Raw genomic sequence first — 288358 nt, forward strand, 5'->3', positions numbered from 1 at the left:
TAAGGGCCCTCTTGGGACTCTTAGCTCCCTGGGCTGGGAGAGGGTGGAACTACTTCCCTCCCTCCCTCCCTGGCTTGTGCTGCCTCCTGCAGCTGGCCCTCTCGTTCAAGTGTTGCTCCAATAAGCAATAATTAGGTCCTAAGCTAATAATGTGTCAGCTGATCTTATGGGAGGGAAGATGGGGAGGGAGGGAGGGCTAGACCAGAACAAGTCTCCATGGAAACGCTCCCCTCACACGCCCCTCCCCCTTCCCCCACCTGGCTGTGTCGGCGAGGATGTGGAGATGCCTCGTCCTCCTCCTCCTCCTCCTCCTTCCTCCCCAGCGCCACCTTGCCGTCCGCAGCTCAGACTAGCCTCGCCTTCGCGGCGCTCTCTAACCTGCAGCCGCCCGCCTGCAGCATGCGCATTGCCCAGCATCCCTAAATGGGACAATTCTGTCCGTCACGTTGCCGCTCAGCCGTCTCCACAGAAACTTTTGTCCGGCTGACCAATCAGAGGAGAGCGGGCGACGAGCTGGGAGGGGGCCAGAGAGCGAGACGGGGGTTTAGCGAGGAGCTTTTTGCTCGCGCTCAGCTTTGCGTTGCCGGCTGTCAGTCCCGGTTCTTGCGCCGCGAGACCTCCCAGTAGAGCCACTGAACGAAGAGAGCGGCTGGCTGGGAGGAAGGCGGGGGAGGAGGCGAGCGGGAGGGAAGAGCGGAGGGGTGGGGGGGGGGAGGAGGAGGCGGCTGGGGAGGCGGGCGGGTACTGACCGTTTTTGCAAGTGCCTTCCTGGGACAAGGCAGAGGCGCGGCGCGCGCAAGGTGCCAGGCCAGCCATTTCTCTCAGGGTGCTGCTGCCTTTCGGATGGAGGAAGAGGCACCGAGGGAGAAGGCGACGGGACAGGAAAAGCCATTATGAGACTTCCTCTTACCCCCACGGGCCTGAGGAGAGTCTGAAAGAGAGAGCTGGGCTGAATAGCGGCCAAAGAGAAGAAGCAGGACTGGACGGGTCCCAAAGCCATGAGAGAGAGAAGGCGCACGGAGCGAGGCAGAGTGGGAGTGTGTCTAGGCTCGCGCGGCGGAGAGGAGGAGGAGGAGGTAGTGGTGGTGGTGGAGGAGGAGGAAGATGGGAACTCCCTTTCCCGGGCCGCGAATAGGTGTTGAATGGAGCAGCTGCCGTCTTCCTTCACCTGCTTGGAGGGTCGTTGTGCGGCACTAGCCATTTGGCTCCAGAGGAGGAGGAGGAAGAGGAGGAGGAGGAGGGAAGTGTCGGTGGCCTGCCCCAAAGACGTCTGGAATCTCAAGCGAGAGCTGAAACGGCGGCAAAGGAAGGGACAATAATAGGGCCGCTTGGCGGAGGGGAGGCAACCGGGATGACGGTTCTGCTTAAGCCTCCGGACGCCAAACTTCCTCGAACGCCCTGAAGCTGAGGGAGATCTCAGGATAGCCTAGACTGGGCGAGTCCTCCATAAGCGAGTGCCGTCGTTACAAACGCAGCCCGACCGCCAGCCACCACTCACTGGCCAATAGCCTCTTCAGATTGAACTCGGCCTCTTTCAGTCTCATACCAAATTTGATGTTTTCAGATTAGGGGCAAAAAAATATATATACTTTGGTGAGATTAAAAACAAACAAACACAACGCGAGCCAGATTTAAAAAGTGGCCTGCGGTGTCGATGTTTCTCTTCCCAACGTGCCCTGTATCTCGCCAGCTGGAAAGAACTTTCTATCCCACCAAGAGCTTCGCACTCAAAATGCGGAGATTTAGGGTAAAATAAAAGGGGGCAGTAAGGCCAGGTTGCCCTTCAGCATTTTCCTCCATCCTGCACAGCCAGCCTGCTTCTGGAGAAACGGAGTCCTCCAGGATAGACGCAGGAAGACAGCCGAGGGTTGGCTGACTGGGGTGGAGGGTGGGCTTTACTCTCTCCCCCCACCCCCAACCTGCACCATCCGGGCTGAAGCTGATGCCCAGGAGAGAAGAATCCGACTCCATGATATTATTATTATTAGTATTTTGGCTTCGAACCTTTTGGCTTCGATCTACTCAGGGGCCATGTCTTCAGTGCCATAGAGGCACAATCCTCTGGGGAAGAGACGCTGCTGGAGACGCTGGGATAGTCCTGCCTGGCACAACATTGAAGGGGCATTCACGTACCGGAGACGGGGAAGAGAAGGCAACCCTGCCAGATTTGCTCGCCTGGATTGTATGAGGAGGGGGACAGCAAGTTGGGGGGATGATCGGGCCCCGGGGCGGGCCACTCTTGAACTGATCGCCAAGCCTACAGAAAGCAACCCCCTCTACGAGGACGGAGCGATTGCCGGGGACCTCCTCCTCTTCTCTCGCTGGATCTTGGCGTTGGCGCTCTCTTTCTCCATGAGCCCGGGGTGAACAGGTGCCCCGGAGGTGTGGGGGATCCGTCCCCGGGTCCGCTTGGGCTGTTCTTGTCTCTCAGGGCGGATTATGGAGAGCTGTGACCGGGACATGTATCGCCAGTTTCAGGACTGGTGCCTCAGGACTTACGGGGACTCGGGCAAAACCAAGACGGTGACCCGTAAAAAATACGAGCGGATTGTCCAGCTCCTGAACGGCTCCGAGTCGAGCTCCACGGATAATGCCAAATTTAAATTCTGGGTCAAATCCAAAGGCTTCCAGCTCGGCAGTCCGGACGAGGTCAGTGGTGGTGGTGGTGCTGCTGGTGGCGGAGGGATGCAAGTGCTGTACGTGCCGGTCAAGACCACGGTTAGTAGAGAAATTGTCTGCCTTGTTATTTAGCCACATCGGGGAGGAAGAGTAGGGAGCCGCCGCCGCCACATAGCTGCCACCTCCACCCCCGAGTTGGCTCAGGCTGCTCTCTCTCCTCCCTCCTCCTTTCTGAAATCTCTTCCTCACCACCCCTCCCGCCCATGTTGCATTTGCCTGGCACCTTCTCCGCTGCTCAGGGCTTTGTGATCCTTCCTTGCTTTTACGTTGCAAGTGCACAAAACACACCCCTCTACGAAGTCCCTCCGGTTCCTTTCTTCCTTTCTTCTTAACCGGGGGTGGGGGGTGGCGGGTGGGGGGGGGAGCGGGAGGAGGAGCGGAACGAGGAAAAGGGAAATCTTATTTAGTCCCCTAAACTAAAACGGACGTGTGTGTGTGTGTTGGCGAGTCCCGTAGCTGCGCACTACCCATAAGACTTATTTCCGATCGACAGAACGCAGTAGATTCTGATTAGCCCCATCCCAAACGGTCGGGTGATTTGGGGCTTCCCTAGAATATCAGCTCTCCCCTTTCATTGTTAGCTCTTATCCCCTGAGCGGTAGGAACGTGCCTGGCTGGTTGCCTGTAGAAGCGGAGGGCAGGCTAATCAACAAAAGAGCCATAGGCTCGCACAGGACCGGATGGGAATTGGTCTCTCGTGCGCTCGCTCTCAGTTGAGCCAGCCCAGAAATGTTGGGAGCCTTGCAGAGGTGGAGGGCGTACTCTAAGAGCACCAGAGCTAAGATGCTGGGCTGTGGCGGTGGCAAAAAGCATAATTTCCTATTTCAGAAGATGGAAATTGTTGGTTACAAGTAGGTTGATATTCTCCTTTCGGTATTTCTTGCTTTCTGAGCCTCTATGCTGGCATTCTTTTACTCCAACATGCACTTCTATACTTTTGATATTAGGATCTGGGTTTTGTTTAGAGCCATTTTAAGTTGGGCAAGAATTTGGGGTTCTTTTTTCCCCGATTGACAGGGAAAAAAGGTTTTTAAATGAGGCATTAAATTGTAGTGGGGGTATGTAAAGGAAAATGCCAGAACCCTATGCCTTTGCAATAGTATATCATGTGTATTTGGATGTATGTATGTAATTTACAAAACAATAGAAGTATATTAAATGATTTAAAATGAATAGACTACAGATTATTTAAAGCACTGTTTATTTTTGGTTTATCTGAGACTTAAAGCTATTTACTGCTACATAATATGAAAGTTTTGTGGATCTGGGGCAATTCACCAAAATTATTTTCTATAAACTTATTAGATTATACCCAGTATTATAATAGTTACGTTCATTATAAACCTTTGAAAAGCTTTTAGTATCATAAGACTGAAGCATGAAACATAGGAAAATACATAGTTTTTTTTCCTATGGTCTTTTTAGATAAAGATGTCATCTTATTTCTCACAATGACTCAAAATGGAGCATAAGATTCATTTTGACAAAAGAAACAACTCAGTGAGAAGAAAGAATCAATTTTTCTTTTTGCAACATAGCAATTTTAACAAAATTGGTAGTATTTTTGGCTTTATGTATATTAACTGTTCTGTTTCAAGTGTGCTGCTTTACAAGTTTGAATAACTTAATTCTTTTGGATTCTGTTTCCAATCAGTTAATTTTTTTTCTTGATATACTGTATTAATCTAAACATTTTACTTATTTGCTTGAATTAACAAAGCAACAACTCTAAGATACATTTTTACATAATCTTTTAAATGTTTGTCTTGTAATTCGTTGCATGTCTATTTAAAGTTCAGTGGAGTTTCCCCCTATGTAAGGGTAAATACAGGATAGTATCCATAGTCTTGGAAAGTGATCAGCACATTAAAAATTCATAATAATTCTCATAATGATTTAGAGTTACTGTACATTCAGTGACCATCATGCAATGAGGAGCTTGCTTGACATGTAGGACAGTTCTCTGAATTATCTTCAGATTGTATTACTTTTCACTATGGTACATCATTCCTGACCAGGTAAAATTTTCAGTTTTGAAAACTGGATCCAGGCTCAAAGCAGAAGCATTTAAATCAAGCTGGAATAGCTTCATTTTACACAGTGTCAATCATGCTTTTTTTAACTAACTCAGGCCAATATTTGTGGCTCTATCTGTAGAGGATGCAGAAGTGGCATCTGAAGTAGACTACTGTAATTAGCTGCAAGTAGGATCTACTTAGACATTGGCCCAGAAATTTCAACATGTGAAAATTGCAGCTAAAATTTTATGCACTAGTCAGAATATGTAACTTCTGTATTGTACCAGACATACTAGCTATTAGAACATTTCTGGGTCCAATTCAAAGTACTTGCTCCCACTTTTGAGCCTTAAGTGGATGGAACTTGGATCCCCCCAAATGTGCTTTTACTAGTGACAACTTGCTTGTATTGTAAAGTCAGGGACAGAAGTCCTTGCTCTGCTCTGAAAGCTGTTGATTAACTTAGGGGAGAAGACCTTTTCTAAATTATTTCCATACTCATCGATCCACCTGCCAGTTTTCAAGAAATCTTATACATTTATTTTTCCAAGCACACTCCAAAATGAGCTTTATTCGTTGACCTGATGTCTAATTGTGTTGCTCTTAATTTGCTTTGTTTCAATGTATTTAGTTTTATTATTTTACTGGAAGGATTTTGACCTGAAAGGGTGACTTACAAGTTAAAAATGAATAAAGTTTAGTAGATTTCAAATAATGTACTTTTAAGTATTGCTAAGACTAAATATATCTTCTAAGACATGGGTCTCCAACCTTGGCAACTTTAAGCCTGGCGAACTTCAACTCCCAGAATTCCCCAGCAAGCTTTGCATGTCTATTTTTTAGCTTTGCTGGCTGGGGAATTCTTTTTTATTTATTTATTTATTTTTGTCACAACATTATATACAAGCACATATAATGAAAGAAAACAATAGGACAGGAACGATAGGCACTTTTGTGCACTTATGCATGCCCCTTATAGTCCTCTTATGCGTCCGCCAGGCTTAAAGTTGCTAAGGTTGGAGACCCGTGCTCTAAGATGTCTTTTACTAAATCAGTTTCTGTAATGTGGATGATTATTTATAGAGATACTACTGCCCCCACCTTTAACCATCTCTCTGAGCTCAAAATGTGATCAAGGACAACTGTTACCCTTTGGTCTACTTCAATCTTTCAGACCAAGATAGAAGAAAAAGAATTAAAATAGTTTCTTTTAGATTTAAATAAAATTCATTAATATCCCATGGAGACATAGGACACATTTTGACCCCATTTGAAGAAAAAGCAGGGTATATGGCTGTTTATTGATGGTTAACAAGAGAGAATTTCAAGTTTTTCTCTCTCTCCTGCTTCTCTTCAACTTTATACACTAGCACCATGGACAGATGTTTTAGTCTGTTTAGCAATTTATCACCTCATTCATTCCAGCAACCTACAGTAGTCATAAGAAGAGTTTAATCATTTATATGTACTTCTTAATTGATTGTTGCATTATTATTATTATTACTGTAATTTCTACTAATATTTATGGTGCAGACAGAGTGTAACTTCAAGCTCAGTTTAATAAAAAAAAACTTTTTTTCACAACTTGAAATGCCATTCATAAAAATTTAATATAAAATTAAACAGCAATGATAATTATTATTTAGGCATTTCCAGTAATTTAAAACTCTAAAACCATTTCAACAAAATTTAAAAAAGTTGAATTTGTCCAGAATTATTTTCTTTTTGAGGCTTTAACATGTGTGACTATGCTTTGCTATCAACCAGAGTCTAAAGGTTCTATAATCCACTACTGCTGGTAATTAGACATCATTACTGCTGCATTAAAGGCAGGGAGAGAAGAGGACAGGCTGGGGCTAATTAACTACTTGATTTTAATGAAAGAAAGACACTGATAGCAGGTGGGAGTTTGCATCAGGATGGACTAGACACATAGCAATGACTTAATTGAAGCAAGAATAAGTTGTTGTTTTACATTAGCAGAATTTTAATCTTCCTATTGATTTCACGGGCAATGAATAAAACTAAGCTTAGTCAAAGTTATCCTCTTATTTGGTTGTTGTATGCCTAGTGAAAATCTGAGGGTCACAAGACCACAGTTTTATTAATATGCACAGGAAGGGAGTATTTAGCATGTTGATGTCAGGAATTCATTTTAGTATCTTAGTCTTCTAAGAGCAATAGGAGTTAATCTGTCTTCAAGTCTTCACATCACTCTGTGGTATAGGAAATGCACTCTTGGTCACCAGGCAACAACATCCTGCAATACAGCCATTTTAGGTCTACAGTGGGCCAACACACAGTGGAGTATTTATATGTACAGCTTAGTGAACAATATGCCTCTGCCACTTCTCCCTCTGTTACTGTTTTTGTTAGCAACTCCCTTTTGTTAAGCTCAAGCTGCACTTTATTGAAAGGATACAGTGAAAGGATACCTAACAAGAGGTTTTACATAAAACTGTTAGGTGAGAAAAAAAATGTCAAATGAAAGACAATATCTACCATGAAGATACTACTTAGTTGAGTCAGTACCTAAAACTGTAGTTTCTTTGAGATTATGAAATATACAATTTTTTGTTTGAAAGTAAAATTACAAAGATTAAATAATAGTATATTAGTTGAAATAATTTCTACCAATTTGAAAACAAATGTTTATTTAAATAATGAGGCTACAATTAGTATTATATTTTACTTCATACACATAGTGATGTCAAGTTTAATACCTGCTGGATAGTAATAATTATGGAGTAGATTTCTATAGTGATTCCTGTATTGAATATGTATATGTGCGTGAATCTATAATGAAGAGAAGTTAAATAAAATCTATTCCTTATTTACATTGATAACCTCACTCAGAAATACATACCATTGACACCTTAAAGATTTAATTTTAAGTTTGAAATAGGATTTGCCCAGTTTTTCCCCAGAGCTTGTATTTGGAATACAAATATTTTAATTGCCGTTTGGTATATGAGTTGTAGCTGGGCTTCTAAATAAAAGATATATCTGAACTGAACACTGATGACATTTGATCTAAAATAAGACCATTCTCTTGTCTCTCAATTGGCGAGAAAGACATGTACACTGCCACCTTTGTGTGATGCATATGGTTGGATTCATACCACTGTATATATAACTGCTACAGATCAATATTTTAGTCCTCAGCATAGAGATTTGGGAATGCTGCTTTGTATTATAAGAAAAAGAAAAAAAGTACATTATCTTTTCATTATATGATAATTGGCATGCTCTTGATTTGTTGCACTATAGTACAAATGCTTAAGGCAGAGTATATATAAAGTTAGGCATGTTTTTATACTGGAGTTTCAATGATACTGTGATGCTACTACAGACACATAGACAAATTATTAAAACTGGATTGAAAGTCATGCTCATTTTTATTTAATAATTTATGATAGTGTGAAAGTATGTATCATTAAACACTTCTCTTTAACTTACACTGATAAATTTAAAGAGCTTAAATGAAATGTATTTTGGAAAAACTGAAGTCTACAAGATAATTAACAAGCCGCTTTGTCATATGATGCATAGTTCATGCTATAAAAAGCAGACCAATATAATTAGGCAAATTTTATTGAAGATTTGTAACTTTGTATCTTAGAGTTCACATGTTTATTCTACAGTAGCTCAAACAGTGAATACAATTATCGTATCCACTAGATTTTTAACCAGTTGTAATTTCAGTTAGGCCATATATATATTTCCTTGAACAGTAATTCAGTAATAAAACTCATGTTTTGCATTTGGAAGTTCCAGTTCCAATGAGTTTGGGTCTTTTTGTCTGACCATTCATTTGTGTTCTTGCAATCTGGTAGTTAGCTTCCTCCCCATCTGTCCTACATAGTCACAGGGGCAATACATGCAGGGAATTTGGTAGATTACATTGGAACTTTCTCCCACCTCCAACCAATTTTTACAATGCATAATTTTGTCCTCGTATGGTAGCCTCCGTATGGTGTGCGATGCCCATTTGCATATCTCAGGAGCTGCAGTGGGCAGCTTCTGAAATGTTTTTGATATATGGCAGGGTGTGCCATGTCTCTGAAGATGGCCTCCACCATGACTTCAAAAGCTCAGAAGACAAAACCTGTGGTCCAGATGATTGATCCAGATTGGATCCTGCAGTATTGTCCCGAGACACCTATATTCACCTTCATTTGTATGTATTCTTCCCTGATTTCAGAGAAAAATAATAATATAGCTATTTGGTTATATTTTGTACCCAGTCTTCCCCTATTTTTTTTTTAAATATTTAGAACTCTCTAGACTCTGATATGGCTATTACATTGATATCTTTAATGTAGCTCAGCTAGATTTCCAGAATGTCCCAGAGGTGCTTTTGCAAAAGGCAACTGGACTTTCTTGGTTTTTTTCTTTGAAAACATTTCACTTCTCATCCAGTAAGCTTCTCTGGTTGCCTTTTGAAAAAAGCACCTTTGGGAAAACCATAACCTGGATGATTGAGAACCCCCACATTTAGAAATCCAGGAATACAAACAAGACATCATTCTTTAATTAAATTAATGTTAAGAAAATTATCCTTGGACATATTTTTAGAAGTTTGAAAGTCTTTCAGGTTTCATATTTCTGAAGAATTCTTGATAAGGATAACATTTCATCTTAAAAATTTCCTTTGCAAAAATTTATTGGAATCAGACATGGAAAAAATGCTATTATACCATTAGGAAGACAAAATAAAGTCCAATAAGATTGTAATGATTATGGAGCCAAACCATACAGCTCAGATTCATAATTGCCCATTAAGAATAACTGTGGTACATTTGGGAATAAAATTATTGGAATAAACAGCTGATATACATAATTTAGTCCATTTATACAAGTGACCATCATAACATCATCTCACTCATTTTCACAAATTCTTTGTTTTCTTAAGAACTTCTGTTTGTCTCAAGAATACTATTTTTAATTAATCTTTCATGGTAATCTCTCAAATTCTACAGTTTTGAAGGGTACTTAATATTCTTATTTCTCTCATCACCATTTATGAAACTTGAATCTTCAAACTCTTAGCTTCTTTTTTTAGAGACATGAAGTCCATTCCTTCTGCAGATAATCTGAGTTGAATTTTCTGTGGCCTCTTCAGCTTTATAAATCCCTTTTGATATTAGATGGCACAGAATAACCAAAATCTGGAAAAAAAAACATAAATAGCATACTTTTATTTTGTTTTCTTAATACTTTCCAAGATACCACAGAGTCTTTTTTGGGCTATTGTGCATATTGAGAGCCTCATCTTCTCATAAAATTATTTGCATGGGAAGGTTGCTCATTTATAAAGATGCACAAACAAAACTTGCTTTGAAGCACACCACGCCTGTAGAATCATTTTGTGTTCTTAATAATTTGCTTGGAATTTTATCATCCTGCATAATTGTTATTTGCAAATATTATATCTCACTATTCATTCTTTAGCCAGGCAGCTGATATAAGTTAAATCACACCAATTTCAGTTTATATTGACTAAATTCACACTTTGCCTTATGCCTTACTGGATTTGCTTAAGTCATAAAGCACAATTTATGGACCACAATGGTTTTCTTAATGCTATATATTATAATTTGGCATGTTGTGTGAAAACCAGGATCCCTGATTGTGCAGTGGGTAGAATGCCGTATTGCAGGGTAACTCTGCCCATAATCTAGAGTTCGATCCTGATGGCTCAAGGTTAACTCAGCCTTCCAAAATATCTCATTCTTTAATCCAATCACCACCTCAGGCCAACTCAGGATCTAGTTATAATTACAGCTGTTTGTCCTTTTTATGTATTTTTTGTTGTGCAATATTTTTATTTCCTTTTGTTTTTAGTGTAGTAAATTATTGTTTTTTTTATTTTGGATTATTGTATGTTTATTTGAAAATGGATTACTAAAAATTATTTGGTATTTTTTTTTAAAAAGGCTTGCTTTTCCAAAGTTGGCCATATTTCAGTTTCTATATCTAACATGGCTTAAAATTTATCTTCCATGTTATTTTCCATATTACAGTATTCCTCAATAATAGAATCCTGGTTCTGATGACATGGGATTGGATAGTTTGCTAAGCCTATATTTCTGGATTTTCTATTCATACTAGTGATTTATAGCACTAGCTACACATCACTATGTCCATGTTAGTGATATATAATGACAACTATTGCTAGATGAGGTTATAAATAGCTAGTCTGGATAGCCTTCTAGGTTATCAGCAGAATGCTTTGTTTTTATTACTGGTATGAAGAAACATGAAGTACTATCATTTATAATTAGCAAGCTCCATAATATTCTAAAACATTCATATAAATTATAAATATATATTATTTTAAATACCAATAATAAACAATATTGAATTAGTAATAACAATTAGAAATGTACCAGTATAATATGAATGATGCAAAGGAAATCTCTAAGGAAGAGATTTTGATTTGATCAGAGTCTGATTTCATAGCAAACTGGAGTAATTTAGGAAAAAACGTTTCCATAGGACAGAATAAATAGGTAACTTGCTTCAACCTGATTCTGGACCTTCATAAAACTCCAGGCCCAATCTATTATTCTGCAACTCTTGCATGCTATAAATGGCACTGTTAAAACTATTCTAATAGGGCAAGAGAAACAAGATTATATTGCTTATAGAAAACATGACAAGAAGGGGAATTTTGACTTCAATGACTGAAAAGTTGATTTTTATGAAAGTTTATAGCAGTCCAGTTTTCCTGTAAATTTACTTATGTTTGGGTGAAAAACAAAAAAGAACCAACATTTGAGTCTTTCTTATGATAAGAAAATATGCAATCTGAACTGATATTTTGTATTGCATTCCAGAAACTAACCCAGACTGAACTTTCCCTGGAAAGACTTAGAGCAGATTTATGTAGTTCTAGAGCTAGCCCTCAAAACTCGTCACATGGTTACAGCACATACTGTAATATAAAACATGTTTTTAATAAAACTGACTTCATTTTATAGCTTGTCAATTACAGTATTTTACTAAGAGGAAATTCCTAGCTTATTAAAAATTACTGGAAAATGATGTATGATCTCATGTCCTCATAATTACATTTTATGAGTAAAACTCTGAGAGGTTAGCTTTTTCTTCCATCCCTACATAGACATGATTGCACTTGAAAACAATAAATCCCTGGAAAATCATCCCATTCATCTGTGCAAAGCCAATATACTTCTCCCCATAATTGCTGCCTACTCAGATAGCTGATTTTACTTCCATATGCAAATTTATGTATTTATCATATTTATGTAGTTACCCATCTCACAAGAGATTTCCTTATAGGACAATTGCAGAAGATATAAACAGACTGACCGCATATATTTTATAATAGAACTACTACCATGGCTGTCTGAATATGCTGTGACCTGAGAAACTGAATTCAGATCCATTTTCTTTCATCTTGTAACTCCATTACATTAGGGTAGTCTCTGTCCCTACACAGCCTTGGCTATCCATTGGGGTTATGTGTCTCCTTGAGCTATAATCTTACACCTTGTGTAAGTTTGAGGGCAATCAGACTTTATGTGGCATAGCACAAAATTCAAAAGTAGGTAAGGACAAGGCAGGCAGATTTTTGTACCCCCTGATCATGATGAACAGGCATGAATTGCTATGTCATGACTAGTCAGGAATGATCATACATTGATGTAAATATCATTCCTGATTGCTCTATTTTTTCTCATTTAGGAATAATTCATTTCCCACATGTGACTTTTCCTCTAGGTTCCTTCAGTTCAGGATATTTATAAAATCATAGTTTTGGAAGGAGCAATTTAGGCAATTGAGTTTTATTCTTCACTCAGTGTAGAAATCCATATTAAAGCATCTTGGGCAGATGGCTACAAGTAGTTCTTTGCTTACAACCATAATAGAGCTGCCCAAGTTGTGATGGTTAAGTGAGGTGACCATGTGATCACCTTAATAATCCCCATCCCTGTTCTCCCCAATGCGATCATTAAGCAACTGCATGCGTATTTAAGCAGAGCATGGGGTGCCTCAGGTGTGGGGAAGGACTCCTCACCCCCGAGATACCTTGTGCTCTGCTTCATGCCACTTGAGTCCCCACTCATCTTTGGCCTACATTCCTTCTCTACCAGGTCCACGCAGGCCTTGGGCTTGCTTTCCACCTTACTGAACCCTATACTCTTTTCCAGTCTGTCACTGATCATTCACTTTTTGTAGAGCTCCAGAGGTCTATAAAATGTAAGAGGCTTAGACCCATACCCTTCCTGATTGCAGAAAATACAACTTCAGCAACAGAGTGGTCAATGCCTGGAATGCTCTACCTGAGTCCGTTGTTACATCCTCTAACCCTTACAGCTACAGTCTTAAACTGTCTACCACGGACCTCACCCCATTCCTAAGAGGTCCATAAAAGGGATGTGCATAAGCGCACCAGTGTGCCTACCGTACATGTCCTAGTGTCCCCATTTATTTGTATTCATTTCTTTCAATCATATCCTATATTCATACCTGCTATCTTGTACATGTGTGACAAACTAATAAATACAAATACAAATGTCTGGTTGCTTACCTATCTTTGGAAGATGTCCAAATGTCCAGCTCACATTAGGGAAGGAAGATAGATCACTCTGCCCCTTTAGCTGTATTTCTCCATCCCGGAAGTGGGTGCCATTTTAGGAGCAGCCACAATTCATTGCAGTCACTCAAAAAATGGTGTCTACTTCCAGGATGGTGCCATGTGGCCTTCAGGAACACCACAAAGGGTAGAAGGAAGGATGGCAGGCCACTCTACCCCTCAGCATTCCCAGGTTGCATCCCTGGAAAGCAGGCACCCCTTTTGGAATGGCCACAGTTCATTGCAACCACTCGCTTCTAGGATGGAGGCACACAGCCTAAGGATGCTGAAGGGTAGAAAGGCCTGCCCTCCTTGAACACGGGCTCTGGAGCTCTTCCAAAGAGAAGTGTGCAACCAGTGATAAGAGCAAGAAGGATGGTGTGAGACCAAGTGGAGTGGGAAGCAGATCCAAGATCTGTGGAGGCCCAGCGGCAAAGGATGGGTAGATATAAGCATGGGGACACTACAGCATCCCTGTGGCCAGTTGTAAGGAAAAATTCACCAAATTTTATGCACATTACCACAGGAGCACTGCAGTGATTATAACTTCAAAACTGGATCATAAGTAGTTTTTGTAGCTTTTGAGGGTGAAATCCAGCAGGTTCTGACAGGTTCTAGAGAACCAGTAGTGGAAATTTTGAGTAGTTCGGAGAACCAGCAGAGTTCTGGTCCCAGAGTGGGGTGGGAATGGAGATTTTGGAGATATCCTTCCCCCAGGAGTGGGGAGGGAATGGGAATTTTGCAGTATCCTTCACCTGCCACGCCCACTAAACCACCAAGCCTCACCAGTCCACCAAGCCACACCCACAGAACCAGTAGTAAAAAAATTTGAATTTCACCACTGGGTCTGTTGTAATTTTGAATGGTGCCTAAGTAATCACTCATAAATTAAGGACTACCTACATTTGTCTGAACACATCCAATGAAGAAATATCCACCACTACAGTTCTCGGAACTATTTTTTTTTTACTACTATTAGGATTTTTTTTAAAAATAAGATTCAATTAGAATTTGCCTTTTCAAAGAGCTCTTAACCTTCCACGATGTCCTTTCAGATATTTGAAGAGTACTACCATATCTCTTTGCCCCATTATCTTTTTCTAAGACTAAACATGCCCGGTTCCTTCAGTCTTTTAATCCTTTGATCATCCTTGTGGCCTTCCTCTGAATCTATTTCAATTTCTTCAAATCCTTTTTAAAGTATGACTAGGACCAAAAGTGAATATACTGAAATGATTACTCCCATGATTTAGAAATTAGATTTCTATTGATGCAGCCTAAAAATAATTTCTGTGAGGTAGTGGGTCTCTGTGTGTTGACAGCTGTATCACAATACTATCATCAGTTGCAATCAAATACTACATGATTCCTTATTGTAAGATATTTTGTTTTGACAAATACTATTACTAAGCCAAATATTCCCCCATCTTACTGTTTTAGTAAAGCCAAGAAACATATACCTACCACATTCCTACAATATATTAAGAAAAATTCTATCAAAAATTGAGATAAATGTACTCTCTAGTAAGATGTGTTGTTGACAAATTTATGCTGACTTCAGGGAATAGATTGTTTTCAAAATGCTTCGGGTTCCACTCACATGCATTGTGGATATATACAGCAGTTCGCTAAGATTCAGGGCATATTGAGTCAGCATGCTGGCCAATACCTTTCATCTAACTGGCTTCAGCACATATATCCTAAGCAGCCATGTTTTTGATACCCTTCTGGATCATCTTCTCAAACACATTTTGGTAGTGTAGATGGTATGAAATGTACATTATACAAACAATGCTGGTCATGATCGCCAAGGCTGAAAAGCACAAAGGAAAATATCTATTAAACCAAAGAGAGATGGCAATGACGTTATATGTGCCATGGGTAGAAGAAAGGTTTTCATGTTGCTGGAGGGTCATTAGATATTTAAAGTATTTTGTAATGTAAATTCTTATCTATGTATGGAAAGGCTTGAGGCTCCAGCCTCTTCAGAGCATGGGTTTGAATCCCGTATCTGCCACTTTCATGTTTCTTAGCCCTCAGTCAGGAGCCAGATAGAGATTGTAGATACAGGCAGTTTTAAAAGGAGGATTTGTTACTACAAATTCCAGGCAACAAGGCAGCAGGAGGTGACAGAAAAAAGCAAAAGCAGGAAAATAGATATGACTTGTAGGTAAGAACTTTGATAAAGGCAAATTCCAAGTCAAGCAGTCCAAGGTCAAGCTGAAGATTTAGGATATCAAGTCAAGGGAAAAATGTAGTCTTAGTTGACAAACTCAAGTCATAAATAACTGGATTCCAGTCAAGAGTCACAGAACAAAAAGTCAGATGCACAGGTTGTTTCTAGAAAGGGAAGACTGTTAGTGTGAGGTTCTCTCCATGGTAAGTGTGCACAGGTGTTACCAATTTTTCCTTAAGCTTTGCTGGTCAGTTCAGTGTTGTGTTGCTTGCTCAGTGGTCACACACTTCCGTGAGATATAGAGATCCAAAAAAGAATAGGGTTGGGGAGAGGCAAGCGAGTGCCTAAAGCAACCTGTTTTGCAGCTGACTCTGACTCCAAGAACATGACAGCCTGTTTGTTGGAGGCTGGGTCAGGATAGAAGCTGATACACACATACACAGTCAGTCCTCCCAGGTAAACCAGACAGGAAACACATTAACAGCAACTTGCACATCTGAAGGTACAAACTTCCTGTTGCTTCTTTTAACCACTTGATCATTAGGGAGGGCTGGTGGGAGGGTCCTTTCTAAGTTTCTTTCTCTGACTGTTAGGCCACTGGGAGCTCCTTTCTCTTTTGTCTGATTGTTTCCTAGGCAGCATCTCTTTCCCCAAGATAATTCCCACATTCCATTACAGGCCGTGATAGCATCTCTTCCCTTCGTTCTTCAAGCTCATCCACACTTTCCATTACCCACACACAAACATAGAGCCAGAACGTAAACAAACAAGGGATTTTATTTTGGACAAGATGATATTTATCCTTAGTTAGTTTATCCTAATAAAGTAGTATGATTTAATATATACAAGTGAAAATATTATTAAAATATGTGTTTGTATGTATTTTCAGAATAGTATAAGTAATATAAGAAATCAAGTCTTAACTTACTTTATTTTTCTCCTTCTCAAATCTTTTCCCTTCGATTTCTACTTGACATTTACTGCATTTTCTGCCTCTTCTTATCTCAATTACTGATACTTGAATATCAGTGAGTTTTCTCCTGGCTGTCTTATTGTCAAAGTCACACATTTCCCATGAAAGCCTTTAATTCACAAAGTTTCACTGTCCAGTTTTGAATTTTGGTACACACGACACAATCTTTGTGGCTGAGTCACCTGCTTTTGCTCACAAAAATCCTCAACTAATACAGACCTAAACATTTACCTCCAGCCAGGCACTTCACTGTACCACAAAGTTTTCGTTGATTTCAAACCAAGGAGCTTGTTACTATAGTTGTCCTTTATTCCATCTATATCAAAATGCCAGCTTCTGTACCAGATCAATATAATGGCATCCAAACAATTATTGTTTTTTTCACTCAGTGTGAACTATATCTCACAGAACTCAGAACATTTCTTTGCCTACTAAAGAATTTTTTATAAGCCTAAATGAAAGGGTTGCAAAGTGGGCCATGCCACATCTGAGCCACACCAGCAATGATCTGGACAATTACCCTGGCTTTTTGGCATCTTGAAAACTAATTTTGAGGATTTTGTGACAGCTAATTGTGAGATCTACTATCTACGATAGGCCAAGATTTCAGTGTGGGCATATGTTCACTCATAATGTAGAGTAAAAGGAGAGAGGCTTAACTGACCAGTTCAAGGACTGATTGATTGATCGATGAAATATGAGATGAGAAGGCACTCCAGACGTAATGACAACATTAACTTAAGTCTGCTTGAGCAATTATTGTGGGTGACTACAGGTTGTAAAAAAAAAAAAAGTGTAAATAAGTAGAAAAAATAGGGACCACCTTTGGTGGGAAGGTAACAGCATTCCGTGTGCCTTTGGCGTTGAGTCATGCCGGCCACATGACCACGGAGACGTCTTCGGACAGCGCTGGCTCTTCGGCTTTGAAACGGAGATGAGCACCGCCCCCTAGAGTTGGCAACGACTAGCACATATGTGCGAGGGGAACCTTTACCTTTACCTTTACAGGTAGTAAAATAAGGTACCACTCTGTTTCATTCCCTTTTCCTTCCTACGTCCCTATATTGAGCAGGCTTTGATTTGAAATTTACCAATTAAATGCATGTATCTGTAAGTCAGTATAGATAATTCTTGACTTACAACCATTCATTTAGTGCCTATTCAAAATAACAGCAGCAGAGAAAAAAGTGACTTACAACTGGGGCCTTGCACTTATACTGTTGCAGCATCCTCACAGTGATGTGATCAAAATTTGGGTGCTTGGCAATCAATATATATTTATGACAGTTGCAGCATCCCAGGGTCATATAAACACCATTTGTGATCTTCGGACAAGCAAAATAAAGCTGGATTCTCTTGACAGTTGCATGAGTCGCTTAACAACTATGATGTTTTGCTTAACAACTGTGGCAAAAAAATTGTCCAGGATTCACATAACAACTGCTAATGGAAATTATTCTAATTGTGGTTATAAGTTGAGAACTACCCATTGAACACTTCTTACTGCTCAAGTAAGCAGTAAGCATATATAAAGCATATGTCAATGGACCATTACATCTAAAACACCATAGTTGTAAGACGTGTGGCATTTTTTTTCAGCAAACGCCTTACTTCCACTCTGGCTTGTCCAAAAACATGTGCCAGTCAAGGGCAATGAGGCTGGATCAACCAGAAATTAAATGACCTCAGTCTTGTGGAGTTACACATTGCCATTTAATCAATCTTTTTATCCTGTAACCCATACTTAGCACAGGAATACAGCTACAACTGGTAACTTTATTAAATAATTCAGTGCATGCAAATATGTTCTCCTACTTATCTTCATGTTGTGACTACTTTTTGATTACTTTAATAGGTCCAATCACATCCCAGTTACCCTTTACAACTCACCACTAGCAACTATCAGAAACCTCCGTGGTTTTATTTGATCTCCTTCTTACATTATTCAGTTGTTGTCAGCCTTATGAAATAGAATAGACAGGAAACACAGCTAGATGAACTAATTCCATTTTGTTATTAAGGTTACATTAACAAAATCTTGCAAGACTGAAAATACGTTTTTCCTTCCATACCCTTTACAGCTCAAGGAAAATAGGGAGAGTCTTTTCTGAACCACTTGCCCTGCCCAGATTCCTGCTGTGGGCTAAGTTGGTTTTTATTTGATGGTTCTCTTGCCTGCATCTCTTTACCTTTTTCTCAAGGTCATTCATACATACCACCATGGCCTTGAGACTGTAAGGGCCACAGACTCAACAATGCACAAGTCCTCAGAGAAATCTGATTTGTATGAAGGAGAAGCATGAATGATAGCTTTTGATTATCATTATGGGATAGTTGAATTTTTAATAATGTCGTACAGACTGGCCATGAGCAAGTCTTTCAGCGATCTATGAAGCATATTTCCATAATCTCTTGAACAAGTAATTTATTGTTGAGATGATACATATATTTATTCTGAGGACAATGCATTCCATGACAACCAAGTGCATACAGTTCTTCAGTGTCTTCATGACAACAGCCTCTGCATTAAACTTGAGAAATGCACCATTGTCAGCCTATACTAGATTATTTGGAGTACTATATTTCTTCTGAAGAACTACAGATGGATTCAACTAAAGTACAATCTGTTATCTTGGTATTCTCACCAAACCCTCCTCCAATATTATTAGTACCACATTTCTTGGGCTTTGCCTATTTTTATCCTAATTTTATTTCTAAATTTACAACAATGGCCACAACATTCATTTAGCTTACCAAGAAGGTAAAAGGTTTCTAAATTGACTTTCTAAAAATGAACAAGCCTTTCTGAAAGTCATTTTTCAGCCCACTTCTATCACCAACATCTTGTCTGCACACTTATTGTACAGGGCTGATGCCTTGTTTTGCCTTGGGATCTGTATGTTTGTAATTTGCTCCTGAGTTCTCAGTAAACTTCCCTCCAGGTTCAGTTTCTTTTCTTTTTTTTACATACCCTTGAATGAAACCAGGGGTGGCATTCATTTACCTTTGTTACTGGTGAGTAGCAAAGGTAAGTGCGCAAGCGCGCAAAGAAATATTTGGAAAAAAGTGAAGAGTAACCACAAGGAAATGCTGGTGAGATGCAGCAATGTACAACTGAGGAGAGACATGTGAGGACAGACTTCTCCATTGCTTGTAAGCAGCACCAGGTTGGAAAAAGCCTCTGCCACTAGAATCAGAGTTTTGAAAGTGTTGATGTTTCATCAGCTGCAGCTTTCAGTTATGAAGAATGAAATGGAGAAAGAAGCACTATCTATTGTGGTGGAAGAGACAAATATAACCATGGAGAGAGTATGGAACACCTTCCCTTTGTTTCATTCTGAGTCAAATACACATAGAGGGAAAAGGAAGTCAGCCCTGTAAAGCAAACCAGATTAAGAAATCAGTGCCATATAAATCAGGACTACTTTTATTGTAAAAGTTATAGTAATAGAATCTTGCAAGTCTGAATGTGTCCTCCCCCTCTCACCTTATCTTCAATTGCAGTAGGGAGGGTTTTTTAAAGAAGTTTTCTAATTAATTTTTTTGGTCTGGGCTCAAGACCCACTTCTCTAACTATTACTTTGGTAATGGCTCTTCCTCCTGTTCTTCAAGGCCATCCCCTATATCTTCTATAGGGAGGTGGTATGGTAGTTACACTAGAAATATACAGAAACAATGGAACACAAGTCTATTTAACATTGATAAAGGGTGCAGTCACTAATTGCTCTAGTTCAAAGAGAATATGAGATTTTCATTTGTTTGCAAACTTTATAGTCAGCCAGTTCATAATTTTTGGTGGTTCATTAAGTTGATGGACAATTCAGCTACTCTTCTGCAGTAATAGGACAGTATTAGTGTCTATTGTATAAACTGGTGCTCATTTGTCTTCTGGCCACTCCCTGAAATAGTCATTGCTTTTCCTCAATTTTGGGGTGGGACTCACTTTTTTCCTTTTGTTTAATTCATGCACATTTCTGACACCTTTCTCTACCCATATCTTTCTTTCCAAGCAACCAAACATGAAAATTTGACTTAAAATACAGAATAAGTAAATGATCATGAGAAAATCGAATTGAAGTAAAACATCACAGCCACACACTGGAATTTTGTACTTCTGGAAATATAATTAGAACAGAAAAAGAAACTATTAATTACCATGCTTAAATTTCTCACTTTCTTATATTCATAAAAGTAAAATTATTGTAAAGATTATGGCTGTATTTCCAATTTAAACTAATCATACAAAAATAGCCCTAGGCTTCCTTTAGTTTAGTTTATAGAAAGTAGATAAGAGTGTCTAAAATGTGTGATTTGGTAACTTGATATGGTTGAAGTAGATGATAGTAGAAGTGGAATAAATTAGGCAGACTAACTTTTCCAAATCCAATGTCTTCCAAATTAGTATCTCAGAAGTGAGATACCAAGAAGCCAAGCAGTCTGCTGCGGATCATTAAGAAAGGCCATTTCTTAAACTAATATAAGCAATAATTCAATATTTCCAGAAAAGGACAGATGCTTAAGCAGTGATTGGTGGATAGGGACAATGGAAGGAAAAATGAACTATGCAAATTTTCTCCATTAAAATATTTTACTTAGTTATTTTCTTTCAATATTTCACATTTTAGTACCGGTACTATTTTTGCTATCTATTTATATAAAACAGGGGTGTCAAACTCAAGGCTGCTTAGATCTGGCCTACAGGACTGCTCTGGAAACAGTGGACTGGCCAGTGGTGCCTCTGCCAGCAAAAATGGACCTCGGTAGAGCCACATGTGGCCCTCCCGAGCTCTGCAGGAGGCAGTTGCAGCTGAAAATGGATGTCGAGCTGGCCAGGCCCACCCTGGCCATGCCCCCATGCACCCCCCAAAGTCAAACACAACCCTGATGTGGCCCTCAAGGAAATCAAGTGTAACACTCCTGATATAAAGGAACTATATTTTTATAATAACTGTTCATATCAAAAAAATATTCCTGATCAGGATAGGAATAGGCTTATGTTATGTTTAAGAAACAAAATTTCAAAATCAGATTTGGTCAGGATCATTCATATTTTATTTTTAATTAAAAGAGCCAGTTTGGTCTAGTGATTAATTCACCAAGCTAGAAAATGGGACACTATGAGTTCAAGTCCCACCTTAGCCATGAAAGTCAGCTGGGTGATTTTAGGTCAGTCAGTCTCTCTCAGCCCAATCTACCTCACATGGTGGTTGTTGTGGGAAAATAGGAGAAGGGAGTATTGTGTGTGTTCACTGCCTTGAGCTATTTATAAAAATAATAAAAGCTAGATATAAGTAAATCAACTGAAATTAGTTTCTTGGAGTAATGATACAATAATACTATTTGGCGCATGCATTATCCTCTGAAAGTTTAGAGATAGGTTAGTGATAGAATATAAACATTGTTGCAAAAGTAGCAGCTTCTAAACAAAACAATTCAAGCTAAATCTGATTGTCACCATTCCAGGATATGAAAATATGTTATCCCATCTTACTTCAACTAATCCACTTAATACGGATTATTTAAATTGATAGAAAATATGTAACTAATAGAATTTCTTTTGGTACTATGATTTTTCTGAATACTTGCTGGAATTACATTATTTGTCTCCAGAACAAACGAGCCTGCTGCTTGTAGTATACTGTACAATGTATATTATATGGGTCATTACAGTGACACTGAAATTAATCAGACAGGAAATGTTGAGCAGTTGCTTTCTTGGAGCAGGTATTTTGTGAGTCCCTGCAGAAAATAATTCATTGAAACTTTTCATTTGCATAGTGATTGCACTGGCACTTAAATTCCAAGAACAAAATAATATTTTAATTTTGCTAAAATTCTTTATATGCTTCCCATTTTTGACATAATGGACATGTCTAGCTAGAAAACTTCTGATTCCTGATTGGCAGCTCAAACCTGAGAGAGCTGTTCATTATATTTGTTAGTGGACAGTATAGTGTATACCACTTTACTATATATCAAGTGAACCGCCTGAGTCAAATCCATCTTCTGCAATGTTTTACCACTATCTTCTCTAATTTGGCATACCCCACATCTCTGGAGGCTATAACTAATTTGACAGAACTCTGACAACTGAAGGCTGTGCTGATGTGAATTCTGGATCACAAGGTGTTGCTCAACTTTTCTAGACAAAGATGGTGAATGTGACATGTAAAATTTTTCATTAATATTTCAAAGATTATTCCAATGCAAATACTTCTTTTTAACAAATGTACATCTATCATGGCTAACTGCATGCTTCTCTATTTAGCAAAGCTAAATCAGTTTTCTTTCATTAGTTGAGCAGTTGTTCATTGCAGTATAAAAGAAGACATTAAAAATGTGGGCAGAATCTAGTCTGTTAAGATCTACTGAGTCATACTAATTTCAGTGGTAAAAAAATAGGGAGATATAGTTCACATATCATTAGAAGTCTTGAAAGATCAGGTTAGAACATGCTATCTTGGAGAAAATCTACTTATGTAGATTTTGCTAAAAGTCAGCCTTGATTTGATAATAATCAAAACTCAAATTCTCCCAGTAAATATCAATAGGATTTCATAATTGCATAAGGAATTTGAAATTTACTCTCACTCCCTCAAAAAAAGATACAAAGGCATGATACTAAGATTTTCTGAATACTTGCTGGAATTACATTATTTGTCTCCAGAACAAACGAGCCTGCTGCTTGTAGTATACTGTACAATGTATATTATATGGGTCATTACAGTGACACTGAAATTAATCAGACAGGAAATGTTGAGCAGTTGCTTTCTTGGAGCAGGTATTTTGTGAGTCCCTGCAGAAAATAATTCATTGAAACTTTTCATTTGCATAGTGATTGCACTGGCACTTAAATTCCAAGAACAAAATAATATTTTAATTTTGCTAAAATTCTTTATATGCTTCCCATTTTTGACATAATGGACATGTCTAGCTAGAAAACTTCTGATTCCTGATTGGCAGCTCAAACCTGAGAGAGCTGTTCATTATATTTGTTAGTGGACAGTATAGTGTATACCACTTTACTATATATCAAGTGAACCGCCTGAGTCAAATCCATCTTCTGCAATGTTTTACCACTATCTTCTCTAATTTGGCATACCCCACATCTCTGGAGGCTATAACTAATTTGACAGAACTCTGACAACTGAAGGCTGTGCTGATGTGAATTCTGGATCACAAGGTGTTGCTCAACTTTTCTAGACAAAGATGGTGAATGTGACATGTAAAATTTTTCATTAATATTTCAAAGATTATTCCAATGCAAATACTTCTTTTTAACAAATGTACATCTATCATGGCTAACTGCATGCTTCTCTATTTAGCAAAGCTAAATCAGTTTTCTTTCATTAGTTGAGCAGTTGTTCATTGCAGTATAAAAGAAGACATTAAAAATGTGGGCAGAATCTAGTCTGTTAAGATCTACTGAGTCATACTAATTTCAGTGGTAAAAAAATAGGGAGATATAGTTCACATATCATTAGAAGTCTTGAAAGATCAGGTTAGAACATGCTATCTTGGAGAAAATCTACTTATGTAGATTTTGCTAAAAGTCAGCCTTGATTTGATAATAATCAAAACTCAAATTCTCCCAGTAAATATCAATAGGATTTCATAATTGCATAAGGAATTTGAAATTTACTCTCCACTCCCCTCCAAAAAAAAAGATACAAAGGCATGATACTAAGATTATGAATGATTAATTTTAGCTCCAGATTTTATGCTACGGTACTATTTAAAAACTGCTTATATTCATGTGCATGCATATGTATGAGATTTAATGTTTTAGACAGTTCTTTTTTTCCCCTTGCAGTTGGATTGAAAAAAAAAGCCAATTATAATCCAATTATGACTATTATTAATGTAGTGAAAAAATGCTGAATGATAGCTAATGATAATCTGTCTAAATTAAAAATATTTACCATTTAAAGAAGTCTCATGTAAGGCATTATTTTTACATATTGTTTTGTGATTTTCATACATTTTATGGCTCCATACAGCTCCCACCACCATTACTGATTCCATTAGTCTATATTTTTTTTAGTCATTGTTATATCCCAGGGGTCTGCAAACTTGGCTCTTTTAAGACTTGTGGACTTCAACTCCCAGAGTTGAAAGCTGGCTGAGGAACTCTGGGAGTTGGTCCACAAGTCTTAAAAGAGCCAAGTTTGCAGACCCCCTGTTATATCCTAATGCAGCCATGATACCAATGGACTATATTGGGAAAATTCTTCCATTCTCTTATACAAAAGTTCAGAGAACTTGTACTTTTGCCATCCCCTCCCAGTTCTTTTGATTCAAGTAATTAACTTTTTAAAAGTAATATGAATTATATTCATATATAATTACAATTATCTCTAGCTGTAATAGTTTATCCTAAGAATAGAATAGAATAGAATAGAATAGAATAGAATTTTATTGGCCAAGTGTGTTAAGCTTATTAATGTCAAATAATTACATGTAGACAATTATTCTTTAATAGAAACCAAGTGCTAGGATACAAACCATATGATCTTTCTTTCACAGTAACAGAAAGACAGAGTTGGCAAGGACCTTGGAGGCCTTCTAGTCCAACCCCTGTACAACCAGATGATCCTATACCATTCTGGACACATGGCTGTCCAATTTCTTCTTAAAAATCTCCAGTGATGATGCACCCACAACTTTTGAAGGCAACCTGTTCTATTGGTTAATTGTTCTAAGTGTCAGGAAATTTCTCCCTAGTTCTAGGTTGCTTCTCTCCTTGATTAGTTTCCATCCATTGTTTCTTGTCTGGTGCTTTGGAAAATATATTGAACCCCTACTTCTTTGTGGCAGCCCCTCAAATATTGGAACACTACTATTGCAGCAGCCTGGTGGTGAACAGGGAACGGAGAAGAATTGAGGAATGAAGAAGGGAAGGGGATATCGGCAAATGTGAGTGGAGTACTCCGGAGTGCGGGGGGGTTTTTTCTCCCCTGCGACTGGAAGGAGTACGAATCACTTTGGAGAGAGGAGAACTTAAAATAACAAGATTACCGGTTTTGTGGAGCTCTGGAGAAAGAGGTGATGGAGAAATTTAGGAGGGAGGGTTTGAGGCCCCCCCTCCCTCTGGGGAACAATGGTGGCGTCCAGCTTCCGCCTTCACTATGAGAATCTTGATGACATCACTTCCCTTCGGCTTCCTGGTTGACTAACTGTACTCTGGACTCGTTGCTCCTGTGAGTGCCCCCTGGTGGATCCGGAGGAAATTATAAGGATACTGTGCTTGCCTGAGGATTTTAAAAATTTTTTTTTTTAAATGGCAAAAGGTCAGAGACCAACTGCTGGAGAAATGGAGAATTCTGGAAAAGTTATCTAATATGGACAAGAAACTGGATGAAATAAGAGCAGAAATTGTGACTATCCAAAAGGATTTTAAAGGATACTCAACAAGTCTCAGCAGAAAATAAGCAGAAAGTGGAAGGTCTGGAGGGTGAGATGCGGGCAGTGCAGAAAAGAGGAGGCGACAAGCAATGCTGTGCTTGGACTACAGATGGATAAAATGTCTTATTTCCTTAGGTTTCAAAATTTGGAAGAAGTGGACCAAGAAGACTTGAGAGATGTTGTGACTAAACTGTTGGGAGAATTTCTTGGGAGAGGTGTTGATTTTATGAATTGGGATGTGGATCGAGTTTATAGAGTTAATTCACAATATGCACGCATGCAGTTCCTAGAGAGGTTCATGTCAAATTTGTGAAAAGAGAGACGAGAGATGAAATTCTTAGAAAACATAGGAGTGGGGCACTGACTTATAGGGGCAGGAGATAGCCATTCTGAGGCAGATTCCCAGACAGGTACGTGAAATGAGAAAGAAATATTATTTTTATCAAGCAAATTGTACCAGAAGGAGTGGGCTTCAGATGGCTGATGCCAGAGGGATTGATGATTTTCCGGGAGGGCATTACGAAAAAAAATTAGTACAATTGCGGAGGCTGCGGCCTACGTGGAGGAACACAAAGCCCTCCTGGATTTAGATGATCCAGGAATTGAAGAAGGGGAGGTTATAGACCATGGGGCGGAGGCGGCTGCCGCTGTTGCGGCCCTGGAGTTGGGTCAGGCTGAACCCAGAGTTCTGAGATCCAAAACTAGGAAGTGACAAAGATATTTGGTATTGTGTTGGTTTTCCTTATTCTCTTTCGTATGATATTCTGATTATTCTTGACCCTTCCTTATTGTGTAAGATTGAAACTTAGCTACTTCGTATCACCTGCTTGCCATATGGCTGTTGTATGTGTTTAAAATTTTGAGTAAAATTCTTATCATGTATAAGAAAAATGAAAATTTACCATACCTGATATGTATTTGCATAAATTTTTTTTGACCAATAAAAACTTTTTATAACAAAAAATATTGGAACACTACTATCATGCCATCCCTAAGCCTTTTTTCCCACTAGATTAGACTAGTGGTGGGTTGCTCCCAGTTCGGTCCAGTTCTATAGAACTGGTAGTAAAACTGGCAGGAGGCTCCACCCACCCACCACAATGTCATCATAGGTGATCTGCGCATGCGCAGAAGCTTCGGTACATGTGCAGAAGTGCGTGCACACACTCCCCTTGTGAACCAGTAGTAAAGGTAAGTAGAATCCATCCCTGGATTAGACATACTCAATTCTTACAACCATTCCTCATATGTTTTAGCCTCCAGCCCCCTAGTCCTCGGTTGCCCTTTTCTTCATTTTTTCCAGTGTCTCCAGTGGTGGGATTCAGCCAGTTCGCACCACTTCGGGAGAACTGGTTGTTAACTTTCTGAGCTGTTTGGTAAACTGGTTGTTGGAAGAAATCATTAGGGCAGAGAACCGGTTGTTAAATGACTTGAATCCCACCACTGTGTGTCTCTATATCTTTTTTATAATATGGTGACCAAAACTGGGTGCGGTATTCTAAGTGTGGTCTTACTAAGGCTTTATAAAGTGATACTAATACTTCACATGATCTTGATTCACATTATCTTGACATTATCCTTCTGTTTATGCAGCCTAGGACTGCATTGGCTTTTTTTGTGCAGCAGCACACTACTGGTTCATATTTAAATGATTGTTTATTTATTTATTCATTCATTTATTTATTTATTTTCTCGAGTACATATTAAATAATATATATAAGCATGAATTGAATACATAAAATAAATACAATTAAAGGGAACATTAGGACAGGGATGGTAGGCACGCTGGTGCTCCATTAGGACTCTGAGATCCTTCTAACAGTTATTACTATTGAGCTACCACCACCTATTCTATATACCTGTGCATTTCGTTTTTCTTACCTATATGTAGAACCTTACTCCTGTCACCATTGAATTTCATTTTGTTAGATAAGGCCCAGTGTTTAAGTCTGTCGAGATCTTGAGCCTAGCTTCTGGGGTGTTACGAGCTTAGTGTTGAGGGCAAATTTGATGAGTTCCACTTTTATTCCTATTTAAATCATTTAGGAATATATTGAAGAGTACTGGGCCTAAGGCAGAACTTTGGGGTACCCCACTGCTTACCTCCCTCATGTAGGTATACAGATAATCCTCAATTTATGACAACTGAGCCCACAATTTCTGTTGCTAAATGAGGCAGTTAATTTTGCCCCGGTTTAAAACTTTTCTTGCCACAGTTGTCAAGTGAATCACTGTAGTTGTTATGTTAGTAACATGGTTGTTAAGTGAATCCGGCTTCCCTATTTACTTTGCTTGTCAGAAGATCACAAAAAGTGATCACATGTCCCCAGGACACTGTCATAAGTGTGAAAAATTGGACTGCTTCTCTGCGCATGTCCAAGATGGCGCCGCCCTGCTGATCGGGGGCGCGGCGACGAGCCTTTCCGGGCTCTTTTTGGGTCTGGGGGGGCCTTAATACCATCATAGGCCCCCCGCCCTGATGGAGGAGGATCCAGCCACCCGAAAACAGGGTGGCTGGGCGCTGTGCGACTCCGGGGGGCGTCGGGAGGAGCCCCGGAGTCACGGTGGAGTCACGGCGCCTTGGAGGTAATCCTGGCGGCCTCGCGGCCTGCCGAGCCACCGCCAGCCTTTTTCGGCGGTCTGGCGGCGGCGGCGGCGACGGCGGCGGGGGGGCGTTGGCAGCGCCCCCTGGACTCCTGCCGGGAAGACTTGGCCAGTTTTGAAGATGGGTTTGGAGCTTGGAGTTTGGGCGTCTCCGGTGGCGATGGGAGGAGCCCCGGAGGGGCTGCGCCCCAACGAAGATCTGGAGGGCCGCCCGGGCTCCATCGGCCTCTTTGAACTTGCGGTGGCGAGGGCGGCGGCCTGGCCCTTCCCTCTCTGTCGGGTGTTGGCGCCGGTGAGCCCTGGGTCTGCTGGCGGGTTGGGCGACTGGTGTCCCCTCTCAACTGGGGGAACTCCAGTGGCCTGCTCGCGATGGCGACGGGGTGTTCCCGGTGGCGATGGCCTGCCGGAGGCGATAGGCGGCCTGCCCCGGTGTTTTGAAGTGGCGGATGGCCCGATAGGCCCTGGGTGGCTGTGACCTTGCCCTAGTGGCGCGGATATTTGGCAGCGCCGGAGGAAGGCCCGCGGGCCCAGCGGACACCCCTCCACTATTTACCATCTTTATAACATCTCTACCATCGTTCCTCTCCCCTTCTTCCTTAGCCCACCCCAGGTCGTTTGTCTGGGGTGGTGAACTGACTGAGTCAGCGGTTTATCATCTACCGCATATGGATTACCTCGAACTGTTTCCCATCAGGACAGACTGGTCATGGTCACTTTACCATCTGTTCTGACCTTTGTTGCCAACTTGACCAGCCCAGGATGGGCCTTGGCGGACCGTCTCAGTGATCACGAACATTTACCGCGGCTGACCTACTTGCCCTGCGAGATGCCCCTCTCCCGCGGGTTTGGCCCTCCAGATTATTGAGGGCCCACCTTGAGGACGGGCTTTGGAGTCCCGAGAGGTGGCATGCGAAAAATAGGAGGCTTAGGGGTTTTTTAATTGGCTGTTTTAATAGACTTTTTAAGGGGAGTTTTAAAGGGATTTTAAGGGGAGGAAACCGACGGGCTTGGGTTGGGGGTGGGAGGAATGGGTGGGTGTTGGGGAAACCCGTCGGGGAGTCAGTTCCTCGCATGCTCGTGGCGGGGTTGGTGGGTCCGAGGTCATGGGGAGTCGGTGTTCCATTGGTTGAGGTGGTGCTATTTCCACGGTAAGGGGAGGGGCAGATATGGCGGAAGTGGGGCTCATATCGTGTTAGGGGTGCGCTCGATGTTTGCAGGCGGTTGCGCGCCCAAGCCCCCAAACTTCTCCCGTTCCCGGATGGTCAGGATCCTCAGGGCCCTGGCCTTGGCTGATGTTATGCAACGCACGGTCCGTGGCCAATAAGGCCCCTAATTCACGATCTTGTTCAGGGGTGCCGCGGACCTTATGGGCGTTACGGAGACCTGGTTGGGCCCAGAAGGCGTGCCCTTGTTCAGATGTGCCCACGGGTTTCCGAGCATTTCATCAGCCGAGGGGCCAGGGTAGGGGTGGTGGGGTGGCGGTTGTGATTAGAGAGTCTAGAGCCGAGGAGACCACTGTACCTCAGATTGCGGGTGCGAATCCCTCTTTGTGAGATGGGGTCATAGATGTCAGATGGGCTTGCTGGTCGCGTACCTGGCTCCTTGCTACGTGACAGCTGCCCTGCCCAAGCTCCTGGAGGTGCTTGCTGGGGTGGCAGTTGAGGCCCCCAGACTTTTAGTCATGGGGGATTTTAACTTGCCATCTTCCGGCTCGTCATCGACAGTTGCTCGGGAGTTCATGGCTTCCATGACGGCCTTGGACCTGACTCAAGTAGTTGATGGCCCTACTCACATTGGGGGTGGCACTCTGGATCTGATTTTATCTCTGGTCAGTGGTTGAGAGATCTGGATTTGAAGGAATTAGCTATTGAACCTTTGTCATGGTCAGATCACTCTCTTCTTCGCCTGGACTTTCTGACCGCCATTCAACAGCGCAGGGAGACGGAGCCATTACGTTGGTTCCGTCCCAGGCGCCTGATGGACCGGAGAGGTTCGGACGGAGCTTGGGCCACTTCCTGAAGGTCTGGCCCACGACACGGCTGAGGAACTGGTTGCGGCCTGGGAGCGGGCGCGGCGGGGCCTTAGATCGTGTCGTGCCTTTGCGGCCTCTGACCCGGCGCAGGTCCCAAACGGCTCCTTGGTTCTCCGAGGAGCTGAGGGGATGAAGCGCCAGAGAAGACGCCTGGAGAGTTCTTGGAGGTCTAGCCGTTCCGAGGCTGATCGGACACTAGTGAAGTCCTATACTAGGACTTACCTAGTGGCATTGAGGATGCGTTGCTCGCCTCCTCCCTCATTGCGTCGACAGATAACCGCCCAGCCGCCCTGTTTGGTGACTCGTTCCCTCCTTCACCAGGGGCGGGATGACCCGTTGCAGGGGCGTGCTGAGAGTTTATGATTATCTATACGATAAAATCGTTCAACCGGGACGGTCTGGACCAAAATTGCAGTGACTCAGGGGAGGCGTCCGAGAGTGGTCTTGGTGATATTTTATGGGATGAGTTTGACCCTGTGGCTCCCGAGGACATGGACAGGTTGTTGGGTAGGTTGAATGCCACCACATGTTTACTGGACCCGTGCCCCTCCTGGTTGGTGCTGGCCACCCAGGAGGTGACACGAGGCTGGCTCCAGGCAATTACGAGTGCTTCCTTGGTGGAGGGAGTCTTCCCGGCCGCCTTGAAAGAGGCGGTGGTGAGACCCCTCCTCAAGAAGCCTGCCTTGGACCCGGCTGTTTTAAGTAACTATCGTCCGGTCTCCAACCTTCGCTTTACGGCGAAGGTTGTAGAGAGTATGGTGGCATATCAGTTTCCCTTGCACCTGGATGAAACTGTCTATCTAGACCCGTTCCAGTCCGGTTTCCGGCCCGGTTACAGCACTGAGACGGCTTTGGTCGCGTTGGTGGATGATCTCTGGAGGGCCAGGGATAGGGGTTGTTCCTCTGCCCTGGTCCTATTAGACCTCTCAGCGGCTTTTGATACCATCGACCATGGTATCCTGCTGCGCCGGTTGGAGGGATTGGGAGTGGGAGGCACCGTTTATCGGTGGTTCTCCTCCTATCTCTCCGATCGGTCGCAGACGGTGTTGACGGGGGGGCAGAGGTCGGCTCCGAGGCACCTCACTTGTGGGGTGCCGCAGGGGTCGATTCTCTCACCCCTCTTGTTCAACATCTATATGAAGCCGCTGGGTGAGATCATCAGTGGCTTCGGTGTGAGGTACCAGCTGTACGCTGATGACACCCAGCTGTACTTTTCCACACCGGCCCACCCCAATGAAGCTATCGAAGTGCTGTCCCGGTGTCTGGAAGCCGTACGGGTCTGGATGGGGAGAAACAGGCTCAGGCTCAATCCCTCCAAGACAGAGTGGCTGTGGATGCCGGCATCCCGGTACAGTCAGCTGCAGCCGCGGCTGACTGTTGGGGGTGAGTCATTGGCCCCAATGGAGAGGGTGCGCAACTTGGGCGTCCTCCTGGATGAACGGCTGTCCTTTGAAGATCATTTGGCGGCCGTCTCCAGGAGAGCTTTTTACCAGGTTCGCCTGGTGCGCCAGTTGCGCCCCTTTCTAGACCGGGATGCCCTATGCACGGTCACTCACGCCCTCGTGACATCTCGCCTAGATTACTGCAATGCTCTCTACATGGGGCTCCCCTTGAAGGGCATCCGGAGACTGCAGTTAGTCCAGAATGCGGCTGCGCGGGTGATAGAAGGAGCCCCTCGTGGCTCCCGGGTGACACCTATCCTGCGCAGACTGCACTGGCTACCTGTGGCCTTCCGGGTGCGCTTCAAGGTGTTGGTGATCACCTTTAAAGCGCTCCATGGCATAGGGCCGGGCTATTCTGGGACCGCCTTCTGCTACGAATACCTCTCACCGACCCGTGCGCTCTCACAGAGAGGGACTCCTCAGGTTGCCGTCAGCTAGGCAGTGTCGTCTGGCGACACCCAGGGGAAGGGCCTTCTCTGCGGGGGCTCCCGCCCTCTGGAACAAGCTCCCCCCAGGACTTCGCCAACTCTCGGACCTTAGAACCTTCCGTCGTGAACTTAAAACACACTTATTCAGGTGCACAGGACTGGATTAGATTTTTTAGCTTTTAAATTTTAAATTTTAAATTTTATACTGATTTTAATTGGTTTTATTATTTTTAGTTCAATTGGCCGGCTAAATATTTCATTTTAAAATTTATTTTAAATTCATTGTCTATCTATGTATTTTAATATGGCTGTACACCGCCCTGAGTCCTTGGAGAAGGCGGTCTAAATGATTAATAAATATTGATATTGTTCGATGTGCTTACATTAATTTCTACTGCCATGGTATAAGCTCAGATAAAAGAGAATAGTTGGCTTCTGGTGTGTTTCATTAATCCTGCAAGTCTGTTTAATAAAGATTGATAGTGAAATTGGCCAGTAAAGGCAAAATAACTTTGTTGTAACACTTTTATATTTATTAAAATTGGAGCCAAATACCTACTTAAATGTGCTAACTTAAGCCACCTCCCCCAACCTGGTGCCCCAAGGTATGTTACCGTAGAATTACAGTATTCCAAATTTCAGGCATACTACTCAGTTATATGTAATATTATTAAACTTGGAAGGCACTAAGTTGGGAAAGGCTGAAATAAATAAGTTATTTTAATGTAATCATTTATGCAGATGCCAAAATTACATCTGAAACGAAGCAAAATTATTTACTCACAGACCAGCTTAGGGATATAACTTTGTTTCAAAACAACTTCATTGAATAGATTTAAAGAATGTTTAAAAAAACTTATATCAGGTTCATGTGTTTCTACATTTGCTCAAGCTGAAATTCATAAAAATAAGGACACATATTTTAACATCCTGGTTGCAACACTAATCTATAGTTTGGCATTACATGACAAGCCTGGCTTTCTGTTTCTTTTACTGAGACAAATGGAACATCCATTTCTATTTTCAACTAATTGTTGTATGTAGTTAGGTTCAAATCTGATTACTTGTAATTAGAGTTTATCAAAAGATGCTAGAAACAGGAATGATTATTTATACATATAGACAAAAGATAGTCCCAGGTTTCTCTTGATGTTATAACAACAACAGCAACAACAACAACAAGAGTTGGAAGGGACCTTGGAGGCCTTTTAGTCCAACCCCCCTGCCCAGGCAGGAAACCTTACACCATCTCAGACAGATGGTTATCCAACGTTTTCTTAAAAATTTCCAGCGTTGGAGCAGTCACAACTTCTGCAGGCAAGTCATTCCACTTATTAATTATTCTAACTGTCAGGAAATTTCTCCTTAGTTCTAAGTTGCTTCTTTCCTTGATCAGTTTCCACCCATTGCTTCTTGTTCATGTTGATGAAATGGCAAATGGTAATTGGTTGAAAACAGTATCTTCTCTTTTTTTTTCCCTTTTAGCCATAAAAAGGGAAAGTGGATTGCATGAACAAGATGCTTGAATCCATCAAATTACATTAAGGTATATTGTTGCTTTTGAGCACGAAACTTAAATCAGTGATAAAGCTCTCCCACTGCATATTCCACATTTGATCAGTGAGCTAACACCAGAAAGATGAATAATCCAGATCATGCTGGCAGAGCTACTAGCAGTTTCTTAAACATGGAAGTACTCACCTAAAGTGAATAGATCTTCTTATCCAGATTAATTTGAAGGCCATCTGCCTGGTTTCAAAATTAATCTAATTTAAAAACTGGCCCTAGTCTAGTCTGCATTTTGGACTGCTGAGTCACAGCAGAGAAACCAGTGCGCTTACTCTCCCCTTTCCATTTTCAGTTTGAGGTCTATATTGGAAGAGTTTCAACAAAGGACTTGCTGATGTGAACGTATGTGGGAAGGGCCCCCTCCTTTTTCACTGTTTCTTGTATGTTTCTTATACTTGGTTCTCTCCCAGGTCTCCTAGGTACACTCTCAAAAAAATTAGAGTGAGACCAAACCAAAGGCAGAGAGGCCAAATTAATAAAAGCTTGGAAAGAGTTGAAACAGGCAGATGGAAACGGGTATGAATAGATTTGATTGTTATAACATGGATTTTACACCTCTGATTTATCTTAGTATGGGTAGCCATTGCGTAATGACTATTGGAAGTTACAGTGGACTCTCCAAAAGCTACTTATGACTCATCCTCAAAAATACCACTGCTGTACCGCCTCCAACAGCCACATGTTCACATATTGGGCGTTTGTCAACCAGTTCAAATTTACAACCGGTTTCAGCATTCTGCAGACATGTGTCCATCATTTGTAACATATTTTACTGGTTTTACTGGTTTCAGGCATTTTTTTCCTAGTTTCTGGCCAAAGAATGGCAATTTGGGTATATGGAGTTGTTTAATGACCATGTAACAACTATGGTAGTGTTCACTTAACAACTGTGATGATTCACTTTACAACTGTCATAAGAATGTAAAATCAAGTCATATGGTGACCCGTTTATTGATGGGGCTCAATTGTGGTAGTTAAGTGAGGACTACCTATTATTAATATTGTATTATGCTCTCTACATGGGGCTCCCTTGAAGGGCATCCAGAGACTGCAGTTAGTCCAGAATGCGGCTGCGCGGGTGATAGAAGGAGCCCCTCGTGGCTCCCGGGTGACACCTATCCTGCGCAGACTGCACTGGCTACCTGTGGCCTTCCGGGTGCGCTTCAAGGTGTTGGTGATCACCTTTAAAGCGCTCCATGGCATAGGGCCGGGCTATTCTGGGACCGCCTTCTGCTACGAATACCTCTCACCGACCGTGCGCTCTCACAGAGGGACTCCTCAGGGTGCCGTCAGCTAGGCAGTGTCGTCTGGCGACACCCAGGAAGGGCCTTCTCTGCGGGGCTCCGCCCTCTGGAACGAGCTCCCCCCAGGACTTCGCCAACTCTCGGACCTTAGAACCTTCCGCCGTGAACTTAAAACACACTTATTCAGGTGCGCAGGACTGGATTAGATTTTTTAGCTTTTAAATTTTAAATTTTAAATTTTATACTGATTTTAATTGGTTTTATTATTTTTAGTTCAATTGGCCGGCTAAATATTTCATTTTAAAATTTATTTTAAATTCATTGTCTATCTATGTATTTTAATATGGCTGTACACCGCCCTGAGTCCTTCGGGAGAAGGGCGGTCTAGAAATTTGATTAATAAATAAATAAATAAAATAAAAAAATGATCATAAGTTTTTTCAGTGTCAGATCATAAGTGCGGTTGTAACTTCAGTCACTAAATGAACTGTTGTAAATCAAAGACTACCCATAGTTCCAGTGGTGGGATTCAAGTAATTTAACAACCGGTTCTCCCGAAGTGGTGCGAACTGGCTGAATCCTACCACTGCATAGTTCCATTAAGGATTAGATATTGAGTGCAGTTGGTCGGCCAGTTACAAATCCATCTGGTGGCGATGCTTGTATATCCCACATTTTTCTAACTGACTAAGAAGTAGATTGTGGTCTACTTTATCAAAGGCCTAAAAGTTTTAAATTTTAAATTTTAAATTTTAAATTTTATACTGATTTTAATTGGTTTTATTATTTTTAGTTCAATTGGCGGCTAAATATTTCATTTTTAAATTTTGGATTGAAAATTAAATTATTTTGCCACTATTTCACACACTAAATTATTTGCTATTTTAAGCTAAACTTTCAATGAGAATTGAAGGATTCAAAATCTAAAGTACCGTATATACTCGAATATAAGCCGATCCGAGTATAAGCCGTATATACTCGAATATAAGCCGATCCGAGTATAAGCCGATCCGAGTATAAGCCGATCCGAGTATAAGCCGATCCGAGTATAAGCCGATCCGAGTATAAGCCGATCCGAGTATAAGCCGATCCGAGTATAAGCCGATCCGAGTATAAGCCGATCCGAGTATAAGCCGATCCGAGTATAAGCCGTATATACTCGAATATAAGCCGATCCGAGTATAAGCCGATCCGAGTATAAGCCGATCCGAGTATAAGCCGATCCGAGTATAAGCCGATCCGAGTATAAGCCGATCCGAGTATAAGCCGATCCGAGTATAAGCCGATCCGAGTATAAGCCGATCCGAGTATAAGCCGATCCGAGTATAAGCCGATCCGAGTATAAGCCGAGGTCTAATTTTACCCCAAAACTGGGGTAAACTGGGGACTCAGTATAAGCCGATCCGAGTATAAGCCGAGGTCTAATTTTACCCCAAAACTGGGGTAAACTGGGGACTCAGTATAAGCCGAGGTCTAATTTTACCCCAAAACTGGGGTAAACTGGGGACTCAGTATAAGCCGATCCGAGTATAAGCCGATCCGAGTATAAGCCGATCCGAGTATAAGCCGTATATACTCGAATATAAGCCGATCCGAGTATAAGCCGAGGTCTAATTTTACCCCAAAACTGGGGTAAACTGGGGACTCAGTATAAGCCGATCCGAGTATAAGCCGATCCGAGTATAAGCCGAGGTCTAATTTTACCCCAAAACTGGGGTAAACTGGGGACTCAGTATAAGCCGATCCGAGTATAAGCCGATCCGAGTATAAGCCGATCCGAGTATAAGCCGAGGTCTAATTTTACCCCAAAACTGGGGTAAACTGGGGACTCAGTATAAGCCGAGGTCTAATTTTACCCCAAAACTGGGGTAAACTGGGATTATCTTGACATTATCCTTCTGTTTATGCAGCCTAGGACTGCATTGGCTTTTTGTGCAGCAGCACACTACTGGTTCATATTTAAATGATTGTTTATTTATTTATTTATTTATTTATTCATTTATTTTTCAGTACATATTAAATAATATATATAAGCATGAATTGAATACATAAAAATAAAAAATGATCATAAGTTTTTCAGTGTCAGATCATAAGTGCGGTTGTAACTTCAGTCACTAAATGAACTGTTGTAAATCAAAGACTACCCATAGTTCAGTGGTGGGATTCAAGTAATTTAACAACGGTTCTCTGCCCTAATGATGTCTTCCAACAATCAGTTCGCCAAACTGCTCAGTAATTTAACAACCGGTTCTCTGCCCTAATGATTTCTTCCAACAACCAGTTCACCAAACTGCTCAGAAAGTTAACAACCGGTTCTCCCAAAGTGGTGCGAACTGGCTGAATCCTACCACTGCATAGTTCCATTAAGGATTAAATATTGAGTGCAGTTGGTCGGCCAGTTACAAATCCATCTGGTGGCGATGCTTGTATATCCCACATTTTTCTAACTGACTAAGAAGTAGATTGTGGTCTACTTTATCAAAGGCCTAAAAAGTTTTAAATTTTGGATTGAAAATTAAATTATTTTGCCACTATTTCACACACTAAATTATTTGCTATTTTAAGCTAAACTTTCAATGAGAATTGAAGGATTCAAAATCTAAAGTACCGTATATACTCGAATATAAGGCGATCCGAGGATAAGCCGAGGGCTTAAAAAAAAAAACTTATATCAGGTTCATGTGTTTCTACATTTGCTCAAGCTGAAATTCATAAAAATAAGGACACATATTTTACTGGTTTTACTGGTTTTACTGGTTTCAGGCATTTTTTCCTAGTTTCTGGCCAAAGAATGGCAATTTGGGTATATGGAGTTGTTTAATGACCATGTAACAACTATGGTAGTGTTCACTTAACAACTGTGATGATTCACTTTACAACTGTCATAAGTGTGAAAAATGGTCATAAGCTTTTTCAGTGTCAGATCATAAGTGCGGTTGTAACTTCAGTCACTAAATGAACTGTTGTAAATCAAAGACTACCCATAGTTCCAGTGGTGGGATTCAAGTAATTTAACAACCGGTTCTCTGCCCTAATGATGTCTTCCAACAATCAGTTCGCCAAACTGCTCAGAAAGTTAACAACCGGTTCTCCCGAAGTGGTGCGAACTGGCTGAATCCTACCACTGCATAGTTCCATTAAGGATTAGATATTGAGTGCAGTTGGTCGGCCAGTTACAAATCCATCTGGTGGCGATGCTTGTATATCCCACATTTTTCTAACTGACTAAGAAGTAGATTGTGGTCTACTTTATCAAAGGCCTAAAAAGTTTTAAATTTTGGATTGAAAATTAAATTATTTTGCCACTATTTCACACACTAAATTATTTGCTATTTTAAGCTAAACTTTCAATGAGAATTGAAGGATTCAAAATCTAAAGTACCGTATATACTCGAATATAAGCCGATCCGAGTATAAGCCGAGGTCCCCAATTTTACCCCAAAAACTGGGGTAAACTGGGGACTCGAGTATAAGCCGAGGGTGGGAAATGAGGCACCTACCGGTTGAAACCCTCCCTCCTCAGCTGAGAAGGCTGGCGGCTCCCCGCCCGCCTCTCACTGCACCGGCAGGGCTTCCCAGCGCGTCCGGTAAAATGTGAAAAAGAAAAAAAAAACTCAGTATAAGCCGTATATACTCGAATATAAGCCGATCCGAGTATAAGCCGAGGGCTTAAAAAAAAAAAACTCAGTATAAGCAGTATAGACCCGGTATAAGCGAGGGGCGTTTTCAGCACAAAAGCGTGCTGAAAAACTCATTATCTCATATATCTGACAATAAAAAGTAAAAACACTATCACAAGATCCCATAAAGTCCAGACCGCCCACAGCCATCTGTGACAATATTTCATTTTTCTGTAACAAATGTTCACATGACTTAAGAAAACTAAAACAAAAGAATCATTGATTTAGTTACATGTTAGTGATTTAGGCTAGAGCCAGAAAAAAGTGAATGTTGAAAGATTAATAAATATTGATATTGTTCGATGTGCTTACATTAATTTCTACTGCCATGGTATAAGCTCAGATAAAAGAGAATAGTTGGCTTCTGGTGTGTTTCATTAATCCTGCAAGTCTGTTTAATAAAGATTGATAGTGAAATTGGCCAGTAAAGGCAAAATAACTTTGTTGTAACACTTTATATTTATTAAAATTGGAGCCAAATACCTACTTAAATGTGCTAACTTAAGCCACCTCCCCCAACCTGGTGCCCCAAGGTATGTTACCGTAGAATTACAGTATTCCAAATTTCAGGCATACTACTCAGTTATATGTAATATTATTAAACTTGGAAGGCACTAAGTTGGGAAAGGCTGAAATAAATAAGTTATTTTAATGTAATCATTTATGCAGATGCCAAAATTACATCTGAAACGAAGCAAAATTATTTACTCACAGACCAGCTTAGGGATATAACTTTGTTTCAAAACAACTTCATTGAATAGATTTAAAGAATGTTTAAAAAAACTTATATCAGGTTCATGTGTTTCTACATTTGCTCAAGCTGAAATTCATAAAAATAAGGACACATATTTTAACATCCTGGTTGCAACACTAATCTATAGTTTGGCATTACATGACAAGCCTGGCTTTCTGTTTCTTTTACTGAGACAAATGGAACATCCATTTCTATTTTCAACTAATTGTTGTATGTAGTTAGGTTCAAATCTGATTACTTATAATTAGAGTTTATCAAAAGATGCTAGAAACAGGAATGATTATTTATACATATAGACAAAAGATAGTCCCAGGTTTCTCTTGATGTTAGAACAACAACAGCAACAACAACAACAAGAGTTGGAAGGGACCTTGGAGGCCTTTTAGTCCAACCCCCCTGCCTAGGCAGGAAACCTTACACCATCTCAGACAGATGGTTATCCAACGTTTTCTTAAAAATTTCCAGCGTTGGAGCAGTCACAACTTCTGCAGGCAAGTCATTCCACTTATTAATTATTCTAACTGTCAGGAAATTTCTCCTTAGTTCTAAGTTGCTTCTTTCCTTGATCAGTTTCCACCCATTGCTTCTTGTTCATGTTGATGAAATGGCAAATGGTAATTGGTTGAAAACAGTATCTTCTCTTTTTTTTTTCCTTTTAGCCATAAAAAGGGAAAGTGGATTGCATGAACAAGATGCTTGAATCCATCAAATTACATTAAGGTATATTGTTGCTTTTGAGCACGAAACTTAAATCAGTGATAAAGCTCTCCCACTGCATATTCCACATTTGATCAGTGAGCTAACACCAGAAAGATGAATAATCCAGATCATGCTGGCAGAGCTACTAGCAGTTTCTTAAACATGGAAGTACTCACCTAAAGTGAATAGATCTTCTTATCCAGATTAATTTGAAGGCCATCTGCCTGGTTTCAAAATTAATCTAATTTAAAAACTGGCCCTAGTCTAGTCTGCATTTTGGACTGCTGAGTCACAGCAGAGAAACCAGTGCGCTTACTCTCCCCTTTCCATTTTCAGTTTGAGGTCTATATTGGAAGAGTTTCAACAAAGGACTTGCTGATGTGAACGTATGTGGGAAAGGCCCCCTCCTTTTTCACTGTTTCTTGTATGTTTCTTACACTTGGTTCTCTCCCAGGTCTCCTAGGTACACTCTCAAAAAAATTAGAGTGAGACCAAACCAAAGGCAGAGAGGCCAAATTAATAAAAGCTTGGAAAGAGTTGAAACAGGCAGATGGAAACGGGTATGAATAGATTTGATTGTTATAACATGGATTTTACACCTCTGATTTATCTTAGTATGGGTAGCCATTGCGTAATGACTATTGGAAGTTACAGTGGACTCTCCAAAAGCTACTTATGACTCATCCTCAAAAATACCACTGCTGTACTGCCTCCAACAGCCACATGTTCACATATTGGGCGTTTGTCAACCAGTTCAAATTTACAACCGGTTTCAGCATTCTGCAGACATGTGTCCATCATTTGTAACATATTTTACTGGTTTTACTGGTTTCAGGCATTTTTTTCCTAGCTTCTGGCCAAAGAATGGCAATTTGGGTATATGGAGTTGTTTAATGACCATGTAACAACTATGGTAGTGTTCACTTAACAACTGTGATGATTCACTTTACAACTGTCATAAGAATGTAAAATCAAGTCATATGGTGACCCGTTTATTGATGGGGCTCAATTGTGGTAGTTAAGTGAGGACTACCTATTATTAATATTGTATTATGCTTCATACAATAAACAATCGTTTTTTTAAAAAATGGAAAAGTTTAAATAAAATTATTAAAAGCCACTCTAAATTCTGTTTGCTTTAATCTAGAGAAATGAACAGAAAAGTATAATTAATATTTGACTTAAGTGGAGCTTTGACAATGATGCTTTCTTGTTTCTCTAAAATGGTTGATGCAATCTTTTTACAACACTGATGATTTTATAGAAAAAAAATATACATGTTTTTCTATACTGGCTAAATTATGCACATAAATAGAACGACGTATATTGCAGATACACACATTTTATCATTAACTTGAGACATAGTCTTACATAAATCTGCCTACACTGATTAAGCAACTGCCCATCATCTCCCAGTCGGGAAGCCATATGGTACAATAAATAACCCATGCGAGGCTTTTCAAGATTGCACTAATTTTTTGTTGGATGTCTAATTTCAAATGATTGCTGCTTTAAAAAAAGCATATTCATCTCCTGTATATTACCTGGTCTGGTTATAACTCCTAGAAAACAACATGAGAATATACTCACACATTCTGAGCTTATGATACATGGAGTGTGTGTGTGTGTGTGGGGGGGAGACACAACAGGATGAATTGAAGAGCTTACTGTTAACAGCTTAGAACAGGGCCATATGCCATGCTTGGCTGCTCCAGTAGTTTGTCCCAGCCAGTCTGACCACTCTAAGCTTCTCTGGAGTTTTGGCAAAAGAAGGAAGAATGGCAGAAAATAGAGTCAAGAATGGATCTGTCTCTAATATATCAAATGTGCACTGCAGTGAATAAAATGGTAACAGCTCTTTCAGAACTGAGGAAACTAGGCCTGGCCTGGCAGAATCACCATGCAAAAATAAATATCCTTAATGTCAGCTGCAATCCTATGCAAATTTGCTTAGCCAGAAGCCCTATTCATTTTGGTATCTTGGGGGGAGGGAATTAATAAAAGCATAACTTTATCGGGGGGAGGGGGGCAGGGGTGGATTGTCCATGTCAGGGGTTCATTTATATATTATAGAAGTACTTCGATCCACACCAAAATCTGGTGAGGCTACCTTTCAGGTACACCCTTTAATACACCCTTGGTGTTTTCTTGCTGCCTATCCACTCATCCTCATACATTTGGCATAAAGATGGAGCTCTCCCCTCCAGAAGCAAAGCCAGGGTAGGTATTAAGGTTCCCCTACTTTTGAACCTGATTCTGTCGACTGTAGCAGTCTCTCTTCTTATTATGAACAGAACAGCCAGGCCGGCTGGTGGAAAGGGAAGAGAGGGAGAAGAGGCGCTCCTAAACCAGTTTACTAGTCCCCACTCCTTCCCTGGACATCTCTCCCTGTGCAACAAGGCAAGCTGGATTGTTGGACTAGGTCAACTCGCCGCCAGTTAGACGAGCGCACGTTCTGTAGCCGTGAGGGGGATGGAGATTGGAGATGGGGTCGGTTTCGGGGAAAGGAGGAGATGCTGCGGCTGGAAAGCAGCTTCTCTTTCGCGCAGTATCCGCGCGCCCTGATTTGTGCAGGGCCACCATTTGACTCGGGACGCGATCGGGAGACTCCCACCTCCACCCCCCCTGCCTCCGCCCCCGGGCAGGGGGAAAACCAGCTCTTTTCCCCTCGTTCTTCCCCTCCCTTCCGCTTTCTGTTCCTATAGAAACCCTGAAATACCTCCAAGAAATCATGGCTGTGCTCCGAAGCTCCTCTCCGGATTGGTAGAAGGTGGGGGCGAGGGGAAAGGAGCGGCGTATCGCGGAGAGCGCACCATGCTGGGGCAGACCCGGTAGCAGCGGCAGCAGGAGGGAAGGCGCTCCCCCTCCCCCTCACGCGAGTTCCCATGGAGACTGGCTCTGCGAGTTGCAGAAGCTAGCTGAGCAGCACCTGTATGGGCCGCTCGCCTCGGGGAAGAGACGCCGCGGCTGACAGGAAGCACACCCACTCAGCCCTGCAGGACCACGCCACGTACCGGCACGCTGCCACCTCCGGCTCAGCTCTGTCCTCTTTCTCCCCCACAGGAGGATAGGTGATGTTGACTCAGAGAGAGGGGATGGTTCTGCAAGTAAGCAAGCTGACAGAACGAGGGAAAATGGACTTGGCAGATTCTCCACGAACATTCACATTTGCTGACTCTGTGAGCTGCATTACGCGTGGAGGGGTGGGGGTGGGGACAGGAACCCCAAATGCCTGCTTTGCTTAGTTCTTCATTTTTCACATATCTCCGTGGCAGATTTTTTAAAAAATATTTTATTAAAAGAAAAAAAATTACATCAAATTTAAAAAAAAAGAAGAATAGGAGAAAGAAAAACAGACATGAATAAAAGAAAAAGAGAAATATTTCAAAAAGAAAGAAAAAAATCTAAAGAAGCAACTTCCCATCTTCTTAATGATGTTTTGATGTTAGCTGTCCATTTGAGATCTTGCGATATGATAGAACCCAGAAATTTGAAGGTTTCTACTGTTGATACTGTGTTGTCAAGTATTGTGAGAGGTGGAAGTATGGAAGGGTTTTCCTAAAATCTACCACCATTTCTACGGTTTTGAGTGTGTTCAGTTCCAGATTGTTTTGGTTGCACCACAAGGCTAGTCGTTCGACCTCTCGTCTATATCGGATTCGTCATTGTCTCGAATGAGACCAATCACTGTTGTGTCATCTGCGAACTTCAGTAGCTTAACAAATGGATCATTGGAGATGCAGTCATTGGTATACAGAGAGAAGAGAAGTGGGAGAGCACACAGCCTTGGGGGCCCCTGTGCTAATTGTACAGGTATTTGATGTGATCTTGCTTAGCTTCACCTGCTGCTTCCTGTTTGTTAGGAAGCTTGTGATCCACTTACAAGTCTGTTCCGGTACCTGTAGCTGGTTTAGCTTAGTTAGAAGAATGTCTGGAATGATGGTATTGAATGCTGAACTAAAGTCTACAAAAGGACCCTTGCATAGGTCTTTGGAGACTCAAGATGTTGTAGGATGTAGTGCAGAGCCATATTAACAGCATCATCTGTTGATCTATTTGCTCGGTATGCAAATTGCAAGGGGTCTAAAGCGGATTCGTGATGGTTTTCAGGTAGGAAAGCACTAGCCTTTCAAAGGTTTTCATGACTACAGATGTTAGAGCAACTGGTCTGTAGTCATTCAGTTCCTTGATGGTGGGCTTCTTGGCACTGGGATGATGGTAGGCGTTTGAAGCAAGAAGGAACATAGCACATCTCTAGTGATTTATTGAAAATATGGGTGAAGATGGGGGCCAATTGGTCAGCACAGACTTTTAAGCAAGAAGGAGTTATCTTGTCTGGGCCTGGAGCTTTTCCTGGCTTTTGTCTGTGAAATAGGTCCTGCACTTCCTTTTCTGTGATCACTAGGGTTGTGAACCCAATGAAATGGGGTCAGTTGTAGGAGGCTTGGCTGTTGTTGGTGTGTCTGAGATGGGGTTGTGGAGATAGGTGGCTGTAGTTTCCTTTCAAACCTGCAGTAAAACTCATTCAGGTCATCTGCCAGTTGTTGATTACCTTCAGCCTGGGAAGGAGGTTTGCCATAGCCGGTGATATTTTAAGAGTTTTCCACATGTTTGCTGGTTCATTTGCTGAAAATTGATTCTTTAGCTTTTCAGAGTAGCATCTTTTGCTGCTCTTATCTCCTTGTTAGTGCATTTCTGGCCTGATTGTACAGCATTTTATCACCTTTTCTGTAGGCTTCCTCTTTGGAATGTCGTAGCTGCTTAAGTTTAGGTGTAAACCAAGGTTTGTTATTACTGTGTATTCGCAAGTTCCTTGTAGGTACACATAGGTCTTCACAGAAGCTGACATATGATGTTACAGTATCTGTGAGTTCATCCAGGTCTGCAGAGGTATCTTTAAAATATTCCAATCAGTGCAGTCAAAACATGCCTGTAGCTTTAATTCTGATTCCTCCGTCCAGGTTTTCACTGATTTAATTATTGGTTTTATGGCTTTAAGTCTTTGCCTGTAAGCAGGTACAAGGTGAATCATGCAATGATCAGAGTGTCCTACAGCTGCACGTGGTAAAGACCGATAGGCATCTTTTAGTGTTGTGTAGCAGTGGTCTAGAGTATTCTTGCCTCTGGTGGGACAATTGACATGCTGAAAGTATTTTGGTAGTTCTTTCCTTAAGTTTGCCTTGTTTAGATCTCCCAAAACAATGGCCAGTGAATCAGGGTGTTTGGCTTCAGCCTCCATGATTTGGTCAGCTAGAGTTCGTAATGCCTCGTTTACACAGGCTTGTGGTGGGACATAAACAGCAATTAGAAGAAATGAGGAAAATTCACGAGGCGAATAGTAAGGTTTGCAATTGATAATTAGAGTCTCTAAATTGTTGTCACAGAATTTGTAAATTATGTTAAAATCTTGACACCAGGTTGAATTAATATATAGGCATAAGCCTCCTCCTTTCTTTTACCAGATGTTTCTGGAATCCTGTCTGATCGTTCAATTTGAAATCCTGGAATGTTCAGGCTGCTATTTTCAATGGATTCATTTAACCAGGTTTCAGAGAAGCATAGGACTGCTGAATTGCGAAAATCAGAATAGTATTTGTTTAAGAGAAGTATTTCATCCATCTTATTTGCAAGTGAGCGTATATTTGTTAGGAAAATTGAAGGCAGAGGAGTTTTAGTGCGAGTTCTTAGCTTGATTAAGATCCCAGATCGTTTACCTCGTTTCCTTCGTTTCCGTCGTTTGGTTTTTTTAGTAATCCATGGCTCCGTGGGAATTGCCTCCTCCTGTGTTAGGATCTCCTCCGTGTTTGTAAAGACAGGCGGGGGTGAGATTAAAGAAAGCTGCTCCTTAAAGAAATGTTCCTTAATTTTTAGCAGATGGTCTCGTGAGTAGGAAATCCGTAGTGAGTCAAATGTGCATTGCAGTGAATAAAATGGTAACAGCTCTTTCAGAACTGAGGAAAGGCCTGGCCTGGCAGAATCACCATGCAAAAATAAATATCCTTAATGTCAGCTGCAATCCTATGCAAATTTGCTTAGCCAGAAGCCCTATTCATTTTGGTATCTTGGGGGGAGGGAATTAATAAAAGCATAACTTTATGGGGGGGCAGGGGTGGATTGTCCATGTCAGGGGTTCATTTATATATTATATAAGTACTTCGATCCACACCAAAATCTGGTGAGGCTACCTTTCAGGTACACCCTTTAATACACCCTTGGTGTTTTCTTGCTGCCTATCCACTCATCCTCATACATTTGGCATAAAGATGGAGCTCTCCCCTCCAGAAGCAAAGCCAGGGTAGGTATTAAGGTTCCCCTACTTTTGAACCTGATTCTGTCGACTGTAGCAGTCTCTCTTCTTATTATGAACAGAACAGCCAGGCCGGCTGGTGGAAAGGGAAGAGAGGGAGAAGAGGCGCTCCTAAACCAGTTTACTAGTCCCCACTCCTTCCCTGGACATCTCTCCCTGTGCAACAAGGCAAGCTGGATTGTTGGACTAGGTCAACTCGCCGCCAGTTAGACGAGCGCACGTTCTGTAGCCGTGAGGGGGATGGAGATTGGAGATGGGGTCGGTTTCGGGGAAAGGAGGAGATGCTGCGGCTGGAAAGCAGCTTCTCTTTCGCGCAGTATCCGCGCGCCCTGATTTGTGCAGGGCCACCATTTGACTCGGGACGCGATCGGGAGACTCCCACCTCCACCCACCCCCCGCCTCCGCCCCCGGGCAGGGGGAAAACCAGCTCTTTTCCCCTCGTTCTTCCCCTCCCTTCCGCTTTCTGTTCCTATAGAAACCCTGAAATACCTCCAAGAAATCATGGCTGTGCTCCGAAGCTCCTCTCCGGATTGGTAGAAGGTGGGGGCGAGGGGAAAGGAGCGGCGTATCGCGGAGAGCGCACCATGCTGGGGCAGACCCGGTAGCAGCGGCAGCAGGAGGGAAGGCGCTCCCCCTCCCCCTCACGCGAGTTCCCATGGAGACTGGCTCTGCGAGTTGCAGAAGCTAGCTGAGCAGCACCTGTATGGGCCGCTCGCCTCGGGGAAGAGACGCCGCGGCTGACAGGAAGCACACCCACTCAGCCCTGCAGGACCACGCCACGTACCGGCACGCTGCCACCTCCGGCTCAGCTCTGTCCTCTTTCTCCCCCACAGGAGGATAGGTGATGTTGACTCAGAGAGAGGGGATGGTTCTGCAAGTAAGCAAGCTGACAGAACGAGGGAAAATGGACTTGGCAGATTCTCCACGAACATTCACATTTGCTGACTCTGTGAGCTGCATTACGCGTGGAGGGGTGGGGGTGCGGACAGGAACCCCAAATGCCTGCTTTGCTTAGTTCTTCATTTTTCACATATCCCCGTGGCAGATTTTTAAAAAAATATTTTATTAAAAGAAAAAAATTACATCAAATTTAAAAAAAAAGAAGAATAGGAGAAAGAAAAACAGACATGAATAAAAGAAAAAGAGAAATATTTCAAAAAGAAAGAAAAAAATCTAAAGAAGCAACTTCCCATCTTCTTTGTGGTATTTACAGACATAGTTCTGTGGACAGAATTAAGTTGTACATGCTGCTGATGCTTTCTCCTCGACAAACATACCTCATGTATAAGGAATATCAAGTGCTGAGGAGAAAGGTCAGGGAGTGCTTGGTCATCTTCATTCTCTCTTGATGAGCAGCTGAAGCATTGGGCCAGTTTCTCTTAACAGCCAAAGTCTTGGACCTGAGTTCCATTCATGTGTGCTTCAGGCAAGATGAGTTCCACACAAAGAATAGGCTTCAAGACTCTTGATACCAGCCCTCTTCCTAATTCCACGTATTAAGCATCAGACCATAAATCTGTATTATGCACAGCTTTTCCTTTTTCTGACATCAGTGTTCATACTTAGAGATTGGAAATTTTCCATGCAATGTTGCGGATTGGGTCTGCAGGGAAGACCTGCCTTTTCTGCATATAGAATTTCAAGTTGGCTATGCATGGAGTCCTCTTTCTATGACTGATGCAGAGAAGCAATAGTTATACTTTGTTTGTGTAATGCATGATCTCATCTCCTGTAAACAGTTTTATGCTATTACAGACAATATGATGGATTATGATTGTACTTTTCACAATTTTTTACTCTAGAATAGTGTAATATTGTATACAGTATATGATCAAAAGAAGCACCCCACGTTTCTGTATTGAATGTATGACCATTGACAATTACACGACAAACTCTTTTAATCTTGCTTTGGTCTCTGTGTGTGTACTCATACAATACCATTTGTGTGTGTTTGTGTGCGCACATATATATATGTGTGTGTGTGTGTGTGTACATGCACGTACACACACACACACATACACAAATGCCTATTCCATAGGTATTGTATGAGTCCTGGGGACTGGACTGAAATTCTGTATAATGTAGCTTGTACAATAAACAGACTCAATACCACTTTAGATGATTTCTCCTTTCTTCTGCACCAAGAGCATTTCCCCCGGAATTCAAGAACTCAGAATTAGGTAATTCTAGGCCTAGGTGTATATGCAGCTTAAGGCGCAAGTTTGACAGATATGTATGATATTTTTAATCCTACCTAGAACCTAATTCTAGAATTAAAGAAAAGATTACGGAGATTGATGGTCATTTTTTCTCTCTCTTAAACTGACAGTTGGCCTGTTTTTAGCTAATAGCCTTTGACTTCTTGTTTTGTTTTGTTTTGTTTTCTTTATTTTATGTCTTTATAGGTGGCATTTCACACCCTTCGTTGCACCCCAAAGTAACAAATTGCAGCTTGTGGAGCATTTTTTTTAATATTTGAATTTATATCCCGCCCTTCTCCGAAGACTCAGGGCGGCTTACACTGTGTTAAGCAATAGTCTTCATCCATTTGTATATTATATACAAAGTCAACTTTATTGCCCCCAACAATCTGGGTCCTCATTTTACCTACCTTATAAAGGATGGAAGGCTGAGTCAACCTTGGGCCTGGTGGGACTTTAACTTGCAGTAATTGCAAGCAGCTGTGTTAATAACAGACAGACTTAGTCTGCTGAGCCACCAGAGGCCGTTATTTATTTATTTATTTATGACACATGGCTTGTAAAGATGCCTTTGGTTACATTTTGGTTTAGCTGTAGCTCCTGGGTGGTCTTCAGGGGCAGCTTCAACATATTACAGTAGTCAAATTGTGAGATGACTAGGATATGGGTAACCACATGAAGAGTTTCCTATTCTAACAATGGGCACAACTGGCACACAATATAAACCCATGCAATGATTCTCCTGGCCACAGTTACCGCTTGTATTTTCAGCGGTAATTGCAAGTGTAGGGGAATTCCCAAGTTGCATACTACTCTTGAATGGGGAAGTGCCATCTCATCCAACAGCAAGATTGCATTATCTTCTAGCACCACATCATGTTTCTGCCATACTTAATTATTGTCTCAAAGTGCTCTCCATCCTCTTCTGGTCTTCATTATACTTTGAACTATTCATAAGTACAAAACTACCAAATCAAACTCATGTTTGATTTGATAAAGATCCATAAATCATCTTCAACAACCATTGCTGTGAGGATCCTGAACAAGTGGTACTTTCAATCAGTCCTCCAAGTTTGGGCCATTACAGCAATTCTGCGGTCACGTGATTATAATTTGGGTGATTGGAAACCAGCTCCCATTTATTATGGTTCATTATCCTGCTGCCAGATGGTAACCATTTGTGACCTCTCCTGCTTGCTTTCTGCAAGCAGAGTCAATGGGAAAGCCAGCAGCACCCCATCCCCTGCCTGCCTGTACCTGTGTGGCACCACAACACCTCTTCCCAATCTGCCTAAGTTTGCATGGCATTGCAGCATTTTCTCCTCTGCCAGCGATACTTCATAGCAAACACCTCCTGCTGGCCTGCTCATGTGTCATCTGGAACTTGTAACTTCTTACTGGATTTGCCATTGGCTTTGCTTTTTGGAAGCAACAGGAAGTTGCAAATCATGTCATGTGAGGTCCTTGCTTAACAACCTATGATCGTTCCTTAATGATGGCAATGGGGACTGCTGTGATTGCCATCACTAAATGATGTGATCATGTGACATCCCTTTTATGGCTGTATCACTTAACCTGCCTGTACCTGTTTAGTAGTACTGTGTACTGTGTAGTAATTGAGAACTACCTGTATAGTTGCCAGGTATTTTGCAAACCTCAATATTCATCCCTAAAGTTCTGTCTGAAGCTCCACCACTAATACCAACATGGCATCTGATAGAACTTCTGAACAAACAAAAATTTTTTTGTACCAAACCATCTGGAACCACTTGTTTCCTATCAGAACTGTTTTCTAAGGAAATGTAAACTAAGATTTACTTCCCTTATCAGCCAAGAAGGTACAAACTCTTTTGTTTGCACATATTCATGGATGTGTGAAGAAGAAACCATAATTGAATGTAAGTTCATCACAGTTTGCATTATTTGGAATTTTTTTTTTAAAAAAGTCAATATATAGCTGATAATACATACACTCATCTTGTTAAGTGAAAGTATTTCTATACATACTCACATACAGAAGTCCTGAGATACAATTAAGCAGAACTTGGTCATTATGATTAATTTGTAACGAAATTTAAAAAAGATGCTCAAGTGTATTATTCTTTATTAGATCACCTGTTGAAGGATAAAGCCAACAGTTGGTGTATCCTATTTCATATTAGTATCTTATTATGAGACCAATTTCAGGAAATATTCATAAAATTGCAAAAATGGCTCTTTTATTTGATGTATCTATAATAATAAAATATTGTCACGGAGACACATTCTAAGTCCTTATCTCCATTGAGAATCCATCATGCCTTCTCTGGGAAACTATTTTAAAAGAGATTACCAGAAAAATTGGTGACCCACAACACAGGCAGGATTGAACTGAGATTCATCATGTGCATATGATGACTAATCCTTTATATTAAAAACTTGTCAGAATAATAATTTTCATATTATTATAGCCATCACTACTCACTGAATAGTTATAATCTAAACTACTATTGACATGGGTCCCCTTTGCTTCCTCCAGGTCTGCACTGCTCAGATTCCTAGCAGCAATTGTTTTGATGTGCATTATTCCTTTCTTTCAGATTTTAGTTTAGGTTTCATAATTGCATCAATTAAATACGGTACTTAATAGCTTCAGGGACAAGAAAAAAAATTGCAGTACCAGTTAGTTTCCAAGAAAATGCACTATAAAATTTGGTAAATATAGAAGTGTATCAAAGAGGTATGTTGCTTCAATAAAGCTTGTAAAAGCTTTGAAGCAGCTTTTATGAAGCAATGCACCCTTTTTCATTTCTAAAAGTAAAGTTATACACAAACTTTTTAAAACAAAAATGAGGCTGCTTTGTTTTTATTTCCCCAATACAACGTCCAGCAGTTCCAATAGCCAAAAAAAGCTTCTTCTGATATTTCTGAATTATACATGTTACATTAAAGTTTTAAGTACAATAGTAAGCACCAATACAAATGAAATTCAGAAAAAGAAAAAGGGATAAGGATAAACACTTAACAGTGCAAAAAAATAAAAAAGGAAAAAGCACAATAAAGAAAAAATAAAGAAGTAAAGAAGTAACTTCCAATCTTCATCATAAGTAATAAAAATTGATTTCATCACCTCCTATAACCGTGATGGTGAACCTATGGCACGCGTGCCACAGATGGCACACGGAGCCATATCTGTGGGCACTTGAGCATTGTCTTAGCTCAGCTCCAGCGTGCATGCACGCACCGGCCAGCTAATTTCTGGGCCTTCCAGACCCAATGGAAGTTGGGAAATGGGCCGTTTCTGGTCTCTGGAGGGCCTCGGGGGGGGCATTTTCGACCTCCCCAGGCTCCAAGAAAGCCTCTGGAGACTGGAGAGGGCGAAAAATGGGCCTACTGAGCCCACCAGTAATCTTTTTGCCATTGTGTGCCAAAAGCGGGGGGCACACGGGGGGGTGTCACACTTGCATGCACAGGGGGGTGGGGCACAGAGGGCATGCATATGGGCACGCTCCCCCTGCTTTTGGCACACGACGGCAAAAAGGTTAGCCATCACTGTCCTATGAAGTTACAAGCAAATATTTCTTCTTCTCATAACTCATCCCTTCTATATGCAAAATCATAAATCTTTAGTTTTTTCAGTCCCAGTGTCAGCAAAAAGTCTATAAAGGGTAAGCAGAGCTGAATAAAAACATGTCTTCCTCAAATTATAGTAACTTTATGTTCCTTTCTTTCTTTACTAACAATCTTGATCTTTAATTCATTCGGATGTTGTCTGTCTCCCTTCCCCACCCCCCCAAAAAAAGCTTTTTTGAGGCTTTAGCAAGCCTCTTTTGTAAATTGGAAAATCGTTATCCAGGTCAATGTCTTGTCTTGTCTTTTGTATTTCTCCTTTGATTTCCAAAGCTTTAACTAGCTTCTTTTGTGTCTCCAGTAAAAAGTCCTTATCAGGGTCATCCTCTTGGCTCTTGTAATCCACACTTTTTCCTGTCATTTGTGTTTCCAGTTTCAATGCGTTGCCTATTTTGTAATTCACACTATTTTTAATCCAATATTTTTTATTCCATTATTGCTGTATCAAACAACATTTGTTTCACATTTGTCATTCCTTCATTAACATCTTTTAGGCATAGTCTAGCCATAGAAGCAGACATCATTACTGATATTTTGATTACTAATTTCTGGTACTATTTGAAGATCTTTAATATTTCAAATGAATATTTCATGTCATTTTGTAAATCCTAATCCTAAAAGTATTTTCCCCCGTCATCTTTGGAATTTAATCCCCTCTAGTGTACAATTTAAATTATAAGATCTGTCATTGCTGTTATGATTTGTGTTAGTCAAAATTCTGGTTCTTACAAAGCTGTTTATTTTAATAGTTATTCAAAATCTTATAGTAAAAGTTTCACTATTCCAAATTTGTCTGGACCTTTAATTCATTTACAACATTTTTGTTCAAAATCTTCTTTATTTTTTTTACTGTTTATTTTAAATTCTTTAAGTTCTTAAATTTATACTTAATTTTTCTTTTGTTCAGGAGTAAGGATAAATTCACTAAGTGACTTTTCACACATGTCATTCCAAAGTCCTCTGATACGCTTAAAATATTTAAATAAGCAATTTACAGAGGTGATTGGAAATGGGGTTAGCAAACTTTAATGGACACTGGCCATAGTTGGAAGCTTGATGATTAGCCCATTGTCTCCCAGACCTGCTGGAAACTGCTATGCTGTGGTCTCCTCATAAGGAGCAGCTGTTTTGAAAGCAGCTGTATGGACCAGGTGTCCAGAGTACTTTCCATAAGGGCTGTGAGGAACCAGTGTGCTGTCCCATGCACACACGCACACGCACGCACGCTCACGCATCACACAGGTGTAAGGATTCTTTATTAAGGCTTCTGAGCCTGAATTGGAATTCCCCAGCAATTCCCTCTGTCGGCACAAGCTCAACTCCAATGAGGTCCACAGGTTACTCAAATGAAGCAATACTAGCCTTCAAGGCAAAGGCGAGCCCAGGCCACTAGGCAAAACAAGCTTCCAAGGCAAAGGCAAATCAACAAGGCAAAGGCAAGGCAAGACAAAGGCAATTCCACAAGGCAAGTTCACAGGCAAAGGCAAACTCTCAGGGCAAAGGCAAGGCCATAAGGCAAGGCAGGGCAAGGCCACAGCTTAAGAGACATGATCCGGAGTTCAAAGGAAGAACACACAGGAAAGAAATAAACATGTTGTTCCCAGCATCATCACCCTCTGTCTGCTGTGCTAAATTGCCAGCTTCTGGTGCAACCTATCAAGAGGAGCAAGGCTGTCTCCTTGCAAATAATAGGGCTGATCTTCGCTGCTCCTGTCTTTTCTCTGCCCTATGTGTTCTTGGATCAGGTGCAAAAGGCAGTTCCTCTTTCTCATTGCTGACTGGCTGCAGTTGTGTGCTTTCCCACCTGAAGCCTCAAGGCTGTCCTGCTGCAGCTGTGCTTCAGCCAAATCAGTCTCAGATGGCTGCTTGGAGCCATTGACCAACTCCCCTTTTCTAACATGCCTGGAGTTGATTCATCTTCCTCTTAACTGACATCTGGAGCAGAGGTGGGTTTCAGCAGGTTCTGACCAGTTCTGGAGAACTGGTAGCGGAAATTTGGAGTAGTTTGGAGAATCAGTAGTAAAAATTCTGGCTGCCCCCCCAAATCTATTCTTTGCCTCCCGAGTCCCAGCTGATGGGGAGGATATGTGGATTTTGCAGTAACCTTCCCCTGGAGTGGGGTGGGAATGGAAATTTTACAGTATCCTTCCCCTGCCACACCCACCAAGCCATGCCACGCCCACCAAGCCACGCCCACAGAACTGGTAGTAAAAAAATTTGAAACCCACCACTGATCTGGAGAGGTATCTGTGGAAGTGTCCAGGGGAGTCATCACAACCAGTCTACCAACTGATTCTTTGGACTTTGCCACAATCATGGTCTCTGCTTCAAGAAGACATTTTTTTCCTCATCATACCTCCACTAGAATTTCCTTCTTATTACATTTCCAGAAAGATACAGGAATTGTCAGAGAAGGAATCTGAGGGGCACAGAATGGATGATGAGGCAAATCTGTCATTTCTGTCATGAAGTGCCTTGCATGGAATAGAATATAGTCTGGTCTCCTTGCTCTTCTTTAATAAATACTGCAGAGACTTAAAATACTCTTGTGATGGCTTACATTATTGTCTTTTATATCATTAAAATAGATAATTAGCTTGTTAATCTACATTCAATGTCCAATTATTATTTCATTTGTAGAAGTACTTGAATTCAGATATGAAGCTTTTAAAAGATCCCGTCCTTTACCTTCAATATTAGGATTCTTTTTTTAAAAAAACTTATTATATGACAGTTACAAAGACAAATGAACAGCAAGTAGGATCTGAAATAGGTCAAATACTTTGACAACTTGTCTAAAAACCATCAGCAAAGGAGGCCAATCTAACATCTCTTGAGAGACTATTCTACAGTTGGGAGTTATAGTATAGAGGCCTCAGGCAAATGTATATCTCTTGATGGTGGATCTCTGAACATTTAAGACTGCAAAAGATAAATACTGTTGACAGGCAGGCTTATATGAGAGAAAGCCAGTTCTTTAATACCTGGGCCCAAATCTTTTAACAGCTTATATTCGTATATTGCGTTTCATAAATTAATATTTTGAACAGTGGCTACAAATAAATTAAAAGGCAATAAACCTGAAATAAAAAATGTGACCCAAAGACAATAAAATAAAAGTTACCTTTGGATGGGGTAATTTGGATACGTTGCTGTTTCTTAGTTGATTTCAACAATAATTCTTACTGTTGAGAAGAAATATACAACTTCAAATGGCAAAAAGCAAAGAAAAACCGAAACAAAAATTATATGATTCTTAAGTTTGGCTGTAATATGGATCCTGCATTTTGCACTAATACTCCGAGACACCAAGACAAATTCCTTGTGTGTCCAATCACACTTGGCCAATAAAGAATTATATTCTATTCTATTAAATTGTTGTGCAGTCTACAGAATTAGGTCCATATACAAAATATTGTGATATTGAATCAGAAAGTAACAGGACATGGATAATCATGTATATATGGAATGAAGTCTAAAAAATTACTGATTAAAGTTTTGATCAGACTTGGAGTTCTGCCAAGCAACAGCTGTCAATAAATGCAAGGAAGGCAAGTACTGATACCTGATGGTTCTATCTGATAGCAGACTAATCATGTCAGTCAATAGAGAGATTACTAATATCATAATCAGCTTGTTCTACAGGAAGACTGATTCCATATGTTGTGGCCTTACTAAAATTTCTAGCGTCAGCAGAATATGGGGGGAGACAAACCTGAGCAGTAACAACAACAATATTAATTTACATGTTTTATACTGTGACATTTTAATATACATTCATTCATTCATTTTTAGTGATTGTCTATTCACTGCAGGATGAAGGCTTCTTCTGCATGTTTCCAACCAATTTAGTCCTGAGCTTTCTTTTGCCAATTGGGCCCACAATACTTGCTGATGTCATAGATCCATTTTGTTTTAGGTCTCTTTTGTGGATGCTTTTTATCAAGTGGGATCCATAGTATGACTGCCTTGGTCCACCTGCCATCAATTCTTGCTATATACATTTAATATACACTGCTCAAAAAAATAAAGGGAACACTTAAACAACACAATGTAACTCCAAGTCAGTCACACTTCTGTGAAATCAAACTGTCCACTTAGGTAGCAACACTGATTGACAATCAATTCCACATGCTGTTGTGCACATGGAATAGACAACAGGTGGAAAGCATAGGCAGTTAAGAAGACATCCCCAATAAAGGAGTGGTTCTGGAGGTGGTGACCACAGACCACTTCTCAGTTCCTATGCTTTCTGGCTGATGGTTTGGTCACTTTTGAATGCTGGCGGTGCTGTCACTCTAGTGGTAGCATGAGACGGAGTCTACAACCCACACAAGTGGCTCAGGTAGTACAGCTCATCCAGGATGGCACATCAATGTGAGCTGTGGCAAGAAGGTTTGCTGTGTTTGTCAGCGTAGTGTCCAGACCATGGAGGCGCTACCAGGAGACAGGCCAGTACATAAGGAGATGTGGAGGAGGCCATAGGAGGGCAACAACCCAGCAGCAGGACCGCTACCTCCGCCTTTGTGCAAGGAGGGACAGGAGGAGCACTACCAGAGCCCTGCAATATGACCTCCAGCGGGCCACAAATGTGCATGTGGCAGCTCAAACAGTGAGAAACAGACTCCATGAGGGTGGTATGAGGGCCTGATGTCCACAGGTGGGGGTTGTGCTTACAGCCCAACACCATGCAGGACGTTTGGCATTTGCCAGAGAACACCAAGATTGGCAACTTCGCCACTGGCACCCTGTGCTCTTCACAGATGAAAGCAGGTTCACACTGAGCACATGTGACAGATGTGACAGGGTCTGGAGACACTGTAGAGAATGTTCTGCTGCCTGCAACATCCTTCAGCATGACCGTTTTGGCAATGGGTCAGTAATGGTGTGGGGTGGCATTTCTTTAGGGGGCTGCACAGCCCTCCATGTGCTCACCAGAGGTAGCCTGACTGCCATTAGGTACTGGGATGAGATCCTCAGACCCCTTGTGAGACCATATGCTGGTACAGTTGGCCCTGGGTTCCTTCTAATGTAAGACAATGCTAGACCTCATGTGGCTGGAGTGTGTCAGCAGTTCCTGCAAGATGAAGGCATTGATGCTATGGACTGGCCCGCCCGTTCCCCAGACCTGAATCCAATTGAGCGCATCTGGGACATCATATCTCGCTCCTTCTATCAATGCCACGTTGGACCACGGACTGTCCAGGAGGTGGGGGATGCTTTAGTCCAGGTGTGGGAGGAGACCATCTGCCACCTCATCAGGAGCATGCCCAGGCGTTGTAGGGAGGTCATACAGGCTCGTGGAGGCCACACACACTACTGAGCCTCATTTTGACTTGTTTTAAAGACATTACATCAAAGCTGGATCAGCCTGTAGTGTTGTTTTCCACTTTAATTTTGAGTGTAACTCCAAATCCAAACCTCCATGGGTTGCTCAATTTGATTTCCATTGATAATTTTTATGTGATTGTGTTGTCCGCACATTCAACTATGTAATGAACAAAGTATTTAATAAGAATATTTCATTCATTCAGATCTAGGATGTCTTATTTTTGTGTTCCCTTTATTTTTTTGAGCAGCTTACATCACTGAAATATTTTCCTTGTTCATTTTTGGATTTTCATCACAATGACAGAAAATAAACACGAACACTTCTTGAAATTCCAGAAGAAATATACAACTCCCTCTACTGGAGATAATTTGTAGGTTAACAAAAGAAAGAAAAACCTCTTATACTATTCAATTAGATCGGCTGAACGTTTCAAAATAAAATTAGAAATGAATTATATTAGCCATACATCATGTAATGCCACGTGACAAAGTTTATTCTTGCATCTTTAGAATTTGATATTTCTTACATTCTATTACTACTGATGGAGTTTGTTTTGTGGATGAATTGATATCCACAAATAATGGATATAAACAGAAATGTATACTGTATTTTCAGTAGCAGTATACCTCACTGCCTCTTTTAAAAAATTGAAGATGCATACTGTCGCTTTTCTCTGAATACTTTTCCTTACTTTGGTTTAAATAAGAAACTGCACAGTTTTAAAAAGAGACTTCTCTGAATATCAGCTAATAAGGTATAATTAAGTGAGTTTTTCAGCATCGTATACTAAAAATACTTCAGTCATTTCCTTATGAATTGAAATTTAAAAGCAGTAGTTTTATTTTGTGATTCTTAATTCCATCTGGTGAATGTTCATGGGAACTAATCAGGAACAATGAATATTTTTTATTTGTACAAATATACTGTATGTATTTATCATGATGCCAATACTTCTATAATGGATTGGCTACAGGAGGGTTAAGACTTCTTCTTTTAACATCATATCTATATTCTGCAATCTTTTGTATATGAATCTAAGATTGTAGAAAGTTCTACTTTGAATGTCCTAGCTATCATAATTTACATACATTTTGGGACGTCTTTCTAAGTCAGGTTCACTTGGTGTACGCTTTTTTTTTCATTTCAGTGCCAAGTTTGTTGTTTATTTATTTATATTCCATATTTATTATTTTTCCATGTAATTCGCATATCCCACAAAGCTTCCTCCTACTACAATAACTGAAGAGTTGGGCTGAGAGAGACTGACTGGCCCAGGGTCACCCAGCTGGCTAAATCAAATCAAGCCCCTTGTAGATGATAGCATAGCCATAGGCTTTTCTCATATCTCTATGAAACACATTTTAAGATGTGGGACATAGAGAAGAGCCTCTCTCAAGCATCTTAATAGATAAATTGCTTTGTATTGGGAAGGTGTTCTATAGATAACCTGAAGCTAAGCTATTTAAGTTTTCTTACATGTTTTTTTCCCCAATAGAAACAAATTTTGATCTTTTGAAGGAAGGCTAGTGGATGTGTTATTCGATCCTGTATCCTGATTTTTTTTCTTTCATGTCAACCAGAAGTATTATATTTGGTTGTACTATAATTTATAAATAATTATTGTTCATTACTTCAATCCTATTCAACTGCTAGTCCATCACAATTGTTTTTGTTACTGGCATAAACAAAGGGGTACAAAATAAACAAAAGGTAATTCAGAATGACAGATCTGCCTGTAGCATTGGTTGTAGGGGATCCAGAAGTGGGGGACCTTGTAAACTGCCCTTTGCTTTCCCCGAGACTGCTAGCCCTGGTGACAATTAATAGTTTGTTATAGCTATGGTTTTAGGAAAGAGGCAGTTGTCCACTGGGAACAGTGTGGAGACAATGAACCTGTTTACAACAAGCTGTTGTACAGCTGCTGCATTGCAAAATCATAGATGGAGATGATTAGATCGTCTAGTTTGACATTATAGGATTAATCCCTCTAGCACAGTCTAAACTGAAACAGAAAGAGAATCAAATAAAATCTGCTACTTAGAAGTATAATAACTAACAAACTATGAATCATATTTGATTTTATCTTTCTATCTATCTATCTATCTATCTATCTATCTATCTATCTATCTATCTATCTATCTATCTATCTATCTATCATCTATCTCTTAGACCTGAGTGAAAAATTTGAGATAGTAACAAGGATTCAAAGCGAGTGCAATAATTTAAATATAATTTATTGCCCAACTAGAGGAGAGAAGCTCTGGATTAGCCTGAGGTCTTCTCTGTGACAACTGTATAAATTGGTGTTTATCTTCTCATAAACTGATTGTTTTAGAACAAATTAAATGATTTGGGAGTGAGAATCAGTGGAGGGTTCCTACCGGTTCTGTCTGGTTCTGTCCAGTTATACCGAATAGGTAGTAACTTTAGGGACTAGTTCTCTGAACTGGTAGTAAGGGCAGCCTGGCCACACCCCCGAACCGGTTCCCCAGTCACTGCTTGCTCACCCACCCAACTGTCTGTCGAACAGTAAGCTGACCAGAGCTGGGAAGCAGCTGGCTGGCAAAGAAGCATCTCAGCTGCCTAGCCATAGAGCACCAAAAAGTCCTTCAGCCAGTGAGAAGAAAGCACTGCGGAAGAGACGGGGTTATTACTTATTGGTTCATCTCCTTAATGAATGCCCCAGATCTGGGAAACTCTAGCCAATAGTGAATTTCCTTTTTCCAGGTCTGAGAGAACAATTGGAATCCAAAAAGGGAGGCCTTTAGGATGAATCTATTAGGCTAGAAGGGAATTTGTATTTGATCTGTGCTTTACTGTCTGACTTAAAAAAATCATAGGGGGATTATGAGCATGACATCCTCTCAGAGGAAATCTTAAAAACAGACATTTGGAGAGAATACTAACATCACTGTCCATTTTTTGAACCTTACAATTTCTTCTGTTTTTAAGCAGAAGATGTCACTTCAGGTCACCCAAAAAAAAAAAAAAAAAAAGCCATCCTTGCCATGTTTGTACAAACTATTGTGACACCAAAATGATGATGGACGAACGGCTGTCTCTAGAAGACCATTTGACGGCCGTCTCCAGGAGAGCGTTCTACCAGGTTCGCCTGGTACGCCAGTTTCTTTCTGGACCGGGATGCCCTATGCACGGTCACCACGCACTCGTGACGTCTCGCCTGGATTACTGCAATGCTCTCTACATGGGGCTCCCCTTGAAGGGCATCCGGAGGCTGCAGTTAGTCCAGAATGCGGCTGCGGGTGATAGATGGAGCCCTCGTGGCTCCGTATAACACCATCCTGCGCAGACTGCACTGGCTACCTGTGGCCTTCGGGTGCGCTTCAAGGTTTTGGTGACCACCTTTAAAGCGCTCCATGGCATTGGGCGGGTTATTTACGGGACCGCCTTCTGCTACGAATACCTCTCACCGACCCGTGCGCTCTCACAGAGAGGGTCTCCTCAGGGTGCCGTCAGCGAGGCAATGTTGCCTGGTTCATCTCCTTAATGAATGCCCCAGATTTGGGAAACTCTAGCCAATAGTGAATTTCCTTTTTCCAGGTCTGAGAGAACAATTGGAATCCAAAAAGGGAGGCCTTTAGGATGAATCTATTAGGCTAGAAGGGAATTTGTATTTGATCTGTGCTTTACTGTCTGACTTAAAAAAATCATAGGGGGATTATGAGCATGACATCCTCTCAGAGGAAATCTTAAAAACAGACATTTGGAGAGAATACTAACATCACTGTCCATTTTTTGAACCTTACAATTTCTTCTGTTTTTAAGCAGAAGATGTCACTTCAGGTCACCCCCCCCCCCCAAAAAAAAGCCATCCTTGCCATGTTTGTACAAACTATTGTGACACCAAAATGATGATGGACGAACGGCTGTCTCTAGAAGACCATTTGACGGCCGTCTCCAGGAGAGCGTTCTACCAGGTTCGCCTGGTACGCCAGTTGCGCCCCTTTCTGGACCGGGATGCCCTATGCACGGTCACTCACGCACTCGTGACGTCTCGCCTGGATTACTGCAATGCTCTCTACATGGGGCTCCCCTTGAAGGGCATCCGGAGGCTGCAGTTAGTCCAGAATGCGGCTGCGGGTGATAGATGGAGCCCTCGTGGCTCCGTATAACACCGCTCCTGCGCAGACTGCACTGGCTACCTGTGGCCTTCCGGGTGCGCTTCAAGGTTTTGGTGACCACCTTTAAAGCGCTCCATGGCATTGGGCCGGGTTATTTACGGGACCGCCTTCTGCTACCGAATACCTCTCACCGACCCGTGCGCTCTCACAGAGAGGGTCTCCTCAGGGTGCCGTCAGCGAGGCAATGTCGTCTGGCGACGCCCAGGGGAAGGGCCTTCTCTGTGGGGGCTCCCACCTAACGAATACCTCTCACCGACCCGTGCGCTCTCACAGAGGGTCTCCTCAGGGTGCCGTCAGCGAGGCAATGTCGTCTGGCGACGCCCAGGGGAAGGGCCTTCTCTGTGGGGGCTCCCACCCTTTGGAACGAACTACCCCCCGGACTCCGTCAGCTTCCGGACCTTCGGACCTTCCGCCGCGGGCTTAAAACATATTTATTTAATTGTGCAGGACTGAGCTAGATTTTAATTTTATGGGTTTTAATTAGGTTTTATCTGTATATTTTAATTAACGGGCTTTAAAATAAGTTTTTTAAATTGTTTTTATTCTGTATTTATATGTTTTAAGCAGAAGATGTCACTTCAGGTCACCCAAAAAAAAAAAAAAAAAAAGCCATCCTTGCCATGTTTGTACAAACTATTGTGACACCAAAATGATGATGTATGAGGAATAACATCATCATACAAATGATGCCATTACAGTCTTGCATTTTGATATCTATTACAAGTACTGTTAAAAACTTCATTTGTCTCATCATCATTACACACGTATTTCAATATTTGTTCTCCACTTCTTCTGTGGATCCCCATTGTCACCTTCTCTAGATACATTAACTCAAAGCTAAAAAAGATTGAGAAGTTATTCTATCCATAATTTTATTTATATAACATCTCTCAAGATAGTTCCTATTGAGGTACATCTGATAAAATCCAATATTTTTTATTAGACAATTTGCTTCTTCTGAATAGGTATTGCTTAGATTTCTTAATTCCTTTACGGGACCGTCTACTGCCGTCTTCTATCTCCCAGCGATCGGTGCGTTCGCACAGAGAGGGACTCCTTAGGGTGCCGTCAGCCAAACAATGTCGACTGGCGGCCCCCAGGGGGAGGGCCTTCTCTGTGGGGGCTCCTACCCTGTGGAACGAACTTCCCCCTGGACTTCGACAACTATCTGACCTTAAGACCTTTCGCCGCGAACTTAAAACCTATTTATTCTGTCTTGCTGGACTGGCTTGATTTTTTTTAAATTTTAATTTGATTTAATGGGTTTTAAATTTTTGTAAATTTTATAGGGTGTTATTGTATTTTAAATTTGGCCAATTGAATAAGTCTTTTAAGGGTTGTTCTTAATATTGTATGTGTTGTTCTTTTTGTATTTTATTTTGGCTGTTCACCGCCCTGAGTCCTTCTGGAGAAGGGCGGTATACAAATTAAAATATTATTATTATTATTATTATTACTTAGCACCATTGGGGAGAATATAATATCTAGTAGATTATGCCTTGCTTTTTATATATTCCCAGAATATAAAAATGAACGGACTCTAATGTAATACTGAAATTGGAGGTAAATGTCATGTCAACCCTGTCAACATTGGTAATTCAGTTTATTGAAGTGCTTATAATTTTATTTGTACTTGTTTGCTTCATTATATTTTGTTATAGTTAAGACTAATGATTTTATAGACTCTACAAAAACAATGTTATGATCATGATTGTAATCAAAGAAGTTTATCCCAAGCCAGTGTGTTTGAGAGGAGACAAAAATTCCTAAATAGATTATTGATGTATTTATAGCATTTATATCATGCTGCAATCAGTATAATCTTTCAGCGGTTTACATAATATAAACACAATTAAATCATTTACTATAAAAAGAAAACCTTAAAAGTTGATCAAATAATAAAGTCTCACTAGAATGCTCTATAAACAGTTTCTCATTCAGCATCTTCCTGACTACAAACAAGAAAAGGGTCTATTGATCTCCACAGGGAGACTGTTCTAAAGTAACATTTTCAGGTGTTAGCTTCCTTTACTTCCTTAAAAGTAGGTAATTAAGAGTAGCTTCTCTTTTGATGACCTAGTACCATGATGGCGAACCTATGGCACGTGTGCCCGAAGTGGCATCTGGAGCCATGTCACCTGGCATGCGCGGCATTGCCCATTCCTCTTCTGGGGTTCTGGCATGCATGTGCATGTGACGATCAGGTGGCCTTTGTGCGTGCAGCAGTGCCGGAAACCAGAAGAGCTGGTCTTCCATTTTCCGGTGTGAGCATGCGCACTGGCCAGCTGATTGGCGGATACATGCCAAAAACTGGAAGACTTGCTGGCCAGTATGCATGCGTGCACTGGAAACTGGCACACGCATGTCCCCTGGGTAGCTTCTCTTCCTGGTCTCAGCCTTGACAAGAACATGTGAAGTGCTCCCTTTTCGGCACTTGGTGCTGAAAAGATTCGCCAATACCCAGATCTAAACTATAAATGGCTTTATACAACATAACCAAAATTTTGAAATAGCAAAAGCAATAGCATATACTGCATACAGCATATTGTCCCCAACAATCCAGGTCCTCATTTTACCAACCTCAGAAAGACGGAAGGCTGAGTCAACCTGAGCTGTTCAGAATTATTCTCCTGGAGCGAGCAGTGAATTAGCCTACAGTACTGCATTCTAAACCACTGTGCCACCATGGCTCTTTAGTGTATCCTGAGTCCAAGTGGAAGCCAGCGCAAGGCCTGTAGCAAGTCCTGAATTAAACATTAAGTAAAATAAGCACATGCATATGGCATCAATGGAAGGAATGGGGAGCTACCATTCCTTTAATTCTTTCATGGTCATATTTGATTTTAGTTTTCGACACACTGGGTGTTAAGATTTTGTCAGTTCAGTAATAGAAGAGCTGGGGACAATATTGTTGGGTTTTACTTATGGTATCAGTTGGCCTTACATGGGTATAATATGAATACTAAATACTGAATGCAGGGCTAACTATCTTACAAGTAGTCCTTAAAGGCTCCCCTGTATACAGATTTCAACCATGTTTGTTGCAGATGCACATATTAACACATTTGTTTATTTAATTTATATAGCCACCTTTCTTACTTACATGTGACTCTAGGTGACATAAAATCAAAACTAAAAATCCGTATTATTCAACCATTAAAACAAATTTAAAACAGTTACAAAATTATAATAACAAAATAATAGAAAGGGTGCAGTCTATGCTTAAAACAACCATTCAATGGCTTCCCCAGATTTAGGCTTTCTGGAAGATTATCAGGATTCTGAAAATACATAATGGCAATGGCTGCAGAGTTTTAAGCAAGTTATTATTTTTTTTTTATTTTATCTGAGAATGGCTTCAAAGCCATCTGTGTGCTGGATAATTATGTGTTTGTAGCATTAATTATGAAAAAAGTAGAAATTACTGATCATTGGTATTTTCACTTTTGTAACAGTCTCTGACTTAATATTTTCCACTACAAAGAAAATATTTGCAATGTGTATGTGCGATGTACTAATTTTCGTGGCTAACTTACTGAAAATAAAAAGGTAAATGTTTCCCCTGCCAGTTGTGTCCAACTCTAAAAGGCAATCCTCATTTCCTATTCACAGTCAAAGTGTTGTTCTGTGGTCATGTGGCCAGTATGACTATATGCCAAAGGTGCACAGAATACTATTACCTTTCCACTGAAGTGGTACCTGTTTATCTTCTTGCATTTACATGCTTTTGAACTGCTAGGTTGGCAGGAGTTGGGCAAGTAATGGAAGCTCACTCCGACATATGGTACTTAGGACTCAAACTGCTGACTTTCCAGTCGATAAGCCTAGTATCTTAACTGCTTGGTCACTATGCTCCTGTAACTTACTGAATATACTGTTGCTCTGATATGACTTTGATAAATGAGTGATTTGTAGTTTGAGGTATATTTGTTTTCCTCCAAGATAGGGTTATGGAAATATATGGAATAATATGGAAAGGCATTAGATAACGAAAAAGAGATCAAGTTTCTATTTCTCTTTGCTGCCATTCAGATTTTTGCTTTGTAAATCTTGTAGACGTATTCATTGGTATTGTTCTGTCTTGCTGACGATGCAATTTTATAATAACATCAAGAAAAGAGGCTTCTTAAAGAAAAATGTATAATTCAGTGTCATGGTTGATAAATTCAATCTCCAAGTAGCGTCAGGGAAGATTCAAGACAGAAATTTTGGAGATGTTTTGCCAGTCAATATAAGCAATATTGATGTAACTGGAGAAATGTATTGACTAAGTGGTCATATTTACTTAACACACATGACATAGAGTTAGGGATTTTGTAAAAGTTTCTATGTTAAATTTTGTAATGATTCTGGCGAGGCATGATGACAGTAAAGGGATGAATTTATTTTTAACAAATTCCCAGCCATTGATGACAGGAAGCATCCCAAGCATTTTTAGGAGAGCACTGTCAACTTTTTATGATTATCACCAGTCCCTGTGATCAGGTAGGAAACATGAAACAAAACACCAGTAAGAAAAGAGGAAAAACTTGCAATACTATATGAAGTACTGATTTACATGTACCTTCCAATCATACTTCCTGTCCAGGAGCGGGTTTCAAAACCCATCGCTACCGGTTCGCTCGTAGGCGTGCGCACGTGATGCTTCTGTGCACAGGCAGGAGCATCCGGGCACGTGGGCACAGCCTCTCACCGCCGCCGCTACCAGTTCACCTGATCCGGGGAGAACTGGTAGCAACCCACTACTGTTCCTGTCCCTTCTAATGAAGATGAAGAGGAGGAAGAAGAGGAGGAGCTGTATGTCACCAATTTCTGCTCAGTTTCCACATAGCCACAGAGAATACTATAGAAAATGAAGTAATAAGAAGCCGCCTAGCCTCCTTTCTGTCATCTAACAAAAAATCCCTAGCAGAAAAAAGCCTTAAATCATGCAAAGAAAAGAATTGTCTTTAATGAGCGAGAAAAATAAGAGCAAATAAGACAATTTCTTCCAACCACAACAAGCTTACAGTAAGAAACATGACAATATTCTAGGCCAATGTTTCTCGACCTTGTCCATTTTCAGATGGGTGGACTTCAACTCCCAGAATTCCCCTGTCAGCAAAGCATCTATAGATTTATAGCAATTGTATGGTGTGCAACATAAATGTGACAGCAAAACAAAACAAAATCATAGTATCACATCAGTATTACACAAGATCAAGACAGAGAACTTATTCAGTATTCTGCAGTAAGGCTGTTCCTCCACCCACTCAGGTGCAGTTTCCAGATTCAGCAGATCAGACTAAGCACAGTATTAGTCCCAGTCCACTGAAGTGAACCATGTGTAAATTCCATTCAAGTGGCAGCATTTAAGTTAACTGAATCTAATTGTATTAATCTGACTGGCTGAATTTCTATAACTATTAACAGAATAATACATCCAACCGAACATAAGTGGATTTATTCCTGAATATTTATATATAAGATTTCACAGATGTCTAACGCTCTTTGAATGTGAGCGAGCATTTTACCTGAAGCCTCACCATTGCTAAATTTGTTATTTGTCAAGTACTGGGTCAAATATTTATGCAGTTGTCCTCACACATTTGCGAGAGGCTTACACAGCTAAATCAACTACAGCTAATGCAGTACCAACACTCCACCACATTTCTCTTTTCTACTACTAACTTTTTTTCAGTGCTGTTTTAACTTAAAATGATCACTAAGCAAATAATTGTAAAACGCAGTAGTCAGCCAATTCAAAGTGATAGTAATGTTCCAATTATGCTTATGGTTCGATATACGTGATTTTGGTGAAACCAGGCCTTGATATGTTTTCAGATTCAGTAAGAATCTTAAATGAACACACACACACACACACACACACGTACGTGTGTGTCTGTACAGTGTGTGTGTGTGTGTGTGTGTGTGTGTGTGTGTGTATATCTATCTATATATATATGCACATAGATTTCTATTGAATCCATTCACAAATTTTGAATCAATTATTGACTGCTTCGTCTATTCCAATTAAATATAAACCATCACTTAGAAACCTATATACACTTATATTTATTGTGTAGTCATAATATTAGTATCACTGATTTGACAGTTAAGTGGTATATGATCAGCAGTGGTGGGATTCAGCCAGTTCGCACCACTTCGGGAGAACCGGTTGTTAACTGTCTGAACAGTTTGGCAAACTGGTTGTTGGAAGAAATCATTAGGGCAGAGAACCAGTTGTTAAATTACTTGAATCCCACCACTGGATATCAGTGACAATATCTTCAATTTACTCTAGCCATAAGATATGTTTTCTAGTAATCTATATTTTCATTTTGTGTTTCCTATCATTTCTTCTTAGGATGGAATTGGGGTAGATGAAAAGCTGTCATTAAGACAGGTAGCTGTTGTTGAAGATTTCTTTGATATAATCTACTCCATGCACGTGGAAACAGGACCAAATGGAGAGCAAATCAGAAAACATGCTGGACAAAAAAGAACCTATAAAGCAGTAAGTAAATAATCTTACACCAAGAGGAACGGTATATTGCTATGTTTTGTCCAAGATAAATAAGGCATTTTTGTCAATTATCTTTCAATCAAACCATTTTATCTCTACATGGATCTATATTGACTTGCATTAATAAGCTGAGATGTGCTTTAATATATTTGGATTCCAAGTGAAAAAAGAATGCAGATATTATATTGTGCCAATAATGTACAAATTATTTGAATTATAATAAAGGAAGCTATAATAGGACCCATGTTGATCAGAACCAATTCACTAGTATATTTAAATAATGTTTCATACTTATTTTCCTCTAACTGCTAGAGAAATCAAGTTGTATATATATTCTGTGTCCTACTTATCAAGCTGATTCTTTTGTTTTTAACATTTTATTTATTAAAATGCTTGATAGGTTATGTTATTCTTAGATAACATAGATGTGAATATTTAGATAATATATACAGTAAATATTACTTATGCATATTAATATATGTATTAATATACTATACCATATATTAATACACTATAGTAATACTACAAGAAAATGTTCCCCAATAATTTTAGTAGGTATACAATCTTCAGAAAACATTATAAATTTATATTTTTTAAAAGTTTGAATCACTTTATTCTTAACAGTATTTTAATTATAATGTGGACTGTCTTTATTACTTTCATAGTGAACCAGCTTTCCAGTTTGAAACCCCAGTTTTATTTCTCCAGTCGCAAACATGCTTTCTTAAGTCTTCCTCTACCTATCTAATTCATCTTTTAATCAAATAATGTACTTTTACATTACAAAGGGGCATTGTTAATAGTGATGTATGAATCAACCAACTTCCAAATTGAAGAAAGCAATATTCAATTTGAGTTTTAGAGATATAAAAGGAACAAAATTCAGTTTCAATGAATTTGAGATTAATTCAATAAAAAGTTGACCACTGAACTAATAAGGAACATTAACATCTCTTTTGATTTTTCATTGAGATAACATAGCAGAGATGATAGATTATTTCCAAAACATTAATGATGAAAGTTTAAAACAAATAACATCAAAACTTCATATAATAAAAATGTGAAACACTTTTAAGGAAAATTATTGAATCGGCCCCAACCTAATTCAACTTCTTTGCAAAAACTATTTTAAAAATAAACTTTACTAAAAATAGAAAAGCCGATCACTTGATTTTTGGGGGGGCTAAAGAGCCAATTGATATATTGTAGTTCTTTGGCAGCGTTAACTTTTTCTGAGAATTATGTGCTGCTTGTTAATTTAAAAAATGGAGGTGTATATATTAACACTTTCATATAATATAATATAATATAATATAATATAATATAATATAATATAATATAATATAATATAATATAATATAATATAATATAATATAATATAATATAATATAATATAATATAATATAATATAATATAATATAATACAATAAGCTTTTATACACAATCATATAACTGAAAACCTCCAAGATCTATCTATGCAATGAAAATTCACTTAGAGTGTGGTCAGGATAGACAAATACCTGAATGAAACAGAACTGGTTGTTTATTTTTTATTTGGGGGAAAATTTGAGAAATAAATTACCATTAGGCAGAATCAAATAAACAAGAGACTGAATGACCCAAACAGTTGCAGACAGATTGTATTATAGAGCCTGCCATGGACTATATTACAGATCAGTTGAATAACTGATTTAGAGTTAAGAAATAATGAAAATAAAACAGTATAGTTTTAGTGAAAAGGAGATAATACAAGAAATAACAAATCAGATTGTAAAATGAACAGGAGAGTATACCATGTTTCTCATCCGTTTTCCTCCAACTCAACTCATCTAAAGAAATTATATCAGATGAGTGTGGCACACATATTCTCACTCTTCTGATAGTGTTCTGACAAGCATGATTTTACAGATGTAATCAAACTCATTGACTGCCTACTCAGAACATAGTCAGAGAAACACTGTACTCAGCTCTCTGTCAGCGTTCCAAAAAAACCCCCTCCTGCAGAAAAGACTCCAAAGCAAACATCTTTCAAAGTTCTTTTACTAGCATAGGTAAACTGGCACAACTGGGGAAACTCCGAATCTGGGGATCTGGGTCTTTCCTCAGTAAAACAAACTCCAAAATCACCCCCCTTGGCCCCTCTGCCGATCACATGCTCCATTCACCAAGTGTCCCATCTCGAGATATCACTCCGACCATTCCTTCTCCAGATGCAGGCTCGGCCTGACCTTGACTGGCAGGAAGAATGTTATTATGTCTAATGGCCCCCTCTATCAAATCCCCACTCCTACTTTCCCACACAGGAGAAAGTGCTGGCGTGGAAGCCTTCGGCCTAGTATGGCTTCCAAAGCTGACACTCTCATTCTCAGCTTTGTTCACATATGGAAGGAAAATTTCAGTGGTGTGCAAGAATTTGCAAAATCAAAAAGTAAATCCATTCTCTGAACAACCCTTAAATTTCTCCAAAGCTATTTGAAAGCACCCAATTTGACCTAGTGCCTTAAGTGATGCAAAAATTCTGTGTGTAAAACTCTTTAAAAAAGACTTTAAAACATCACAGACCCACAAGGCAATGGGCCTTTATATACCTCCTTTTTTTTAACTTTAGCAATTCAGAGAATGGGTGAGCAACTGATTCTTCTAGGAATTTATTGGCGACATTAGACTTGAGCAGTGGAGACTTTAGAATAAAGCAATATTCAATACAATAATTAAAAGCTTGTTGTAAGATTTTTTGAACATAAAATATTTTTTGGGTGTAACCTAGTAGAGCAATCTTGGAACCAAACCAGTATCATTCATTATAAAAAACATAATAAATATTCTTATTAGGTAAAAAATGCATTGAATATATAAAGAAGAAATATCATCATAGGCTTTACAACCTTTCATTTTTTCTATTCCGTCCTTCTGTAGAATCAAATATATCATCAAGTGTTCAGAATGTTTAGGAACTAAGTGGTATATCTCAGGGGTAGGTTCTACTTACCTTTACTACCAGTTCGCAATGGGAGCACGCTCGCATGCTCGTGCAGAAGATTTTGCACATGTGCAGATTGTCAATTATGATGTCTGGGCAGGTGGGCGGAGCCTCCTACCGCTTTTACTAACAGTTCTAAAGAACCGGACAGAACCGGGAGCACTGGTACATCTGGCATTTTGAGAAAATGTTGTGAACAGTTTCATAAAATAATTTTTATAGTTGTGAAACATACATTTTATGCAAGTCTGATTGCTGAAGTAAAAAAAACCTGAACTAATTTGTCATATACAATAATGAACAACAATAGCAATAGCACTTAGATTTTATATACCACTATATACAGTGCTTTACAGCCCTCTCTAAGCAGTTTACAGAATCAGCATATTTGCTCCCAGCAATCTGGGTCCTCATTTTACTGGCCTTGGAAGGATGGAAGGCTGAGTCAACTTTGAGCCTGGTGAGATTCAAACTGCCCAATTGCAGGCAGCCAGCAGTTAGCAGAAGTAGCCTGCAGTACTGCATTCTAACCACTGTGCCATATGTCCATATAGCACAGCCCTCACTTGACTGAATATGAGTTAGCGAGGCTAAAAGCAAGAAACTAATGAAGAAACTAAATGAAAAGCAGAAATAATTTTTGGGTCCCAACAGCAAAAAAGTGGTTATTTATATCTACAGTTTTGTCCTGTGACATAAATTTTCCTTTGTTTCATTCATTTCATAGAAAAGTAATCCAACTAATTTCCCCAAATTATTAAATAATTTCCTTTATAATTAATTTAGTTTCCAAAATGTATAGAGAAGTCTCAATGAAATCATTTCCCCTTATTTAGTCATTATTTCCCCAGATCCTGGCCCCAGTCAAGTCACATTCAAATAATTTTCAATATGTAGTTTTCTATTTTATCTGCTAACTAATCATCTCAGTTTTTTTGTCAGCCAATTTGTCCATTTTTTTTCTCTCTGCCATCAGTTCTCTCAGTCAGCTAATTTACCATTTCCCTAATTTCTTATTTTATGTCGTTCTCTCACAGAGAAATAATATGAATGATTACTTCAATTTTTAATGCAAGACTTAGATCAAGTAACTTTTCTAATGTTGCAATACTACTTACATGTATTTATGAGAAAGCTTCATTAATCTCAGTGTAACTTATTTCTGAGCAAATATTGAGGGTTCACTATTAAATCGCAGGGAGCGATTACCTACACGTTGGTTCCGTCCCAGGTGCCTGATGGACCCTGAGAGGTTCCTGACGGAGCTTGGGCCATTCCCTGAGGATCTGGCCCACGGCACGACTGAGGAACTAGTTGCGGCCTGGGAACAGGCCGCGGCTGGGGCCTTGGACCGTGTCGTGCCTTTGCGGCCTCTGACCCGGCGCAGATCTCGTCCGGCCCCTTGGTTCTCCGAGGGGCTGAGGGAGATGAAACGCCGGAGAAGACGCCTAGAGAGCACCTGGAGGTCCAGTCGTTCCGAAGCTGATCGGACACTAGTTAGGTCCTATTCTAGGACCTACCTAGTGGCAATGAGGGAGGCGAGGCGTTCTTACGCCTCCACCCTCATTGTGTCGGCAGATAACCGCCCGGCCGCCCTGTTTCGGGTGACCCGCTCCTCCATCAGGAGGTGCGGGATGACCCTTTGCAGGGACGTGCCGAGGAGTTTAGTGGTTATCTATACGACAAAATCGCTCAGCTCCGGGATGGTCTGGACCGAAATTGGGATGATCCAAGCGAGGGAGAGGAGGCACGTCTTGTTGAGTCTGTTTGGGATGAATTTGACCCTGTGGCTCCCGAGGACGTGGACAGGTTGTTGGGGAGGCTTCACGCCACTACATGTTTACTGGACCCGTGTCCTTCCTGGCTGGTGCTGGCCACTCAGGAGGTGACACGAGGCTGGCTCCAGAGGATTATAAATGCTTCTTTGTTGGAAGGGGTTTTCCCTGCCGCCTTGAAAGAGGCGGTGGTGAGACCCCTCCTCAAGAAGCCCTCTTTGGACCCGGCTATTTTGGGAAATTATCGTCCAGTCTCCAACCTTTGCTTTGTTGCGAAGGTTGTAGAGAGTGCTGTGGCGCGACAGCTACCCCAATACCTGGATGAATCCGTCTATCTAGACCCGTTCCAGTCCGGCTTCCGACCCGGTTACAGCACGGAGACAGCTTTGGTCGCATTGGTGGATGATCCCTGGAGGGCCAGGGCCAGGGGTTATTCCTCTGCCCTGGTCCTATTAGACCTCTCAGCGGCTTTTGATACCATCAACCATGGTATCTTGCTGCGCCGGCTGGGGGGATTGGGAGTGGGAGGCACCGTTCATCGGTGGTTCTCCTCCTATCTCTCCGACCGGTCGCAGATGGTGTTGACAGGGGGGCAGAGGTCGACCGCGAGGGGCCTCACTTGTGGGGTGCCGCAGGGGTCGATTCTCTCGCCCCTTCTGTTCAACATCTATATGAAGCCGTTGGGTGAGATCATCAGTGGCTTCGGGGTGAGGTACCAACAATACGCTGATGACACTCAGCTGTACTTCTCCACCCCAGGCCACCCCAATGAAGTTGTTGAAGTGCTGTCCCGGTGTTTGGAAGCCGTACGGGTCTGGATGGGGAGAAACAGGCTCAAGCTCAATCCCTCCAAGACGGAGTGGCTGTGGATGCCAGCATCTCGATTCAGTCAGCTGCAGTCCCACACTCTGGAACGAACTTCCCCCGGGTTTACGCCAAATACCTGACCTTCGGACCTTTCGCCGCGAACTGAAGACATATCTTTTCATTCGCGCGGGGCTGGCTTAAATTTTATTGATCTTATAATTTTTATTATTAATTTTAAATGGGGTCTTAGTTTTCTATACATTTTAAATTTTTAGGCTAATTATAATAAGTTTTTTAATCTTGCATTTTATACTGTATATTGTCTCGTCTGTTTTTATTTTGCCTGTACACCGCCCTGAGTCCTTCGGGAGAAGGGCGGTATAAAAATCAAATAAATAAATAAATAAAAATAAATAAATATATTTACAAGATAAATATTTTCAACTTTAATGATGCCATTATATATATATTAGGATAATCTTGCTTGCTAAAATGTTTATTTATCTTGAACTGCACGTGTGAACAAATTGGGTATCATTGGTCTGACTCTGCAACTCTAAAAAATAATAAAGATTTTGTGGCACTCTAAAGCTGGCAAATTTATTTTGGGAAACTGGTAGTTTGTAAACAAGTAGGTACAGGATAAAATTGGAAAAACACTTGGGGAAAAAACCTGGATGTTTACATGAATGACAGTGTCCTGTCATGTCAAAGCTGCTATGCCTGTAGGGCAGTTGGTGGTCAAATTCAGGAGTACTAATGGGTGCTATGTGTGGCAAGTAAATTGTATGACAGCTATCACAACATCAAGCAATGCACAATATCTGTCCCAGCTAACAGACAGTTTTTCTTTCAGCAGCTAAATTGTGAGCAGCTTGCTCCCTTTCATTATATCAGAAAAGTACCTATATCAAAAATTTATTTGACAAGTTCAAAATGATTTCATACTAAATCTAGTTCTTAAAGCAACAAAAAAGAAGTTAGTTATAGAATGGAATAACATTTCCACAATCATGCAAAGATAAACTCAATTTCATTTGAACTTATATGCTCTTTTCCAGGTTACCTGCTCATTCACATTCTGAGATTTTTTTTCTTTGTAATTTCTATCACTATAGCTGCTTTATCCAATGTAGTTCTCTCAAGATATTTATGGCATTGCTGTAAAGAGAAAGTAAATACTGTGGAGAATAAAAGAAGTTTTTGAAAACACACAATTCATTCGGAATTTTCTAAATGTATACAATTTTTGGGATAAAAGTCATCAGTATATTCATTTAAATTGTGCACATTTTAATAGTTAGCACATGGATGCTGTTTCAAATTGCTGTGTCACACAACTGCCATTGTATAGGCTACACGACATGTAGAAGACAAATTATCACAAGTACTATTGTGCCATGAATTGCTTTACATCTCAGGTTATCCATGCTTGCGTATGCATGCGTGTATTATGTTTGTGCATTATTTTAAAGTAATTTCTTTATAGCATAGGCATACATTATATTGGAAGATTTTATTTTATTTATATCATGGGACCTTAGCTGATGACTTTGCCTAAATAAATAATAAAATAAAATAAAGAAATAAACAAATCACAAAACCTTTTCATATATCATATTATCAGTTTTATATACATATGTTTAAAATTAGTTTTATCATAAATGAATCCATTTCAGAAATGTTTTAGCTGCCAAAATTTGACCAATTTTAAGTTGCAAAACTATACCATTAATAAATTAAACTGTACAATGCATCTATACATTTTAAAATCATATATGAAACGTATGTATTACTTATTAGCCTCTATTCTGCCAGTGACAATGAGGACTTCCAGAGAGGCAGATTCTCCTCCTCCTCTTCCCCATTTTTTTTATACCAAATATCTTGAGCAGAGTGAATAGACATGGTGGTGAAGGAGAACAAAGCAAAGTGGTACAGAAATCAAGCAGAACAAGGCTTTAGTGTAACTTATCTAACAGTGACCAATAATTTGCCTAAAATCAAGCCTTTTAAAACAATGCTTTAATGGATGAAATTTCAAATGCAATGAAAATCCTACTTCAAAAGAGTACATGGAATATAGTTTCCAGCCTGATAATTAATTACGTCTACTGTATGCCTACGTTTCATCAAACATATGCTTTGTCATCTTTTTCTAAATCCTCAATTATTTAATAACAATAACACAGTCATATTGCTCTAAATGTTTAGCATTTGTCATGTACTAGAAAGGGCATTGTTTGGAAATATATTAGTGCAGTATATAATACAGTAAATGTACCACTGGTTATGTAAATCTGATGAATGAAGGAAACAGCAGGATGAATATGGAATGGATGATGGATTCAGAAGAGCATCTTTTTTAAAAAGAGTAAATACATATATCTCTATGCTGCTTCATTCATGACGTACTAGAGTTCAGCAAGGAAGTTGCCTAGAAACAGAAAGAAGAAATATGGAGGCATAACCTTGTTTTATCTCTGTTGCATCTGATGAATAACGGTGCTAATAATATTTGCAACACATATCCTGTGCTGCAATTCTATGTGCTATATTGTGGCATGTAGGTGACATGTAGAGGAATGTCACACAAGAATTCTGCATTAGTCTGAAGAAAGAGACAGATTTCTCTTTTCACACACAATCATATTGGAAAATAGAGGCAATTTATTTTTGGCTCTTTGGTATCATTCAAACTGCAGTAAAACTATTATTAAAGCTAGTATTTTCTTTAAAGAAATATAACATTCTACAGCTTCGCAAACTTGTGACCCTTTCTCCACTGGTGGTAATTCTTGCCTCACCTTCATTTCTTGATTTTTAATTTTAGCATTAAAAATTCTTCTCAGGGAAAAGGGGCTTCATATTTTAGCTTTGCAACTGGACCACATTTTATTTTCATAAGACCAGGCAAATGAACCCAACGTGAAGTAAGGGTTTAGAGATTATATATTTTATTTTTATCTTTCATGGAGGAAACTCTATGTTATTGCCGATGGAAACTTGGAGGCAACAATAATTTAACATTATTTGCTCCTTGCAACTTGTGTTTTCAAGTCAGAATGTGTAATGACTTGAAACTGTTTCTGAGAATTTAGGAAGTAATAATGGTGACAGTATAGATAGGACCTCAAATTCATTTTATTCTCAATTTGTAGCTGAGAAGGAATGAAATAATTTTGGGACTAAAGCAGAGTATAAATTCTAATTTTTGTTAATCTATATACTACTAAAACGCTCATGCTTGTTTGATACTTTGTGATTTAAGAGTCTGAAGAAGGGAGGGAAGAAAAGAAGGAAAGAGGAGAAGGGATGGAAGGTAGGTAGGAAAGAATAGGGGGCTCCCACATCCACTGATTTTTTGCCTGCTTGTAGTCATTCTGTTTCTCTGCTTAGGTAAGAAAATATCTCCTAAATGCTGACCCAATGAGTTATGGGTGTTACTTGTAAAAGTACCTAATATGCGAGTATACAGAGAAAATGTATTACTTTCTGCCCAAAGTTCTGGCAGAATATATGTTCTCTCTCCTCTATTTCCCCCACCCCCCCACAAAAATATCCTGTGATGTAAGTTGATAGAAGTTGAAGTAACTGGCCTAAAGTCACTCGGTTTGCCCCAAGGCTGAAGGTGGTCTTGAAACTAAGTCTCCTTTGTACAATCCAATGCTTTCTCCAGGCATTATACTATTAAGTTCCAGTGTATGAAATGTACCGTATATACTCGAGTATAAGCCGAGTTTTCGGCCGCGTTTTTGTGCTAACAACGCCCCTAAACTATACTCGAGTCTACCCTTGCAGAGCCGACCCAGGAGAGGGTTTTGCCCTCGAACAGCTGGGCCGGCAGGACGAGCCCAAATGCTGCCGGCATGCTTTGCCAGCTCGGCCGGCTCGCTGGGCGGCGGCTGGCCTCCGGCGTTTTCCCGCCCGCTGATGGCGGCGGTGGTCGGCGGAGGGGCGGGCGGAGGGGCGTTCGACATTTCGCCCCCTCTCCTCGTCCTCCTCTTGCCAGCGGTGCGGAGGGGGTCCATCTACATGGCAGCACTGAGGAAAGCCGCGAACCATTGTGAGTACCGAGACTTGGAAGGCGCGTTGCTCGACCAACTAATTTGCGGGTCAGGGACATCCGTTTGCGGCGGCTGCTGTCCAGAAGCAACCTAACGCTCGCAATCGCCCTGGACGAGGCAAAGGCTCACGAGATGTCTACCCAAGCGGCAGAAACACTACAAAAGCCGGTCGCGCCAGGGGCGGCAGCGAAAACAACCCCGGTCCACAACGAAGAAGTCCAGGCCGAGTCGGAAGAGGAGGAAGAGGAAGAAGTCTTCCACACCGGGAGGCCGGAGAGGGAAGACCGGGCGAATCGCGAGTTGCGGGGCCAACACCAACGGCAACATTGCAAATTTAAGGATGCGACTTGTCGGTGCGAAAAAAGGGCACATCGCGAAAGCCTGCCGGCGCCCAACCTTCCGCCAAAATTCAAACCGACCAATCAAAGCGCGGGAACGCGGCCGGGATTGGTCAAGGAAAAAAGCGCAGTTGAATCAGACTGCCGTGAGAGTGGGCCAGGCATCAACACGCCTAGAAAAAAAATCTTTATTAAAACACTCATTGAAGGGTGCCGTGCGAATGGAAGTGGACACTGGATCTTCAATTACGATCATGTCCTGGAGCAACTTAGAAAAAACTTGCCGGCTATCGCGAAACGCAAGCTGCAACCACAGAAACTAAGAGTGCAGGACTATCAAGGAACAGGATCCCTGTTCGAGGGGCGTCCGTCCACGTCAAGTATGGACAGTTCGAAAAACTCTGCCCATCACCATCGTCGATGGGACTCTGCCGAGTTTGTTGGGACTGGACTGGTTCCGGGCATTGGGCATGGGAGTGACCGGAGTCTTCCGAAATGAAGTCGACCTCAGGGCGAACTCATGAAGGAGTTCGAGGGCGTCTTCAAAGACTGCCTGGGCAAGTACAAGGGACCCCTATCTCCTTCAACCTAGACCCTCAAGTTGCCCCTATCCGTTTAAAGGCTAGGAGGTTCCCTTCGCCCTGAAGCCCAAGATTGACCGGGAACTGGACAAACTAGTAAGCCAGGGATACTAGTGCCAGTTGACCATGCAGTGGGAGACGCCATAGTCACCCCAGTGAAACCAGACGGGTCAGTCAGGATTTGCGCCGATTACAAGGCAACGCAACAAAGCTTTGCAAAAGCGCTTACCCGTCCCAGTGGTACAACACTTGCTGCACTCGTTAGGGCAGGGGCAGGTTTTGCCAAACTAGATTTGGCCCAAGCCTATCAGCAGTTACCCGTAGATAGCAGCACGGCGAGCTCAAACAATCGTAACGCACAGGGTGCTTTCAAATGCACCAGGTTACAATTTGGGGTCAGTGTGGCACCAGGATTATTTCAAAATTTAATGGGCGGCTTCTGCAGGGCTCCCGGGTGGTACCGTACTTTGATGACGTACTGGTATCCGCCGACAATATGGAAGAACTTGGGGTGCGACTGAGAAAAGTTTTAAGTATTTTCCGGTCCGCCGGTTTAAAAGTCAAATTAAACAAGTGCCAGATCGGGGTAGGATCCGTAGAATTCCTGGGCTACCGGATAGACAGGGAGGGGATCCACCCCACTGAGAGCAAGGTTAGGGCAATCAGGAAGGCCCCCGCACCCCAAAACAAAACAGAGTTGCAGGCGTTTTTGGGTCTGGTAAATTTTTACGCGGTTTTTATTAAAAAACAAGGCTACCATAGCCGAGCCGCTACACAAATTACTAGGAAAAAATGCTGCATGGTCTTGGGGAAAGGCAGAAGCTAGAGCATTCGAAGCAATAAAAAACCTCCTATCTAGCGATAGCCTATTGATACAATACAATAGCACACTACCATTGGTGCTAGTTTGTGATGCATCCCCCTACGGGGTGGGGGCTGTGCTCAGCCACAGGCTGCCAAATGGCACAGAAGCCCCTATAGCATTTTATTCCCGAACAATGTCCTCAGCTGAAAGGAACTATAGTCAGTTGGATAGGGAAGCCTTGGCCATAGTCTCCGGGGTAAAGAAGTTCCATGAATATGTTTTCGGTCGCGACTTCGAAATCGTCACAGACCATAGACCCTTGCTAGGGTTGCTGGCGGGCGACCGCCCAACGCCCGTGGCACTTTCGCCCAGATTGACCCGATGGACTATCTTTCTGGCTGCATATTCGTACAAACTGCTACATCGGCCAGGAAAGGAGTTAGGGCATGCAGACGCCTGAGCAGATGCCCTTTACCAGCGACTATCGAAGACCCCACTCCGGGCACACCGTCTTGTTAATTGACTCTTTGGACTCTGGTCCAGTCACTTCAAGGAGGTGGCTCGGGCTTCTTACAAGGACATTACATTAAGGACTGTAATGGGTTGGGTGCAAGAGGATGGCCCGCTGCGCGGGTGAGCGTTTAGGAATTTGTAAAAAGCGGGGAATTGTCGGCTCAAGGGGTGTCTGCTCTGGGGGATAGGGTGGTAGTCCCAGAGAAATTGAGGAAAAAGTTCTGGAACTTCTGCACGAAGGCCATCCTGGGATCGTGAGAATGAAGGGTTTAGCCAGGAGCTATGTGTGGTGGCCCTTGATGGACATGGAGATTAGCGATAGGGTTGGGAAATGCCAAGCATGCCAGGAATCAGACCACTACCACCAACGGCCCCAATCCGAGGTGGGAGAAACCCCAGGGCCCATGGTCCCGAATCCATATCGACTTTGCCGGCCCTTCCACGGCCAAACATTCTTAGTGGTGGTGACGCATTTTCCAAATGGCTGGAAATCATTCTAATGAAATCCATGACAGAGGCTGTAATTTCAGTCCTGCGGCACCTTTTGTAACACACGGGTTACCAGACACACTCGTTTCAGACAACGGGCCACAGTTCACGGCGACCCTTTTGAGGGTACTTGGCGGAGGGCATCCGACATGTCCTCTCGGCGCCTTTCCACCCTGCGACGAACGGCCTTGCAGAGCGTTTCGTCCGGAGCAAAGAGGCATTGTCCAGAATCAGGCCAGGCGATTGGCAATTAAAATTGACACCTTCTTAGCGGTACAACACAGAACCCCTTGTGTAGCAACTGGCGCAGCCAGCAGAGCTACTGATGGGGAGAAAGCTTAGATGCCCGTTAGACCGGTTAAACCCGAACTACACACCAGACGGGTACAAAACAACACCGGGCAAAACAAGAGAATTGACAGTAGGGAGTTCCGTATGGGCACACAATTATGGTGAAGGCCCAAGCTGGAAAAAGGGAACAATCCTAGAAACAACCGGGCCCAAATCATATCTCGTAGAAATAGAGGATGGCCGGGTTTGGAAACGCCACATAGACCAGTTAAGGAAAAGAATAGCCACAAGTCTAGAAACAGACGAAACAGGCCCTGACTATCCAATAATTGAATCCACAGCTAACTCAAATCCGAGCAAACCGCAGGACTTATCTGAGTTCCAGCGACACCAACCGGTCCCTCCAAAGGAAAGCAGGAACAACTCTGCAAGTAATCCAAGGCCGGATGGCCTGGAGGAGGAGCTGAGAGGAACGAACAGTCCCTCCGGCCAGCTCGACTCACTCCCAGAAAATGAACTGCGCAGGTCCGAAAGAGTTAGGAGACGCCCTGCGTACCTACGTGACTACGTTGAAAAATAATTATTCATTTTATGTAAATAGGGGTAAAAAGTTTTCTGGGAGGGGAGGAGTGTAATGTATCTTTAAGGGTTTTGGAGGGAAAATAGAGCGGGAAATAGCACGTTGCTAATTGGCTGATAGCCTCCAGCTGAACTGTATATAAGGAGGGGTTTTTACCGTTTGCGGTTGCTGGGTTCACCATATAGTAAAGAGCTGTTGTTACTCATCTGGTCTCCTGCCTCGTTATTGCCCGAATCTAACACTTTCTGCCCAAAGTTCTGGCAGAATATATGTTCTCTCTCCTCTATTTCCCCCACCCCCCCACAAAAATATCCTGTGATGTAAGTTGATAGAAGTTGAAGTAACTGGCCTAAAGTCACTCGGTTTGCCCCAAGGCTGAAGGTGGTCTTGAAACTAAGTCTCCTTTGTACAATCCAATGCTTTCTCCAGGCATTATACTATTAAGTTCCAGTGTATGAAATGTATATCAGTTTCACATTTTAACTCTTTTGTTTTCCAAATAAAATTCCATCCTACCTGAATGAATTATGAACCCAGTACTATTTTTGATTAAAATAAATGAAGCATCCCCCAAAATACAGGTTGCTAATAAATCTACAAGAATGCTTCATTAATTTCAATGTACTAAATTTTTGAATATGTTAGTAAAGTTAACTAATGTGTACAAACTATTTTCACTCTTAATGTTACATACTGGTTGAGTCTGTAGGACAGCAACATGGCAGTGTCCAATATAATGGTTTATTGTTGAAAGTAGAACTAAGTAGAACTAAAGGCTATGTTGGATAGGGGCTTCTGTACATAGCAATCCATGGCGTAGGCAAGATGGCGAGTAATCAAGTATATCTTAATATTGTGATACTAGGTCTGCCCCTTATGCACAGTGCACAATGGAACATTATGATCTGTATATAAAATGAAAGTACTTCTCTTGTGATGCTTAGAGGATTTTGATATCATGGTTTGGAATGAATATCTATATTGAAACATGTGTTGAAATAACTAGCAATAGTAATAGCACTTAGATTTATATATGGCTTCACAATGCTTTATAGCACTCTCTAAGTGGTTTACAGAGTCAGAATATTGCCCCCAATAATCTGGGTCCTCATTTTACTGACCTGAGAAGAATGGAAGGCTGAGTCAACTTTGAACCAGTGAGATTCGAACTGTTGAAGTGCTGGCAGTTGTCAGCAGAATTAGCCTGCAATACTCCATTCTAACTACTGCACCACCACAGCTCTGTTGCTAAAAAAGGGAATTTCTTTGCTATATTGGGTTTTAATCATGACAGATTGAGATGCAATTATATTTCCCCCTTTTTAATCCAGAGCATCTTCTGGAAAGATGAAGTCATCTGTATTCTTTATTTAAATGCTAATGCATCTGAATTTATCATGTTATTCTCATAGTAAGACAACTTTGCAAAGGCTTTCATCATTGTGCATTAAAAATAACTTCACTAGGTTACATTTTTTACTTAATTTAAAATCTATTCAGTGGTGTGGATTTACTTCCACAAAGGTGCGATGGAACATCTGACACTGGGGTAACTTTAAAAGTAGCTGCATCTTCTACTGTCTAAAACTGACATGCAATTAACGAAGTATTACCAAAAGGCAAAATTGGGGACAGAATGAAAACAGTGGTAAAATAATAGAACTATAATTGATAAATGCAAATATTTTGGGCATATGAACAAAAGACATTTTGGAAACATCATCTGAGCATTTATTTTCTCAATTTTTTTGTCATAAGCAAAAATGATTTTATTAACATTATTTGGTAGACCAAGTAAACTACTATTGCTTGAAATCCAATTAGTATTCAGGCACACTTTATAGGATTTTCAGGAATTATGATATCATATACTTTATTTAGAAATATGATAGGTTTCATTAAATCATCGCCACTCAGCTTATATCATAATGCTTATATTTCATCATTCATTTCAGATTTCAGAGACCTATGCCTTTCTTCCAAGAGAAGCAGTGACACGATTTCTAATGAGCTGTTCAGAGTGCCAGAAAAGAATGCATTTAAACCCAGATGGAGCAGATCATAAAGGTAGGTTTAGTGTCAAATAATGAGATGTAAAGCAGGGGTCTCCAACCTTGGCAACTTTAAACCTGGTGGACTTCAACTCCCAGAATTCCCCAGCCAGCAAAGCTGGCTGGGGAATTCTGGGAGTTGAAGTCCGCCAGGCTTAAAGTTGCCAAGGTTGGAGACCCCTGATGTAAACCATATTATTCATAGTCCATTTATATTTTACTGATTTAAGTGAAGACTCATAAAAATTGTACACTAGAATGGCTGAAACATTCATATCATCCCATTTCTGCATATACTGTGTTGTATGTCTCCAGAATTCCCTGAAACAGTTATATGTAATACAAACCTTTGCTCTTATATAGTCACAATAAGGGCAAGGTTTCCCCACCCCCCTTCTGTTCAGTCATGCTCAATTCTTGGAGACTGCCTGGACAAGTCCTTGCAGTTTTCTTGATTCTCAAGATTTTCCAGAACTGGTTTGCCATTGCTTCCTTCCTAGGGCTGAGAGAAAATGACTGGCGCAAGGTCACTCATGTACAGGCAGGACTAGAAATCACAGTCTTCTGCTCTCTAGGCTAACCCTTTAACCACTACACCAAGACATGATAGTTTTCATTCATTTTCTTTGTATGTAAAATAATGTTTTTTCTAAAATGATACATAATAACTATCCTCTATCGGTATAATAAGATGATGTATGAAAATTCAATGCATGATTTTTTTTCAGCTAAACCCGCCCTTCAGTGTTGTGATAGTGGGGAAAAGGATCTGGTGAGTGCAAGGTATGCAGTCCTGAGATCCTGGAGGATGGTACAGTCTGAATCTAACAAATGAAATGTCAATGATAATATTTAGGGTGGGTTAAAGCACGGATAAACTCTAGGCTAGATACAAGCCAAACATAAATAACATATTCCAAATGAAAAACTCTGCTTTCTCTCCTCTGACTCCATGCATCTATAGAAATCTTCCATTAAATATGAAATATAATTAAATAAGTACTTTTAAATGACATTTGAATTGTAGAAGAAAGGTTCTTTCTCACAGAGGAAGAAACTCATAGATCTCATAGAAAACACAAGAATTTTGAGGGAAGGCAAAAGTGAGATAATTTTCTCAGATCAGCTAGTTACCCTCATTGTTTGACTGATTTTATGTGATCAAGTTGCTATTGATTCTTAGCAACACAGATGTTCTCCATGATGATTTGTTTCTAACCTGGTCTTCAATTCTTCCAATGTTTCCTACCCCTGAACCATGCCTAAATATTGTTTGCTCCCATTCTGTGTTATTCACTGGCTTATTCTCTAGCATACTTAGTGAAGTTTTGAGATAAAACAACTTAAGGTTAAAATGCAGAAAGAAGATAAGAAATACTAGTCATAAGAAAAATATAGTTAAATCTAGTTTATCCTAATTCATTATACCTTTCCATATCTATCTATCATGTGCAAGAAACCAGGTAGAGTTCAAAAGCACTGCAAGTTTATTCCAAGCAATCTACACGCAAGAATCTGATCTACTAATTGTCAAGGCCCATTGACACCAGATTGCAATCAACAGACTTCCAAGATCTCTTTCAGGGATGTAGGGATTCCAGATTCCAGACCCTACCTTGGGCTTAGCCTGGTCACCTCCTACATTATCTTTGGAAATTATCCTGGCTTTCATTGTGTTCATACCAATTCATTCATTGCATTTTGTTTTCAGATCTTTCATCTTTTATTTTTGAGGAGCTCAACTCCACTGAAGCATAATTCCTGGCCTATCCCTTGCTCGCTATCAATTCACTTTTCTTGATGTCACTCACCTTGGTGCTGAATCACAGCATTCATAAGACATTATTTTTCAACTGCACTGAAATTATTTTATATTTCTCTCGACATAACCAATTCTTATTCCATTTAACAAAATGGTCAGAAGCATGCTGTTATAGTTATAAACTAATAAAATATTGAATTCCCAAAAGAAGCATGCTGCTATAAATATTCATTTTTGCTCATTTTATACAAACACTCATACTTTACATTATTCCACATATTATACATTATTGTTCTATCTGTATTTGCATACCTAAACATTTCTCTATTTATTTCCCCATATTTAATAAATATTCTATTAAAATATAGGAATTAATTCAGTTACTATAATTTGTAATTGTTCGCTTCATCTTCCCTGTCAAAAACAATTGTGTTGGTATTTGATAATTAATTTTCAGATCCGTAGTCACACAATATTATTATTGTGGAAAAGCAGGGGATGAAAACATTTGGTGTTTATCTCAGAAGAGGCAATTCAGTGAAAGACTTTCCCTTAAGTAATATTACAGAGTTTATGAACCTATTCTTACCATTTTCATATCTTAGATTAGCATTAAAAATCTATATTGTTTTTGCTTCCTTATGTTGCCAGCCATGAGGGTCTTGACAACAATCTTGAAAACTTGGTTGCCACTCCCTCCCTCCTTCCCAGTTCCCTTTTGGGGAGAAGATCAAAACAAAGTAAGAGATGAGGAGTTCTCTCCATCATGCTTGCTTCTCTCCATCACCTATTACCATCCTTCCTATCCTATTATTTTCTTGTACTAATGGGCTCAGCCCTTCCTTTTTCTTTCTTCTACTATTTAAAATACCAAAGGAGTCTTTTGCTTTCTTTTAGCTTCCCTATGTGAGTCTAAGTTACTTTTGCACTTTAGCCTTTCAACTTCATTTCAGTAACTATTTGCTACTTACTGATTCAGTTGCTTGGCGAATATATCCACGTTCCATTTCCTCAATATGTCTTTCTAACACTCAGTTCATCTAAAAGCCTGCTGTGCAATTTCTAAAATGTCCATTTTTTTCTCATTGAAAAGGTGTGTAACTATCATTTTAGTAATGTGTTTTTGAGAAATTCCCAACTTTCTTACACAATCTTGGATTTCAGAATTTTTTTCCCATGGGATCCTGCATATTACTTCTCTGGAATTGCCTTTTCTGAAACATATTGTGCACACTATTATGCCCCAATTTCTCTTTCTGCAGTATCTTGAATCTAAAGATGATACGGTCATTTCTCCCCAAAAATCCCATTCCTATCTAGGAGGACTGATCCTCCTGCTCTTGTCTTCAGTGCTCTGAAACATGAAATAGTCAGCAAGACTACTGAGAAATTTTGGAAGCTTGCAGTTTTGGCGAACCTGGTTTTCCAACAAATATCTGGGTTGTTGCAGTTTCCTTTATTATGTCTGTCATCCCTGAAAATTCTTTTAACTAGTCCAGGAGTGCTGTATCTGGAGGTTCTGCCTAGCTTGATGGTGTACAGCAGTCGTCTCCCCACGCCTCAATAATACCATCTTGTTTCCTGCCTTGTGCTTTTATCCAAATCTTCTTGGACTTTGGCACTAAAATTCCTGGATCTCAATATCTGAAATGCACTTCCTTCATGTATAATGCCACTCCTCCACTTTTGTTTGGTCTTTTGAATAAGTTATATCTTTCAAAGTTATATCATCACCAGATGGGCCATAGATATGGACCTTGGGCACTCTCATAGCCTTGATCAATGTACGCCAAGGATGTCTAACTCTATTTAATTGAGGGCCGCATCAGGGTTATGTTTGACCTCAAGGGTCAGGGTGGGCATGGCTGAGTGGGTGTGGCCAGCTTGACATCACTCCTGCCGGAGGCACCTGTGGTGGCCTAAGTGCTCTGCCAGTGAAAACAGGCTCCCTAGCTCTATTTTTGGCTGCTGCAACCTCCTGCAACCCTCTGCCAGTGAAAACAGAGCTCAGGAGGGCCGCGTGCAGCATTCCCGACCTCTGTTTTCACTGGCAGAAGGTTGCAGGAGGTCACAGCAGCCAAAAATGGAGCCCACTTTCACCGGCAGAAGCACCACAGGCTAGTCCTTCACTGTTTCCAGAGTGGTCCCTTGGGCCAGATCTAAGTACCTTGTGGGCTGGATCTGGCCCCCGGGCCTTGAGTTTGATACCCTGAGTGGCCTTTTCATAATATATTTTGGAAGGTGTAGAAAAAAGAAAGATGTAGACTGTAGAATGGTATTTGCCTTCCACATAGCATGGTACATGCTCCTTTCTGTGCTAATCATACAGCCAATATCATTCAATTTGGGCATATTTTGTTAAAATGTGCGGAAGCATAACAAAAGCCCTTTTACAAGACAACAACTAAATACATGCAATGTGCTGCCACACTTTCTGGATGTATTGTCATTTAATTACATATCCTGGATGTAGCTTTCTTGCTGAAATTAAAGTCAGGATTAGTGAGACAGGAGGCTGCCTGAAATCCTATGCAAACTACCTTGAACTCTATTATGAAGTAAAATGATCATACTTAATTATGGGACTTTCATTGCATCTCTTTCAAATCTTTCTATATAAAATATCTCAATATATTTTTATTGTCATGTAAAAGTTTGCAGTTATGAAGAAATTTTTATAATCCCCATGGAGTTTATCAAGTTGCAGTTGCTGATTAATTTTTCCTAAAGTGGAAATATTCTAAAACACTTAGTTTGCAATTAATTTGCTTACAGAACCCTGTAATTATCACATGATATATGATATGTTCTAATTCTTTCAGATAATGGAAAACCTCCAACATTGGTGACAAGCATGATTGATTATAATATGCCAATCACAATGGCCTATATGAAGCATATGAAGCTGCAGCTATTAAATTCCCAACAAGATGAGGTAAATACTTAGTTTGTTCATATTAATAATAATTATATTCAAATTAGATTCATGTATGTAATTTGCTGTGTGAGATTTGGACTTGGGTTAAGAGTTTTTCTTTTTAATGCAATTTGATTTTTCCAGATGGAAAATATGGTAAACATGAGAACTTTAAAAAAAACCATCTATAATATAGAGTCCGTAAATTTATAGATAGGTAATATTTTAGATAATTTTGCTAACTGAACAGCTTGTATCATTAACTACTGTCCAAATAATGGGGAAAATATGGGAAGCAACATGATAAGGCATTTTTTTCATAGTGTTATTGGTTATCTTGAAAGGAATCATGAAAGTTTAAAAACAATAAATTGTCTTTGAACATTTGACTATCTTGACTCTTACCTATAAATTGGGGAGAGAGACATATACATGACAAAGTTGATGAAATGGCACTCACTGAACTGTCTCAGTGTTCCTCAAACTTGGCAGCTTGAAGATGTGTGGATTTCAACCCCCAGAATTCCGAAGCCAGCATTCTTGCTGGGGAATTCTGGGAAATGAAGTTCACACATTTTAAGTTGCTAAGATTGAGAAATGCTGCTGGTAAGTATACATAAAAGAGGAAAATAGACAAAAAAGAAATATACAAATGTCCAAAACAACTTCTAGAAAACCGAGACTAATCATTGCCTCTTTAGGCAGTACAGATTAAGAATAGAGAGATTCATAACAAAGCCTCCTGAACTCAATTTTCAGTTTTACCCAACCTAAGATATTTTACTTAAAAAAAAAAACATTTACCATTTGAAAAGAAAACAATCTGAAGAAGAAATGGGAAAGCTTTCCTTTTGACCTAATTAATAATCAGCTTTTACTCTAAAAGTATAAAATAAAGTGAAAAGAATATGCTAATTGGTTGTCTCTCAACCTAATTCTAACTCATCCACCAGACACAGCCATCAATAAAATGAGGAAGGGGAAAAGAACATCATATTATTTGATCTGTTGATCCTCTACACTCCTCTTAAAAGGTTGCTGCTAATTGTAATAGTAATAGTATATCTCCAAGAAGGTCTAAGAATTTAGATTTATATGAGAAAAAAAAAATTGGGACGAAGGTACCTTTTGCCCAACATAGCCAATATGATCAAATTTGGAATATCTTGTACTCAGTCAAATTCTATATCTATATTCACACTAATCTTCAAAAGTAATGAAATATTTATTTTTACAACAGTTTTCTTATTATGCACATGTGATTCTATAACATATAAATATATCCACATACATTTTTGAATACGTTTTTGTAACATTTGCATGTTTACAATAAGCTTTCCTTAATGTAGACATCAGATGGCAGCACCAAGCCAATTTTGGCTAACCCCTGAAAAAGTTAACAAGGTAACTCCATATTACTATTCAGATGGAACACAAAAGGTTGTATGATCTTTTGTATAAAGTATCAAATCACTTTATACTATGCCATATTTTCTGATCATAGTTAAAATATTTTCATGATGCATCATGAGAAAAGATATCTTGCTGAGTGGCTTAAATTGTTAACCTATTCCCATTTTTTGGGGAGTAAGAACTATTAAATACAGTCAACCCTATTGAGCAGGATCTGTCTGAGTAGACAGAATCAGAAAAGCAAACTACAGCTATAGGTCTGAAAAGTGCTAAAATAAACTGCTCTGCTGTGTCTATTCTGTATATTAATGGGACTATAATTGTGGTGTTTTATTGCTGCCTGCAACTGTCCCCATGAACATCTGACTATTTCCTACAAATTTACAATTCTATAGTAGTTTTTTTTAAAAGAATGATTCTAAATAACAACTGCCTGGCTTACAGCTGGGCATGTGAAAACTGGCAATTTGTGCCAAGATTCCGGGGCCATGACCATTTTCTCAGGGTGTCAGGTTCTGATACTGAATCTAATCCAAGGTTAACACATTATGACCAGTGGTGAAATTCATTTTTTTTTACTCCCTGTTCTGTGAGCATGGCTTAGTGGGCGTGGCTTGGTGGTCAACTCAATGTCATTCCCACCCAGTCACATGACATCCCCCCAGCCACACCTACCCAGGTTTTGTGGCGCCCGGTGTTTTCTGTGGGAAATGGGTCATGTGACTGGGTGGGCGTGGCCAACTTGATTGGTCTTACCCTTAGGAAATTTTTCCTTAGTCCAACTCAAAATAAAATAGCACTGTCAGGAAATTGTTATTTGCCTAACTAGTTGGCCAGGCAATATATAAACTAACTATGTATGTTTGCAGTAAGAAAGGCATGATATTGCTTTAAGGCTGTGCTGCATCATGCAAGCATCCTGATTGTTGAGCTCTGTAGCCAATGTATAAAAGGACTACTAAATTATGGCTTGTGGGGAATCTACAGGGACGCTACAGCATTGTAACCTGATGAAATGCTGCAACTGTATATTTGAGCTTTATGATCGTTGCTTGATCATGGCTAGTTACTGATTCCTCAAGATACTGACTGTTGTGAATTGAACTGTGTTTTGCCGAACTGAAAGAAGACCTTGTTTGTTGTGCAAGTCTACGTTGGTAAGAAGACTTGATATTTGTAATATCCCTGGACTGGCTTTATAAGTGTATGACCTGGATTGATTTTGGACTTTGTCTTTGTCTTTCTCCTAAAAGTAAAGGAATATCAAACCCCAGTTGGTCTGCAAGTGACTATTATTGTATACAACCAGTTTCAGTCATTTTCATGCATAAGGTACTCTGCTCAACAGTCCACAACCTTGGTTGTGAACCCAGATTACCCTTAACAAGCACTGTTCCAATATTTAGACTAGAATAGAATAACAGAGTTGGAAAGGATTTCCGAGATCTTCTAGTCCAACTCCCTGCTTAGGAAGGAAACCCTACAGTACTTCAGACAAATGGTTATCTAATCTCTTCTTAAAAATTTCCAGTGTTGCAGCATTTACAACTTCTGAAGGTAAGTTGTTCCACTGATTAATTGTTCTGTCAGGAAATTTGATGGGCTCCTACAAAAATGAGGGAGTTAATTTATTTTCCAAAGTATCAAAAGTCACAACAAGAAACAACGGATGGAAACTAATCAAAGAGAGAAGCAACCTAGGACTAAGGAGAAATTTCTTTAGGGTGAGACCAATCAACCAATGGAACAGCTTGCCATCGCCAGAGGCTTTCAAAAAGAGTGAGGGAAGTACACCCCAAAAGGACAGTGCCAGGAACCACTAAAACAATGCAGAAAACTTAAAACAGCCATTTACCTTTTTTAAAAAAGTCAACCCCAAAGCAAATGCAGCAGCTGAGAGGGAAACTAAGAGCAGCTGCTCAGGCTAATTGAAACCCTGGGCATGCTGCCAAAAGCCATCAACCCTTCCAACTCTATTATTCTATGTTCTTTATATTCTAAATTAGGTGCTTCACAGCAGAAGCAATACAGCTGGCTGGACCACACATGCATTAAATTCAAGGCCTGTATGATCAAGCTGCATCATTGTTCCCTCCTGTATCTTTTCTCCCAGGAAGAAACAAGAAGTAGCCAACACTGCAGCAGCTATAAAAAGTCTTGGGAACCTCCAAGGAGTATCAGTTGATCACAGAAGTGTTACTTAATACTCTTTATAATGAAAATGTTTGTAATCTTGTCCTTCTTCCTGAAGGGAAGAGGTTAATTCCATCCCTAGATGGGTGATTGATGGGTTTCCCTGCCCTAATCCTGTCAGTTTCTGTAGTTTATTGACTTGATTCAACCTTAGACTGGCTACTGCTGACCTCACCCCATTGCTAAGAGGTCTGTAAGAGGCGTGCATAAGAGCACCAGCGTACCTACCGTCCCTGTCCTAATGTTCCCTTTAATTGTATTCATTTTATGTATTCAATTCATACCGATATTATATATATTTCCTAATACGTACTTTTTTTAAATTTACATTTATATCCCGCCCTTCTCCAAAGACTCAGGGCGGCTTACAGTGTGTAAGGCAATAGTCTCATTCTATTTGTATATTTACAAAGTCAACTTTTTGCCTCCCCAACAATCTGGGTCCTCATTTTACCTACCTTATAAAGGATGGAAGGCTGAGTCAACCTTGGGCCTGGTGGGATTCGAGCCTGCAGTAATTGCAGGCTGCTGTGTTTTAATAACAGGCTATCTTACAGCCTGAGCCACCACGGCCCATACTAAATAAATAAATAAATAAATAAATAAATAAATAAATAAATAAATAAATAAATAAATAAATAAATAAATAAATAAATAAATAAAGTGGAGTTATTAACTGAAGTGAAAGAGAGAGAAAACCTCTCTTGCACTTTATTTTTAACTGGTTCTCTGAACTGCCTCAGCAATTTGCTAACGATTCAGGCGAACTGTTGAGAACCGGCTGGATTTCACCTGTGATTATGATGCGTTGCTTTCCTTACCTATTATGAATGTATATGATCTTGGAAGATAGAATGATCAGAGTGAATCTGTAACATGACAACAATGAGGAACAGGGTTGTAACTAGTGGGTTGTGACCTAGTCTTAGCCATAAAAAATAGTACCATAAACACAGGAGCTACAAAATATTTCCATTATTTTTCATTAGGTTAAATTATTTTTAATTGACTTTTTTTTTTAAAAAAAGAGGATTGCTTCCAATTAGAAGCCTAGTCAATCATCAGTCAAATTAGCCTTGTTAAATATGCATTCTTTCTGGGTTTTTTTTCAATTCATTTTTATTGATTTATTACATCTGCATCCCACCTTTCCCTCAGGAGCTCAAAGCAGCATACAGTGTTCCCTCTTCCTATTTTTTCCCCTTACAACAATAACCCTGTGAGGTAGGTTGAGCTGAAAGGGAGTGCCTACTCCAAAATCATCTAGTTGAGAGTAGACTAGAGTCTCTCCTTGCTTCTAGTCAAGTACTCCTTATTTGGAATTATTTGAACTAATGAAGTGAGCAGGGGGAATCATGACACATTCCTAGCCAATGATTATAAGTTGTAATATGTGGAGTGACCTTGGGTGTTTCAGGAAAGAACCACAGTATTGGAACAAGACTTGTTACTTTCTTAGAAGCAGCATTGTTATAAAAAAATACCAGCTTACCTATTATAATTGTGTTGTGTATCACAACAACCAGAAATGAAAAGAAACCCAAAGCAGTTTACCATGTAGGTTTTATTGATACATTCCAAGTTTGCAGCTTGTAGGGAGTTGCCCCTTTGCATAAATTTTTTTTAAAAAAAATATCTGTTCAACTACTTCACTTGCAATTTCCTTTCAGAAAGTACAACTCATAACAGTATCCACTGTCTAAAGAAGGCATAACGGCAGAGCATTGCTCTGTCCTATTTTTCCCAGTTGTCTGTTATCTTGGGACTATGGTGCAGAAATGAAGCCCGCTCTAGCTTCTGCAATTGTCTTAGAGACAAAGAACTGCTGCACAGTCGGTAGTAGTGATTATATACAGTATTTCAAGAAATAAAACCTAGGTTTGCATGCCTTCCCCATTATCCTCTAAGGGTATACACGTGAAGGATTAGGTTCATTTCAAAAAACCAAGATGGTCTGTGAGACTTTCAAGTTTCACCCTTTTTTACGTGCATTGCATGTTTAAGGGTGGTGGTGGTGGGTTGATTTGCAGTCATGTCCACAATATTGACTTTTTGAACCTCCTGTTAAATAAGTCTAAAAACAATTGGCACCTAGTTCAAACTTTCAGTAGTGGAATCTCTGTATAATACTTAAATAGTTGTGGTTGGTGCTTTGTAAAATATTTTTGTTAAAAGGGCAATTTAGGCCATTTTAGATTTACAGTGAATCTTTTAAATTTACAATGAATCATTTTAGACTTACAATGAATCCATTTACTATAGTTTAAATCAGGAATTCCTTACTTTTTTGGGATTGCTAGCAGATCTAGATTTTTGGGTATATGTGACTGCTCTTGCAAAATAGACTACTTTGTAAAGAAGTCATTATCCATTCATAAAATAACTTATATGGTAGACAATCTTTTTTTATTTATTTATTTTTGTCATAACAGTATATACAAGCATTAACATGAAATAACTATATAATACATAAGCATATATATGAGCATAAGTATGTAATAAGTATGTAATATCCAATATTAATTGGATATAATGAAGAGGAACAATAGGACAGGGAACGGTAAGCACGTTTGTGCTCTTATGCACGCCTCTTATAGTCCTCTTAGGAATGGGGTGAGGTCAATAGTAGATAGTTTTTAGTTAAAGATTTTGGGATCTGTTACAAAGCATTCATTTAAAACAATGCTACCTGACACTTATAGCTGCTTCCTGTGTAATACTTATTACTTTTGGCTACATTTATTCTTTCCATGAAAATAAAAGCTTTGAAAGCTAATTTTTCCTCTGAATTGGGGATCCTAGGAATAAGTAGTCCATTTATTTATTCAGTTTGTTTCATTGATTAATTTTTTTTATTTTAGTTATCTATTTAGGTATATACTATAACCTTGTTATACTTTTATTCAGGTACTGTATAGAGTAGAGGAGGTGGATTATCTCCACATTGTGGGTAGAAGTCTGGATAGGAAAAAATGTACATCCTATGTGAAAGATTTCCCCTTGTTTAGACCTCGATGTGAACATATAGGTGGTGAAGAAATAAGACTAGGGATAGCAGGGTGGTTTCCTTTGCCTCTTGCATGATGTAACTGTGTTGAGAGAAAAAGACTTATTTCAAACTACTTTTATTCTGGAAAACAGTGTTTTTTTTCTGATGAGTACTTTCCCTGGCAGACTAATTTTCACACTAGATTACTGTAAGCATGATAGAAAATGAATCTCTATCCTTTCATCAGGAAAGAGTTCATTTCATGGCTATATTGTATACTGTGAAGAATAGATTGACAAGGAGGCCCTAGAAAATGTAAACAAATTTTATATGTAATATAATGCTTCATAATTTAAAAAATGCATGCTGAATTTATACCAAATGTTTATTTATAAGAATTAATTCATCATGCTTGCATATATGTTGGATGGAAAACAAAACTTGGTTTATACATTAATGCTTTTCAATAACAAGAGTTAGTACTGAAACAACGATAATCTGTTCTGATCCATTACTTATCCATAATTTATTCCTCTGCTTCAATTGCCCCAAAATTAATTTTACCCCATCCTTCATAACTCCAAAGTATTTTGCTATTATTTTACCTGATGTCTTACCATAGCATCTATTATAGTTTGATGGAGTTTATACAAGTCCTTAAGATTTTCTTTTTCTTTGCTAGGATTTGTAGCAAAGATACTGTTATCTTACACCATTTCATTCTGCATTTTTAAGAGACAGAAGTATTATGGTGATCTGTTTGTAGAGCTGTTTTGAGCAACCTTCTATCTCTGTTTCATTTAATCATTAATTATGAATCTATTTATACATAACATATGTGTGTGTGAATATAAGTTTCCAGGGGGAAATCAGCCAGTTAATTATTCTTTACATAAATGTTTACAATCTTAAGTGTTCTGACTCTTTACATTTATTTCTTGCTAGATTTGTTATTATTTGACATAATCCACTTCAGTACAAACACGTTTAAAAATTACCTTGATATTTTAAGTAGGCTGTGACATGGAATGTTATATTTTCAGGATGAAAGTTCCATAGAAAGTGACGAATTTGATTTGAGTGATTCTACCAGAATGTCTGCTGTGAATTCTGACCTCAGTTCAAATCTTGAAGAAAGAATTCAAAGTCCACAAAATCTTCAAAGTCAGCAAGATGGTAAGATATTTTAACGTTTAATAGATAAAGATGAGTTTCATTGCTAAGTTTTTTTCTTTATTGATTTCTGTTTTTGTTTCTATTTTTCTTTTGTTCAATTGTGTCCAGTTCTCGGAGACTGCCTGGACAAGTCCCTGCAGTTTTTTTGGCAGGATTTCTCAGAAGTGATTTGTTAATGCCTCTTTCCTAGAACTGAGAGAAAGAGGCTAGCTCAAGGTCACCCAGCTGGCTTTGTGCCTAAGGCAGGGCTAGAACCAGTGGTGGGATTCAAATAATTTAACAACTGGTTCTCTGCCCTAATGACCAGCTGGGTGGGCGTGGCCAGGGTGGCCGTGGCCAGGGTGTATGACAGACAGCACTCAGCCTTCTGCACCCTCCTGGAAGCAAAAACAGGCCACGAGGGGCGCCCCCCCCGCCCCATTTTGGGCCTAGTAGGCCTTCCTGCAGCCTCCTGGGAGCAAAAATAGGCCACTTACCTGAGAGCCAAAATGGGGTGCATGGGGACTCCTGGAAGAGGTGGGGCAGGAAGGGAGACAGCCAGCAATTTAACTACCAGTTCACCCGAACTGGCCCGAACTGACTGAATCCCACCACTGGCTAGAACTCAGAATCTCCAGTTTCTGAGCTGAAGCCTTAACCATCACATCAAACAGGCTCTTTATTTCTGATTATTCACAGGCAATTGTTGATTCCTGAATGTGATGAACTATTTCATAAGATTGTTCAAACCATTTCAAACAAAAACAATTTTTGTGTGAATATATCATTAAAGTAGCTGTATTCTTTGGAAGATGCTTCCAGGCTATCACCAGCCATCTTTGTGTATTTGCTTTACATATTTGCTTTGCTCCACATCTGACCCTAACAGAAATGTTATCTATGTATGCAGAGACATGTCCTTTAAATTGGATAGACTTTGAAGCCACTGTGAAAGTCTTAAAAAGGACACAATTGCTTTAATGCTTCAAAGATACTAATGTACTTTGTGAAGCACAACCTCTGCATCACTAACACTATGGTCAGATTTGCAAACAAGTATAAACTACCTACATGCATCCTAGATCAAACATTGGGACCTACCTGTCTATGTCATAGTACGTCAGCATGATCTTAAAGACATCGCTATCATTTATACCATGCGAGATGCTGAGTACCAACCTGATCACAGGTTGGTCTGGTCACTTCTCAAACTTCACATAACCCCTTTACTGTACATTATAAGCAACCAAGAACTGTCAGAAAACCAATCCACATCAGCAGTCTACAAGAAACAGATCAAGTCCAACACTTCCAAGATGTACTTACTGAAAACCTCTCCAGCAAGTTATCACTTGTAGGAACCAATTTTGAAAAGTGGATACAGTGTAAAGAAGGTATTACACAGACTGCAAAAAGTGCACTTGGACTGAAAACATGGGCTTATCAAGACTGGTTTGATGAAAACCACAAAATCATTTCAGCAGTCCAACAGGCCAAAAACAAGACCTTGGCAGACTGGCGGAATAATCCATCATCACATCAAAGAAAGAAAAGCTTGAGTATCCGTAGTTTAAAGTATAGATAAAACTGTGAGAAATACAGAACAAATAGTGGCACAAGGAGGCTGAGCAGGTGAAATGCTATGCAGACACATATGCCACCAGAGAGTTCTTCAGTGCCATAAATTTATTTATTTATTTTATTTATTTATTTATTCATATTTATATACCGCCCTATCTCCCTAAGGACTCAGGGCGGTTCACAGGCAAAATAAAAATACATATAGGATACAAAATAAAACATCAGATTAAAAAACTTATTGAACATAGCCCAATAGTTAAAAATAACAATATACACAATAAAACCCAGTTAAAACCCATATAAATTTAAAACCTAGTCCAGTCCTGCGCAGATGAATAAATATGTTTTAAGCTCGCGGCGGAAGGTTTGGAGGTCCGGAAGTTGACGAAGTCCTGGGGGGACTTCGTTCCAGAGGGTGGGTGCCCCCACAGAGAAGGCCCTTCCCCTGGATGTCGCCAGATGGCACTGTCTGGCTGACGGCACCCTGAGGAGTCCCTCTCTGTGAGAGCGCACGGGTCGGTGAGAGGTATTCGGTAGCAGCAGGCGGTCCCGTAGGTAGCCCGGCCCTATGCCATGGAGCGCTTTGAAGATCGTTACCAAAACCTTGAAGCGCACCCGGAAGGCCACAGGCAGCCAGTGCAGTCTGCGCAGGAGAGGTGTTACATGGGCACCCCGAGGGGCTCCCTCTATCACCCGCGCAGCCGCATTCTGGACTAACTGAAGCCTCCGGGTGCCCCTCAAGGGGAGCCCCATGTAGAGAGCATTGCAGTAATCCAGACGAGACGTCACGAGGGCGTGAGTGACCGTGCATAGGGCATCACGGTCTAGAAAGGGGCGCAACTGGCGAACCAGGCGAACCTGGTAAAAAGCTCTCCTGGAGACGGCCGCCAAATGATCTTCGAAAGACAGCCGTTCATCCAGGAGAACGCCCAAGTTGCGCACCCTCTCCACCGGGGCCAGTGACTCGCCTCCAACAGTCAGCCGCGGACTCAGCTGACTGTACCGGGATGCCGGCATCCACAGCCACTCTGTCTTGGAGGGATTGAGCTTGAGCCTGTTTCTCCCCATCCAGACCCGTACGGCTTCCAGACACCGGGACAGCACCTCGATAGCTTCGTTGGGGTGGCCCGGTGTGGAAAAGTACAGCTGAGTATCATCAGCGTACAGCTGGTACCTCACACCGAAGCCACTGATGATCTCACCCAGCGGCTTCATATAGATGTTGAACAGAAGGGGCGAGAGAATCGACCCCTGCGGCACCCCACAAGTGAGGCGCCGCGGGGCCGACCTCTGCCCTCCTGTCAACACCGTCTGCGACCGATCGGAGAGATAGGAGGAGAACCACCGATAAACGGTGCCTCCCACTCCCAATCCCTCCAACCGGTGCAGCAGGATACCATGGTCGATGGTATCGAAAGCCGCTGAGAGGTCTAATAGGACCAAGGCAGAGGAACAACCCCTATCCCTGGCCCTCCAGAGATCATCCACCAACGCGACCAAAGCCGTCTCAGTGCTGTATCCGGGCGGAAACCGGACTGGAACGGGTCCAGATAGACAGTTTCCTCCAGGTGCCGAGGAACTGACATGCCACCATACTCTCTACAACCTTCGCAGCGAAGTTTGGAGACTGGACGATAATTACCTAAAACAGCTGGGTCCAGGGAAGGCTTCTTGAGGAGGGGTCTCACCACCGCCTCTTTCAAGGCGGCCAGAAAGACTCCCTCCAACAAGGAAGCATTTGTAATCTCCTGGAGCCAGCCTCGTGTCACCTCCTGAGTGGCCAGTACCAACCAGGAGGGGCACGGGTCCAGTAAACACGTGGTGGCATTCAGCCTACTCAGCAACCTGTCCATGTCCTCGGGAGCCACAGGGTCAAACTCATCCCACAAAATCTCACCAAGACCGCCCTCGGATGCCCCATCTGGATCCCCGCAATTTTGGTCCAGACCGTCCCGAAGCTGAATGACTTTATAAAGTCTATGGTCCTTCTAAATCAGGATGCACCCTCTTGTTTCACCTGAAGGGATGGGATGAAATGTGCATCTGCAGCAGCAGCAAAGGAATGTTTTTGCAACTCAGAGTCATCTCAGAAAGAGACCCAGATTAAGAGAGTGTTCAGTCCCAAGTTGGATGGGGGAGGAGGGAAGAGGTCCAGGGTTATCACACCTTAAAATATCTCAGGATATATCTAGTAGGTTAGAAAGTTATAGCTTTACTTTGGCAAGATTCTGTCCATTAGGTGCAAGTAAATACAATTTTGAACTCATTTGAGTCTCACTGTATACATATATACAGTGTATATAGGTTGAGACAGATCAAAGACCAAGAAGGACTGAAAAGTCATTGGGCTGAACACTTTTTCAACTTACTCAATAGGTCATCCAGATTTGATCATAGTATCATGCAGCAGATTCCTCAGCTGCCAGTCTTGAATGTCTTAAACCATGGGTGTCAAACTTGCAGCATCACGTTGCCATCATGTGATATTTTTCAATGTTTTTCCAATTTGCGGAGCTGGGATGGGTGTGGCCTGCACGTGATGGATCTGGCCCGTGAGCCACTAGTTTGACATCCCTGTCCTAGGCCTTCCTTCTTCTACTGATGAGATCAAGAAAGTGATCTCATGTAGATGACCTCAAATAAAGCAACAGGCCAGGATAGCTTTCCTGCTGAGATCTGCAAAACACCAAACCCAAACATCTTGCATGCATTCCAAAATGACTTGGAAGACATTTGGTCCACCGAGGATATACTTCTTATTGTGGCTCTCTATAAAAATAAGGGAAGCAATTTAAACTCCAGAAACTGCTGAGATAACTCCTTGTCATCCATCACAGGCAAGATCTTTGCCCACATTCTCCTAAGCAGACTTGTCATTGTCTCAGAAAGAAATCTCCAGAGACACAGTGTGGTTTTCATCCAGAAAGGTGTACAGCAACATGATATCTGCCATGAGGCAAGTCCAGGAGAAGTGCTTCAAGTGGAACAAGCCTCTTTGTCTTCATTAACATGAGAAAGGCATTTGACACAGTAAGCAGAGAGACTCTCTGGATCATCCTGAGATGTTAGGGGTGCCTAAAGAAATTTTTGAAGTTGATTCAACTGCTCCATGATGCAATGACAGGACAGGTTCTTTACAGTGATGATACATTAGCTGCATTTGCCATTTCCAATGGTGTAATACAGAGCTGTGTGCTAGTCCCAGTCCTACTCAATCTGTTCTTTTCTTACATATAGTTACATGCTGCCCAGGGTCTGAAAGAGGGAGTGTACATCAGATCATGATTGAATAACTCTGTCTTTGACCTTTGCCTCTTGAATGCACAAAGTGTCCCCTACAGTCATTCAAGAAATCCTCTTTGCTAATGCCTGAGTGCTCCTGGCACACAAAGACAGTGATCCACAGTTGATGCTAAACAAATTCTCAAAAACTGTTATGCTGTTTGGCCTACCAGCCTGAAAAAAATTGAATTACTTTACCAGCTTATGCCAAACACCCAGCCCTATAAAAGCAAAAATCACTGTTAATGACACTCACCATTTTTTTAAATTTGCATTTATATCCCGCCCTTCTCCGAAGACTCAGGGCGGCTTACATTATGTTAAGCAATAGTCGTCATCCATTTGTATATTATATACAAAGTCAACTTATTGCCCCCAACAATCTGGGTCCTCATTTTACCTACCTTATAAAGGATGGAAGGCTGAGTCAACCTTGGGCCTGGTGGGACTGGAACTTGCAGTAATTGCAAGCAGCTTTGTTAATAACAGACTGTCTTAGCAGTCTGAGCCATCAGAGGATCAATGTTTGCAAATATTTGGTAAGCATCATCTTGAGCAATGGGTCTTTAACAACAACAACAAAATAACTACAGGATCAGCAAGGGCAGCCAGGTATTGGGACAGTTATGCACTAGAGTGCTGTATTAACATCCATATCTCTACAAAGTTAAAAGTCTACAGAAGTTGAGAAACTGCCAGATAGGCTGGAAGGGGAAGGGTCAAGCATAAAGTTGCTTATTTTGGCTATTTAGGAGTTGGTCTGTTGCTTGCTCCTGATGACAGAACTGTGGTTACCACTTTTCCCTATATGGATGTGAGTCCTGGAATCTAAATCAAAGGCATATCTAAAAAATAACTTTTCCCCCCATCCTTAGCATTCATTGGCAAGACCATGACTCCAACCTGCAGGTTCCGGATTGCACAGAGTCCACCAACATCGAGTCTCTTGATTATCAGAGCCCAGATGAGATGAATGCCATCAGTGGCTAATCCTGAGAGTCAAAGATGAAAGTGAAAAATATAGATGCACTTTAACATCAAGAAAACAAAATGTTGACAACTGTAGAGAACAGACATGTCAGAGTGCAGATCAGCAATGAGACAATTGAAATAGTAAAGGAATTCATCTTCCTGGACTCTAAAATCAACCAAAGTGGTGACTACAGAAGGTGTATAGCACTTGGAAAAATTGCAATGTGCCGTAAGATCTGGACTAGTAATGCCATAATTTTACCAATTGCTACTTATGGATGTGAAATTTGGACTCTGAAAAAAGCAGATAAGAGAATGTCTATGGAGATTCTCAATCATTCCGATCATGGTTGTCCCAAAGGAACAAAGGAAGTCAGAACTAAAGAAGTTTCTGGGATCAGAAGTGAAACGTCTTCAATGTTGTGGCTCCAGCCCCCGAACCTGGCCCCATGCCCGAAAGTGACTCCAAGAGTGAAGGGGAAGGGCTGGTAAGGCTTACCTCAGAAGCACCAATTCCTTTGGCCCGGCTCCAGGAGCCAGAACCAGGCCAGTCGGAGGACGTAATGAGGCTGACATCCCCTGATTCTTCCCTTCCTCAGGCTACGCCTTCAGATGCAGCTGATAATCATACTAATCAAGCCTGGATTGACCCGCGCTTCAGAAGATTAGAGAGGCGGCGTCATCAAAGGGAAGGGTGGGGCAGGAGCCCCACTCCACAGGATATATAAGGAGCTTTGGGACTGCTCTCAGTTCCACAGGAAGCAAATTAGCTGAACCGTGTCGAAGTGAGCTGAAGTCTTAATCTGTTTGAACTTTTTGGCAGGCAGCTGCGTTTTCTCGGCCAGGACTGATAGGAGCCGTGAATCCACTGGCTGTAGGCCAGCTCGTTACTCCAAAGTAAGGATGGAGACAGAACACTTCAAGGAAAAACAAAGAAACTCCAGTTTGCCTTTTGAAAAAGCACTCTTGGAGCAGATAGGAGAAGATGGATGCCTTTGAACTGTGGTGTTGGTGGTGACTTGCCCATCCCATGGACTGCAAAAATAACAAAGAAATCCTAGACCAAACCTCACCAAAAATATCACTTGGAGCCAAGTTCACCAAACAGAAGCTGTCATACTTTGGTCATGCCGTGAGAATTGACTCACTCGAAAAGTCAATCATGCTGGAGTAATCAATGGAAAAAGGAGAAGGGACTGCCATAGTAGCCTCTGGCTGGACATTATAAAGGATGACACCAGGATGACCATGGCAGATCTGAAGGAGGTAGTAAGAGATAGAGAGGTATGACATGTGCTGATCTATAGAGTGGCCAACGGTCAGATGCACGTGAATGGTACATGACAATGAGCCTTCTATCCTAGAGACTGGAATTGTTTTCCTGTGCTTATTCCTTATGGAATAGAGTATGGCACATGTGTTTCTTATAAGTATTCCCATTCCTTATTCTCACCCCATTCCTAAGAGGACTATAAGGGGCGTGCATAAGAGCACAAAAGTGCCTACCATTCCTGTCCTATTGTTTCCTTTCATTATATCAAATTAATATAGTTATTGCATACTTTTGCTCATATATATGCTTATATGATATGTAGTTATTTTATGTTGATGCTTGTGCATATTGTTGTAACAAAATAAAAAAAAAGTACAGCTAAGTGCATTGCTTGCAAGTCTCCTACCTGAAAACAAAATTTCTATTATTTTGTTTTTAAATTGAAATTTGCTAGATCTACTCTTTGAAAATTTTGAGCATAGTTCATAACATCTAAAGATAATTAATACTTTCTTGAGGAGGTTGACAACAAAATTTATATACTTGCAATATTTTTTTTAAATTCCCAGTTTTTTCTTGGAATGCAAGAATTCTTGTTGCTTCATGCCTACTTGTTATGGGACATCAGTGACCTTTTAAATACCTTTAGAAGACAGTGGTATGACACTTGAATTTAAAGAATGGAAGGAAGGCAGAAGCAGCTAGATTTCAGAAGAAAATTCATGTAGAAGTTTTTTTTCTTTGAATTCAGATAAAGTGAAAAGGGATATTTTTGGATCCTGCATCTTTAAAAAAAAAAAAAAGAATGCCAATGAAGAAAACTGTTGGATGACTCTTATAACACATTTTATATAATTGTCAGTTTAAACTAAAGGATAATGCTTGTTGCTTATGATAAGGAATTAATCATATCCTAATTAAAAAGTATTACAGTTGTCATAAATGAATAAGTCAGCTTGGTAGTAAATTGCAACATAACTGCTTGGACAAGCACAAAAAACCATTATAGTACAGCTTTTTATTCACTGATTAAGTCTGGCTTTCCTGTTGTAATAGGGAAAAATTCTTGAATTCTGCACAAGAGTTCAATTTAGATTAGGCACATGCCATGTATTACAATATAGTTGGAACAAGTAAATATACATACTTAAACACTGAGTATTTGAAAAGAAATTAGAAAAACAGCATTTCAAGCTTGAGGTTGTTAACAGTTAAAGTAGAAATCTATGCTTTCCGTGTTTCCCAAACTTCATGAATATCTTTAGCCTAGACATAAGCTGGCAGACTAATATGTACAGATGAAACTCAGAAAATTAGAATATCGTGCAAAAGTTCATTTATTTCAGTAATGCAACTTAAAAGGTGAAACTAATATATGAGATAGACTCATTACATGCAAAGCGAGATAGTTCACGCCTTGATTTGTCATAATTTTGATGATTATGGCTTACAGCTCATGAAAACCCCAAATTCACAATCTCAGAAAATTAGAATATTGTGAAAAGGTTCAATATTTTAGGCTCAAAGTGTCCCACTCTAATCAGGTAATTAAGCCATAACACCTGCAAAGGGTTCCTGAGCTTTTAAATGGTCTCCCAGTCTGGTTCAGCAGAGATCACAACCATGGGAAAGACTGCTGACCTGACAGTTGTGCAGAAAACCATCACTGACACCCTCAAAAGGTAATTGCAAAAGAAGTTGGATGCTCCCAAAGTGCTGTATCAAAGCACATTAATAGGAAGTCATGTGTAAAGGAAAAGTGTGGAAGAAAAAGGTGCACAAGCAGCAGGGATGGCAGCAGCCTGGAGAGGATTGTCAGGAAAAGGCCATTCAAAAGTTTTGGGGAGTGTCACAAGGAGTGACAGAGGCTGGAGTCAGTGCATCAAGAGTCACCACACATAGACGGATCCTGGACATGGGCTTCAAATGTCGTATTCCTCTTGCCAAGCCACTCCTGAACAACAAACAACATAAGAAGCATCTTACCTGGGCTAAAGAAAAAAAGAACTGGTCTGTTGCTCAATGGTCCAAAGTCCTCTTTTCTGATGAGAGTAACTTTTGCATCTCATTTGGAAACCAAGGACCCAGAGTCTGGAGGAAGAATGGAGAGGGCCACACTGCAAGATGCTTGAAGTCCAATGTGAACTTTCCACAGTCTGTGTTGATTTGGGGAGCCATGTCATCTGCTGGTGTTGGTCCACTGCCTTCATTAAGTCCAGGGTCAACACAGCTGTCTACTAGAAGATTTTGGAGCACTTCACGCTTCCTTCCACAGACGAGCTTTATGGGGATGCTGACTTCATTTTCTAGCAGGACTTGGCACCTGCCCACATTGCCAAAAGTACCAAAACCTGGCTCAATGCCCATGGGATTACTGTGCTTGATTGACCAGCAAACTCACCTGACCTGAACCCCATAGAGAATCTATGGGGCATTGCCAAGAGAAAGATGAGAGACCGAACAATGCAGAAGAGCTGAAGGCTGCTATTGAAGCATCCTGGTCTTCCATAACACCTCAGCAGTGCCACAGGCTGATAGCATCCATGCCACGCCGCATTGAGGCAGTAATTGATGCAAAAGGGGCCCAGACCAAGTACTGAGTACATATGCATGCTTATATTTTTCAGAGGTCCGATATTGTTCTATGTATAATCCTTATTTTATTGATTTCATGTAATATTCTAATTTTCTGTGATTGTAAATTTGGGGTTTTCATGAGCTGTCAGCCATAATCATCAAAATTATGACAAATCAAGGTGTGAACTATCTCACTTTGCATGTAATGAATCTATCTCATATATTAGTTTCACCTTTTAAGTTGCATTACTGAAATAAATGAACTTTTGCACAATATTCTAATTTTTTGAGTTTCACCTGTAGAATCACCTTACATCTCTTGTATAATTGTGAAAACAAAAAGACATTCTAATTTTTAATACCATACACAAATACCAATACTAACAGAAACTATGTATTAATTTGTCAGTAAATTAAAAACTAAAGCAAAATAATGGAGCTATTTATACTATATCCGCATGTGTGAAAACAGGCTTTGGTGCGGAATTGAAAATTGATTGACCTGTTTTTTTTCCAGATGGCAAGGTAAAAAGGTTTCTTCAAATTGGAGGTGATGCCACTGTATTGAAAATTAATACTTTTGAAACCTATAAAAGATTTAAGCAAAGCTGGCATATAGCATTTTTCATTGATTGACATAACCTTCAGTTGCTTCAAAGAAAGTACTACTCATTGAGTTTTCTCAGATGCAATGTATTTTTCACAAATTAATATCAACTTTAGAAGATGAAACTAAGTTACATTTACTATTACTACAATCATAACAGTAGTGCTGGGCACTTTAGTGAATTCTTTGTGAGGCTCCTGCTGACTACAGAATGATGGCTGAGCTAATCACACATTATTCTGCATAGTGTTTTGAATTATTTGTGTCACAAAAAGTGAAGGATTGCTTGTAAAGATATAATGAATTGCCATTTGAGCTAGGCTCATCAGTTGTCCTATGAATAGATCAAATCGGTGTTGGTTTTACATATACTCATTCATGAATTTGCTCTAATTCCTGCATGATTCTTTATGAATTCTTTATGAACCTCACCATACATTTATTGTCATATTTATTTATTTATTTATTTATTTTATTTGTCGTAACAATATATACAAGCATTGCATAAAGGATTATATAATATATAAACATATATATGAGGAGAAACGAGGTACTATAAACATATATATACATAGGGGAAGAAACAATAGGACAGGAATGGTAGGCACGTTTGTGCTCTTATGCACGCCCCTTAGAGTCCTCTTAGGAAAGTGGTGAGGTCAACCGTGGATAGATTTTGAGTAAAGCTTTTGGGGTTATGAGAAGAAACCACAGAGTCAGGTAATGCATTCCAAGCATCTATAATTCTGTTACAGAAATCGTGTTTTCTGCAATCTAAACTGGAGCGGTTGACATTGAGTTTGAATCTGTTGGTAGCTCTTGTGATATTGTTATTGAAACTAAAGAAGTCATTGACAGGAAGGACATTAACATATAACATATAACACGTAATTTGTTTGCTTTATTCCAAGTTGAATATGCAACTTTCCCTAATATAAAGATTTCTTCACATAGCTTTCCTTAATGTCTTTTATATTCATTCCCCCCCCCCCCCCAGTATTTGAAACAAAAATGCTTATTAGTTTGTGAGCAAAGACCAAAAAGTCAGGATTCCTAATCGGTTGCCATGGTAGGAAAATCCTGTCCCTAGGCTCAGGCAGAGAAATTTTACTTTAATAATAGGAAGGGAACATCAGATAATAGCAATAGCATTTAGAGTTCTATACTGCTTCATGGTCTTCCAGGCTTCTCTAAATGGTTTACAGCAGGGGTCTCCAACCTTGGTCCCTTTAAGACTTGTGGACTTCAACTCCCAGAGTTCCTCAGCCAGCTTTGCTGGCTGAGGGACTCTGGGAGTTGAAGTCCACAAGTCTTAAAGGGACCAAGGTTGGAGACCCCTGGTTTACAGAGTCAGTATATTGCCCCCAACAACCCTCATTTTACTGACCTCAGAAGGATGGAAGGCTGAGTCAACCTTAAACAGTGAGGATCAAACTCCTGGCAGTGTTTACATTCTGCTTATTTCTTACTGAGAACCAATATTCCAATATTGAACCAATATTCTTGTGTGTCAAAAGCAGAATAGTATAACCTGCTAAATTCCTTAGAGGGAAAAATAGGATAAATATACTATGAATAAAATAAACATGGAGCAGTTCTTGTATATCTGCCAATTGTCAGTGCTTTGAATGGCTACTAGTATTTATATCTGTTTAGAAATAAAGTATGCAAGAATAAAGTTTAAAAACAGACTGTTTTTAACTGCACATTCTTTGATTTATTTTCAGATGCGTCTATTTTCCTAAAAAATATTGCACTTGTATATATTTCACTTTATTCTGTAATATGTTTTCAGAAGTTTAAAATATTAATGTGAATGATGTAATTAGAAGGTGCAGGTCTGACTAGTCCACTATGAGCAATTGAATATGACTTCTAATAACAATAGTTGCTTCAAAATTGTCATGTTTGACTTCTTAGCAACAAAATACAGCCAGCTGATTATAATCAAGTTCTTAATTTTATTACATAATTACTTAGGTCTCACAAATGAAACTTTCTTCTTTCTCATTCAGGAAACAGAAATGCTTCATGTTCTTACCACTTTTCTACTTTTTGTAGTAGTCAATACACACTCATACTGGCAAAAGTATAAAAAATCATAAGATAATATTTTATATTTATGTCTCATGAATTTTATTTACTGGAAAAGTGATATTTCACTGGAGAGATGTTTGTGTTTGACTTGATCCTTCAGTTGGGGTCATTTTTGCTGTGTAATAAATAAAGACACATATGAATCTAAGGCCAGCTGAGTCAGAAAAATCAACATTTTCTTCCTTTATGCATCTTGCTTGGTTCTAGCATTCAGATATTCTCTAAATTCCTTGATCTCTTAACACATGGACAAATTTTACTACAATTTGATCTAGAAAACTGTTGTTAGGATTAGACAAGCTACTGTTGAATATTTGGAAATGTAACTCACTTTGGGTGTGCAAGTAAGTCCTTGAATATGGAATCATTCCAAATTCTTTTATTAGATTTCTTACAATTTAATTTTGAAAGAATGGCTTTACATTACTTTGTTTATGTAACTTTTCGTCTGATTCTTTTAAATTTGGTGCATGCAGATTTGAAGGGAAGGGAGGAGAAAAAGAAACAAAGAAAATTAAGAAAATACATTTGTATAACTAAGGGCCAAATAGCTTGTCATTGTCAGTAAATAAAATAGGATAGTAACTCTATTTTGTTTATATCAAATCATAAAAATCCTTTTTCATTTTGTTACAGTTCCCTATCCAAGCGGGAATAGGTGAGCTTTTTCTATTCAAACATTCATATCTCTAGGAAAGGTCTCCGAACAAACATGAGAAATAGTACAAGATTTTTTCCCCTCAACAGCCTTCAGGTTTCTAGGTTCTATAATCTCCCAGGATTTGAAATGGACACTTAACATTAGAACTATCATTAAAAAGGTAAAACTGCATCAACTCAGAAAGTTCAGACTGACCAAGGAACTGCTGATACAGTTCTACAGAGGAATTGTTGAATCTGTCTGTACTTCTATAACTTTCTGGTATGGTACAGCAACTGAACAGAACAGGACAGGTACAGAGTTCAATGAATAAGTAGGACTGCAGAAAAAATCCAATCAGAATAGAGCTGGAAGGGATCTTAGAGGTCTTTTAGGCCAACCCCCTGCTCAAGCAGGAGACCCTATACCAGGGGTGGTATTCACTTACCTTCGCTACTGGTTCACAAATGTGAGCATGTGCGCTCACTCACTCGCTTTGCTCATGTGCACCACCTCTGCGCATGTGCAGAGCCTTCCGCACATGCACAGAGCCTCAAAAATGGGACGTTTCCCAAACCGGATAGAACCGGCTCAATACCATCACTGCCCTATACCATTTCATATAGGTTGCTGTACAATCTTTTCTTAATGTAATTAAGGTCTTCGGATCTTCCGTCGTGAGCTAAAAACATATTTATTTATTCAAGCGGGACTTGCATAAATAGTTTGATTTTAAATTGGGGTTTTATTAATATTTTAAATTTTAAATTTATTTTAATTATCAGCCGTTTAGTAATTGTTATATTTTAATTTCGTTTTAATTGTATATATCCTGTATTTTATTCTGGCTGTACACTGCCCTGAGTCCTTCGGGAGAAGGGCGGTATAAAAATTTAATAAAATAAATAAATAAATAAATAAGAAAATGTAATTTCTTAATGTAATCTGGTTGCAATTTCATTAAGTAATGAAATTGCAACCAGCCTGCCTTCCATTGAGGATGAATACTGCATGAATCAGAAAGAGGGCTGAGAAAATATCTACAGAACCCTCACATCCTGGACATAAACTGTTTCAACTCCTTCCCTCAGGATGCCATTATAAAGCATTGCATGCCAAAACAACTGGACACTGAGACAATTTTTCCCTCATGCCATCATTTTGCTGAACACCTAAATTCCCACAGCATTGTCTTATGTCTAAGGATATTTTTACCCATATAGTAAGGCTGTATTACAATTATCATTCTCATCTTTCCTACTATCTTCTCCTATTGGTATCTTATGATGATATTTTTTGTTTGTATGTACACTGAGAGGTTATGCACTGAAGATAAATTCTCTGTGTGTCCAATCACACTTGGCCAATAAATAAGTATTCTATTCTGTCTTGGTTCTACATTTTTCAACCTAACATTGAAAAATGTAGAACCATGTTGGATATTAAGAGGGAAAATATCAAGCCATTCCATCCACGTTTCTGCCTACCCTTTGTAAAAGATTATTTTTGGGTTGTTTATTTGGTAAAAATACTTGTGTACTGTAGTCTTGATTTACCCATTTGTGAAAAAACAATTAGATAGACAAATAATAACTCATTTGGTGACCTTTGGATATGTCTAGATTACAATTCCTTTTGACATAAGACAGCCTTCATCATAAGCTATGGGTATGATTCAACAATAACATGACACCTTTATAATGAAGCTATTAAATGATTTAGTGCTGTATTGCTGAAGATTAAGAGACTTGATTCCAGACTAGGAATGATAACAAAGCCTAATCTATTTTAGATACAATCCTATAATAACATGATTAAATAAGACAAATTATTTCCTTTTTTATGCTGTTATATCGCATTCATACCACGCAGCCTTGAAAGGTATGACTAGGGCTGACAGATGTGACATGGTTCATTGATCTGTGCAATCCACAATCGTGTTTCTAAGTTATATAAACTAAAAATGATGAAAGAAATTGGAATTATACAGTTCTTGTTTCTGTGGTCATTTTAAATTCAGCAAAAATACTAAAAAAAAAAAATCCACATGCATATTAGGAATAAATTTAATTTATTTACATAGGCTAACATCAGGGGTGAAATGCTCCCGGTTTGGATTGGATCGCCCAAACTGGTAGCAGTGACGATGGGTGGTTCGGAGAACCAGTAGCAAAAATCCCTGCCCCCCCAGCTCATGCCCAGCTGAGCCATGTGATCATCAGAGGTTTTTTTTTACTTCGGCCGAAAAAATGCTTTTAAAAATAAAAATAAAAGCATGTGATGATCGCGCGGCTCAGCTGGGATCGTCAGAACCCTTTAAAAGCATTTTTTCTACAACCTCTTCGGTTTATTTTGATATTGTAAGCTGCCCAGAGTCACCAGAGTGAGATGGGGGGGGGAATAAATTTAATAAATAAATAAATAAAAATAAAGAAAGAACTGTTAACAAAGGTAGGAATATCGTAGTTGCATTTACAAATTATTTAGAAGAATAAAAAGTGATGTCAAAAAAGAAAACGGGATGTTGAGACAAACAAAAACAAAATCTGAAAACTTTATTCCAAAATTTCAATAACTATTGAATATTATCTATTAAAATGTTACTGAAATATGACATGGAATAAATGAAATATTGTATGGTAAAGTGAATGCAAAACTTCAAAGAAATAATCAGAGAACAATAATGAGATGCTATGGGGGGAAATCAAGAAAATCAATAAAAAGTTACAATTTAAGGGAAAAATTTGTACAAAATGTTTTACAGCTGTTATGTAATTTCCCCAATAATTATCAAGATAGACAAATCAATTTATAATAAATGTTGGAAAGCTTATAACATAGAAGAAATATTCTATAAAATGTGAGGATTATATAAAAAAAAACCCTCAGACGTACTGGAAAGAACTATTCAAACTATTCATTAAATCCTAAAAATAAAATTTGATCTGAAACCACTGATATTTTTATTGCATGCAATCCTGGAAAACATAAATAAAAAATATCACAGTTTAGGAAGATATATGTTGAGAGCTATAATACAAGAAAACATTGGCACAACATTGAAAAAAGAGGAATTGTACTGATACTATGAGATTGGAAGACCAACAAGGGATAATATACAGCAATGGCAGAAATGATGGTATATATCCATAACAGAAGTCTAAGCAAATTTAAGAAAAAGTGGTCTTATATATGCACATTGCATAACAGGATGAATTTAGACAATTAGAATATGCTTCCTAGGAAATATAAGTCCAATAAAAATAATAGATGGAAGGATTTAAAACTTTAACATTCAACTGATAGTATAAATATCTTGGTTATGGTCTTGGTTATGGTCAGATCACATGGGATTGAAAAACAGTGTTTTTATTTATGCTTACTAGTTGCTTCTTTATGTTTTAATTCTATTGTCTACTGTCACTATGTAATGGTAGAATTCTTTGTTTTTTGCTACCTTTACAGTAAAAATACCTTTCACACTAACACAAAGCACATATATTTTGGTAATGGTACGATAAAGTGATTTAAATGAAATCAGGCAAACATATTTTAATTTGTTTCATATACTGGTGTTTGTATAAATTAAGAAATGAGATAATCATTCTGAGTATAATTGGAAAAGGCAGATGCTGTTCCAGTGGTGGGCTGCAATCGGTTTAATATTTATTTATTTATTTATTTATTGTTTATATTTATATACCGCCCTATCTCCCAAAGGACTCAGGGCGGTTTACAGGCATTTAAAAGCAAGAAATACAATAAATACAATTCTAAAAACAATTAAAAAACTTATTCAAAAGCCTTAATTAAAAATATAAAAATTAAAACCCAAGATAAAACCCATAAACTAAAATCTAACTCAGTCCTGCGCAATTAAATAGATATGTTTTAAGCTCGCGGAGGGTCCGAAGGTCGGGAGCCTGACGAAGTCCTGGGGGCAGTCCATTCCAGAGGGTGGGAGCCCCCACAGAGAAGGCCCTCCCCCTGGGCGTCGCCAGACGACATTGCCTCGCTGACGGCACCCTGAGGAGTCCCTCTCTGAGAGCGCACGGGTCGGTGAGAGGTATTCGGTAGCAGCAGGCGGTCCCGTAGATAACCCGGCCCTATGCCATGGAGCGCTTTAAAGGTGGTCACCAAAACCTTGAAGCGCACCCGGAAGGCCACAGGCAGCCAGTGCAGTCTGCGCAGGATGGGTGTTATACGGGAGCCACGAGGGGCTCCCTCTATCACCCGCGCAGCCGCATTCTGGACTAACTGCAGCCTCCGGATGCCCTTCAAGGGGAGCCCCATGTAGAGAGCATTGCAGTAATCCAGGCGAGACGTCACGAGTGCGTGGGTGATAACCGGATAACCGGTAATAACCGGTTCTGTGAGTGCGCGCTTCGCTCAAGCACACGCCTAACGTGCTTGCGCACAGCGTTAAAAATACAGCAATTTGAAGCTCAGCTGCTTACCTTCTAAGGCAGCCCCAGTAAGTAGAACAGTGGAGGCATGGAAATCAGCTATGCCGCGCAAATCAGCTGAGCCAGAGAAGGAAATATAGGACAGGATAGGGCAGGTGTGGGTGGGCAGGACCAGCTGATTATCAGAACTACCTGTTTGCCCGAACCAGTCTGAACTGGCAGCAGCCCACCACTGCTCTGATTCATAAGCCAGCCCTAGCCTGCACTGATACTTGATGCATGTATTAACACCAGTGTACCTAACTATCTCAATCAGTGTTTGAAATAGTCAGTTTTTGAGATGTGACTTTCACCATATCCCAAATGGCTTGTAAATACCTAGGTAGTTCAAAATAATGAATAAAAGATATTTCCAATTATACTCTCTCTCTCGGTGGGTGCATGTATTTATTTTAGATTCTAAGATTTTATTATTTGGATCCTCAGATTTATCTATTGCAACTTTCTAGATACACAGGAATGAACTATATTCTAGTGTAAACCATATTCCTCTTTATTTAATCATTTGGTTTAATTTATGTCCATTTCTTAAACTTTGTAATCAAAACAACTACCAGTAGCTATTTTGTAAAAATATTCCTAAAATTGGAATGCACAACCACTAAGGATTTGAAAAAAATGCTTCCTTTTTTACAGCTGTAATTTTTGTGATGATGTAGCATTATAATTTTTAGGAAATTATTCCTTTAATGATGTTGACTTTACTAGCACTATATTAAAAAAAATCTTCTGTGTATTAGTATACTGTATTACCTTTCTCCTCCTCCTGCAGAACTTACATTTCAAATACAAAATTACAGAAGACAGAATCATTTATATTAACAGCCACTAGAGGTCTGCTGGTATTATAGAAAAGTAAAGATTCCTCCGCCAGTCCTATATACTTAGTCAATGTATTGATTTCTGCAACTATTAAGTATCTTCTAATTTATTAAAAAGAAATTCATTCTTTAATGTGAATTTATTGCCTTTTTGTGCCTAATATTTTGTGTACCATGACCCTAACTATTTTTATTCAGGAATCTATGAATTCTAGGAATTTCTGTTTACTTAGACAGAAGTATTTACCCTCATAGCCTTTCACAGCAGCATAGAGCTGAGAGAATTTTTAGGCATACGTAAAGTATCATTAACAAATAATGAATTTGCTCATCTTAAAAACTCACATCATCCAAGTTTAGTTTGTAACCCTTTTGAGGTAAACACAGATATTAGTGAAATTACTTTAAATTGCTATAAATCACTTGATGTATAGATTGAATTATTTCAAAATATCAATGCAACATTATGTTTAGCAGCTTTGAATATAATCACACAAATACAGTATGAGAACATCTGATAAGTAACTAATAAATGCGGCATTTGATTTTTTTGTCAGTGCAAAATCTGTGACATAATCTGAAGTTTTAACTTACTTGTTTTGCCAGCTTTCTATTTTCCCATACAGAATTAGATCAAAATTTACTGATCTCATGGTCCACAAAGTTAACTGATAAAGCCAACATGGACATGTTCAGTGATGTTACACAACAGCTCTTGTTGTCATAGTAATTGCTGTGCTCACAATGTTCATTTTGTATTGTCAGTAAGCCAAAAGCAGGTCTCTACTCTGAGTGCAATAAAGCTTGGAAAACTAATCATCAACATGCATAACTAGCCTTACAGTTGTATTATTAATGGATTATTAGTTACTATCTTCTGTCTTCAGTGCCAATAGTTTTTTCTGCCTCAGAAGCAACTGGTAACGTATAAAATAAGTTTACATATTTTATCCTACAAACAACTATGTAGCACTGTTTTAGGCTTTTACAGTTGTACAATTGAAACATGCAAAATAGAAGACAAGCTTCTTGAGTTAAAATGGCGGCGCCCGTGGATCTTGAGTTGAAAAGGGCATTTTCTGAACTTCAAGCTAAGGTCATTGAAACCCAACAAAAGATGAAATTGGCAGATATACAAATAGATCATCTGAACAGAACAAAAAAGCATGCACATCTTATAGACACAGAGATCATGACTTTGGCTGAAGAAACGAGAATGTATGAAGGTATAGGACGAATATTTATTCTTCATCCCAGAGAAGTAATTCACAATCAACTCTTAGAAAAACAAAAAATAGCAGAAGAAAAAATTAAGGACCTGGAGCAAAGGAAATCGTATTTAGAACTGAGTGTAAAAGAAGCTGAAGATAATATCCAGGAGATGCTCACGGCTAGAAGAACACAATAAGTTCCTTGTGCTGAACTGAATAGTTGAAAGCAGAGATTTTGAACCCCTATTGTTAAACATTCAAAGTTGTGTAAGATATGAAGAATTTGGTTTATGGAACTAGCTGCATCATATCAACCCAACCTTGTAGTTTGATGTACTAATAACTACTTAATTTATATACAAGAAAAGAAAAGAAAAGAAAAGAAAAGAAAAGAAAAGAAAAGAAAAGAACACAAGTTTCTTCTAGTCTATACGCAACCTATGATCTGGAGTTCAAGGAAGTTCATCGTATGCGTAGGTTAAGGAAAAACAAAATAAAACTACAGAAGGTTGTGATATGCCGAAAAGGTCATGTAGAATAATGTATGAAGAGATTTGAGACTGGCTTGAGACCTGGGGGAATAAAGTTCTCTAGCGACTAGTTTGATTTATGTTTGTTTTTTCACACAACTCCTTTTCCAGCTCCTTGACAAAAATTGAAATTAAGTATATTTCTACATTTATGGTTATGATTATGGAGCAACCCAGCTATTGTTCTGTCAAAATAATGGCTCCATGCTTCTGCAAAGTCATTTGCAATAATGAGGCCAGTAAATGCAAACTCATCCACTCACTAAAATAACAACAAAGAGTTAATCAATGTCTAGATAATATTGTGACGGTTATTTAAACCCCTAGTGTAGTAATGATCCTCCATCTCCCTTGGTGTCTATACTCACCATTGATTTTGTCAATTTTACTTTTCCAGACAACAAATCTGCATAATACAGCAAGTTGCTGAAAGCATTGCTCCAAATTACTAATGATGAATCATGCTTTTTTAAATTAGTGATAGTGAATTTATAATTGTTGAATTGTATGAATTGTAGACTTTCACAAACAACTGTTGAAAAAGCTGACTAATCATTTCATAGATTCCTGTTCTGACTTTCATTCCCACCAGAGATGGGATTCAAATCCCGGCGCTACCAGTTTGCTATTGAAGCTTCTGCACATGCGCAAAACATTTTTGATGATGTCTAGGTGGGTGGGCAGAGCCGCCACTGGTTCGAACTGGGGCGAATTGGTAGAAGCCCACCCCTAATTCCCACATTCCCACAGGAGTTTAGAAGTATATCAGTGCTAGTAAGAAGTGCAGTTTGCTGCCAGTTTATATTTTAGTGGCTTGTCTTGTCAGTGTTGGTGGGGGTGGTCTTAGAGATTCTTTGCTTGGGCTGTTTGCTTTTGGCTTTTTTGGCAGTTTCTTGATTGGGATATTGCTTACTTGTTTGTTGGTCTGATATTAACCTTGAAGTTAATCTATGATGATTAAACATAGATTAATTCATCATTTATAAACTCACTATCACTAATGAAAAAAGAGCACCAACAATGACAAGTCAAACCACAACAGGGCGAACCACACTCCTTACAAGCACTGATGATGTTACCTAGTTTGGGTAATGAAACATCTGCAAGAAAACAAGCAAGCTCAGAGAGCACCAAGAGCCCCTCATTTCAACCTAAAGCTACAGATATTCTCTTTTATCGGTATCTTAAAGTGTATCCAATCAGCATGTAATCAATGCATATGATCCCACACTGAAGTTTTGGATACTTTTCAAGGGAGGGCTGCACAAGGAGTGTGCTCAATGGCTAAGATTGAGAGACATCAGTGTAGATAATCTTCTCAAAATCTGGTTGGTTTAGAGAGACCTACAGCTAAGACATCAATTGTGAAGGTGCACAAATACTAATCAATACAGCCATCATTTGCAATGATGTAGGCACATCAAATAATAGTGCAAATGGCCTAGGCCTGTGATAGTGAACCTATGGCACGTGTGTCAAAGGTGGCACACAGCGCCCTCTCTGATGGCACCTGAGCCATCGCCCCAGTTCAGCTCTGCTGCGCATGCGCCTCCCGCCAGCCAGATGGTGTTCGGGTCTCTGCTACTCATGCGGGGGGTGGTGGTGCGTGCAAGGGCGTGTGCTCATGTGCAGGGGGCGGAGTGCACATGTGGGGGGAAAGGGTTGTGCAGAGAGCACACGTGCAGGGACGGGGCACATGCAGGGGGCCACCCATGCATGCGCAGGGGTGGGATGCATGCACGGGGGCCTCACATGCATTGTATTTGGGGGTTCTGCCATGTGCTTTGGGGATTCAGTCCGGAAAAGGTTAGCCATCACTGGCCTAGGCCATCTCTTTTTTAACAGCAAAACTCAGGTAGGACACTGGCAATATTGTCAACAGACAACATGGGGAATTGCATGTTGCACTCAGACAACCATGCAGATCCATCAGATGTAGAATTGTACCATTTTAATTTGTCCTCCACCTCTGCAGAAGTTGTGGTTTGTAGTATACAAGAGTATAACATAACATAACATGGAGGAATGTATAATATTTAAAAAAGGAACTATATTGCACTCAAAATAAAATCCACTCAGAGTGGGGCCAATATCTGTGTAAACAATACTCTAATATATCTGTCAAATGTATTTCCAACTTATTAATCATCCTTAGCAAAATGAATAGATAATCCTAGGCTGCGGTAAATTTAGGATAATTATATTTTAGATGAAGAATCCATAGTCCTGGTTGAAGGTTGATACAGCCTCCCTGTAATCTTTTCAACTAATGTCAGTAGTCCCACTGTTAGAATGTGTTGTCATGGCAACAACATCTCTTACTTCGCACAGGGAAAATTAGCTCTTACTGTGCAGTCGAGAAACATAGAGGGAGTCAAGCTAATCCCAGGGTGAAATGTAAGAAAAAGGTTGGACTTCGCCTAGGGGATGCTGTATCAGCAATGCTAGGATTGACCTGCCACCGATTCTGATATTTAAGTTAAAGAGCAGAATTCACAGTAAGTGACAGCTCCTCCAGAGTGCGTTATTGGCTCAGAGCTTTCTAAGGCTTGTTGAAGAATGTCCCATACCTGCAAATGACATTAGGCAGCTCTGTGTGGTATATCTGTATCTTCACAAGTTTAGATTTCAAGCTTTATTTAATACAGAAACTGTGGGAAAAATTGTCTCAAACTAACCATCAAATACTATGTACCTATAAGATTTATTTATGAGTTTATTAAAAGCCATGACATTGAGGCTGAAAAGGAAGTTAGGAAATCTGGAGAAATGAAAACTCTACTGCAGTTTATAAAAACATTGAGCGATCCATGCAAGTTTAGACATTATTTTATTGTTGATATATGGACTTCATTTAGAACTCTCAAGAAAATAAGGGGACAAGTAAATTGTAAGAAAAAAATAGAATAACAATCTCATGTATGATGTCTTTCTGATGCAGTGCAGTACAGTATGTAAAACATAAACACATCTTTCCATTATGTAAGTAGCTGGAAAGGAATTAAATATTTGCTATAATTTTTCAAACTGTTATGTTTAAGCGGTCTATTTTACAACCTATAGAAAATGATCCATTTCGCATTCAGTCATAAACCATATAGCAAGCTTTAAGAAGAATTGGGGGAAAATGGCAGTATAAAGTACTAAGCTTTATGCAAGCTTTTAGTGCAAGTCTCATTAAAAAGAGATATGCTTGTGGATTATCCTGATGAGGTTTGTATAATGGTGTGTAAATGTGTTTTTGTGGCGACAGAGGTGAAATATGAGATATGAAATAAATATTGTGCTTCTGAGTTCAATGTTGATCTTCCTTGTAACATAAAATAAAATTTATACTTCTTCTTGTAGAATTAAATAAAGACATTGAACTGAAAATGAGGTTAGCTATTTAGCTATCATATATTTACTCCTGTAATCAAATAAATATAGCCCATCACATGCTTTTTAAGTAACTTCTGTGTGATTCTAAAAAACCCATAGGCAGTAGTTATACTGTATTAAAGATTTATACTTTTTAAATTGAACTCTTCTATCTCTTGTACAAGAAGCTGAACTGAAATATTTTTTTAAAAATTAGAGCAGAGCAGAGATCAGAATTTTTAAATGAGAAATTTAATAGTTACAGAGAACAGTAAGAACAGTTATAATAAAACTAGTGAAACATTTCCCACAGTGCAAGGATTTATATTAGCAGTTACTGCTGACAGAAAATACATTAAAAACCTAGAAAGCAGAATCCAGATTCCAGAAAGCTATGAGCATCATAATATCACCAAGGATGATCCAATATCTGCCCTGCCAAGGTGTTAATTTGGCTTGTTTTTCTGGGTCTTGGGTAGTAGTTGTTGAATTGAAATGTAGGTTAGACAATATCACCATCTGGTGAATTTGCAACTGGCTGACTCAATGTATAAACATTAGTGGAGCTACATGGAGGGAAGCCTGCGGTGGGGTCTACCAAGATTCTGTTTTAGGCCCGGTAATCTCACACACACCCCCTCAAGGTTTATTGGGTTTTTATTTTTAAACATACATTAACATCAATATATGAACAGTGTGGCCTCTGGGTATGGTTCATATTAATATAAATAACAAAAATCAATTATTATATTAATCAAATTTATATAATCCTAATATTAATGTACTTGATTATTTTAAAGTAGTTATTCAATATTTCATTGTCCATTCTAATGTCAATGATCTTCTTGAACATACATAGTAATACCATCTTTCAACCTCTCAGCTTTCCATCTAATTATTACTTATTTTTAATTTATATAGAAATTATAACTACTAATATATTCCCTAATTCTTATTTCTACCTCTATTCTGGCTTCTAGTCAGGCCACTCTTACTAATCCTAATGTTAAAACACATATTTATGTTAATACATAGTCCTTCATATAAGGGTGCATATTCTTATTTCCACCTCTATTTCTAGTTTTTAATCAGGCCATCATTATATTAGAAAAAAGAAGAAGAAGAAAAAAGAAAAAAATAGCTCTATTCTATCCATCATCCCTTGACTGTTTTAATTCTTCAATTCTTATTTGTTTTTTGGCTTTCCTCCCATACTCTTCTCTGGAATCTTTGTCTCTGTCAACATCTGTATCTTCATTATTCCATCTAAATATTTCTCCTATTTCTATCCTCCTATGGTGCCATATCTCCAGAGTATCCACCCGTATTCCTATCTCCCTTTCAAAAACATCTTCCAGATTATCCAATTCCAATTCCATTTTTATATCTCTCAAAAAGTTTTTTTCACCCTCTTGTTTTATTTGGTGGTTTGTCTGTTCTATCTTTTCCTCCATTCTTTCCGCCTCTTCCTCTATTTCCTGGACCCTTTGATCTTCATTCATTGCCAGTTGTATCATATTTTCTACTTTGTCATTTATGCCTTGGATTAAGTCTTTCATCTCTCCTTGGTTCTTTATCATGGTATCTCTGATGCTTTGAAACATCCACACCATTTCTCTTGAAATCTCACTCATTTCCCCCTGAAAAGGCATTTGTTTTAGTTTAATAAATCCACTTTTAGTCAGGGCCACAAACAATATATTCAGTTCTAGTTTTGCTCATCAAAGAGTTCAATAATCATAATTCTTTACATCTCAGGGTTATTAATCAATTCCATTTAAATAGTCCAGACAATTTCCAAACTACAAAAGCCACTTTACTTTAATTAAAAGTCTTCCTTATCACAATAGTAAAGTAATTAATTATAGGACAGTTAGTATCATCACAATCCTTCAAAAAGTTGTTTCTTATTTCTTCTGTCAAAATTTTCCTAGATTTGTAGGGGTGTAGTACATTCCATTCACAGTAGATGGTAGCATCAACAGAGGTTTCAGCATTGTTTCCAACATGATAAATTAAAATCCGAATTTAATTCAGTTTATAAAGACAAAATTAGATACTTGAATCAATTCAGGTACATAGTTCCAGCATATTATAATGCCTTTCCATAACAATGCCTACCCAGTTTAAAATCCAATTTTCTTTGATTAAAATATTTTTAGCTTTTCTCCCCTCAGTTTCTTTCATTCAGGTCTAGGATTTTTCTCTCTATGGTTATTCACCACTTTATAAAAGTTAATTCTAAGAATCTCTTTTCTTCTCTGGATTTTCTTCTTTTTTCCTTTAAGTTTAGGGATTAAATTCAGGGGGAAAAAAGGGATTTTCTCATCCAGCTCCAATCACTATTCACTAACTTCGCTCCAGCACCAGTCTTAGGTGTTCCTCGGATGCCCCAGCTTCATGGCAGCCATGTTTAGGCTACCTCTTCTCCTCATCATGGCTGAGAGGGAAAGAAACCCCCCCCCAGGTCAGGCAGGAGAGTTGCGACTTTCCACAACTATGCAGGGCACCCCTCTTTGCTTTGCCTCCCCTACAAGGAGGCTTTGGCTCCTCTCGGAGCCCATTAACAGGGAGGATTTGGCATGGGAGCACAGAGACCCGTTCCTCGTGTCCAATCTCGCTGCAATGTCAACTGGAAGGTCAGGCCCAGTAATCTTCAATATCTTCATAAACAATTTAGATGAGAGAATATAAGGGGAGCTCTTCAAATTTGCTGATGACACCAAGCTGAGAAGAATACCCAACACTTTAGAAGGCAGGCTGAAGCTCCAGAATGATGACAGACTTGAACACTGGGTCCTATCCAACAAAATACAGTTCTGTGGTGAAAAAAATAAAGTTTTACACTTAGACAAGAAAAACCAAACACAGGTATAGAATAGGTGGTACCTTGCTCCATAGCAGTAACTGTGAGGGGGATCTAGGAATCCTAGTGAATAATCACTTAAACATGAGCAGCAGTGTGCTGCAGCTGCCAAAAAGCCAATGCAATTCTGAACAAAGGGATAGTATCAAGATCATGTGAAGTGTTGGTATTGCTTTATGCTTCAGTACCACACTTGACCTAACCGAATCCAGTTTTGGTCACAATGATACAAAAAAGATGTTAAGACTCTAGAAAAAGTGTGGAGAAAAGCAACAAAGATGATTAGGAGACTGGAGGCGAAAAGATATGAAAAATGATTTCAGGAACTGGAGAGGTGTAATCGAATGAACAGAAGGACTAGGAGTGACATGAGAGCAGCCTTCCAATATCAAAGGGGATGTCACAAAGAAGAGGTGCTCAGCCTATTCTCCAAAATATCTTAAAACAGGACAAGAAGTAATGGATGGATATATCAAAGAGAGATCCAACCTAGAACTAAGGAGATATTTCCTGTTAATGAGAACAATTAATCAGTGGAATGATATGCCTTTCGAAGTTGTGATTGCTCCATCACTGGATGGTAGAGAATGGCCCACCCAGAAGATTGGTTCATTACTACAATATTGCAGCCCTCACCCTTCTGTCCCAAACTGACAAAGCTGATAATGAGGTATGCAAAGTACTAGTTAATTTATCTGCGACAAGAAAGGGGTAGTCTCTGAGGCCTGTCTGCACAGTCTGTACCTTAGGTCCTATCTAAAGTGGTAGATCCCTGCTTCTATGGATCCAGTGCTTAGTGCCTGTTCTTGCGCTGCTATGAACAATGCCTCAGTGCTGTCATTTAGTCCTGCCCTTTCCAGCCACTGGTAGGATGAACACACAAATCCACACACCTGTTGTATAGCATACACTACAGCCTTCTTCCATAGATGCTTGGAAATATCAAAGGAAGATAAATAGGCATTTTGGAAATTATCCTAGTATTTTCCAAAAGTACAATGGAACTCCCACTGTAATAAACCTAAAATGAACATGGATCTTTATCAATCCAATCTGAGGTTTAGAAAATGGGTCTTAAGCTCTTTCCGCATGCACCATCCTCTTTTTCTATTTACCTTTCTCAGGGGACCCAAAGTAGTACAAACTACCATATGGAAAGAAAAGAGCAGCTTGACTCTTCCTCTCATCTCTTTGACCAGGGCAGAATATCAGAGAGGAACAAGAAAGGACATGCTTCCCTACTGCCCAGTTCCCTTATGCTTCTATTGCTTGTGTAACCCTTAGTGGCTGGTGAATATAGTGAAGGTGGACAGGCTCTGCTGGAGCAGTTTTCTCTGACTAGTGAAGACATGTGGTAAAGATGGAGTATTTCTGAGGGCAGAGGAAGGGAACTGGGAATTCTGTATCATGAATTTTCAATCTAAGCAGAGAAGTAATTGGCATTTTAAAACCTCACATTTCATTTGGGGCATGGTTCACTAGCTACTACATTCTCCTTCAATGACATTTCTACATAATTTTAGAGGTACTCTTTGACTTACAACCATAATTGGGACCGGAATTTCAATTGGTAAGTGACATAATTGTTAAATGAGTCATCATGTGACCAGATCCAATTTTATTACCATTTTTACCATAGCTGTCAAGCAAATCCCATGATTGTGGAATCCGGCTTCCCAAATTGATTTTGCTTGTTGGAAGACACAAATTGCAATCATGTGACCATAAAATGATTGCCAGGTGATTATGATCACATGTCTGGAGAGATCACGTGATGGTTGTAACTTTGAGGATGAGTCATAAGTCACTTTTTCTGAGCCCGTTGTAATTTCAAACCATTATTAGACAAACAGCCATAAGTCAAGGACTACTTGTACCGGTTATTTCTACAATTGCTGAATCATTTGAGTATCTTCCTTCAAAAAAATAACAGCTTTAATATAATGGCAAGATAAATTGCCATATCTTAAGTTCATATCTTAAAATAATGGCAATTTAAGAAAGGACTCATTTCAATTTCTTCAGATTTAATTTCAGGATAGCCTAATATAGTCCTGTATTAACTTGATGTGTTGCTATAAATTATAATCCTCCCATATCATTTTAGGTTTTGGTGATATTTTTGTCCTTGTGAATAATCATCTATCTATAACTAACTTTTGAAATACGTCCAAATCAGGGATGGGTTCTACTTACCTGTACTACCGGTTCACAGCGGGATCACGCATGCGCAGAAGCTTCCTGATGACCTCGGGGTTGGTGGGTGGAGCCTCTCCCCAGTTTTACTACCGGTTCGCAAGAACTGGTTCAAACCCGGGGCAACCTACCACTGGTCCAAATGCTTGAATATGTGCTGAATAATAATGTCTTGCAAAAACCATTTTTAATTAATTAATTATGCTCCAACACTGGAAATATGCTCCAACACTGGAAATATGCTCCAACACTGGAAATTTTTAAGAAAATGTTGGATAACCATCTGACTGAGATGGTGTAGGGTTTCCTGCCTGGGCAGGGGGTTGGACTAGAAGGCCTCCAAGGTCCCTTCCAACTCTGATGTTATGTTATGTTATGTTAAAATTACTTTGAGGTTCATATACTCTTTATTCACTTTTTGTTTCCAGTGAAATTACAGAATTGCTAAGCCATGCTGCCACTTGATGCCATGCATTATGACTGATTCCAATTACCATAAGAACTTGAACCTTTTCTGTATATATGTGATTCTATATATACATATGTGTATGTATAAAAATGTGTAACCTGCAGAATGTAAATCTATATGGGGACACTGTCTCTGTCAAATAAAAGCATATTTAAAGTATTATAAGCAATATTAATAAACATAATATTGGTCTGCAATTTTATGTCAGTGCACAAAGTAGTAAGATATAAATTTTAAGTTATTTATATTGTTTTAACAGTAAAGGGAAACTAACCTAACTCACTGATATGGGCATTTTGTTTATTTTTTCCTACAATAATAAATTAATTAGGCAATAAAATAAATTATTACTAATATATATGCTATTAATAATGTGACTGCAGTGTGACTCATTGAAGGCAGGTGTTATTATCTCACACACAATAAAATTATTAATTTTAGAAAATCCCTATCAATTATTATTCTGGATTTAGTTTATCAAGTGCCATCACCAAAATCTGTTCATAATGTTGGTTGGTTGAATTTACCACAATATGTCCATTTCATAGATTGTTGTGAGCTATCCTTGATACTCTTGAAAATATTGGAATAATGAAAGATATACCAGTATTATAGGAGGTTACATGATATTATATAACATATTTTCATACTACATGCATAAGATTCTAGCAGGCGAAAAAACAAGCAAAGTAACCCGTGCTAGAAGAAATTGATATATTTATTTGAATACAATGTTCATGGCATGGCACTAAGCACCTGTAATTTCATGTTTTTTGTAGATGATTCAGCTGCAGAGAGTTTTAATGGCAATGAGACCGCAGGACGCAGTTCCAACACTTCAGTTGGAACACACTGCAGGGAAGTTGCAGAAGCCAATAGCAATGGTAAAACAACTTTGGAGTTAGATGAACAGCCTCTGAACCTGAGTGACAGCCCCTTTTCTGCTCAGCTTACTTCAGAATACAGGTTAGATGATCCAAACAGCGACGGAAAGAGCAAGTACAAGAACATCCTAGCATCTGATCTTAAGTTGGAGCAAGAAGCAAAAGAAAATGGAAGCAAGGTAAGGTGCTTCCATGTTCATAAAGTATTTCTAGAGCAGAGCCTCTTGAAATTTGTTTAAAATTTTTAATATACAAGTTTTAATGGTTTACGTTTGGTCATTAACAAGTTGTCTTTGTGAGCTTCATCATCCCTACACATATATTTGCTAATATTCTTAAAGGCTTCAATAGATAAATGCTAATTTTGTAGAAACATAATAAGTCTGAAAATTTTATCTTTAGTAATGCTTTCCACAGTATACAATCTACACAATTTATTGAATTCCTTTTTATGCATTGGCTTTGGCCATTTCCAGAATCTCTGGAAAAATCAGCCAATCTCAGAAACGTATAAAACACTTCTTTTTGAAATTCTCAAGTGGATATCACTGGAATCCAATGATTATTTTTCAATTTGTCAGTAAGTCTTCAGTTCACCTTAATTTGGACTATTTGCATTAGACTCGTTTCCTGATAATCTCAGTTCAGGGATAAATTATCTGCCTTACATTTTATACTGTGGAGATATAAATAATTAATTCAGACTTACCTGCAATCTTCTTATTCTTCTTTAGTACTTCTTTGACTCCTATGTTATACAGCAAAGTAAATATTTCTCTTGTCAGTTTATAATCCCATATAATTCTATGCTTTTTCTTCCCTCCTCCATGCTTTTTGGGGTGTGGATTCTGGCGGGAATATAAACAAGTCACATGCACATAATAATGTCCAATTGTTGGTTCCAGGAACCCTAATGGTGATAAAATTGGGCACTGCTGATAATTCTGCTAACTCCACCATTTGGGGTCATCTAAAATTCACTGTCATATTACTTTTGTATAAGCATAGTAGAGTTGATGTTTCTAGTTCCTGTGATTCAGAGGGTACAATTTCAATTATAGAAGTTATAAGCCAGTATAGTCAAAGATGCCAGGTTAGTGTAGACTGAACTGGTTCTATATGTTTAAGATTTTCCTTTGAGAAATCAGTAAGTATTCTTAGTAGAAAAGATTAAATGTGTAAATATACCAAAAAAAAAATCAGCTTTGACAACTCAGTTATAGTATGTTGTCAGGGGCCTATCATACAAGCTTTTAAGCACTGCATAAGAAAGTTTAGTTCCACAACTTACATTTCCAGATGTTTTAATCCATTTTAGTTTTGAGGCTTTTCCTAGACCTTTATTATTTAATTATTGATATTTAATAGTTCCATTGTGTTAAAATTTTAAATTGTACATTATTCTGAAACCCAACAGTATGAAAGATGGTTTTAATAATAAACAAGTATAAAAGAAAATATGAACTTATTATTAACAATAACGATAACAACTGTGGTGAAAGAAAGCGAAGATAGTACCAATTGCAAAAGGTGCCCTGGGTGCAATCTCAGAACAATTGCAGCACCACTTAAACACCATTGGCATTGACAAAATCACCACCAGATAATTTCAAAAGCCAGCTTTACTTGGAACAGTTTACATCCTACCACAATCCCTTTAATACCATCAAATGACAACATCTGGCCAATCCAGGCCCTTGGGAAGGACACAATAGGTGACTAAAAATGCCAAATCCAGTTTAAATATCTGGCTGATTGTGTGACCAATCATAATAATGCAATTGCAACCAAAAGTCTATCTAAAGAAATAAATGGACAAGAAACTAATATTTTGTGAGTGGGAGGAGTTCCTGCAGATTTTGCAAGTAACAAAACTGCAAAAGTGACAAATTCCTATGAAAGTGCTGTGGGATAGAGTACTTCCAGAACATTAAATCCAATTCTAGAAGAGAGTTGGGTAGTTTTTTTATATCCCCGGTGTTCCTTCCTACTTTATATATGTATATATAACATACTTAATTCTCCTGCCTCCTCTTACCACACAACAACCTGTAAGGTGAGTTGGGCTGAGAGAATGTGATTGACTCAAAATGACCTAACTGGCTTTCATGCTTTAAAGCATGAACTCACAACCTCTTGGTTCCTTGGTCAGTATCTTCACCGCTAAACTGAACTAGCTTATGCAAGAAAGTGGAACATCTTCAGGGATATGTGTATGTTTTCTCTCTAACTTTTAATAGTGAAAGTAGTGAAGATCCAGTAATTATAGAGCAGTCGCAGCTCTTTTTATTTCTTCTCTTAAAATAGCTACTGCCAACATTTCTACATACGAACATATCCCAAGTCTACAAAATCAATCCCTAGTACAGAACCAAAAAAATAATAATCCTAATGTCTCTCAGGACAAACCGGTCATGACCTTGCCAGGGTGCTGCATTTTTATTTCTTGTTTTTTTTAACTGTAGGGACAATTTATTTAGGTCACTTCCATTGCATCCCTAAAGCTCTGATGATCTTTTATGTTTGATCTCTTCACACATAAAAGTTTCTGGCCCAGTCAGTTAGGCCCAGCCATGTCTATTGCAGGGAGGCCAAGTGGAGGCAAATGAGTAAAGAAGTATCATGCTGCTATGATGCAATTTCATTCCTTTCTATGTGAGTTGTAATATCACATACAAGTACAAAATAGGCTGAGCTTATAGCACAATGCTGTTTTTGACTTTTGACCAAAGCATTATATACTGTGGATGCCTTTGCCTATCTCTTTGATCTCATCATCTTCCAAGATGCTATAACTTGGGGGGAGGGGGAGGCTGTTAGCAATCTGCCATCACTCTCAGACATTCAATGTTCTTTTCCCCTTAATTTCCCATAGTTTTGTTTTATGCAAGCAAAGCAGAAATGAAAGGAGTATTTTAAGCCTTAATACTGTTTTGTCTTTAGGAGTATATGAATTTTTTTCAAACCATTTTCTTTCTCTCCATTTCCTTAAGAAAAGAATGTATTTTTTAAATGTAATATGGTAACCACCCAGCTCTATGGTAATCTAGTGAAATTCTATGGATAAGAGAGACAATTTTCATATTATATAGGAAAAAAAGGGGGAAACAAAGGGAAAGCTAACTGAAAATGGAAAGTTGCTTCTTATAAAAAGGTAAAGGTTCCCCTCGCACATATGTGCTAGTCGTTGCCGATTCTAGGGGGCGGTGCTCATCTCCGTTTCAAAGCCGAAGAGCCAGTGCTGTCCGAAGACGTCTCCGTGGTCATGTGGCTGGCATGACTCAACGCCAAAGGCGCACGGAACGCTGTTACCTTCCCACCAAAGGTGGTCCCTATTTTTTTCTACTTGCATTTTTACGTGCTTTCGAAACTGCTAGGTTGGCAGAAGCTGGGACAAGTAACAGGAGCTCACCCCGTTACATGGCAGCACTAAGGATTCGAACCGCTGAGCTGCCGACCTTTCTATCAACAAGCTCAACGTCCTAGCCCCTGAGCCACCGTGTCCCTTATTTGCTTCTTATAATACAGTACAATTCTTAAATGTCTATATCTAAACTGCAACACAGATAAACTGTGTAAGTTATGCAAGGAAGAGTCATATATTATTTGCACAATTATTTGCAAGATTAGTTATATGTAGTAAGAATCTATTATAAGAATAGAAGCTTTTTCAATTATTAAAGGTAGTTGGTAATTTGCCTCAGTTTGGATTTGATTCAGTGGTAGAACAAGAGCGTTCCATTAAGTCTTACATATTCAGATTAGCTTTATGTCCAGTAAAGTCACTTGGCTTGTTCATGTTTTATAAAATTAATGCAATGAGTAATTTATGCATTTATAAATGTGTGTTATGTGCATGTTAAATTGTGTGTGTATTTATTGATGATAAAGAAAAATAATGCACATTCTGGCAGAGAGAAGTTTTCTGAGGATGGGCTCCAGTGTGAGTCCAAAAACTCGGAAGACTAAACCTCTGGTCCTGGTGACCGACCCAGATTGGATCCTGCAGCATTAAGAAAAACATATCTATGATTATATTCCTCTTTCTCCTCCTTCCCTTCCAGAGCAAGGCAGATGCTTTCCTCAAACAGGTTTCTTAAAATGAAATTTCTTTCCTTCTAGTCACCTGCCCATAGTTATTCAAGCTATGATTCTGGCAAAAATGAAAACATGGACAGAGGTGCTGAAGACCTCTCCCTGAACCGGGGAGAAGAAGACGATGATGACCATGATGATCACGAAGATACTGAGAAAGTCAATGAATCTGATGGGGTTGAAGCTGAGCGCCTGAAAGCTTTTAATGTGAGTTATATGATTCTTCTTACGTCCTTTGGAATTTTATTTAGTTATTTACCTATGATTTGGGGCATATGTTTATGGGTTGATGTGAGAATTAAAGAGGTGTATTTTTTAAAAAAAATATATTGAAGGGAATTTCTGCCTTTTTTACTGACAATACATAAAGGCTGCAATCCTATACCCGCTTGCCTGGGAGTAAGCCCCACAGAACTGAATGGAACTTACTTCTGAATACACATGTATAGGATTGTACTTAGACAGGATTTTCAAAGAGATACCAAGTTCATCTAATTTAGCTATTTAATCATCATCTAAAGGAGAAATTTCAGCTGTATATTGTGCATGTGTATGTATGTGTGTGTATGTCTGTCCAGCAAATAAAGGCAGTGGGGAGAGAACTTATAGGTTGTTGATTCCACTGGTCAGCTATTTTCTATTATTTTTCAAATTTTATATAATTTTGCATGACAATACACACACCATAAAATGTTCACAACAGGGGAAGAATAAAATATAAGGGTTCTAAAGATCCAATAAAGCAATCCTAGCACATTGTTAATAAGAAACATGAAATGGTGCTTATTTTTACAAACTATGTTTTATTTTCCTCATGATTTCTATACACTATAATCTAATCTTTTCTTGTCTTTTGTCAGCCCTAAAATAAAATCCTTGGTTGCTTAACATTTCTGGCTTTCCATCATAAAGCTCTTCACTGTGTTTTTTTTAAAAATTAAATAAAAAAAGCAGACTTCCTATCTGTAACTGAGACAGGAAGCTTAGAAACCAAGTACCCCTCCAAATCCTTCTCCTCTGTCTCCCTCTTACCAACAGATGTTTGTCAGGCTGTTTGTAGATGAAAACTTGGACCGAATGGTCCCAATCTCTAAGCAGCCCAAAGAAAAGATCCAGGCTATCATTGACTCATGCAGGCGACAATTCCCTGAATATCAAGAGCGTGCCAGAAAGCGTATACGTACTTACCTCAAGTCCTGCAGGCGGATGAAAAGGAGTGGTTTTGAGATGGTGAGTTTTGATTTAAAACCCAGCCCTAGTTTTCATCAAAACCCCCATATGTAAATCCATGACACTATTTTGTTTCCATCTTAGTGTCTCTTTTTATTTGTATTTTTGGTACTGTCAGGTCAGAGGTTATTCTCCTCCTTTCATCCCCTTTCCTTTGTACAATGCACTTGAAATGCTTTGCCAAATAAAGCACACATTTATGTCTAATATAAATTTATCAAAATGGAGGAGCACCACAAGATATAAAGGAAGAAACACATAGAAACAAGTTTCCTTCATCTTTTTATTATTCTAACATTTATATAACAGAATGCATAGATAATCTGTTTCTTAGATTAATTGCATGTTTGCAATTTAGTATGCATATACATGCCTATGCTTAATTACTGATTGTCCTTTAAGGTTGTCCTGCTTCAAAAATCATTTGGAAGAAGTGTTTGAACCTTGTGTGAGCACAATAATTCTCATTAAGGTGCACAGAATTTTCTCAGGGTTCTGTGTGGCCTGAAAAAAGATGTTGCTGATTTAATAGTGTGATTGAAGTATCTACTGTAATAAGTAGTGCAGAGCTACTGTGCTTGTGCAAGATCTAAATCATGTTGAAGCAAGCACAACCCTTTAAGGTGGTGTGATTTTTAACGTTTAAATAAAACATATTTTAAAGTATACTTACAAATTTATTTATGAGTTTAAATAAAAGAGAGACCCTTCTTTAATCTGTCAGATTTCTTGCAGAAAGAGATATATAAAATATAAATGAATGTTGGATAGTGGCTGTAAATGAACCATGCTTTTATTTAAATGTCTCACTGAAATTAAATGCCAAAACACATCTTATATGACAAAGAAGGAAAAAGAAAAGCCCTGATGCAAATTATTGTTAGCACTTTTATAAAAAGACCAAAAAGTCACACTCCAAATTCTTCCCTTCCCTCCTTTTTTTCAAATACCATTTTTATTTCAAATGCAATTTTAAGAAATGCATGCAAGTTCCTTCCTTCCTTCCTTCCTTCCTTCCTTCCTTCCTTCCTTCCTTCCTTCCTTCCTTCCTTCCTTCCTTCCTTTTCTCTCTGTTTCAGAACTTCAGATGATTATGTTCAAAATGAATCACATCTACTAAAATTACTAGTTTAGGAAAAGAAATAAAAGAAAATTTTACTATAATCAATTGCATTTGTATCATTATACACATTTTATACATTTGTACAGTTTTTCAAAAAAGTAATGGCTAGTTATAAACAAGGGAAACAAGATATTAAAGGTGATGAAAAAGTATATGTTCAGTTCACATGCCAAAATATGAAAAAAATATGTTGATATATATAGTAATTCGAAATAATGGCAAGTGCATTTAGTAAATATAATATCGTACTTTCACACTTACTTTGGCTAAGTTATTTAATAGAATAAAAATATTTGTTCAATTGTCTGATTTTGGTAACTTTCCTGTCTTCCTTGGACAAATTTTATGTAACTTGTTTCATGTTCTACAAATGTGTAGTCTCAAAAGTGTTGCATAGTCATAACTATTGTAAGCCATACTGACTGTTCTACATTCTAAGAAGAGGCAGACATTCTTACATGCAAATAAATAGGTAGATGAAGTTATGCTCCAGCATTACCAAGAGTTAGGTAGCCTGTACAATTAAAGTATCAGCTTTATAGATTAGAAAGTATAGCAAGAAATTCTTCAGGTATATTGTTTACAAGGAAAATGTAAGTTTCCTTCTATTGTCAATGGGGAAAATAATACGCAAATGGCCTTACCACACCTGAGTGAAGGAACCACTGGTTTTTTTCCCCTGTGAATTCTCTACATCCTTTCTTCCATATCAGCATAGCCTGGAACTAGCTATATCTACCTTTCTTTACAGAAGATAATACAGAGAATAAATGATTAAGAGTGACTAAAGGGTCTTAATTACTGTAGATGGATGCTTGTCTTTTAAAAGCTTTGTTTTGAAATCATGACTATGGCAATGTGGATGAAAATTTGTCATCAGCTTAAGTTCTTTCCTATAAATATTTTTATTACACATTTTAAGCATACAATTCCATTGCTAACCATGAATTAAAAAGAAAAAAACCAGCCTGCTGCTACACAAATACAGGATTTGGCAGGGTTCAATGGATGTGGTGATCTAGAAGCAGGAAGACCCTGATTCAAATACACCCTTAGCCACAGAAACTCTCTGGATAACTTTAAGCCTTTCTTTCGCTCTCAGACCTACTTGTCACATGGGGATTATGGAGAAAAAGTGAAGAATTGAGCAGCATGTAAATTGCCTTAGAGCTCCTGGAAGAAAGACAGGATGTAAAGAAATCAATTTTATGTACTCTTCTGTTCCAATTATGGTAAACATACTTGTTAACTTAAATAGTCAACTTCATACAATAAGGAGAATTTGTTTATCTGAACTGGGGGTCGTCATATTTGTAAATTACTGAGAATTTTAATCTCTGAAGCATAGACTAAAGAGAGCCATACTCAATGAGTCATCCTTAATGATACTATATCTACATGGAGGGAAGTTAGCGCAAAGTTCTGCCTTAGGCGTAGTACTCTTCAATATCTTCATAAATAACTTAGATAAGGGAATAGAAGGGGTACTCATCAGGGGTGAAATCTAAAAAATTTCCCTACCGGTTCTGTGGGCATGGCTTAATTGGTGGGTGTGGCTTGGTGGTCACGATGACTGGGTGGGCGTGGCCAATAACAATAAATAATAAAAATAATAAACAAAGTATACAAAACAATAAGTGATACCAAAAACCATCTTTCACACTTTACACACACACACAACATAACACAACTGACACACACACAGTGTAAAAGCAGCTGCACTTCACACAAAATGGCCCTTGCAACAAGCAGGAACCTCACACAGCCACAAAAAGCTCAAAAACCAACTTTCACACTTTACACACACACAACACAACACAACTGACACACACACACAAAATGCCACATACAGCTTTGTGAGATTTTGTGTGTTTGTGTAGTTAGAGTGAAACACTAAAGAAACATACCAAATCTCAAAAAGCTGCACAAATATTTTATTTTATTATTTTATTTTATTTTATTTATATTTTTTAGATCAGATCTCCAACCTTAGTAACTTTAAGGTTTGTGGACTTCAGTTCCCAGAGTTCCTCAGCCAGCAAAGCCAGCCAGCATTAATTGCTCGTTGAGGAAATAGATTAGCTAGCAACTGATTCTGTCTGGTTCTGAAAGTGAAACTGCTCCTTTCGGGCAGGGAAAGCCATGTGTTAGATCAGTAATCAGGTAAGTGCCTTAGAATCTGTTAAAAGGAAGTTTTCTACTTGTAGAAAACATGTTTTTTAAGGTTCTGCTGATGAGGAACTCAGGTGAGATCGCCAGAGGAGCCTTTAAAATTTTTTTAAAAAAAAGTTTAAAGGCTCTGCTGATCTCAGCTGAGGGGTGGGATCCTCAAAGGCTTTTTTTTACTTTTAATGGCATGTTTTCGGCTGAAGAAAAACTGCTTTTAAAAGTAAAAAAAAACCTCTGCTGATGGTGCGGCTCAGCAGAGGCGGGGGGGCGGGGCCAGGGATTTTTGCCACCGATTCTCCGAACCAGCAGCTGCCATGGCTACCGGATCAGGCGAGCCGGTCCAAACCGGGAGCATTTCATCCTTGGAACTCACCAAATTTGCAGAGGGCACTAAGCTAGCAGGAATAGCCAACATCCCAGAAGACAAACTCAGGATGCAAACAGATCTAGACAGACTTGAACAACAGGCCCTATCCAATAAAATGAAATTTAATGTGGAGAAAAGCAAGGTTTTATACTTAGGCATGAAAAACCAAAGGTACAAGTACAGATTAGGCAAAACCTGTCTCAAAAACAGTAACTGTGAGAGGGACCTTGGAGTGCTAGTGGACAGTCACTTAAATATGAGCCAGCAGTACGTGGCAACAGCCAAAAAAGCTAATACAATCCTTGGTTGTATAAACAGAGGCATAGAATCAAAATCACATGAAGTATTATTACCACTTTATAAAACCTTAGTAAGACCATAACTGGAATATTGCATCGAGTTTTGGTTACCAAAAAAGATGTTGAAACTTTGAAAAAAAACGTGCAGAGAAGAGCAAATAAGATGATTAAAGGCCTGGGGACTAAAACATATGAAGAACAGTTGCAGGAACTAGATATGGTTAGTCTAGAGAAAAGAAAGGGTGGGGTGACATGATAGGAGTATTCCAGTATTTTAAGGGCTGCCACAAAGAAGAGGGGGTCAGCTTATTTTCCAAAGGCAAGACAAGAAACAATGGATGGAAATTAATCAAGGAGAAAAGCAAGCTGGAATTAAGGAGAAACTTCCTAACAGTGAGAATAATTAACAGAACAATTTGCCTTCAGAAGTTGTGGGTGCTTCATGATTGGAGATTTTTAAAAAGAGACTTGTCACTTCAGACAAGACAGTCACTTGTCTGAAGTAAAGTCTCCTGCTTGATCACAGGGTTGGACTAGAAGACCTCCAAGATCCCTTCCAGCCTTATTCTGATTTATTTATTTATTTATTGATTGATTGATTGATTAAATGAATGGTACTTCAAAGCATCCCAAATAATACTGTACCACACTTCCAAATGGGATATTTTTACAGGGACCCCTTAGAAAAATGACATATATTGTGAAGTTCCAAGATCATGTGCAGTCTTTAAACTCTTAGGTATGGCTTTTAGAAGCTTTCAAGAGACCTTACCAAATTTTAACTTTCAATGGCAAGTCCTTGAAATGGTTACTGATTGCAAACAAAATGGAAATCAATGCATGGATGACTACCAGAAAATCAAATGCAGTGTAAGACTACCTCAAAAAATAGTTTCAACTTATGAAAAGTAATGATTCTGGTTTGCATTGCATTTATCACAACCTACTTTATTGTTTATAGTACTGGGCAACATTCAGACAAAATGAAACAAGTACAGGAATGACAAAGAGATGATCATAGGGATAGAAATTAAATCCTGTGAAGATTGATAGGCACGTTGAACTGTGGTGAATGTGATTTGAACACACTTGCAGTATATTCTGAGGCATATTTTTTAGGCAAGATAGCATTTTTAATAAACTATTTTTGTCATACATGGAATATATTGGATTACTGCTCCCATCAATTCAATTCACTGAGAGTTGCTGGACTGATATTGATTCTCTTTTTCATTATTATTCTAATAGTTATAGCAATGTAATCTATACTAGTCTCTTCAAACCAAGTCCCATACATAGGCTTTTGTGGGAGGGCACATTTGGAAAAGGTTATGGCAAAATGAGCATTCTGACATTGCAATACAAACTCCACCTTCTGTCATTGTGAGCAGCACTGTAATACAAGTACTGAAGGGCGGATTTTGCATCTTGACTTTATGACACCTATTTTGTTATTATCATGGTTAGAAATGGTTCCATGGAGTTTAATGGATCTTATTCCTAGGAAACTCAATATTGGATTGCAGCCTAAGTAAGCTATTACTCAGTCTTGCCACTTAGAAATGATTAAATTTCACAAAGTTTTAATGATAAATTGTGTTTGGGGACATTGCAGTTTGTAACATACCCTTCTTGGGAGTCCATTTTGAATCTAATTGAATGGTGCATAATTAAACCTTTATAGCAGACAAAACTATAAATTATGAGATGCATCTGGTGGCAAAGTGAGACAGCATCATAATGTCCAACTTTTGGTCATTTAAAATGGTCCTTCCAGTCTTAATAGTTTTCTTTTAATATTTCTATATTTTTAAAAAGCGACATTTTTCCAAATATCTCTAATATAGAATTTTATCATGTTCTGATAATTATTCTGTAACAGAAGTTTTAAGCCTAAACAAATAATATTAAGATTCAAGTCATCTGTACCTACTGCTAACTCTACACAATAACAACAGGTGGGATAAGGTAGATTAGAAGAGAAAAACCACAGAACACACAATTTTGCCAGTTTAAGGAGTTGCCAGGCTATATGGCTTGACTGCACATCAGGAAGTAATTACAAGTGAGCTGTGAGTAACAAGAGGATTTGAAAGCAAACCGCTTCATCTCCCAAAAAAGGTCTTGTGTTCACTTCACCAAGATTTGGAGCGGGCATACCCACCTGCAAGTTAAGGCAGTTATGTGTTAGCCAATAGGTATAACTGGGGCTGGTAGAATCATTTTCTTAAGTGGAATTTTATTGCATGATGAGTGATGCTGGTTTTTTCCAGATCATTATATCAGCGCAGATTACTATTTCTTCAAAAGTACAGTGTTCCTCTATCCTTCTTCATCTCAGGTTGCAGGAATCCATCTACAATGTTAATTTAGGGCTGTGTGAAGAGGGAAGACCTCCAAATCTTATTGTGCATTGAGCTCCACATTCCTTAAATGCCAGATAGAAACCAGGAAAAAAGTTTATTGGATAGAGCTTCACCAAGAACAAGTGTGATATCTTCTTGAGGAAATTTCTTCAGGCAACCAAAATGTGTTTGGAAAAGTTTAAGCTAGTCCATATGCTGGGTCATGCCAAAGGACTGGAACTGTTCGCCACTACCACACATTTATTATGTTCTCAATTTCTCATCAGTCTTCCTTGATGTAATGACAATGTTATTTCAAGTAAACTGGACCATGTTGAGGATCCCAGAGGGAATTATTTTTCACTCCCACTCAAGGGAGTGCCAATGTAATATAGTTATTAAGATCTTAACCTGGGACTGGAGAGACCCAGAGTCATAGAAATTAGAGATTGCCAAGCTATATTCCTTTAAAATCTATTTATTTAAAATGTCCTCTTTTTCCCAGAGAAGATAAGTTACAGAAAAGCTAGACCAATATAAGAAGAATGGCACAGACATGATTTTGATGCTAGGTGTTTTTTTTATAAGTGCCAGATTGTTTTGAGATAGAACGTGTTGAACTTGGCAATAACAAAGAAGACCTCTGTGACAAATTTGATGGAAATAGATTGAAGGCATTTAGGATAGCAGTTGGCAAAGGAATGCCTATCACCTAGGCCAGGGGTATCAAACTCAGTTCGTCACAGCAGCGTCACGTGACATATCGGGACTTTCCCCCCCTTCACTAAACCAGATGTGGGCGTGGTCAGCATGTGACACATCTGGCTCACGAGCTGGGAGTTTGACAGCCCTGACCTCAGCTGATCTCTAAAGCTAAACAGCATCAAACCTGATTAGAATTTGGATGAGAGATATTGTTGCTTTTTGTAAGAAGTGACTGCTTCCTGCTGAACTGGCAGAGTTTGTTGCAGAATCTGGAGGAAAATAACACTGCCATTGTCTAGGGATCAAGCTCAGTGAAGAAGTGAATGCAGAGGATTAATTAAAGTTGGATTAATTAAAGTTTGGAGGGGAAATTTAGGAGCAATATACACAACACATTTTCATTCCTAACTTAAAGGTAAAGGTAAGGTTCCCCTCGCATATACATGCTAGTCATCTCTGTTTCAAAGCCGAAGAGCCAGCGCTGCCTGAAGATGTTTCTGTGGTCATGTGGCTGGCATGACTCAATGCCAAAGGTACACGGAATGCTGTTACCTTCCCACCAAAGGTGGTCCCTATTTTTTCTACTTGCACTTTTTACGTGCTTTTGAACTGCTAGGTTGGCAGAAGCTGGGACAAGTAATGGGAGCTCACCCCGTTGCACAGCAGCACTAGGGATTCGAACTGCTGAACTGCCGACCTTTTGATTGGCAAGCTCAGCATCTTAGCCCCTGAGCCCTTTTCCTACCTTGGTCTTAGGTAATTGGCTAACTTGAGAGACCAAGCAAGGAACAAAAGTAAGTCTTTCTTCTAGTGAAACTTTTCTAAGTCTTTATTTTCAACTAACAAAGTAATATGTATATTACGTATATATAAATATACAAATACGATTAATAAATATATACATAAAATGTATTATATATTTTAAAGTATATATATATATATATAAATGTCATATTTTCTGCAATTAAGTTTGGTGCGGTTTACCTTTGTATCTACAAAGGTTTATTTACAAACTTTGTAAAGTTTGTATCTATTGTGTGCTCGTGTATTGTTATGGTTGAAGCTGAAGTAGTCATTGACAGGTAGGAAATTGTAGCAGATGATTTTATGAGCTATGCTCAGGTCATACCGAAGGCAACATAGTTCTAAATTTTCTAAGCCCAAAGTTTCAAGTCTGGTGGCATAAGGTATTTTGTTGCGAGCGGAGGAGTGGAGGACTCTTCTTGTGAAATATTTCTGGACACGTTCAATTGTATTAATGTCTGATCTTGGGTGCGGGTTCCAGACAGATGAGCTGTATTTGAGAATTGGTCTAGTAAATGTTTTGTATGCTCTGGTTAGTAGTGTAATATTACCGGAGAAGAAGCTATGCAAGATTAGGTTTACAACCCTTAATGCCTTTTTGGCGATGTTGTTACAGTGGGCTTTGGCACTTAGATCATTTGATATGAGTACTCCAAGGTCTTGACAGAGTGAGGGTCATCTACAAGGTCATGTCCACTCAGTTTGTATTTTGTGTTCTGATTCCTTTTGCCAATGTGTAAGAAAGAACATTTGTTGGTTGAGATTTGGAGTTGCCAATTTGTTGACCATTTTGACACAAAGTCAAGGTCTTTTTGAAGCAGCATTGTTGGTGGTGTTAAATAGTTTTACATCATCGGGGAAGAGAATGCAGTTCCTTATAATATGATCACAAAGGTCATTTATGTATAGTATGAAGAGTGTTGGTCCTAGAATGCTGCCTTGGGGGACACCACTATTAACAGGTGCAAGATTTGATAGGGCGCTCCCTAGTTTGACCACTTGTTGTCTTTTTGACAGACAACTTTTGTCTGTTTGACAGACTGTTTGTTTATCCTTGTTTCTATCTTATTCTGAATCAGTCTGTTTCTTCAGATTCATTTATTGTTCACTATTTTCCCAGGAGAAAACTTAGTTGTTCTGCCATACCTATTACCCTTAATAGAAGAGCTCTTTATGAGAGTAAAAATAGAAAGTGAAAAATCTGGGTTAATATTAAATATTAAGAAGACAAAGTTAATGTCAACCAACATACCTAGTGAATTTACAGTTGACAAATTGTAAGTTGACAGGGAAGTAAGAATGGTAGCTGGTTTCATTTTCTTTAGCTAAATTATAACGATTAACAATGTGCTGGAGCAATAAGGAGAAAAGTAATCTGAGGCAGGAAGACAAAGTAACATAAGATCGTAAAGGACAAGGATATTTCTTTGACCACAAAGAACTGAATAGTTAAAGCAATCATCTTATCAAGCGTAATTAGCTATGAAGTATAAGCCTTGAAAAAGAGAGCGAGAAATAAGATAACCACAAATATGGTTGCTATGAATATCACAGAATACAAGGAGAACAAATAAAAACTCCCTTGGGCTGACAATTAGAAATTTTAAAAGCATGTATGTGGACGTTTGGTGTGAGTATAGAAAAATGACAATGCTTCACACAGTTGAGGGAAATAGAAGTGGAAGACTTCTATTCCTTTTAATGCGTTATCTGATTTATGTGGATGTTATCACATAAATCATGGGGAAATCCTTGGAAGAATACAGATGAGGTTGAGGTTGAGATGGTGAACATTTGTTATGAAGTCACAAGGAGTCAAGCCTGACTAGATGTCATCTCACTAATTTAAGAAGCAGAAGGGAAGATTAATCTGACTCAGCAGTCATGCTGAGTAACTTGCTGGCAACATGTCTGTGTTTCCGGCTGAGAATACTCTTGCTTATACAGTATTTGCAGCAGATATAAGTTAAAGGATTGGAATGAGGACTGCTGACAATTTTAACCCACAAGGGCAGAAATGTGGTAATGCTTGTGTTAATATCTTTAAGCTGAATGAAACACACTTACTATTAACAGGTTTAATTTATATTTTAGGACTCCTTTCCTAAATTTTGGTAGAAGTATTCATATGATGAGAATATGAAAAAACATTAACAAAATTTCATAGAAATAGAAATTTATACCCAAAGCTCTAAATAAATCTCATTTTATTTAAAAGGACTACAAGGAATATCAGTTTTGATTAATTGAAAACTGAGTTAAAATAATCATTTCTTTCTTTCACAGTATTCTCCATTAAGTTTTGATAGTGTCTCTTTGCTAAATCTCTCTTCTTAAAACTCTCCCTTTATGAAACATCAGCTTTGTATGAACACCTGTCTCATGAAAAAATAACCTAAATTGATTAGGAATTCCTAAAAATATATCTCAAGAGATACATGTGTTACATTGCTTAGCTTTTGCCCTGTCAAATTGTTTATGCATTTACTTTTGCATGTAGCCTTCCCCATTTCACTGTGACAGGAATAAATTGGGTCACAAGTTTGTATTATGTACATTCATGCAGCTGGAGAGGGGTGTCTTTCCAATTAGCTAGAAAGTATTTGTTGTTTCTTTTCATTCTGTGATTACAATTTTTCTGGAAATTGGAAAATTATTGTTGCTTTATAACCTGTAGAACATAGATAAATGCTCCAAACCTGCTATCTGGGGCTAATTTTGCCCAAATGTTTCTTTTCAAAATATTCAGCTGTGGTTGCCCTCCTTCATTTTACTAATAATTACTTACTGATGTTTTTCTTCTTCTTAATTCATGTGCAACTGCTATCAAATGCAATGTTGCAAGGATCAAATTGATAACATCAATATATGTCAATTTGCTAAGGGTATGAGACAACATTAAAGTAAAACAATATCGGGACATCCAACAGAGTGCAGTGCTGTTCTTAGTTCGTAATGAAAATGCTGTTCAAATATGCACATTATGTTCATTTGAATTGCATGTCTCTTATAATGAATATTTCAAATACATGCCACCACTATTTTCAAGATACACTTTGCAGTCTTAATTCTATAGCAGGATGTTGGTAAGTAGTTTTGATTCTGTTCAGATATTATGATTTAATTATATCTTTTTTAAGACATTTGAAATTTAACTATATATAAATGAACAGCTCTATGTCCCACTATCAGATTTATTGAACACTTTGATACTAAAGAATAAAGTAAGACATATATTTAAAACGCATTTAGAGGATATATGTGTGAGAGAAACATGTTATTTAAAAGGCTGAACTGATAGCATATAAACATATTTGCCCTCTAACCTGAAAATATACTTTAGGTTTTTTTTCTAAATTTACCTATTTTGTGTACATTCAGGTAAAAATATGGCACACATAAGATTTCATTTTTAAACCTGATTTTAGAAATATTGGACATGGAACAATCACTGCCTTAAATGTAATTATTATAATCTAATCTAAGCCTGTGCATTTGCCCTTTCTTTTACTTTTGGAAAAGATACTATAGATATTTATTACATTTGTATATAATATATTTGTATAATGAATAATATTATAATTAATTATAATTATTATAATATTATGTGTTCATAAATCATAATTTGACTACATTTGACTATAAGTAATAGATTTCTCAGTGTAAGATTTTGGATATTATTACTGGTCCAATGATATACATATTACTGTATGAAATTTTTGAAAATTCAAAGGATTTTTGATAGAATATTGTACTTGTGCAGATATATGCAGTGCTAAAAAGTCATCGCACATTTCAATTTGTTTAATCGAACAGAAATGATAGATTTTGAGGTTGAGTAATTTATCAGGACAGGTCATTCAAACTATGAAAGAAAGCTTGCCTACCTAGTATTTTATCGCTTGCACATGGATTTTATTCAAATAAGGTAGTAATAAATGAGATGAACTTATATACTGCTAAATTGTTAATTTATTAATATTTCTACCCTAAACATTCATAAACTTCTAATCATTGATATAAAAAGTAATAACACAAAAGTAAAAATCTTAATGCAAAATCAAATCTTGAATTTTCAAAAAGTTGCAGTTTCTTTGTTAAGGTTATTGTCCCTGACACTGATAGTTCAGCTATCAAGATCAGTACTGATTTATATGGGAAGAAAATGATCCAATAAGAACCTGAATGACCTATAAAGTTCAGTGAAGGCCTACCTGTTTATATGATCATAGCAATTTAGTGAAGTGAATTCTTTTATTTTAGAAAGGTACAAAATGTTGTTGTTGTTATTAGTTGTGAAGTAGTGTTCGACCCATTGTGACCCCATGGACAACGTTCCTCCAGGCCTTCCTGTCCTCTACCATCCTCTGGAGTCCATTTAAGGTCATGCCTACTGCTTCAGTAACTCCATCCAGCCATCTCATTCTCTGTCGTCCCCTTTTTCTTTTGCCCTCAAACTTTCCCAGCATTAGGTTCTTCTCCAGTGAGTCCTTCCTTCTCATTAGGTGGCCAAAGTATTTGAGTTTTATTTGATCTGGGCTTCTAAAGAGCAGTCAGGGTTGATCTCCTCTAGGACTGACCGGTTTGATCGCCTTGCAGTCCAAGGGACTCGCAGGAGTCTTCTCCAGCACCATAGTTCAAAGGCCTCAATTCTTTGGTGGTCAGCCTTTCTTATGGTCCAACCTTCACAGCCATACATTGCAACTGGGAAAACCATAGACTCGACTATACCCACTTTTGTTGGCAAGGAGATGTCTCTGCTTTTTAGTATGCCATCTAGATTTGCCATAGCTTTCCTCCTCAGGAGCAAGCATCTTTTAATTTCTTGGCTGCATTTCCCATCTGCAGTGATCTTGGAGCCCAGGAAAATAAAATCTGTCACTACCTCCATTTCTTCCCCATTTGCCAGGAATTGAGAGGGCTGGATGCCATGATCTTAGTTTTCTTGATATTGAGTTTCAAGCCAAATTTTGCACTCTCCTTCACCAGCATGAAGAGGCACTTTAGTTCCTCTTCGCTTTTTGCCATTAAAGTGGTATCATCTGCATATCTGAGGTTGTTGATATTTCTCCCGGCAATCTTAATTCCAACTTTTGATTCATCTAGCCCCGCCTTTCTCATGATGTGCTCTGCATATAAGTTAAATAGGCAGGGTGATAGTATAAAGCCTTGCCGGACTCCTTTCCCAATTTTGAATCAATCAGTGGTTCCATGTCCAGTTCTCACTGTTGCTTCTTGACCCGCATATAGGTTTCCCAAGAGACAAATAAGATGGTCTGGTACTCCCATCTCTTTAAGAACTTGACACAATTTGTTGTGATCCACACAAGCAAAGGCTTTAGCATAGTCAATGAAGCAGAAGTAGATGTTTTTCTGGAACTCCCTAGCTTTCTCCATGATCCAGTGTATGTTGGCAATTTGATCTCTAGTTCCTCTGCCTCTTCGAAATCCTGCCTGTACTTCTGGTAGTTCTTGATCCACATACTGCTGGAGCCTAGCTTGTAGGATTTTAAGCATAACCTTACTAGCATGTGAAATGAATGCAATGGTGCATTTGCCATTGTCTTTCTTTGGAATTGGAATGTAAACTGACCTTTTACAAACCTGTGACCACTGTTGAGTTTTCCAAATTTTCTGGCAAATTGAGTGTAGCACTTTTCTGCATCGTCTTTTAAGATTTTGAATAGCTCAGTTGAAATACTGTCTCCTCCACTAGCTTTGTTGTTGCTCAAATTTCCTAAGGCCAATTTGACTTCACATTCTAGGATGTCTGGCTTAAGGTCAGTGACCACCCCATCGTGGTTATCAGGGATGTTAAACTCGTTCTTGTATAGTTCTTCTGTGTAATTTTGCCACCACTTCTTAATCTCTTCTGCCTCTGTTCGGTCCCTGCCACTTTGGTCCTTTATCATGCCCATCTTTGCATGAAACGTTCCTTTCATATCTCCAATTTTCTTGAAGAGATCTCTGGTCCTCCCTATTCTATTGTTTTCTTATATTTCTTTGCACTGTTCATTTAAGAAGGTATTCTTATGTCTTTTAGCTATTCTCTGGAACTCTGCATTCAGTTGGGCGTATCTTTCTCTTTTTCCCTTGCCTTTCGTTTCCTTTCTTTCCTCAGCTATTTGTAAAGCTTCCTCAGAGAGCCATTTTGCTTTCTTGCATTTCTTTTTCTTTGGGATGGTTTTAGTTGCTACCTCTTGTACAATGTTGTGAACCTCTGTCCATAGTTCTTCAAGTACCCTGTCTATCAGATCTAATTCCTTAAATTTATTTGTCACCTCTACTGTATATTCATCAGAGATATGATTTAGTTCATACCTGAGTGGCCTAGTGCTTTTCCCTACTTTCTTCAATTTAAGCCTAAATTTTGCAATGAGAAGCTCATGATCTGAGCCACAGTCAGCTCCTGGTCTTGTTTTTACTGACTGTATAGAGCTGTATAGGTAGCCTTACAAAGCATAGCTCATAGCTTCATTGACCTACGCAAGCCCCGTTGCCATGACAAGGCAGTAATCCATGAAGGAGAGGTACAAAATGCAGGATAGTAAAGTTTTATTTTTCTAAATAAATTTTTCTTTTTTTTTGTACTTCCTTATTTCCAGAATAGTATGTTTTCTCCAAGTTTTCCAATACTCTATATTTTGTAAATGTTGAACCTTATGCAAACATCTGTGTCTGAATGTGAGCATGAGCGAGAGAGTGTGCATGTGTTTATATGCAGAATATTTTCAAGTGAAGTAAGAATCATTCAAGAGTCCACTTGAATGACTTTCCCTTGTAGACTAGAGTGGACTTTTCCATTACAAAGCATCTGCCTTTCTCTAGTTTTAAACAACAAACCTTTGAAAATAATAAAATAAATTGAGTGTGTATAGTATATAATAGAAAGTTCTTATGTAAGATTATACAAATTTCTTGGACTGGGGAAGATAAAGTTTCAAATAACTCAAGAGTATTATCCATTCTCCTCTACTTCATACCAAATCTTGTATGTTACTTTCCTCTGAAATAGAAAAAAAGTTCAAGATGCATTCTAATGACAGAAATAGGTAATTTCTGGGATGGTTACTCTAATTGAGAGCATTTATTTCTAGAAACTGCCAAACCATTCCTAGAACAGTATGATCTTGGAGAAGAATGCAACAATTCATTCCTGAATCTGTGAGCATTGCATTTCCATACATTTATGTTATGTTTCAGTTGCTACATTTGCTATGGGTAGGCAAGCCTATAATTTTAAAATTTAAAGTCCAGCCCTGTCAAAGTAAGTATTTCTAAGTCCACTAATTTCAGAGGGAAGACTGGTATCTCTTATGTGGGTGAAACTCATTTCTTATCTTGGAAATATGAAAATATAATAATCTTTAATAAACTCCAGTGCTAGTTACTCTTTCTTTTTAATCTGTTACATTTCAGTCTTCTTTTTTCCTGTTTATCTATTATATTTCAGTACTAAGGTTGATTTATTACTGAATTGCCAATTTCAATATATTCAGTATTCAAATGAATGGAATAGTTCACATCTGCAACAATAAACTACAACCAACAGCGCAGAAACAGAATCTGCATTATTTTCTGAAGCATGTAATCTCTATGAATGAGGAGCTGTAGCCCCTGTGATTCCCTCCAGGAATTTAGGAGCTATTAGGAAAATCTATTATAGAGAAAAAGAAAACTCTTCCAGCATGATGACTTATACTATTTGATTTCCCTTAGTCACATAGATACTAAGAAGTATCTATTCCCACTATTATGATGGGAAATAAATAAATGATAGTATTGGTAGAGAACAGAACAGTGAGAGCAGGTTTTTCCCCTATTCTCATTGACTGCTTAAAATAATTGCTTCCCTGTAGCCACTTGCAATGTGCAAAGGATATCTATGACAGATAACTCTTACTTAATACATACTTACTTAATGCATACTTGAGTGGTATGTTGACTTGTCTGTAGCAAGATTGTTAGAAGGGTGAGAATGAGGTCTGTCACTTAGCAGTACTACCAAACCTCTTGATATATGTGCATGTTTACGTGTCTGACACTCAATATGATTTGGCTCCAAATTAATCCTTGGGAGGAAAAATATTACCTATATTTTGTTTGTATAGGTATTCAATTGGGTGGTCTTTTGGAAAATGAATACATGAGTAAAATAAATTAATGAAAATAAATGAATTTTATTAATGATGAAAATAATATTCCAGTAATATTTGATTTTATAAAAATGTTAGTGACTCTGATCTATGTTGGAACTAGTTGTTTACAGCTTTTGAATACTTAAAGGGTTAAGAAATGTACTATAGTAGGATTACAGTTTGTCATTGTAATAAAAAGTGTTACAAACACCTCTTTATTATTCTTTAAAGAAAGCTTACAACCCATTGCATAAATCTCTATACAGTTTTTATGCATTTCTTCAACAAAATTAAATTGCTTAAAGATTGTGGCTGTCCCATATTTTGTCGGACATATGGACATAGTAATAAAATATATATTATTGTATTATTATTAATTAAACCTTAAGTTGTATTTCAATAATACTTATTGATTACTTAATATTTGTATAATACACTTGTTTTAAGCCCTTTATACTCATTATCTAATCGTAATCCTTACAACAACACTGAGTCAGCATTGTTATCCATGTATTGCACTGAATTAGTGGCATTGGGAGAAAGTGCCATTCCAGGATAAGAAGCTAGGAAGTTTTGAATTCAAAAATCAATATTTTAGCCACTATTTCACTAGTGATGATGAAATGTTGATGTATCACAGATGCCTCTTCAAATGCATTGTCCCTATAGTTATATATGAGAGTCCACATGGAAATATGCAAGGAGAATCTCATATCTGAGGATCTGTGGATGAACTGCAGGTTTAATCTCCAATTTTCACTCTTCCGTTTTGACAGTCCTTATTTCTACTTTTTGTTAAATTAATAAATTAAGTAGTTGCCTATTGACTGCTTGTCCACATTATTATGAATAATCTTTTTATATTCTCTCTCTCTTTCTTTTCCATAGTCAAGACCCATTCCCTCACATCTTACTTCTGCAGTAGCTGAGAGCATCCTAGCTTCTGCCTGTGAAAGTGAAAGCAGGAATGCTGCAAAGCGCATGCGATTAGACCGACCACAGCAGGTACAGTGATGTGCATGAGAAATGGGGAACACGAGATGTATGTTCAGGTGTCAGTTGTCCGAACAAAAAAACAAAATAAACATAGAGAGGTAAAACCTGTAAAGAAATAATAGGTAATTTTTCTTATAATTTTTCTTAACGACTACTGTTGAGGTTTTTTCAGTTGGAAGTGATATTGTATGAGTGATATATTGTAATATGAGAATTCTCAGTCTATTCATACAGTTTTGAGTAACTTTTCTAAAAAAGGGTAGGAAATGTCTTCAGTTTGTATTGGAGAAAACAGGAGAAAAATAGGGATAGGAAGGATACATATGATACATACATACATATATTGATTGCCCATGTGCTGTATTGTCTACAATACAGGCAAATTTGTAACATGACTTGGAAGCATTTTGTGAAAATTTGAAAATTTAAAAAATAGTTTATCATTGCACACTAAAAATCTCATTGTCAATATTGTATTGTAAAATATCAGGAGGTACTGTATAGCATATTAATAAGGACATCTCCATTGCTTCAGTGAGAATCTTTGCAGTGGACAAAGCTGTAAAAAAATTGCATTTTTATTCTATTTAAATACAAAACTATGTCATTATAATTTATTTATTTATTTATTTATTTGATTTCTATACCGCCCTTCTCCCGAAGGACTCAGGGCGGTGTACAGGCAAGAATAAAACAGACGGTACAATATACAAATTTAAAATGCAGTTAAAAAACTTATTTTAAAATTGGCCTGAGAAGTAAAATATATAATAAGCTAAAAAAACCCATTTAAAATTAATTTCTAAGAATTTAAAAATTTGTTAAAATCAATTTAAGCCAGCCCCGCGCGAATAAAAAGATGTGTCTTCAGTTCGCGACGGAATGTCCGAAGGTCAGGTATTTGGCGTAAACCCGGGGGAAGTTCGTTCCAGAGTGTGGGAGCCCCCACAGAGAAGGACCTTCCCCTGGGGGCCGCCAGCCGACATTGCTTGGCGGACGGCACCCTGAGAAGTCCCTCTCTGTGAGAGCGTACGGGTCAGTGGGAGGCATGTGGTAACAGCAGGCGGTCCCATAAGTACCCAGGCCCTAAGCCATGGAGCGCTTTAAAGGTAGTAACCAACACCTTAAAGTGCACTCGAAAGGCCACAGGTAGCCAGTGCAGTCTGCGCAGGAGCGGTGTTATATGGGAGCTGCGCGGAGCTCCTTCTATCACCCGCGCAGCTGCATTCTGGACTAACTGAAGCCTCCGAGTGCACTTCAAGGGGAGCCCCATGTAGAGAGCATTACAATAATCCAAGCGAGAGGTAACGAGCGCATGAGTGACCGTGCACAAGGCATCCCGATCAAGGAAGGGGCGCAACTGCCGAACCAGGCGAACCTGGTGGAAGGCCCCCCTGGAGACGGCCGTCAAATGATCTTCAAACAACAGCCGTTCATCCAGGAGGACACCTAAGTTGCGCACCCTATCCTTTGGGGCCAATAACTCGCCTCCAACAGTCAGCCGCGGCTGCAGCTGACTGAATCGGGGTGCCGGCATCCACAGCCACTCCGTCTTGGAGGGATTAAGCTTGAGCCTGTTTCTCCCCATCCAGACCCGTATGGCTTCCACACACCGGGACAGCACTTCAACAGCTTCATTGGGGTGGCCTGGGGTGGAAAAGTACAGCTGGGTGTCGTCAGCGTACAGCTGGTATCTCACCCCAAAGCCACTGATGATCTCCCCCAACGGCTTCATATAGATGTTGAACAGAAGGGGCGAGAGAATCGACCCCTGCGGCACCCCACAAGTGAGGTCCCTCGCGGTCGACCTCTGCCCCCCTGTCAACACCGTCTGTGACCGGTCAGAGAGATAGGAGGAGAACCACCGATACACGGTGCCTCCCACTCCCAATCCCCCCAACCGGCGCAGCAGGATACCATGGTCGATGGTATCAAAAGCCGCTGAGAGATCTAATAGGACCAGGGCAGAGGAATAACCCCTGTCCCTGGCCCTCCAGAGATCATCCACCAATGCGACCAAAGCTGTCTCCGTGCTGTACCCGGGTCGGAAGCCGGACTGGAACGGGTCTAGATAGACGGCTTCATCCAGGTATTGGGGTAGCTGTTGCGCCACAGCACTCTCTACAACCTTCGCAACAAAGCGAAGGTTGGAGACTGGACGATAATTACCCAAAACAGCTGGGTCCAGGGAGGGCTTCTTGAGGAGGGGTCTCACCACCGCCTCTTTCAAGGCGGCAGGGAAAACCCCTTCCAACAGAGAAGCGTTGATAATCTCCTGGAGCCAGCCTCGTGTCACCTCCTGAGTGGCCAGTACCAACCAGGAAGGACACGGGTCCAGTAAACATGTAGTGGCGTGAAGTCTCCCCAACAACCTGTCCACGTCCTCGGGAGCCACAGGGTCAAACTCATCCCAAATGGACTCAACAAGACGTGTCTCCTCTCCCTCGCTTGGATCATCCCAATTTCGGTCCAGACCGTCCCGGAGCTGAGCGATTTTATCGTATAGATAACCACTAAACTCCTCAGCAAGTCCCTGCAACGGGTCATCCCGCACCTCTTGATGAAGGAGGGAGCGGGTCATCTGAAACAGGGCGGCCGGGCGGTTATCTGCCGACGCAATGAGGGTGGAGGCATATGAGCGCCTCGCCTCCCTCATTGCCACTAGGTAGGCCCTAGAGTAGGACCTAACTAGTGTCCGATCAGCTTCGGAACGGCTGGACCTCCAGGTGCTCTCTAGACGTCTTCTCCGGCGTTTCATCTCCCTCAGCCCCTCGGAGAACCAAGGGGCCAAACGAGATCTGCGCCGGGTCAGAGGTCGCAAAGGCACGACACGGTCCAAGGCCCCAGCCGCGGCCCGCTCCCAGGCCACAACTAGTTCCTCAGTCGTGCCATGGGCCAGATCCTCAGGGAATGGCCCAAGCTCCGTCCGGAACCTCTCAGGGTCCATCAGGCGCCTGGGACGGAACCACCGTATAGGTTCCGTCTCCCTGCGATGGTGGATGGTGGTTCGGAAGTCTAGTCGAAGGAGAAAATGATCGGACCATGACATCGGTTCTGTTACTAAATCATCTAATTCCAGATCATTTAACCACTGACCAGAGATATAATACAAGTGTAAACCCCTCCCCCATGTAAATACCACTCAGATTGGCTAACAGTAAAAGTGTAAAATCAGCTACAAAATTATCTAACTGGTAGTATCTGCAAATAAAATGTTATTGTATGAACATCTTTACAGAGGAAGGCCAGTCTGTTTTTTTTTAATCAGGGACTTTCAGAGTTTGTGTGCAGTCCCTGAGAAAGGTGCCAACTATTTGTTGGCCAACATTACCACTATTGATGCAAACACAAGATAAATCTTATCTCTCTCTTTTTAAACCTATGGAGCTTTTTTCAGAAGTGGATTAGAATACTTTCTATACTGCTTGGACAATTAATGTATTTTTATTTGCTTTGGTTTTTAATTATTATTTTGTTTCTCTTGTCTTTAAAAATTAATAGGGAGGATCACAATACACGATACAGGCATCACTGAATGTTTAGCATCTCAGATACAAAACATTTGGCTATTTCTAAATTTGTAAGGACAAATTTAGACTCTTCAGTGTTGTCAAGTTACTTTAGGTTTTGATACTGTGTTCATGTAAACAGTTAAGCTGTGAATTCTTCAGAAATGATTATACCCAAAGCTTCAGAACTCACATAAACACAGCTTTTCTTTGCTATTCTTTTAGAAAGTACAATTTTTTTCTGTTCTGTGCTGACATTGTTCTTTAAGAAATCTCATTAAGGTTAAGACTTTCTAATCATTTTTAACAAAATGCAAGCTAGTAAAACAATATGTGCTTTATTTTACTCTCTATTTGCTATCTCTGATACAATGAAGAAAAAATGAATGTATTTATATTCATTGTATATAAAGCAGTGCAAATTAATGTCAACCAAAACTTGAAACAAAGCTATACTAATATATAATTGCATGTACATCTTTAGCGTAACCACACCTGACAGCAACCCAAAGCATTTTCCACCTAAGATGGCATAACTAATCACTACTTCACTTCTCTGTAGTCATCTCCATAATGACCAGATTGTCTCTATGGTACAGCAATCTATCCAGACAATGACCAAAGTAACTTGTTCTGACAAAGGAGCCCTCCAAGCAAGGCATTTGTGCCAATTAGCTATTTCTAAGAATCAGGCTGACCATTTTTTTGCCATAGCTCTTCAGATTGGTGGTGGCTGCTATTCCAGAGTAGCTCTGAGAAGTGTTTAAAACAAAAACAATGCTGGTCTGCAACTCTGGAGGAGCAACAGGTAGAGGGCCCTGATATGTTTCCATTCCTAATGTGCTGTTTGAGACAGAATTTATTAGGATTTTGAAAGGAACCGCCCTGCTTGGAAAGCTGTTGGTAGTAAAACTAGCCTACTTTGAAAAGGATACTGTAAAAATGGGAAAAAGCATAAAATGGCAAAGCAAATTATCAACCATCTGGAATAACTTTATCTGAGGAAATCTACTAGCTATGGTCATTGTCAGTGACTTATAAGGTGAGAGGCAGTATGCGTTTAAATAACATTTGTATCACAAACATTCCAAATAACATTTGGCTTCTTGTGGACATCTAGTTGGCTAGTTTGGGAGTAAAATATTGAACTGGAGAGGTTTTTGATTTGACCCAGTAGGATTACTTTCACATTCTTGAAGATACACCTATATTTTTGTGTAAAAAAAGTACTCCATATATTCTTTTAATATAAATATTGGCTGCTATCCCTACTGGAACTTTATTTTATGTACCTTGAAGCATATGTTGAGCTCTTCTATTTAACTAGCACATGATCTTGGAGGGTTAATGCATTTTTATTCAGATAAAGTTCCCCGAACACTTAATGTTAATGGGATTTAATGAACCAAATCAACAGCCAAACAGCATCTAGTCCCTGTTTAGAAATAAAATTTTCCATCTCTACTGTTCGCATCAACTCTGTAACCTTATTGAAATTGAAAGAAATTCTTGGCCACTCTGATATGCCATAACACAGAGCTGTAATTTGAGCTTTTAAGTTTATTGCTCATAAAATTTAAACTGGGTCAAGCCCAGAAGAATTAAACCTAATAGAAAACACAACATTATGTCAAGATGGTTCTTTACTAGATTACATGCAAAAAACAGCATTGTCCAATCAGACCATGGATACTAAAGAAAATGCCATCAATCCCCATTTGCACAGCTGGTCACATTCAGCGACTAATGGACTTGGATAAGGCTATGCATTTCTATTTACATCAAAAGTTGCACCCCCTTAGTTCTTGGATCAAAATGAACATGTTGCAAATTGGTCAAAAGCTTGTTGCTGTTCAATATTTGCATGGACATTTTTGCTGCACGATTCATGACTGCTTGAGTTGCAATTTATATCACACATACAGATACACAGAATACTTGAATATAGGTAATATTTCATAACAAGCTTCATTTGTCTAATAACTGTAGAAAATAGATCTCTGGATTATTCAGTACAGATAGTCCTTGACTTACAATCATAACTGAGTCTAAAACTTCTGTTACTAAGTGACACATTTGTTAAGTGAGTTTTGCCCCATTTTCCAACCTTCCTTGCCAAATTTGTTAAGTGAATCACTACAATTGTTATATTAGTAACATGGTTGTTAAATGAATCTGGCTTCCTCATTGACTTTGCTTTTCAGAAGGTTGCAAGGGTGATCATATGACCCTAGGACACTGCAACTATCATAAATACGAATCAGTTGCCAAGCAGCTGAATTTTGATCACATGACCATGGGAATGCTGCAATGGTCATAAGTATGAAAAACAGTCATAAGTCACTTTTTTCAGTGCCATTGTAATTTTGAATGATCACTAAATGAACTGTTGTAAGTCGAGGACTTCCTGTATAAGTATTCAATGATGGGCAATGATAAAATAATTTTCCAAACAGAAAACTCCTGATATAACAGGGTGTCTTAGATCAGGGGTCTCCAACCTTGGCAACTTGAAGACTTGTGGACTTCAACTCTCAGAATCTTTCATCTAGCAAAGCTGGCTGAGGAATTCTGGGAGTTGAAGTCCACAAGTCTTCAAGTTGCCAAGGTTGGAGACCCCTGTCTTATATTATCCCTCTAAATTTCAGAAATGCACAAAAGATTACAATTTACCTCATACACTACCCATATCTATTGCATTTATGCATCATAATAATTTTCAATCATTAACAACGAATTTATATGCAACTGTGATTGTTGCTATGAAGTTGTTCTCATGGTACTACAATCTTGTCTGTCATTCTATTTTAGAGTGAGTGGACAGTACAGTTCATTCCCAGGCCAGTTCTATTTTTCCTGAGCAGCTAATATCCCACATGAGAAGAACTCATATAATTTATTCCTCATAAAATCTTTTATGGGGGTTATTGCGACAATGGAGGCTACGGTGACATACAAAAAGTTCCCATGCCACTCCAGATTATGAATAATGATTAAAGATTCATCCTAGAATCATTTGCACTACAATTTGAATATTAATTAATTAAACATTGCACCCACTTTTAAGGAAGTTAAGCCTACTTCCTTAATTGTAATTATATAACATAGGAGTTGATTTTTCGCAACAACAGCCAATTATTCTCTATTTTGTCTTTCTTATCAACTGTTGTTAAGTCTAGCGTGCTTTATGGATGGTGTTTGTATTTTTGAATTCTAAAGTCCCAGAGCACTTTAGCTTCTTTATTATTAATATTTTGTGTCCATAATATATGGTTAGATTAACAGACTAAGGCTGGTGGAAATTTTAGAATTCAAGTTCTAACCAAGGACCTAATAATTATTAAGGTAGGGTCTAAGAAAAGAAACAATTCCAAGCAGGGTGAGGTTTTTTTTTTTTAATTTAGGGAATTTTTGTCAGATAAATTGAATACTTTCAGATATCAAAGAAGTCCTTCAGGTGTTGGACTGACACAACTGGTATATCAAACATGTTATGAACAATATGTCTGTCTGTTTGAATCTTAAAGTCCCATAAAATCTTAACCTGTTTAGGTTCCAAAAGCTTCTCACCTTGATAATCCCAGTAGTTTCTATCAACGGTGAAATGCATTTATCTTTGCTACCAGTTTAGGAATGTGAACGCATGTGCCTCTTCTGCGCATGTGCAGAGCATTCTGTGCATGCTCATAGGGTAAAAAATGGGATGTAATGACATCCCAGTGGGTGGCGGAGCCTCCCGCCGCCAGTGCTCCCGATTCGTGCAAGCCAGATAGATCCGGCCAGATTTCACCACTGGTTTCTACTGCATTCAAATCCAGACCTCTGGCAAAGTTTCCAGTGAATAATCCTGACAGCTCAGACATGACCCTGCCTGTAGTCAGTTTGTGAAATTTTGCTGCAGCAAAAAAAATCAATTATTGTTGGTTCATTGCAGTCAGCCAGATATTTTGACTGGATTTAGCATTGTTGCCCACTTATAGAATCCTTTCCAAGGGTATGGGAAAGGCATGTGTTGTTATTGGATGGCATTAAAAGTATTGTTGCAAGATGTAAGCTGTTTCAAGCTTCGTTTTGTTATTGACTGATGGTAATTTTGTCATTTTACTGATAATTTTGTCAAGTATTTATTATCTTCATAGGTGTTGGTTGTATTAATTGAGATAATTTAGATTTAGATAATTGATCTAGCATTAATTTTGAATGGTGTATAGCATGAGTGGCAACCTTTGTCATTTAACATACTGGGTTGCTGGGAGTTCAGCAATCTATGGTATAATAAGTCCCAAATCTGGATTTTTGCATTCCATGCACCAGAAAGCTGAATAACAATCATTTTAATGATACTTTCTGAAATATAAGCAGGGTTATCTATCATATCAGACATGCCTTTTGGTTCAGGTAGAAAATGAGACTGGCAGTGAGTTAAATGCAATGCCTCATGATGCTTCTTTCTTCCATGTTTCTCTTCTATGATTCCATTATACGATTCATCATGGTATCATGATAGCAAGCCAAACAAATACCAATATTAGCATAATAATTGCCTCTTAGTTTTATCTGTAGTTTCACTTTAAACTTCCATGCTCTGAGGCAATGGTGGGTTTCAAATTTTTTTACTACCGGTTCTGTGGGTGTGGCTTGGTGGGCGTGGCAGGGGAAGGATACTGTAAAATCTCTATTCCCTCCCCAATCCAGGGGAAGGATACTGCAAAATCCCCATTTCCTCCCGATCAGCTGGGACTTGGGAGGCAGAGAATAGATGGGGGTGGGGCCAGTCAGAATTTTTACTACCAGTTCTCCGAACTACTCAAAATTTCTACTACCGGTTCTCCAGAACTGGTCAGAATCTGCTGAAACCCACCTCAGCTCTGAGGTATCCTTCATAGAAAGAAGATGGAGACTACAGATTCATAGAATGAGTCATACATTTGACCAATGATAATAATGACAGTTAAAGTTATGCAAAGTTTCCTTTGTTTTATTTCTGGCAAGATTAAAATCTTGCTGTGGTTGTATTACATCTTTGCTTAGTTTTTTTAAAATAAATACTCTATTAAAGAACAGTATAATGTCTTAATCTTTTTACGAAACACATGCCCCTCTAACTTGACACTTCTTCATTGGACATTGTTCCTGCAGGATGAGCCTGCTTCTGCTGACAAACCATTTAAACAAGAACCAACCCAGGTCACACACTCAACATCAGCTGTTTCCAGTACACAGGAGGTGCTGTACATCAATGGAAATGGGACCTACAGTTACCATAGTTACAGAGGGCTAGGTGGAGGTCTGTTAAATCTCAGTGATGCTTCTACTAGTGGTGAGTGTTTTTGCACTTTTGCATATACATTTGCATGCATGCATATCTGTCCTGTTTGGAAAATTGCTTCCTCCTTTATTTCAGAATAAAAATTAGCCAAACCATTCGGTTGTTCTATGGGCTAGCATCCTAATATTATGTTAATAGACACAGATTAATAATATTTAAACCTTAGTTCTTTCTCTAATTAAACCTAGATCTATATAATATAAAATGTAGAGTATTAGATTTGGAAAAAACAAAATGAATCATGGCAAAGCAGGATAATTGGAAAGAATTTTCATTTTCTTTAATAGAATGGAATTGTCTCTGCCTACTTTATCCATTTCTCAACATCCATGACGTTTCATTCCATTCAGTTTTTCTGAATTTCAATTATATTGTTAAGGAATATTCCAGGTACTTAAAAGAGGAAAAATAGTCATTCTGATAAAATTTACAGGGAAATGTGGAAGTAATAGAGCCAATACCGATATATTTAAGTCAGAGTAATACTTCCTTGATCAGATTACTAGTTTCCTCTAATACCTCATTTTCAGGATTAAGAAAGTATTACTATTTACTCCAAATCACTATTGTCCAATTTCTTATTTTGAGGAATTATGTGACTGTGATAAATTTTGTGATCTTGATCTGAACTGGCCATCTTTATATTTTCATGTCAATTTTTATAATTACTATATATAAGGAATATCTTTAGTCCAGTGGTGGGATTCAGCCAGTTCGCACCACTTTGGGAGAACCGGTTGTTAACTTTCTGAGCAGTTTAGTGAACTGGTTGTCAGAAGAAATCATTAGGGCAGAGAACTGGTTGTTAAATTATTTGAATCCCACCACTGCTTTAGTCTTTATGTCTCTCATTTGCACAAAACTCTCTCAATCTATCTATCTGGAAATATGACACAGATGCTCCCCATTGTAGAAATTACTAATGTCATATATTTAATATCATTCTGCCTCAAGAAATGCAGAAAACAAACATTTTTATGAATGTTTTATCATTTACATTTGTAATATAGAGGGCAAATCATAATGAAGAATGAGTATACAGTATATAGCAGAGTTTGTAATCTTCTTTAGGACAGCCACATCTTGGATAGATGCCTGGATAATTCTAAATTCATACCCTGATTCTAACCATGTTAATTTAGAAAAGGGTATCCCATTTAATTTAAAAAAACTTTCTTCTCGGCATTGCAGTGAACTATAATATAGAATTGTTTTTGTTGGCAGAACAAGTGTAAAACCCAGATGCTTAAATTATGCATGTAATTAGTATCACTTCTTTCCTATAAAAACATGCTTAGAGAATGATAATATAATTTAATCTTTCTTTTAAAATACATGAAGGACAAGATACTGTAATGCTATTCTTTAAAACAAGTTATCTACATTCTATTAAAACTCTCATTGCATTTATCTGTACATTCAACTTAGTCCAAAAGATGCATTACACCACAACAATTTTTGAATCAAAGTACCTAAATCTGCACATTAAAGGATTCATCAAAATGAATTCTACTACTATTACTTCTGTGGAATTGAAATTTCCATAATGTTCAAACCAGTTTTATTTGCAAACTTGTGGCCATTTTAGCATCCCTGGGGTTATATGATCATGATTTCTGATGCTCCCTGCCAGTTTCTCATAAGCAGTAACAATGGGGATGCAAGCAGAAAGGAAGGAGTCACTCCTCCTTCCACTGCTTTTTTGCCTGCCTGATTCACTTTATCTGTTTAAGTATATACTGACTTATTATTGAAGTGTATTTGTCACTACAATTATTTTTCTATTTATGATATATACTCAAAATTAGGTGAGTAAACAAATAATAATCAAGATGCTTCCCCAATGGATACAATAAAAGGCTTTCGGTAGCTTGTTGGAATTTTGGAAAGGAAGGAATTGAGGTGTTTTCCCTACATACTCTTTCTAGAAGAGATTGGATAGTCATTTGTCTGAAATAACAAATAGGGTTTCCTGCTTGAGCAGGACTAGAAGACCTTCAATGTACCTTCCAGTTCTTGCTTCAAACAGTTCTACAAAGAGGTAGGAAGAGGGTTCTCAAGAATGAGAAAGTGGAACTCTCTTTCCTTCATCCATCCACTCAGCCAGTGCCCTGAGATTATATTTATGCTGATGACAGTGGTTCTCCAATGCAGTTCTCAAGTAATCAATGTCTTCTAACAAATCATCAATGAATATTCTGAATCTGGGCAGTTGCTAGAGAGTTACTAACTTCTTTTATTACTCCATAGCATTATAAATATTTATTAAAATGATTGAAAGCAAAATGCTGTCCAAAACTTAACCCCTTGAAACTATTAATAGTTCCTTTTACACACCTTTTGTAATTCTATTAGATGATTGGGGGCTTAACAACACAATCTGCTTGGCATTTGAAAGAGGATAATTCCTCCTCTGATTTGAAAGCTGAATGTATCCTTGCTTGTGAACTGCTCAGAGTTTTCCCTGTAATGTGTGAGAGATGATTTTTAAGAAAAGTGAGAGAACATTTTCCTCACTTAATGATGTAGTTTCCATTTCTTTAGAACTGGCCAATGTTAATTGCAGTATCTCCCCCTCCCATTCATATCTCGAAATAGTGTTCTATTTTTAAAAATATAATTATTAACTGTACTAATATATGGTAAAAAGTACTACTTTTTAACCACTTAGAAATAATGATTAAATTAGCTAGGACTTAATGTCTTGGATAGGCTATTGAATTTCAAACTGGTCGTCTAATAATAGTTGCTGGATTGCCAGAGTAACTCAGACATGGCTTTGCTGCTCCTAAGCAGTCTGTGCTTTTTCAGTGAAATAAGCATATATCTTATTCTGACTTGCATTTTAGAATTCTAAGTAATTGATGATGCCAACAAGTAATTTATGTAGCAATAACTACCTCCTGTTAAATCTTGCAAATCATTTGTCCAGCAGTGTGTTTAATGTCAGATTTACTCAGCAGCTAATATGATAAATGAATGTCTAGTTCTTGGAGAGGATTCACAGTGCTTGTAGCATTTTGAATGATTTAGTTAAAACAAGAACTGTTTCGCTTCCAAACATATGTGATGTCTCTGTAACTGCAATGAATCCATAAAACATAGGCGGTAACTACTTGCAATATAAATTACTAAGTTACCTCAATGATGGCAAGCAAAATAAAATTCCTTCAGCACTGAAAAGAATGTGACAGAGAAGATTTCTTACTTAAACTTCAGGTATAATTTGCTATTCTAGATGAAGTTGGACTTCTGCACCCAGAGGAGAAAGAGAACATAGAATGATGGCTCTTTAATCTTAACGCAATGAGAGTCAGCCTGTGAATGTTTGGTATTTGTTCCCAATAGTAACATGTGAATCTGTCTGCATAATATCCTCTCCAAATAGGATAATCAAGCATTAAGTATAAATCCAAATATAAGGGAAATTATGCCTATGGATCTTCACCCATTGTGCTAAGTGGTGCTTATTTATATTTGGTTTGAATATGGAGTTACACAACATACTACTTGGCCTCTCAATGGCTTTTCAAACTATTGAACAGAGGTGTCAAACTCAAGGCCCGGGGCCAGATTCAGCCTGCAGGGTGCTTAGATTTGGCCTATGGGGTCACCCTGGAAAACAGTGAAGGGATGGCCTGTGGTGCCTTTGCCAGCGAAAACGGAGCTTTCCACATTTTTGCTGGCAGAAGGTTGCAGGAGGCCGTTGCAGCCGAAAACAGAGCTTGGGAGCCCACTTTCTCTGGGAGAGCATTTGGGCCACCACAGGCACCCCGACACAAGTGATGGTAAACTGGCCATGCCCACCCTGGCCACACCTACTCCAGCCACCGGAGGTCAAACATAACCCTCATGCGACTCTCAATGAAATTGAGTTTGACACCCCTGTTCTAGAATCACTCTGGGATTGGGGGCATTGTGTTGTCTGGTTCACTTTCCTCCTCCAAGATCACTTTCAGTTGATGCTGATTGGGGCAAGAAGTCACACAGCTAGCCCCTGCTTTGCGGTTTCCCTCAAGGACAATGCTTTCTACACTCCTATTTAACATCTACATGAACCTGTTGTGGGAGATTATCCATCATCATGGGATGAGATATCATCAATATGCTGATGATAATTAGCTATATATCTCTGCCCATGGCCATCTTATCTTGGTGCATGGAGGCTGTTAAGGTTTGGATGTGGCGCAGCAGGCTAAAACAGAACTCTAGCAAGACAGAGTACATCTAGATTAGGTGCTCTTTGGCTCATGGGAAAATACTATCTTTGGTCATAGATTGGCGTGCCTTGCCTCAGACTGACCCAATGCATAATCTGAGGGTTGCAGACTCACATTTCTTGCTCCTGGAAATTGTGTTCAGGACACTTTGCATAACTACAAGTTGTGTGCCATTTATGCCCATTCCTGGACTATCATACCATTCTCACAGATGGAAAGTGTGAGACCATGCTTTGGTCAATTGCATCTGGACTATTGTAACGCCCTCTACATGGGGCTGCCGTTGAAGAGTATCTGGAAGCTTCAGTTGGTTAAGAATGCAGCAGCCCAAACAGTTTTGCACAAGTTTAGACGTGTCAGCTCTGATGGATTCTTGTCTATGGAACATCATTCCCCTCCCCCCATGAGGTATGATTGGCCCCCACCTTGTTGCTTTTCTGAAAGACCTTGAAGATATATATACATATACATATATATATATATATTCCTTCTTTGTGACACCACTCAGACCCATAGTCAGCTCCATAGCTCCATATGATCCATAGCTCACTTCTACAAAATCTCGCCAAATTCCTTGCCAAACAACTTCAGCCCTACGCAGAATCCATCACCTCACACATACAAAACTCATTCCACTTCATAGAAACAATAAAGAAACAAAACCTACAACCCAGCGATCTACTTGTGAGTTTCAATGTCATATCCCTCTTCACCAAAGTGCCTATTAAAAAAGCCTTGACAGCTATCCAAAACAAATACAACCCCCCCAAACACATCCTAGATCTAACCAACCACTGCCTAACCAACACATACCTTATCCATAATGGACAAAGATACAAACAGATAGAAGGAGCACCCATGGGATCACCCCTCTCACCTGTCATTGCAAACCTATACATGGAATACTTTGAAACCAACGCTTTAGATAAATCTGAACTCAAACCCAAACTCTGGCTTAGATACGTAGATGACACTTTTGTAATTTGGCCACATGGCAAGGAGAAACTGGACAACTTCCTCACGCATCTCAACAGCCTACACCCCAAATTACAATTCATTATGGAAATAGAAGCTAACAAACAACACCCCTTTCTGGACGTCCTAATCTACAAAAAACTCAACGACTCCCTAGGACACACCATCTACCAGAAAAAAACACACGCCAACCACTACTTAAATGCACAATCACATTACCACCCTGCACAGATCAACTCCGTAGCCAAGACTCTCATCTCCAGCACCAAACGCCTAGCCGACAAAAGACCACCTGAAAACAGAATTACACACTCTCACAAACGTTTTAATCTCCAATGGATTCCAAAGAAACACAATTACCAACCTAATCCAAAGGGAGACACTGCCCAAGAACCAAGACACAGAACAAGACAACGGGATCTCCCTCCTCCCATACATCAAAGGCACCACAGATAAAATCAGCAAAATTCTTCACAAACACAACATCAAGACAGCTTTCTGCACAGACCAAAAAATAACCAACATCTTAAGAAACCCCAAAGACAAGATCCATCTAGAAAACCAAGGAGTCTATGAAATACCATGCAAAGTCTGCCCAACCACATATATTGGACAAACTAATAGGAGAATAAATGCACACATTGCAGAACACAAGAACGCAGTCAGAAAAGAAGAAAAAACCTCCTTCCTTTTACAGCACCTTAAAACCACAGTACATGAAATTGATTTTGAAGGAACCAAATTAATCTCCAAAACTGAACACTATAACAAGAGAATAATTATTGAAGCCATCGAAATAGAGAAACACCCCCACAACATGAACAAACGGGATGACACCTGCCACCTACCAGACATCTGGAAACTGGCTTTAGTCAACAAACAAGTCCCAGCCACGAAAATTGACACCGGACCCAGGATAACACACAACGCCACCACCGATCATCCTCACCAGATTCAAACCCAAACCCATCCCACAGACGAAACACAACCACCATCCAGAAGCCAGACCATGCTGGCACCACTGGCTGCTGTGCCCTCCTCCAATCCCCATGCAAAGCAAGCTGACACATACCAAGAACACATGACAGGATCTCGGACTCGGAGCCAGACTGGGGCCCGGGATGCTGCATCATAGCCATCTGCTCAAGACATCACATCACGGAACTCCAGAGGCCACAACACCAAAGCTCAGGAACAAAAGACTAGGACCACACCCACACAGGATGCTGCGAGGCAGCCGACCAATCTGCAAACACCAACTCCATCTACCAATCAAGATGCAGCCACACAGTCAACCAACCCGCTCACAGCAACACTCCCCATCTCGACCAATCTGCAAACACCCACTCCATCTACCAATCAAAATGCAACCACATAGCCAACCAACCCACTCACAGCAACACTCCCCATTTTCCTACTAGTATTTATAGAGAGATGGCAGGTCTGACCACATTTTGTTCACAGAAGCATGAAGCTGAAAGCACCAGCCTGAAGATGATGAGTGAGACCTCATCGAAACATTGCCAAGATACTCTCAACCTTACACGGGAAAAGACCCGAATATGCCAAGACCTACATACCTATACCCGTGAAAAACTACGAACATACATACATACATACATACATACATACATACATACATACATATATATATATATATATATATATATATATATATACAAACATGTGTGTGTGTGTGTGTGTATACATACACATACATACATACACACAGTGTGTGTGTATGTATATATATATATATATATACGTAGGTCTTTGGTTATTCGGGTTTTCTCCCGCGTAAAATTGGAAGTGTCTTGGCGACGTTTTGACGAAGTCTCATTTGTCATCTTCAGGCTTCAGCTTCGTGCTTCTGGGAGCAGTGTGTGATTGCAGCTGTTTTTTTCCTTTTTAACTGCTAGTGGGGGTTTGAACTGATTGGGTGGGAGCTTGGCTTCGTGTTTGTGGTCGTGCTACATCTTCATAGTGGGTTTGAGTTAGAAAATCAAGGAGTATATGAAATCCCATGCACCGCCTGCCCCACCACATACATCGGACAAACCAACAGAAGAATAAGTGCACGCATTGAAGAACACAAGAACTCAGTCAAAAAAAAAGAGGAACCAACTTCTTCCCTGGTCCAACACCTTAAAGCCACAGGACACGATATTGACTTTAAAAAGACCAGAACTATCGCCAAAACTGAACACTTTAACAACAGAATAATCAGAGAAGCCATTGAGATAGAAAAACGCCCACACAGCATGAATAAACGAGATGATACCTCCCACCTACCAGCCATTTGGAAACCCGCACTTATTGACAAACGAGTCCCTAACACGAGGAATGACACCAGACCCACACTCACGAGGTCCACACAGGATGTCACCACCACACATCCACCCAGAAAGCAGACCCAAACCCACACTGATCAGGAAGCACGACCAAGGACCAGAAGCCAGACCGCAGCTGCAACATTAGCCATTTCAAACCCCTCCAATCCATACATACAGCAGACAGACACCCACTATGAAGATGTAGCACGACCACAAACACGAAGCCAAACAACAGCAATGCAGCTCACCAGCTCAAATCCCCCTGCAACTCAGACTAATCCGAGCACAACCAAGCCCCCACCCAAACAGGACACACCCCAGCCAATCAGAGCATAAAAAAACCCATCCAATCAGAGCACAGCCAAGCTCCCACCCAATCAGCTCAAACCCCCACTAGCAGTTAAAAAGAAACAGCTGCAATCACACATTGCTCCCAGAAGCACAAAGCTGAAGCCTGAAGATGATGAATGAGACTTCGTCGAAACGTCGCCAAGACACTTCCAATTTTATGCGGGAGAAAACCCGAATAACCAAAGACCTACATACATATATATATATATATATATATATACATATACATATACATATACATATACATATATATATATATATATATATATATATATATATATATATATATATATATATATGTTTTCTGAGGTTTTCGCGGGTGTTTGTATGTAGGTCTTTGGTTATTCCAATTTTACGCAGGAGAAAACCCGAATAACCAAAGACCTATATATATATGTGTGTATATGTGTATATGTTTTTTATATATGTGTATATATATATATAAAAAAATGAATCAGGTCAAAATAGTAGGCTAAGCCAACTTATGTTTTTATTTTTGTTTGTGTTAGAGCTATATTTGAAAGTGGTTTTTTTAAAAAAAGCAATATCCACAATGATATACTAAACTTTATACTATTTTGCTGTTCTCTGGGCTCTTAAACCACAAATCAGAATGCCCTGTCCAAGGAGATCAGTTTTTAATATCAATTTTTATGAAGTACTTAAAGTAGTCCATACATTTGCTGCTAAATCAAAATATGTCTTCTGCAGCAATTCCATTATAATTATAGTTTATATTATATTCCACTTTGCCTTTGAGAAGCTCTCAGTGGCTTAGATGTGATTTCCAAGTAGTTTCCCTTACCGGCATTGGCAGGCTGAAATCTTCAATAATTCATACATATAACAGCATTGTATGCCCTCTGGTTCCAGATACAGAGGAGGGAATAATGTCACTAATAACAGAAATGCACAAATTTGTACTATATGTAAAGAACTATGTATATTTGCTGTATAAAATTGTATTGAAAATAAGAATGGTTCATGAGGTAGGCTGTAATCCTAGAGATATGAAACTTCTGGATTTTTTTTCTATTTTAGTTCAGAGAAAAAAGTGGAATTTGGAGAGAAAAATTGAAATTTATTCCATTCTTATTGTTTAGCATTTTTTTACTGTATAAAAGAGTGTAGCTTGATTTGCTTATTAGGTTGTACATAAAATTGAAAAGCAGTTTATTCCGATAATTTTATATTTTGTTAAAACAATTGTGAAGCAATTTTACATTTACATAAATAGATTTTCAGATCAAATGAAATCTTTATTGTTTTCATAGACCAACCAAATGGATGTACAAGTTCGCTGAGCTTTTAAGGAAGTAGAGTCTCTTCATTTTTGCCTAAGAAAATGGACAAAGGATTAATTCTGAAAACAGATGAAATAATCAACTTGTAGTAAACATTAGGCATCCTACCATTGCGCAATGCATTGACCCTGGTTGCCCCATGAAATGTGTCTGCACTAAAACCCTGGTTGCCACATGAAATGTTACCTAATTATTTTCAGAAACTGAAATATCATCTATCAGCAAGTTCAACTTCTTAAGGCAAAGCTTTTAGTTTAGTTTATTGTCATTGCACCTTGTACAATGAAATTAAATGCCGTGTTCAGTGTACATCATACATAAAACTATAAAAATAAAACAAAAACACACATCCTTCACATTCCATACAATTGAATTGAAAACCCCTGATACTGGATTAATATTACATATACAGTAGAATCAATATAGTTACTGCTCTGGAATAGAAGTTGTTTTTCAGCCTATTTGTCCTTGTTTTTAATGTCCTGTACCATCTGCCAGATGGTAATAGTTCAAAAAAAAAAAAGGGTGCCCAGGATAAGATGGATCTTTAAGAATATTTTGAACTTTCTTAAGGCAGCAGGCATTATAAAGGTCTTCCAAGGAGGGGAGAGGGCAACCAATGATCCTCTGGTCAATGATATTAACCTTCTGGAGTGTTGACCTATCTGCCACTGTGCAAATAGCAAACCATACACAGATGCAGTAAGTTAAAATACTCTCTATAGTGCAGCAGTAGAAGGTCACCAGCAATTTTTCATTCAGTTGTTGTTTCCTAAGAAGTCTCAGGTAGTATAATCTTTTATGGGCCCTTTTGACCAGTGCTGCAATGTGAGCGCCCCAGGTCAGGTCCTCTTTTAGGATAACACCCAAAAACTTAAAACTGGCCACCTGCTGCACTTGATATAAATTGATAACCAAAGGTTGGATGTCTGATCTATTCCTTCTGTAGTCCACTATAAGCTCCTTGGTTTTATTGGTGTTAAGGACCAAGTTATTGTCTCCACACCACAAAAGCAACCGGTCCACCTCATCTCAATAGGCAGACTCATCCCCCCTGGAGATGAGTTCCACCACTGTTGTATCATCTGCAAATTTATTAATAGTATTACTGGCATGAGTGAGAATGCAGCCATGTACATAAAGAGTATAGACTAAGGGACTCAACATGCAACCCTGTGGTGTACCAGTGTTAAGAATAAGGGCCAAGGAGGTATGATTACCTAATCTGACCTCTGAGACTGGCCTGACAGGAAATCCATACCCCAAAATCAGATTGAATAAGAAAGCCCACGATCCATAAGTTTAGACACTAGTTTATGTGGAAGAATTGTGTTAAATACAGAACTAAAATCTACAAAAAGAATCCTTACATAGCACCCCCCCATTGTCCCAGATGAGTCAGAACAGTGTGAAGAGTTATGGCTATAGCGTCCCCTGTAGATCTATTTGTTCTGTATGCAAACTAGTTTTTTATCAAATGTATGCAGAAGAGCAGAAGTGATGTGCTGACAAACCAATTTCTCAAAGCACTTCATGATGATAGGAGTGAGTGCCACTGATCTGCAGTCGTTGAGGTTATTGATAGGGATCCTTCCACATATTTATTTCTTAATATCATATTTGTATTTTTAAATATGGATTATATTATTTTACAGCTTAATCACTTTTATGTGTTGGCCAAAAAGAAAATATTAGGAAACATTCCACAATCCCCCCTCCCCCCCAAAAAAATTTGCATTTTAGGAAAAAGGCAGAACTTCCTCTGAAATGGCCTTGGATAAAATAGAAAAAAGATAGGCTTTTTCAGATTTGATTTTTTTTTGGCTTTCACTTTTTTCACATTCAATGGATGATATGGTCCCCAGAGAATAAACAGTTGTTGCCTTTAATCCGTTTGCAACTTCATTCCCAGTGTAATTTTTGAAACTAGAAAAACAGCTTGTATGTACTCCTAAAGTACTCCTATGATTCAAGTCCAGTTGGCAACAGAGTAATCAACAGATTTGTCACTATTGATGATTCAGCAGTATAAAGTATGCTGACAGGGCTGTAAAGTTGAATCTAGTTTGGTAAGAATGTAAAAGCTAAGTGACATAATATAGGAATAAGCTGTCCTCAGTTTATCTGTGCGCCTGGCACACTTCAGTTTTTATCAAAGAAAGAAAGTTGGTTTCAGAAAATCAGAGATCAGTCTAGTTATCAGTTATGAACAAATTCTAGAATAGATTATTAACTTGATTGCAGCTAGAAAATTATTAACTAGTTGCTAGAGTTCATTATGGATTTAGCGAGGGTATATTATGCCAGACCAGCTATCTCTTTTTGCATGGAGTCACTGGTTCGGGAGAGAATGCATGCACCAGTATACATTGTAAACAGTATACAGTATACATTGATTTACATTCAATGAATTCAAAGAAATCCTTTTTGACAAGATGGTAAAATGTGGTTTGGGTATTTTACATGGAACAAAAGCAGCCATTTCCAATGCGTATTCAATAGGAATTCTATGTCAACTAGAGACTATGTTTTAGACCCAGAAATAAATTACTCGGGCAACAGTTGTGTAGAGGTATTGCTTAATTTAATTGTTAAATTTACATTTATCAAAAAAGCAGTAGTCAACAGTACAGAAGACAGAAAAAGCAAGTTGAATATCCTTATTATGCTTAAGGGCATAACAGCAAGCCAAAATAATTGCGGAAAATTGAACAGATACATGTAAAAACTCACTTTTTACAAAAAGGCAAAGATTTCTCTGTCTAGCCCTCTCTTTAAATATCCCTCTGGGAAAAACAGATGAAATGGAAAATAGAATCTTGGTTTAGGACCTGGATGAATGGAAAGCCATCTTATCAGGCAAGGAATGATAATATAGGAACATTCTACATTACATACTCTTCACTGGATTGGAAATTTAGTTAATTTTCCAAAGACCTTTGAAGTCTGTGAATCTATGAGGTTATCTTGATGTTTCATTCATTTTTAATTCTCTTTCTCAGGTCCAACTGATCTCAGTATGAAGAGGCAGCTAGCAAGCACTTCCGGGTCTTCTAGCAATACCAGCTCTAGACCTCAGCTGAGTCCAACTGAAATTAATGCAGTACGGCAACTGGTTGCAGGATATAGAGAATCAGCAGCATTTTTATTACGTTCTGCAGATGAACTGGAAAACCTTATTTTGCAGCAGAACTGAGACACACATTATTATCTTGCTGATCTAGTTTTATCATAGAATTTCCACTGATGACATTTTGATATTTCAGAGCAGATCTTTTCATGTGCCGCGGTCTTGTTGACAAGTTAATTTCCATTATGCCACACTGTTCTCAGTGTACTCGGTGTGTTATGGTTCTCCAAGCGAACTTGGATCTCTGACATTTTTAAGATCCTTTGTAATACCAGTTTGGTTTGTTTTCACGTGTCAGCATCAATAGCAAAAAAAAAAAAAAAAGTGAGTAGAAGTGTTAACCCATTCTAACAGGGACAGAAACAACAGATATACGCCTGGGGTTTCAAATTTGATTCAGAATCCAAGTGCAATATTAATGGAATATGCTACTGATTCAGTGGACTCAAAGCTGCATTATATGGCAAAATGTTGCCAAAAGCCCTGATATTAACAGGATGTAATTGCAATGAAAAGGATCTTGTATTTTAAATAAAATGTAATTTTTATAGGAAAAAAAACAAGAAAAAAAGGCTGGTTCACATTCTAAATTGATCATTTTTACTTTGGTAAATTTTTCACTGATTTTTCAAATGAAGTTTTGAGGAGCTGTTGTTAAATCCTCCTCAATGAAATTTTAATCCCCTCCCCAATTCACCTCTGTCCTCAAGGCATATTTTTCACGCAGAGCAGGTAGTTTCCTATCAAACATTTGTGGACTTACTTCTGCAGGAAGCAGACTTTCCTGAACTCATAGCATTTTTGCTTCTGTTTCATAATCAGTTGCAACTTATTAGTAGTTGTTGAAGATGTGAGAGCTATTTTCAAAAGACATATCATTAATTTTGTTTTTAAAGGGATTTCCTACAAGCCAGCTCGTTTAACTCCAGGATTGCTGCTGCTGTCTTGTACAAATCCTTCTAGTAGTGAATGGATGTAGATGACTGAATGTGAAGAGGTTGCAAGTGACAATCGGAAAATTTGCACTCTTGTGTATATTTCTTTTCTTTCTTTCTAAATGAATATGTAACTGAAAAGGGCCATTGACACTTCTGATGTGATTTTATAGTGCTTATGCTAAACTAAAAATTGTACAAAAAATGGTAAACGATAAAGCTGCCATTTAAATAAAATTTCTTTCCCTTGAATTTCCCTCTCCTCTCCCCCACCCCATCCCCATTTCTTACTTTAGGATGTCAAATACACATCAGTGGTGTTTGCTGTGTGCTAAGGAAAGCTTATTTTTATGTATTTAGAGAGAAGTATTTTACTTCGGGCTTATGTAATATCTGTTTTGTTGATTAGCTTTTGTTAAATAACAAGTTCCTTGTGCATTCCTAAATTTGCCTTATTTTTGTGTACAATTTTTTATGTACTTTGGTTTTTCAACAATGAGTTTAAGGCATCCAGTGATATTTTCTATCTACTTGTTACATATAGTTTTTCAAGTAATGACTGTGGTTGTGACAAAGTAATGTGCACTTTTTTCTTGTAACTGGACATTGCTATGCTTTTTCCCTTTAGTGTTTCTAGAATTACTGTTGCATACAGTTATGTTTTAAAAAGACAACTTTTGTGATACTGTTGGTGAATATCAGTGTGAAAAAGCCTATTGAAATGAGTGTTTTGGAGATACCTAAGTACACAAGCTGTTAAATTGTAGACTCAATTGTTCACAAATTTAAATGAAATTTTAAAAAAATGAGGGCTGGGGGAACAATCTTCAGTTTTGTTTGGGTGAATAAACATCTGTGTTTCAATGGATGCTTGTGAAACAGTGTTTGACATAAAATTTTGTCTTTTCTCTCAGGGCAATTTAAATCCAAATTATAAAAAAATAAAATATTCATCTGAACATAATGGCAGTTTAGATAATCAAATAGAAGCCTGCTTTGCATACATTTTGCTGGCGTCATTGCCTAGATTTCAGTGAAATTGTCAGTGTTTAATTTGCTTATGGAACTTTTAAAAAAAAACTTAGTATATATCACAAATAGGTGGTGGTGATTTGTAGAATCCCTAGGAAAAGTCCTAATCTCTGCAGTGCTGCAGCACAAACTGGGGCTAGTGCTGGGATTGAAACCTTGAAAACTCCCCTAGCGATCCAAACTTGGTAAGATAATCATCATTATTTAAAAAGAAACAAAGAAAAAATACTTATCGAATGAACTGAATTTGTGCCCAAATAAACGCTGACAGGAAAGGGAGGAAAATTACGATGTGTTATTATGTGTTTTGACATATTAAATTATGACATTGCATTAGAAATTGTGGATACGATGCAATCCGCTGGATGTGTGAAAAGACACATATAGAAAATTGGCTAAAAGATATACATATTTTCCCCATTGTCTTACCATTCACTGCATGTGGCTGTGTTGTATTGTACTAAAATAACAATGACCATTCATGATAAACCAATTTGTTTAGACCTTATCTATATGCATCCAGTCACATACTGGCCATGCTTAGATCTCTGGCACAAGAGAAGTAATACCAAATGCAAAGGTTTGCAGAGAAGTAGACCACAAATATATTATCAATGCATGGGATGGTCCCACTACAGTAAGACTCTCAAAAAGATAGCCAAACAAATACAAGATATATACCTGAACAGTTTGGAGAAGCTGTACAATAAAGTCTCAGAAGATTACAGGTTTTTTTCTTGACATCCAGTTCTACATGAAGAAAAGGTTAAAGTTTAGTAATGATCATGAATATGTTTCCGTGAAACTGCCCCATGTGTACAATTGGAGGAGGTGTCAAAGAAGTCGGTCTGATAGAAGTGGCATTGTGACACATGTCCCATCCATTTGGTGGCTGCATCATGACATTTTGTCCCTGTATATTTTCCAATTGGGTAGAGCTGTGGCACAATAGCATAATATTGCTTTCATAATTTTGACAAACAGAAGGAATTTGAGGATGGTTATGTTTATCACTTACGTTGTTTCATCTTGGGAGGAGGAATGGATTTTTCCTGACCAACAACCCCCCCCCAAAACCATTATATTAAAATCACATCTCAAATAGAAAAAAAACAACAATGAAGGTAAATCTAGTTATAAAAAGTACTGCCACCAGCAGTTCTACCATGATTTAATATATCCAAAATATTTGTTTGTCTTTTGTTTAATGTGTCTATCACTCTGCACCTGCAGCAGTCAAGTGACTTTCTTGATCCTAACTGCATGAACAAGGATAGGAAACCAAGTGGAACTTTCTTCAATGTGTGAACAAAATTTGCCACCTGTTTCCAAGGGGTGGTAAATTTTCCTCACATATTGGAGAACTGGTGGTCTGACATGGAAGAATAGCAAATAGATGAACTCTTATCAATTGTTGTTTAGTGAGATATTACATAATCCTATACAAATAGCAGTGAGAGTCACATAATTCAGTTTATTTTCTCCATGGAAAGCTCCCTGTTGTTAGGTAAAAGTGTTATCCATCCAACTATAAGTTGGCAGTAAATCACAGTGGAAAGAAATTTGCTGCTCCCATGGTTTGTATTCTGCCTCCATCATAACTGTTTTTAGTCAATACCAAACAGTGATATTGTGATGTACATGCAGCAAGCAAAGCAATTAATTGATTCCTCCAGCTTTATTGCCCTCCTTTTTCAATATGTCAAGCTGGTGACATTCTGTATGCAAACATTCCCCAATCACACCCTTGGAGGAGAACTGGGCTAGATTGTCTGCTGAGCACTGTCACCTCTAAGCTGCTGCTTTCTCTAACCCATCTTTGGACTCCATTTTGTTGTAATCCAAGTTGAATGAAATTAAAATTACATGAGAGAGAGAGGGAGGGAGGAAGGGAGAAAGAGAGAGAGGGAGAGAGAGATCAGAATCGCAGAATAAAGTCACAAACAGCGTGTTTATTTAGGAATTCTCTTTATATAAACAATAAGTGTTGTTTTACAGTGTCATCTTTATTCTGTTCAGGAGGCAATGAGGAGAAGAAATGGGGAACTGGACCTTTTCCGTCCTGATATATTGTTTCAGACTCTTCTGCATGCACCCATTTCACTGTTCTGCTATTTCTAGCTTCCAGCAGTACTTCTCAGGCACTGCTGTGTCCAACTGCTTAAGAGGAAAACAGCAACGGGGTAGTAGATGCTGATAGGAACTGACAGGAGGGGCCTTGCCCAAATCAGCCTGAACTGGCCAATCAGATTTTCTGAGTGCTCTGAATGAATGTTGCACAAACTGGGACATATTTTACATAATTTGCCAATCTTATTTGATGCTTTCTAAGAGGGAAAGCACTAATGATGATGCAGCCATGGTTTAAGCCTAAGCTTGTCTTGAGGAGATGATACAAAGCCAGTAAGGCTTTCTAAGCTTTGAAAATGTTTCTGGTATTCTCACCCCAGTGGTTTATCGAACTCCCGTGGCTTCTCCTACCCTCTTATTCAATTGCAGCCGGTACTGTAATATATTCATCAGTTGACAGGATCTTTCAAAGAACCTTTGAGATTGACTGTAGTGCTATTCAGTGCTATCTACTGTACTACAGTATAATAGTGCAGACTAGTTTTATACAAAGGCATTACTGTAACACTATACAAACTTTATAAGTGCAAAATAAGCAAAGATTGCTACAATGAATCTTCTGCTCCACATATGGTTACCTTCTGTGAAGGAGGTAATATGGAATAGTTTCCATGTGAGAAAAGCTATAGGTAACTTAGCAGCAGCTGGTATTTATCTCAGAGTCAACATTTCTATAAATGTCTTCCTACCAGGAAATACATGAGATGTGGGTCAGCCTGCAGATGGATATAGCCAAATCCCACAGAGTGAACTTTTATTATCGTGCTGCCTATTTAAATCAATATTCTAGAAAGCATATAACAACAGAAGGCTCATTACCATCATTTAAGCATCCAATTTTACTTTCTCATTCTAAATGCAATTTTCATGCATCCAGATATGAAATTACGTTCTATGGCAGAGATAGAAAGTCCATCTGGAAGTTAAATAAATCTTTAGTGTTGCTAGCAACTGCTAATTGGTCATTGTTTGCAATGCGTTAGACATGCAATGGGATCTTTAATGGATGAATAGCAATTGTAATACAAATGACAATCTAACAAAAAAAATTAGCTCATTAATGAGCTGAATAGTATTGCTGGCACTAGTAAAATGTAATATACATGTAGCAGCAGTTTATTTAGTCTTGCTCATATGTTTCTATAAACTCACACAAGCAAGGCTGAGTTCTGATTATATTTTCTTCAGAGAAAACTTACCATAGGTTATTGAATCTTTTATTTCTTTTCTGGATATTCCTTTTTTTAATAAATTATCCCCACTGGAAAACAGTGCCATATTCCCTTCTATAACAAAGACACAAACGTAAAACACTGTTTTCTTCTTACTCAGTTTATAATGCATGCTTTCTGCTATATTTACAATGTTATTACTGGCCATTTAGGTAATGTCTATTTGCTTCCTTAGCTGCTCTTATAAGTTTGCCCTTTTGAGATTGTCTTCCAGGAGAAGAAAAAGCATATGTCCTATGCAGTTAGACATTCTGGCATAGAGAAAGCAAACACAGCCAGCAGATGGCAATGAAAGCTATAGATACAATTTGAAATGTATAAACTGTTGTGGACTTCCTGTTACAATATATGTCAGTGTTTTAATTGTGGGGTATATATTCTTCTTCCCTCACGTTCAATCTCTATTTTTAACTTTATGAAAGAATATATATTTTCTGGAGGAATATCTATGTCCATTGGATAATGTACACTGCAGCATGATTACATACCAACAGATATGAGCTTCCTCTTTTTTTCTTAGCGCCTTCATCTATTCTAATTCAAAATCTATTTTGTGGAATATTCAGTATTTGTAATATGGCACCCTAGTTTATCAGCATTTTTTTTCATATTATACATTAATGATCTCTGTGACCATATCACAAGTAATTGTGTTCTCTTTGCTGACGATGTCAAACTATTTAACACCACCAACAATACAACTACCCTTCAAAAAGATCTTGACTTTGTATCTGAATGGTCGAAACTTGGCAACTCCAAATCTAAACCAGCAAATGCTCAGTCTTACATATTGGAAAAAAGAACCTAAACACTAAGTACAAGCTTGATGGACACTACCTTACAGATGACCCCCACTCTGTTAAAGACCTTGGAGTTTTCATATCAAATGATCTAAGTGCCAAAGCCTCCTGCACCTACATCGCAAAAAAGGCTCTAAGAGTTGTAAACCTAATCTTGTGTAACTTCTTCTCCAAAAACACTACACTACTAACCAGAGCATATAAAACATTTGCTAGACCAATTCTTGAACACAGCTCGCCTGTCTGGAACCCATACCACATTTCTGACATCAACATAATTGAATGTGTCCAGAAATATTTTACAAGAGGAGTTTTCCACACCTCTAAAAACAACAAAATACCTTATGCCACCAGACTTGAAATCCTAGGTTTAGAAAACTTTTAGAACTCCACCGCCTCCGACAGGACCTGTGCTTAACTCATAGAATCATCTATTGCAATGTCCTTCCTGTTGAAAACTACTTCACCTATAATCGCAACAATACAAGAGCAAACAATAGATTTAAACTTAATGTTAACCGCTTCATACTTGATTGCAGAAAATATGATTTCTGTAACAGAATTGTTAACGCTTGGAACACACTACCTGACTCTATGGTCTCTTCTCAAAATCCCAAAATCTTTAACCAAAAACTATCTACTATTGACCTCACCCCGTTCCTAAGAGGTCTGTAAGGGGCGTGCATAAGAGCACAAAAGTGCCTACCGTTCCTGTCCTATTGTTTCTTTTCATTATATCCAATTAACATAATTATTACATACTTATGCTCATATATATGCTTATATATTATATAGCTATTTTGTTTCATGTTAATGCCTATATATACTGATATGACAAAATAAAAATTAAAAAAAATAAACATTGCGTTTTGGACAATAGCTTCCTGATGGGCAGTCCTCAAATTCCAGTTTTTGACTTCTGTTAATACCGTATATACTCGAGTATAAGCCGAGTTTTTCAGCACGTTTTTTGTGCTGAAAAACATCCCCTCGGCTTATACTCGGGTCTATATGGCTTATACTTGAGTTTTGTTTTTTTTTTAAGCCCCTCGGCTTATACTCGAGTATATACGGCTTATACTCGAGTTTTTTTTTTTTCTTTTTTTCACATTTTACCGGACGGAAGCCCTGCCGGTGCAGTGAGAGGGCGGGGCGGGGAGCCGCCAGCCTTCTCAGCTGAGGGAGGGAGGGTTTCCCCAACCGGTAGGTGCCTCATTTCCCACCCTCGGCTTATACTCGAGTCCCCAGTTTACCCCAGTTTTTGGGGTAAAATTGGGGACCTCGGCTTATACTCGGATCGGCTTATATTCGAGTATATACGGTAATTCTCTACAATGATTTAAACCTTAATCAGAAGATAAAAATAGGTGACATGAGAAATTGGAGAAAAACACAACTTTCTTTTTCCCTTGCTTTCCCTTGCTTTCCCCCACTATCCACTTCCCTTTTTCCTTCCCTAATTTCCTTAATATTTACTTTTTATTCTTTGTATGTCATATTATAAATTATTTTTTTAAAAAATATTTTTTAAAAAAAATCTTAATCAGAAGATTAAAAATAAGTGCCATGAGACACCAGACAAAAACACAAACTGAAGATTTATACATCCTCTCCTTTCTAGCACAGGACATCCAAATGACGCAGAACTTTAATAAGCTGCTCCATTTGGGAGTGCCTCCTGATTGTCTTCTAATCTAAAGCAAAGGAGGATAACAAAGACTACAAGATACAGGATAACCCTGCTGCTGCCCCAAGGTTATAGTACATTTATATTCCTTTACATCAGGAAACTGCAACTCAAAAAATATCTATATTCATTATCTTATTCCCAATACTGCTGGGCCTTCTTTATGTCTATTATCTATAGCAGGGGTCTCCAACCTTGGTCCCTTTAAGACTTGTGGACTTCAACTCCCAGGGTTCCTGGCTGAGGAACCCTGGGAGTTGAAGTCCACAAGTCTTAAAGGGACCAAGGTTGGAGACCCCTGATCTATAGGAAGCACTGTGGTCAAATATTTCTTTCCCCCATAAAATGCCCTGTGCCTCCACTGAAACTGAAACATTGAGACATGTCTTTCTGGGGTGTGGATTTTAGAAGGAACTGCACCAGTGGTGGGTTGCTACTGGTTCACCCTGGTTTGGGCGAACTGGTAGTGGTGGTGGGAGGCTCCACCCACCCGCCTGGACATCATAAAATATGGTCTGCGCATGCGCAGGAACTTCTGTGCATGCGCAGATGTAGTGCATGTGCGAGCGAACCAGTTGCAAAGGTAAGTGAAACCCACCCCTGAAGGCACTCTCTACTAATCCTAGTCTTAACAGAGAGATAGGATGGTCATTCTGATCAATGGTACTTACAATATTCCCCCAAACCTAAGTACCCTGAAATTGTCTACACCATTGCTAAATTGTGTGCCTAAGCCAAGAGACTTTGTTATAATAAGACTTCACAACCGAAGTAGGTTATTTATTTAATTAATAAGATTGTTCTCGGATTATATATGGTGTTTTAGTTTTCATGATCTGGTATTGGACCAAAATAAAATGTTCACTGATCCTTAAAATAGTCAGTTGAAAGAGAAAAAAATATACATTTTTTCTTTCAATAAATAGAAGTTTGACTAATGGGAAATTGTCTGGCATGCTTTTATACAATCAATAGATTATGTCGTTTAGAATTTAAAAATGAATTGCATTCAAAAAGTTAGAAAAGGAAGTAAGATAAGCTTTGCATGTATATTCTTCATACTAGCTGTGTATTATACTTTTAGATTACTTAAACTGGGACTTGTTCAATTATGTGCTTTGAATACTGAAAATTAATTAAAATGTATTAAAACACAGGTAGTAGCAACAGTGAGGAAAAACTTGGTAAATCATCAGCTTCTTGTTCAAAATAACTGTAAGCAAAGATGAGCTACAGTAACTGCCCACCTTCTTTCATATAGACGTTCCCATGAAATCAGATTAGCTCCCACCCTGCTAGGATTTCAGAAGGCCATTTGGGAATGATATTCTAGAAGTTGTCACCCTTCCTCCAGGGACAGTGTTTGGTAAGTGGTGTTTTGACACTTCTTTGGTCTATGAGATCATTATTTTAAATATTGAATATAGCTATGTTCTTTACTTGTACTGATTTAGAAGTGTAAGATGACTAGAATTATAAGATAGCTAGCTAGTTAGAGACAGAGGGATATTGATGAGGGGATAATTTATAATGATTATAACAAATAACTCAAATTTATAAGTTCTATAATGGTTTATATTCTATAAATAAATAAGTACCCAGGTCAAGGGATAGATCTCTAAAAAATACTGATTGCCCATTCAGGGAATTTGACAATACCAAATAATAAAATTAGCCAAATGTTATATACAGTACCTGGCATAAAATATTTAGGAAAGCTGGGATCCTATTCTGTTAGCGATGTATCAGGGATTTTTTTGTAAAATATATTTTGCAATATATTATGAGGCTTAGATAACAGTTATTTGGAAAGCAGCAAAAGACTATGAATTTTGCAATTCATCAACCAATACATTTGACAAAAACTGTTTCAAAGATTTGTCAAGGAGATTACAGAACTTTATTACCCTCTAAAATTCATTCAGTAAAACCTGGTTTTACGAAAGATTGACAAGTCTCTTGATAATATCAGGTGTTTGAAAATTCAGTAGCATTGTATGCTGACAAAAAATGAAATAGCTGTTTTAGACACAATAGATCATAGCTACATTGAGGTGATACATATTGAAATGTTTTTTTAGTGAGTTACAAAGACAAATTGGATTTCTTACAGAATTTATTTGCTGGATTAAAATGTATGATTTTTTTTGGAGGGGCGGTAGTAATCCTCAATTTACAACTGTAACTGAGCCCAAAATTATAGAGTCAAGGCATCATGAAATGGGATCCAATTTACAATATTTTTTTAGAAATGCTATAGTCACCTAGTGAATGCGGCAGTCATTAGGCAAATCCATTTTTTCCAATGGGCATTCTAGTCAGAAACCAGAAGTAAACACTGGACAATGGCAAAAAAATGTAAATTCTGGTCATATAACAAATGGGCATATAGGTGAGATATTGCCAAATCTTCTCCCTGACAGATGTCCCAGAAAATATGTCTCTTCTGGTTCCAGCAATTAATAACCTAAAAGGCAGCAATCATTAATTAATTCACTTTACTGGAAAATCCTAGGTTGTGAGAAGAAAAAAATAGAAGACAATGGAAGAGCGATAGATTTGGGGGCTCAAGGTGCAGCTCTACCCTCACAGAAGAAACTGGAAATCCACTGTGTTGAACATTTTTGCACAATCATCATTATCGTTATTTTTGGAATCGTTTTTGAATGTTTTCAGTGTAGTTCAAATGTAGTCAGTAACTCAGCACCGCCCTAATTTAAGCAATAATTTCATTCATTCATTCATTCATTCATTCATTCATTCATTCATTCATTCATTCATTCATTCATCTTGGATGTCACCTGACTCTAACTGACTCTGGATTGATTGAGATTGAGTTTACATCTGTATATGAGCAACAGTTGCATATTTATTTAATTAAAAGGGTTGTCACAAAAGGCACACTTGGCCCAACAATGTCATAGACACATTGTTTCATGGTCATTTCCCCTACCACTTACAAAGTCTATCCCATTGAATTTGGAGCAGAAGATGGAAAAGGAATATTGGAGGGAAGAGGAGAAAACAGATGAAGGAATGTTCCATTTCACATGAAACATCTAATTAAGAGAAAAAGAGAGCTATCTCACTCCCCATAGGAAGATTATCCAAGTGATTCTGTTAGAGTAGCCACTTTATAAAAGTTTGAAAATCTTAATAGTTATTAAACAAAATGTGAAAGAGAGTGTTTCATTATGAAGTAATATAAAGTTATTATATTGCAGGGGTGTCAAACTGGTGGGGTGGCCCACGGGCAGGATGCATTATGCATAGGCCATGCTTACCCCAGCTCCGCGAATGGAAAAAACATCGCAATATATTACGTGATGGCAATGTGACCTGACAAGTTTGACACTAGTGTTTTAGTGGAACAGAGCTGCATTTTTTAATCCTAGTTAAATCTTGTAGCTTTAGGACAGAGTAGCCATTTTGAAAATTTTGGGAATAAAACCATCTAATGGAACACAAAATATGGGTGGCCAATTGGCTAAAAATAACTAATACTAGCCCTGACTCATTATTTTTGCAGGGTTTAAAGCAGGGGTGAAATGCTACCGGATCGGACCGGATCGGGAGAGTAGGTAGTGGAGATTGGGTCTGGTTTGCCGATCCGGTAGCAATTGCTGACTGGCCACACCCCCGAACCAGTCCATGGCCCGCAGTCCAGCCTTCACAAGCTGGACACCAGGACACTGGGAAGGAAGCTCGCCACCTGCTCGCCCTTTGGTCAGGGGCTGGGGCCCATTACCCGAGGCCCCGGAGCCATCGCCTGCCCCAACCGGGTCAGGAAATGCACCATTCCCTGACTCCGGCCTTTCCCTGGAGCTGCTGCCCACTCGCTGCCCATTCACCCTTTGCCTTTGGTCAGGGCCCAGGGCCCAGGGCCCAGGGATGCCTCATTCCCCTGATACCCCGGAGCCACCACCTTTGTCATCTGCCTCAACTGGGTCAGGGAATGCACCATTCCCCGACACTAGTCTTGCCCCAGAGCTGCCGCTGCAGGTTGGGTGTGCGCTTGCCGGAAAGTAAGTATATGCCGCGTGGCGAAGGAAGAGTGGGCGGTGGCTCTGGGACAAGGCTGGTGTCGGGGAATGGTGCATTTCCCGATCCGGTTGAGATAGGCGGTGAGCAGGTGGTGACTCCGGGGCCTCAGGGAATCCCTGAGCATCCCTGGGCTCCGGCCCCTGACCAAAGGCGAAGGGCGGGCAGGCAGTGAGTGGGTGGTGAGTGGGCGGCAGCTCCGGAGAAAGGCTGGAGTTGGGGAATGGTGCATTCCCCGACCCCTTTGAGGCAGTTGGCGTCTCCGGGGCCTCGGGGAATGGCGCATCCCTAGGCCCCGGCCCCCAACCCAAGGTGAAGGGAGAACAGGTGGCGAGTGGGTGGCAAGCGGGCGGAGAGGCTGCAGCTGCAGTCATCTCGCAAATAGGGAAAAGGCAGAATAGAAATTTAAAAAAAAATTCCTACTGGGTTCTGTGGGCGTGGCTTGGTGGGGGGGGTCGTGACTGACTGGGCATGGCTGTGAGGGACATTGAGTTGGCCACGCCCATTCAGTCACAGGACACATCCACCCACAGAACAGGTAGCAAAAATTTTTAGATTTCACCCCTGGTTTAAAGGGGCACAGTGAACAGATGTCACTATCATATTGAAATGGCAATGTCTACTATTATTGTGAGGTTTCATAACCTTTCTAATCTCACACCTGTTGGGGGAAGGGAAAGGTCAGTCTATCTTATCAGCTGAAACTTTTACCATGACAGCTACTGAGCCCACAAACCTGTCAGTTAAGCCTACAAATAGTTTAACGGCCAGTATATAACCTCCCATTAGCTCAGGTTTGCCTGGATGCTGGCAAGTATTTACATGAAATTTTGTCCCAGTTGTCACAGCAGACAGGACAGCCAGGAGAGCACCTGGCAACCTCTTCTTGAATGGGTTTCTTAATTACTAGGAGGCAGATGCTGACAACCTTGTTAAGTAAACAACTTCTGCACCTGCTTGAACAAACCTACCCTCACCCTCTGCCAAGCAGGTGACAGGTAACACAGCTTCCCTTCCCTCACATACAATGGCCTCAGGGATTAGTAGGAGTCTATCAGTGGTTTCTCTGCTATGTTTCCTCCCAGCTCTCTCTACAGAGAAGTCAACTCAAGCAACAGAAGTGGAACTATCCCTAATTAGATATTTGCATTATGGCCAATTACCTGACATGTCCCTGTATAACATGCAGTGCATGCCTATCCTCCCATCCTTTGCCACAAGCACCCACCATAATAACAAAAGTTTGGAATGGCAGTAGGGAAAAAGAGTCAATTATTTAGCAACTAATATTTTCATGAGGTGCCTTGTTACAATAAAGGATGCTTGTAGCATGGAAATGTTTTGGAAAGATTTTGTTCTGTGGGAAGCAGAGTGAGTAAAACATTGGGATTCACATATGCTGAATTGGCACTGAAAAGATGAAGGCTAAATTCTATCCAAAGGAGATTTATCCTTAAAACCATGGTTCTGACGTTGCATTAATAACCAATTCCATACGTTGCATACAGTGCAACGAAGCTGTGATTCATAAGAATTGTCTACAGAAATTAAATGCATTTTTAAGAAAATGTTGGATAACCATCTGACTGAGATGGTGTAGGGTTTCCTGCCTGGGCAGGGGGTTGGACTAGAAGGCCTCCAAGGTCCCTTCCAACTCTGTTGTTATATTATATTATTATACTCCTGGAAACTGATCCTTTGCATGATTAAAACAAAATCTTTTACCACATATAAGAAAGTAGTCTACCTCTTAGTTAGATCAATCTAATCCAACCTAACTAGCGATGACTTTATTTCAAGAGTTAAATCCTTAATAATATTTCAGCTAAAACCAAAGCTATATTTGAAATATTGCTGTTTCACTAATGAAGCAACCTGTATTGATTTTGAGATTGTTTAATTTTCAACAAAAGCATGTATAGTAGGCAACAAATCTTTCCTGTGTTTTTGAATTGCTCTACATATAGTCAGTTAAATATAATCAAATACTCTTGGCAAATATTGATATTATTTCTTCTTTATGAAGTAAATGTATAGGAACAGGAACATTTATGTATGGAAGTCACTGGCCAAATAGTCATTGAAAATAAAAACAATAGCATACTGAGGGTAATAATAGGGGGGCAGAGGCATTCCTTACAGGAGTGAAAAATGGTCATAAATCACTTTTTTCAGTGCTGTTGTAACTTCAAATGGTCACTAAATGTACTATTGTAAATCGAGGTCTACCTGTATATTTAGTAGATTACCTGTATATTTAGTAGATTCTCCTCTGTAAGCCTGTACAATCACTAAAATAATCTACAGGAACTTGGATGTGCTGCTTAAATGTATCAATGCTTCATATCTTATGACATTATTCTGATACTTTGGGTCAAGAAGACCCAAAAGACAGAAGGTGACTGAAAGATCTCCATGAGTAAGAATAATGAACTGGAATCACTGCATAGGACCAACATCTCTTTGTTTGGATATGTTCTCTAGTACATTAAAGGGAGCTGTTCCTAGGAAAATGCAGAACCTGGAGAGTTGCAGATATGCCCAGAATATCAGCCAAGATATGACAAAATCTGTAAATTGGATAATCAAGACATCTGTCAATTATATTCTACATAATGGTTTTAATTTCTATAGTATGGCTTTTTCCCAGTTACAGTAGGTAATCTTAATTCAGTCAAATATCAGTAATTTCATGTCGAATAGGGTTGAACCCTGCCAACATGGGTTTTGCTGAATAGTGGACTGAAAATTCTCTTTTTGTACTTGGCTTCTTCATTTGTTCTTACATCCATGTGAGATCAGGAAGTGAGGGCCTACGTCTTCTATCCTGAAACAAAATCATTGTAGCTATCTACTGTATGCTCTATTATTTTTCTTTCCCTTCTCTGTCCATTTTGCATCCTCATTACATACTAGTTCTAAGAATCCTCTACACTGTCTCCTTTTAAGCTTTATTTGACAAATATTATCTTTCCATCCATTCAACTTTGGTTATATTATTATGGTCAATCTTTTTTCTTTTTTGCTTTGTAACAAACCTTATTGTGTTGGATTAAAGTCTGGAACTAAATAGTTGTTTGAACAATTTTTTCCCAAGAGAAATAACTCTTTCCCACTTCACTAAAGCATAATTCATAAACCTTTGTACCGAATGCACTGTACCTCTGGATCCATTCAAAGCATGAACACACAGGCTAATTAGCAGATGCCTGTGAACAGGAGATATCCTAGAGCAGCACATACTGTACTGGGAACTGAGAATCACATTTCTTTTCTTTTTCCTGGCATAGTGAAATCAGGTTATTAAAGTTGCAGCGGAAGATTTTAAGAGATTTTTACATTTTTACTACTAGCACTAGAAAAATTATAACACTTTGGAAGTTAAACTGAAACATTAATATCAACATTTCCATATTAAAATCCAATAAAAACATACCGTTATTCTGGCATCCGTTGAAAGTTCAGTATTTATTTACAGCATTCCCAAAGGATCTGAGGTGCTAACAATTAAGAACATCATAAAAAGAACACACACATCCCTCAAAAGAAAGGCACCCCATAAAACAATAAAAAAATCTCAACGACATTTTAAATGAACCAGGAAAACAAAGGTATGTATCTGCAAATACATCCCTCACGTCCATAACAACCTTTTCTTCTTGGCTACATGGAAAGCCAGATCTTAACTGCTATCATGAAAGCCAAGAGGGAATGGCTGAGCCAGATGCCCATAGAGAAGGAGTTCCACAACAGAAAGAAGCTTGTGAAAATGTTAATTTCTTCAGTACCATCAAATGGTATTCTCAGATAGATGGGTCCTAGAAGGAGTTAGCACTGTTCAATCTTGGATGAGCAGATGGATATAGGAGAAGGGATCTCCTCAGGTAACTAGGTTTGAAACTATCCAGGGTTTTAAAGGAGATAATCAGCACCTTGAATTGCACTAATAATTAATAACAAGTCTGGCTTCGGGAGCAGTATGAAAACCTATTGCTGTCTGGGCTGCCCTGTTATTTGCTTTTAGATTGTAAAGTATGAACCCTGTCTCTTCTTGTTTCATCATGTAATGTCTCTGGGCTGTCCTTCGGTTATTTATACTCTGTGAAATATTAGATAACAACTCTTTGGGCAAGGATCTGGTTTAAAAAGAATTATAGAAGATGTAGTAGTAGTAGTAGTAGTAGTAGTAGCAGTAGTAGTAGGGGATTGTAGCAGCAGCTGGCCCTTATAGAGCAACAAGTAAAACAGTTGTGGAAACTATTTTTAAACTTGTTAGAAAGAAAACAGAATTAAAGCTAACTATTGGTAGTAGTCATAACCAGAAACCCATTATAGGACTATAAAGTGGGTCACCAATTTTAGGAAGGAGAAGTTTTTTTAAAAAAGGAAATAGAAATTTTAAAAGGTTGTTCCAAGATAGCCAAAGAAAATGAAAGCATAATTTCAAGAGATAGGAAAAGAGACAATCAGGTTAACCCAACTCTCTGCACTAAGAGTTGTTAACCTAATCCTGCGTAGCTTCTTCTCTGGTAATATTGTACTACTAACTAGAGCATACAAAACATTTGCTAGACCAATTCTTGAATACAGCTCATCTGTCTGGAACCCGCACTGCATATCGGACATAAATACAATCGAGAGAGTCCAGAGATATTTCACAAGAAGAATCCTCCACTCCTCTGCTCGCAATAAAATACCTTATGCCACCAGACTCCGAATTTTGGGCTTAGACAACTTAGAACTACACAGACTTCAGTCTGACCTAAGCATAGTACATAAAATTATCCACCACAATGTGCTACCTGTCAATGACTGCTTCAATCATATCAATACATGAGCAAATAATAGATACAAACTCAAGGTAAACTACTCCCAACTTGATTGCAGAAAATATGACTTCAGTAACAGAGTGGTCAATGCCTAGAATGCACTACCTGACTTTGTAGTTTCTTCCCCAAACCCCCAAAACTTTAAGCTTAAACTGTCTACTGTTGACCTCACCCCATTCCTAAAAGGTCTGTAAGGGGTGTGCATAAGTGCACCTACATGCCTTCCATCCCTATCCTAAATTCATTTTTTTACTTACTCTTTTCATGTATCCAAATTATATTTATACTTTTATCTCTTATCTTATATATGATTGACAAAAATAAATACCGTATATACTCGAGTATAAGCCGAGTTTTTCAGCACATTTTTTGTGCTGAAAAACGTCCCCTCGGCTTATACTCGGGTCTATACGGCTTATACTCAAGTTTTTGTTTTTTTTTAAGCCCCTCGGCTTATACTCGAGTATATACGGCTTATACTCGAGTTTTTTTTTTCTTTTTTTCACATTTTACCGGACTGAAGCCCTGCCGGTGCAGTGAGAGGGCGGGGCGGGGGAGCCGCCAGCCTTCTCAGCTGGGGGAGGGAGGGTTTCCCCAACCGGTAGGTGCCTCATTTCCCACCCTCGGCTTATACTCGAGTCCCCAGTTTACCCCAGTTTTTGGGGTAAAATTGGGGACCTCGGCTTATACTCGGATCGGCTTATATTCGAGTATATACGGTAAATATAAAATGAGTAACATCATTTTTCCCTTCTGGTAAAGATGTTCAGTTTTCTTTAGTATTTAATACTACATTGTCTAGATCAGGGGTCTCCAACTTTGGCAACTTTAAGACTTGAGGACTTCAACTCCGCCGCCTTCGGCATGACCTGAGTATAACTCATAAAATCATCTGCTACAATGTCCTTCCTGTCGAAGACTACTTCAGCTTCAGTCGCAACAATACACGAGCACACAATAGATTTAAACTTAATGTGAACCGCTCCAATCATGATTGTAGAAAATATGACTTCAGTAACAGAGTTGTTAATGCCTGGAATGCACTACCTGATTTTATTTATTTATTTATTTTATTTATTTTATTTATTTATTTGATTTTTATACCGCCCTTCTCCCGAAGGACTCAGAACGGTGTACAGGCAGAAGTAAAAAAGACAATACCAATGTACAATTTAAAATGCAAATTAAAAAACTTATTATAATTAGCCTGAAAACTTTAAAATATATAAAAAACTAAAATCCCATTAAAAATTAATAATAAAAATTTAAGAAATTTAAAAAACTGATAAAATTTTAAGCCAGCCCCGCGCGAATGAAAAGATTCTCTGGTCTCTTCCCAAAATCCCCAAAGCTTTAACCAAAAACTATCTACTATTGACCTCACCCCATTCCTAAGAGGTCTGTAAGGGGCGTGCATAAGAGCACCAGCATGCCTACCGTTCCTGTCCTAATGTTCCCTTTGATTATATCCAATTCATATGGTTATTTCATGCTTATACTTATATATACTGTTGTGTTTGACAAATAAAAAAAAACAACTCCTAGAATCCCTCAGCCAGCAAAGCTGAGGAATTCTGGGAGTTGAAGTCCACAAGTCTTAAAGTTGCCAAGGTTGGAAACCCCTGGTCTAGATCACATATTGCAATTAGGCCATGTGATTTTTTCCCCTTTAAAGTCCGATTGATACAAACTCTTCTTTGTTCATTAAAAAAACACCAAGAAAACATTCTTTAAATCATTTTTCATGTGACCTACCTTGGAAAATATCAGTATTATCAAAAATGAAGAAGACTTGTTTCAGGCCATCATACAGAGGCACAGGACAAAACCTACAATTTATCTTTACAACTAAGATTCATTTCTATCAAGGATATACCAGTGACAATACTTCATTCTTTAATCAGTACACAGCTGGACTACTGAAGGGTACTGTGCATAGGGCGGCTTTTGGAGGCAACATTGCAGCTATGCATGGTGTAAAAGTAAAGTGGTTAGATTAGACTTCATAAAGTTATGGCCTTTAAAGTCTTATGTGATAAAGCAAGGGTCTGCAAACTTCACTCTTTTAAAACTCTGGGAGTTGAAGTCCACAAGTCTTAAAAGAGCCAAGTTTGCAGATCCCTGTGATAAAGGATTTAGAAATCTTAGGCAATGACCTGCCACAAGTCAATCTATCCACTGGATCTGGAAAGCTAGAGAGGATCGGTTGAGGACCCACTTTCTCACATGGTACATGGGCCGTGGACTAGGTAATAAGTCTTCTCGATGGTGTCTTCTACTCTATATATTGCTTTTCCCACAGAGCAAGTCAAGTTGATATTATTCCAAACTGTTCTTGTTATATGTTATTTTAGAATAGAGGTAGGATAAAAATATTGCCAAATAAATAAAAGCCTATTTCAGTATCACCTTCCAGTTAATGTTTAAAGTGAAGTTTACTTGTTGAGTATTTGACATCTATATTTGACATCTATGGCTGGTATTGGTGACCATTCATCATCTTAAAAATACCATCCACAAAGCTTAAAATGCCTCCGTTCTAAAAAGCTTGCTAAAATGGGGTAAAACCAGTGAAAACCAGCCTAATTCTGCCCCAACTGTTGTGTTAGTTGTATTAGGACATTCTGCAAATTGGTCATCTGTGCATGCACTTGAATCAAAGTCCCTCCTCCCAAAGTGTGACTTGCTTGTGAGAAAGAAGAAAACCAGAAAGCTGTGGTTAGAGGAAATGGTTGAGGTATAAGAATTTAAAAAAACAAAAGATAATATATGAAATTAGCATATAAACTTAGTGGAAGGAAGAATGGTTTGCAAGGACAGACAGCTAGGCAGAAGTATAGAAAATGGTGTTTTATTTATTTATTTATTAAATTTATATTGCTGCCTATTCGCCCATGGAGACTCAAGGCGGCTTACAGAATAAGTTGGTGTAAACTCACTCTTGCGTGGTTCCTTTTTTATTTATTTCCTCTTATTTTCTTTTACATTGTTTCTACCTCTTTTTTCTGTACTTCCGATAACATTGCTTATCCCAAAAGGAATAGCCCAACAGTTATGTATGTAAGCAGCTAACAGATGTGAACATAATGAACTGTGAATTAATATTCTTTTCACTGGTAAAGTGTGGGATATTTATTTCAAATACTTTATCCTATCCTATTTTCCTTCTAAAAAACATTTGATGCTTTATATAGCCAGTTATTATTTCTATAATTTCTTCATGAGTTGGTGAATTTAGTATTGTCTTAATGGATGGATGTTCTTTTTTAAATAGCATTAATTGTTTCTCACTAGGTTATTGGAGCATGTTTGCAGCTGCTATAAGAGATGATCAGTGTTCTACCAGAGTGTTGACATGCACTTTAGAGCTCCCTTGTCTCTTTGAATCTGAAATTCAGCATAGGTAACTATGCAGTGCTTGCTTCAACTAACCAAAAGCAGCATACAAAAAAAAATCACTGCTTTATTCCTAGTACCTGTAGTAACTAAAATCCCTTTACTCTTAATTCATATAAAAAAGGAAGTCAAAGAAATCAAGAATTTCCCAGGTAAACTCTTTTCAAAACAGCTAACCATGGTTGTTTGTTAATGTGATAATGGGAATTAGGTCTGGCTCTTTGTGGAAGCTCTCAAGCCAGGGTGAATAGTACCCAAGTGAAGCAAATGAAGATGAATGTGAACTAGAGGGATTTTCTTGTATTTACTTTTCAGGGAGGAAAGTTTTCTTTTGGATATAATTTTCTATGAACAGAACAACAGTTCTGCTATCCATTTATTGTGTCAACCATTGCTTCCATAATAATTTCAAATATATTAATGAATCCCTAGAATTAATATTCATTATGTCTGCAAACTGCTTTTGTTCAAACAACCCAGCAATACTATCAACTCATAGTAATTGATTACTTCTGTGTCAAAATAAAATTGTCAAGTTCCAACTGATTAACATTCACAGTGGCATAAATGTAATTTAATCAATATGTATGGGAACAGCAGGAATGCTATTATTAGCGTTATGTAGGAAGTCCTTGGTGAATAAAACAAAAAAGCTGTTACATTAAATAGAATTAATATAATTTTAAATACAATGATGATACTGTGATACAATGAATATAGCAAATGCTTCCTATTATAACGTATTTATAACAAATAAAGCAAATGATCTGCAAACACTAGAAATAAAAGTTGATCACAGTGGAAAAAGTGGCACTAAAATTAAACGTAAAGAAGTCCACACTAATAGCAACTGGTACATTAACCAGTTTTAGAGATAAAAATGAAGATACTGAAGTAGAAGATAGCTTCTGCCTTTTAGGATCAAGCAGCAGCAGCAAAGGTCAAGCAGTCAAGAAATGCAGACTAGCACTTGGTAGAGCAGCTATGAAAGCCTTGGAAAAGATATTCAAATGCTGTGAATATATTTACATATATATTCACAGCATATAATCTTTATTTACAAAGGTCAGATAGTTCTAGGAATAGTATTTCTTATTGGAATGAAAAGTTGACCTTGCAGAAGCAGGATAGAAGTATTGATGCTTTTGAACATTGGCATTGGAGAAAACTTCTAAGAATTTTATGGACAACTAAAAAAGTCAACTAATGAATCATAATTCTGTGTTTTCACCAGAAGCAAGAATGACTAGGGTCTATTTACTCTGTTTTAGACACATTATGTGAAATCCCAGGTTTCTAAAGAAGGCTCTATTGATGGGAGGAAGGAAAAAAAGAAAAGGACCAGTAGGATGGTGAACAACCAAGCTAGGGACAGATTGCCATGGAGAAAATCTATCTATGTCGTTGCTAAGAGTCAACACCAACTTGATAATCAATCATAATAACCAATCATAGCATACATTCTCTGTTACTTTCAAGAAAGAATGCACTTTCAGACATATGGTAGTATTTAGGAAGGACAGTAGATTAGGAGGAAAAAGACTTTTCCATTTTCTAGGGATGAACTAAAGAACTGTCATTCTTGAATTATTTCTTCCGTCATTCAAATCCCATTATGTTTTGCAGTAAGGATGAGAGTAATATTCAAGATGTTTGTACTTATAATCCAGGATTCATGTCTTTTCTATTTTAACTGACATGCTTTTCTAAAGCAGAGAGATGAAAAATTAAAGCAGTAGTGACAGGAAAGCTAAAACGAGCCAATTTTCCATATCCCACTAGGCAGACTAGCTCAGATGTCATTATATATGAAAAAAGAAGCTTGTATTAGATCTGGATTTCCTGCTCTGAAGCAGCAGACATGGGGGGGGAGGGGTTGGGGGGGAATTCTGAATCACTCGTCTTTCTTAATTTTATTCATAAAGCTTTACACCTCTAAGCTGAACGTGAATTTTATTTGCACTAATTATTGGCACATTTGAGATATAAAATGCATCCCTGGAAGATTACTCTGACATCTTTATTTCACATTTGAAATTATAGAGTGATTTGGAAGTCACTAAAGTGTTCTGTCAGTGAACCCATTTGTGAAGAGAGACTTTGAAGTTGGATCCTTAAATGACAGCCAAATTAATTCTGAAGGAACCAGTGGCATTTGTTTACATTTCTGCTGGATTCTATATGATGCAGAAGCAAAAATTCATACGAGTGAACTGAATGAAATTCATCTGTCACCTCAGGCATTTTTTTTTCAGAACTTGGATAATGGGTCTAGGTTGTCCCAATTCTGTGGAAAATAGAAGAGTCTGTCCTGTAGTACAGAGATCCCCTTTCTTCTATACCCCTTATAATAAACAAATTGGCCCTCAATTCTCACCTCTCTCATTTTATGAGGACAAATGAGATCAAAAGCATCTGCCTCACCGTGTTTACTGTTTCAGACATTCCGTCACATATTGTGTGAAACTTTACTTTCCAGAAAAGTCCATATTATTCCAGCAAGTGGAATTTATGGAACAAACTTCTATATATATATAAAATTTAAAATATATATTTAAAATTTTTTGCTCCTTTCATACCAACATGCAACATCACAATGGACTGCAGAAGAGGCAAGTCTTGTATTTTACCACCACAATGTCACTTTGATTCTTCTGCAACTATTACTGATCACTGCACTGATTTGATGTTACGTCTCTTTCTCTGTGTTGATGCTTTATACCAGGGGTCTCCAACCTTGGTTCCTTTAAGACTTGTGGACTTCCAACTCCCAGAGTTCCTCAGCCAGCTTTGCTGGCTGAGGGACTCTGGGAGTGGAAGTCCACAAGTCTTAAAGGGACCAAGGTTGGAGATCCCTGCTTTATACAGTACTGTTTTATGATTTAAAAATACAAAAGGATTCTTGGGTTGTGAGAGAACAAGAGTTTGCTATCTCTATGGTAGTTATCAACTTGGTTTTGGAGAGGCACAATTCCAATAAAACTCCAAACGATGACTGCAGCATCTCTCTTTTCCAATATTATTCTCTGCAACTGGCTTAAGAATCACCCCTTCTTCCATGTCCTGGGCTGGGCTGCTAACTTATACTAACTTGTGGCCTTTTCCCAGATTCTTGGGTCTTACCATTTCCTAATAGTGACACAGAAAGAAGTTCACCCAGTGCATCTTTTTATCCTTATTATGGTATTTCTGTGATTTGACTGTTCACTTTGGTCTGGATATGATAAATTAGATAGATAGATAGATATATATAGAGATAGAGATATATAGAGCTGCTTTCTGCTATGTAAGGTATAATCATTTGCTCTCCATGTCTTAATTTGCGGAATCAGCATATTAAAACTAGGTTTAATCATTCCTGTACAAAAATAACTGAAAAGAATCAAACTGCATTTAACTGAATTGCTTTCACTGTGTACGTCTTGCATGTAATTTAGGAACAATCTTAACCTCCAAGTACTCTGGCCAGGAAGATCTAATATTTCTGAAGTACTGCCAGTAAAAGACTAGCAGGCTGAAAATAATAGTTTTTGCCTCCTCGAAAGAAACAAAAAGATTCCTTAAGACTGTGACCTCAAGACCTGATCTAAAGGGTTTTAGTTGTTGTTGTTGTTGTGAATTGTGAAGAACTCAAAGAGCTTTAGGTTCTGCATGCCAAACCTCAACTATTTTCTTCCTATGTTTGCCTACAAAGAGAGGAATAAAGGGATCTTTTATGCTTCTGAAGTAAAAAAAAAAACACAACAAATTTGAGAAACATCAGATTATTGTCCTATCACGGTAATAGCATCCTTGGGAGCATGAGATTTTCCAACTTTATTGCCTAACGTATGATTTCTTGCCTCGTAAATTGTGGTAATTTGGAGCGGAGTGGAGAAACTTAATTGTATTTTTTGATAGCATTTTTTTAAGAAAGACTAATCACTAATTAAATACCACCCAAATATCTTCCAAACCTACTCCCCCATATATGTCACAATGCTCCATCTACTTTGTGGCCTCCATCCAACAAAACAATAAAATGTGGAACTTTGCCTTATTTTCTTTTAGCACATTTAAAAGAAGTGGGGGAAATAATACACCAACCAATGTTTATTCTTGCTTTTATTTTGTTTAGAATATTTTGATATTGAAGCCCAAATTATTATTTTCAAGGAACTGGTGGGGGGGGGGGAATAGAGCAAACATGTAGACAGAACAAAAGTTTCCATTTGTATTATAATTTTGTGATCAATTATTTTGGTAAGCAAACAATGTTTTCTTTAAAAAAAAAATACAGACAGCACCAGTGATGAAGCATGATCCCTGAATTCTAAACCAAACACTGTATCTTAAAAGAAAAAAAATCACTTGGTCACATTTATTCAGGTAATAAAGAATAACCACCGCAATGCCGCTGAAATCAAGTGTTCCCCTTTCTGAGAATTTAACACAAAGTGTATGTGCGTGAGTGCGTGGGTGTGTTTGTGTATTTCTTTGGTAGAGGACTGAGAGGAGTTTTTGTTTCTCTATCCAAGGACAAAAATATCTATTTATGGTAAGAATACATAAATGTGTGTTCCTCAGGCATGCTAGATATGGGTTGATTTCACATTGCTTCAATCTGGGCATGAGAAATACTTCCCGAAAAAAGGCATTGAATGGCTAGTGTCAAAGAGATGTAAACATTCAAAATACTGACAAATAATAATAATCAGAGCATACAAAACTCAGTACCAAAAATGTTGATCGATTCAGGTGTTTGAAAAACAGTAACAAAAACAAAATGAAACAAAACAAAACCCCACTTTACAGCAGTACAAGAGAATTATGGCAACAAAGTAAAGCACTTTTCTTGTAACATTCATGAACAATACAAAGACAAAAGTATTCTACAGGCTAAATTATCTTTAAACTATCAAATATAGTACAAAGCGAAATATGTGCTATAAAAAAAAGCAGCTCCTTTAAATTAGGCAAAAAATACTATTTTGTTGGTTTTACAATGACAAAGCATGATGATTGAAGACAGCAGGACTTCCCCTTCAATTCAGAAACATTTAGCCACACAGGTTGAGGCTTATTTGCCAACAGGTCATCTTCTTAGTGTTGCACAGGATTCCTGCTGTCACCCACAGGAAATCAGTGCTTAATATGTCTTCCCACATGGAAGCTAAGATGATCCTGCTAGATGGGGTTTCTGATCTCCTCCTGAGTGCTGGTCCTTGGCCTTCAACATATTATGCAAAACCAGAGACTAGAACAACTTCTCTGAAATTGTGTGCGTGTTTATAAGGACTGCAGCATATGAACATTTCTCTTTAGAAACTGCATTATAAAGCACCATCTGCACCAGTTCAGAAGAAACTGAGCAAGAAATTCTATGGTCCTGAAAAGAGAATTCAGTCATTCATCCTGATAACACATACCACTTTGAAAGATATTCTATAGGACACATTTTTGCTTTATGGCTCAACCTTTCTCTCCCCAAACCAGATTAGTTTCATGCACTACATCATAGAGGATAAATGGAATACAAAATTGGGAGTGCCAACTTCAATTTTTTACATTATTATTTCAATAAAATAAGGGATTTCCATGTAAAAAACATTTTGTAAAAGACAAAATCCACATGGGAAATGTCCCAACAGTATGTACAGACCTTAACAGTTGTTAATAAAAATGTTAAAGATGATGGAATATCTTGCTAAAAAGAATACTGCTTAAAAACAAAGGTGAAAAACTCTGGGTATTGATCAATTTTTAAAAGAGCTGCATGAATATGGATGTACAATGATTTTTTGTGCTAGCTGGCCTTATCTCATCTCCTGATTATATTATTTTTTTCTTTAAGTTAGCATATACAAATGAACATTTTCTGTATAAAGTGTAAAGAGGGAATGTGAGAAATGTTTTTTTTTTAAAGTTTCATATGCACATCCTTTGCAATGAATAACAACCTGACTTTTTCTCTATTCCTTGTGGAATATACTTTTTCCAGTATTTTGTGATGTGAATCTTATGATAACTTCTTACATTTTTGTTAGAAGAAATATTGAGGGCCCCATGACCAAAAAAAATGATGTCATTAATGTCCTGGAAAGGTGAACACCTTTTTGTTAAGATCTCCCCAAAATACACCATGTTCTAGTCCCGCCTTGGGCGCAAAGCCAGCTGCGTGGCTTTAGCCAGTCATGCATTCTCAGCCTAGGAAGAGGGCAAGGGCTAAAAATCTTGCCAAGAAAGTTTCAGGGACTTGTTTAGGAAGTAACCAGGAGTCACCACTGACTTAAAGGCACACACACAAAAAAGCACCAAGCAGAAATCCTGCTACTACAATATTTTCAGGGAGTTATCTATACGTATTGACTTCAAGGGATGGTTACATTGACCCCACTGCCAGGAGGTTTCTTTCTCTCCATTGAAAGCCAGTAGGCAGCTTTGTTTGCTTAAATTACAACATCAAGTAGCTACACATGACTAGCTACCTTGCACCAGAACCCAAATGTCTTCTCTATATGATTCCTGATTGGTTAGGATCATGCACATCCTTTCAAATTAAAAAATGCACTTCAACAGATAATGGAAATAATAGTGTAATCAGAGATGAAACATACAAGTAGAAAATTGGATGGTAGATATTTCACAGATACCTGCCTCACAGCCCTAACACTTGTATGAAAAATTTAAATCCAGCATTTCATACATAGCCCTAGAGTATGCGACTCTGTTCTTTGAGCTGATATATCTGACTATCTTTCCCAAGGAAAAGTACTTCTGAAAATATTTAAAACAGAAAATGCATGTTGCAATTTTTTTCAAGATATGAACAAAAAACTATTTCCATGAACCTCTTCCTATAAAATCACAGCACCTTTTCACACAAACTAACACTGTATCACAGTGCCAGCTTCCTATGGAGATTAGACAGTTACATATAGATGTTCTTTGCTAATGATCTCTTCTCTCCTTAAAACAACTGCACTTTTCCACAGTATTCTGTCCAATAACCTATCTACTGCCTTACGCTATTTCAAAATTCTGTGGACCATACTATTTTAAAATCTGTTACATTATATATAAACCACGTGAAGATGAATGCATGTCTTTTTCTTTTTATTATAGCCACTTAATTTGCAGACGAGGATGTGCATATACACACACACTAACATGAATGAACACACACACACACACACACACACACACACACACACACTGAATCATACACACAATTGAAATAGAGGGAAAATTGCTGGTGTAAGAATTGCCTAACATAACTATACATGAAAAAACACCTTTGCCCGTTCCACAGATAAACAAATACATGTCAAAAACTTCCACAAGACAATCTTGTAGAATACTGACATACCAATGTTTGGGCAAAAATGAGAAGAGACAGGAATATGCAAAATTAATACAATACTTGTCTTCTTCCAGATAACAAATACTATAAGCCACTACTGCCACCATCAGGCATTTCTAAATAGCAAATCAAATTAATTTCAGATGGAATAGAAATAGTGGCTTAAGATTCACAGTGGGAAAAATGTTGATAGATGTATAATAATATTTAACAACCCTTACTAAATGCCTTTTCTTCAATGTTATATTAATAGTTTATAAGCATGCCATTCTAATATATGCCAGATATACCCATTGTGAAAAGAACTACCTTTCATCATTCGCCAAAGTTGATCTAGATTTATATTTAATGGTACATCTGAGTCTTAAAAGATTATGTGGAAAGAGCTATATCTATACAGGTAGTCCTTTACTTCCAACAGTTCATTTAGTGACAGTTTGAAGTTACGACACTGAAAACAGTGCTTTATGACCATTTTTCACTTATGACTGTTACAGCATTCCTGTGATCACATGATCAAAATTCAGAGGTTTGGCAACTGACTCATATTTATGATGGCTGCATTGTCCTGGGATCATGTGATCACCTTTTGCAACATTCTGACAAGCAAAGTCAATGGGGAACCCAGATTCAGTTAACAACCAAGTTACTAACTTAACAACTGCAGTGATTCACTTAACAACTGTGGCAAGGAAGGTTGTAAAATGGGGCAAAATTCACTTAAATTCTGTTTCACTTAGCAACAGAAATTTTGGGCTCAATTGTGGTCATAAGTTGAGGACTACTTGTATATAGATGGGTATATTAAATTGCAAAATAGGCACCCAAAGAAGGAATCCTAAGGTTTCTTTTGCCTGCTGTTTATCGGTCAAACATAATTGCATATACATAAGGAATTACATTTTTCCACCTTATATCTACTACCAAAGGTCAGTAACCTGAGCCTGGGAGAAGATGCTATTTGGAACATAGTTCAAGGAACAGTGTGAGTGCCTTTATCAAGTAAGTGCTGAGATTCAGGAACATCCACCTTTTAAAATATTTTCATTAATGGAATGGCCATTATAGCTAATTTCCAGTCTTTCCCCTTACTCCAATAGTTCAAACAGAATGTTTTAATGCTGTTAGCCACACACAGACAAACAAATATAACCTGGAGACACCCAGGCACTTCAAATTTTCATTCCAGACTAAGATGCTTGCAGACAAATCCTTGGCATGTTTATGATATTCAGTGCAGGTCAGAATGACTAAAATTGTTACTGTAAGTGCTTAACTTTCTCTGAATTGTGCTCACATGTCCTATGGCGTGCTATAGCAGCTACCATTTATTTAAGACTGATAGAAGGCAATCTAAAAACTGTTCACAATGATTGAATCTGGAAACTCACCTGCTGTATTTAATTACTGTACCAAAAAGATCTCGAATTTAGCTAATATGGAGACACATGTATCTTTAACAACAAGTCCATCTATTTGGAACATTACAAAAACATGCCTTTTAAATCTATATTTTTAAAATAATCTCTTCAGAGGTACCTGAAAGTGCTGAAATATGCATAAATCTTCTAAAATGAGTGCTTTAGTAAGGCAATTATAATGGTGTAAATTTGATTATACCGTAGAAGATCAAGACTACTGTTAATATACCTGCTATGAAAACAGAACAGAAATCCAATCCAGTCAACTCACAAGATCTCTGAATAAGGGAATGCAAGCCTGCTTATTGCAGCTCATTAAGGAAAAAAGGAAAATGAGTTTCATGTTTAATATGGCCCCACAAAAGTATAATGTCCAAACAGTAGAGCTTTACTAATAGTTAGAAATGCCTGGAAGTCTTATATAGTTTAATAATAAAAGAGGATAAAATACATATAATATACTAAAGTATATTTTAATGTTATACTTATTTTTAAAATCCTCATTATGTTAAAACTTGAGAATACAAAATAAACGTCAAATTGTTTATTTCAAATAAGAACTATTTGCATTTTTTGAAGCATCTTGCTATTAAAAGCCTTAACACAAGGGGTGGGCGGAAAATATCTGTTTTGTGAATGGATTACCAGGCATGAAGTTAGTAAGGTTCTACTGTGTGGGTAAAAAGGATATCTTTCTCTAACGTTTATTAAGTTCTGGTGATTAAATTCATGTGATAGCATGCAAGTTGCTTCCCTTTTACATTTTATGTTCACTCCCTCACTTTTAAGATAACCATGCATCTCCTCTTATTAAGTTCCATATTTTTAACCCTTTACAATACTTCTCTTTAGTAAAAAGAACTTAGCAATTGCTACAGTTCTTCTCAAATAATTTGGTGGCTATATATTTTGTATATAACTAACATAAACTACTAGTAAATACAATATTGAGAGTAAGATTTAGTATCCCTTTAAAATCTCTTCATTCCTCTACAAGGCTATACAATATTTGTGGGGTAAGCTGTGTTAACAGACAAAAATGTTTTAACATAAAAGTTATTTAAAAATATCCCAAGTTGTAAACATATTTAAAAGGACTATAAATCATACGATTGCTTTGCTCTTTTAAATCTTCAGAAACAAAGAATCGCTTTGAAAATGGTATCACTTTTCAGAATACCCTTAGATATAAAATGGTGCATACTATGAATATATGTTAAATATCTCATTTTAGGACAAAATTATAAGTGAAACTTGAGGAAGATAAATGAATTAATAAATTCTATTATAATAGCTGTACTTATTTCCCGTCCCGAACTTCTAAAGCCATGAAGATTCTAGTTTGTTAAAACTTGTTGCCAGGTTTAATTATACTCTAGTATAACAGCTTCTTAAGAAGGGATCAAATTACCCACATTAGCTGCCAATGGATCAAAATCAATCACTGCAGGCAATCTTGGCTCCAGGTGTGCAAAACCTGCCAAATGGCCATTGCAATGATGGTCTGCTAAGGGAACCTGACTTTCATTCTTTTTTATCCTTCTTTTTTTCCCCCATGGGCTACGGCTGTGCCACATTCATCTACTCTTTCATGCACAGAAACATGGACACTGAGCAATTTGTCATTTTTTTCACTGGGAAATCGACTTATAAATGGTAAAAATAAAATTATGTAGTAAGACATGAACAATGTTACATTTTAAGACAGTAAGAATTCTGGACACTTCTTAAAGGGGAATTACCAGGGAGAGCCATGCAAGCCAAACTCACTCCATTCCAAAGCATCCCTAGCAACTTTTTTTTAAAAATCCAGATACAATATGGCCTACAGAATTCCAGTTATTCTTCTCTTTTGCTTTCCTGTGTTAACAAGGAATGTGCTTTGGATTCTATCGAACAACTAAACAAGCTACACACAATTTGGAAGGACCTATGCAGTCATCATGGCAGAAAGCACCACAGCCCTTGCATACTATCATGGCTTTCAGCCTGCAAGAACATTTCAGTTCCAACTCATCTGCGCTGCTGCTGTCGGCAAATTTCTGAACCGGGATTTGGGCATTTTGAATAGGTAGGCTTGTGGTTGTAGTTGAACTACTCCCTAAAATTCCAATAGATTTTTCAATGGCAGAGGTCGCCCTTTTGAAACTTGTGCTACCAAAGTGTATTGTAGGGTAATTTCCACGCTGTTGCTGCTGCTGCTGCGCCTGTATTTTTGGAGCAGTTAATGGGGCAAAAGGCTTCTGTGATTCTGAAAGTAAATAGGAAGGAAAGTCGGCATTTTTCAATGCAAAAGCTTTCAACTGTTCTTTGACTTCATTCTGATCGTAGGAAGCTTGTTTCATGCCTAGCTCACAGCTGCTGCTTAAGCCTTCCTCCAAAGAAATGGGTTCTGATTTTATATTGCTACAGACATTTGCCGGCTGAGGCCAACTAAGTCTTTTGGTGGTTTCCATAGTAACTCCTGGTTGTTTGTGATCAGATGGAGCTTCTGCACTGGGAGGGGGAGGGGGCGGAGGGGGCGGAGGATGCACTAATGATTTATTCTGCAGAGTTTGTGAGGCACTGGGGATGTCATCACTTTCCTTAATTTGAACGTTTGGGGAAAAAACAGTTGCCAGTCTCAGCTGGTGAGGTGCTGTAGACATATTGGCCTCTCCCAGGGCCTTCTGCTCTAGGTGCCTGCTGAAAGCAAAGGAACTGCAGCCAGATGGGGCTTTCAAAGTTGCCTGCATCAAAGTGGCTGTGGTAACAGGGCCTCGGGCAGCCATTGGCATTTGGTAGAAATGTGGTTGATGGGAGGTACTTGTTTCGGTGTGGAAGATGCCATTTTTCTCTACACTAAATAAGTTCTTCTGGAAACTGCACGAGGGCAATGGCCTTTTCTGCTGCTTAATCTCTGGACTGTGAGCTATTCTGCTTTGAATGGTGTGCTTGCTTGGCCACTCCTGTTTAAATAGTTGGCCATGTCCAAGTTGATTCATGCTAGAAGTGATTATACAAGGAGTCACTTTAATATCTGAATCCACTGAAGACTTCCCAGGCTCACATTTAATTTCTCCAGCCGTCTTGGCTACTCTCTTTTTGGGATGATTTTCACGTTTGCGGATTTGTAGTGGGAGTATATTTGTGGGTGTGAAATCTCTCCCATCTGCATTTGGGGAGCTGGAAAGGTTTTCAACTGCGTTTCGCTCAGATGTGACTGATTTACACCTGGAGGTAGTTTGCAAAGGCAAAGGAAGTCGACTGATTTCTAATTTGGCCCCTAACCTGGGCTGTGGCAATACTTTTTCCAATGGCAAGTTGCCTTGCAGTAACTGGGTCACTAAAGGATTATTGGCTTCTACTGATGACAAGCGGCAACTTGAGGTTCCAGCATTTGTAACTCTTTTCAATGTCTCTGTTGTCAGTGCCAAAGAGTGCTCCATGGAATCGGTTACAGATCTCTTAGAGCTCTGAGCTGGCTGTGAGCTTGGGGCTATTTCTGCAGTTTGCACAGGCATTTCAGGTCTTACAAAATCTTCCATGTCCATCCTAAAGCATTTGTCAGATTCGTTTCTTTCTGACTTAACAGGCAAGGCTATGCTTGTCACATTTCTTGTATGCATCTCATGCAGATGTACCAAACCTGAAGGCTCTGTTTTCACATTTTTTAAACAGTTATTTTCTGAATATTCCTTAGGCTTACTTGGGTTAAGATGATTGACCAAAGACTGCTCAGTATTCATTACCTCATTGTCATTCCAACAGATTCGGCTGTTAGGATTATATCGGTTGGTACAGATACTTTCTGCTTCCCTCTTGAAAGTTAAAGGATCTTGAAACTGTTCTGAGAAACCTTGGGTTGGAGGAACAACATCCAACTGTTTATCTTGAGGTCCAAGAGGCACTTCTCGAAGAGCAGTACACGTTGCTTGTAAATGCTTGCCATCTTGCTTGGTTGGACCATTGTTAAAAGCAGAGCTGGGCTCCAAATGTTCATTATTAAGTAGCTCTGGCCTACTTATGACAGATACTTGTGGGCATGTTATGTTTTGTAAAGCAGTTTCAATCCTAATCGGCCTGTTTTGTGCTTCCACGCTACTTTCTGTACTTTCCGTGGAAAGACCCAGAGATAAGCTTGAATTCATTGTTGTCATTGTGTGATCAACAATGACTTTACAAGGAATGGATCTATTTGCAGGTGCCTGTATATATCCTACTGAGGGTTTACCAGGCATATCTAAACGGCTTCTCATCCCTGAATTTCTCTCTATGCCATCAGCACTCATTTTGATGGAATTCTCATAAGAATTTACAGTCATCATGTTGCTGGCAAATATAGAAATGGAAGTCCTGCCAATGGAATCTCCTACTGAAAGTGCCTCATTTCCATGTAAAGCTGCCCTAACAGAGATGCTGTTTGACAAAGCACTTGGGTCGCTGCACCCAGTTAGGGATATCTTATCTGAAGGATATCTACTTATAGATCCTCCTGGAGGAATCAAAACAGAGCTGCCAGACAGGTGATCTGATAAATTACTTACAATAGATGAAGTTGGCACAGTGATATACTGACTTGAAATTGCACTAGTTGCATTGCTACTTGGCATTGGTAATATTTTCTTCTCTAAAGAATCTGACAAGACGGTAGTGTTGGCTGTGGCTGGAGGACCGGAGTTTTCATGACATTTTGGCACAATAGCAACGCATGGAGTGTCAGCCCCTTGGATGGATTTCAGCATAGTTATATTGCTAGTCTTTGTGTCTGTACTTTCAACAGACATTAAAACAGAGGGCTTATCAACTGCACCAGCAAAAGAAAGTTCCTTAATTGTTCCTGACTTAGCAGTGCTACACACAGAACCAGGAACTGAGTTTTTCTTATATAGGACTGAAATACTGTCTGGAGAGGTAGAAGATAGCATTTTCTCACAAAACTGAGGCACAGATATGCTTTCATCAGAATTTTGAACAGGGATATCAGTGCTAGTTTCTGGCAAAGAAGTGGCATTAAGAGAGTGCTGCAATAAAGCAGTAGCTTCACGAAGGTGAGCAGATTTGTTGCTAGGAGACCGACAGTTAGGATTAACTATAATTACACCAGTAGAACCTTCAATCTTTGTTTCAGAAGCTACAGAGATCTCCACAACTGATGGAGCTTCTTTCAAAGCCTGCTGAGACTTGCATTCCTTGTTGCTCTGGAGAAAGTGGGCTCTTGCTTGGTGCTTTGCAAACAACTTGGCTTTTGTTTGCTCCTTGATATGGGCCAATGTTCGGGTCTTCCCACCTTCACAGGGGCTCCCCAGCCCTCCAGAAACAATGCTTGCAGCTGCAGCAACTGCAGCAGCTGCTGCTGCTTCCCTCTGAGCTCTGGCTTGCTGGGCTCTTGCTTTGATATCTGCAAGAGTTCTGGCCCCAGTGTTTCTCCCGCTGCTCACGGAGGTACTTGGAGTAGCCCTAGGTTCTGGTTTGGAAACCGGCTGGCTCTTGATGATAAAGGGTGGGCCAATTTTTGAGAGTTGAATCTGAATGGGAAAAGAGAATATATTAAAACAGTATTAGAAAATCATAGTTTATGGTGAACAGCTTTAAGTTTTTACCATATGATGGTGAAAATGTTTAATTAGCACAAGCAAATGTTTAATATTCTATATATTATTAATTCCCCCATTAATATATTGCTTTATGAATTGGAGGAAATACTATTTGCATTGTCAGAAAATAATGAGTTTAGTTTCAAGGTCCTTTAATATTTTCCAGAACATCTATTTATGCTGCATGCCTCTTTCTGTACAGTTTGCTTTTCACAATCATATTTTCTGATTTTCAGTGTTGTATTCAGAATATAGATATTTGAAAAAAGATTTCATTGAATTTTCTATAGAAGCCAGAAAAGCATTTCCAATTATTTTCATAGGTAGTTTCTCTTTCTAGTCATGGTTATAATTTAATACATCAAAGTTCAATTATCTTAACCCAACTGTTGGTAGTATCTGAATGGACACCACTTCTGTGGATCTCTGTTACAAGAAACTATGCATAGGCAGCGACTAAATAAAGCAAATAAAGCAAGAATGCAACGTTTATAGTTCATACCCTTCTACAAATTGTGTATGTCTGACTACCTAAGTAACTGACAAAACTCCACAAAGCCCGGGGGATAGCACGCTTTTATCTCTCATATGACTTCTCTCATTTATGGTTAGTGATTTCATTATTTTCATTGCATAATATAATGCATCTTAAGAACCAGAGGCATGAATGACACAGTTTATGATTTTACAAATGTTACAGTGAACAATTTCCCTTTTTTATTAATGCATTGCTCAATGACAAAACAAACATTTGCAAAATACTATTGACAATTTCTAATGCTATGTTCCTGAAGGTTCCTGAAAATCACTTTTATAAAAGATAGTATTTCATAATGGTGACATGTCAACTGAGGATGATATAAAGAAATCTATTTATTGGCACCCTACAAGGAACAAAATGATTTTGCAGGCAAAAATTAGTAATTAGGAGGTATCGGTTATTTGTGGAAACTGCTTATGGAAACAATTTCCAGTGTTTCTTGATTTAGCTAAATACAATCCAGGTAATATGTAAGTTTCTAAAGGTAAATTTCAATTTACCTTTAAGGGTGGGACTCTGGGCTCTTCTCTAGGTGGTGGTTCTCTTTCGGATGAATTTGTTGATGAATTACGATGGGCCTGATCATCTTCAATTCTAGCTCTCTTCTCTTTACAGATTCCAAAACTGTGATGTTCAGCTGTTTTCCTCTTTGGAATCTCCAGGTCCCTGCTTTCATTTCTTACTTCAGGTGACTTGGTAACTTCACTTGATTTTGAAGAATAGGAACTTTCAAACCGATTCTGTATAGTCCCTGGAAGTTTGTGAGACTTATTTCTGCCAATTTCTAAAGATGATGCTGAGGTATATAACTTATCATGAGACTTAGATGGAAGAGGTTCAATATTTTTGCATTCTGCCACTTCTGTTAAGACAGATACTTCCAGTTGAGAGATTGTACTTTTGTTTTCAGATCGTTGGTGGCTACCATGATTTCTCATTTTTATCACTTCTGGAGAAGAGCTTTCTGCAAGCGAAGAAATGAAATGGTTCTCTATTTCAGTTTGTGACCTACAAGTTTGATTAGTAAGATTTCTGGACTGGCATCCTTCTGCTAGTGAAGGTTCGGATATGACAGCTTTCATAGCATCAGGTACCCCTTGAAGTGAATTTTGTTGTGATGGAATATTATCTTCTTGTGGAATATTAGGAATGCTACATATTTCTTCTTTCAGAGGTGACAAGGATTCTTCAGACAAACACAATGATTTTCTTTGCTGAATAAATCTTTCACTCACTGGTGAATTGGAAAGTGGAGATGCTTCTGAAGGCAATAGTAAACTATTTGAATGAGATGTTTCAGAAGCTAAAAGAACAGAAGACACGGAAGAAGTTTCAGATGTCAAGGGCAAATCAGACATTGGGGAAGCTTCTGATGGTAAAGGTAAATTAGAAACTGGTGATGCCTCTGAAGTTAGGGGCAAATTTGACAATAGAGATGCTTCTGATGTTACAGGTGAGGCTGGCAGTGGAGATATTTCAGACATTAAAGATGTATTCAGATTATCATCAACAGATTTTTGTTGAGTATTAGTTTCAGTATTTTCAGTGCAAGACATGTCTGATGAGCACACAGTTTCAAGAGACACTGGTGTAGAAGGTTCCTCTGAAGTCGATTGGGTGTCACCTCCAGGAGATGCAATACTGGCAGATGGTTCTTCTGGGCTTTCAGCAGAAAAAGATGTTTCAGAAATACAGGCATTTTCAGAGGACAGTTCATCAGGGTCACTTTGCAATTCCATATGTACTGCAACACCTCCACCAGTGAATAAGGAACCATTAAGGACAGGGGAATATTTTCCATGAGGACTAAGTTCTTTTATGGATTCCAAATCTTTTTCTTCCACATTACTAACAGAATTTGAGGAAGAAGCAGACTGTGAAGGTGATAAACTGCTTTCTATCTGATCTGTTATAACTGACATTTCTTCCTGGGGATAAACCAATCTTTCCTCTTCTTTGATTTCAACATGAGATAATGGACTTAATACATCATTCATCACAACACAGGATTCAGAATTCCCTGTAAGTGGTAATGGATCTGTTTCTTCATTTGTACCAATTGAATTTACTGGTTGTTCTGAATTCACATGTTCTTTTTGGTTCTCTTCCTGACATTCACAAATACTGGTCTCAACTTCCTCAGCAATTTCTTCTTGAATAATGGATTCTTCTGGAATCAAAATGTCTTCTGTTTCTGCCATTAGATCCTTGGAAGGAACATGTTCCATGTTGCAAAGTGCCTGACAGAAATCTCTCTCTGGCAAGAGTGGCGATTGATTGCTCTTTTCTTCATGGTCATCAAAAGAAGGCTCTCTTGAAGGACCAGGCAAATCCGAAGAACCAGAGAGGGATTTATTATCATCTTCATTATTTTGTACTGATGTAAGCTTTCTAGATTCTTCCACTGACATCCCCAACCTAGTCAGAAATCAGAGTTAAATTAAATAACCATATTTCAATAAACTTATGTCAGAAAAATAGCTATTGAGTTTCATTCTATGCTACAAACATATAATCTCTAAAGGAATCAAATGTACCAAAGTTCTGATCTAGAAAAAGTATATTTGACTAATAAAAGAAATTTTAAATGTGCTTACATAACAACATTTTTGCCATTTATTTACAGATATTGACATTTCATTCCACAGTGATACATACTCAATCAAAGCCAGGGCAAAGAGACATTACACAGTTACATGCAGAAAATTACTCTGCTTGCCCTGGTATCCAGCTTTCAGTGATATCATAGAAAATCTATCGGTGGACTGGAGAGTGTGTTAAAAGCCTGTCACCTCTGGCCATTTCTCCACTAGCAGTTTACAGCATATTCTAGAGTCAGCCAACCATTATTGTGCCAAAATGACAGTAATGAAGACAGATTCTATATCACCTCAGTAATGGCTGGGTGATGCCATGAAGGTGTTGTAAATCTCTAAAGAAGAAAAGGGGTTTACCTTAAATTTTGTTATTTTTAACTTCCTCGACTGGTGTTTTTTTATTTATTATTATTATTTCAGTCTACTGATAGAAAGTATTTTTGTCTAATCTAACTATTCTGTCACTATAAATTTAGCATTTAGGTACACAATATTTTTAAGTCTGAGGGGGCCTTTAATGACATGCCAGAACCTCAATTTCAAAAAGTAGATGTAGCCAAAAATTGATTTATTGAAATTTGAATTTCATTTTAAAATTGAATATAACTAATATGATTTATTCATTTAACATTTCCCTCTTGTGTTTTCCTATTATGCCCAAGTAAAGTGTTCTTTGAGTAAAGCTCTACTTTATGGCTACATCCATATAATTTTCTTGGTAGCAGTGCTGATGTGTTTTGGCAATGCTTTCTGGAAACAAATTTAACAGGATTTCTTTCTGAGCATTTATGTATCGAATTACCCTGTCTGATATAATATACAATATTTGGATTTGTTATGTGAGAAAGGTGACCTCACAATACATGTAATTTTCTTGAAAATATTTATATATTAATTTAATGCTCTTCAGATGAGCCAGACTATAATTCCAATTGGCCCCAACTAGTCCAATTCATACTAAGGATAATAGGAGAAGATCACATGAGATAAAAGACGGATTAAACAAGAAAAAGCACAATAGACTTATTTTTCTTAGAATGAGAAGGCACTATGTAAAATTGGTAAAGGTTTTGCTAGTACAGACAGTGTAATCTCTACACTTATTTTAAGTATTAAGTATAATAGCTTAATATGTATTTATGAAAGAATCAAGCATGTTACTCTGAAACTTTTTTCAAACAGAAATGTTCTTCCACTGTTGGTTTTTTTGGTATCTCTATAAAATAAATATATGCATTTCTATACAATATAACACACAAACATACATTGTTTTTATTCACTCAAGTCAATACCCTAGTAAAGGATTTTATGAGGGAAAAACAAGTACTGAAATAATTTTTGTGATTATATTTACCTAATTTTATTACTTTTGATTCCTTCTGAAATTTGATTCTTTCTGAAGGTTAAAAAAGGATAGGATTTACTATTCATATTCAGTCTGTATTATATTGTCTCTATTTGAATTTAATGTTTAATATATTTGGGAAAAGGTTTGGTGAAATTTTAGATTACTTATTAGTGTTTAAAATAGGAAGTTGAGAAATTGAAAAAATAAATCCAAGGAAATTTTAGCAATTCCAATAGGAACTAAAATAATTGGTAAATTTATTAGGCACTTTTTAAAACTAAAATTTAGATTTCATGAAAGGCAAATGTATTTGTTAATAGCTATGCACATTATTACATATCTGAGGACATTTTTTTTCTCTTTTATACTTACTTTTCTCCATAAAATCTTTCAAAGAACTTCTCTTTCCAGGGTTCTGTTTTCTTTTCCTTTTCAATTTCTTGCCTGATGCGCAACTGCATCTCAGGTGTAAATTCTCCTAAAAGATACAAGAAATGGAAGATCCAAAGAATTAATCTAGGGGTGCAACTGAGTTTTGTGTAGTGCAGGAATTTCTGCAGGCGACCCGTTATACAAATGCTGTGCTAAAGTTGTTTGGCCAACTGTGCTCTAAGGTTTCAAAATTTAGACAAGTGTCAAAGATTTTTTGCACATTGTGAAGCACGATCAACATTGCTTTCCTAAACATCATGCAGTTCCTGTGCTCTGCTAGCTACTGCTTGAGAAGCCTCCATCTTCGCGCAGCAGCTTTTCATGAGGCATGGATGGTTGAAATTTTCCCCTATTGCAAATAGTGGTCCAATATTCAATCCAAAATTTGTATCCAAACTTCAAAACTCAATCCAAAATTAATTTGAGAGAAACCTATGCTAAACCTATGGTACTTGTAGTGCTGTTTTTAGTATTTCTAGAGTGTATTGGTGGGATTTAGTCACATGCATTTAGGTTTCCAAAGCTGACACTGATGAAAATGCTTGTTCATATTTTAAGTGAAAGTATCCAATGGTAATCTGTTGTGAGGCATAAGAGACAGATGTGCTTAACACAACTGGAAGATGATCTAGTGTACATAGTTTTGAAATCTTGCCACTTTACATAATATCAATTTCATTTTTTAGTTTTCTATCCCGCCTTTCCTCCAGGAGCTCAAAGCAGCGTTAGCGCACTCTGTCCCCAATTTTTCTCCACAACAATTGTGCAAGGTACATTGGGTTGAGAGAGAATAAAATATTAAAAGTATTGAAATGAATGTTTTCCTGGCTGTGACATAAGACGGGATCTCTTTACGGAGGGAAAAACACTATTGGTTAAATCTAGTAACAAGTAGAAAATTACCTTCTGCCAATCGCTGTTTCCACCCTTGTGCTGCATATGCAAAGAATTCATTATTTAGAGCGGAACTACTGAGGCGCAAAACTCCATCACTTCCCATCTAGAAAATAAGCCGATGGTAGCAGAAGACACTGTCAGAGATTGCTTCAACTAAGAGTACATAAGAAGAGAGCTCCAATCATGTGAAATGGGGAAGGATAGAAAGTAGGAATAACATAGGGAATAATTTGCTATTATTAAATACGGTAGCATTTTCATTATAGTCATCAAATTAAATGCAAGTGGCCTAATCCAACATGAGTGTGCCTATAATAATGTTCTGTTGATTATGATATTGGAATCCTATGCATGTTTACGTGGAAATGGTTACGTCCATTCTGTTCAATGGGCCTAATTTTCTAATAATGATGCAATCTTTGTTTATGATCTAACAGCAAATCAAAGAAATACTTTTGAGATGTAACAAACAATAGCAAGATTGGAAATATTAATTGATGTCCAATATTTCTCATCTCTTAAAAAAAGGGTACACTTTTAGTTAGCAAGAAATTATTAGACCAACAATATGTCCAAGCTTCATACAGAGTTAAGAAATAAGTAAACTAATGCATTATTTCACAGAACTGCAGTGTGTAGGATTCAAAGCTAATAAAACAATATATTACTAGGATTGTGACCCTTTCTTCAATCTCGTTTCTAATGATGACATGAGACGAATGCAGTGGATGACTTGCAATGGAGATAAAATAGATACATTACGAGTGTGAGCAACCTTTTTCTTGGCTAGATGAGGGCTTACATTTTTTGAATCTTGAAGTCTACAGTCTGCATTCACAATATTATGTTAGAGTTTGCAGAGTGAATAGCAACTAGGTATGGTTAAGAAAAACCAAAATAAGAAGTAGCAGTTTTTGCTTCTAGCTTCCTCCATTCATCTTCAATCTCTTTTTATATTAAGAGTTGGAAGTCAGTTAACATTTTACACTAGAAACATTTGAAACATGAAAGTATCCATTTTTCACCAAGTAAAGTTCCACACTTCTCATGATCTAATTTAAATACATTAAATAAAATATATTGCTTCCAAAAGGAATAATAGACAAAAAAATCTGTCAGTTAAAGTTATTGTTATGAGCTTCTTGTAAGACTTCTGCTCAGAATCAATCATTACATCAGAATGTTTTTAAATCTTTAGAACATGTATTGTATAAATTAAAGAATTAAAGAAAAAGAAAACTAAAAATTTCTAAATAGACAATTCAATAGTCTATGTTACAAAGAGGGCACAATTAACCATGAAAATTAAATTATTTGGAGGAACATGCCAATAAAGTACTTTTGAAATACACTATTAATTTTTACAGTTCTCAAGAAATGCTATCTAATAGAAACAATGCTTTAATGAGCCAGAACAACAATTGTTTTTGAAAGTTATTTTCTTCTTCTTTTGGGTTTGGAAATCTGATTTTGTCCAATTAAACACAATGAAATTACTATTTGCCAGGCTTGCACTTTCTGAAGATTTGCACCAAAAAGATTAACTTTTTAAAAAAAAATTAAAAGGGGAAAACATATTTGATAGAACCCACCAGTTATTTTCATAAGCCAGTAAAATCTCAAACCTTAGTAAATATTAACTTTTTTATAACTGGAATACATATTATACCATGCAAACATTCATTTTATAAAACTTCAATTCTTTATGATTTCCTAAAAGAATACACTATTTTACAGATGATCAAATTTTCTGTATAGCTAATATCTTAAGAAGCATTCAACCAGTTAAATCTATTATCTGTTTGACTCCCTGCAGCTCAATCCAATATTACCATTACTGTTTTATAAAGCTATCACTTAACCTTTCTACATAATTGATAAGCAGAAATATTTCTCAAATAAAAGATCCAGTTATTATAGGTTGTAATTCTATAGTTAATATAAGCAGAAATACTGTAGACATTACATTACTTGATTATACTACAGTAGTAAAACTTTAGCTTTATAACATCAAAGGCTTACTTTACTAAATTAACATTTTATCATCCAATATTGATTTCCCATTTTAAAGGACAGTATTAAATTGTTATTGCCTTTTAGAAATTTGTGAGGAAAAGATTATTTTAGACCCTTTCTTGCAGACATTTAAGAGGAAGGTATCATGAAGAAAATGATTAACTATAATGTTTTTTAGAAATGTAATAATCATTTAATCAATTTATATTTAAGAGAGTCTATAAAATAAAGCTGAATCTTTACCATTCCATCACTTATCAGTTTGGTCAAATCTCATAGGAGTCTGTTTTTCAATGTGTAAAATATGATTCCATTCATATCCAAATATGGTCATTAAAATTTTGACTTTAACCCAATGTATCTTTTGAGGCATGAAATAATCTGGAGTCTGAGATTTTAGCTTTTTCTAAATTATATGAATTAAATACACTATCAAAGAAAGATTGTGGCAGTCAGAAGATTCAAATATGTAATGAGTGCTAACAAATTAATTGAAAAATGTTCAGAGCCAAAAATCCACACACTGTAAGTAATTTAGAAAGGTCACTGAAAACTGCGCCATAAATTACATTCCAGTAGAAATCACAACATATTCAAATATTTCAATTGAGCCAACTTCCCTAAAAGATACACTTTTTTACAAGGAAATTTAGCAGTTAGGTAAGCTTCCTTAACCAAATATGTGTATGCCATTAGTATAAATACATACTGTATGGTCACCCTTTGCACCTTGAAACACCAGAGAAACAAATACAGGCTGGAGCTTCTTTTAGGTTCAAACTCAGACTAGACTCTTTTACTATTCTGCAATGGGGAAATTCAGATTCTTAAATTCTCCTATTTTGCCATAGGAATAGAGGTTTAATAATCCTGACGCATACAATATCAACTATCATACAGGGATGCATCAATGCTTAAACTATTGTATACAATGCCAAAACTTCTTCAAAATAAGTGCAAGAAAATGACTGAAGTTATTTTTCAACATGGTGCACACCGGATGAGTTGACAATATGGATTACCCATAGAGTTCCAGATGAACCATTCCTTAGCTAAATGAATGGATTTTATTTGAGAAAACCAAGTGAAATGCAAAAAGGGATTAATACAGATTTTTGTGGAAAGTGGTTTAATTATATTTCTATATTTTACATTCTGAATGGGAAATGAAATGAAACATTATTTTCCAAGTGAAATTATTTGTATTGATAATATATACTGTCATTTTGTAAGTATTCTTAGTAGGATAAATGTCATGTAGTTATACATGTTATGATAAACTTATCTCAGTAATTTCAACTTCCTCTGGCTATAACCAAATGAATTTGAGGTAATATTGGGCCATATATTACCAAAGGTATGTTACAACAGAGAACTAAATGAATATGTTTCAAAATATTAAACTACAGAATCATAAGAATACACTGAGATTGGCATGGTGTCTGTGCAATAGTACAGATTTAAATCTAGTTTTGAAAATACAAAAAGTGCTTACTTACTAAGCACTTTTCATATACTAAGCCAATTCATATACTATGCATATGAACTTGATGTTCAGGTATATAAACAATGCAACTGAATACTGTAGCATAAAATGCATGTGTGATTGTTATAACACTTATCCAACTGTTATTCATGGCTAGTGAACTGATAGGTAAAATTTACTGCATCAGGTCATTACGCTATTTAAACCAACATTGTCTACTCTGAGTGATTTCTCTCTGGTGAGATTTACTGACATTTGTTGCCTTAAATATTTTCCTTTAAAGTCTTGAATTCTGCTTATAAATCTGTGTTTGTCCTAAATTATAACCCCCAAACTGCAACTGAATAATGCTGCTGTTGCGACACAATTGCAAGGTAACCTAGTTTTATATTCTATAAATTATATTTTATATACAGAGGTTGTGTAAACAAATCCCAGTGTGTTAAAGACTAGAAAGTATGTAAACAGTGTGTCTAAGAAAAACTGCAGGTAATCAAGAATATCTTCCCAAGAGAAGCAAAAGAAAATTGGACTGCAAACCAATTTCTTAAATGTAACAGCAGCAATTCAGAAAAGTACAAGCAAAGGATCCATCAGCTTACTGGAAGAACAGGTTACTATTTGTAACAAGCAGAGGAAGAGGGAGTGGGGAGAAGTGCAGGAATAAAGAAAATAAAGCTTTTTTCTGCATATTTTGGGTTGCAGCCAACAGCTTAAAATAATTTTTCATTATAGTAACTGAGAGATTTTTTTTATTAAAAAGGGATATAAATAAATGTTCTCCATTACCCAACCATAAAAGTATTTAAAAAGTTGACACCTCATTTTTCTAATGGAAAATTAGGCATTAATCATGTCCTAGACTCTTTTTTGGAAACTATAACATCTATCCATTACATTAATTCATACTATGGCAAACTAAAAATATATCAATTTTATTTCTAAATTTAGACTCTATAATCAAGACCTTTTCTGCTTTGCTAGCTGATAGCAATATCCCAATAGACAACATCTTACTAGCTTCCAAACTCAAGGGTTAGAGATAGAAGATGATGTGCAACCCATTCCTCAACCTTCTGATCTTGCCTTAAGTGTCATCAGGGTAAAGAAAAAAGAAAAAAAAAGAAAGAACTATTATTTTAGGTTGTTTTAGATCAAGAGTGGCTATTGATCCTGGGAGAATGTGTGAGAAGCCTCTGGAGATCAAAACTGGAAGCACAGTATTTGAGATAAGAAATCTAAGAAATTTAATATCAAATGGTCAGGGAAGTAAAAGATCACATATTTGGAAAGATATAAACCATTTTGGAAGGGCACAAGAGATGAAACAGATATCATTGAGTATATTATGAGAAATACAAGAGTCAACTAAAGATTTTTTTAAAAAATTTTCCATGTTAGCAGATAATTAATTTAGCTGAGTTCGTCATTGCAGGGTAGAACATTTCATGGACTTCATCTTTAATGGGAAAGTGAGCAGCCTTTTCATTAATTTATTTAATTCATCTCTGGATGTTTCAGCAAATTTGTGAAAAAGAAACGGGTAGGTCAAAATTTAGAAGGATAATAAAGGTTAGAGTGGCAGTCAGGCCAGAAATACTTTTATATTTTTTTTTAAAAATATACAGATTTGGGTCTGATAAGAAAAACAGATCTAAGAATTTTTCCACTATTATTTCATGGTTTATAAACATCTATGTTTAAAAAGAATTTGGGTCAATAAGGAACATCTGAATCTTCTTGGTCTTCTAAAGGTCAGAGATATAGAAAAATGGCAAAAAAGAAAGATCATATGTTCTCTTATTTGTTTCATTATAGAACTTTGATCTGGAAGGGTTATTTATGCTTTGATTTGTAGACTAACTTTTCACCAGGAGCTCAGCATCAATAGTTGTCTTTTTTATTTTGATAGCTTCAGCTTATGTATTTTTCAAGGACAGCTTGCTTTAGGCACAATATTTTATATGATAGCAGCTAGGAATCCATAAATGCCTTGGTCTATATACCCGTTGAGTTTAGTTTAAAAGTATCGCCTGTGGTTGTTGAATTGAAATTGAAACGCTCTATCACAGAAAAAGTGGGACTGGGAAATTGGACTGTTCATTCATTCATTTTCTGTCTTTCTGTTGATAGGCACTCAATTTGATTCTGTCTATAATGTACTCTTTGTAATTCTCAGTATTAGACTGGAGTTCTAGAATTACAGGTAATATTGCCGGATGGAGATTACTGGATATAAGTAATCCCCATTTAACAAGAACTTTGGGTTGGCATAAGCCAGGTGTGGTCAACCTTTTTATACCTACCACCCACTTTTGTATCTCTGTTAGTAGTAAAATTTTCTAACCGCCCACCAGTTCCACAGTAATGCACCGTGTATCATCATCTGTGCATGCCTCTCGTGCATCGTGGATTGGGTTTGTGGGGGGAGCACCGGCTACCAATTCTGCTTGTCTGTTACAGCTGGGTGGTGTGGGGGGAGATGCGCAAACTGTTCTGGGACGAGGCTCTTTTGTTTGCGGTCGCATTATAGCGCCATTTGGTTTCACTTACATAACACAAACTAAACTTATGCGCGGGCAATACAAATAGTATATTTTCAGAAATTTAAATTGTCACGGGGAATTTTATGAAAACCTAATTAAAATAATGCTATGATTTAAAAAAAAAAAATCAATTAAATTAAAAAAAGGAAAGTGCTTCAGTATCGGACAAAACCCCTACCGCCCACCATGAAAGCTGAAATGCCCACTAGTGGGCGGTAGGGACCAGGTTGACTACAACTAGATAAGCGAACCAAGACAGAGAGAGAGAAAAAGAAAGAGAGAACAAGAGCGAGAGAGAGAGACTAAGAAGATTGCTGGTTGTTGCTGTCTCATTTAGATAAAATTTTGTCATTCAATGAACCCATTGTTTGTTAAGAGGCATATTTTTGCCATAAACCAAAACCAAAAGACCATAAATTGTGGTCATGAGATTGCAGGTTGCTGTAGATAATGTGGGCTGACTGATAAACGCCTAAAATACAGTCACATGACTATAGGCAGGTAGGCATCAGAACTTCGAACTTAGGTCACAAGTAGCTTTTTGGGGAATCTATCGTAACTTCAAACAATCATTAAGTCACCAATTGTAAATGAAGGACCACCTGTAATGGAAACACACACACACACACACACACACACACACAGAGACAAACACTAGAGGGGAAGAGACGATTACTGCAGCAACTTGCAGAAAAAGAAATTACACTAGGTTTGCTTCAGAAAATGTTTGAGCAACTGGGTAATAAGTAAGTTGCATCACTTGATTCTAAATTGACAGCATCTGAAAAAAATGGTGAAAGATTTGTAAAGATGAAAGAGAATGTGAAAGAATAAATTAGTATGATGAAAATCTCTGTAAAACTGAAAAAGAAAACTGAAAGGGGAGATCCTGAATTAGGTGCTACAAATAGCAATAGCAATAGCACTTAGACTTATATACCGCTTCACAGTGCTTTACAGCCCTCTCTAAGCAGTTTACAGAATCAGCATATTGCCCCCAACAATTTGGTTCTTCATTTTACCAACCTCGGAAGAATGGAAGGCTGAGACAACCGAGCCTGGTGGGATTTGAACTGCAAAATTGCAGTCAGCTGGCAGACAGCAGAAGTAGCCTGCAGTACTGCACTCTAACCACTGTGCCACCAAGGCTCCAATTTTTTAAAAAATAGCTTGTTGTGGATTACAAATGCTTATGGTGGAATACAAATGGAGCAAATTCCCCTCAAAAGAGAAATTAAATTAAAATTAAATATGGAATTGTTTTGTATATAAATCCTCAACTAAAAGCAGAACTTGTATTGACTGATGAGCATGGTATATTTGTTAGGCTGGAAGTTAATATGCATGGAACTAAGACTTTGACACTGGGAATTTATGCCCCAAATGAAGACAAACTATTGTTTTACAAATGGAGAAAGTAATATATTTTGCTTCTGAAAATTAGTGTTTGATGGAGGATTGGAATGGAGTGATCGGCCCACAACTGGACAGAACTTCTGAGAAAAATATAAACATCAGTCAAAGCAAGTTATCAAAGTTTGATTTGATGGACAACTTATGGCTGGTTGATATATGGAGATAGAAAAATGGCAATTCAAGAAATTATGCCTATTTTTCTGAAAGATAATAGATTCTTTTCAAGAATAGACATGATTTGGATTTCAAAGAAATTGGCTACTAATGTATATCCACAAAGGAACAAGATTTGATTTTAATAAGAAGCTATAAGTCCAAGTAGTTCACAACAATTTCAGCTGACAAACTGAAAGTAATTTTGCAAAAATTTATTCATGAGGATCAATTTGGGTTTTTATCTAAAAATCAATTAAAGGACTGTGTTTATAAACGGATTGGATATTTTGGAGTATTTTGAGAACATAATAAAAAAAAACTATCTGTATTGATCGGCTAGGGATGTGGTGGCTCAGTGGCTAAGACACTGAGCTTATCGATCGAAAGGTTGGCAGTTCAGCGGTTCAAATCCCTAGTGCCGTGAACGGGGTGAGCTCCCGTTACTTGTCCCAGCTTCTGCCAACCTAGCAGTTCAAAAGCACATAAAAAATGCAAGTGGAAAAATAGGGACCACCTTTGGTGGGAAGGTAACAGCGTTCCATGAGCCTTTGGCATTTAGTCATACTGGCCACATGACCATGGAGACCTCTTTGGACAGCACTGGCTCTTTGGCTCTGAAACGGAGATGAGCACTGCCCTCTAGAGTCGGGAACGACTAGCACATATGTGCGAGGGGAACCTTTACCTTTTATTTATCTTCTAAGATGCAGAAAACAATTGAACTTGGGCTTCAAATAATACAGGGATGTTCACTGTCTCTTCTCTTCTTTATTTTGATTCTTGAAATACTGAATATAGATATTAGACAAGATGAGGGAATTGTGGGAGTAAAGATTTTAATAAAACGTATAAATTAAGGACTTTTGTAGATTATTTGAAGTTGGTTATGAAAGATCCTTTAAAGAGATAATAATAATAATGGCAAATTAAAAGATTTTGATGCATTATTAGGTTTCAAGATTAATAAACAAAATAGGAAGATGTTAACAAGAACTGTGAAACTGGAAGATCAAACCGAATTGATGAATAAAATGGGTTTTAAGATAGACAGGAAGGTAAAATATCTGAGTATCACTATGACAAATATGAATTGTATGTTATTTCAAAATAATTATGTTAAGACATGGAATGAAGATAAAAGGTTCTTTAAGATGGGAAGAATTACAACTGTCATTGCTGGGAAGAATTTCTGTGATAAAAATAAATCTCTTCTGTAGAATGATGTTTTTGTTTCAGACAATATCTGACAACTGATGCACCATTTAAACAATGGCAGAAAGATATTACTAAATTTGTGTGGCAGGGGAAAGAGCCATAGGTTAAATATAAGATGTTATAAAATGCAAAAGAAATGTTTATCTGATTTGAAATTGTATTTTGCAGCTTGTTGTTCGACTTGAATGAAAGACTGGATGTTACTGAGAAATCAAAAGTTTTGGAACTAGAAAGACATGACCTAAGATTTGAGTGGTGTGGATAATTTGTGACATGACAAAGTCAGGGCAATGTGGATTTTAAAAACCATTATGTCAGATGTGCCATATTAAGAATATGGAATAGATAGAAACCCAGATTATGCCCAAAAACACCTTTGTGGATCTCGGCACAAGAAGCATCTTATATACAATGGCAAATACAAATGGCTAACTTATTGTGAGATACCAGAATTTTGTGAAGGAGAATATAAAATGAAATCAAGAGAAAAACTGATGAGAGAGAACTGATACAGCCATAGAAAATAAAGAAGATAAAATACTCTTAAGACTTTAGAATTCAAATGGAGAAGTACACCTGCCACATCACATCCCTGGCTTTAACAATTGTTGATAAGAAAGGCAAAAAAAGTCTGGATAGTGGACATGGCAGTACTTGGAGGAAGCAGAAGGGAAGAGAAATAACTAGGGAAAATTCACAAAATACAAAGACCTGTAAGTAAAAGTAGAACTACGATAAACAAAAGCAAAGATAGCACCAACAGGATGGAATCTTGAGTGCAATCCCAAAACCAATAGAACACCACTTGAACCCCATCAGCATTCACAAAATCACCGTCAGTCAATTGCAAAAGGCAGCTTTACTTGGGACTGTTTATATCCTGTGACAATACTTTTAACATCATTAAACAAAAACATCTGTCTATCCCAAGTTCTTGGGAAGAACTTGATAGGTGGACAAACATGCCAAATCAATCTAAACATTTGGCTGACTGTGCCACCAATCAAAATTATAACTGTTATTTATATATAATTTATATGCCATCCAACTTCCAATGATTCTGAAAAATCTACTGAATAGTAACAGAGCAGTAGCAATGAATGGGGCATGCAATAGAAATGACACTATTTGGAAATAATCAGCCAAGCATGGAGGAGGAATCAGACAGGAAATTAGCCTCGAATCACTGCATAGCCTCCAAGAGATCCAAGACTCAAACACACACATACAGTCCTCAACTCCATGGAACCTTATCTTTCTGTTTCCAAGGTAATATAAACAGTCTAGGCAGATTTCTTGTATTATAGGCAGAATACAATAAAGTAGCTAACTTGAACTATACAGGTACTGATCTGGTCACTTGTGCCTGACACGTGCCTCAAGGGTAGAATCACACTGTTGTAGAGTAATTGGGGAGTCACTGCATCACTCTAAAGGGACTTGTTTCTTCTTGACTGTGAAGAGAATTTATGTATCCAAAGTCAAATTCATATATCAATTGATATATTCAGGGGATGAAAACTATGGATCTAACTGTGCAAATAATTTACCAAATCTTATAACATGAGAGCTGGGGATAAAAAAATCCCTGCAGTGGCAGTCTCTTTTGCCTTCTTGATCAAGACAGCTGTATAACAAAGTAGCATGAGCAGAGGACTTTTCTCTTTATCTCACTCTCATCTTAGAAGTTTCTGGAAGTATTTTATTCTATTTATTTGTTTTGGTATTAGTTTACCATTGATGTTTTCTCTTAAGTCAAGAATACTGTCATAACTGCTTGTCATTATTAAAGTCTGGTAATCTTAAGGAAAAGATCTAAGAGGATGTCATTTTCTTCCCCAGATGTGATTTAGAGATTTTCTTTTTTTAACCCCACCCACACTCCATACTTTAATTGTTCAAAATAGCACAAAAGTGATAGATACAAAGCACTGGGTAGAAATGAACCTGGATAGACATCCAGGATAAAGTCCCATGAGGGCTTTTCCTTTCTCAGTGGAAAATACAATAGGTCCATATAAGACTGATAAAAGGAATCTTAAGGACTGAACAAGAAAGTGGGATACAGCCAACTACCCTACAATACAAAAGAGCAGGGTAAAGAACAAGGGAGAGAAAGAAGCCTGCTTATGGAGTTATGTTCTAGGGGACTAGTTTGTCTACCAATTCTTTCAATATCATGAACATTGTATGGAGGCAGGACAGCATTTGGAGACTGCCTTCTTAGCCCTGGAGCAGGTCCTTTCTCCTTAAGAGACATTTTCCATTCTTGTGAAGAGAAATATTAATTTACAAATGAGCCTTCAGTTATATAGTATTCTGACAGAGTAATACCCACAAGAGGTTCACAAACTTTAAAGAAATAAATTGAAAGCTAATCACTTTGTGTCAAAAGTATACATGTCCATTGTTAATTAACGACTTTACTGATATTATAACTTGATCTAAGATTGAAAGAACCATAAAACAAACTTTTAAGAACTTATAAAAACTTGCATATCTCAAATAGCAACTTATCTAGCTTTTTATGAAACTAGTGCAATTGGTTTGCAAATATTTCCTCTCAATGAAATTAGAGAGGAGACCACTAGAGACCAAGCAGCTAAATTAAGTGGGGAGATGGACATTAAGGTTTAATGTTTATTAATGTTAAGGCTTTAGCGAAATGGGCATTAATAGATGTTTCAGATATGCCGTGAGATGAAATGACAGGAAAAGTGATTCATCTACCTTGTTTAGGTCACAAAACACAACAATCTGGAAGAGAGTTCATCTTTCTCTGTCATGGCAAAAACCGTCTGCTGGACCTTTTCATCTAAAACATACTCCCTGATTTTTCAGTTACTGCCCATCAGAGCAATTTCCATAACTTACATGTTGTGCAGAAACACTCATGTCACTCAGTATTAATCAAGGTATTGAAAAAGATTTACTATGAAAGCACTGTGAAGTACATTTTTTTTTACTCACCTGCCTATCTACTTCTGGAAGTAAAAGCAGGAGGTATTGTTGGAAATGCTGAGGTAATGAAAGAAATGTGTGTTTGTTTATTAAAGCCCTCAAGTTGGTATTCACAAGAATAGATCCTGGTGTTTCTATATCAATGTCCTCGGCTTTGGTCCATTTCAAGTGTCCTGAATTAAACAAATAAGAACACATTTAACTCTATCACAAATAAAGGAAGGGATAGCTACATTTAATAAGTAAAATTCAAAACATTTACATTTCATATAGTATAGCAGATGTCCGTGTTAAGGAGAAGAGCACTTTCTTTCCCAACACTTTTGAAAGCATTCTTCTATACTGTACACCCCACACTTCCTTTCATATGTGCATAGTGTTTGTGTTTCCTCTTTTCATATTATCAAAATTATATTGTCGCTTATTTTATAGAAGGAACTACGTAACTATAGAAATGAGTTAACTTCAAGTCTCATTACTTCATCAAACTATGCTGGTAAAATCAGTTGCTAAGCAAAATGTGTTAGAAACCAATAAAATGTGTTATAAACTTGCAATAAAAGCTGTTTTAAAATAGAATCCAGCAAAGATCACACTACATTATAAATTGTTCTTTGTACACTTTCATGAAGGAACTAAAGCCTCTAACACACTGTAGTTATGAATTAATCTTTTTTTAAAATCTACATTTTCATCTTTGAGTTAGTAAAGTAAGAATCAATGAGAAATAGAAGACAAAACAGGATACTGGAGGTCAATAATCCATTACAGACTGTGTTGCCGAAATAACTTTGGATTTTATGACAATGGTCTAAGTAACCTTCATGAAAAACAGCTAGAGTAGGTACCCTTGAGGTGCACTCGGAGGCTTCAGTTGGTCCAGAATGCAGCTGCGCAGGTGATAGAGGGAGTTCCACGTAGCTCCCATGTAACACCTCTCCTGCGCAGACTGCACTGGCTACCTGTTGCCTTTCGGGTGCATTTCAAGGTTTTGGTTACCACAAAAAGAAAAGCAGGAGGCCAGAATGAAACTTAAGAGTATCCAGATAGTCCTGTAGCCAGTACCAGTCAAAATTTCAATTATTTCTACATTTATACATAGGAAATGGAAAATAAATAGGGAGAGGTAGGATCCTAAATTAACAAGACAAACACAAAAACTGAGACCTAATGGTTTCCACTTATGGCTGGCACCTAGCACAGAAAGCTACAATTTATTCATAAGGAACAGATCCAACAAAAACAGGGAGGGGAGTGGTAATGTATGTAAAGGAAAAATATGCTTGTGTAGAAATTCAGTAATCAAGAGCATAAATGCTCTGCTGAAAGCATTTGTACAAGAATAAAATGAGACAGAAGGGAGAAATAAAGATGATATTGAAAATTTATTAAAGATCACCTTAATTTAGTTTAGTTTATTGTCATTGCACATGGTACAATGAAATTAAATGACATCTTCAGTGTACATTGTAACTATAAAAATGAAAACACAAATATATATCCTTTACATTTTATATAATTGAAACTGAATTAGCTTAGCTGGCTGAAGATAGGGATGAAGCCTTTATATCAGATTACCAATCTTTCACAGACCAATAGCAAAGATTTTAATGACATCACCTGGGAATCTAGCTCTGCTAAAAATCAGAGATCCAGCAACTGTTTGTCCTTTCTTGATGACAATTTTATTTGTCAGAAAGTGGAAGAACAACAGACTTTGTCATCCTAGACCTAATTATCACTAGTATGAAATAATTAGTTGAAGTAGTAAAGGTGCCTGGTAGCTTTGGGAAATTGGTCATGTTATCTTTGAATTCACAATCTCCAGGGGAGGAGGTATGGAAAAGAATCAGACCATTATTTTGTATTCCAAAAGAGTAAAAGTTGATAACCTTCAAGAGAAGGCAGGTTGGAGGGAAGCAAAACAGGATTATGTCCTGAAGCCTGTGTTATTCAACATTTATAATAATGATTTGAAAGAAGGCGTTGAAGTGATAATTACCAAATTTGCAGATGATAAAAAATTGGATTGGGCGACTAATATTTCAGAGGAAAGAAAGTTTTTAAAATATCTAAACAAGACTGAGTAATGGGCTGAAGTAAACAGTGCAGAATTTAACAGTTGGAGGAAAAATATAGAACCCAAGTATAGGATGGGAGAGGCCTGATTTTGCAGTTATACCTGTGAAAAGAATCTGATTGATCTTGCCAACCACAAGTTAAAAATAGTTAGCCATATACTGAAGCTCTTAAAAGACAAATTCTATCTTGGGATTCACTAGAAGAAATATGGAGTCAATATGGAACATTGGAGTTAATTGTTTCACTCTAATCAGATCTCAATTGGAATACTGTTTGTATGCAGTTCTGGACACTATAATTCAAAAAGGATTGTGACAACTTGAAGTGAGTTCAGAGATAGGCTACCAAAATGGTGATGGGTTTTGAAAGCAAGGTCTCTGAGGAGTAGTCAAAAAATATGCTTATGTTTTACAAAAGATGTGACTGAGGGGAAACATCATAGCAGACTTTAAATGTCTGAAAATCTGTCACACAAGAATAAACTTATCCCCTACTACCTCAGAGATCAGATCCAGAAGCAATGAGCTATAAAATACAAGGAAGTAAACTGGGTATCAGAAGGAACATCATAATTATGTAAGCTGTAAATCAGTGGAACAAGCTGCCACATGAAATGTTAAGATCATTGTTATCTACACTGGAAGTAACAGGGATTGTTAAAAACAGAACTTAAAAATAAATAGAATTAAAAATCAAACATACTAAATGTTCCTAATGGCAATCTTATTTCTTGTACATTTTCCTTGTTTTAAAATATTTTTTTTAAAAGTCCTGTTTGTGCAACTCCAAAATGCAAATTAAAAGTTGGGGCTGGAGGACACAGAATCTTAAAACAAAATCAAAGTTTTGTGTCTATTAAAACCATATTTTCTCAATGATATAAACAACTCAACAAATACATTTTCTCATTTTGCTTAATTTAACTGTCAAAATAATTTATTGGCTGCACTAATTTTCCTTCTTCTGTCTTTCATAAAACTGAAGATAGCTCATATAAAATTGCAAGAACCTGAGCAGAAATGCTTAGTTTCAGCAGAATAGTGGTATCATATGCCATCAGGCTGCCTCATGAGACAATAATTCTAGTACTTAATAATAGCTAAAAATGAAGACAACATCAGAAATTCTATTTAGCCCTGAGTTTTGAGATTTATTGATGTACTGATTTATTACATTTGTAATCTATCTTTCCTGCAAGATGTCATGGTGCTACACACATGTGGAGTAGGGTGGGGAAGAGACATTTATCTTACAATCACAACACAGTCTGTAGTTCAAAAGAAAATAAAAATTGGGCACAAAAAGGGGCAAATGGGAAACCTCTATGATTATGTGGAGGAAATGCTTCTGTTTGAACAAAGGTACAATACTCCTGCATTGATACGTGTATTTTAATAACTTTTGAATGAAAACATGGTTCTCTGTTCCAGGCAATGATCCTAAGTATTCAGAGCAACACATATGTGTTAATCATGCTTTATAGTTTTATTGCATCCTTTTTATTATTTTATATAAATTGATATTTTTATATTTTATTTATCACTTTTAATGTTCAATGTTTTTAATGTTTTAACATTGTAATTGTTTTATATTGCTGTTTTGTGATGTTGTAAGCCATCCACTCAACAGTGAGTTGGGTGGTTAAATAAATAAATAGTATATAATTTTTAATTATTGCAAGGCATCAGAATGTCTGACTGGCGCAGCTTCTAAATACTGTCAAATAAATTCGCAAGTGAGAAAATAATGTTTTCCCATTATTTGTAGAACAGAATATTAGTTACTGGTTTGAAGATACAGGATTATGCATAGAGAGTTCTACTTTTTAGTGGCTCACTTTGTATTTGTTGTACTGATGATGCTTCAAAACTTAGGGAGCCTTCTCCACTGCCTGAAAATTTAAGTCAGATATCCTCATATAACCTGAAGCTCAACTAGCTATACAGAAATTGCAAATTGACATCCCTTCTCCCAGACAAAGAAGTATCTTTGTGCCTGCATGGACATCTTTGAATTCTAATCATTTGACTATAAACAAGCTATCCCACTACTATATAAACACAAAATGGTTTTCAGCAAAGATTGATGGTTCAATTATTCCCTGAAATGCTACAAGCTCTTCAAAACTGCAAGTATCACAATTCAACAGTTATAAAAATACAATGCTCCACTTATTTTTTAATGAGATTAGGCAAGGAGTGTTGTGTTCAAAGGGGTTTTTAAGTTGAAGGCAACCACATGTTCATTTATAAAAAGCAGCTGTGGCTACCTAATCTAGCATTCTGTCCCCACAATGCCCAGTTAAATGCCTGTGGCAAGGCAATATGCAGAATACAAGTACAGCAGTATTTCCCTCCTCATGATCCACAGCAACTGGGATTGAGAGATATGCAATCTCCTAGACAGACAGCAATACAAAACCATCTAGACTGGAAATTATTGATAGTTTTATGCTTCATGCATTTGTCAAATTCTTTTTTATAATCATCCAAATTGCCAGATGTCATTGTATCCATGTGTTAACAAATTTTATAATATATTAATTGAATTTTTAACTATCCAAGTTCATCAGATGGCCCTACATTCTACTCCATTTTTTTTATATCGTGCCCAATTTTAGATATTTCTGTCATGTCCCATTTACTCAATTTCTTCTAAACTCATTAGTCACAAATGTGACTTTATCTCATATGGAGGATAGTCGTTCACTTTCATCGTTTTGGTTGCCCTTTTCTACACCTCTTGCAATTCAATAATACTGTTTTGGTGATGCTATGAGCAGAACTGTAACTAGTAAACCAAGGGTAGTTACACTGCAGGTCAGAATGCATTTTATTATAACAGTGACAGATTTATCTTCCATCCTTTACTAATGATTGCCACAGCTGAATTTTACCTGAAAGTACCAAATTGCATTTTTCACTAGTGCCTCAAAAGAGAGTGATATTTTCATCAAACTAGGGGCCAAAAATCCATTTTGTGTCAATAGTCATCACAGTCACCATCAAGGATTCAGACTGTATCAACATAGAGGTAAAGCAGATTTTTAAAATCTCATTTTGCATTACTGAACAATATTTGAAATGTTAATTTTTATGTTTTGAAAGTTTTAAAAATCTGCTTTATTTTAACCATTTTAAGAAAGCAAACTTGACTGCCTCTCTAATTTCCCAGTTATGTTCCTCACCAGCTATGCGCTCAGAAAGCCCTTCTGGAAGTGTAGCTAGTAACTAGTCATGAACAGCTGATATTATGTCTTAATGGTGGTCAGGATGTGGGATTTGATTCCAATTCAGAAATGGCAGTCTGAAAGACCAGAAATGTGCATAAATTTCTTGCTGAATAATTTCATCCTTGCCCTAAAGCAGAGTTTCTCACTTTAAGATATAATGCTGGTTGGGAGTTGAAGTCCACAAATCTTAAAATTGCCAAGGATGAAAAACACTGCTCTAGTTCTCCTTAATGCATGCCATTCTTTCAGGAAGTTTGGACTTTTCAGGAAGGCTCTTGGGATTCAAGGAAGAAGAAAATATAGGGAAGATGAGCACGGCCTTCCTATTTCTGTGGTCCTACATAACAAGCCATAGTACCTTTAGCCTTATAGTCAGCTAATTTAAATCCTCATATTATCTTAAAGCATATTAAATGCATGAACAAAAGTTTTCCCATTTCCCCTTCATTAATTGTGCTTCCAAGTTAGACTTTATGAAGTTATGGCACTCTTCAGACCCACTCATTCTTTTGCTGTCACAGACAGACTCTAAAAACTTCTAAATATATCAATGAAGGAAACGGAATCATATTTTATAGACAGAAAGCTGTCAAAGAATGGAATTTTATTATTTCATGTAAAAATATCACCTGAACAAAAAATTTCTTTTTTGAAAAAGGCAGCCATATATTTGTCTTTTGTTCCCTTTTCTGCTAAGCTATAATAAAAAATAAACATCTAAACATAACTAAACAAAATTCTATAAAACATTAACTCTGGTCTTTTAAAAGAATAAATGCTAGTTTTGATTCCTTAATTACATTGGAAAAGATCCAATATAATGAAGCTTATCAACCACTGAGCCAGAAATGGCCATTTTCACATTTGCAGCTTCTCAATACTTTTAAATTAAAACAATGCCATGAACTAAAGAGTAAATCAGCACAGTTCATGTTTGCATGCGTGTGCGTGGGGAGAGGGAGGGAGGGAGGGAGGGAGGGAGAGAGAGGGAGGGAGGGAGGGAGAGAGAGAGAGAGAGAGAGAGAGAGAGAATAGGAGAGACAGAGACTAGAAAGAGCTTTGTTGCCAAAACAAAGATTTAATTTTGTCCAGATGGATGGGAAGAATTGTAAATTCTGTATTCAATATATGACAGTTAAACAATTTTTACCACAGCTTTAATCATCAAGGAAAATTTGTTTTTAGAATCAAAATATAATTCAGAATTCATTCACAAAGAATAAAAAGATAGGAAGAGAACCTAAAGAAAAACAAATATAATAAGGAAAGATACTGATGCCAGCAATAGAAAATTGCAATTTTAAAGGAGAAATAACTTATTTCAGTGCATATTGCTAATTTATTGGGAGCAGTTACACCATCAGATAATACTATGAAATGTCCCTAAGTTTAAGAAGGATAACGAACAGTTATAAAATGAGCATTTTTGAAATATTTTAAAATATTAAATTAGGATGCAAACAAAAATCTAAGAAAGGAATACATGCAGAGTATGACTATAAATAATCCAACACAAAGCAAAAACACTTGCCTGTTTGTTTAATGAGACATTTTGTTACTGCCTAGGATAAATAAGTTACATATAATTTAACAACAACAACAACAAAAAAGGATGAGGGAGCTCAACACTTAAAAGTCTAACAGGGTGGATATAAATATTGGTTTACTATATAATCTGAGCTGTTTTATGCTTTTTAAGAATGAGAAAGAAAAGCCAACATCAGAAAAGAAATGTGACTAAGAAATATGTTAATAATACACTGAGAAATAATGGAGAAAAAAATAAAGGGGGGAAAGTAAGAATAGTCCTCCGTGAAAAGATGGTGAAGCAAGAAATAGCTGGCTCCAAAATGGCCAATTTAGGGGAGCTCCAGATTGTCCGATTGAAAAAGGTTGTGACAGGATGGCCTGCTGGGAAAAGGTGCCCCAAAAGGGGACACCCCTGCAGAGTTCAAAGGGACAAAAGAACACAGCAAGGGAAGCCCTTGTGCATTGAAAAAAAAATATCCAAAACATCAAGAGAGAAAATGTGAAACTCTATATAGTGAGTTTTTGCCTTTTTAATGTATTCTATAAAGTAAAAAGATGAGGGGGGGAAAAAAAGGACATTTTAGAGACCTACTCACCTAAACCAGATTTTTTTAATCTCTTTAAATGCTGGCTCATTTGTTTTCCAGTTGGAGACTTTGGCCCATGTTTCATTTCTTTATCAGAATTGTCTGCTTCACCATTTTTAGATTCAGACCCTTTAAAAAAGCAAACGTTATACTGAAGTGCTTCCCGGTTTGGGAAAAACCAAAACCAAAAACAAAGCTAGATATATTTTTTTTTACAAAAAGAAAAAACGAAAAAACCAGTATAGTGACATCTTTATCTGTTACCCTATTTAAAGGTTATGTTTTCTGCTGACAAGTTGATTCCCTGTCACTGGAAGCAACGAAGCAAAAGCTCATAAATCCATTAAGTGATGAAAACAAGTTTCTTCAATGTAACAGTCAATAACGATGTTTGCTAATCCAATATAAATAAGCTTCTTCTCTGATAGCAGAGGCATCTTTAAAAATAATAACGCTACCTTTATAACGGAACAAAGAAATAAAAGGAAGAATGGGAAACCCTCCCCTTGGTAAGTTAATTTTCTCCCACGTCTGAGGTGGGGGGAAAACCCAACCTACAATAAAAAGTGACACAGATCTCTGCACGATTCATTCACAGTGAAGCATGTAACAGCCAAAAGTAAAGGTCAGGGTTGCACTGTGGTGATTAAGATGGTGCCAGAACACAAAATCTTATTAAAAGGACAACTGTTATTGCAAGACAGGAGTATGAGAGTAATTCGCACTCCCAGAGGAGTTGTGATGGTTATTTATTTGGCTCCCTGATGGCACGGAATGCCAAAACGTAGCTCTCCCATTAAGAATCAGCATCCAAAAAGACTACTTTGCATTCCTTTAAAGCAGCTGTTGTAATTTTAATTTTTTTTTAAAGACACAGTCTTTCTCTCATGATCCTCCCCTCCCCTCTTTCCTAGCACTGAAATTAAAATCTTCCTTCTTGGAATTAATAAAATTGGTTTAAAAAATAAAACAGAATCCATCTTGTGGGAACACCATCATAATTTTTCAACATCCTAAATTTGTGCACGATAGCTCTCACCTCATCGGGAGGGCTCTTTGACTAGAAACTGTTGTTGCAGTCAGTCTGTAGCTATTTACCTGAAGGTGAATCCGACTGCTCATCAGACACCTTTAATGGTGTCAAAACAACACGAGGAACAGTCTTGTTTACCATCATTGAGACTCCATTTCTTCTTTTCTGCTGCTGTCTCAAAGCCTACAAAGAACAAAACAAAACAGAAAAATATAACACAAAATGCTGCTCACAAGTGAATTACACAAAACATTCCCCTTTCATTCAGCTAAGCTCCTTAAGATAATAATATCCAACTAGCTGCAAATTTACCACTCTTCTATTTCATCTTTCTCTCTCATTCAATCTCCCTATATTTTAATTTAAGCATAAAGAAGATGCACCTTTAAAATCCAGAACAATGTTGACAACAAAGAAGCATTCATAACTGTTTGCTCTACCTTAGCAGCAGAAACATGAGAACCCATGGAATTTAAAACTGATATTTTCAAGTAAAACAAATCTAAAAATAAATATTTCAAAACCAGACTAAAACTGCATGTCTGTACATCTCTTGCAGGTGCATCTTCTCCCGTACACTGCTCAGTCAATCAAGTTAACACAGTGTCATCAGTATGTACAGCATGTAAGGGCTACAGTATTGATGCACTCACTCAGCCGTGAGTAGCGCTGCACAAAATCACTGCACATGGCAGGAATCATTTATTTCTGCGAAAGGGATCGGTCCTAATCTTGGAAAACCTTGCAGCACTTGGCTTCTGTCTGCTTGACTTTGGGCATTAACCTTCAAAACACGAACATGGTAAATGTGGGAGAAAATCATAAAAGAATAAATATCTACAAATGGGAGGGGGTTTGTGTGTGTGTTTGTTTGTGTGCATGTTTTTTTTGTAACTGTATCAGCAACAGGGAGGATAATGCAATACAAAATATGAATAGGAACTGAATAGCTGCCAGGATATTTTATACAATAAAATAAATTGGAAGATTAGGGAACATGAATGGGAGAATCTGCCTGTTAAACAATTTACAAGCACAAATATTTAAACTGAACAAGTTATAACAAATCGGCTCACTTCTGATTATCTGGTACCTGCTTGTAATCCTCATTTTACACTCTTATCTTTGATTTGTGTGTGCATTAAAAAGACCACTAAATTTTTACCAAAGGAGATCATGCTTAGCATGAATTAATATCCTTTGTCTCCTTACGAGCATAAACGACTAATGACTTGTGAGCTTAATTCTGTAATTGCAATACAGCTGTAGTCTATTTAAATGACAATGCTTTGCACACAACACTTCAAAGGCAAAATAATTAAAAACAATTGCTTCCTATTTCTCTGGATAATAATATTTTAGAGCACAAATTCTGTCCCAGGAAGAACAATAAAAAAGCAACAACTGGACATTTAATAGATATTTCAATGCAGAATTTATCAGAGGGGCATAAATAATAAAGGGGAATTTTAAAAAATGGCTGTCAACCAACAAAATAATTTAAATTGATTTATTGCCTTAAATCAACCAGAGTTACATACTTATGCATGTTTGTCAAAATATAATCATAATTTTAATAAACTAAAAGCAAATAGCTCCTCTTTAACTGCACGACAATATTTAAAATTCATTGGACAAAAAAACCCTACCTATTAATGGAAGAAAATACAGCTTTAATATTTGCTTCCATCAGTTTGGAAACTTAAAATATAGGATATTTCAGTTACAATAATAAACAGTTTTAATATGAATGTTCAATTCCCATCAATATTATGATAAATCTGGTTGCAAGGCATATTAATACTGATTTTAGCTCAGCTCTGTGAAGTTTACTAGCCTATAATTGTTATTGAAGTGAAAATGCATGTATCCAAACTGAAATGCCTTGTTTTACATTTCTTTATCATTAAATTTGGTAGCATCTCTATAGAGCCAGTCTAGCAATATGTTCCACTGATTAACTGGAAAGCAAATTTCATCTGCAATTAAATGTTTAGTTGATTAAGCAACTAATTCAGTTAGGGGTTATGCTCTCAATAAATATCAATATTCATGGCCCTGAAAGGACATAGCACAGTATATAAAAAAATCTAAACAAAGATGTACAGACAATGAAAATCACTATCTTTGATTTGTAAGCAATAGTTGTATAACTATTTCTGTCAACATTTGTTTCCAAATTTAAAACATTGCAACTGTATTGTTGTATATAAATTAAATTTCTAAAAGTACTGTTTATTCAACAACAGAAGTGGCAGAAACAATTTTTATGGCTTATTTAGACAGATATGCCTTACAAAACCTCATGAAGTAGTACCATGGCACAATTTAGGTGAATTGGTTCCTTCCATTTCTGGTGTAAGATGGCAATGTACAAAGCACAGATTGTCCTATCTACCTAAAAAGGTTTTACATCCAAACCTCACCTGCTATGTCTGCTGCTGACTGCTCAATGATATCATACTGTGCCTAGCTCCTTCCTCATATGAAAAGATAGCATATTGTTTGGATTGTGGAACTTAAGCAAGTAAACATCAACCACAGGAAAATGAAGGACAAGTTAATAAAGCCATTCCACATAGTGACTACTCAGAGGCACTATGACAGCCAAGACACACATATAAGGTAACATCTAAAACAGTTGTAATCTAATAACAGCAGACTAACGTCCTCAACAAATTTCAGAAAAATGATGGAGGCAGGCATAATGCAGATGTTGGTGGAGGAGGAAGAATATAGGTGGTGAAATTAATATAATCACATGGGATGCAGCTAGTATAAATGAAGAAAAAGAAAAACCCCAAGATAGTCTGGAATCACTTTCACAAAAGAGGTACTAAGATGTTGTTATAGATGAATATCAAAATAAATTTGAAGAAGGAACAGAAGAGTTAAATAACTATCACCTTCATCTTGGGAAAGAAAAGAGAGTGAGAAAGAAACTCAAGATAGTCTATTTTGATCCTGTCTAGTATAAAACAAGGACAGAAAGAAAACTTGCCAAACTTTCAGGATTCTGTTATTACAATCTGCAACAATAAAACAGAGCTCCTTATGATGTTTGTTTCCTGACCTGGCCTAACTTGAAAGGTTTGGCATCAGTAGAAACACTAAATATGCACAGGTCATAGTATGGGAATTGTACGCATTGCAGTATATCATTGTATGCATTGGAATGGTGCAAGGGATGGGAATCTTAGTAGCCACAAAAAGTGCAAAATGTACCTTTGTAAGGAACATACACTAACCGAAAAGTAATTTACAAGCTTTGTATGACAGTTATGGAAATCAGGATTGAATTTTCATAATTTTGACTCACCAACTTATTGAACTACTGATTTTAATAAATATGAAAGAAAATGGACATCAAAATTATTTTCCCCCCCATCTCTGACCAGAAGCAAATTTAGATGATAATCAAAGTTCTGGTGAATCACTATGCGTGACTAACTGAGTCTTAGCAAACTGTGTTCATAGATAGTGAAGATAAGGCTGATACAGGCAATCTGGTGATTTCCAGAAGTTTTGGACCAAAATAAATCTCAATCAATCTGGCCAACAGTGGGGGTAATGGGGGCTATTATCTAAAACATCTGAAGTAAAATGCAAAAGTACACATAGGTCTGTAATCATGGAACAAGTAGCTGAAACAAGATAGATCTGTAATCATAAAACAAATTGATATCAATCATCAAAAAAATACGGGTAAAAGCCCTTAATCCTCCGATATAACAGGGACAATTATAGATGTGACATAGATTATAACCCAATAATTTAAGATAAAATAATTAGACACCTTTTACAGTTATTAACTGTAACTTAAACATTCTCAAAAACGAGAGCAGTCCAGACTTAACTTTCCTATTAAATATCTTTAAGTCCTTATTAGTAACTTTAATTATGAAAGAAGTAAGAGTTTCCTAGCTATAAAGTTGATTATTAAGAGTATTTTTAATCCAACTCATATAATTTAAAACACAGATAGTAGATGATAAAAACTATGCTGACATTTTAGCATAAATACAGGTCAACCACCTCTTTTTCATGACATTTACTATATCAAAAATGACACATAATTAAATGAAATATAAACTAATTGGCATATAAATAATCTAGAAACAGTCTAGTCTTCCTAATGTATCATTAATTACATTACGTAGTCTGCAACAATACATTACATTTGTCATGCACAGCAATCTATAAATAAGAAACCTACATTCTTAAAATCACTGTCAGAAAAATGTTACAATATAAATCACACGTACAAAACAAAAAGTAATTTAAAAATCCTGTATAATCTCTACCAGATAGATAGGAAAGCCAATATTCTCATAAAAACCAAATGTAAACAATTCTAATGCTTAACTGTCAAAAGCAATTCTTTTCATATCTGGAATCTGATTAGCAACATTAATTTCGGTCTGAAAACCATTAACTATCAGTTCTCTCTTAAAACTTTCTACAATGTTTGATGTAGCAAAGAATCAAAGTACTAAGTATAAAAGCAGAATATGTCTTCAAGGCTGCAGCCAATTTATTTGACAGAGAGTAATAAAACATGCTGACCTACAAAATCACTAAAGCATCTGCATCCTTAAATACGCTGCTTAACATTTCTCTTGTATACAAGCTCAGATTCCAATAAAATAAGATGGTAAGGAATCATTTGTTGATAATTTATACTGAAAGATCTAACATGTGCTGGATAGAAAAACATTCAATGTCAATTGAAGAGAAGTATGTTCTTTCCAGTTGCTATTTTTATCCTAAGCCCATTACATAGAATTCAACACACATTTCATCAATACAAATGATTATACCATAATTTTTCTACCCGCACTTGTCTTGCCTTGATTGATATTGCACATCTCTATTTGTTTTCATTTTGTGCTGCAGGAGCCTTTCCAGCTTTCCCCCCTTTACCATAAAGGCAATGTCAAATAACTTGCATAAAAAAGGGGAAATGGGGGAGCCCATACTATAGTCCCTAAGTGTGTTGCAATTGCCACTGCTAAACATTAAGGCAATACCACTGCCACTACAACCCACATTTATGGCCCTAGGCTTTAAGACATGGAAAAAAGCAGCATAGTTATTAGCCATACAAGCCAGTTTCCCAGAATCCTAGGAAGACCATTGGCGATGGAGATAGAATTGGAACGGCATTATTTCCTAACTGCAATGGAGAATTATATTTTAATCACAGTTAGTTTAAAAGTCCAATTTAGCTTATAGCTTTCCTCTAACCCAGGGGTAGTCAATCTTTTTATACCTACCACCCACTTTTGTATCTCTGTTAGTAGTAAAATTTTCTAACCACCCACCGGTTCTACAGTAATGTGCCATGTATCGTCGTCTGAGCATGCCTCTTGCGCATTTTGGATTGGGTTGGGGGGGGCGCCGGCTACCAGCTCTGCTTGTCTGTTACAACTGGGTGGTGTGGGGGGAGATGCGCGAGCTATTCTGGGACGAGGCTCTTTTGTTTGCGGTCATACTATAGCACCATTTAGTTTCACTTATGTAACGTGAACTAAACTTATGCGCGGGTGATACAAATAGTATATTTTCAGAATTTAAATTGTCACGGGGAATTTTATGAAAACCTAATGAAAATGCTTTTAAATAATGCTATGAAATTTTTTTAAAAAGTCAATTAAATTAAAAAAAGGAAAGTGCTTTAGTATCGGACAAAACCCCTACCGCCCACCATGAAAGCTGGAACGCCCACTAGTGGGCGGTAGGGACCAGGTTGACTACCACTGCTCTAACCTGTCACTTCATTGTAAGAAGAAATTTGCTTTATTATACGTTCATTGCTTTGTGCAATATTATAGTGCAATGGTTTTTTTTTTAATCTGCACACTTTTAATCTATGAAATAAACCAGGGGTCTCCAATTTTGGTTCCTTTAAGACTTGTGGACTTCAACTCCCAGAGGAACTCTGGGAGTGAAGTCCACAAGTCTTAAAGGGACCGAGGTTTGAGATCCTTGAAATAAACAGTGCTAAGCAAAGCTTCCCCATCCAGTGTCTTTTCAGATATTTTGGTATTATAACTCCAGAATTCCTATTGAAATATTATTACAAATCTGTGTGTACTAGTCTTAACACATCTGAGAAGTATCAAGCTATAGAAGATTAGTCAAAAGTTGTTAATACAGGTAGCCCTTGACTTAAAGCCACAATTGAGCCCAAAATTTATGTTGCTAAGTGAGACAGTTAAGTGAGTTTTGCCTCATTTTATAACCTTTCTTGCCACAGTTGTTAAGTGAATCAAGCACCCACCCCCCTCCTAGAAGAATGAAATATTTTAGAAAATATTTAAAAAGGCAGAATATATTTCCCTGGATGAGAAATGGAGAAACATGTTTTAAAGACAAAGCAGCTTCCTGACTCCCCCCCCCACCTTTGTCAATGGGCCATTAAAGCTTCAGCTAAGCTCACTCATTCTCCCCACCTTTCTCAATGGGCCATCATCATCTGCATCATAATAGAACCCATTTAGCAACTGAAACTCACCACATGGCACCTGGGAAGATTACATCAGCCAGCAAGGCTAGCTAAGACCCCCACCCCCTGGGAGCCTGACAGCCAATCAGGGTACGCTTCCTGTGCCCCAGAAAGTTCAAAGCTCAGAAAAAGCATAAAGCCAGGGAGCACACAGGATCTCAGCCTTTTTCTGTTCAGGAACTCAAGCCATGTGATTCTGACCACCATTAAACCATCTTTCCAAGCAGCCTCCATGTTTCCAGTGTCTTTGTCCCCACTTGGAACTGAACCCAGATGGATATTTCTTCCAACATTAGTAACATAGTTATTAAGTGAATCTGGCTTCCCCATTAACTTTGCTTGTCAGGAGGTTGCAAAAGGTGATACATGACCCCTGGGACACTGCAGAACCATTATAAATATGAACCTGTTGCCAAATCCAAATGTTGATCACATGACATGGGGATGCTGCAAGAGTTGTAAGTGTGAAAAATGGTCATAAATCACCTTTTTCAGTGCCGCTATAACTACCAACAATCACTAAACGAGCTAATCTTATCAAGGACTACCTGTACCATATTTCCCCATTATCAAAAAATGGCTCTGAGGTTTACTGTTTTTGCTAATTCCACTTGTTTAAAATTAATAGTGCTCTTATTATTCTGTAAACATGTATCAAAACAACTGAGAAATTACAGGCACTTAAAGATCTACATTCACTTTCTTAATTGGTTAACAACAAAAAGCCTGTTAACAGTTACAGGTTTCTCTTTGTTATTTAATTTCCAGAAACAGAAAAAGTGTGTGTGTAATCATAGAGGCTTATGAAAGAAATCTTGCTAACGCTGATGAGAACAGGAAAGGCAGAAAATATATCAACTTTCACATTTTCAATTGCTTCTTTTCTTTTTTTAAAAAGAGGATAAGCATTTCTTTTTAGAAAAAAAATTAATAAAATTAATAGTGCTCTTATTATTCTGTAAACATGTATCAAAACAACTGAGAAATTACAGGCACTTAAAGATCTACATTCACTTTCTTAATTGGTTAACAACAAAAAGCCTGTTAACAGTTACAGGTTTCTCTTTGTTATTTAATTTCCAGAAACAGAAAAAGTGTGTGTGTAATCATAGAGGCTTATGAAAGAAATCTTGCTAACGCTGATGAGAACAGGAAAGGCAGAAAATATATCAACTTTCACATTTTCAATTGCTTCTTTTCTTTTTTTAAAAAGAGGATAAGCATTTCTTTTTAGAAAAAAAAATATATTAAGATGTTAATGTGGTCAATTGAAAAATCTCCTGTGGGGAAATATTATCTCTCTTCTATCACAGCACAAAAGCAAACAAGCTAACTAGGAAGCACCCTGCACCCTGCTGCTTTTAATGGCACTGCTGTTTGTTATTTCAACAATAAAACAAATTTAGAATCAAAACAGCATTTTTCTAAAACCAGTGTTGTCAACAAGTTGTGTAGAACATCAGAGAACTCTCATCCAGTTTTTCTTTTGTTAACATATTTGCTGAAGCAACATTTGGTCACATACCAGTTTTTCTGGAAAGATGGAAATAGACCGGATTATTTACAATTATACATATTGCTAGGATCTTAATTCAGCATCAGTCCAGACACTAAAATGCAACCAGCCTTTTGGCCTTTTGAGCATTTTCAGTTGAGACATTAGACAAAGATATATTTTGCAATAACCACATTGTGAATCAAAATTACAAGGTGGCCCTTGTGTGAAGCTTTGCAAGTTGACACCTTGTTATTTAGGGAGATTTCATTCCATTCTACCATTGTAAAGAAGATATTGGCTTGGCACATCCAAGGCCCTCTAGGTATTGTTTTTTATTTGCTTCTGATTCTTCAGAACCTGATGAATATTGTTTCAACAGGAATTATTTATTTGAACCTAGTAAGCTTGTGCGTCATCAGCCACGTAGTCTACTTTAGCCACTTTTTTGATAATCTTTGAATTTTCTGAGCTAGTCGAAAGACTAGCCTTGTGGTGCAACCAAAACAATCTGGAACTGAACACACTCAAAACCGTAGAAATGGTGGTAGACTTTAGGAGAAACCCTTCCATACTTCCACCTCTCACAATACTAGACAACACAGTATCAACAGTAGAAACCTTCAAATTTCTAGGTTCTATCATATCGTTCTATCATATCGCAAGATCTAAAATGGACAGCTAACATCAAAAACATCATTAAAAAAGGACAACAAAGAATGTTCTTTCTGCGCCAACTCAGTAAGCTCAAACTGCCCAAGGAGCTGCTGATACAGTTCTACAAAGGAATTATTGAGTCTGTCATTTGCACCTCTATAACTGTCTGGTTCGGTTCTGCAACCCAGCAAGAAAAACACAGACTTCAGAGGATAATTAGAACTGCAGAAAAAATAATTGCTACCAACCTGCCTTCATTGAGGACCTGTATACTGCACGAATCAAGAAGAGGGCCGTGAAAATATTTGCAGACCCTTCGCATCCTGGACATAAACTGTTTCAACTCCTACCCTCAAAACGACGCTATAGAGCATTGCACACCAGAACAACTAGACACAAGAACAGTTTTTTCCCGAAGACCATCACTCTGCTAAACAAATAATTCCATCAACACTGTCAAACTATTTACTGAATCTGCACTGCTATTAATCTTCTCATAGTTCCCATCACCAATCTCTTTCCATTTATGACTGTATGACTATAACTTGTTGCTGGCAATCCTTATGATTTATATTGATATATTGACCATCAATTGTGTTGTAAATGTTGTACCTTGATGAACGTATCTTTTCTTTTATGTACACTGAGAGCATATGCACCAAGACAAATTCCTTGTGTGTCCAATCACACTTGGCCAATAAAAATAAAAAAAAAATCTAAATTCTAAACAAGAAATTTCTCCTGTGACTCTTTGTATTATGTGTCCAAAACATTTAAGGTTTAGTCCCATTTTAAAGTGTTCAGTAAGTAGCAGTGGTTTTATTTCATCTAGAATCAAATGAACTATTTTTTCTCACAGTCCAAGGCTTTCTCAACATTTATTTTCAGTTTACAACTTCAAAGAATCATTTTTCTTGTTCGGTCTTTCTAATGATCCACCTTTTACAGCTGTATGTGAAAATTTAACTCATACAACTGGGAAAAACATAATCTTAACAATACATTCCTTTGTTGTAAATGCAATGTTTCTGGGCTTTAATAGTTTATCTATAAAAGTGATATTTTTTCTTCTCTAGCTGACATACTTTTATTTTATGATATAATCAGTATTCCTATACAGTTTTTTTTACTATAGAACAGGGGGTCAAACTTGATTTGAGGGCCACATCAGGGTTGTGTTTGACCTTGGGGATGGGGGTGGGCCAGCTTAACATCACTCGTGTCAGGGACGCCTGTAGTGGCCTGAGCACTTTGCCAGTGAAAACTGGCTCCTGAGCTCCATTTTCGGCTGCGATGGCTTCCTGCAAACGTCTGCCAGCAAAAATGGATCTTGGAGGGGCTGCACACAGCCCTCCCAAGTTCCATTTTTGCTGGCAGAGGCACTGCAGGCTGGTCCTTCACTATTTTCAGGGCAGCCCCACAGGCCAGATCTAGGCACCCCGGATCTGGGCTGCAGGCCTTGTGTTTGACACCCCTGCTATAGAAAATAAAATCTATTATTTCAACTATTTTTACATCTTTTTCCATTGGGTTGGTACTGCCTGTTGACTAAATATTAGTTTCAAAAAAATGACCAACCTTTGGGCTTTCTTCTTTCACTTTCACCAAGCGACTTCCTCAATTCCAGCTATCAAAGCATTATTATAGGTCTATCTTAGGTAATTTATGTTTATGTCAGCAATTTTAATTCCAACCCCTATTTCTTCTACTTCAACTTTCTCATGTTATATTTTGCATAAAAGTTAAACAAATGTGACAATGCATGATCTATGTATACCCAATTTTGAACCCTTTTAGATGCTCCGTATTATGTGGCTTCTTGTTCAACCTACATTTCTTTTCAGTAAATAGATAAAGTAGCTCATGTTTTTAAGGGCTAGCCACAATTTGGTATAATCTACACATTGACTCTTCTTTGTATAATTAAAAAAAAGCAAAAATATATGCCTTTTTGGAACTTCCTTGCCTTTTCCATTTTCCATCAGATGTTAGGAATATGACCATGGATAAGGCTCCCCTCTTTTGATTCCAGCTTGTACATCTGAGAGTTCTTGTTCATTACATTGCTAAAGTCTGAAGAAAGAATGTAAAAGTTGTTAAATAAACATGAGCTATTCCCTGAGAAAAACCAAGGGGTAAGAAAGAAATTCAAGATTATCCTATCTTGTTTTTCTTTTACACCAAAAGATCAGAGGAAAACACTATCATGTTGTCAAGATTTTATTACAGATAGTCCTTGAGTTACAACTATTCATTTACAGAGGGTTTGAAGATACAAGGGTCTCAGAAAAAGTGACATACAACCCATCCTCAAAGTTACAACTGTTGCATCACCCCCATCATCATAGGATCATATTCAGGCACTTGGCAACTGGCTCACATTTATCAAGGTTACAGCATGCTGTGCCCACATGATCGTTATTTTCAATTTTCCCAGCCAGCTGCCAACAAGCAAAGTCAATTGAGGAAGCTAGAATTGCCCAACAATCACATGATCCATGATAAAATGGACATAACATCTGGTCTGATTACATGATGATTCACTTTAGGACCATACCAATTTAATGCAGTAATTCCAATTGCCATCACAAATCGAGAACTATTTGTATTGCACTCTACAATGAAAAGGTAGAATTCCAATATTTTTTATAATGCTTGTTTCCTGACTTGCATATTTTGAAGACTTACATCAGTCTTGAAAGCCTCTACTTTCTCTAATCAGGCATCAAACTGTACTTTTGAATGTAGAGACGGCATCAGATTCTTAGGGTATTTCAATATCCAGAGAACAATTTGCTGAAGCATTATTGAAACAAATGTACGTACAACAAAAAAATGGATGTACAAATAACAAATTTGTAGCATAACCTTGGGACAAACTTTTAGTCAATAGCAGCTGAGCAGGTTTTTTTGTTACTCCAGGATCAATTTTGTTGCAATTCTGCTCAAAAAAGGGGTGATCAAATTGGCTCACTGAAGGCAAAGATTTGTTTACTGGATAATTACCAGAATTCCATGCAAAGATTTAGAGTGTCATTTAATGATCAGACTAAGAAATCCTCAACAAATGGAAAGATTTACAGGCTAAAGCAAGTCAACTGCAACATTCATGAGTACATATTGGATTTTCAATCCTATGCAAGAGATATGAAGTGGAATGATATGGTTTGACTAACCAATTTTGGGGAGTTCTTCCTGATGTTCTAATTCTGACTTAGAGAATCTAGAAGAACTATTCCAGTGTTACACATTAATTGATGGATGGTTGAAAGAGGAAATAATAAGGTAAAGAAGTGTAAAGTTACCTCACAGCCTCTCCAGTAACCTCATCAGAGACCAAGTCAAGAAAACAGAAGTGGTAAAAAGAATCCTGTCCTCAGCAGAGAAACAAAAGGACAAACTTCAATTTGTTTCTACTTTGGAGCCCCAGCCAGTCAGCCAAAATTTATTTATTTATTTTTATTTATTTATTTTGTCGAATAAATATTAAATAATATATATAAGTATAAGCATGAATTGAATACATAAAGTGAATACAATTAAAGGGAACATTATGACAGGGATGGTAGGCACGCTCGTGCTCTTATGCATGCTGCTTACAGACCTCTTAGGAATGGGGTAAGGTCAACAGTAGACAGTCTTAGGTTAAAGTTTTGGGGATTTTGGGATGAGACCACAGAGTCCGATAGTGCATTCCAGGCATTAACAACTCTGTTACTGAAGTCATATTTTCTGCAATCGAGATTGGAACGGTTCACTTTAAGTTTGAATCTATTGTGTGCTCATGAATTGTTGTGGTTGAAGCTGAAGTAGTAATTGACAGGAAAGACATTGTAGCAGATGATTTTATGAGGTATGCTTAGGTCATACCAAAGGCATCGTAGTTCTAAATTTTCTAAACCCAGAATTTCAAGTCTGGTGGCATAAGGTATTTTGTTGGAGCAGAGGAGTGAAGGACTCTTTTTGTGAAATATTTCTGGACGCGCTCAGTTGTATTAATGTCCAATATGCAGTGTGGGTTCCAGACAGATGAGCTGTATTCGAGAATTGGTCTAGCAAATGTTTTGTATGCTCTGGTTAGTAGAGAAGAAGCTATGCAAGATTAGGTTTACAACTTTTAATGCCTTTTTGGTGATGTTGTTACAGTGGGCTTTGGCACTTAGATCATTTGATATGAGTACTCCAAGGTCCTTGATAGAGTGAGGGTCATCTACAAGGTCATGTCCACCTAGCTTGTATTTTGTGTTCTGATTCTTTTTGCCAATGTGTAAGACAGAGTATTTTTTGGTTGAGATTTGGAGTTGCCAATTTTTTGACCATTCTGACACAAAGTCAAGGTCTTTTTGAAGGGTAGCAGCATTGTTGATAGTGTTAAATAGTTTAATATCATCAGCGAAGAGAACGCAGTTACTTATATGTATAAGTATTTATTTATGTATAATATGAAGAGTGTTGGTCCTAGAACGCTGCCTTGGAGGACACCGCTATTAACAGGTGCAGGATTTGATAGGGCGCTGCCTATTTTGATCACTTGTTGTCTGTTTGACAGGAACGCAGTTATCCAATTATGGAGGGGTCCAGAGATGCCATAGGATTTTAGTTTTAGAAGTAGTTTGTCATGTACTACTGAATCAAAGGCTTTACAGAAGTCTATGTAAATTGCATCTATTGCTTTGCCCGATCAAGATTTGTAGTCCATATGTTTTTGCAGTGTAGACGTCGTAGATTATAGGATATTTTTTTTCTGAAACCAAATTGTTTATTAGAGAGTAGGTTGTTTGTTTCTAGGTGGAGAGTAATGGATTGGTTGATGATTGATTCCATTACTTTGCAGGTGACACAGCATAAAGAGATTGGTCTTTCAACTAGGCCGGGGTCTCCCTTTTTGAAAGGAGAAAATGATGAAAGTAGTTACATGACTCAGCTACAAAGTAGTACATTTGTGGAACCACAGCCCATGTAGCCTTCAAGTATCTAAAATGCTCTAAAACTTTGGGAAACTTCACGTTCCCCTCTCAAGAACCTAGCAAGCCAACCCTCAAACAACTAAGAAGTGCTCAGGCAGCTTACAAGAGCTATTTTATTATCCTGTGACTCTTCATTCAACCCCAAATTTGGGAGTACAGCTCTCAGCTCTTATAGACTCAGGTGCTCCCAGTTAATTTTATGAATGGGAGTACAGAGCAACAGTTGAAATTACTTACAACATTATTAGAAAAAACTAGGTTTCTAGAAAGTATTGATCAACAAGTTCTTCAAGCTGATTCTGCTTTACAGCACTCAACATCTTTGGCAAGATGGGTGGCATTCAAGTTTGACAAATAAATGAATAAATGCATAAATAAACTGTCAATAAATGGTGATACATAATTTCTGCCACTCTCTACTGCCCCAAAAGATTGAGCATAAGGTGCAAAATAAGGTATGGCGAGTATTAGTACGAAATGAAAGTCACTATCAGACCTTGTTCCTTCAGTTGGATCAAAATGATAGTTTAGGAAGCAAGAAGGAAATCTCAAGTTTTGGGTGCCTGAACTGGAGGGCCACAGAATGACAAGAGTATTATCAAGCAAAAAGACCCTAAAAGTTAAATTCTTTTTTTTTTTTACATTTATATCCCGCCCTTCTCCGAAGACTCAGGGCGGCTTACATTGTGTAAGGCAATAGTCTCATTCTATTTGTATATTTATATACAAAGTCAACTTATTGCCCCCCCAACAATCTGGGTCCTCATTTTATCTACCTCATAAAGGATGGAAAGCTGAGTCAACCTTGGGCCTGGTGGGACTCGAGCCTGCAGTAATTGCAGGTAGCTGTGTTTAATAACAGGCTATCTTACAGCCTGAGCCACACCGCCAAGTATTTTTGCATACCTCACATGCAAATCAATTGCTCACTGGGTCAGAGAAAATGCCCGTGCTCAACTTTGCTTGCCAGAAGACAGGAGCTGGTTTTCCTTCTTTTCTTTTCAGGGCCCAAAGATTGCACACTCAATATTGGAACACTAGTTTGATTGAGCAATACCTACAGCACTGCTCCACATCAAAGAGTGAGCATGTTCTTGGTTACCTGAAAACAAAGCTATGGGGCTATGAGAAGTTACGTGAATGGGTATAAGTGTGGAACTCTTTCCATGTATGTGTGTTTACCATATTAATCTCCCACCATTGACCAGAGCACAGGAGGGGACAAGAGATTGCTTCTCAAAGACCTAGTCCATTTGGAAAGCAAGAGAGATTGGTGATGGGGCCTGCTCCAGAGGGCTGCATCTATGGCTGATTAAACATGTGAATGTTCAAGTGTATGATGGACCATAATGCTTACTACAGAGGATGCCTTGTAAGGGTTAGTCAGGTCATCAGTTATATAGTTCCAGAAATGTTACATAGCAATGATAAAGCAATGTAAATCATATTGAAACTTTTATAGTTGGAATATAATATATGATAACACTATAAGCAGCCCAAGCACCTCTAAATTCCAGTCTATAACTCCATACCCTTTCTCCAACTGATGCTAGCACCATATACCATAGCAATGACTTTTATTGTATCCATATTGTATTTACAACAGAAAAAAGACAACAATCTGGTTTCTATTATCTGTTGCCTCTTCCTCCATGCCATTCTTGCTCCTTTTACTGTTTCTATGCCATCTAAATATTAAATATGTCTTTCTTCCTTGTTGATGTAGGAATGGAATGGCATTGGCTTCTCTGCCACTTGATGCTGAGGACATTACACAGTGCTTAAATCTTTGAAACCAGCTCTGGCCAGTCTGATAGCATGTTTAGTATATTCTGCCATAAACTAGTTGTACTTTGTCACAAATCATAAGTGGGATTACCTTTCTAGCCATAGGCTGCGGCCATCTATCCCATTTTCCATCCATTCCATTCTAGTACTGCATAGATGGAATTCTATCTTTGAGACTCAAAATATGGACATCACACTTGCACAGATAGTGACTTTTTCTTTCTTTATGGAGTGAACAATAGGTTATAATAATGTAACAGTATTCAATGGATGCCATGCTGTTTAGCAATTTCATCTTCTCACTTCAGGACAACAGTGTGTAGGAACCTTTGCCTTTTCCCTTAGTAGAGCTCTCTACTGTGCACTGGCTCATTATTTTTACTATAGAAGAAGTTTCCTAAGACACATGTAAAAAGAGACAACCATGTATTGTATTCGATGTTACCTGGTGAGCAATAAAATGCTGTAATCTGGTGAACAAAGAACCAGACCTCCTGCTAAATGGTGTCATTCTTGGCAACAGTACAAGTAACTATGTATATACAACTATGCAGTAACTTAAGCAGGCACTTCTTCATGAAACTAATAACCATGAGATGCAACCAAATGTTGTTTCCCTGCTAGTTCCCCACCCACCAACTAGCATATGCATAGAATAAGTATCCTTTACATTTTGTTATGTCTAGAACCATATAGCCAAGTGACAAGCCATCTTAGGCTGCTCTGGCACACAGATTTTTCACCAAGTCTGGAATAGACAAAAGAGAATTCTGTCTAACAATCAGATCCTTTCTTTTAAAGCTTTCTTCTGGGTTTTGACATCTGCCAAGCTGCCTTTGGCTGACCCCAGCTTAATCAAATGTAGTATTTAAAGAATAGGATCAGGAAAATTACAAAAAATCATGAATTTATTTACATAACAGACTGGGACTATACTTGCTAGTATAATGTTCCCTCCCCCATTTTCATCATGGTTTAATGAGTTTATAAAAAAGGCCTGCATTCAGACTGGTCCATCTCCAATGCTCAGCTGATAGGTTTATATGAACTAACTTTTGACCCTTTCAAGTTGATATATAATACAATTTTAATGTATTTTTTGAAATCACAGAATATGTTCCAGTGGCAACGTCTTTATGAAAAACAAAACTATTTTTCCTTCAATGTTAATGAAATTGACCCAATGCCTTCAATGCTTTTTGGTAGTGCTGAAAAAAAAATAAACTAAAAATGTCTATGAGAAATGACAATACATAACGATGAACCCTTTTGTCAAAATTCACTGAGACATGCTGGAAATGATTTTATCAAGGAGAATAGCTACAATGAAAAAAGAATATAAATGTTGAATAACTCAGATACACTTACCTGAGCAGTGCTTCCCTCATCACTGTCTACATCAGTCAGGCTGAAGTCCAGCTCACAACTCTTTAATTGTGTCTCAGCCTTGTCTGCATAGCTGTACCTCAAGAGAAGACCTACATGGTATCTTCAGAAGGATTCCGACTTGAAGTCCTGGATAGCCTCTGCCATTCATTGCAGACAACGCTGAACTAGATGGACCAATAGTCTGACTCAGTATCTTTCAGTAAGATAGTGATGGGCCACTTGCACCAGACAGATGGCCCCCAAACCCTGTTGTTTGGCCTCTGGAGACTTCCAAAACTCAGAAGCAAACCATTCAATATGCCCACAGCAATTCCCCATTAAATGTGGCTGGAAATTAAAGCTAAAAAAAAAATCCTCAAATTCCTGGAATTCCCTGCAGGAATTAGTTCAGGAACTGCTGCAGTTGGTCATTTCCTTATTGGTTCAACTGTACTAACTTCTGGTCAGGCCAGAGGAATAACCTTTAGATATATGAATCCTAACTTTTTACCAAGGAGATCAGGATGATTACTTGAGACACTAATGGCAACAACCATGGCTTGATAAAGATTTTTATGGACAAGAAAGTTCTTGAATTTTGGTTCAACAGGAGATCCCATGAAAGGCACGGTGGGATAGCAACTTTGAAGGTCATCCAAACTATACTTGTGCCAAAATAATTCACATTGTCTCAGTGATGGCTGGATGATATAGAAGCAGGGATAAATCACAAATGTGGAATGGTTGAGTCTAATGATATCGTTTTCACATCATTCTCAGTGAAAATGATTGTCAAAAAAACTAATAAAGTCTGAATCACATAATCTTCCATTACATTCATCTGTATCTAGCACTGATTTTAAAAAATAAATTGAAATATAATTACAGCAAATATTCAAAGTTTCATTCTTTTGCTAACATACTGAACAATGCATGAGAAGAGTTTGGGAATCAACAAAGAGCCTCTTCCCCCCCCCCCAATCCTTAATCAAGTCCATGCTGCTTTTGGCACTCTACAGTGTAAGCAGTTTATTCCCAGAACATGTTAAAGGTTCACCTCCCAGTATAGCAAAATAGATCCAGTAAGTTAATATAGGTGGTATGTGTCACATATAATTGCTTAACATCTCTGTGTATTCAGAAGCACTGTGGGCTGTTTGTAGTAGTACAGAAGCACATTGTAAGTACATAAAGGCAATAGAAGGTCTGAAGAGTAGATATACAGTAGCAACACTGACTCCCAACAGCAATTTTCTGAACAAAAATTGCTGCTTAAAGTTCATTCACCTAACAGATAGGATCCACTGTTTGGAGTTAAATCAAATCCAGCTGACTGCATCTGGTGGTAATGAATACCTAGAGCATAAAAGGAAAAGAAGGGAGAATAGAAGAGTCCCTCCTTAAGGTAAACACATCAACTGAGACTGATAATCTTTTTAAAAGGAAGTTTCACTGCTTGCTTAGTATTGCAGGATAAGTGTACATGTATTTGCATTTCTTTCTTGAATATTTTATGCTATCAAGACAACTGTAGTGGTATTTATGGATTTTGCCCTCAGTTGATATTTGCTTATTTCACCTTGCTGCTAGACTCAGTATTTCCTATAGAAATATTTACCCATATTTAGTTTCGCTGTGAAACTCTGAATTATTCCACTTCTATTTCCTTTCCAAAGGAATACAAAACCACATTAATGCCTTATGGAACTTTGAAGAGCAATATAATTAGTATGTAAGAAGTTCTTTTAAACTGCGTTCTTCAGATGCACATAATATTTATATACACATGCATTTACATTCACATTCACACACACACACATTTCCCATGATGGAGCACTGGAGTGGGAAATTATAAAGAGATACATCAGATGGAAATATAAAAGGCACGGTGGGTGAAAACTACATTTTAGATACAGGCCATTGACAGAACAGTTCTTACATCTGACACAGACCATCATTTATTAATGTGCTAATTAATGCAGTGATATAGGAAACCTAATCCTCTCCTTAAAGTTATGGTATTAAACTATAATAGTATTAAAACTCCCAATGAATTGTATCTCAGCTGTTTCACAAAGAAACCAGTTTCTAAAATTCCTTTCTCCAAAGACTGCCACCTTGAAGTTAGTGACAGAGTGTCCTACTTAACTGAAATATCTTCCTATTGTTTCTGGATAGTGACATTTCTGATGCCAAATTTATATTCAACTCTTCTTTTAAAAGGAATTGGCATTGCTGACAAATAATGGCATATATCACACTGAAAGATGAGCAGATTATGAATCATAGTGTTACTATGAGTGCTGTTATTTTGTCCTATAATAGCAATGTCAAGATAGATATGGGAGAGAATGAAGGCTGTGATTATTCAAATGTCAGTGGCAAAGAATTACTGTAAGATTTGCGGATGCTACAGAAGTGGTCTGAGCAAACAACTGTTCAGCTAAAAGATTGTATAACTTGAAAGCCCTTAGCACTGAAATGTGGCATGCTTCACCTCCTAACTATAGTTTCCTGCAAATCATACATTGTTCTGATAAAAATACATCCCTTCCTCTATGGTAATGGAAACGGTAGGTACCATTAGGTATTTATCTTTGTCCCATGCTAACCCATGGGAGAGGAAAGCATTATTTTTCCCCAGCTCCTACTTCAGAATCGGAAACAAGCCAGGATGAGTTTTCCCTAACCAGTACTGTATAATTGAAATTAATATGATACCTGAAGAATCACAGATTTGGCTACATAGCCGTCAGATTCTTGCATATATCAAACAAAGGCACTGAGGTGTTTTGTATTTGTATATCTATGTCTATGTCTCTCTGTCTATCAGATAGATAGACAGACAGATAAAGATTAGATATATATATAGATATAAATAAATATAGATATATAAAACACCTCAGTGTTTTATATATATTGAGTCTTTCTGGAATGTGAGATGGCATTTTAGCATGCCTTGGAAATATGTCCAGCACATCAGGGATCTAAAAACATGGAAGACACAAATCCAGGAACTTGAAAGACACATCTTTCAGAATCTGAAGCTTCCATATTTCTGCTTTATCCAATACTCTTGATTTTGAGTAAGATGCCTATTAGGATGGAATTTGGCATCTTTTGTAAAAAAAAAAACAGCAATATCCTTTGTATAAAATGTGAAGTATTGGGTAGAAATAAATGATTCAATTCAATTACTTTAGATATGCAAATGAAAACTCAATCAAGAAATGTTACTTTACCTGTTTAAGTGCCTTTTTGGTATGCTGCTGGAAGGAAGACACTAGCTTGCTTTGCATTGGTGCATTTGTAAGGCTTGAGTCCCGAATGGAAGACAGTTCTTCAGGTGCTTGCTTAGGACAAACTATGAATACAGAAATAAAATTAAGTACTTAAACTACAGGAGATTAAACTATGCATTTTATTTCACTTCATTTTGAGATCTTAAAATATCACAAAACTTATCTAGTCTTATCTATCTCAAGCTGATCTGCCATATAAAAAAGCAATTGTATTTCAGACAGTATAGAATACCTAAAAGGCTATTTAGGACAACCAAACAGCTAGGTAAAGAGGAAACTAATAGCCATTCAAATCACATTTAAAGTGAATTTGTGGAAGCTGCAAATATCAGCTTAAATAAGTCTGAACTCCTATTGTTCTTGGCAAAGTATAGGCTTCCAACCACAAAAAGCATCTGCATGACAACTGGCAATGAAATCACGTAATGCTCTGTGTTGTCAAAACATACGTTTTCAATTGCATGCTTCCAACACATGCTAAATTCAGGAAATGCTGATACCTAGAAATTAACATCTGTGTAATGTCTTTCATTGTAATTTGAAAATGTACTGTCTGCAATAATGTTCGCAGCTACATTGAATGTAATAAAGAGAACCACCAGTCCAGGAAGCAGAACAGAAGGATGCTTATCACCTCCTGTAAATGTTACAGAAGTTAATAGAATAATAGAATTTAACAGCCTTGAGAGATCCCTTGACCTAACAGGTCCAAATAGATAAAGGGACAACAGCACATAAGCTAATTTTATTCAATGTTTTAGTTCCAACACTGAATTACGATCAAGTTTAAATGTAAATGTTATTAAATCTTGTGAGAAATATCAAACAATAGCAAAGCCATGCCATGATGCAAGGAGAAATTGAGTTATTAATAGCTAGCATTTACACAGTATTTTTAAACAATACTGTGAGAGCCTTATACATACAGCACATTATCTAATAAATGAATGACCATATCAAATTTTAATCTACTTTCTTAATTTGGACTAGTTGCTTAATCCTATACTCTCTAGCCTAGAAAGTTTTTAGGGGCATAAACAGAGTTCTTTCCCATTGCCTGTTACCTGTAATGCTTTTAGTAGAGATGACAGAGATTAGATTTGCAAACTCGGACTTGTGAAACATGCTTTCTACAATCGGGGTATAGTTCCTCCTCTAAAATTTCCTCAACTTACATAAAAGATTTATGTATTTAAAAATAAACAAAATACAGTGAGATAAAAGTACAATATTAGCTTATTACAACAGTTGGAGAAGAGGGGAAGAGAATGGATGACAGACTTAAGCTACAAATCATGTTAAAGCAGTGTTCTAACTAGAGCTGTTATTCCTTTCATAAAGTGTAAAATTGGGGGATGGAGTTCTGCTGATTTTCAAAAGCTTGTTAAAAAGAAGTGACATCTGAAGCTCTCACAAATGCTGATATCATATAATGGCAGGTGGCCACCATAATTTGACAGAGAAATGGGAAGCACTGTTTCAAGAAAGTGCTATATGTTGATTGTGAAGCCAGAGGATAAATTTTTGCTACTGGCATTAACACAGAAGCTATATTTATTAAGGTACTGATCTGTAAATCTGTAAAAGATAGAGAGAAAAATACTGCAGTTGCAAGTAAACTATTCTACACTAGATCATATCTGGAATTTAGGCTGGAAAAACAGGTTTCAAAAATGGGCTTTGCAAAACATGTTGGCCCAAGTGATTCCCCATTTTGAAATGTTAAAGCAATTATCCTCATTCTGTAAAAGGAATCAGAACTGCTTCAGACACCTTTACCTGCATTCACTTAGTACAGTACATGCACATTACACACATAACATACCCAAGAAAAGCATTCAAAGCAGTTTCTCTATCAGGGTAAGAAATCATCCTTAATATCTATGTTAATACATTAGGAAAACCTTCCAGAGTATTTGATTACAACAAATCATGCACCAGGTTATTTTGGTTTGTTTATATATAGCCCAGAGACACATCATATAACGTGGGTGGCCATATAAATCTGATAAATGTTACTATGAGAAGAATAATATGCTGGATTTTAATTATCTAATTAATTATAAAACTCTCATCATAAACTTTAGAAGAACTAACAATAGTGTAAGTTGTTAAAAGGTATGTCAAAACATGAAACAGAAAATGCTTCAGATTTTTGTAGTATTTCTATACATAAGCTTGACAGTGGGTAATTTTCATTATGTTAATTAGTTGCAGAAACACAGAAGAAGACCTAGCACCATATAGCCATAATTATAACTGCCAATTAAAACTTCTAAAAAGCCACCTGACTCTACATGGTCAATCTAATGGAAGACATCCTCTGCCTTATTTAATTCATGTAGGTATCACAGATAAAATGAAGATACTTTTTCCTTGATTATTCCTAAAATGTAAAATTAATATTTTTTTAAAAAAAACCTTGTGTTTGAGCATTTGATACAAATATTATGCAAAACATTCCCAAAGTCAGTGAGGTGTGTAAAGCATTATGAAGTGGTAAGTCTAAATGTTATGGAGATATATAGGTAAAATAATTGATTAGGTTAAAAAAAAACAACTTAATGAACTCATTTAGCTATGTAAGCTCACTGGTTGACTAGTCATTATTTTTTAGTCTATTTCACAAGGTTCTACTTGCAGGGAAAACAATGAAGGGTATGTGTCAGTGATGGGATTCAAAATTTTTACTACCGGTTCTGTGGGCGTGGCTTGGTGGGCATGGCATGGCTTGGTGGCTTGGCAGGGGAAGGATACTGTAAAATCTCCATTTCCTCCCCACTATAGGGGAAGGTTACTGCAAAATCCCCATTTCATCCCAATCAGCTGGGACTTGGGAGGCAGAGAATAGATGGGGATGGGGCCAGTCAGAGGTCGTATTTACAGTTCTCCGAACTACTCAAAATTTCCACTAATGGTTCTCCAAAACTGGTCAGAACCTGTTGAATACCACCTCTGGTGTGTGTGCTTTATATACAATCTTAAATTCCCAGGAGTGAACTAGACTACCAATCTAATTAGGGATGTACTAATAGTGAAGACAAACAGGTGGTCACTTGGGACCTTCTGGCCATAAGGGGACCCCAAGAGGAGTTGCAGTGGAGAAATCATGTAAAAGAAGGGAAGGAGGAACCACTCCTTCTTCTTCTTTCGCTCTGCTGAGTCAGCTGTCTCTGAATCAGCACCATCACTATTGTTTCCACTACCAACCTCCTCCCCTCAGCTAGAGGAGAAATACTTTGAAGTTATCAGGCCAACTACAGTGGTGACAGCATAGAAGAAATAGCTATGGGAGCCTCCTTCTCAATGGCTACAGTTGAGACATGGCTCTTAGCTTTAAGTTTGCCTTGTGGGCCAGAAAGTTTTATTCCCAATACAGCAGCAGGAGCAGCAGCAACAACAACAACAATATCTGTTTAAATTTCAGGGCCTTAGGAAAGATTTTTGGTGAACTAAAATGCAAACTCCAGTCAAAACAGCTGGCTGACTGTGCAACCAGCCACCATAACAACTATTATTATTATTAACAAGAATGAACTTTGGCTAGCAGCTCTAGATGCTTCCTAATTATTCAGTATCTCCTTCCTACACTGATTTGATATGTTAGCATTTAATGCAGAATGATAGAAATTATGCTAAATGGAAATCTCAAAAATTTCCATAGGCTGAAAACCCATGAAAAAGATGCATAGTTGAAGAAAATAACTGTATATTAATCAAAACATAATAAAAAACCTTTCATGTCAGAGATGTGGAAAATTCCATAAGGAGGAAATATACCTGCTTTCAGTACTATTATTTTCAGTTTACAATTTATAACTTATTGAAAGTTGTTGCACTTGCTGGTTCCAAGTAATTAGAAGTAGAAACCACTGGTCTTAATGAGATCTTTTTCTGACTAAATGTGTCTAAGCCCAGCAACAGAAAAAGGAAAGTGACATGCTATCTCTTTATGATTTCTTAATATTAAGACTAAAGAACAGAAATAGCAAGAAAGTTATATTAGTTTAATTTGTTTCTTGGCATAAATGCTTTAAAAGTTTAAAATGAGTTAAGCTAAAATAAACCCCAACCACTTTAATTACTTTAGAGAAAACATTCCTATGCCTCGGGTACTTGTGCAATAGTATTTCTTATGTGATAACCTAAGCATAAAACTGTTGTTCTCAAACAGCAATTATTGGTAGGGGCAGCTGTTATTTCTTATTGAACCAGGCTATTTTGTGAGAAAAGAAAAGGCAGGAAAGATAAGTAAAAATCCCCAGAAAACAGGAGAAGCAAAAATACACTTTGTCCATCAGTCTCAGTTAGCTCTTTTCTGATGCTCAGAAAACCTGAACAATAAATGGGGGAGGGCAGGAAACCCTGAGAGAAAATATGGAGAGGTCAGCTTCAAATGAATTTGTAATTATTGTTTAGGCAGAAAAATCCTGAACTTTTCTTTCTCTAAAAACATTCCATTGTCCACTTGTTTTTGATTTTATCAATTTTACATTGTTATAACAATTTTAAAACACAGAAATTATGAAGTTTCAAGGTATAGATTAACTTTTTGTTGTAGTATATCTTGCTGTTTTTAAGCAGAATATATATATGTATGTATGTATGTATGTATGTATGTATGTATGTATGTATTTATTTATATATACTAAAGAAACTGAATTATCCAAAGTGCATTCTTAGAAGAACAACACAAGTATAAGCCACCGGTTAAACTATATTATCAATTCCATACATTTTCTCAAGGTGACACAGAACTATATGGGCACTGACATAAATGGTCTTGGATTGTCAACACACATATATCAAATAAGCATCCAAATCATACTGACCTCCCTAGAACCTAAACTACAAAATCAGAACAGCTTTTCTCTAGTCAGGCAGCAACACCTTTTTGTTAAATGAAAGAAAAAAACAACACATGGTGTTAAGTTATAATACAATTATAATTATAATACAATTAAAAAGAAAGGCATCTTTGATCAAAAAGTGGCTTTAAACAAATAATATGTTGTTTTATGCAAGTTGTTGAAAAAATCTTAATTACTCTTCAAGTGACCCAAGTGAAATTAAAATGTATGTATTTAGAACAACATATTTATATTAAAAGAAACAAAACAGAAAATATATTTGTTAATGTATGTGAGTGAAATATATTTGTTAAGATACTTGAGTGTAATATATATTTGTTAATTTATTTGAATAGTTTTTCATTTATTGAATTTATATTTGAATTTATATCCCGCCCTTCTCCGAAGACTCAGGGCGGCTTACATTGTGTAAGGCAATGTAGGTTAATGTATGTGAGTATACATGTACAGCTACATAAACTGCAATTACAGTTTATATATATAAAGTGCAATATATAGAGAGAATTTGAATAATTTTTAATGGAAGCAATAGGGCACACAGTCCTTTCCTTCCTGATAAATATTATTGACATACAGCAATGGTAGTTGATGATGGAATTCTGAGGTATCTTCTGCAATAATCCGAATCTGTTGCAGGAATATATAGAGTACTATAGTGGCAGCTCAATACCTGGGCAAGATTCTGATGACAAATTATTTCTTCTTTTAACATCCTTTCTTCCACTAACACAAAAGTACAGAGTACTTTTTATAGAATTGTAAGTTTCACATGGGACACAGAACTAAATCTGCAATTTTGGGCACTTTGACATCCATCCACTAGGATTAGAATATGAAATGTTGCAGGCAACTTTTTCTTTCTTTGTACACATTTTCTACAAGTAAGCACAAAAACACTGGGAAAATACTTTTAGAAGAGATACAAGTTAATTTTAACACCTCACCATAGTTATATTATAGTTATTCCCTGTTATTTTCAAACAGAGTATAAAAAATAGGAAAGGTCAAGAGAAAAAGACTGACCAATGGACTGGCATGGCTGAACAAGCCATGTTTCTCATATCTTAAACTCAACATTCCCATTTTATTCTTATATCTTAATGGGAAAAAATAATGACTATATTTTGCTCCTGTAATCATAGTCTTGCTCTAACAGCAGGGGGGATCGTGACGGGGCGGGGCAAGGGAATAAAGACAGGCAACTTGATTTGGGATAAAGAGATGCACCATTTTGGGGATGAGTTAAAACTCAGTTTCTCATGATGGATTCTTCTATTAGTCAAATTGCCCGCTGATCAAAGTTACTTTTGGCAGAATTGTTCAAAAAGTTATTGAGAATCAAGCCTGCCCAAACTGAAACACTGAGCAACCCACACAGAAAACTACCAACTGGATCTGCCCAGGAGTACAGATTTTCCCAGAACTGAGTAGAAATGCTGGGTGCTGTAAATGAGTCTTTTGGGAAATACCTCTTATAATTTGTAAGATGTCCCATGTCCAACAATCCACAAAATGGACCTGCAACATTAAGACTAAAATATAACTGAAGTGCCCAGAACTTCTGTTCATATGGAGGTAGTCCTCCACTTACAACAGTTCATTTAGTGACTGTTCGAAGTTACACCGCACTGAAAAATGTGACTTATGACTATTTTTCACACTTATGACCAGTGGTTCATATTTATGACAGTTGCAGTGTCCTGGAGTCACATGACAATGTTTTGCAACCTCCTGATCAGCAAAGTCAACGAGAAAGCGAGATTCACTTTCTGTTACTAATTTAACAACTGCAGTGATTCACTCAACAAAAGTGGCAAGAAAAGTTGTAAAATGGGACAAAATTCACTCAATAACTGTCTCACTTAGCAACATAAATTCTGGGCTCAATTGTGATCATGAGTCGAGGACTATCTGTATTTAGACAAAAAGAAAAAACAATCCAACCTATCAAAAACAGCACTACAAAAACAGATTAGAAACACAAGTTAAAATAGGGAAGAAAATGGTAAGTGAACACCTGTCTACCCTAGACGAGTTCAAATGACCAGGACCGCATGGACTACCCCCCAGGGTTCTGACCGAACTGGCAGACGTGATCTCAGAACCACTGCACTATATCTTTCAAAGTTCCTGGAGCACAGGGAGCTGCCAGAGGACTGGAAAAGAGCTGATGTAGTCCCCATCTTCAAAAAAGGGAAAAAAACAGATCCAGGAAACTACAGACCTATCAGTCTGACCTCAATACCGGGGAAGATTCTGGAAAAGATAATCAAGCAACGAATCACCGAACACCTAGAAGCAAACAAAGTAATAACCAAAAGCCAACATGGGTTTGTCAAAACAGATCATGCCAGACTAATCTTATCGCATTCTTTGACAAAATGACAAAATTAGTAGACCAGAGGAATGCTGTTGATATAATTTACTTGGACTTCAGTAAAGCATTTGATAAAGTAGACCATAACCTACTACTAGATAAAGTAGAAAAATGTGGGTTAGACAGCACCACCACCAGATGGATTCGTAACTGGCTGACCAACCGCACTCAACGTGTAGTCCTCAACGGAACTACATCCACATGGAGGAAGTATGCAGTGGAGTACCCCAAGGCTCTGTTTTAGGCCCAGTACTCTTCAACATCTTCATCAATGACTTGGACGAGGGATAGATGGGGAACTCATCAAATTTGCAGATGACACCAAGCTGGCAGGAATAGCCAACACTCCAGAAGATAGGCTCAAGTTACAGAAAGATCTTGACAGACTTGAACATTGGGCGCTATCTAACAAAATGAAATTCAACAGTGAAAAAGTAAGGTTCTACATTTAGGCCAAAAACAAAATGCACCAGTACCGTATATGTGGTACCTTGCTCAATAGTAGTACCTGTGAGAGGGATCTTGGAGTCCTAGTGGATAACCATCTAGATATGAGCCAGCAGTGTGCAGCAGCTGTTAAAAAGCCAACACAGTTCTGGGCTGCATAAACAGAGGATAGAATCAAGATCACGTGAAGTGCTAGTACCACTTTATAATGCCTTGGTAAGGCCACACTTGGAATATTGCATCCAGTTTTGGTCGCCACGATGTAAAAAGATGTTGAGACTCTAGAAAGAGTGCAGAGAAGAGCAACAAAGATGATTAGGGACTGGAGGATAAAACATATGAAGAACGGTTGCAGGAACTGGGTATGTCTAGTTTAACAAAAGAAGGACTAGGGAGACATGATAGCAGTGTTCCAATATCTCAGGGGCTGCCACAGAGAAGTGGGAGTTGGGCTGTTCTCCAGAGCACCTGAGGGTAGAACAAGAAGCAATGGGTGGAAACTGATCAAGGAAAGAAGCAACTTAGAACTAAGGAGAAATTTCCTGACAGTTAGAACAATTAATAAGTGGAACGACTTGCCTTCAGAAGTTGTGAATGCTCCAACACTGGAAATTTTTAAGAAAATGTTGGATAACCATCTGACTGAGATGGTGTAGGGTTTCCTGCCTGGGCAGGGGGTTGGACTAGAAGGCCTCCAAGGTCCCTTCCAACTCTGATGTTATGTTATGTTATGTTATGTAGGAGAACAAAAAGAATTCCCTAAAGATAGAACATTTGAAAAATCATTGCTTTATTGTATTGTTCTCAGCAGAAAAGAAAGATTTTCTAGATATTTAAGGAACAAGTTAACCACAAATATGATATACAGATTTATTGCAGGGAAAAAGATTTATCCTCACTTTTAACAACAGTATGGACTACATATATAGAAAGGCCTTCAAGAATTGAAAATAATTTTGTTGTTAGACTTTAACTATTACTTGTCAAATTATTCTAATTGATAAGTATTTAAAACCCTTTAAGCCTGTACATGTAACTTGGTCTTTGAAAATAATACAATATATTGAAAGATTAAGAAGTTAATAGCATTTTCAAACATCTGTTTACACATGCACAAACACTTAGGCATCTAATCTACTAGGCATAGCTGCTATTTTTAAAGTATGTTCAAAGTTTCCGTTTCTAGTCAGCATTATTTTGTCCCTAAAATTTCCATGATAAATATGATAAACAGTAAATAAAGGACGCACCATTTACTACTTAACAAAACTAAAAACATTCTTCTCACAGGAAAAGCAAACTGTTTAAATTATTGTTTCACTAAATTATAGTTACATATTGCAATATTTTACAAAGATATACTAACATATTAAGAGGGTAAAATTATGCAGCATCAATTTCAGCTTAGGCTAATATAGGTGGAAAAGCAGTCTACAAATTAATGACGTTGTAAAATATTGAAAACAGATGAGAAGAAATCTACCAAATTTCATTTTTTGGAAGAATGCCTAATATAAATAGTGCAATTCTGCATGCTATTTTAAAGTACTTAACTTTAATAATTAAAAAACATTTTCTGCAAATTCCAGTTCTTTTTACAACCCTGGAAACTGTAAAATCCAAAATTCTTATCCATGAGCCATCTGATGTAAAGAACTTCAAACGAATAACATACCATTGCATCTGGTGCATGAAATGTAACAATTCAATTCTTTAAATATCAAGATTTCCAAATCCATTAATGAGATCTGAAATGAGAACTGGATCTTTTACATTTTTTAAAAAATAGGCCTTACCAGAGCCAGAAAATACTTACATGTATTTGCAAAGCATGACAAATAATTTAAAATAAAAATATATCATTTCTTCAGCACATAAACACTGCATTAAGATCAAGGGATAAAAACAATAGAAATAATATTTTACCTCCATTTTCTTCCCCATTGCTATTGTTAGTCTCAGCCATTTCAGTGCTGTCCAACTCAGATTCACAACTTAAATCCAATGTTCCATCTGCTGGGCATGTAGTGTCTTCCTTCTGTGTGTAAAGACATATGTCATGCTGCTTGTCACATTTCAAAAAGAATGTGCTTCTTAGGAATGTTCTATAAATAAAATGTGATTCCTGACAATTTCATGAATAAGGAAAAAGTCTCTCTTAGGGCACACTACTGTAAAGCTTTCTAGAAACTTACGTAGAAAAACGTATCTGATTTCACACCAATATTCATAGAAACCAACTTATTTCTTTAAAAAATCCAACCATTCCAAAAATGATGCAGAATAAAATCAAACACCTTTTTTATGTTCTGCTTTTATTAGGTGGGACATAATTCTATAATTACATAACAAATTCCACAGTTCATATGATACTGAGCACCTACATTTTAGAAGAGGGCTTTGTGGTATTTTTTTTTCCCTGTAAAGCCTAACTACACCACACAAAAGAAAATCTAATCAAATGCAAAAGCTGCTTTTGAATTCTGGCAGTTAGTAGAAAATGGCCCATATTTTCTATTTCTCAGAAAAAAGTGCTGTCTATTCCATTTGATTACTTCAAAAAAAATGCCACATTTTATCAGTTTCAAAATAATGCCTCCTCCTTCACTCAGATATCACTATTAGATTACGGATTAAATAAATAGTTCTGCTCGTTCAGATAAAATCATTATTTGTATCACACAGCTTTACATTTTCAGTTCCTTCATAACTCTAGAATTGTCATTCATGATAGAAATTCTTCCAAACGTCTCTTTCACAAATACAGTGTGAATATATTTGCTTATTTCTAAATAAGCAAGTAAACCTTTATTTATTTCAAAAAAGGCAACATCTAACATCTCAGCTAGGAAAAAAAATAAAGCTATGCCTATTCTTGAATTTTGTTTCGCGTATAAAGTTTATCTGGATTGGAAATCATGTTAATTGCTATCTTAAAAATGTCTCAAATACAGTTTAGCCCTGTTCCCTACCTAATGATTTCAATCTAATTTATTTATTTATTTATTTATATGATTTGTTAACTCAATGCATAGACTTCACAGGTCTGGGTAATTTTGTTTCTAAAAATATGAAACTCACCTTGAGTGCGTAGAGTCCTGCCTTGCCAGGAATTTTGAAGAATGTCCCATCACCAACACGAGTGTTGGTATGAAGCATTGCATTCAGACAAGCTAATGGAGAAGTGCCACTGAAAAACAAAAATAAAACTGGCTAAAACGGAGTGTTTCTCAGAACCTTCTTCCCTCTTCTTAAAACTCATGTTTCACTTTAAAAAAATCCTGAAAACCTCCCAACATCTACATTACAATAACAGGCCAGTTGAAACTTAATCATATGCATCTGCCCCTTCAGCTTCAGGCAAAAAGTCTGCAAATTATAATTATGCTATTTTCACACAGTAAACAGTTCAGCATTGAAAAAGAGCTAGAGTCCAAATATTTATGTGAAATTACTTTGCAAATAACACCGTAATGCCTTATTTTTAGAATGTTGTAGACAATGCGGCTGTTGCACATGAATGATCAAAATGGTACAAGTTCATGGGCAGCTGCATTCCATAGGATGGAGAGGCAACAAAAGAATGCTAAAAGACTCCTGAACAGCCACATTTAAAATTGCAAGGGCTAGCTCGGAACAAATATGGGCAGTACTGCTTTAACATAGCCAGTATAAACCATACATCCTGGTATAAGTAGACAACAGTACAGTACAGTAATTTGAAGCCATTCTGGGATGAGAAACTTTCCTAAATCTACTGGGAGTTCCTTTGATTTCAAAGGATTCTGCTTGGAAGTGTAGAATCAATTGCTGTTTAAGAAATAATTCTAATATATAGTGGTGCTAAAAAGTTTGTGAAACATTTTGAAGGTTCAATAGTTCTGCATAAATATGATCTAAATCATAATCTGTTCTCCATCCAAGTCCTAAAACTAGAGAAGGTGAATCCAATTAAACAAATGTCAAAAACATTATATTGTATTTAGTTTTAGTTTTTGTGTGAAGAATACATGTTTTGTGAAATATTTACAAAACTTACATTTACAACACAAATATTTATATTTGTGAAATAAAAACTTTAATCATGATGATTATAATCATAAACAATTACCGTATATACTCGAGTATAAGCCGATCCGAATATAAGCCGAGGCACCTATTTTTACCACAAAAACTGGGAAAAACTATTGACTCGAGTATAAGCCGAGGGTGGGAAATGAGGCAGCTACTGGTCAATGTAAAAAATAAAGATAGAGCCAAGTAAAATAACATGAATATTTATTTGAACGAAAAACAATAAAAGTGCAAAAGGGGGAAGGAGGATTCCCAGCTTTAGAAAATTTAGAACTACGCCGCCTTTGGTATGACCTGAGCATAGCTCATAAAATTATCTGCTACAATGTACTTCCTATCAATGACTACTTCAGCTTCAACCACAACAATACACGAGAACACAATAGATTCAAACTTAAAAGTGAACCTCTCCAATCTAGATTGCAGAAAATGTGACTTCAGTAACAGAGTTGTTAATGCCTGGAATGTGCTACCTGACTCTGTGGTCTCTTCCCAAAATCCCCAAAGCCTTAACCAAAGACTATCTAGTATTGACCTCACCCCATTCCTAAGAGGTCTGTAAGGCGTGCATAAGAGCACCAGCGTGCCTACCGTCCCTGTCCTAATGTTCCCTTTAGTTGTATTCCTTTTATGTATTCAATTCATGCTTATATTTATATAATTATTTAATATGTATTTGACAAAATAAAATGAATGAATGAATGAATGAATAGAATAGAATAGAATAGAATTTTTATTGGCTAAGTGTGATTGGACACACAAGGAATGAATGAATGAATGAATGAGTGAGTGAGTTACTTCAACAACATTGTCTCACAGAAATTGACAATACAACTGCAAGCATGAAAATGAGTCCTCCTTTAGCTTCCAAGGGACCAGGGTGCCTCTGAAGGTCAGTGCTCTAAGCACTAAGAACCCAGCACAAATCTAAGCCTGTATGCACACCAATAGTGAAAATACCCTGCACAGTGTCTCTTGGCAGAGAAGGTTAATTTTCATAGACGTTGGGGTGGCTTTTTTTTTTTTTTTGGCAGGGCAATAAGGGTCTCTAATATCATTAAACCCAAGTGTGAGGAAAAAGACAGCAGCTAAAATGTTAAGGCCAGTTGTGTGACCTTCTCCAATACAGTTGGCCTGGCTGTTTGCCAAAACTTAAAACACCCTCCCATCCCCCCTCCCTGCTAAAGCTTCTTTCTTAAAACAATTGTGGTCTTTGCCTTTCATTGTGCCAATCGACTTTAGAAGTCTGTGTGTGTGTGTGTGTGTGTGTGTGTGTGTGTGTGTGTGTGTGTGTGAGAGAGAGAGAGAGAGAGAGAGGGAGGGAGGGAGTGCAAAAGGGGGAAGGAGGATTCCCAGCTCTAAACAAAGGGAAATCCCGGAATGCCAGCGCGAAAGGCGGTGCTCACGTTCCTCCTCCCTTGCTCAAAAGCCCCAACATGATATTGGAATTGGATGCCATTATATACCTGCTGAGGGGATAATTTGAATAACTTGAAAGATATAAAAGCTCTAAACATATTTGTTTAAAAATCTAAAATCTATACTTAAAATAAATGAATATAAAGTAATAAAGTTCTTTAAAGTTGTAATTCACTTTGCTGCTGAAAAAGAAAAGAAGCTTAACACCTTAAATGGTATTTATTAACTGAAATATCATCAAATCAAATATATAATGAGGTATATTATAATGACCTTTGTTTTCAGAAAGAAGCATGATGGAAGTTTTTCAATAAAGGGGGAAATATAGAAAAAACTTAGTGTCATGCTCATATATCATCTTTACAGATGTTGTTAACACTATACTATGGCAGCATATGATGGTACACTGTTTCAATCAATTTCAGGATGAAAAACTCATCAATGAGGAGGAGGAGTATAATTTATTAACCTTGTATGATATCAGTTTCTCAAGGACTCTAGAAGGACCCGAGGAAGAAATCTCTGCCCCCTCCCCACTTTCCCTTTCCAACCCAGCCTTCCAAGGGGACCTTTGAGGGAGAAATCTCTGCCCCCTCCCCACTTTCCCTTTCCAAGGCAGCCTTCCAAGAGGACCTCTCGAAAAGAGCGAAAGCTTTCTCCTGGCCGTTTTACCACCACTACACCCTCCACGCCCGGCCATGGCACGAGCTCAGATTGCCGGCTGGGGATGATGGGCGCTGCAGTGCGATCTCGGGAGAGACTAGGAGGAAGAAAGAATGACTGTTTCCCACACCCTAGGATTGGGAAAACATTGACCCCCTTAGTTGCGGGAGAAGGGTTGCGCTTCAAAGCGGTCGCCTCCATCCATCAATCCATCCTTCCTTCCTTACTTCCATCCATCCATCCATCCTTTTTTTTCCCAGCGGCGGTGCGTGTGTGTGACATGCAAGCAAGGCGTCTCACAGGCGTGTGTGTGTGTGTTTGTGGTGGGGTCTCGTCCCAGCCACCCACCCACTCGCTCCCTTTCCCTCTTGGGCGTGGGCTGTTCCCGTTCGCCCTGGCCTCCGTCCTCCGATCTCCTGCGCTGGGAGGCGGCGGCGAGCCAGCGGCAACCCGGGCACCGCGGACTTTGGCAAGGAGGAAGGTGGGAGGAAGCGGAGCTGCCGGCTGTGGGGGTTGAGGGGCGTGCAAGAGGAGTGGCGTGGAAAGGCCTTTTGTGTGTGTGTGCGTGTGTGCGCGCCTGTGTGCCCTAGGGAGGAAGCGGAGCTGCCGGCTGTGTGGGGGTTGAGGGGCGTGCAAGAGGAGCGGCGTGGAAAGGCCTTTTGTGTGTGTGTGTGTGTGCGCCTGTGTGCCCTAGGGAGGAAGCGGAGCTGCCGGCTGTGTGGGGGTTGAGGGGCGTGCAAGAGGCGCGCCTCCTCTTCCTCCACGCCGCTCCTCTTGCACGCCTCAACCCCACCATCCCCACCCTCTCCAGCGTGAAGGTCACCTCCTCCCTCTTCCAGGCGGCGGCGGCGGCGGCGGCGGCTCCGGCTCGGCGGGCGCCACAGCCGGCAGCTCCGCTTCCTCCCACCGGTCCCAGTCCAGCCGAGCGGTGAAAGCGACATGCGGCGCCGCTCGCTTTCACCGTTCGGCTGGATTGGGACCGGCTTGTCGCGCGGCGGGCGGGGAGCCGCCAGCCTTCTCGGCTGAGGAGGAGGTTTCCCGAGCGGTGAAAGCTGGATCTTCCAGACTCGCAGAGTTCAAGCCCCATCATCCACAGGCGGCCCTTGCCAGGGGCTCCACATCTGGCACACGGGGAAGGGATGTGGGGGAGCTTCAACGCATTCGGAAAAGCCGCCTGGCGGGCTCCAGCTCTGCTCGGGCGCCTGAAGCCTTCCTACAAGCCCCTTCTACCCACCCCTTTTCTCCCGCCCGCCCAGCCGTGTAGAGCCAGGGGTTTGGTTGGGTCGACCCGGTAGCCTTCCCACGCAGCCCGGCTACGCTTGAAGCCCTCAGGCCAACCGATGCAGGAAGGTGAAGCGAAACTCCAGCCAAGGTTGCAATTCAAAGCCGCTCCGCTCTTGGGCTCATCATCCCAGCGTTAAGCTTCCAGCCGGCAAAAGCGCCAGGCGTTAGCCCGGCCGTCCCCGTCGCGAGACCGGGCGAGCACGGACGGAGGAGCCCAGCGGGTTGCTTTGAACTGGGTATCCTTGCGGCTCTTAGGAACTCGCTCGCAAGAGAGACAGGACGGGCCAGCTGGGGCCCGGCAGCTCCTCAACCCGCAGCCCTTTCGAAACCCTCCCTCCCAAAATTGCAAGGGCTAGCTCGGAACAAATATGGGCAGTACTGCTTTAACATAGCCAGTATAAACCATACATCCTGGTATAAGTAGACAACAGTACAGTACAGTAATTTGAAGCCATTCTGGGATGAGAAACTTTCCTAAATCTACTGGGAGTTCCTTTGATTTCAAAGGATTCTGCTTGGAAGTGTAGAATCAATTGCTGTTTAAGAAATAATTCTAATATATAGTGGTGCTAAAAGGTTTGTGAAACATTTTGAAGGTTCAATAGTTCTGCATAAATATGATCTAAATCATAATCTGTTCTCCATCCAAGTCCTAAAACTAGAGAAGGTGACTCCAATTAAACAAATGTCAAAAACATTATATTGTATTTAGTTTTAGTTTTTGTGTGAAGAATACATGTTTTGTGAAATATTTACAAAACTTACATTTACAACACAAATATTTATATTTGTGAAATAAAAACTTTAATCATGATGATTATAATCATAAACAATTAATTAAATTACTTAAAAGGAAGCACCGGATTGCAAGCTTTTCTCTTCATGGAACTTTTAATAGAGCAATACTAATCTGAATGAATTTAACCAAGATAATTTAATTACATAATATCAATTGTAATTGTTACTTCAAATTATGATTATGTCCTTATCAAATGTTGCATATTACAATAAAACTTTGCTTTAATGAACTATTCAATGGAGGTGTTTGTTCCTCTTGAACCTATCTCCTCCCACTTATGACTGTATGACTGTAACTTTGTTGCTTGTATCCTTACAATTTATATTGATATTGATTGTTTCCTGATTGCTTATTTGTACCCTATGATTATCAGTAAGTGTTGTACCTTATGATTCTTGATGAAGGTATCTTTTATTTTATGTACACTGAGAGCATATGCACCAAGACAAATTCCTTGTGTGTCCAATCACACTTGGCCAATAAAAAATTCAATTCAATTCAATTCAATTCTATTCTATTCTATTCTATTCTATTCTATTCTATTCTATTCTATTCTATTCTATTCTATTCTATTCTATTCTATTCTATTCTGCATATTTTATCATTCATGTCAATTTATGTCAATTGCATTATCAAATGATAAATTTATATGACATAAATATAACAAAATTTAATGTACATGTAAGTGCCCTGTGCAGATATCTTCACATACAATGAGCATGTCTATTATTTTAGGGGGAGTGTCCATACACAAATTTCATTTGTTACATTTGCTTCATTAAATCAAAGACTTATAACAGCAAAATTGGAGCTGATATCATATTGAAGGTGATCATTTTTAGAATGGATTTTGGGTGATGTAGCTGTTAGGTTTTTTTGTTTCAAATACACAGGATAGAAACATTTTAAGGAAATGTCTGGATAAATTATTGGAAATAAAAGTAGATGAATTATGTTGCTAAGGCAAAAGAGCCAGTATATGCATCAGGTGATTGCACTGACTTACAACTGCAATTATGGGAGTTCCAATTGCCATCATTAGGCAAATCCTTCTCCTGCCAGCTTCCCATTGATTTAACCTGTTGGAAACCAGGCAAAGAAGTGTACTAATGGCAATCACATGAAAGCAAGATATTGAGACTGTCATAATTGCAAGCCAGTTGCTAGCTGAATCATGATTATGTGACTGTGGGGATGCTACAATGGTCACAACTATGAGAAATGTTCGTGAGTCTCTTTGTTAAGTGCCATCATAACTTTGAATGGTTGCTGAATGAGTCACTGAATTAAATGTGGACTACCCGTGCATCTTTCATTTAGTATTAGTGAATGATTGTCAGCTTTCCCAGTACACCAGACGGGAAACATGAGCAGATGAACCAATTCTACTGTATTGTAAGGCTACACTAACAAAGCCTTGTACGTCTGTTCAAATTTCCCACCATCTCTTTTATAGTCTCAGAAGCTAAGGAGCTTCCTTTCTGGGTTTCTTTTTCTCCCTGTTATGCAGCTGTGTCTTCTCCTAACCAGGCAGCATCTCTTCCCCCTTTTCCCAAGTCCTCCCCACATCCCATTAGTCTGACTGATTTAATAGTGGAGCTCGGAAGAAATTATATCTCTTTTCCTATACAAGTGTAATGTCTACTATAGTCCACAGAACTCCTCCCAAAAATCTGAAGTACAACATTTACAATCAGTAAGTAAAAACAAGAGTATTCCTAAAAGAAGCAAAATTTTGAAACACATTTCTGGCTTAACATATCAAATTAAACTACCAAAGAAGTCAATATAATATTTAAAAATCAAGATACCTCAAGCATATCCTAGCAGCTTAACAATGGAATGAATACAGAGATTTCTCTAATAAATATCTAAATAGAATGAAACTCTGACATGCAATTACATGTCACATTTATTAGGCCAAGATGAATTAACTTTACTCTATACACGCACAGAGACACATTATTTCATATCAAGTGGAACTAGAATTAATTACAAAGTCAGATCCTTGGGAATTGAAACAAATACTATCATGACTGAAAACTGAATAAAATACATTGTTTTGATCTAAATGCCTTTTAAAAAGAATATTTTCTTTACAGACTATATACTTGGTTGTCATGCACACATCTTCTCTATTAACTACTTGTTTAAGAACCTTTTTACTTCCCATTTGAATCATCAAACAGTTGTAGACTTAATTTTTAAAAATTGTTTAGATAAATTTAAAAAATGCAAATTAGTTGAATATAGGAGAGAAAACTCAGTGATGCTGTACCAAGTGATAGCTGGAATTATTTCATCAGTTCAAACAAAATAATGAAGCAAGAATATACTGTATTGGATCAGAGATTCCACAGAAAGTTGTGGAGAATAACAGGACTAAGACTTTCAGATCTAAATGTACAAGCAGAATCCTGGCCAATCAACCAGACCTTGTTGTGGTAGTCAAGGATCAGAAGACAGCAGTGGTGTTAGAAATAGCAATGCCAAGTGACAGTGACATCAGGAAGGAATATGAGAAGCTGGAGAAGTACCAGGGTCTGAAGTAAGAACAAGAGAGGATGTGGAAAGTAAAGATCAAAGTGGGTCCAGGGACTCCTAAGCTGAGAATGTCTTCAACAGATCCCAAGAACATCAGCACTGTGTCCAGAAGAGTGCAGTGCTAGGAATAGCTGAGAAACTGTGCAAAACTCTCAAACTCCAGGCCTCTGGTAAAGGACCCAAGATTGAGGAAGATCATGCCACTCATATAGGGTGAGCAGGGATTTTTTTAATATAATACTCTAGAGTATTATAAAAGCAGAAACTTAAAATGTAAAACTACAAAGATGGATAATAATTGAACATGGCCATTTGAGGAAGAATTTATTTAATACTCAAGAGCAGAGTTCTCCGAGCCCTGGTATCTGGACCAATACCAGTCTGCAACATGCCAGCAACTGGACCACACAAACAAGTTAAGGCCCATCCATGGGATGCAGGCAGCATGAAAAATCACACACCCTCTGGTCCACTGAAAAACCTTTCTCCGTGGAAAAGGTTCCTGGTGCCCAGAAGGTTGGCGGCCACTGCTTAAAAAAGTTATTATATTCACTTTAGTCTTCAACTACTCCAATAATGATTAAAACAAATCAAATATTTAAAAGGTATTATTGAGACCAAATATTGTATAGAAAAACTCAAATTCTTGGATTTATAATATGGATGTTCAGATCAATCCAGTGTATTTAAAAAGTGATTTCTAAATGCCAAAATTTTCTGTTATTCTATTCAAGGAACCAGGTAGCATATATAGTCATGAAAGGGAGCAGTGAATGCCCTTAGGAGAATTAGTTCTTCATGTTCTAATCCTTTATACATGCCAAGCATTGACTTTTGGTTTTGAATTAAATGCTATTTTCACGAACCTTAGAGGCCATATTTGTTTTCACAGAGGTTGATTAGCAACCAGCATTTGAAGTCATATGTATTTATTTTGTTAAATATTCAAATTCAGCCAATGAATTTAAAATAACGTTGTCAATTATTAGAAGTGGAAACTTTTGAGTATGTGATTGAAAATGTTTCTTTTATTATTTTCTATTAGTAGATTTCAGCACTAAGGCTTATGTTTTGTCTCCCATAATCAATAGGCATAAACAGCATTTAACCTAACAGCTGTTAGACACAAACAGCTTTATATTATACATACATACAGTACTAGAAGAACAGTATTTATCACACTTTGCCATTCTTAATCAGGATCTTTATGACATTATGATACCTTATTTGAAATATAAAAATCTGTGTTAATTGTAAATATTATTAGATGTGAACAGACTTATATAAAAGAAATGAAATCATCCTTTAAAGCCTAAAATCCATTAATAAAACTTACTTTCTATAAAAAAGAACAATAGACACAACTCCAAAACAAATAAAACTGTAGAAGAAAACCCAAACAGAACAAAGCAAATACTGGTGGAACTATATTTGAAAATTTATTAATCTTAAATATGCCGTCATCTAATTTAAGTCTTTTTAAAAATCTATTCTAATATTAAGTTCACTTTTTAAATGGTAATGATGCCATATTCCAGCAAATATACTATTAAACCTAACCAGTTGTTAATTCACACTTCCCTTTAGTAACAGAAGTTTACACTATTTTGTGCCATTGAGCACCCTCTGCTGGACTCTGCGGCCAAAATCAATCAAGAGATTCAGTAAATACAGGCTGCATAAAAGAATGTGAATGTATTTAAAGCAGGGGTCTCCAACCTTGGCAGCTTTAAGACTTGTGGACTTCAACTCCCAGAATTCCTCAGCCAGCTTTGCTGGCTGTGGGATTCTGGGAGTTGAAGCCCACAAGTCTTAAAGCTGCCAAGGTTGGAGACCCCTGTTTTAAAGCACCATACAGAGGAATCTTTAGTGCAGTACAATTTGTTTCTATGAGTTATGTGATAAAAATATTGTAATGAAATCTAAATTCAAAGAGCTTTAGTTTAGTTTTCTTCTTTAACAAAGCAGCTATCCCAATGCCATATCCAACATCTTGTTTTAAAACACACAACCTGAGGTTGAAGAAATTTACTATCCTATCCAGTATAAATAACATTCCTCAACCCTAGAGTCACATCATTTCCAAGGTTTAAAATGGCATTGTTCAACTTACTTGGAAAGAGCTCCACTTGTTTTCAGTGGGATTTACTCCCAGGTAAGAATATATTGGATTGCAAAATTAAAAGCAAGAGTTCTAAGCTAATTTACTAGAAAGTTCCATGAACACAATGAGATTTTTTTATTCTCCCCGAGGTTTAAGATTATACAATAAAAATGGCTTGCAATCCCTTGTGGTGTTGAAATTTTAATTTTAATGTTAATAATAAGAAAGGCATCATACTTGTTTATTAATTTTGAAAGCCCTATTTTGATCAAACATGTTTGCATAATCCTACAACTTTCAGATAGGATGACAAGCAGCAAACTGGATGGATTCTATTACAGCAGCAATAGTCGTATTATTAGAAGATGTGAAAGATCAGGTTGGGGATAGGCTGTCCTGAAGAAAATCTATTTATGTGGCTGGTAAGAGCTTTTACTGATATGACCACATATAATCAATCACTCTTATCTATCACAACTTTCAGAAAACAATAGGAACAGTTGATGCTAGGATTGAATGGAAGTCTAAATTAAGGTAGTGAACTTTGTGCATAGCCACAAAAATAATGTAAGCTAAGCAGATTCTCTAAATAGTTAATCCCTAAATAGATTCCCTAAATAGATTCCATAAATAGGTGCATAACTCTTATTCTCAATTATTACAATTAGCCATTAAACTATAGTCAAATAAGAACTTGGATGAAAATTCCCATGCTGAAATAACTGCAACCTGGCCTTCTGTACGATAATGTCCTTTTATTATTTGAATACTAGTTTCATTTCCACTCCTCCTTTCTTTCATACAGCATTAATTTCTGTTTCCTGCCATGATCCCAAATCACATGAATAAAGAAAAAATGGTATGGTAAGATGCTGTAAAGCTCAAAGAAGCATTTAAACATGGCATTTAATGGTCTGAAAACAATACTATATTCACTGATATTAGGATAAAAAAGCAACATACATGGTTTACCAACCATTCATTTATATATATATATATATATATAGTAAATAATGGAAAGCAGAAATGATGGAGAATAGGTAATTTCTCTCATGCTTAGCTCTAGAGAGATCTGACATATTTTTAAAAAACAATATACTATTTTTCAGCATATTTTTAAAAAAAACAGCCATATAAAAAATCTATTCGGCTACCTTTACCAGAAAGCAAAATCAAAATAAGTGAAAATAAGTATTGCCAATTTGAATTTAAAACAACCCTTAAGCAAAAGAAATATGTTAAAGTTTCCAATCACATATAGCTATATTTTTCAAACTATTTTTTCCTTTTATTGCTTAGAAAATCCTCAAAGAACACCAAATCTATGTCTTATGAATAACATCAATATCTAGCTTCTTACTTCTCCACCTGAAATAAGAACTATTAACTGTCTTCTGCACAGCAACTAGAAATATATACCCAAAAGTTTTGTATCAAAGAGTACATCTGACATTTTATGAGAATAATTTGCTGACTCAAAAAAATTCCTAGCAATGATGGGTGTGGCAAATTACACAAAGTCAATGTATTTAAAGGCCAACTGATTATATTTTCCCCTGCCACTGATTTAGCCTCTAGGCTATTTTCAACTTTAAGTGACCTTTATTTTTTCCTAGGCAGGTAAGCATGTTTTCAAACAAAGCACCTTTCATCATTTTTCTTTTTTAAGGTAATGTATGCATTTGAATAAAATTATTAGAAATAAAGTTACATTTTGTGGAGTCTTTGGTATTCTCTGAGCTTGGTTGTTTGCTTGCAGATGTTTCATTACCTGAGCAGGTGACATCATCAGTGCTAGTGGGTGAGTGGGTTTGCTCCCTGTTTATGTACTGTAGCTTGTGCTGTCAGTTGTAGAAGAGCAGGCAGAGCTGGGGGTGGAGGTAAGCACATCATTAGCTTAGAGTTGTTGCATTTCCATAAGCACGCCAACCCCTCCTGAATTCCGTTGACTCATATCTGGCTATAATTTTCTGTTGAATTTTAGTTGACCAGATTCTTGGATATAAGCTTAAATAAATCTTCCAAGCTGCAACCTTATAAATAGTCCCGATTCTTTGAGCCTGACACCAATATTGATGGGAGAGTAGTTTTCTTTTTGGTAGTTCCTTGATTAGGGTATTGTTTTCAGTTTTTTTGTTTGTTTGTTTCTTTAATCCCTACTTATCTGGTGAAGATTGCTAGGAAGGATATGATCTTCCTAGCAAAAATAAAAGTGTATTTTTATTTTCTTTTTAGCTGTTTTATTGCCTCTTTTTATTGCCTCTATAGCACTTAGATTTATATATCACTCCACAGTATTTTATAGCCCTCTCTAAGCAGTTTACAGAGTTAGCATATTGCTCCCAACAATCTGGGTCCTCATTATACTGACTTTGGAAGGATGGAAGTCCTGAATCAACCTTGAGCTAATGAGATTCAAACTGCTGAACTGCTGTTAGCTGGCAGTCAGCAGAAGTAGCCTGCAGTACTGCATTCTAACCACTGCACCACCATGGCTAAATAGTGAGTAAACGTGGTTTGTTTCTATGTGTCTATTGATGGCTGATTTGTATGAATGCCAAATCAAACAAATGACAAAGATATATCTTAGAAATAAAAATGAATACCAATCTCAATAGTTATACTTTGCTTTGCAAGAAGCTACTTCCTTTTAAATTTTGTTTAAAATGGAAATTAGAATAAGATTAGAATAACAGAGTTGGAAGAGACCTTGGAGGTCTTCTAGTCAAAGCCCCTGCTTAGGCAGGAAACCATACACCAATAATTCAATCAAATACATAAAGAATTACACAGGGCTTGCTGAACAACAAGGCACTATCTAATTATAGAGTGACGCCTTAGATACTATGTTAGAATCCCAGATTTAAGCAATGTTTGAATATGATTCCATTTAATTTAATTCTGGGTATTCAAGTCAGAATTGAATAGCTGCTGAAATAATCATAATGCTATGGCACCACACTATCACCAGCAGAGGCTTTGTTTTGTTTTCTTTTGTTTTCACCGACAAAAAAAATCTTAGCTAATATATATGGCAGCCTTTCAGAGTTTCACAGAAATACAACAACTCCCAGACTTTTTAGCTAGTGGACATGTTGGATGGGAATTCAGGGACTTGTCATCACAACACATTTAAGATTGCCAGGTCAGGAAAAGCTAATCTATGAAAAACAAGCACCAGCTTCTGTATGCTTCAGTAACTTTCCATAATAAGCCCCAACAAATTGCTCTGCAGTTACAACTGTTTAGTCTTCAATATAAAACCATGAAGCACATTGCTTCAATTACTAGTGTACCTACATTTTATCATGTCTTCCTTTTATCATTAGGCTGAGTCACGGACAATTTTGCAGACTGGCTGAACATCTCTGGGTCAAGACATTCTGCTGCGTAGAACAATCCTAATACTTCTTGATTATAGTCATCACTATAAGTGCAACTGGCTCTGGAGTCAATTGTTTTTCTTTCTTGCATAGCTGCCATTTGAGTTTTACTAATCTCATCATTGAAGAAAACAACCCATGTTTCATATTTGTGGGTATGTGAAAGCATTTCATGTTCACATCAATGCTTTAGATCAGGACCCTCAAATATACTTTGTGGGCTGCACAAATTACCTGCACCCAGGTCATTTTTAGCAGCCAACAATGCTGGGGAGTAGGTTAGAGGACATTTTGCTCGGTTATACAGTGGGAGGGAAACTATTGGGGGTTGCCCTCTATTGCCCCGGCTTGTACTCTATTATGTCTGAGAGTTGGATGCCTTTTCCTGCCTCCCCCATGGCTCTTCCTTACTGCCAACTTCAATGAGAGGTTGGTTCCATGAATGGTCCAGAGGTAACTGGTATCTGGTCCTGCACTGGGACCACTGAAGCAGAGCAATTGTTTAAATTTATGACACTGGAGACTTTTGCGACAGTTTATGAATGTGCATATGCGTGGAGGTACTTCAGTCTTGCAACTTTCCATCTAGTGAGCTCATCCTTATGCAAGATTCATTTTGATGTGAGTTTGAGATCACTGATAGATACAAACTTGAATAAAGTTGAATAAGCACGGTCTTACTATTCCTTTTCTGAAAGTCAGTCATATGATCCTCCTAGGAATCTTAAAAGCTTGGACTTTTTTCAAAGGAATATTTATTCAAACATTGAGCCATAATTTGTTTATGTAGGCATGCAATTTGGTGTTTCATTATTTTACCTAAACTTGATATAGAGCAATACTTATAGCACTGAATGTTTAGTTTCTGCATTACCTCATCTTTAAAACAAATAATGATAATACAGCTACTTTCATTAAACAGAATGAAAAATATTTAACAAGCACAAATGGCTTCCTGGATTTATCCCCCAAACATCTCCTCTTTAAGCTTAGATTCATGCAGACAAAGCACTTTGAAGTAGGAGTTGGGAAATATTCTTCTGATTCACATTTTTATGCAAATGTACTAAATACAGAAATGGAAATTCAATTGTACTCTAAATATTTATGTTTCTGAAATGTGAGATGCTATTCTCCAATAAAGACATGTACAAAAATGAATACATTTGGAAAAAGTATATAGAACAATGCATATTTTAGTAAAAAAAAAGCTTTCCTGTGTAAGAAAAGTATATATTAAGAAAAACGCATTACAAAATGTATGCGAATATTTGTACTGATTTTTTAAAATGGCAGACATATATATATATATATATATATATATGCTTTCTGACCTACATAGACCTACATATATATATATATATATATATATATATATATATATATATATATATATATATATATATATATATATATATATATATATGTTTTCTGACCTACATAGACCTACATATATATATATATATATATATATATATATATGTATGTATGTATGTATGTATGTATGTATGTATGTATGTATGTATGTATGTATGTATGTATATACACCCATCTCATAGAGCATGCTTCTAGGTGGCATACAAACAACCATAAAACAATTTTAAAAATATTCAAAATGCACAAAAAAAGTAATCTTATTATAAAAAGCTAAGAGACAGCATCAGATTAACAATGGAGTCACCGAATCAAATTGCCATTCCCTTTTGATCCCAAGGCCTGTTGACACAACCAGATTTTAGGGGACTTCCAGAAGGTTTGGAGAGATGGATCCAATGTCACCTCAGAGGAATGATGTTCCATGGGGGAGAGAAGGCTTATCTCCTAGATCCTATCAGATGTAACTCCTTAACAGATGGACCTGCAGCGTACCTCTACAGCCAGACCTGATAGCAGATGTAATTGATAAAAGGTGGCCCTTCAAATAATCCAGCCACATGCTATGAAAGGCTTTAAAGGTCACTTCCAGAACCTTGAATTGGGTCCAGAAGCAAACTGGGAACCAATGCAGCTCATGGAGCAGATGATATTCTTCAAGGGCAGGCCCATGTAGAGCATATGACAGAAGTCCATCCAGGAGATAAGTAGTGTATGAATCACCATGAGCAGAACTCCTGGATTCAGGAATGGGTGTATCTGGCACAAAACATGAAGCTATGCAAAGGCCCTCCTAGGACTGGTCGTAAGTACTGCTTATTAATTTGTCATAGGTTTTAATGGTCACTGAACTAGTGATTGTTAACTGTGGACCACTGGTATTATCATTTCTAACATTCCAGATACAATTTAGGCCATTTTCAGTTTCTCGAGCAAATGGAATATATCAAATATCTAAATAATACAATTTAGTTGTACTATTGCAATACAATTAAAATACAATATATTGTATAAAATATACAATAAATTTCAAGCCTTGGCTATGTGCCCTAGTTTACTTCTAAGACAATTATGGTCTCCTGCTTGATATATAGCCATTCTTTTTACCTGGCTTGGACAGGACTTTTTTTGGATCAGTGACCCAAGTTTCATTTTCTCTTCCATTTCTTTTAAGGGATCATTCAAAGCAATTGCTGTTATGTGTTTGAACACTCATACAATAACCTTGAAAATGCATCATCAGTTTTCAGGTCAGCTTGGTTTGAGCCCTGCTGGGCTTGACATGCCACAAGGCATAGGAACAGACTCTGCAATTTTTTTGTTCCACAAATATATTAGCTTAGTCTGAAAATTAAATAAAATGTTAATTGGTGGGCTGAATTGAATAAAGTTGATTTTATATGCAAGAATGAGATTTCTACACAATTCATTTACAAATTACAGTAAGAACCAATAGTCATGGGCCCTCTTTGCTCCCAATAATATCCTGAGTAGAATTAAGAAACAAACATATTCTCAGCAAGTTTCTGCAATGCTTTCACATTCCAAAATAAGCAAAGAGAGACTAAAGCAATTTAATCTCACAGCAAGAAAGAAAACCAGCTGTAAAAATCCAGAGCGTAATATGAATATCTCTACTGGCAAGCTTTAAATATAACAAAAAAGTTGCATTTAAAGTATCTCATTTTCATTGAATATTGCAAATGCATATAATCCATATAGACAGTTTTTTGCTAAGAAGATACGCATCCATTTCAAAAAATTATAATTCTACAAAACATAGTTTGAAGAGTGTCAAAACTTAAAACAGATTTTTTCCCCCTTTATAATATTACAGGATCATAAAAAGAAAAAAATAGCCCTTTTCTTTTTAAATCATGTTTATAAAAATATTCATGTACTCTAATAAACTGTTTTTACAACTAACCATCGAATGGGTTAAATACAAACTGTTAAGTTCGGGAAGTAACGAGGCTGGAGACCAGGGTAGTGACAACAGCTCTTTAATATAGGGTGAACCCAGCAACCAGGCTGGGGAAAAACCTCTCCTTATATACTGTTTAACCGGCGGCTTCAACCAATCAGCAACGTGCTTGTTTCCCGCCAAAATATTTAAAGATACATAACACTCCTCCCCTCCCAGAAAACACTTTACCTCTATTTACATATTATTTACATGTTATTTCTCAACGTAGTCACGCAAATAACCTGGGCGTCTCCTGATTCTTTCGGACCTGCGCGGTTCAGTCCTTGGGAGTGGGTTGAGCTGGTCGGAGGGGCTGTTTGCTCCTCCCAGCTCTTTCTCTAGGCCATCCGGCCCTGGATTACTTGCAGACTCTTTTTCTAGGCCATCCGGCCTTGGATTACTTTCAGAGTTTTCCCTGCTGTTTCCATCGGGAACCTGATGGCGTCGCTGGACCTCCGGGAACTCAGCTAAGTCTTGCGCCTCCCCCGGGTTATGGTCAGCTGTGGGTTCAAATAATGATTGGTCATTATCTGTCTCATTTAGCTCGGGTTGTTCGGCTATTCGTTTTCTTATCTGATCTATGTGGCGCCTCCATACTCGGTTGTCTTTTAACTCAACTAAGTATGATTTTGGACCGGTTGCTTTTATGATTTGCCCTGCTAGCCAACTTGGGCCGTCCCCATAGTTGCGGGCCCACACTCGGTCGCCTATGCCCATTTCTCTAGTTTTTTCCAGTTCCCCCTTGTAACCCTCTGGTGTGTAATGGGGATTTAAACGGTCCAGTGGGCACCGGAGCTTCCGCCCCATCAATAATTCGGCTGGGCTTCTGCCTGTAGCAGTGCTGGGGGTTCTGTGCTGAATAGCCAGAAAGAAGTCTATCTTTGTTTGCCAGTCGCCTGGCTTGAGTCTGGACAATGCCTCCTTAGCGCTCCGGACGGAACGCTCTGCAAGGCCATTCGACGCAGGGTGGAAAGGCGCAGAGAGGGCATGTCGGATGCCCTCCTCTGCCAAGTATTCCTCAAACTGGGTTGCCGTGAATTGCGGGCCGTTGTCGGATACTAGCGTGTCAGGCAACCCGTGGGTTGCGAATAGGTGCCGCAGGGCTGCGATTACTGCCTCGGCTGTCATGGATCTCATGAGAATGATTTCCAACCATTTAGAAAGCGTCGACAACCACTAGGAAGGTTTGGCCGTGGAAAGGGCCAGCAAAATCAATGTGGATTCTCGACCAGGGCCCTTGGGGTTTTCCCATTCCTGACTGGGGCCGTTGGGGGTAGAGGTCTGGACTCTTGGCAAGCCTGGCATTTTCCTACCCTCTCAGCAATTTCTGAGTCCATGAGTGGCCACCACACATAGCTTCTTGCCAGCCCCTTCATCCTTACGATCCCTGGATGACCCTCGTGGAGGAGGTCCAATACCCTTTCCCTCAGTTTCACCGGGATCACCACTCGATCGCCCCACAGCAGGCACCCCCCTTGAGCCGATAGTTCCCCCCGTTTTTTTACAAATTCCTTAAATTGCTCGCCCGGCACAGCGGGCCACCCTCTTTGTACCCAACCGAGTACAGTCCTCAATGTAATGTCCCGGTAAGATGCCCGAGCCACCTCCTTAGATGTGACCGGGCCAGAGTCCAAAGAGTCAATTAGCAGGATGGGCGTCCCCGGGGTGGGGTCTTCGATCGCCCCTGGTAGTGGGCACCTGCTTAAAGCGTCCGCGTGCCCCACTTCTTTTCCCGGTCGATGCTGCAGTTTGTAGGAATAAGCGGCTAAAAATATAGTCCACCGGGTCAACCGTGGCGACAGTGCCACAGGCGTTGGGCGGTCGCCAGCCAGTATCCCTAACAACGGTCTATGGTCAGTCACAATTTCAAAGTCTCTACCGAAAACGTATTCGTGAAACTTTTTTACCCCTGACACGATTGCTAGCGCTTCCTTATCTAACTGGCTATAGTTCCTCTCTGTGGAGGACATCGTTCTGGAGTAGAAGGCTATAGGGGCTTCTGTGCCGTTTGGAAGCCTGTGGCTTAGCACAGCCCCCACCCCGTAAGGGGAGGCATCGCAAACCAGTAATAAGGGCAACGAGCTATGATATTGAATCAGTAGGCTGTCGCTCGAGAGTAGGTTTTTTACTTTTTCAAAAGCTCTAGCCTCTGGCTGTCCCCAAGACCAAACAGTATTCTTACCCAGAAGCTTATGCAGCGGCTCGGCAACGGTCGCCTTGTTTTTAAAAGACCGTAAAATTCACTAGCCCAGGAATGCCTGTAGCTCTGTTTTGTTTTGGGCGCTGGAGCCTTTCTGATTGCCTTGACCTTGCTCTCAGTGGGGTGAATTCCTTTCTTGTCTATTCGTAGCCCAAGAACTCGTGATTCTACCCCTATCTGGCATTTGTTCACTTTAACCTTTAGTCCGGCTGACGGAAAATGCCCAGAACTTTTCTTAAACGCTCCCCAATTCCTCTAAATTTTCGGCTGATATCAATACATCATCAGTAGGGACTACCCTGGGAGCCCTTGCAGAAGTCGTTCCATTAAATTTTGGAACAGCCCGGTGCCACACTCACCCCAAATTGTAATCGGGTACACTTGAAAGCACCTCTGTGAGTTACAATCGTTTGGGCTTGGCTGTGTTGGCGTCTACGGGCAGTTGTTGATAGGCTTGAGCCAAGTCTAACTTTGCAAAGACTTGCCCTTGCCCCAAAGAGTGCAGCAAGTGTTGCACCACGGAACCGGTAAGCGCTTTTCTGTAAGGCTTTGTTTAATGTCGCCTTGTAGTCAGCGCAGATTCTAATTGACCCATCTGGTTTTACTGGGGTGACGATTGGCGTCTCCCACTTTGCGTGATCGACTGGCACCAGAATCCCCTGATTTATGAGCTTATCTAGCTCCTTGTCAATTTTAGGTTTAAGGGCAAAAGGGACTCTCCTTGCCTTTAACCTAATGGGGGCTACCTGGGGGTCTAAGTTGAAGGAAATAGGGGTCCCCTTGTACTTGCCCAGGCAGTCCTTGAAGACATCTTCGAACTCGTTCATGAGTGTGTCTTTTAGGTTACAGTCACTTCTGTAGATGCCAGTCACTCCCATGCCCAGTGCACGAAACCAGTCTAGTCCCAACAAACTAGGCAGGGTCCCTTCGACGATCGTGATGGGCAGGGTCTTCTTGTGTGGTCCGTACTCGACTCGGACAGAGGTGGTCCCTCGAACAGGGATGCGATTCCCTTGGTAGTCGTGGACTCGTAGCCGTTGTGTTTGCAGGTGGCGCTACTGATGGCAACGACTTTCGCTAAAGTGTCCCAGGACATGATGGTGATCGCTGACCCGGTGTCCACTTCTAGTCGGCACGGCACTCCTTCTATTTTGGGCTTGGTGAAGATTTTCTTCTCCACCCTGGTTGATGCGCGGCCTATGATCACCGTCGTTTGATTCGAGTTCGCGCCTTTTTTGTTTGAGCCAATCACGGGTCGCCTTGCCGATCCCGCGCTCTGATTGGCCGATTTGAATTTTCGGCGGGAAGGTTGGGGAGCTCGACAGACTTGAGCTAGGTGCCCCTTCTTCTCGCACCGCCGACATGTAGCGTCCTTGAACTTGCAGTGTTGACGCCGGTGTTGACCTCCGCAACTTCCGCATTCGTCCCGGTCTTCTTTGTCGCATTTCTCGGTTCGACAAACCCCTTCTTCATCCTCACCGTCGGATTCGGTTTGGATCTCTTCCTGGTGCACCGGGGTTGACTTTGAACCGCCGCTGCAGTGGCTTTTGCAGGGTCTCCGCCGCTTGGGTGGACATTTCATGCGCTCTGGCCGTCCAGGCGTTTGCCAGCGTTAGATTGCTTTTTGATAGCAGCCGCCCGCAAACGCATGTCTTTGACCCCGGATGAGTTGCTCCAGCAGCGCCTCGTCAGGTCTCGGTACCCACAGTCTTTGGAGGCTTTCCGCAGGGCGGCCATGTAGTCGATGGATTCTCCTCTAGCTGTCGGCGCTCTCCAAATTCAAACGCCGACGATTTGGACGGGGCGCGAAATGGTTTTTAGCAGGGTTTGCAGAGTTTGCCACGATACCGATTGTACGGCGTTGGCTCTGCCAGGGCTTCCGCGATGTCGATGACCTCGGGACCGCAGTGGCTCAAGAAGTATGCCCTTTGCGGTTGTCTGGAACTCCTTGCAGTTCGTTGGCTTCTAAGCTTTGAAGCGGGTCATGTACGTTCCCCATTTCTCTCTAGCTGGGTCAAACGGCGCGGGCGGAGTGTAACTGGCCATCTCCGCGTTTCTGCCCTGTGTTTGCTGGGTTCGGTTCTTCCGTGCTTCAGCTCGGTTCTGGTTCTCCTTAGCCTCGAGATCCCATCCTCGTCGCCAGTGTTAAGTTCGGGAAGTAACGAGGCTGGAGACCAGGGTAGTGACAACAGCTCTTTAATATAGGGTGAACCCAGCAACCAGGCTGGGGAAAAACCTCTCCTTATATACTGTTTAACCGGCGGCTTCAACCAATCAGCAACGTGCTTGTTTCCCGCCAATATATTAGGATTTGTTTAACTAATCAAGAGACTGAATAAACTATGAAGCTTCCTCATACTGAGGAACAGATACAGGTTACTGAATCTCATAAAGTGTAACAACCATTATCAACGCTAATAACTTCAAAGCTTTGAGGGTAGATTGACTGGAACCTATTTTTGATGAGGATTTTTTAATGGCAACATACATTTTGGATATGGTAATAAGATGTAGTGGAAGTCCTGTGAAACTGCTTATTCCACATCAAATTTGACTGCCCAAGAAGATTGTCTCTGCTTTTCCATGAAGTGCAGCAAGAGGGGACTCAGAAGTGATCATTTTCTTTACTCCCGAATTTTAGAAAGTTTTTAAAAATTTGGCTATTTAAAAGCAAGTTCAGGAATGGAGGTGCTCGTGGGTTGATTAGGACTAAGATTGCCAGTAATGTACTTCTTTATTGTGTTATTAACTTTAGAGACAAAAGGTTGGTGCTACATAAATAAATAATAAATAAAACTGATCTTTAGAGTTGGACTGCAGAATTCTTTCATTCTTGCGGCTTTCTGAACTGATATTTTTTTCATACAAGGATTCAGAGAATTACTGAACTCTGTGCCATTTACAACTTCCAAATGCCCATATTCAGTAAGAATATATTATAATCATCTAAATGGGAGGTGACTAAGGTGTGTGTGACTAGGGCCTCCCAATCCAGAAATGGATGCAATTGGTGCACAAAATAAACCCATGCAAAGATCCATTTTCTTTAATAAATTGTATTGATTATAGTTTTAATTTTTTGGGGACTTCCCTGAATGCCTAAATTTAATAATCAACAAGGTTTGTTACTAAGGTACTCCTTGGGAAGGCCTTGACATTACAATATTTATTGGTGCAGATGAAATCCATTTCTAGCTCTAGCATCTACTATCATGTTTTAGATTCTTCCATGTTTCACCTTGTGGCATGAAATTTGAAAGAAAAATACACACGTGTTTACTTAATTGAAGGAAGGTGGGGGAGAGAGAAACAGAGAGATGAAAGTTCACCTACTGTTATGCTTCTCAATGATCATGATCATTGGATTGATATCTGATGCTGAAGATAATAGCAAAAGCAGTTACATATACTATTTTTTCTCAACAAATTTGGAATGACTGAGCAGTATATGAAAATTATATCTAACCTTAATAGAGATATAAATATGGCACTGTTTATTCAATGATAATTTCAAAGATTATGCTTCCCTTCAAAATAGGCAAAATAACACTGGTAGATTTTTTGTTATCTGTTCCTTCGTGATATATTTTTATTTAATGTCTATTAAATAAAATTCTTGCCATTTTCTTTAAATGTATAAACTCAAAACATTCATTATGCCACTTCCAAAAAAAAAAAAGGATCTGGTAGAAGCCTTTTGGCTCAAATGTTAAAGATCTAGCTCAGCCATGTACAATAAAATCTTACTAGAAGCCATGACAAGAATGTGCAGAATATTTCTTTAAAACACTTTCAAAACCTGAAATTAATTGAAAGGAAGAATATCAGATCAGATCCGGCTTATATTCATTTTACTCATTAATTTGTAATTTGTTTTTCAGTCTGGCTTGTCATAACAGATAATTTTATATTCATCTCTGATAAACAAATTGTTATTTTCAACCCTGTTCTGTATACTCCCATTGTGAACACTGGAGCCAAAAACAATTTTATTTCTGTCTCTTGGCCAAATAGGAGAAAACCTTGATGTAAACAAAAGAAAAGTAAACATTTTATCATTAAAATTGTTTCGAAGGTTATGTTTTGCTATCTTGCTTTTGCATTACTCAATATCTGAGTCAATCATGATTCAGAAATAGCTAAGGATCAAACATATGTGGCCTGAGTTACTCATTACCTCACCGCAAGATATACAGTACTAATCATAGCTATCTATTAGAAGTCACAATGATGAATAGGAGTCAGGATGTCACTACAAAAATGCTATAAATTGCCTCACTTGTGTCAGTTATATATGTCATGATGACTTTTGTAGGATGACAAAAATAACAATGGTGTTACTCACTCCCCCACCTGCAAAGGCCTATGATACTAATATGAATGAGATTGAAGACTCTGCTATCTTGATTGAACTTAACTTTCTGAACATACATGGCAGTGCAGGGTTTTTTAAAATAGCTAATTAACATGAGTCACATTTTAATTAATAGCACAAAAATAGATGTAGAAAAGAATACATGAATGGTTAACCATATAGTTTATAAGTAGGATTTGTCATACACTGATACTGTTCCAAGAACTAACAAACTTTATTTTACTTAAGCCTATGAATATTTTTCAAAATAAAAAATCATTCCTCCATCTTACTTGATTATTTACGCATATTCAAAATATTCCCACATTTTTGAATATTAGAATGTATTTACTAATATTAAGAGGAATTAAAAGTATCCAAAAAACAAAGTGCTTTCTTTCATTGAAAGTGTTCAAGAAAATACTTCAGAGTTATTTGTTTTGGATGTTTTAATTTAGATTCTTGTTCTGCTCAGGGGTTGGACTTTAAAATCTCAGTAATGATGTCTTTCAGATACACAGTTTTCTTATTTGCACTCTGCTGAAAACGGATCTAAAATATCAGCAATAATTCTTCCACAATCTTGAAATGAGAATTATTTTTTTCTTTTAATTTATATTATATTTTTGAAATGTAGTGGTGAACCTTGTGAATTATCATAATTATTTCTTCAGGAAGGAATTTCTTCATACAAGGAATCATTTTTCTTGTATGAATTCAACGGAGATCGCAATTACTGTAAATCTCTCAAAGGCTAGGTCTGGATAGTATCTTTAATGGGAGAACTGTCTGGAAGCTACTTATCTTATTCTAAATTCCTTGGAAGAAAAGTCAAAGAGATAGGGTAATGAATAAATAAATGAATACTTTTTTCTTTGCATTCAGAATCCAAGAAAAAAGTAAATCAACAGAGATTATCTGTAAAAAATATTCCCTAATGTTACATCTATTTTGGATACATCAAAGTCACACGGATATTAGGTTTATTTTTTTCTTTTCAAAGTATACTTTTTAAAATTCTATAGCCACTTCAAAGGAAATCACAAAGCAGTCCATCTTTTAAAAGAACACCTATAATACAATTTGGGCTACTGAGAATTACAGGATATGTGAAATATAATATGGCTCTTTCTGTGTATCATAGCTCTAGTGCCGTTGTAAATATTCTCAACTAAATTGCAACTCCATAAAGCAGCAATTTGAAGAAGAGTAATTTAAAATAACATTCTAAAGCTACCCAAATGAAAAAGATTCTTCCAATTATTTTTCAAATGCTTTGCATTCACATACAAGAAATGTAATAATACAGATCCAGGTGTATAAAATATAACCTCTACTTTTAATTCTAGCTGGAGTAGAATATTTTCTGTTGAATGGAAATAACAGAATTTAGGCATCTTTCCCAGTGGTTCAGTTGAAGCCCTGTTACCTGATACACACTGAAGGAGTGATAAGATTTCTGCCTATTGAAATGGTGGTGTAACCTGGCAGAGATAAACGAAAGGTGGTCATGATTGCTCAGGAAAGGGGGGAAATGGAAAAAGGCAGCCTTAAAGTCTCGCTGATCAGATTAAAATAATTTACACAGGCATTATAATATGATCCTTTCTTTAAAATAGTGTTTTGAAATACAATCAAAAATACTATACAAACGGTACAGAAATATTTTTTTTATTTTATCTCTGATTTTGCACTGATTTCAAATATAGGTCCATGATGGTGAACCTATGGCATGCGTGCCAGAGGTGGCACGCAGAGCCCTCTCTGTGGGCATGTGCACCATCACCAGCTGCTCTTCTGGTTTCCTACATGCATGTGCGCAAGTGGTGGGTTGCTAACGGTTCGCCCTGGATCAGGCGAACCAGTAGCGGTGGTGGCAGGAGGCTCCACCCACCCACCCGGACACTTCTGTGTATACACAAAAGTGTTGCACGTGCGCCCATGTGTGTGCACGACCACGAGAAAAACAGTAGAAATGGATTTTGAAAATCACCTCTGATGTGCGCGCCAGCCAGCTGGACTTCGTGGGCACCAGAGCACTGGAAAACAGCCTGAAAACGGCCTGAAAAATAGCCAAAGAGCCAGGCCATTTCCAATATGAATATGGTCCAAAAAATGGCCAAAAACAGGTCTTCGGGTTTATGGTGCTCTGGCACATGCACATGCATGCACGTTCCAGTTTGGGCACCCGGTACCAAAAAGCTTCGCCATCACTGATATAGGCTCTGAGAAGGCAGGATTCTTCTATCTTCATTTGCCTTGTACTTTGGAAAGACTGAAGAATGAAACATATATGACTGCTAATAGTATATGGTAGCTACAATTTTAGTTAACAATTACTTTAATCAGAAGCACAACTGTGCAGTGGGGGTAGAGAAATTGATAGGTGATCACATTACACCGGAGAAAATTTTCTTTGTCTAGCCATCATCCCATAAAACCTATCTATTTGGTAAACAGGAATGTTACTAAAAATGTGTCCAACTAATGCCAGAAGGAGATGTGTTCCTTCTAATTTTCCTAACTATGAAGAAATAATTAGTGATGGGAGAGTTTTAGAAAGCAAGATAGCCTATTTATTAATTTATTAAGTCTATAGAAAATGAAGACATGATCCAGGTAAAATTTTTGGACTAAAGTGGCAATCAGCAAGTCACATTAATTAAAATTACTATCTAAATTAGTATTCACATAAACAGATGAGTATTTATTTAGAAATAAATCCTAATGAATTGAAAAGGGTATATTTTATAATTTCAGATAAACATGTCTCGGAGTTCCATTTATGGCAAGAGAACAACAGATATTTTTGTTTTTCTGTAGCCAAACTGTACTGACTCTCTTTTATAAAGGTGTTAAAAAATAAATATTTTAATTTGTACTCTTTCTACATCCCAAACACATTCTTGAAAGGTTTAAGCATTGCGGATTCATCGCAAACACGTCTTCTCCGCCATAGTGATTTTATATAACAATTGTGGCAAACCCTTTGCACTGCTTAGTCATTTCCTTTTTAGTGTTGAACCTACAACGAGCCACACAGTTCAGGGATTGCAACTATCATATAGTCAGACCATGTATAATTGACAGTGGATTTTATTATAGATTTTAGTTGTTATTTATTATTTTATACTAGAATTTTTAAGTGAATATATACTAAGTGCTTTTATTTGTTCTGGTCTCTAGTCTAAGACTGTAATAATAAATTGTTGTTGTTGAAAGATTTAACAAAACACCCATCTTTCAGGAACCCGAAACTGTTACCTTAATAGTTATTTTCTTTCCAAATACAGGGAAAAATACTGCCCAGATGAAGATATTTTTACAAATGATTGTCATATCAGAAAATACATTTTAAAACAAATAAAACAATATATGACATGTGCGTATTACATGAATACGGAACACTTATTTCTGTGTGATTTTCCATTCAGGTTAACATGCAGATTTTATTTCTATGATTAGCTTTGATTTATAACCATATTTTGTGGGGCTGGGGGGAGGTTCCTGCTGCACTTATATTTGTGACCTAGGGAAAAAAACAGGCAACTAAGGAAAAGAATTTTAATATCTGATAGGCTTTTAGCCTTTCTTGTCCATTTAACTTTTTATTTGTTTATCGAAGTAAAAATTAAAAAGGAAAAAAAGCATCAAAAAGTAAGGAGAGAGGGAGGAAAAAAGAAGGGATGTAGTGTAATGGGAGATAAAAAGAAAAAGATACCGACTTCCAACTCTCTTTAGCACAGTAAAAGGTAACAACATTACAACCACAACTTTTTGCTTTTACACAACAATATATACAAGCCATTTCCATAACAATAAGCCAGTCTAGTTAACAAAAACAAAAGTTCATGTTTTTTCCCATTGTAAGCACAAAATCCAGAAGCAATTTCAAAATAGAGACAAAATTAAATATATTCTCTTCTTTAGATAAAAGAATCAGTTTAACCATCGGGGTATAATATATCATTCATTCTCATATTTTCAAATCTAGTCAATACTATTTTACAAACTTTGGGATATTGTTCAGCATTACTTTAAAAACCTGAGGACACGTGTATACATACATAGTGATTTTATACATACAAAATTAAATTGAAACTTTCTATCAGTACATATATCACACTTTTAAAAGTTCATCTCTTAGTAACTGAAACATTTAGGTCACTCCCTCCATCTTATCTTCATAGAATAGAGTCTTTTTCTTCTCAGGAGAGTCTATCAGATCTCTTTTCTTGAAAAAATTCTCAGCTTCCGATAGGCTTTTAGTCTAATTGGTTTCTGAACAGCAATAATGGAGGATTGAATTGAAAGGATTGAAATGTTTATCTATGGTGACTTTTTCACTGATATAGTAATTAAGTTCTAATTGAATATTTTAAGCCGTTTTCAGGCAGATCCAAATCTTCCTAAAACCATTCTTTAAGATTCCCAGTGAGCTTTTTAAACAAGTGAGGCATCCCTATCTATTGGACCTGATGGACTATGTGCATACTTCTTAAAAAAACTTTCCACTAATATAGCAGAACCCCTAAGCATAATCTTTGAAAAAGC

At 38.1% G+C, this 288358-nt stretch overlaps 3 protein-coding genes and 1 long non-coding RNA gene across 10 annotated transcripts in view; 2 read left to right on the forward strand and 2 right to left on the reverse strand.

The window, feature by feature from the left end:
• Positions 1-2295: 2295 nt before the first annotated feature.
• NOL4 (nucleolar protein 4) lies at positions 2296-169589 on the forward strand. Of its 5 annotated transcripts, XM_058178220.1 has the most exons (12): positions 2296-2718; positions 68246-68399; positions 70351-70377; positions 83548-83697; positions 88266-88378; positions 95999-96131; positions 125838-126121; positions 130065-130244; positions 131076-131267; positions 148106-148222; positions 156862-157042; positions 169237-169589. In XM_058178220.1, exons 1-12 carry the CDS (start codon positions 2440-2442, stop codon positions 169428-169430), a joined length of 2004 nt encoding a protein of 667 aa, XP_058034203.1. In that variant the 5' UTR covers positions 2296-2439; the 3' UTR covers positions 169431-169589. The 5 variants fall into 5 exon arrangements, with proteins under 5 accessions (XP_058034203.1, XP_058034205.1, XP_058034204.1 ...); XM_058178222.1 differs by lacking the exon at positions 131076-131267; XM_058178221.1 differs by lacking the exon at positions 70351-70377 and having other exon boundaries at positions 68246-68395; positions 83586-83697.
• On the reverse strand, positions 9376-43352 carry LOC131195926 (uncharacterized). Of its 2 annotated transcripts, none has more exons than XR_009154579.1 (3): positions 43028-43352; positions 41977-42060; positions 9376-9868 (listed from the first exon to the last, which is right to left on the reverse strand). It is a non-coding gene; the product is annotated as an uncharacterized LOC131195926 (long non-coding RNA). The 2 variants fall into 2 exon arrangements; XR_009154580.1 differs by lacking the exon at positions 9376-9868 and adding an exon at positions 18926-19826.
• Positions 115466-115923, forward strand: LOC131195925 (prefoldin subunit 1-like). The gene has a single exon (XM_058178225.1). The coding sequence runs from the start codon at positions 115466-115468 to the stop codon at positions 115832-115834; it is 369 nt and encodes a 122-aa protein (XP_058034208.1). The 3' UTR covers positions 115835-115923.
• Positions 169590-193622: 24033 nt separating the features above from the next.
• ASXL3 (ASXL transcriptional regulator 3) overlaps positions 193623-288358 on the reverse strand; it is a 137364-nt gene continuing 42628 nt past the window's right edge. The window contains exons 3-12 of one of the 2 annotated variants that reach the window (XM_058176925.1): positions 260722-260830; positions 259567-259678; positions 249886-250007; positions 229926-230043; positions 228837-228956; positions 221406-221569; positions 209607-209703; positions 208644-208749; positions 204827-206744; positions 193623-203716 (exon numbers count right to left, since the gene is read on the reverse strand). In XM_058176925.1, the coding sequence (XP_058032908.1) occupies positions 200099-203716; positions 204827-206744; positions 208644-208749; positions 209607-209703; positions 221406-221569; positions 228837-228956; positions 229926-230043; positions 249886-250007; positions 259567-259678; positions 260722-260830 (6484 nt within the window). In that variant the 3' untranslated portion in view covers positions 193623-200098. Of the gene's footprint in view, positions 203717-204826; positions 206745-208643; positions 208750-209606; positions 209704-221405; positions 221570-228836; positions 228957-229925; positions 230044-249885; positions 250008-259566; positions 259679-260721; positions 260831-288358 lie in introns of those variants that run through there. The other variant, XM_058176926.1, reaches the window with a different exon arrangement.

This window comes from Ahaetulla prasina, chromosome 3 (assembly GCF_028640845.1).
Source record: "Ahaetulla prasina isolate Xishuangbanna chromosome 3, ASM2864084v1, whole genome shotgun sequence".
NCBI lineage: Eukaryota > Metazoa > Chordata > Lepidosauria > Squamata > Colubridae > Ahaetulla > Ahaetulla prasina.

What these genes read in the sequence shown, in the direction of transcription:
- NOL4 (XM_058178220.1), top strand. Translation starts at nt 2,440, where the DNA reads ATGGAGAGCTGTGACCGGGACATGTATCGCCAGTTTCAGGACTGGTGC. An exon ending in AGCGCCTGAAAGCTTTTAAT is followed by an intron (nt 130,245 to 131,075) that starts GTGAGTTATATG and finishes TCTTACCAACAG; the next exon opens with ATGTTTGTCAGGCTGTTTGT. An exon ending in AAAGGAGTGGTTTTGAGATG is followed by an intron (nt 131,268 to 148,105) that starts GTGAGTTTTGAT and finishes TCTTTTCCATAG; the next exon opens with TCAAGACCCATTCCCTCACA.
- LOC131195925 (XM_058178225.1), top strand. Translation starts at nt 115,466, where the DNA reads ATGGCGGCGCCCGTGGATCTTGAGTTGAAAAGGGCATTTTCTGAACTT.